Consider the following 223664-nt stretch of genomic DNA (forward strand, 5'->3'; position numbering starts at 1 on the left):
CAGGCTCCCCAAGATACACTGTGTTTTTAAAATCCATTCTTATTGCTGGATATTTGTGTGATTTCCCAAGGGTGGACAGCCAGAATCGTCTGCAGTGAGCATCTTCATGCATTCCCCCTAAACCTTGGGTGAAAATTTCTTTGGGATACAGACACAGGAATGGAACTGCCGCTGAGACTCAGAAATAGGTAGAGTTAATTTGACTAAATGATGCCAGATCACTCTCCAGAGAGGCTGCCCCAGCCTCACTCCCACCACCCTCTGCGAGGAGACCCCCATTAGGAACTTAGTTTTGCAGTCTAATAGCTGTTAAGTAATAGCTTGATTTGTATTTACTTGACTATATAGCTTCTTTTCACATGCTTGCTAGTCTTTAGGCTACCTCCTTTGTGAATTGCCTGTTCATGTTAGTGGTCCATGCTTGTACTGACAATGGTGCTTTTTTTTTTTTTTTTTTTTTTTTTTTTTTTTTTGTAAGTTGCAAGATTTCGTTGAATAGTTCAGATATCATCTTTTTTCAGTTTTAGGCTTTGTAAGCATCATGTGTTCTATCACCTGTCTGTCAGATTTTCCCATAATATCCTTTACTGAATTGAAATCCTTAATTTTAGTGTAATTGTTGCTGTCCTTCCTTACCCAGAGATAGTGCCAGGGAAGGATTCCTTTTTAGGTTTTCTCTATATAGTGATCCAGTTTTACCAACGCCAGAGACTAAATAGTCTTTTCCTGTATTTGTCCTATAATGTAAAGATTTTTTTCCATTTCTCTAACCCTCTCTAACTTCATTGATTCCACACATATGTTTGTATAAGTTGAAATAACTCAGAAGGTTAGAAGAAAAAGCTGCCAGTCTACGACTAGTAAGAATAACATTCATGAAAACAATATCGACCCACTCTATCCCAGCCTTGGAAAGTTTCAGCTGGACCCTAAGTGGAAATACAGTGTAATTGTTAAATGAAACCTTTAATTTGTTGACATTGTCTATTTTACCTACAGGATGTCAACCATTTCAGCCAGCATAAATTAGGATCTCATTTCACTGTATCTTTCAGTGATTCAGTTTATCAATTATCCCATTATTTTGGATTTATGAATTAGTTACAGGGCATGTAAAAAAACATGCTACCCTAAATCATTCACATCCTAGAAATTGGATAGACATTGGAAAATTCAAACTTACATATAAATGAAAGAGGAAAAAACCCACAGATTTGTAAGTATTGTTCTGCCCAGTAATCTCTGAGTACCTGAAATGTCTTTAGCACTTGGCACACTGTCCTGAACAGAGTAAAAAGTAAATAAATATGCTTTGAATTGTTGGGTTATTTTGACTAATAGTTAAAATAAGGAGGAAAAATAATTTGGCCCTTATCTACAGTTCTCTTATTGAATCTTGATAATAATAAAACAATATCAGTCATCTCACTATTAACCAAGCGTATACTGCTTTTTGAGAGTATTGTAAATCCATGGTCTCATGCAGTCTTTGCAAAAATCCCATGAAATAGGTATTATCATCCCAGTTTGATAAGTGAAGATACTGAAGCCCAGAGAGATGTCCTTTTCCCAAAGTCACAGATTTCCTTTGGGACAGGGCTGAGATTCAACCCAGGTTTGTTCGCTTCTGGGCTGGGCTCTTGTCCACGACTCACGCTGCTTACCATTAATGCAAATTAAGCCTAGGTAATATTTGGCTAAATGAACATGTGGTTTTATTTACACAAAAATATTTCACTAGCACACTGTACATTTCATACCAAGCACACCAGTTCTGACATGGAATGTCCATCACTATATGTTGTACAGTCAATGTGTAAATAAAACCCATTAACTTTCTAGTCATTCTTTCCTTGCCACACCTTAACTGGTGTCCAGTTTCAGGCATTATAGGACCTGTTTGTTTTACTGATACCCGTTTTCTTCATTATGAGCTGTCATCACCTCAGTATAGTGAATTGTCTGCATATACTCCTGTTTGCAAAGCTAAATATGTACTGTCTTTTCATCACTGTTCCTATGGACCAAGTATTAATGAAGACAGGGATAAGACTGTATCAACATGGATACAATTTACTGATTTTTCTGATGATTACATATCTTATTAACTGATAAGCTATTAGCCATAATTTCTATGCAGCATCTATGTAGGTTCTTAAATGTTGTCAATTCTTGGAGTACCTGGGTGGCTCAGTCAGTTGAGCCTCCGAGTCTTGATCTCAGCTCAGGTCTTGATCTCAGGGTCATGAGTTCAAGCCCCATGTTGGCCTCTGCGTTGGACATGGAGCCTACTTTTAAAAATTGTAAAAAAAAGTGTTGTAAGTTCTTAAACCTGCCTCCTAATGTCCCTGGCACTTGAAATGTGTTGGGTTTTTATTTTTAAAGAAATAAAATTCTATCACCGGAAAATGAAAGTTGATCTCCGTCGTACAGCTTCAGAAATCATAGTTGCTGACTCAGTCCTTATTGGTTGTTGTTGTTTTCCTTTTTTAATTTTCCCTGGTGATTTAGGTTTATTCACAGGCTGGTCTTACATTAGAAACAAGAATATTTTTGTTTGAAATATGTCTCTGTGTCCTGACAAAGTCACTGCTCCCAGAGTGCTTTTTCTCTCCAGCCTTGTTTATCCCATCGGACGTTCCTGCCAGAAGCAGCCTGTTTACATAACTGCCCTTGTTGGATGGAATATTTTACTGAGCACAGTCCTACACTTGCACCACAGCCTGTTTAACATGGAATAGGGACAAAACCTGAAAGGCACTAGAGAATGCTCAATAAGCTAGATCTGTGGGGAATAAAAGTGGAGGCTTTTGGATGAAAAGAAAGTATTGGAAGAAGGTTGCTGAGCAAGAGCAGGAGCTTTCTGTCAGCAAAGACTAGAGAACACAAAAGAAGAGAGAATGGCCCTTACACCAAGGGGTGGAGAGGCAACCATTCGCTGGAAGGGTAGGACCAAGGTACGTATTACTGTTGGAAAGCGTGCTCTTTCGTTGAACACGTCAACAAAAAATGGAGCCCCCAGTCTCAGAGCGACAGCATGACTATTGCTTGTTCATTTTTTAATTAAAAAGATTTGGCAAGAATGAGGGCGTCTCTGTCTTGTAGGGCCTTTTCATTTTGCTTGAGTTTCTGTCCTTTACTGTAGTGTTGACTGACTCCTAGTAAGCATAGGACTCCATCCACAGTGGCTGTGGTCACAAATATATTAATTACATTTTAAGCGTGAGGCATTTTCATAAGAGTTGCTCTTCCTGGAGCAGAGGGTTAGGGAGGCAGTTTGTCACAGAAAAGGTAGCATTTGTCATCCCCTGCTGTCTATCTTTCCCAGAGCAGGAGTCTCTTACCAGGCAGCAATATGCCACCCCAAATCCCCATCTTCTGCATTTCTCTGTCCTCTCATCTTCTGTCTACCTGATGACCAGTTGTGTCATTCCTTTAACTATATTCAGTATAGAAGACTTTTTTTTTTTTGAAGAAACTGGTTTTCCACTTTATTCTTTTTTTTTTTTTAATGTTTATTTTTGAGAGAGCGCGCGGGGCAGAGGATCCCGAGCAGGCTCTGCGCTGTCAGCACAGAACCCAACGCGGGGCTCCATCTCGTGAACCGTGAGATCATGATCTGAGCCGAAGTTGGACGCTTAACCAACCAAGCCACCCAGGTGCCCCAGAATACTTTTTAATGGCTCCTCTCTGGAGTTTTCTCAAGAGCTAATTCTTTCTTCCTAAAAAGAAAGGAATTCAAAAACTAGTGATTCAAACACTCCTTTTCACTCATGACAAGTATATCTTTGTCACATCAGTGTTCATTGAGCCCTTATCATGTGCCACTTACTGTATTAAGTCCTTGAGGTATGTTTTATCCCAATTACTGATATTGGTTTTATTGCCCTTATATTGTAGTACCAGGAGACAGATGGAGGTGTAAAAGGTTATGACTTAACCAAAGTTGCACCGTAGGAAGGAAAGCCAGGATTTCAACTCTAGAAGTTCACTTACAAACTGCTGTGCGAAGGAAGATGTGGAGGCAAGAGTCACCAATGAGTACATGGCAAATCAGGAGTCGCAACCCACGTGCTGAGCCTCAAGGAAAAAAATGTGCCTGGCTTTGGGGGTGTTATACCTCAACTCTGCTCTTACAGCAAATGCCAAGTCTTTCAGGAGTTACCTTGCTTTTTTTTTTTATTTTAAATACTGAATTTTTTAGAGCAAGCATAGGTCCCCAGCAAAATTGAGAAGAAAGTACAAAGATTTCCCACCTACCTCATGCCCCCACACAGTGTAGCCTGCCCTGGTGATCAACATTGCCCACCAGAGTGGACAGTGGTTACAGCTGATGAGCCTGCACTGACTGACACATCATAATCACCCGAAGTCTGTAGTGGGCTTTAGGGTTCGCTTTTGGTATTTTACCTTCCATGTGTTTGTACAAGTGTATCCACCATTATAGTATCATGCAGAGTGATATTTTCACTGCCCTAAAAATCCTCTGTGCTCTACCTTTTCATCCTTCCCTCTCCACTGATCCGTGGAAACCACTGATCTTTTTACTGGCTCCATAGCTTTGCCTTTTCCAAGATGTCCTAGAGTTGGAATCATACAACATGTAATCTTTTCAGATTAGCTTCTTTCACTTACGTAATGTGCGTTTCAGGTTCCTCCATATTGTTTTACAGCTTGATTACCTTGCCTTTTGTAGCTAAAGAATTTAGTGAAAACGTATCCCTGACCTTTATGACAACGAAATTTAGGACCCAGACGCTATGTTTTGATTTCGTGTCTTTGCCAGCTTTCCCATATCCAAGTCCATGCATTCGGCCAAGGTGGATGTCCCAATTCTGACTGCCCTCCCCACTCTGCTTTGATAATGCTGAGTATGCTCTACATCATACTTTTAAGAAACCATTCATGTTTCTGTATACGGAGTTTTAATCACTTCAGTTTGGACCGAAAGGTTAAAAACTAAATCCCTTATAATCAAGGCACTTTTTTTCCTAATGAAAACCACAGCTTGAACAGCTGCTTGTATTATTGTCTCTCCTCTGTGGTCCCACTGGTGTGTGGGAGTTTACTGTTAGGCTGTGGAAAAGGGAGCAAATAAGAAGCCAAGAATGGGGTCATGTTTCAATAGAGAAATAATGGTGGAATGTTAAAATCCTTGAGTGTTTCCCCCCCACACACACTTTGGACGTGCAGTTTGGCTCTCTTTTTCCTTTTTAAATACTTCCATAAGGCATGGGAAAGAAGCACATATCATAAGAACTGTAGTCTTGAACACTTCGAGACCTCTGCTTTGATTCTATACAGCATGCTTCATCTTGGCCTGTGGGTGTAAGCAGCAGCAGGGTTTAACGTCTGGCTGTGTTGTTACATCCACACTTTGCCCGTCTGCATTGGTGGGCACTTCCTTTCCCTTGTCTGGGTTGAAATTGTGCTTATCTGTGTCTAACGTGTTTCTCTTGTGTCAATTTCTGCGTCCCATTTCTTCTTAAATTCTGTTTCCCTATCTCCCTTTCTCCTCATTTCTCTTCCCTGCCTCCCATTTTCTATTCACCTTTCTTTTTTGATTCTTCACTTTTTGAACTACATGATTTTAAACTAAAGCCGGGTGCCTGGCTGGCTCAGCTGGAAGAGCACACAACTCTTGATCTCGGGGTCGTGAATTCAAGCCCCCCGCACTAGGCATACAGCACACTAAAAAAAAAAAAAAAATTAAAGCTTTATTTTGCTATTCTTTTTTTGAATATAAATGTTTCTGTTTTATTTATTTATTTGTTTATTTATTTATGAAATTTATTGTCAGATTGGTTTCCATACAACACCCAGTGCTCATCCCAACAGGTGCCCTCCTCAATGCCTATCACCCACTTTCCCCTCCCCCCTATCAACGCTCAGTTTGATCTCAGTATTTAAGAGTCTCTTATGGTTTGCCTCCTTCCCTCTCTGGAACTTTTTTTTTTTTTTTTTTTTTTTGCTATTCTTAATTTCTTACATGGATAGACTATTTTATATCTCTCCAAAAGCATCCTACCTCAAAGTTACTTTTTACTTACTAGAACCTTGATTTTTCTTTTAAATTTTTTTTTAAGTTTATTTATTTTGAGAGAGATAGCTAACAGGGGAGAACAGAGAGAGGGGGAGAGAGAGAGAGAGAAGTAAGTCCAAGCAGGCTCCGCACTGTAAGCATGGATCCCAATGCAGAGCTTGAACTCCCGAATCGTGAGATCGTGGCCTGAGCCTGAACTACTCAGATGCCCGAACTTTGATTTTTATTTTTTTTACCATAGGCGTCTGATCCTTAATAGATGCAACTGTTCATCCTGGTGATGAGTACAATGCCAGAGATTAAAAAGAGTGGCTGGGTTCTGATTCCACAGAACGGGGTAAATGATCAGTGACATTGTTTCCATGCTTTGGTCACCCTAAGTTACACTTAGAAGACCTGTTTTGTTATTCACCCAATTGCCAAGGTCATTATTCAACCAATTGCCAAGATCTATATGCAGCAAAGCTGCATATAGAATTAGTAAATGATCCTGCTAACTTCAGGATATTTTTTCAGTAACACACTTACCCTTTGACCTCATCCTAAAGAGGGAGGTATTGCTAGTTTGGGGAAGCAGCAAAATAAAGGTGAGCTTAGGGTAAGAACGTATGAGTTCCCATCCTTGATTTGCTATTGACTTGCTGTGACCAAGGCACAGTTCTTAATCTCTGCCAGCTTCAGTTTCCTCATAGGTCAAGTCTCCAGTAATCCCCACCCCCGCCCCATGGATTGTTGAGTGAGATTGTGTGTGGGCATGGTTGTAGGTGTGGGCACGCACACTAGTGAGAAGACAGAGAGAGAGACTGGCTGGGAAGAGGTGTCCTGAGATGGCTCAGGTCCAGAGGCTCAGACCCCTCTTTCTTTTCCGTTTTGTCTTTCCATATCCTGTTGAGTCTCTTTCTTAAGAAGCTGGTCATTTGGTATGTGACTGTCTCTTCTCATGCTTACCAGTGCTGGCATTTAACATGTCCTGGCATTCAGAGGCAGACAGGACCTACCATCCTTTATTACGTTTTTAGATTGAGTGTATTTGTCAGGGCAGGAGTCGGAACTCAGGATATGTCATGACAGAAAGCTGTCAACTTACACGAAAGCTGTCAACCTACACGAGCTTGCTCATAACTCTTACACGGAAAGCTGTAGAGAGGCCTCTCAGTAAAGGTCATCATTTCAGCGAGAAATGAAGCATTCCAAGAGCCTAGACTTCCCACCTAAATTTCTTGAACATTTCCTGACCAATATTCACATACTTACATACAGCATCATCTAGACCAGTGATGTTATAAGCCCTTGTTCAACACAATAGCCATACCCTCCTCTCAAAAATAGAGAGTAGTGTCTGCATTAAAGGAGATTTTTATTTGAGCCAACCATTAAAAACCATTAAAAATTGGACATGTTTACATAAAAATCCAGATTTCCTGCCTCTGGAAATCAGCAGGTGCTAGAGCTATCAGATTACTGTCTCCACCTTTTTATCAATTTTACCAGTTTACAAGACTTTCCTGGTCATGTAAGTACTTGATCTTCAGACCCCAAAAAATATAAGTTTTTTTTTCCTGCTTCTAAACACCTACTCTTCAAAGCAAGCATTTGTTATGTTTGTAGGGTGGAATCAAACTGTGCTGTCAGAGAAGCAGAAGACACGATTTCTGCTCTCGGGGCACCTGTGGTCAACTAAGAAAACAATACAAAAAAAGGTGAAATAGGTGGGGAATAATTAAATGTTAAACTCTGGTAATAAAGACAGATGAAGGTCAGCATGGACTGAGGTTGTCAGGGAAAACTTCACGGATGACTGGGTTTGAACTAATGCTTCAATTCATTCCCTCATTCAGCCATCATTTATTAAGTACCTACTATGTGTCCTGCACAGTATTGGGCACTGGGAATAAAATGGTGATTGACACTTCCCCTGCTTTCTTTAGAGAGTTTAGTGTACAAACATAAACATGTAAGTAAATAAGGACAATATAAAATACCATACATCTCTGAGCAGATAATAAGATCACTAAAGAGTGTGGTCAATTATATACCTGGGATAATATTTTTTTTTAGAGAGTAGGTGGTGGGTGAATTGATTCTGGATAAATAGAGAAGCCAAAACCAGGGAATAGAGGAGAGGCATTCCATATGAGGAGTTCAGTATGAGAAAGAGGCATAGTTCCCTATGGGTGGATCTCGTTGGATTTTAGCATGTTGAGAGGAAAGCAAGGGCCAGATCTTGGCGGGCTTGTGTATTCATTAAGAAGTGAAACTTAGAGTAGATAGAGAGCCACCAAAGTCAGAGGATGGAGGGGCAAACATCCCAATCCATTCTCTGCCACCCCAGAGGATGACCTGTAGGGCTGAATCACCAGACTCTCCTGCTGTTTGATTTCCAGATAAGTTCAGCTAGTGGCTAGATAGCCCCAGCAAGAGATGGGCAGGAAGAAAGTGAGGTCCAGGTCTTTCATTCTCTGGCTTTCTCCCTTGAATCACCAGGAAGCAGCTGTGTCTCCCCTTCTCAAGGTGACCTTGTTTACATCACTTTCTCCTTCCAGTATCTAGGCCCTTCCCTTGTCCCTACACGCCTATGGTGGTACTTCTCTGACACCGTTCCCAGGTTATCACTGTGCTTCCCCTGCAGCCCACCCACGCACCCTTAGCAATAGTCCCATTGCAAATAATATCCTCTGTGCAAATGATCCTCACTTAAAATATGATTAGATTTTAATTGGAATCAGTAGTGTAAGGAATGGTTTCCTAGAATGGAAGTCAGGGAGCAAAGCAATCAACTAGAAAATTGGCCAAAGTGGGAGATGATGCAGTTGGGAACTTACGGTAGTAGTGGAAATGGAGAGGAACCAACTGACACGGGAAGGGGAATGGAGTTGAACTGACAACAGTTAGATGTGAGAGATTAGGGAAAGGGAGGAGTCAAGGATGACCACCCAGGATTCTCCCTTGGGTGGCTGCCTGGTTCAAGAAGTGAAAAGATGAGGGGCGCCCGGGTGGCTCAGTCAGTCAAGCAACCAACTTCTGCTCAGGTTATGATCTTGCTGCTCATGAGTTCGAGCCCCGCGTCGGACTCTGTGCGGACAGCTCAGAGCCTGGAGCCTGCTTCAGACTCGGTGTCTCCCTCTCTCTCTCTGCCTCTCCCCCACTTGCTCTCTGACTCTCTCTCTCCCAAAAATAAACAAACATTTTTTTTTTTAATTTAAGAAGTTAAAAGGATGAGTTCAGTTTTGCATCCTGTCAATTTTGAGGCCTTTGTGGCAGAGCCGTTGAAGATGCACACCAAGTAGGATGTAGCATGATGTGGAATTCAGGCTAGGTCTGGCTGGAGGGAAGGTTGGTGTGTCGTTAGCCTTCAGGTGGTCCTTGGAGCCAGGATGATAGAGGGGTTCCTCCAGGAGAGCTGAGAGGGCAGGAGAAGAAGTAGAATAAGAGAGGAAGGTGGTCGTGCACAGAACTTAGAATGGCACTAAAAGGATCCATAGTTTTGCCCAGACTGAGAAAAAAGCATGAACAAAGGCAGAGAGGGAGGGAATGATATTGATTGCCCAGGTGGTGGGGGAAACGCTTGCAGAAGCAGAGTGGAGCGAGATTGTGGAGGGACTTGAAAAGCTAAGGCAGAGGAGCCTAAGTGGGGCTAGAAATTGAAGGGCTATTACACGTTTATTTATTCTACAAGTGTGCATTGAACACTGAGGTTCTTGAGTGAGATGAAATCCATTCAGGCTGTTTTAAGATGAGCAAAGGGATACTACAAGGGCAGAAATGAAGATAGCCTTAACACCTGAAGCTATAATACTAGTATGAAGTGATGAGGATCAAAGCCAGAAGAGTAGCAGTGAATGCTGAGGGGAGAGGGATTGCAAGGGATGAAAGAGCAAGACCTAGGAGAAAAATGGTAATAGAAAAAAAGCTAAAAATGACTCCAAGATTTCCACATTAACTGGTCAGCAGCCATGTTCAAATCTAAGACCTTTATAGGTTCCATCATGTTTACAGTAGTGGTGCCCCAGAAAATTTCTGAGAATTCTGAAGAAGCAACTGGCCAGTTAGATACAATGAAAAATGTAGTTTTCCTGTTTTCAAAACAATAGGGAAACCATTTGTCTGGTGTGAAATAGAATGATTTCAGTGTTGAATCCAGGTCTAGTTAAGTTCAAGGACAGTTTCAGAATTGAAACTAATGGTCTGACTACTTTGTGTTGTATAATCTTAGGTAGAGAAGTAAATAGAAACACCTACAGGTAATTTATGGTGAAACTCATTATATTTTGGCTAATGATTTCTTTCTGTTCTTTGGCTTTAATCGCTATTCTCTGTGGTTTTATGTTTTGAGCCTTTGGGTTGATATTCCTTTTCCCCCAATTCTATTTCTACTCCCACCTCCAAAAACATGATAATTTTAGGAACTAACTAGAAGCAATGTAGGAATTGGATTTTAGGACAGGAAATGCTGTGTTGTATTTCAAGTTTGTGTTTTTTGTTTTATTAATTATGCTCAAGATTAATGGAAATTTCAAAAATTGATAATACGAGAGAGAACAGAAAATTCACAGAATATGAAATATAAACAACTTAATTATCCTAAAAATGAGATCCACCTTTATAATAAGAAAAATGGAATTAAAATCCCAAGAAGGTACTATTTTTCATCTACCAAATTGGCAATGACGAAAAATTTGGCAATAAAGTCTTAGGAAAGGTATGAGGAACCACATTATTGGTTAGAACTGTAAGTGAGCACAGTCTCTATGAAGGTTAGTTCTGCAGTATCTATCAGAAATAAAAATGCACTTACCTTTTGGCACAGCGATTTGACATTTAGTTATTTTCTCACCAGTGTACTTGCATTAAGCATGCAATATGACTTTGGCACAAGGATATTAACTTCAGTATCATTGGCTGCAAAAGATTGAAATAAATCTGAATATCTGTCAATAGGGGACTGGTTCAATTAGTTATGGCATTTGCACGTGGTAGAATATTGTGCAGCTCTTAGAATGAGACAGATTTTTGTGGAATGATGAAGTAACTGTACAGAATGCTACCATATGTTTTGAAAAAAGTGACATTGTGGGTATAGATTGTGTCAAATACTGTCTCTGAATGATGGATGTACAAGAGAATGATAGCCCAGCTTCTGCAAAGAGATCTGAGAAATAGATTGGGAAGGAGACTTACTTTTCGCCCTATAGCTCTACCCTCTGGTGCTATGTGCATTTTTTGACAATTACATATATTAAGTAACCTGTAAAACTCTTCACCTTACTCAAGAAACGGGAAGCTAAATTATTCTCGAACGCTAACGGTTTTGGTGAAGGGTTTAAGTAAATGACTTTTCATACACTGTTAGTGGAAGTAAACATTTACATAAAGTTTTTAAAGGGCATTATATTGGTTGGTGCAGTTCAAAATAATATATTGCATATCATTTACCTGGCAGTCCTACTTTTTACATTTCAGTCCTATGGAAACTCCAGCCTGCATGCATATGTACAGATAAAAATACAAGAGTATTTGTACAGTTAAATCTTGAGTATAAGTGCAGATTCCTGACCAGGTTTATTTGCTTCCTGAAAAATGGCAACTGGTTTATTATTTCTATCACTGGAGGATTGTTCATTCCTTCATATTTGGAAATGGCCCATTGGTTTTAAAGTTCAGGTATTTGAACCATTTAGATTGTGTTTCATTAGCACAACAGACCTATTGAGAGCAGTTAATGTTGCTGGCCTGTCTCTGAAAGATGTAAGAGAAGTGAGAAGAATATATTCATTCATTCATTCATTCATTCATTCATTCATTGTTTAATAAGCACCTACTATATACCATGTGGGTTCGGTGCTAGGGATGCCACACTGAATCACATTGATACAGTCATGGCATTTCAACCTTCCAGGGTTCCGTTTTTGTAGCCGTTTCTGCTCATTTTATCTATTCTAAGGTTGCTTTGGTGTTCTGATGCCAATTTTGTTGCTTTTGTTTTCTGTTTTATCATTTTGCACCAGTTTATACAACTTTTTCTGCTCCCAGAATAAGGGAAATGTTCCCTTGACTTATGGTCCCACAGATGGATACTAGAGAGGCCTCAGCTCTCATTCCATTTCTTTCTATTTACACACATAAAGTTGACCCCTGTGCCGAAGGGGTGGTGAGCAGTAAAACCTTAGCTGTAAAAGAAGATTTACCACAGGGCATGCTCGTTGTCAGCAATTATGGAGACCCGAGAAGCACGAATCACAGGGAGCCCCGTCTTCACCAATGGCATAGAACTTCTTTCTCTCTGATCATTGACCGTAACTTCCCTGCCAGTAACAAACATGACAGACCTGAATTTGACCACCTCTGACTCCCCGTTATCTCTGTGCATCTCAGCATTATTGCTTTCTCTTCTTCGTGTGTTTCCATTTTCATTTGCGACAACTGACCTTTTCCCTACAGGCAAAGGAGAATGTGTCGTAGTATAGCTTCTAGCATCCTACAGGTGCCTGAAACTTAGATGCCTCCGGGAGGACCTCTGGCCTCTTAGCTGTGCTTCACATCTCATCCTTTGAGATCAATCACGGTGATCATCTTGAAGGACACACCCACAGAAATGGATATTTTCTAGATGACAGTTCTTCTCAACATATTAATTATGCAGTATAGTTTTAGAAGTGTATCGTGAAGGCAGTGCAGTTAGTCCCAGTCTTTGCGTTTTCAATATTATCGTAAATTTATTTAAGCTATAATTGACGTGCATGTCACTGGTGTTGAATTTGTTCCTGCGAGTTTCAGCGCTCTGAGCCAGAATGCTTCTCACAATGGAGACGTTTTGAAATCACCAAAGCTGTTGAAAAACAACACAGTATTCCTTCCTCTCCAAGACCCAAGTTTGACAGTAACATCTCAGAACAGATGTTTCGACAATCTCCAAATGTTTTTATTTGGTGGCACAAAGACTCTGTTATTCATGAAATGGTCTGTTAAAAAATTAGTTCCTTCGTGTGGGGGTTGTGGGAATATGTGCTATGTAAATCGATTTCACATTTTGGCAGGGAACTGGCTCTTCACTCTTTTCGATTGTCTCCAGGCTTTGACTCTGACAAGCCACAGCAGTCACAGGGAATATAGTAATGCCAAGAGCTCAGCATCTTTCCCAGAGTACTTTAAAGTTGACTCATCTGCGAGCGTCATATTCTTTTGTAAAAGAATAGAAGCTAAGTAAAAATCCGTAGCAAATTGGTCTTCTAACATACAGTGAGAGAATGTAGCCACTCATGTTCGCCGGTCCTTTGGATTCTAATAAATCCACCTCTGCGGCTTACACTTCTTCGTGTTAGACTCCTACTGAAAGGAAGAACTGCCATTCTGAGATAAACAAGGGTCAGCTTGGGATGTGCCCCTCACAAGGCATCTTACGAGAGACCTCAGTGTAACTGTTTACGCGTGTTGGGATATGAGGACTGGTCGTTGTCATTCTAATATCCTGTCTTCTTGCCACTACCCTATCCATACTTTCTACTCTTTCCAGCCGGACAGAGGTCAGCAAACTGTGTGGCCTGAAGTCCGAATCGGACCTGCTGCCTGTTTTTGTAAATTTAATTTGGTCGGAACGCAGCTGCTCCAGTTTATGTATTGTATATGGCTCCTTTCGGGATACATCGCCAGACGGGACTGGTGGCAACTGAGACCATTTAGCGCATGGGACCTAAAATCTTTACAGAACAAGTTTGGTAACCGCCCCCCCCCCCCCCCGTAAGAAGTCACTTATATACTGTGACCCATTGTTTAAAACTTTACATTAAGACATTTGGTATATTTAGATTTTGAAGGCATTTGTAGGGTGTAAGAAATGTAAACTAAAAAATACGGTTTTAGATCATTAAACATATGACAGGGAAATGTTTAAAATAATAATATATGTATACAAAGAAACATAAGCTTGGGACGCCTGGCTGGCTCAGTTGGAGGAGCCGTGGGTTCAAGTCCTACATTGGGTTCAAGATTAGTTACATAAATAAAACTTAAAAAAAAAAGAAACATATAAACTAAAATCTTTCAAGATAACCTGAAGGAACTATATGGAAAGAAGGAAAGGGACGTTAACTGTTGGATGGCCAACAAACGTTAAAGAATGGATGAAAAGAGTCTATTTTTCTGATGTACAGTATGTTCAAATGTTAAAACACTTGGTGATATTTTTAATTTTTAAAAATAAATACAATAATGTGTATTTATTTTTTGGAAGAGAGAATGACAGAGCTTGAGGGGGGGAGGAACAGAGAGAGAGGGAGACACAGAATCTGAAGCAGGCTCCAGGCTCTGAGCTGTCAGCACAAAGCCCAGTGTGGGGCTCGAGCTCACGAGATGTGAGATCATGACCTGAGCTGAAGTCGGACACTTAACTGACTGAGCCACCCAGGTGCCCCAACATTTGGTCATATTTAGCTGCTACTTTATTTTTATTTTTTCTTTCATCTGTGTATGTTAATTGGTCTCAGAATAGTTTCTTGTAAGTGCTCCCACGTATGTGCATGTGATTCTGAGGTCTTTCTGTTTAACAGAGGTGACAAACACAGGTGAGACTACAAATTGAGAATTTACTCAGCTTGATACTGATGCAACGGCCATACCAATTATGATTATTCATTTGGACCATAAGCCACAATGTGTCTGAGGCTGCTAAAATAATGTAAGATCACAAACACAATAGAAAAATAACTAAAGAATTGCTTGAAGGACAAGCCCCCAAATTGGGAGAGAAGCAAATGGTGTTAAAGGGATAGAGGTAGTTATATCTGGAATCCCAGGCTCGGTTATATGAAACAGAATATCAGCAATCATGACAACAGGGCAAGGAAAACCAAATGTAAGAGTTCTAAGGCTCAGGGTGCCTGGGTGGTTCAGTCAGTTGAGCATCTGACTCTTGATTTTGGCTCAGGTCATGATCTCACGGTTTGTGGGTTCAAGCCCCACATTGGGCCCTGGGCTGACAGTGCAGAGCCTGCTTGGGATTCTCTGTCTCCCCCTCCCTCTGCCCCTACCACATGTGCATGCACTCTCTCTCTCTAAAATATAAGTAAAAAAACAATTTTTTTTTTAAGTTCTAATGCTTTCATTTCATAAGTGGAAACCTCCTATCTTGCCAGGAATTACTTTTCTTTTTTCCTCTGAGAGTACTCTGTCACCTGATAAAGGACTTGAACAGTATCTGCAATCACAGTTTTGTTCTGTTTTGGTGGGGGGGGGGGAGGCAGAGGGGAAGGGAGAGAGAGAATCTTAAGCAGGTTCCATGGAAGCTCAGTGTGGAGCCCGTCTCACGGCTTGATCTCACAACCCCTGAGGTCATGACCTGAGCGGAAATTAGGTCAGATGCTTAACTGACGGTGCCACCCAGGCACCACTGAAATCAGAGTTTTAAAGGAATGCAGAGATGTTCTGGACCTGCACCATCGGGTACAGCCACTACTAGCCACATGGGGTGCTTACAGTGTGGCTGCTATGAACTGAGGTGTGCCACAGTGTAAAACATACTCAGCATTTTAAAGATGTAATGAAAATAAAAGTAATAATAATAAAAGTAAAAATAATGGTAAAGACTTAATGCCAAAAAAAGAATGGTAAACATCTCACTGTGCTTTCCTGAGTTTAGACATGTTGAATTTGGTGCTATTAGACTTGCAAAGATAAATATCCGATAGACCCTTAGATATATGTCTTTAGAAGTTAAAAGAAATTTAGACTCCATCAAATATGTTTTTTATACATTTATGCAGCCATTGGCACAAGAAAAATTCAAATACTTCAGTGATCTCCAAAGAAATGGCACATTACAGGCAAGAGATGCTTTTTGATGCCTACTGACTTATCTCACTTTTAAAGAATACTCACTGCGGAGTGCCTGGGTAGCTCCGTCGGCTGAGCATCTGGCAAGGTCATGATCTTGCGGTTTGTGGGTTCGAACCCTGCATCCAGCTCTGTGGTAGTAGCGAGAGCCTGCTTGGGATTCTTTCTCTCCCGCTCTCTCTCTCTGCGCCCCCGCCCCCACATGTGCGCTCTCTCTCTTTCTCTCTCTCTCAAAAACAAATAAACTTAAATATATATATATACATATGTATACACATATATATATATGTGTGTGTATATATATGTATATATACATACACACACACAAAAAAAAGAATACTCAAGGTTGGCAAGATTGTGGTCCAACTGGGATGTCAATGGAAGAAATCTAAATTGGCTACTCATAGAGATATAAACTGGTTTAGGGATTTTGGAAGGCTAGATAGCCAGGTATTTTAAGCAAAGAATTGTGTGATACTCTTTGATTTAATAATCCTGCTCTAGAAAATTCATCCCACAAAAGTGAGCCAAAAAGAGAAAAGAAAAGCTCTGTGCATCTTGAGAACAGGAAAGGGACCTGAGAGCTGCTAACTGGTTACTTGTGCTGAGTACTTAAAATCATCTCCGTTAATCCTCGCCACAGCCCTTTGCAGTGTCCACACTTTATGGGTGAGGAAACAAAGCACAGACGGATTAGTAATTTGTTAGTACTCTCTAAAACTTGTAAGTGGCAGAGTTTGCACTTAAGTCAGTCCTAGCCTAACTCAGACTAAGAACAGAAAAATAGTTAAATCCACTGTGAAATGCTGTGCAAACATTATAAACGTATCGTGTCAGGAAATGCCAGAAAATATAGGAAGGACCAGAGATTATATTGGAGATACTTCATAATCATTAGGAATTTATACGAGGAGGGTCGCCTGGGTGGCTCGGTCAATTAAGCGTCTGACTCTATTTGGGCTCAGGTCATGATCTCATAATTGTGAGATCCCACCTTGAGTTGGGCTCCAAGTTGGGCATGGAGCCTGCTTAAGATTCTGTCTTAAAAAAAAAAATTTTTTTTTCAAAGACTACGTAGAATTGAGACAAACAAAAAGGTTGCTTTATTGTGGAGGCAGAATTTGTTTAAATAAGTGGTATTGATATTCCTATAATTTTTAAAATTCTATTGTTTTTATGAATGTAATCTAACATATATGTATAATATATAATCGAACATACTTCAGTGTATAATCTAACATATTTTGACTATATTTTCAAATATTTATTCATATCCCTACATATTTCTTTTTTTTTTTCAATTTTTTTAATGTTTATTTATTCTTGAGAGAGAGAGAAGGAGAGAGAGCATGATGGAGGAGGGGTAGAGCGAGAGAGGGAGACAGAATCTAAAGCAGGCTCCAGGCTGCATGCTGTCAGCACAGAGCCCAATGCGGGGCTCGAACTCAAAAACAGCAAGATCATGACTTGAGCCAAAGTCAGACACTTAACAGACTGAGTCACCCAGGTGCCCCTACCCCTACATATTTCTAAAAGGTATATGAGCTGTTACATTATAACTAAGTGCATTCTCTACATTGCCAACATCACCCACCCCTTAACTCCTGAAAACTCCCCCTTCAAGGTCCATCACCAGCAAAATCCCTATGTCCTTAAAGTTTTCTCTGAAACTACTTGTATCTTGTTAAACCCTAACCTGGGTATGCCCTGAAAACACCATTTCCCTGAAGCCCTCTCGGGTGGCAGCTCTATTTTTTGCCCCAAAGTTGAGAGGATGTGAGTGTTTTCTGTGTTCTTTGGGGCTCCCTTGACCATTCTAATTCCCCCTCCCTAGAAACTCTCAGCTTTAATCTCTCGTCCTCAGACTCTCTGATCCACTACCCCAACAGTGTTACAGTTATCTACCATGCCTAGAATCCCTCCCTCGTTTGTCCGTAATTTTCACTCCTGGCTCACTGCCATTCTCTCCAGCATTACTTCTGTCTTCATTCTTGGGATTTCAGTGCATACATATACGATCCTGCTAATACCCCTGGCCTCTCAGTTTCTCTAGCTTCTCACCACCTCAACCATTAACCTCCCATGGTTGCCCTCTAGACTGTGTCATCACCAACAGCTGCATGCTTCCATTATTCTCAAATTGCATGGCTTCCACTCTGACTACTCCTCTGCCTGGCCCTTGAGCTCACTCCATCCAGGATTTGGAAATCGACTCCATCAGAACCCACTAGCCATTGATTCCACTACTTTTCACCCTCGTTCCTCCCTCCCAAGATGTTGGGTCCAGCTCAAGTTCCACGGACTGATATTATGTTCACTCCCTTGCATACATCTTGGCTCCTCTGCCCCTCTTTTGTGTTTCATACTCACTTGGCAGTTTTACAGTCCCGGCTGAATCCCAAGTGTCTGCCCACTTTGGACCAGCCCCTGTTTTGCACACTGTCTGGAGAAAAACGTACAACTGTCCTGTTGTTTGGTTTCACTTTTAGTTCATGACCATGAACCTCGAGTGGGAACTTATGGCTGTCCAACAGTCATGGTGGGTCATTCACTCTCAGTGGACTTTACTACAGTCTTCCCCTCCTTCCTGAGCCCTCCCACACCTCCTCTCTCAATCTCAATCTTCTTCTCAGCTGATGCCTTCCTTCTGACTTTTGCTGGAAATATGGAAGCAGTAAAAAAGAGCTACCAGCTCCCACTGAGCTCTCACAGGTGGGCTCCTGCTGAGGCCCAGCCCCTCCACTCCTATACCCAGGGACATGCTCCAGTAATCCCTTCTTCATCTGCTTGTCCCTCCGTTGGTCATTCCCATGAGCATCCATCATACAAAGAAAAAAAAAAAACAAAACACTCCCTTGATCCCATTCCACGTGCTCCCTTTAACTAGCACTCCCATGTCTTTTCTCCCGTTCATTGCAAAACTCCCCAAACATCACCTGCCGTCCATCCCTGTTATTCGCACTTCTCCCTTCTCTTAAATCCACCTCAGTCAGGCTTCCGCCCAACTATTCCACTGCTCCTGTCAAAGTCCCCAGTTAAATACAAGTTGCGAAAGCCGACCGTTGCTAGCCCTCATTCCAGAGTCCTCTCTGAGCGGCATGTGACATCGCTCTCGCTCTTGAAGTGCTCAAATCGTGGCTTCTAGAATGCACCCCTTCTGGATCTGCCTCTTACTCCCCCAGCCAGTCCTTCTTAGTCTCCTGGGACTCAAACCTTAGATGTCTTCTCTGTCTATACTTAAGCCTGTGCTCTTCATCATCAAAGTGCCATGGCTTTAGAGATCAGTGTGCTGATGGCCTCCTGGGTTTCCAGCCAGACCTCCCTCTGAGCTCCACACTTACATGATCATCTATGAACTTCTGGGATATCTCTGTATGTCTGATAGACATCCCAGACTGAACTCCCTTACCCCTCCAACCCGGCTTCCTTCAGCTGCTCAGGCCAAATTTGTAACACTTTCCCGCCATTTCCAACCCCGTGCCATCTCACACCTGGATTATTGCAGGAGCCTCCTAACTGCTGTCTCAGCCTCTACACCTTGCACTTCTACAGTGTTCTCAAAACAGCAGCCAGAGTGGTCCTTCTGCAACATTGGATAGATCACCTCTTCGTGCACACCCCGCCCCCTGCCCCAGCGGCTCTCCATCCCACTCAGATAAACAATTAGAAGTCTTCAAAGCTGTACACAATCTGGCCACCTGTTCTTTCTCTGACTCTCTCTCTCTCGTCCCTCTTACCTTTTACTCACTCCGCTCCGGCCACACTGGCAGCATGCCAAGCGGGCAGCCACCCATCCGTCCGCAGGTCTTTGAGTAGGCTACGGTTAGAATTCTGAGAACACACCTCCCAGTGACGTCAAAGGTCACCTTCTCAGCCATACCTACGCTGGCCACCCTGCACTCTCTGTCCCCCTCACCCAGCCCTATTTTTAATAACGCTTCTCCCCTCGTGACCTATTACATACCCTAGTCATTTTTCGTGTTTATCATTGTCTTCTGCCACAGTGTAAGATTTAGGACAGAGATTTTCATCTGGTCTCTTCATTGACTTCTGTCTAGCATCTAGAGTGATGCCTCCACCGTAGATGCTACCAAAAAAAAGAAAAAATGTCTTGAGAGTATGAATGAAAGTTTCCCTGTTTCTGCCCGGTGTCCTGTAGACACACGCTGAGAGATCTGCCTCATTATAGCTTTTAATTCCTTTTCAAGTTTCTCAAGTGTTATAGTGTAAACAGCATTCAGAAAATGAGTGCTAAGAACACTATGTCTTTGGCTTGGTTACATACGGTCTTATTCTAAACTGAAAACAACTCCTAGAATGAAGCAGAAGTATCATAAATGTTGAAAGTATATGAACAATAATAGATCCTTGACATTTTGGGGAATATGTTCAAAGTTCTTCACAATCCCCCCAAAGTACAGATACCACAATGGTATATCCTACTGTCATGAACTTTATGCGGAACAGTAAAAAAGAGAGAAGGAAGCCACATGTTACTGTAGATGGAACTGGCTCTTCTCCAGGCCCACTCACCCCCTGGCCCAGCCTTGCCCTGCTCAGGCTTCGCACTTGTGCTGCAGAAACACCACAAATTACAGCGGCTCATGCGCCCTCAGCATCGCCCACATATTGCTGAAACCAAGGATATCAATTCTGTGGGAGCCAAAAAGGTCCGCTATATTATTTTGTCCTACTTGCAAAAATTTGAAATACTACTTTAAACAAATTAGTTGCCCTGGGGCGTTCGGCCTTCCTTTTAGAACATAGCATGTGTGGGTGTTAATTACAACTAAATGACAAGGGGATTATTATCAAAAACAAACTGAGCAATCATTTGTAACAGAGTAAGTTTTCACTTTGAGATCAAATTACAAATAAGCATCCATTCAGTTTGATTTTGGTCATCTGGTAATAAACTCTTGATGTGAACAAAAAGATGCAAAGGAGAAAACATATGTGTTTGTACTCATTTTTAAGCTGACTTTTCAATATAGATTCCAGTTCAAGAAAACCTTCTGCCGTGGTAACTTTTTCCCCTCATGATAGTGATCAGAAGCCTTCGACAAGGAAGAGTGGGAGTAAAGAAAGGGGATGCTGTCGCCACGGTGACAGCTGTCCAGCGTAAACATCTCACATCTCTTCCGTTTATCGTGTATTTTAGGGCAATTCAAGCTGCTGGAACAAGACCGGGATATAAAGGAGCCAGTGCAATATTTCAACAGTGTGGAGGAGGTGGCTAAAGCATTTCCTGAACGCGTGTACGTCATGGAGGAAATAACATTCAACGTGAAGGTAGTTCTAGAAGAACCGACTATTTATCCTCCCTGAAATAAGTTAACTTTCAGGTCACTGTGTACACAGTGAGTTCCCCCTGTGCTTCATAGGAGAGTTCCATCTGATGGATTCGTGTCAGTGGCCCAAACTGGTCTTTTTAAGAACTGCATGTGCTGTAGATGACCTAACTCTCCAACAGGTTACTGTGTTAACGTTATCTTTTGCTAGAACAACTGTCGAGGCAGATCAAAAGATTTTTTTTTTAATTTGGGCTTTATTCTCTAATATGTAACAGTTGTTTGGCCAGCTCTTCTGTAAGTCTGGATGCTCCACTTGTGGAAGCAAGCAAAAGGCATACGACAACACTAATACTGAGCGCTTACTTAAAGAAAAAGGGAGAATCTTCCGGAGCGTGCCCTGACATCAGCTTCTATTCATTCCATTATTTGTAGTCTATCTATCTCAGTACACAGAGGGAAAATTGATATATAGAATATTGCCCTGTATGTATTTGTTGATGTTTGGTCATCAGAGAAAAGCTAGATTGTGTTTATTGTGCTGTATTTGTTTTGCATTCTTAATGGGACATTTCTGTCCCCTGGTGCATAATGAGCGAGCTCCTTTGACTAGACTTGCTGTTGAAGAGGGACTAACCACAGAATCCCTGTCACCAAGTCCCAACCTTATTGCCTGTAAGTCCATTGTGTTTTCTTCAAAAACACACACATTTGCTACAGCATTCTAGAAAGTGTTCACATTGAAAGCATTAACCTCCCTTCATTCAGCAGGAAGTCCAACTAAGTCATGTTCGGTAAACATTTCAATATTTTGGGGGCAAGATGCCCGTTTGTTAGAAATCCACTCTATGTGAAAAACAGACTGCAGGGTATCTTAGTCCAAGAATGCAACAGTGTCTTTGTGGGTGACTCACTCTACCCACACTCCTCAGGAAAGGGGGGAAATGTCTAAGACAGCCTCCCTGTTGGAACAGTGGCCCTGCCCATTTGGTCAGCTAAGCCAAGTCATTCTTCCAATTCTAAAATAGAGCTGCTACTCCACTTTCTTTGGTTTTATTATTAAAATGGGTAGATTTTGTGTCCTGTTAAATTCCTAACTAGCTAAATTATGCTTGTATTCAAAAATATTTATAACTTTTAAGGCCTTGAGTAGCTCAGTCTATGAGTCTTGAACTTACACCGAAGATTTATGAGAACATGGTCAGTTTTAAACATACCAAGATTCATTGGTCAGGAGTTACTCAAATCCGATTTGATTCTTGTCTCAATAAGAGTTAAACCTTTCCTTAAAACTTATATCTAAAATTACCTAAATTGGAAAAAAAAATATTTAGAAAGGAAAGTTAATACTTTTAAACTATTTTCTTAAAGCAACGCATTTGCTGGTAAATCATGAGAAATCAAGCATAAAAATGTGTTAAGACTTTCTAAAGATTTTGTCAAGTATTAAAACTTAACATTCAGTCTTTTGCAGCATATTGTTCTTGTAAAAGATTTTTTTAAATGTCTCTAGCAGCTGTTTTTTGTGTGTGAATTTGTATGAAGTCAGCAATGATTGAAAGAATAATACTGAAATCAATACAGTTTGATGGGTTGTTGTTTTTTTTTTTTTACAGAATATCATGATTGACTCTGTTTATTCAAACATATGTAATAGAGATGCCATTTAAAAATTCAGCATAGCAGTATGAATCTATTTAACACTACTAACCTGTACACTTAAAAATGGTTAAGATGGTAAATTTTATGTTACATGTATTTTATCACATTTTTCTTAAAAAAACCCAAAAAGGCTCAGAGACACAGACAAATGGGTAAGTGTACGGAATTCAAGCTTACAGCATCCATAGAGCTGCCTGGACTTGGGCTGAGTTCCTGTGCTCTCCATACATGAATATTTAATACCTCTAGTCTATTACTTAGAAAGGTTTTTTTTCTTAATTTTTTTTTTAATGTTTATTCATTTTTGAAAGACAGAGACAGAGCACAAGCAGGGGTGGGGCGGAGAGAGGGGAGGGGGACACAGATCTGAAGCAGGCTCCAGGCTCCGAGCTGTCAGCACAGAGCCTGACGCGGGGCTCGAACTCACGAACCGTGAGATCATGACCTGGGCCGAAATCGGATGCTCAACAGACTGAGCCACCCAGGCGCCCCTATTACTTACAAAGTTTTGAGATGCTATCACATCCATCTGCCATTAATCATTAAGACATCGTTCACTTATATTCAAAGAAGAATTGATCAAGGAACCTCAGGAAATTTGCACAAAGAAGTACACAAAAGTCTGTGTGCTTAGTGAATAAACACCCAAGTAAATAAATAAACCAAGGAGATTTATGGAAAAGATGTCTGGATACCACTTGGACCCCTCAAAAATAAAGTGTTGGAAGTCATGGTCTTTAAGAACTGGTCATAATGTGCATATGCATGTACACACTACTTAATGTGAGAGCCAAGTGGGGGTAAGGAAATGGTGTGCCTGGTTACTACTTTGCTTGGAGAGGGAGAAAAATAATTAAAAACAGTACAACAGGGATGCCTGGCTGGCTCAGTGAGTAGAGCATGCAATTCTTGATCTCAGGGTCGTGAGTTCAAAGCCCATGTCGGGTGTAGAGATTACTTAAAAAAGCAACAGCAGTACAACATACTCATAAATACAGCTGTTATAAATAAATACTATTAAATGTATAATGTTAAATATTATATAACTATAGATGTTATCCAGAAAGCGATGTTTTAAGTGGTAACGGAATTCAGGCCTCCTTTCAAAACTTCACCCTCTACTCTCCGCTTCAGGTACAGCAGAAATTAGACCAAGAGGGTAAACAGCTCAAGAAATAACTTACAGTTAAGAATTGGTAGCTAACTGGCATCTGGAGAGTCAAAAGGCACAATTATTATTTGAAATAAAAAAATAGAAACGTTTGTATAAACAGTCATATATACTTATAATAACAAATAGAAATGAAGCATAATAAGAATATGGAGTAGAACAGAGGGGTTGAAAACGAATGGGAACTCTATAGTGTTATTACTTTCAAGACTGTAGCAGAACTTGAACAAAAATTTAATGGCTAGGATTAGTACTATGCACAAATTTATTTAAAAATAAGCCATTCCTGGGGCGTCTGGGTGGCTCAGTGGGTTGAGCGTCCAGTTTAGGCTCACGTCATGATCTCACTGCTCATGAGTTCGAGCCCCGCATTGGGCTCTGTGCTGACAGCTCAGAGCCTGGATGGAGCCTGCTTGGGATTCTCTGTCTCCCTCTCTCTCTGTGCATCCCCTGCTCATGCTCTGTCTCTCTCTGTCCCTCAAAAATAAATAAACATTGGGGCACCTGGGTGGCTCAGTCAGTTAAGCATCCGACTTCAGCTCAGGTCATGATCTTGCAGTTCGTGGGTTCGAGCCCCGCATTGGGCTCTGTGGTGACAGCTTGGAGCCTGGAGCCTGCTACGGATTCTGTGTGTGTGTGTGTGTGTGTGTGTGTGTGTGTGTCTCTCTCTCTCTCTCTCTCTCTCTCTCTCTCTGCTCCTCCCCTACTCATGCTCTCTCTCTCTCTCTCTGCTCCTCCCCTACTCACGCTCTCTCTCTCTCTCTCAAAAATAAATAAACATCAAAATTTTTTAAAATAAATAAACAAACATTAAAAAAGAATTAAAAATAAGCCATTCCAGGGTGCCTGCCTTAGTTGGTAGAGTGTGTGACTCTTAATCTCAGGATTGTTAGTTTGAGCTCCACGTTAGGCATAGAGATAACTTTTAAGAAATCAAAAATAAGCCATTCCTTTTATCTTGAAATTGTCCTTTTTCTTTAAGATTTGTTTTTTAAGGTTTATTTATTTATTTGGGGGGGGGGAGGCTGGGGCAGAGAGAGAATTCCAAGCAGGCTCCACACTGTCAGAGTGGAGCCCGAAGTGGGATTCAACTCAGGACCATGAGATCATGATCTGAGCTGAAATCAAGAGTTGGATGCTTAACCGACTGAGCCACCCAGGCACCCTAAAATTAAATGTGTTTTTAAAAGATGCCTTGATGTGCTTGAAATTATCTGCCTGATTGCCCCATCATTAACTGCATGAAATGAATTAATATATATTAAATGTTTAATTCTTTAAACAGCAAATATATTTTGAGCACTTCCTGCACATCTAGGCACTGTTAATAAACATGCAAACACTTGAGATTATAGTCAGTTGAAGTGGCAGACAATATATGTACAAGTAGAAATACTACCTTCAAATAAAGGAATCAAGGAGACAATGAGATGTACAGGGTTTGGAGCTTGGGGCAAGGAATGGGCTTGGGGTATACATTTGGGGCTCAAAAGCTCCTCGATGGCATTTGAAGCCATAGGACAGGTTGAGTTCACCTACATCAGGGCTGATTTTTTTTTTTTCCTCCCAGGGACATTTGACAATGTCAGGGTACAATTTTGATTGAGGAAGGGTGAGTGCTACTGACTTCTAGCAGGTAGAGGACAGGGATGCTGCTAAAAACCCTACAATGCACAGGACATCCCCACACCAAAGATGATCTGGCCCAAAATGTCAGTAGTGCCGAAGCTAGGAAACTATGACCTAGAGACTAGATGAAGAAGAGAAGAGAGGGGCGCCTGGGTGGTGCAGTCGGTTAAGCGTCCGACTTCAACCAGGTCACGATCTCGCGGTCCGGGAGTTCAAGCCCCGCGTCGGGCTCTGGGCTGATGGCTCAGAGCCTGGAGCCTGTTTCTGATTCTGTGTCTCCCTCTCTCTCTGCCCCTCCCCCGTTCATGCTCTGTCTCTCTCTGTCCCAAAAAAATAAATAAACGTTGAAAAAAAAAAAAATTTTAAAAAAAAAAAAAGAAGAGAAGAGACCAAAGACTGAGCCCTGGAACACCCCTGCATTGAGGTCCAGGAGAGACTGCAAGGAGTAACAGTAAGATGGGGGAGCATGTGGATGGATGTTCCAGAAGCCACAGGACAAAAAGCGTTTCAAAAGGAAGGGACAACAGTGTCGAATGTTACTTAGTGATTGGATCAGAGGACTTGGAACTCACTGTGAAATCCAGCAAAATGGAAGCCTTTGGTAGCCTTGACAGGAAGAAAATAACAGCTCAGAGATCCGAAAGTAAGTTTTTGCCAGGGAAGTACACAGTAGGATGGTCCCAGAGTTTTGTCAAGGTATAAATTTCAAGTGAGACTACTCAGCACCGGCTGTTTTCTTCCAGCCATCTTTGGCTTCCAGGATGCAGATACAGAGTAGACAGAGTGTTGGCATTTAATCAGAGCTGGGGCTGTACTAGGTGAGCGTAACAGAAATTAGAAAAAGTGTGGATGAAGTACGCCCTAGAGTGACAGATAGTGATGAGCCGTGGACTCCTCACTGGATAAAAAAAGTGTGAATACAAGAAGTATCACCCCAGTGAGAACCTAGGAGTCCTAATATGGGGTTAAGGAACTTCTGAACTGGTTAAGAAAGTGATGTGCAAAATTGGAGTGGTAGTAGAATATAAAATACTTGAAATTGGGGGCGGCTCAGGAAGTTGAACACCCAACTCTTGATTTTGGCGCAGGTCATGATTCATGGGTTCGAGCCCCATGCTTTTAGCATGGAGCCTCTTTGGGATTTTCTCTGTCCCTCTCTCCCTGCCGCTTCCCTACTCAGACACACTCTCTCTCTCACTCTCAAAAATAAATAAACTTTAAAAAATAAATAAAATACTTGAAATCAAACTTTAGGTGGTAATACTGTACAGGAAATGAGAGGAGTAGCTATTTTTTTCAAATCTATGTCTGTTTGAGCATCTAACTAAGGTGGTAGTAAATGGAAGATGAGGGGCACCTGGGTAATTCAGTTAAGCGTCCAGCGTCAGCTCAGGTCATGATTTTGCAGTTCGTGAGTTAGAGCCCCACGTTGGGCTCTCTGCTGTCAGCACAGAGCCTGCTTCAGATCCTCTCTTTTCCTCTCTCTCTGCCCCTCTCCCATTTGAATGCACACACACACCCTCTCTCTCAAAAATAAATAAACATTAAAAAAAAAAAAGAAAATGGGAAGTGAGATGGTGAAGGAGATGAAAGAATATGTGGACAGGTAACCTCTTGCTCATTATCTGTGTACATTGGCTCCAATCTCTCCAAAGCTAATGGCATTCGATATTTTTAAAACAACAGTCACCTGCCTCTTTCACACTGTTTCCTTTATCCATTTCAGTTTTTGGTTCCTGTGGTGAGAGTTCTGTTTCTTTTTACCTGCTTTACTGCATGTTTGTTTTTAACTGTAACCGGCATTTTCTTTCTTGTTTCTTTTAGTTGTTCATCAACGATCTCTATTGTCATGTTCTTTTCCAGTCAGAAGATGACCTATTTCAGTTGGCCATCCCAACTGAAGGCTCATTCCTCTACCTTTTAATAAGAAAAATCGCCACCCAACAATTTGCAGGCATACATCTTCTTTTAAACAAGCTGTCGTGGATCTAAAGAGCATGTTGGAGTGCGTAGTGTAGCTCAGGCTCTGAATTTGGAGCTGAGTTCACACCCCAAGTCCAGGCATTGACTATGAACACAGAAAGGTCACATGACCCCTTCGGTCCTGGTGTCATCACCTGCAAAATGGGGGTGATTCTACCCTCCTCGTAAACGTTTCATGAGAATTTCATGAAGTAATGGCACTAACATGCTTTGCAAGTGACTAGTATTGGAGTTCACCAACCACAGCCTTGGAGTAAGGCACCTGTTTCGCAAATAAAGCTTTATAGGGACACAGCCACTGCATCCATATACATATATGTTCGGTGTCTGGCTGCTTCCACAATATAACAGTGGAGTTGAGTAATTGTAGCAGAAACCATATGGCATACAAGTCTAAAATTACTACTGTCTGGCCCTATAAGAAAAAGTTTGCCAACCCCTGATTCAGAACATAAAATCATACTAAAATTAAGTTTCCCATTTAAAAAAAAAAAAAAAGAATTCCCAGCACAGATTATTTCACTTACTCTTTATTTAGTACTTTGTACCCTGGACTCTAAATTAAAACCTCAGTACAGGGGCGCCTGGGTGGCTCAGTCAGTTGAGCATCCGACTTCAGCTCAGGTCACGATCTCGCGGTCCGTGAGTTCGAGCCCCGCATCGGGCTCTGGGCTGATGGCTCAGAGCCTGGAGCCTGCTTCAGATTCTGTGTCTCCCTCTCTCTCTGCCCCTCCCCCGTTCATGCTCTGTCTCTCTCTGTCTCAAAAATAAATAAACGTTAAAAAAAAAATTTTTTTTTAAATAAATAAATAAAACCTCAGTACATAGTAACTGTTGTTGTTTCAGAATATCCCTTCACCTCAAGTACTTCTTTGGAAACTTATCGTGCTGGTACCCAGTGAATTATTTCAAATGTTTTCCAGCCTTTTGAACTCAGCCCAGTAATGATGAAAAATTTTCCCACACATACACTTTCTGCCATCAAAATAATGACTAACAAATTCAGTCCTGATTTCAGTTCTGTCTTTACTGAGACATAAGCAGAGGGAAGAAAAGATGGCCTTCAGTTTGGCGTTGGGTAACTTGCCATCTCTAAGTGTGGAAGAGACATTCTGGCTTCACTGCTGTCGCCCAAAAGCCTCTTCATTAAAATTAGTGCTCTCGAGTCAGAGAGAGTCCAAATACCCTAATCTGGATGCTATAATGTTGCTATTTTCATTCCAGCTAGTGAGGTCCAAGGTTTCAGCTGTTCCAAGCATAGATTTCCCCAGAGGCAAAATAACAAGTTTGCATTGTCTCAACTGGGGAAAACGTCCCACTGGGGAATTGTGAGATTTCAGTGAGAGCGGGAGCATAGGCACCACCTCTGCCTGCACAGATCTTTTCAGAGCCATTGCCATGTGGTCTGGGGCGAGAGCGAGCCGACGTTCTTGTCACCTACATCTTGGCTTGTGATTACTGGGTTTGGCACCTGTTTTCTGCAGAGGTGATAATGTCTAGCAGCAAAGCTATCCTAATGGGTGGAGAAGGATTGCAGCGTTGTCTTTTTTAATAGGGAAAAAAAAAATCCTGTTAAGATTCAGAGACTTAAATGCTAACTGAGCTTCTTAATACTGAGAAACATGACCGAGAGTAAAATGATAAAATATTATAAATAATCTCACGGGACTAGGATGTTTACAGACGGTTTTTAAAATCGTCACGTTTTAGATCTGGAAAGGCCCTTAACACAACATTGAGTCCTACTCCTTTTAGCAAATAGGAAAACTAAGAAACAGATGTTAACCGACTTCATTGATTCACACAAAGCCACAAAACTACTTAGCAGCAAAGCTTAGTCTCCTGATTCAATCCGGTCATCTTTGTGCTCCCCCAAATGCTATTTGTGGATTTCAGATACAGCTCACAATTGTGATCAGAATACCCTTTCGCGTTGACTCAGTAGCTTGCATGGTTAATTCATTTTCTTATTTAAAAATCCAAACAAAGGTGTCCAATAATTACTACCTAGCCAAATCTTCCTGTCTTTTGTACTTTGGAACACCTGTGGTCTCACACATGGGACTTGGCAACAGTATGAGTGTTACACATGTAAGTTTTTCGATCTTTCCTGACGCAAGCATTTGAAAGAGAAAATCCTACAAGTTAACTTACTGTCAGCATCCGTGCAGCATGTATCTAAGTGAACCCTTTTGAACAACAACAAAAATACTTCTGTAAAGGGTTAGCCCCAAAATTTTAAAGTATTAACCAGTATTATCAGAGAAACAAGGCTACATACAGCTGGGTTCTTGCATTGTTGCTTGAAGCAGCGTTAAAGATACACTGACGTGGCTTCAATGCACCATTGAATAAATAAAGGAGAGTTCTAAAGTTTAACGTGAGTGATTCGTGCAACTCGATGCTGAACTTTGGATTTTTTCCAAGGCTTCCAAGTTACTGAGAATCCACTAGGGTTTTATCCCCAACTCATAGATTTGAGGCAATTCATGTGCCTTTTATCTTAACATATTAGTTACCCTTTTTTAAGCTGCCATCTGAAAAAGATGAAATCAAGCTCTTCCCCCTGTGCCAACTAGTTGGACTGTATCTTATTTCCATGTATAAAGTAGTTAACAAGTGAAACATATGTCATGCTACTCTCTTTACTCATTTTAACAGAACAACTACAGAGGAGGCCTTGAAAATACATTAATTGAGAGGTGTTAGGCTGCTTGTGATTCTACTCTTGTCTGTTTCATTCTATGACATCTTCCTGATCATTTTGTCTTTCGGGCAAAAACAGCTTGCTAGTTGCCTTTGTTCTGCATTTGTCGGCCATCCTATGGTCGTCCTAAAGTGATACTTCTTTGGGGGAATTTTGTGGGTGGACGTGTTGTTTTAAGAGTGTAGTTCAGGTGTAACCATCATTCTTAGTTTAAAATACCATGCCTAGTGTCTGTCTTGACAATTCAGAAGAAGCATCTCTTCCCCAAGTTGTAGGATTGTAATAATCAGAGAGGTGGGTTTTTCTTGGAGTTTTCAAAACGAATAGGGATTATTTGCTCTGGCATTTTCTACCTCTCTGGAACCTTTCAAGTGCAAGTAATTCTAGTTAGCCAGGTTTGGGGGGAAGCTGTGAATTTTATCCGAAGTTCTGTCCAAAAAAAGAACTATAATTTCGTTTGTTTCCTAAAATGTAGAATACTTTTCTGTCATCTTAAAGAGAAGTCCTTGAACCAAAGTTAAACTTCTCTCCATCTCCCGAGGTGTTGTATGACTTTAGTCTTTGCATGAAGAGACCTTCCACCCCGAGAATTGGGTGTTTTATGGTCTCGGTAAGATTGTTTGTTGCCTTTTATTGGTTAGAGTACCCGCCTTAATTAACCGTCCCTTTGTCCAATTTTAATTTCCACTTCTATTCTGCTGTGGTCTGGTAACAGTTTGAATGGAATTTTTATTATAGGGGAGTAAGCATGCTGAGATATGGTCTTTCAAGGCTTTTCTATAAGCCCTAACATTAACATCATATTTTTTTTGGCTGATCAGAGGCCTTGAGCTCACTGCCTTGTTCTTGACTATATTCCAGAGAGATCAGAAATTATCAATTATTGGCCAATCTAAATTGTGTCAGATGTAAGAAAAAAAATTTTTTTAATTGCATGTTTTCTTTACCATGAGTCAGATGTCCTTTATTTTCAAGAGTCATTCAGAATGATAAATTGGATACAATCGTGAGGTTAATTATGTCAGTGTTTGAAGATAGCCCAGTGGCTTTGATTTTTGTTGTTCTTGTTATTGTTGGTCTTCTGAGGTTTTCAGGCCTTGTCTGGAAAACGACCATTTGGCAAGCCCTCTGCCATACCACTGCAAATTAAATCATTGCCACGCACTTCTCCTCCTTGCCCTATTTCCTGTTTAAAAAGAGAGAGGAACACTCAGGATTGACATTTATCTTAACTCCTCATGCCTGTTGTTCCTCATTTTCTGCCATTTTCCCAAAGAAAAGAGATACAAAAATTGAAGTTTGGGGGGAAATGACCTAATACTAATCAAATATTAGTTATTTGACCTAGCAGTCACATCAATCCTGATTTTTTTTTCAAGAGTTGAAATGTTGACCTCTGTAACATGTTTGATCTTTAGAACAACTGTTCTTAGAAAACAGATTATCTGTTGCCAGAGCTGTCTGTGGGTGTGGGTGTGTGTAAAACTTTATATCAGTGTTTTAAAACGTTGCTTGACCATGGGGTATTAATTCCGAATGGTATTATGAACAGTAAAACCCTGATAGTTTCCTGGATTAGACCTATTAGAGTTGTTTAGATAACACACTTTGAATTACTTCCTCTCAGGAAACATTGAAACTGGAAATGTTAAGCAGGCACGCATACCGAAGCACTTAGACAGAACGCATTGTTTCTTTTGCTCTTAAAAAAATAAAAACGGAAAGAAATTATGCAAATAAATCACATCTGTGGAAACCAGAGGAGACCGGCTCAACTGCCAGAGGAAGAGCATTTATTCAGGAGATTCTTCACCCGTCACCAACAGTGACCACAAGATCGGTTGGGACGCTAGTCTCATAATTTATGCAGAACTAATTGCTGGCATTAATGATGCCATCAGGGTTGGGAGCGTGGAATTACAGATTTACTCACATATGTGATACATTTTTATGTATGGGAGTAGGAGTAACTTCCTCTAGAAGTATACACATACACAAGAACGTAGACAAAACTGTTGAATGTGCCCAGAGAGTGACATGTAGCAAGGATAATTTTGAGCTGCTTAAACTGTGCACGTCCCGTCTTGATTTGTGTCTCACAAGCTACACGGACGTTCGCTTTCAGTTCTTTTGGTGTGCGGTGCTCACTAGACCCCATGATTTCTTCATTCTAGAAGGTGTATGTTTATAAAGGTAAATTAGGAAAAATACATGAAGTTGATTTAAAGGTCTAGAAAGAAACATATGCTCTGTTATTCCTTCGCAATTGAGAAGCTCCTTGGATGTTAACTGGAAATAGTTTGTTGTGTGAGTGAGTGTGTGTGTGTTTCTCAAGTCTCATGAGAACCCTTTCTCTCAACATCCCTGTCTCCATCCTGATCCAAATGGATGAACTGCCAAGTTTTTTACAAAGTTTTACTAAAAAGGAAGTACAGCAGTGCATCTGAGCATTTTAGAGGCTAGTCTGCCTTAAAACGGTATATTTTTTTGAATCATTTCAATGTGTTCACTTCCTTTGGGATGTAACTGTAAGGATATTTCAGGCCCTATTCTGACATTAAGTTTTATTTTGGGATAACACATTGAATAAAAACTTGAGCAATTCTTCAGTACAGAAGAAAGGATAATGCTTCAAGTAGTGGTTAGGGCTTGAAAACAGTAGTAGGTAGAAATAGAAGCCAACATGAACCTACACAGAAGTGAAAGTCAATATGAAACAGAATTATTAAGAAGTTAAATGTTTTTGTGGGGTGCCTGGGTGGCCCAATTGGTTAAGACTCTGACTTTGGCTCAGGTCATAGTGTCACGGTTCAGGAGTTCAAGCCCTACATAGGCACCAACCCCTCGGTCAGGTGTCCACGCAGAGCCCTTTCAGATCCTCTGTCCCCTCTCTCTCTGCCGTCCCCTGCTCATGCTCACTCTCTCTCAAAATAAATAAAAGAATTTAAGTGTTTGGGGGGCAACTGGCTGGCTCAGTTGGTAGAGAATTCAACTCTTGATCTCAGGGTTGTAAGTTCGAGCCCCAAATTGGGCACAGAGCTTACTTTTTAAAACTTCTTTAATGTTTTTATTGTGCATAAAAGTAATATTAATGGCCTCTATTTATTGAGAACTTGCCACTGTGGGAAGTTGTTTACATACACTGATTAAGCTAGTAGAGTAGACGGTAGCGGTAATGTTCTCATTTTGCCTGAGGTCACCTAATACTAAAGGCAGATACAAACTCAGCTCATAACTTAGTTAATAGTTTTGTTCCAGTTAATTTCCAAAGGCCATAGATCTTTTCACTCATCTATCCCTGGGCTCGGCAAACTTTTTCTGTAGAGGGACAAAGAATAAATACATTTGTGGTGGGGTACCTGGGTGACTCAGTGAGTTAAGAGTCCAACTCTTGGTGCCAGCTCAGGTCTTGATCTCATGGTTGAGAGTTCAAGCCCCGCATTGTGCTCCACACCCAACATGGAGACTACTTTAAAAACAATTTGTTTTAGTTTGAGGGCTTACAGTTACCGTTGCACCCACTCAGCACTGCCATTGTAGAGTGAAAGCAGTCGTAAAATGTGCATAAAGGAATGAACACAGCAATGTCCTAATAAAACTTTATTTACAAAGTCAGATGGTGGGCCACATTTGGACTATGCACAATAGTTTGCTGACCTCTGATCTGTATTATTGTAGACACAGCTAGATGCTAGCTGAAAATAAAAGCCTTAGGGATAAACTAAAAGTAGAATTAATAGCAAATGAATCTTCATAGGGACTCTTCGTGACCAAAGTCAAGAGAATAAAGTAACTGAAGCCTTGAGTCTGTAAGTCCTGTGGGAAAAGAAAGTCAGCCCTGGTATGTGCCAAATACTGTAATTTATAAATGATTTATTAGCTTAAAAAAAAAACTCTCTTCTCTGGGCACCTGGGTAGCTCAGTCGGTTGCGCATCTGACTCTTGATTTCAGTCAGCTCAGGTCATGATCCCGGGTCATAGAATGGAGCCCTGCATCAGGAGCATGGAGCCTACTTACTCCCTTGCTCCCTCTCTTTTTAGAAAAAAGAACAACCTAATCTATATTCTTTAAAACTCTCAAGGTCATAAAAAACAAGGAAAGACCAAGAAACTCACAAAATAAAGGACTTGTGATATCCTGGCTTGATCCTGGAACAGAAAAAGGACATTAGTGGGAAAAAATTAATGAAGTCCAAATAAACTTTGTGGTTGACTTAGTAGTCTTGTATTAGTGTTAATTTCTTAGTTTTGATAATAACGTGCCACGGTTCAGTCGCATGTTAACAGGAGAAGTTAGACAAAGGGTATACAACTTTGCAACTTTTCTGCAAATCTGAAATTATTCCAAATAAGTTCATTTATATTTATTTTATTTTATCTTATTGTTTTATTTTTGTTAGAGAGTGTGCAAGCAGGATAGAGGGTCAGCAGGGTGGGGGAAGAGAATCTCAAGCAGGCTCCACGCTCAGCACAAAGACTGATTCGGGGCTCCATCCAGTATCCTTGGGATCATGACCTGAGCTGAAATCAAGAGTCAGGTGCTCAACCTACTGAGCCACCCAGGCCCCCCAAATTGTGCTTATTTATTATTAATTTATTTATTTAGATTCCTAAACTTATTCCAATATAGACGCCCAGATGAATACAGAGTCTGAAAGTAAATACAATTAAATTGAGGTCTTGTTAAAAATAATAGCAACACTTAATCTTAGTCACCTAAAATGGATTTTGGGAGCCTGAACTACCATTAAAATAATATTGTGCTGGCATTTATGTTCTGATAGTGCCTGCTACAGAGAAACGCACTTCACTAACAAGACAATGGAGCTGTTTGTTTTCTATAGCGCTAATACGGATTGACAGATTGCTGTTCCAAAGTTTAAAATTACATAGAATGACCTAGAATAGTGGGTAAGAAACTATTTACAGAGATTGCCACTGTCAGGTTTTCTAAACACACACTGATGATTACCACTTAGTAAATAACATGAACATTGCTGGTCACTTTACCCAGATGCTTTTTCAGTAACATAAAAGAAAAAAAAATCTATCTCCGGCTTAGTATAAATAAGCTTGATACGAAAACCTGACAGGGGCGCCTGGGTGGCTCAGTTGGTTAAGTGGCCGACTTCGGCTCAGGTCATGATCTCTCGGTCTGTGGGTTCGAGCCCCGTGTTGGGCTCTGTGCTGACAGCTCAGAGCCTGAGCCTGTTTCAGATTCTGTGTCTCCCTCTTTCTCTGACCCTCCCCTGTTCATGCTCTCTCTCTCTGTCTCAAAAATAAATAAATGTTAAAAAAAAATTTTTTTTAAATAACAAAAGAAAACCTGACAAAGATAACATAATAGAGCTATAGACTAATTTCACCTGTGACTAAGATACATAAGTCATAGATGAAATAGTATCAGAAGAATCATAGTGTAGTTTTAAGTGCACCACACTCATAATTATTTCAGGCATATAGGGTTGTTTCAATATTTGAGAGTCTACTCATATAAAACATAGCACATCAAAATTAAAAATAAACATGACTATTTTATTGGATACAGAAATGGCATTTGATTAAAAACATTTTTAAAATTTCTTTGTAGAGGGGCACCTGGGTGGCTCAGTTGATTGAGTGTCCGACTCTCTTGATTTCAGCTCTTAGCATGATCTCACAGTTGTGAGGTCGAGCCCCACTTCAGGCTCTGCAATGACAGCGTGGAGCCTGCTTGGGTTTCTCTCTCTCCCTCTCTCTCTCTCTGCCCCTCCGTTGCTCTCTATCTCTCTCTCTCTCTCAAAATAAATAAACCTTAAAAAAAAATTCTTGTAGAAACATTTAGAAAACTAGAATTGGTAAGACACATTACTAATATGATTTAAAAAATCCATGTCAAACCATCAAATTCCTCATTTGATATTAAAATACTGATGATATTCATATTAAAATATGGAACAAAACTCTCACCACCATACTGTTGTCAGGGAGAAGGGTTGAAAACTAAAAAAAAAAAAAAAGATAAAGTTTGCATTGGTTACGTAAGATTTAGTCACTTAAGAATCTCAAGGTGATCAACTGGAAAAAACTCTTGCAGTGAGGTTCCTGGACATAGGGGATCGCAACAAATCATGTGCAGCAAGTACAAATGAACAGCAACGTTCAAGGATCGACAACAAAGGCAAACTTAATTCGGGAAATAAAATCTCAATAAATGATGAGCATTGTCATGTGCTTATTTATAAATATGATGATGATGTCACTCCTTGCCAAAACAGCAGGTAGATTCACTCCCAATAAAATGACCAATGCAAACCATAGACAAAATGATTGTGAAGCTCATCTGGAAAAATAGGCAAAAATATCTAAAATTTTCTTAGTGCCCTGTTTTAACTTTTTTTAAAGTTTATTTTGAGAGACAGAGCAGAGGAGGGGCAGAGAGAGAGGGAGAGAGAGAACCCCAGGCAGGCTCCGTACTGTCAGCATGGAGCCTGATGCAAGGTTCGAACTCACAAAAGGTGAGATCGTGACCTGAGCCAAAACCAAGAGTCGGACACTTAGCCAACTGAGCCACCCAGGCGCCCCCTGTTTGAACTTTTTATTTTGAAATACTTGCAGTCTTAAAAATGTTTGCAAGAATAATAAAAGATCTCCCTAAATACAATAATAAAAGATCGCCCTAAACACCGTACCAGATTCACCAGCTTTTAACATTTTGCCACATTTGTTTCATCATCCTCTACCCTGTATATACACATATACATACACACATATAACTTATATTTTTCTGAATCATTTCAGAGTGAATTACATACATTATGCCCTTTCCTCCTTAATACATCAGTGTATATTTCTAAGAATAAGGATATTTTTTATGTAAAATAGCATTTTTTTATTTTTTTTTAACGTTTATTTACTTTTGAGACAGAGAGAGACAGAGCATGAACAGGGGAGGGGCAGAGAGAGAGGGAGACACAGAATCTGAAACAGGCTCCAGGCTCTGAGCGGTCAGCACAGAGCCCGACGCGGGGCTCGAACTCACGGATCGCGAGATCATGACCTGAGCCGAAGTCGGCCACTTAACCGACTGAGCCACCCAGGTGCCCCAAAAATAGCATATTTTTACATAAGTGATGTGATACTCTACAATCCATCCAAGTTGTACTTCATAGCATTTTTTTCCCTTTAGTTCAGAATCCATTCCAGGATTGCATGTTGCATTTACGTTGCATTTTGTCTTTAATTCACTTTAACCTGGAGCAGTTCCTCAACCTTTCTTGTCTTTCATCACATGGATGTTTTTCAGGAACATACACCAGGTATTTTATACAATATTTCTCAACTTGGGTTTGTCTGTTCTTTCTTTGTAATTAGGTAATTAGATTCTAGTAATGCAGTTGTAGGTGGAATGTTCTATAACTGAGGTCCTAAAATCAGGAATCACATCCAGAGGCACACGACATGGGGATCCCTCTCTGGTTGTATTAAATTTGATCACCTGGTCAGAGTGTTGTTTAGTTTCTCCAGTCTGTAGTTATTTTTTCTCCCCTTGCAATCAGTATGCATTTTGAGGGAAGACACTCTAAGACCACTCACATAACCTACTCAATCAAACTCATCCTATAAATTAAGCATTCTTAATATTTCTTGTGTAGACCAATCTTGAATCCCACCACTCCTGTGCATTTGTCACGTTACCCCCTTCATTTTTTTCATTCATTCCTCATTTTGATAACAGTGTGGACTTAGGCATTCCTGCTTTGTTCAATAGATTATAATTCATTGCAGTCTTTATGTATTATGATGTTCAAATCATCCCAGATTTGGCCAGTGGAAGCCAATTCAGGCTGACTCCTGTGTCCTTTTGACATGTTCCCATCATGTCGGGAGTACTTCTTCACTTTCTGGCACAACAAAATGTCCCAAGCTTATCTTATACCTTTCCTGCCCTAGTCCTGGAATCAAGATTCCTTTTAGTAGGGAATGGTTTGGGACACTATGTATATTCGGTGATGTCTTTACTTCTAATCCCTTGGAAAGAACAAAGCTAAGACATAGATGTGTGCGAGCACGTACAGTTTCCTAAAATTATGAGTTAATACCAGTACCTCCCAATTTCAGTCAACCCAGCAGAGTTCTTTCTTACCTTTCCTAGTTCCACATTTCTGTCTTTCCTCCACAGTGAAAACTCTGGCTCTCAAGAGAATATGTTTACTCATTTGTTTATTTTTGCAATATACATAAATGGTCTCAGAATCCCTATGTCCATTCTCCTACGCAAAACAAATCTACCTAAAAGAACACCATAGGGGTTGTTTTTTTTTTCCCTACTGGCAGTTGATGTCAAAGCATTTTAAAGTTACGTGGATGATTTCTCTGTCTCTGTCCCCTGTGTAGTAAGTTTTTCTTTGAAATAAGATTGGATTCATCCGTTTCCATTTGCATTCAGCTTTCAGTTTCTTTTAAATTTTTGTTGACTTTATTTTATTTTTGGAATATGTTGGAACATTAGCATATCTCCTAAACATTAAAACTCGATAGCAAGGCACACTCACAGAGGTGTCCCTCCCTCGTTACCTCCCTTAAGTACCAATTTCATTGTTTTCTGGTTTGTTTTTCTTGTATTCCTTTTTTTATATATATAAAAATAAGCAGAAAAATATATACTGATTTTTTTCCTTCTTTCTTAAATGAAAAGGTAGTATATTATATAAACTTTTATGCACTTTGGGTTTTTTTTCACTTAATATATCATGGAAGTCATTTCATGTTAATTCATTGAACTCATTCTTGTTCTTTTTTGCATAATACATTTTGTTTGTGCCTTAGTTTATCCTATCAATTTTTTATGTTTGGGCATTTAGATTGGTTCTGGTATTGTACAAATACAAATAATACTCAACTTTGTGCATTTGTATTTTCATACTGATGAAGGAATGTCTTTGGGTAATTTCCTAGAAGTAGGATTGCTGAGTGGAGGGATAAATGGGTGCATAGTTTGGTTAGATATTGCCAAATTCCCCGCCATGGGGAAATCATTTTGCATTTCCACCAGCTATAAATAAGAGTACCTGTTTCCTCATAGCCTCCCCAGCTGAGTATGAGTTCAAGCTTTTGTTATCAGTGCTCGAGATAAGACGCGGTATCTCAGTATAATTTTCATTTACTTTTCTCTAATTATAAAAGAAGTTGAACATCTTTTCCTTGGTTTGAAGTCTGTTGTGCACTTTTTTTTAGTGAACTGGCTTTTTATGACTTTTGCCAGTTTTTCTGGAGGATTTTTGGTCATTTTTTTTAAAAGTTGCTTATGTAGGAGCACCTGAGTGGCGCAGGTCCGTTAAGCATCCAACTGTCGACCTCAGCTCAGGTCATGATCTCACGGGTCGTGGGTTCAAGCCCTGCATCGGGCTTTGTGCTGATGGTGCGGAGCCTGCTTGGGATTCTCTCTCCCTCCCTCTCTCTGACCCTCCCCCACTTGTGCGCACACTCTCTCTCTCAAAATTTAAGTTGTGTATGTATTAAGGGTGTTAGTTCTTTACTTGCAGAAATATTGCAGATATTTTCTCTCAGACTGTTACTTGACTCTTGACTTTGCTTCTCATTTCTTGCCACCCAAAACTGTTTTGAGTCAGAATAACCACAAATGAGGGCTTTTGTTATCAGATCTGAAAATGTAAGATAAAGACGTAGAAATTGAAACAACTTAGTTATGACGAGACAGTAGGCAGAAAGGTCATTAAGATAAATGGCCCCAAAGTAGATACAAATATAAGTTACAATGAATGTATGTGTTTTATAATTGTTTTTAATTTTTTTATTTGGGCTCCATGCCCAGCGTGGGGCTTGAACTCACAACCCCGAGATCAAGAGTCGCATGCTCTACCCACTGAGCCAGGCAGGCACCCCATGTCTTGTATAAATTTAGTGCATGATCAAAGTAGCAGCACTTGAAATCCATGATGAAAATAGTTATTTAAGAAGTATACTGGGCAGTCATTAACTGTTTAAAAAATGAAAGTGAGATCTCTACCTTTCATAATCCATCAAAGAAATTTTAATTAAATAAGTTAAACAGTTAATAAATGAAACACCATCAAAATACTAGAAGAAAATATTGGTTAAATGTATCAGTTTTTGGGGCGCCTGGGTGGCGCAGTCGGTTAAGCGTCCGACTTCAGCCAGGTCACGATCTCGCGGTCCGTGAGTTCGAACCCCGCGTCGGGCTCTGGGCTGATGGCTCAGAGCCTGGAGCCTGTTTCCGATTCTGTGTCTCCCTCTCTCTCTGCCCCTCCCCCGTTCATGTTCTGTCTCTCTCTGTCCCAAAAATAAATAAACGTTGAAAAAAAAAAAATTTTTTAAAAAAAATAAATAAATAAATGTATCAGTTTTTCTCAATCTCAGCACTACTGAAATCTGGACCAGATCATTCTTTGCCATAAAGGATTGTTCTGTGATTGTGGCATGTTTAACAACATACCTGGCCTCTACCTGCTAGGTGTAAGTAGCACCCTCCCAGCCATGACAATCAAAAACGTCTCCAAACTTTGTCAGATGTCCCCAGGGCCTGGAGAATGGGGACAAAATCACGCCTAACTCAGAACCAATGATTTGTATTAACTAGTAGAAGCGTAATGCCCAAGAATGAAATTAACAAAGGAAAATTTTGAAAATGTTTGCTACATAGGAAGACAAACCTTTAGCACTTAAAGAAGTTATAAAGTTGAAATTCAAGCAACAAATTGAAAAATATAGAGCATTAAGGACATTCACATTACATGAAAAGTAACAGGTAAGATGACCATCCCATTAGCAAAATGGGTGAAGGACACAAATAGACAGTCACAAAGTAAGAGACCTAAATAGCCACATAAAAAATACCAAAACATATTCACCATCCTAATAGTCAACTAAAGCAAATGGAAATAAAATGTGAATGAATAAACGCAGGATGCATGCTTTACCTTTAATATTGGCAAATGTTAAACTTCTTTATCCTGAGTATGGAGAGGCAGGTAATTTCATAAAGTGGAAGAAGTATAAATAACTATAACATTGATAAAGCACAACAGCAAGTACATATTAGACCTCTCAAGTGCATATATAGCTTTACCCATGCAATTCAACTTCTGGGCCTTTATCCTAAGGAAATAGTTGAACTGTAAAAAAAATAAATAAATAAAATAAAATTCGTTGCAGTACTATTTACAATTGCCAAACATTGGGAAAACTCATCGAATAATAAAGAACTAGTCAAAAAGTAAGGCACATCCCCAGATTATCAAATACAGAAGGTCAGTACATGAGAAAATGAATATAGTGAGAAACGAAACAAGAAAACTCTGTGTGTGTGTTCACAAATCTCTGAGATAGACGACACGTCTCATTTCTTTTTTTTCTCTTGTTTATATAAAATTGTTAACATAGATTATCTTTAGTGGTAAAACTATAGAATTTGTTCATTTTTACATCTGTATTTTCTAATATTTCTTCCAATGAACATGAGTAGAATAAAATTCAAGAACAGGGAGAAATAAAACATTTTTACATCCTCTGTCCCAATTCCAATTTCAGAAAGTTTCATAAAATTTTAATACTAAAAAATAAGGAATTTTCTTACAGTGGTGTTCATGGAAGCGTTTTTTATAACTGGAAAAGACAGAATGATGAGATTAATGTCCCCAAATAATTATTCATACGATAGGCTATTCTACATAGACAAAGAAACTGGAAGGATGTTTATCAAACCATTAACCATGGCTGTCTCTGAATCAGGCCTGTGGGTGTTATTTTCTTTTTGTGTCTTTTCTCTGTGCTTCTCAAATTTTTATTAATGAACAGATTGCTTTTTTCTTCAGAACAGAGTGTTTTTAAAAGGTTAAACAAGTATCTTCGTGTTATTGTTAACCATATAAATTTTATTTTTTTATTAATTTTTTTTTAATTTTTTTTTCAACGTTTATTTATTTTTGGGACAGAGAGAGACAGAGCATGAACGGGGAAGGGGCAGAGAGAGAGGGAGACACAGAATCGGAAACAGGCTCCAGGCTCTGAGCCATCAGCCCAGAGCCTGACGCGGGGCTCGAACTCACGGACCGCGAGATCGTGACCTGGCTGAAGTAGGACACTTAACCGACTGCGCCACCCAGGCGCCCCAACCATATAAATTTTATACAAGGAATGTTAAAATAGCGTTTTCCTCTGTATGTGTGCTCGCGTATCTTAATGGCAAGTTGTCTCCTTCTTTGTGGGAATGGACTAAGGGAAACTAACCTAAAATTTGATATATCCTATTGTAGGTTGCCTCGGGTGAGTGCAACGAGGACACGGAAGTTTACAACATCACCCTCTGTACTGGGGATGAACTCACTCTAATGGGGCAGGCAGAAATCTTGTATGCAAAGACTTTCAAAGAAAAGTCACGACTCAACACAATCTTCAAAAAGATTGGGAAACTCAATTCCATCAGTAAGCTGGGCAAAGGCAAAATGCCCTGCCTCATTTGCATGAATCACCGGACCAATGAAAGCATTAGCCTTCCATTCCAGTGCAAGGGCAGATTTAGCACCCGGAGTCCCCTGGAGCTTCAGATGCAGGAGGGCGAACACACCATCCGCAACATTGTGGAGAAAACCAGGCTCCCCGTGAATGTGACTGTGCCCAGCCCTCCCCCCAGGAACCCCTACGACCTCCACTTCATCCGTGAGGGGCATCGCTACAAGTTTGTGAACATCCAGACCAAGACAGTGGTGGTTTGCTGTGTGCTGCGGAACAACAAGATCCTCCCCATGCACTTCCCTTTGCACTTGACCGTCCCCAAGTTTAGCCTCCCAGAACACTTGGTGAAGGGAGAAGTGTGGCCCGAAACCCTGGTCCATCACTGGCTGGGTATCTGCCAGGAACAGTTCGACATCGATGAGTATTCCCGGGCTGTCCGAGACGTGAAAACTGACTGGAATGAGGACTGCAAGAGCCCCAAGAAGGGCCGGTGCTCTGGCCACAACCACGTGCCCAATTCGCTTAGCTACGCTCGCGATGAGCTCACCCAGTCCTTCCACCGGCTCTCCGTCTGTGTGTATGGCAACAATCTCCATGGCAACAGCGAGGTGAACCTTCATGGCTGCAGGGACCTGGGGGGGGAGTGGGCCCCCTTTCCTCATGACATCCTGCCCTACCAGGACCTGGGTGACAGTGGGAGCGACTACCTTTTCCCGGAAGCCAGTGAGGAGTCAGCAGGCATCGCAGGCAAGTCAGAACTCCCGTACGAAGAGCTCTGGCTGGAGGACGGCAAGCCCAGCCAGCAGTCCCTCACTCGTTCCCTGAGCGAGGAGAGCAGATGCGATCAGCCCAGAGGTTCTGTCCGGTCCAAGTGCGCAGCCTCTCCTCTTCCTGCCCCCGGAGCTCTGGGAGCGGCAGTGAAGTCTTCAGAGATCGCCCTACCTCCGCCTCCAGTGCCTCCCAAATCTGAAGCCGTAAGTCCCTTCTGTTTTTGAGTGATGGCACCCTTCCGTCTCTCTGCTCAGGCATCTACTAATGCATCTTCTTTCCTAAAGAAAAGGAAAACTCCCCGATGGGAAAGTATCCGGAGAAGCAAATCTGCTTAATTTGGAGTGAAATAGAAATACTTGCCAGATTATTTTTACCAGTTAGGAGACAGAGTTGTACTCTACGTTTGATGAGAAACCTTGAGAGTTTGTAACGGGAGGGGTTTAAACACGACTTTCGCTGCCGCCTGGAGAGCGGATAATAGGGAGGAGAGGGCAGACCGCGGGAGACCAGAGAAGAGACATTAGAGTAATGGAGGTAGGAAATGACGAGGCCTGAACCACAGCAGTTGGTAGCAGAGAGAAATGAGCTGCTTCAGAACATGTTTTAGAGGTAGACCCGAGTGTACTTACTGATAAATTGGATGTGGGTAGTGACGGAAAGAGAAATCAAGGAAAATGTCTGCAGCTTTAGCCTGAGGAACAGAGTGGGTATTTAGAGCAAGTTACAGTGGTACAGACTAAAGGAAGAGTAGATTTATTTGGGGGGTGGGAGGAGAGGGATCAAGAGACATCGGCATGATATGTAACCCTTTCCTGTATCCCTGAAGTTACATTGAGATCAAAGCACAGTAGGTGTGCCCGTGTATGTGCACACACACTCACACACCAGAGCAGAACCAGGAGCTGGAGTGGTTCTGTTTTAATGCCTTAAACATAACTCGTTCAGGGCTCCAAGGGCTTCTATCAAATCTTAATGTAAAAAGGTCAGTACGGGACAGGAGAAAGGGCCCTCTGTTGTGACTGTATTCTTCGATTGATAGGCACTCTGAACCTCTGCTCCTCCTTTTTAATCATTGGAATTCATTATCTCTGAATCAAGAAAGCATTAGAGACATAGGGTGTAGTTCTATTCACTTATTTGACATTGTCTATTGCAGTGGTTTTCTTTCTTTGTCTCTAACAGAAGCTTAAAAAAAAAAAGGCTCACATGAATCACAATAAATAGAAGAATTAAAATCAGAACTCATCTGACTGAAGCACATTGAGGGGCAGGGGTCTCCATGTGTCCCTGTTCTCTCTCTGTTCCTCCCGGGGGTCTCAAGACACCTCTGTGGAACCCTGCAGCTTTGCAGAACCCGGTTTCAAAACCCTGGAAACACTGGGTGGGATGTGAGAAATAAGACCATCAGTAAGACTGGACTCTGCTATCTTTGGGTTTTATAGGGAAGTTAACAGATGAAATGAGATGACTGTCATACAAGTGAAAATATGATAAACAACAGAAGAGAGACATATACAGACAATGTGTGTGGCAGTCCGGAGGAGAAAGAAACTTCTGGTTGGGTGATGCATGAGATAAGCTTCATGGAGATGATGACATTTTAAATGAGCTGGTAAATAGACATGAATTGGAAGAGCAGAGAAATGAGAAAGAAAGGCATTCCAGGCAGAATAGCACAAGCAAAGGTGTGGAAGCTGGAACAGGTGCGGAAAAACAAGGAGTTCTGTTGAGCCAGTGGAATAGGGTGACGATGATGTCTGAAAGGCAGTGATAGCTGAAAAGGCTGGAGGCAGGTCATGGACAGCCCTGAACATCAGGCGGCACTTTGTACCAGGCGTCATGCTTAGCTCTCCACGCGGAGCCCTCATTGCTGCAGTTTCCTGAGAGAGGACCCCCCCCCTCTGGCTATTTGCTCTAGGATATAACCCCCCAGAGACCGCCGATCTGGACTTGCGCTTGCTCCTTGCAGGATCTTCCACAGACTTTAAGACACGAGCCCAAAGATCCCTGTACCCAGTAGGGGCCATGGAAAATTGGGGGGAAGTCTTGGTGAAGTTAGAGTCCTTGGCATTTTCATTCATGTCCGAGGATGTTCCTCTCCCCACTTCCCCCAAGAAAACAGGTAAAGGAGACACTCCTCCTGGAAAGTAAGGAGTTTTCAGTATGTCTCAACTCAGCTCTGTATTTGATGTTACTGGAAACTTGGAACCCTGATCTTCATTAGGGCTGTGACCATGCCAGCTGTTCCCATGCAACTTTGGTCCTACTTGGCACATAGGGGGGGACTCATGTTTGTTGACTGATTGATTGACTCATCCGTGGTGGTCACACCCAAAGTCATTATGTAACTAAGTCTAGAAATAGGAACCTAGTGCCACTTGTTTGTTCTGTGGCATAATTGAAAGATGAGTAAGAACATAAATATTAAGAGGCTCTATCTTGACCTTGGTACTAAAAATGTGAGAGTTAAATTTGAAAGTAAAAGCCAACCTCACAGGAGAAGAAAAGATTTTGGTCTCCAGTCTTCAATGTAATTTATTACAAGAGAATCTTTTCAGAGCATGTCCAGTGTTTATAGAATACTTTTTAAAAAAAATTTTTAACACCTGAAATCACTTAATTTACTTGAAAAAATTAGGCATTTCAAATGAAGTCATATTTTTCTATTGGCTCTGTGACCATGAAATGAGTTTTCCATTTTTAGGAAGTATGTGGGATCCAGAGAACGACATAATTGTTAGATGTGGCTTCAGCTTGTAATTTTCAAAAGGGAACTTTAATGGGGCATAAATTCAAGTGCTCCGCAGAATTAAATAAAACTTTTTTGGAAAGTTGTACTGGAGTGAGTCCTGGGAGAAAGACATGCCTTGTATCTTAACAGCTGCCCCGCCTAATAATTAAAGATGGTAATAAGCTTTCAAGTGAGGCCACTTTCAAGTGAGACATCATCTGGGAAGGTGACAAATCCCCCCAGGTCTTTAGGGATAGAAGGTGCTGGAGCAATGGAATGGAGTCAAAGAAAGTATGTCTTTTTTTTTTTAATTTATTGTTTTTTAATGTTTATTTTTGAGAGAGAGAGAGAGAGAGAGCAGAGTGCAAGTGGGGGAAGGGCAGAGAGAAAGGGGACAGAGGATCTGAAGCAGACTCCAGGCTCCGAACTGTCAGCACAGAGTCCGACGCAGGATTCGAACCCACGAACCACGAGATCATGACCTGAGCCAAAGTCGGACGCTCAACTGAGCCACCCAGGCGCCCTGAAAGTACGTCTTTCCTAGTAAGGGAAGCAAAGCTGGTAATCGGTGAACGGACTCCGTTTGCCACAGCCCATGACCCAGGCCTGTTAAGATGCAGTGGTACAACAGCTCCATTGCAGTGTCTATCAGCCTATTCATGTTCTTCTAACTCTTCTCTTCCTCCTGCACTTCCTACCTCAGGGTCCTGAGTCACAACATGGACCTGCGCTCTCTCCCCAGCAAATTCTGGAGCTGTTTGTTTCTTTCTGTAACCGTGAGAATGAATCTTTCCCCTTCAACCATCATGCTTACTGTGTTTCCTGCACTGTGCTGCAGTTCCGGAGTCCTCAGGGTTATGTTTTCAGCACTTTCCTACCTGTATCTTAAGGTGGAAAACTAGGTGGTGGGGCCAGATAGAAAATCCTCAGTGGAGGAGTAATTGATGTATCCCTATTAGACTTTGTATTTGATGTGGCTATTTAAAATTATGCTCTAGTCGCCATGTGTCTGTGTAAAGATTGTTTAATACAGTTTTTTTGAAAACAAAACTCTGCCAGTTATTTTTCCAGAATATGAGAAGCTATTCCCTTCCTTATAGGAATAGCCCAGGAGAAAGTAAGCATAGCTCCAAACAGAGAAAGGATGCAGCCAGTTGAACTCCTCAGAGTTGTTGCAGATGAGCTCAGACTGAAAGGGCACGCCCAGATCACTGAATGGTGACATTTCACCTTCTTAAATTGTGCAAAGTGCCCTCAAATCAGAATGACCTGACAGTCCTTCGTAAGTGGATTATCCGTTTGGTTCATACATTTATTCTGAACACATCTTCTACTTCATAACATCGTGGGCCTCTCTCCATCATCTTAATTTTTTGGGTACCGGTTGATAGGTCTAAAATAGTTACCTGGATACACTCAACAAGTGTCTTTTTTTTTTTTTTTAAGAACTTAAAGAACTGTCTTTTTTTTTTTTTCCTCTTTAGGAGATGCCATTTTGGGGGTGCCTCACTGGCTCAGTAGGTTGAGCGTCTGACTGAATTTCATTTCAGGTTATGATCTCATGGTTCATGGGTTTGAGCCCCACATAGGGCTCTGTGCTAACAGTGCGGAACCTGCTTGGGATTCTCTGTCTCCTTCTCTCTCTGCCTTTCTCCCACTCATATTCTCTCTTTCTACCTCCTCTTTTTTTTTTTTAATAAGAAGGTGCTTTTTTTTTTAAGTTTATTTCCTTACTTTGAGAGAGAGAGCGTGAGCAAGCTGGGAAGGAACAGAGAGGGAGAGGGGGAGAGAGAGAGAGAGAGAGAGAGAGAATATCCCAAGCAGGCACCACACTGCCAGCACAGCGTTCAATGCAGGGCTCAAACTCCACAAACCGTGAGATCATGACCTGAGCCAAAATCTAGAGTCAGATGCTTAACTGCCTGAGCCACTCAGGCGCCCCACATTCTCTCCCTCTTTTAAAAATAAATAAACATTTTTTAAAAAAAGATGCCATTTGGAAAACAATAATGGAAAGACTTTATATTGCATGAAATTCTACAAATAGAATGTATGAGTCCCAAGCTGTTCTGGTCTGCACACTGAATTACAAATCATCATCAAAACTGTAGAATCACAGCTATTCTAAAATCATTTATGCAACAGTGTCCAACCTGGGGACTCCAGAACCCAGGGATTAATATCCTCCATCATCTTCAGTAACAGAAAAAAAGGTCTATTCACTCTTGGTTATTGACATGGCAGCAATTCCTGAGGTTCATGAAAAGAAAATCATCAAAGGAACTTTAGGTTGTGAGCCACTGGCTTAAACCAAGTATTACTGCCATATTGATGAAGAATGCGATAACCATAGTGAGAGCATGATTCCCCATAGCCCCTGAGAAACTAAGCACAAGGATTTGTTATAAGATGGATTGGTAGCATATATTCATTGCATAAGGCTTAAAGTCCATCATAAATAAAGTTCCTGTGATAGAGCACGCTGTGTTGTTGGTGTTTGGGGAAAAATAAGACTTACAGGGTGAGTTTAATGCCACATTTGATCGGACCTAGTCCAGTAGGTGCTGGAAAAAAAACGGACTGAGCTGTACAGAAGTGAGTTGGGGTATGTGAATCTGCCTCAGACTGGCTAAACAATTGGTAGGTACATGGGAAGAAATGCCAAGCATCCCCAGAGACTTCATTTCCCTGTCTCCGTGGAATTTAACTAGAAGCCGGGAGAGAAGTGACCTGCCACACTATGTGATAGATAATTAGAGGCACGTTAAGAGCCATGGATTGGAATCCTCCTCACTCTACCACATAGTAGCTTCGTACCTTTGGCAAAATACTTAACCTCCCTGAGTCAGCTCCTGTGGGGAGAATAACAGCCTCTTCATTGCATTATCATACCACACAAAGTGCTTGGCACTTTGCCCGAGCACTTGGTAAGCATTTAATAAATAATAGCCATAACTTCATATGGGATAGACTCCAGTTTAGGGTCAGATAGAAAATGATTTTGTGGAGGCTTTTTCCCTCAGTCCTTCCTTAATGAGGGTATGGTAAACCCTCTAAAGGGTCAAGGAGGCTGACGGAAACAGGCACATCTCCCTCCACAGCCAGCTCAGTATCCAAGCGGGCTCCATTGTCCCCACATTCCAAAAGCACATGTGATAGTTTCATTTTGCTGGGTCTCTGAGATATTACAAAAAACGTACTGGGTTTAAAAACAAAGGGGCTCCTGGGTGGCTCAGTCAGTCAGGCGTCCAGTTCGACTCAGGTTATGGTCTCACAGTTTGTGAGTTCGAGCCCTGTCTCGCTCTGTAGCTGACAGCTCAGAGCCTGGAGCCTGCTTCGGATTCTGTGTCTCCCTCTCGCTCTGCCCCTCCCCTGCTCCCTCTCTCTCTCTCTCTCAAGAATACCTTACATAACTACCAAAGTTAGGAAAAAGCTATAAAAAGATGTTCATTTATAAACTCAGAAAAGTGGCTATGAGAATGGATTTTACTCTGAATTTTTATTTTATTTTGTCTTTGGAATTTTTTCCTGTATCAAATGTTAACCTTAGAAAAGGCATTAAAAGACAGATTTTCTTAAATAAATCTGACACAATATTCAGGCTTAGGTACTAAAAAGATTACTCTGGAAGTGACTATTTATTTTTCAAAGTAATTGCACTACAAAAAGATTCACTCAGGATTCCACTAATTAATGAGGTCTCCTAAGGCATTTGACATTTAATTAATTTTAATTATGACTTTTGAGGAGTACCCTGTAAGCAAGCCATACCTACGTTCCCATTTGTTAATTGAAATAAGGACTAAATTATTATTGTGTTTTGGTAATTTTGAAACTAATTGCCTCTGGTTTCATGTAGGTTATTTGTTTTTAAATGAAAGCTTCTAAGCCAAGAAATGTTTTTCTCCTGTGTCCATTGAAAGTCTCAACGATTAGAATGTTAATAAAGTAATTATAATATTCTGTGGGATAGCTCTTGTTTCAAATCTGCACTCTTGGGTACCATTTGCACAAAATCACATTAATGTGAAGGTTATATACTATTTAAATATGTCTATCATGTATTATACTCCTTGCTCAGAAAAGGGCTTTATTCTCTGCCCCAATGGCGTATTCCTTCTCCTGAGTCCATAGAAACACCCTAGAATTTAAACAAGTATTCTTTTCAGAACCACTTGCCCTTCTTGCCTCCCAGTGAACAGCCTCCGCCTTGCCTCCCTCGCCCGAGGCTTGGAGATTGGAGGTCATTTCAAACCCAGGTCTGTGTTAGGTCCTTATCATCAGTGTATAAAACCGGGGTGGGTGGGGGGGAGAGTATGCATCTAAGAATCAGGATTTCGACTGTAAATCACATCTGCCCTCGCGTAATTAATCACATAGAGGTTCATTTATTGCTATTTTGTCACTATAAACTTTAATTTCTGTTTAGCTGAAAATATCCTGATGGGTATGTGACAGGGTTATGAACTCTGTATAAAAGCCTCTTTATAAATAAGATTTCTTAAGGCTGTAATGATTTTGTTATCTGGGAGAGGGAGTGTGGGAAGCAATGTAAAATACAGGGCAGAGGGCATGCAGTGAAGGCAAAGTTGCAAAGTTCAAGGAAGCGTGGTTACAAAACTCCTTTCTTTCCGTTGCTGACATTATCCTGAAGTCAGCTTCTTAGAGAAGAAAACTCATAGTACAGGTGAGTCCAGTTTTAGATCAAGCTTACATATAGTATCTATGTATTTTCTGAATCATTGTCAACAAAGAGGTAAAACGATCCTTACCCACCTAAGTGTGCCAGTGTCTCTTTGGTGACTGTCCATGATTCTAAGCAACATGCTCTTTGAGACCAAAGATTTTCACACACAGGCATATGATGGTACATTTTAAACTACAGACAAGGGGAGTGTATGACCTCAACTCCAGATCCACTGCTGTTGTATTTAAAAGCTGAGTATATGGCTATAAAATTGATTTTTCCCCCCAAAAAGACGGCTATGCAAAAGATGTCATAATAAGTGTTCCATTTACTTTTCTTAAGCGATCTCTTTGGTCCAGTTAGTGAAAGGGTGTAAAAAGTGTCAGTTCTTCCATAGAAGACAAGTAGAGAGTTCCAAGAAATGAAGACTGTCCAAGAAATACCATACCACAATCCCCCACCCCTACACTATGCTGTTTCATAAACACTTGGTGTGTATTTGGTTTCTTGTATTCTTTAATCCCTAGGAAGTGTCAAAGGAAGATAATGTCACAGGAGAAAGAAATCAGGTCATAGGTAATGTATATAAAGTGCTCCCAATTGTATGTAACATTTGAATTTTGTCCTCTAAACAAACACTTGTAACCTTGTTTTCTAACCGTGTAGTAATGAGCTTTGCACTTTGAACAAATTCTCATGCATGACTTTTAACATGTGACTATTTAGGAAGAAGACTTCCTTGTCCATTTTTCACAAATTATTGGTCATTTACACTGTGCTCAGTTCCCTCCCAGCCAGACAGAGCTAAAGGGAGTAGCGAGGGGAAAGAAAGGTTAAATGCTGTTCCCAGCATCAGGAAAGCAAGTTAAACTTCACGGACAGCATTCTGAAAATAAAACAGTCCCATTCTGTGATACGTTATTTCTTTTTCAACCAAGGATTGAGATGGGGTTTTGACTTTGTTGACCAGCTTCACTTAGAAACACAAAGCTTTCCGAAGCATTCGTTCTACTGAGTGTGCTCTATCTTCGCTTTAGCTGTTTTACAGTAAGTTACCGTTCATTTCTTTTCTAGCTTTACAGTGGCCAGTGGTGGAATGGCCAAGGCAGAAAGCAATGAAAAAAATGCGTGTTCTCCACATCTTCTTAAATAGGTCCCAGGAGTCCGTGAGCACTCAGCCGCCAGGTTACGTTATGTGCGTGTACATACTGGGCATCTTTTTTAAAGTTTCTTCCAATTCAGGGGGAAGAAAAAGCCATGCCATCTTCAATACACCATCCCTTTCTAATAGCTGCCTCCCTCATTCATTTCTAGTCAGTATTCTTAAAAAGAATGGTCTGCCCTCCCAGGTCCACCCTCATTTCCCGTTCTAGCTTTGACTCACTGGAAATCTGGCTTCCAAGGCTTTTTTTTTTTTTTTTCAGGCTTCTTTTGCTAAGATCCCCAGTGACCTGCTTTCGCGTATCTTCCAGACCTTCCCTGACTTCCCGACACCCTACTATCTTCACACTGACACGCTCTTGCTGTCTCCCCTCCCTTCACTTCTTGGACACTGTTCGGGTAGAGCTCTGTTCTGTGAGTGGTAAGAGGTAGTCACTTGTGTTTCTCCTTCTTTGTCTCATCTTCTGCCCATTCCTTAGGGGTTCAGCCTTCTTCACGTCTCACTGAGATCCCAATGCCACCATCACTCAGATTCTATCTGTTAGAACATCAAACTCAAACTCCGTATTTTCATAACTGGGCTCCTTCTTTCTCCCAAACTCTGTTCTTCCTTCTAAGTTTCTGTCTGATAAATGTCACCAGTACTTGTCTAGTCGGGGAAGCCCCCAGACCAGAGCATCACTGTGGTGGTTTTTTCATGCCTCTGTACCTTTTGTGCACTTGTAATTCCTTCTTCCTGAAGACTTTCTCGGGATAATTGCCTATGCATTTGTTCTCCTGTCACCTTGAATAAATCAATGGTGTGCTTGCTGACCTTTGCTCTTACTTCTGTTATAAGAGGGCCAATTTGTATCTTGATTATGTGTTTGTCTCCCTTCTTCCCAACTAATTCCATGACCTACTCATTTTTGTATACCCACTAGCTCAGTGAGCATGTGATAGGCGCTCAACATACATTTGAACAAGTCAATAGCAAAATGGAATTACTGTAGTGTGTAGGAGAAGGGAAAGTGATGGCCACTTTTAGGGACAGTGTCTCTGCTCTCAGCTCTTAACCCCCAGACACCTTTTACAACTTACTTCAAACCCTGACTGTTAAATTATGTCAGTGTGTTAGATGGCAGTCACATGAATATTCCTTGTAGACTAAAGAAAAGTGACTAGAGAATGTTCTAGAAAGAGCAGAGCTCACCATTTCCACCTTTTAATAAATTACATAAAATTTCGGTATTTAGCCCTGGGTTAGCCGTGTGCTGCATGAATACTAAGGAGAGTTTTCCTAATCCTGAGTAGTGGTATCTGACATTTGATAAGAATTTAATCACTGAACATTTTAGGAAAGGGAAGCCCCTCCTGTGAAGGAGCAAAGATGAGAGAATGGTAGGAGGTATAACTGCTGGAGGGAAAAGCTTTAGATCAGAGAAGTCACGAAGCGAGGCTCGGAAGACAGCGGGGAGTCTGCTCTCCCTGCTGCCACCCGAACCCATGTTGTGTTCGTCAACACTTCCATAACCAGTAGGCGAGCTTCTCTGCACACACCCAAACTACCCATAGCCAAGGTCATACATAATCTGTGACAGACAGAACACCTGCCCCCTCACTTAGGACCAGTGTTGGAGGTTTATTCTTGATAACCCAGGTAACCGCATCCTCCCTGTGTTGGGGCCAGTTGAAGTTCAGTCCTAAATGCTGCGTAGGAGAGGAAGAGGAGGAGTCTGGTCCACCAAGCATGGTGTATTCTGTTATATGCTCACTGAGAGTAGTAACTATCCTGGGGGGCTGGCATGTCCCAACTTAGAAATACCACCATTGTCATTTTCACGCTGTTACTACATCAAGTGTATTGGTGGAGTCAACGGTGGTCTTATGTGCCAGGTCTGCTGGTGCCCTTTTTTTCTCTAGATCACCACTTCTATGAGGACACCAAAAAATTAACATACAGCCCCGACTTACCAATAACAATCTCCAGGGCTGCCTGGGGGGCTCAGTCAGTTAAGCATCCGACTTTGGCTCGGGTCATGATCTCACAGTTTTTGAGTTCAGGCCCCTCGTCGGCTCTCTGCTGTCAGCACAGACCGCACTTCGGATCCTCTGTCCCCCTCTCTCTGACACCCGTCTCTAAAATAAACGTTAAAATTTTTTTAAAAATAACAATCTCCGCATAAGAATATAAAAAGCACTCTCATAGTATATATTTTAAAATAAAAGTACCTTTTTCTTGTATTTTTGGTGACCTCTATTAACCTTTACCTTTATTAAATTCTGTGGGACATATTTGCACCAGAGGTGACAATATATATATATTTTGTAACTCTGTCATCCACAGGGCACTATTAACAGCGATGATGGTCCTTACCATTTGCACGTTCAGGCTAATTACATATACCTGGAAAGTAAGTAAATATAAACAGCGTGAGCTGAGTTCAGGAGCAGCAACAAGTCCTGGTGGCCACATGCAGGGGTCCCAAACCGAGCCTGCAGTGGTCGGCACTGAGCCTTAGGAAATGGCATTTCGGAAGAGACAGGCAGTAAGAACCAAAGCAGAGGAAGGAGCAGACAAGCATAAGGTGTGTTGAGGAGACACTGAACCTGCCGCTTTGACTGGACCTGTGTGTTTGTGTAGAGCAGTGGTGGGAGAAGTAACTGGAAAGATGGAATGAGATGGAATCATTTCTTCTGGCTACAAGCAATAGCGAGAAGGAGTGCAGAGAGCTTCAGTGGGAAGCAGGGGAGGCTGGACTTTATCCAGCAATCAGAGGGTGCCTCTGGAGATGGCAAGAAACGTGATGAAAGCCACATGCTGAGACTTTTAGAGGGAATCTGCTAAAAATGTGGCACTTAGAAGTGAAATTGAATATGAGGGGAAACTGCAAATAGGGTGAATGGCCATCGAGTCTTGTAAATTGCCCTTCATTGTCAGATAAAATTCATAAAATTCATTTCAAATATAACTACACTCCTCTTGGATATGTATGTTGAATCCAATCAAGAAGCAAAGAAAAGGAGAACGATTCCTGTTATAAGGGTGTAGGAGGTAGGAAGTAAGAGGACACAATAAACCCTCATTATTTATACCTTCTGGATCTCAAAATGTATATATTTCACCAAAGCATATAGTTTTTCCCATAAACTGCATGTGACTTCATTTGAGCGTCTACAGCAGCGCATTGAAAGTAACAAGTTGAGGGGCGCCTGGCTCGCTCAGTCAGTAGAACATGCAGCTCTTGGTCTCGGACTTGTGAGTTCGAGCCCCACGTTAGGTGTAGAGATTACTTTAAAAAATAAAATCTTTGGGGCGCCTGGGTGGCTCAGTCAGTTGAGCGTCCAACTTCGGCTCAGGTCATGATCTCACGGTCCGTGAGTTCGAGCCCCGCGTCGGGCTCTGTGCTGACTGCTCAGAGCCTGGAGCTTGCTTCGGATTCTGGATCTCCCTCTCTCTCTGCCCCTCCCCGACTCATGCTCTGTCTCTTCTCTCTCTCTCTCTGTCAAAAATAAATAAACATTAAATTTTTTTTAATAAAAATAAATAAAATCTTTAAAAAAAAAAAAGAAAAGAAAGTAACAAATTGAAAGTAAGAGGTAGAGAGCAGGCAGTCAGCTATGCTCAGCCCCAGGTGGTCCTAATGCTTGGGGGAGCACAACCCATTCTTTTTTGCCTCTACAAAATTATACATTAAGTTCTTGTCATGGACCAGGTCCTTTTTTTTTTTTTTTTTTAATTTTTTTTTTCAACGTTTATTTATTTTTGGGACAGAGAGAGACAGAGCATGAACGGGGGAGGGGCAGAGAGAGAGGGAGACACAGAATCGGAAACAGGCTCCAGGCTCCGAGCCATCAGCCCAGAGCCTGACGTGGGGCTCGAACTCATGGACCTCGAGATCGTGACCTGGCTGAAGTCGGACGCTTAACCGACTGCGCCACCCAGGCGCCCTGGACCAGGTCCTTTTAAGATCATTTTTTTTTTTTGGTTTTTGTTTTCAACTACCTTTTCTCCAAGATGGGTTTCCTGTCAGCCTAGTTCTTTCCCATTGAACTCATGATTACATCCAAACAGCCCTCCCGTGACAATGGAGGAAGACCTTCCTCTGGACTTCTCTTCACTGACTACACCCCATATCCTAAGAACAAGAACCACACACACACTCACACGTACGCACTTAACTCATGTGGCCACCTCTAACCTTTTCTGTATCTCAGATGCAGTTTGGAGTTTAGCTATAAACACTCCAGTTAACCATAGCTCACCGCCCCCTCTGGGCCCCATGACCTACCAATGCTTTTCTTGACTACTTCCTGCCCACTCCTGTCCTGCAGGAAGCCTACGGGAAAGCTGTTCGGTACTGCCCAGCTATAGAAGTAGGGGCCAGAACCAGCTCTAAATGACCTCGAGTTCCTGGGGTTAGTTATAAGAACAGGAAGAGGGGACTTCCAGTAAGTCAAATTCAAGTACAAGTGGCTGTGTTTCTGTGTTCTGAGACCTACGTCAGTCAGTTATGTTAAGTCATTGACATCTCAGCATATCATAATTGACATCTAGGTAAGTGAGCCCTAATGAAACGTCACATTTAATGACTACTTCCAGAACTTAGAAATTTCTAAATCAAACTCAGCATTAACCGTGTTTGCCCTGTGCTCTTCTCTACCCCAGTGTTGAAAGGGGACTGTTTATTTTAAACATTAAAACGTTAGGAGCTCCTCGGTGACTCAGTCGGTTAAGTGTCGGACTTCGGCTCAGATCATGATCTTAGCGTTGCTGAGTTCGAGCCCTGCGTCGGGCTCTGTGCTGACAGCTGAGCCTGGAGCCTCCTTCAGATTCTGTGTCCCTCTCTCTCTGCCCTTCTGCTCACACTCTGTGTGTCTCTCTCTCAAAAATAAACATTAAAATTTTTTTTAAACTTACAAACTTAACCGACAGGCTCCCCATCTTCTTATATTTTCCATGATTCCTGTTACCATAAGTATAAACAGAATCAGGCACGTGTATAATAAAGTAACTCTCATTCATCCTAAATTCTATAGACATTCCCTAAGAAAGAAAAGAAGCATAGTTGGCTAAGGTACAAATCACTCACAGGAGGGAAGCTGATGCAATATCTTGATTACTTATTTTGTAACCAATATATATACTCCTGAAAGCCAGCCAGTGGGGTGACTCCTCCAGAGCTTTTCAGTGTCCTAGTTGGTTCTCGGCTCAGGAAAAGACAGCCCTCTAAGTGGTGCACGAGTCCTCCTGGGCTGGCTGAACGATCCTCTTTCTCCCTCATCCAAACCCATGTCCTCCCAGATTTTCCTTCTGTAGTCATCCACCACCTGCTTTTTAAAAGCTCAAAAGGGGAAAGCCTACAGCTAGTGGAGAAGAAAATCTGCTGCTCTGAATATTTTCGTTTAGCCTAAAGAACATTTCCAAATGAAAGACTATCACCAGGGGGTCCGGGTAACCAAGGCTGTGGGTCCTCTGGGTGGGCCCAATGGTCCTCAGCCCTAGGGAAAAATGCAATGGATAAGACTTCTTAAATTGCTTCCACTGATTTTAGAATTGAGGTTTGCCTGGTCACCTGTGGTCACATGATTTTTCCTAACATCTGTTTTTTTCTGGCAAGTGAATCGGCTCTGGGAAGCCAGTTAGGGGCCCAGCCCGCAGTGTAGGCGGTAGGGATGCAGTGTAAGGTGAACCCATTTTATTTGGTCTTAAGCAAACCCAATACCAAAGCTAATGGAAGCTTGCTGTTTCATTGTCTTTATTAGCCCAGAGCTGCTGGGACAGAAAGAAATTGAAGGCAAAGGTGAAAAAAAAAAATTGGTAGGAACAAGGCCTAAAAGCAAGCAAGGACATTTTTGACGAAGTCGGAATTGGCTCCATTTCTACCTGTGTAGCTTAGGGTTGACTAGCAGAACCGGGTATAAACTGCCCCCTGCTGCCTGACACAGAGAAGTGCGTTAAAAGTCCACTTCCTTAAAAAGAATCCTATTTCTTGAATGCCTCTGTGAATGGAGAAGAAACGGGGGTGATGGCAGGCAGACTTACACAAGCCGTGGGAATCCCAGTTCCCCTAATCCTCTCCACGGTGAACATGAAGGAAGTTAGGGGCGGCTCTTCCAAAGAGTGCTATGTTTTGGATTTGGAAGTCTGCCTCGTTACTCCATCTGCAGCCCTGTCCCGTTAAGTGTGGTGACCGTGTCACCGGAGCTTGTGAGAAGTGCAGCTCTCAGGCCCCACCCCCGGTCTGCTGAATCAGAGTCTGCATGCCGACAGGATCCCCGGGTGATTCACGTGCACACTTCCGAGTGAGAAGCCCTGGGCATAACTTCAGAAGCAGCTTCAACACTGGAGAAGAGCCACCAGTCCCGAAGGTTGGGTCAAATTGAATTCAGTGGGAACAGGGAATAAACACAACTCAGTGGAGGAGTTTGATCCTTTGTTAAGATCAGGGTTGCCTTATATGCTTCTTTCCTTTTTTTTTTTTTTTTTTAAGTTTATTTATTTTGAGAGAGATGAGAGCAAGTGGAGGAGGGACAGAGAGAGAGGGAGACAGAGGATCTGAAGCAGACTCCAGGCTATGTGCTGACAGCAGAGAGCCGGATGCGGGGCTCAAACTCGTGAACCGCGAGATCATGACCTGAGCGGAGGCTGGACGCTTAACCGACTGAGACACCCAGGCCCCCCCATGTCCTTATTTTCTCAATGCTTCTGTTGTATACATCTCACATGTCACTGTCTCTTGCACTTGCTGTAGTTCACATTACTTGCTGAATCTCAGCAGCACCAGGCAGTTGTCAAGCAGTCTCTTTTGAAAATTAGTCTGTCCCAGCGAGTATGCGACAGGCGTGGATTTTATCTCCGGCAGCATCTGTGTTTATCATCCTCCTTGTTTGCTGCAGTCTTCTCTCTCCCTCCCTTACGCCCCTGCTGTTTTTGTTTAAGAGTAGCCACGTGACCCTGCAGAATCGCAAACCCACCCCCCCACCCCGCCCCCCAACCGGTGGCATTGTCAGTCTGTTGCTAACCCAGAGTGTTCTTTTCTGCGCCAGGTCAGGGAAGAGTGCCGGCTCCTGAACGCCCCTCCTGTTCCACCCCGAAGCGCAAAGCCTTTGTCCACAAGCCCCTCCGTCCCTCCTCGTGCAGCCAAGCCAGCGCGGCAGCAGACTCGCTCTCCCAGCCCCACCTTGTCCTACTATTCTTCAGGGCTGCACGACATGTAAGTCTCCATGCCAGGGCTCACCTCCGCATGTGTCTTATTGTCAGCCAACTCACCGGGTCCTGAGAACGGTTTCCGGGTGGCCGTAACCTAGGCAGGAGGTGGGAGAGGAAATGTTCCTTAAAAACCAAAGAATTTCACTGGAAGAGCATGATGGGGCCCCTGTTGGTTTCAAGTTAGGATGGAAGGAGGAGCCAGGGTCCTAGGAAGAAAAGAAACCGCAGCCTACGTGAGAAATGGAGCATAAAGGCCAACTGGATTCTCTTAGACGCAAGCTGTGGAGGACTGCCAGTTCTCACAAAGCGGCATCTCGTTCTTTCTGCTCCGACTTCTGCACAAGGAGACAGACAGCACCTTCTACCGGGACCTAGACTTGAAAGGGTCCTATTGGCTCTCTACTCTGCCTTTCCCTTCTTGGCCATCAAGGTCTGGTAGCCATTGACTTCTCTCTGGACCCTTCTGGTGCTGGGAGCTCCTTCTTCTGCAGGACAACTCATTCCATTGTTGGCAAATGCCAATAATTTTTTCCATAATCTTTCATTATATCCAGTTGACATCTGTCTCCACGTAACTTTCAACTGTTTCTTATGTCTAGAAACACAAAAATAGATCCTCCCTGCTTCTCTTTGTCAGCCTGTGAATAATTTGAAGTCAGATGTAAGTCTTCTCTTCTCCAAAAGAGGCTGCCTCAGTTCCACCAGCTATTTCCCCTGACATCGCTGCCTGGTGCCTCGTCAGCCTGGTCACCCACCTCTGAACACACTCTGGCTTCACTGACACTTAAAATCGGGCCCCAGAGCTGAACGCACAACTCCACATATGGTCTTCACACTTAAAAATAGTTCTCTTTTGCAGGTATTTTTAATTCTCTGGACATTTAAATCCTTACGCTAGTTTTAGTCAGTTATATAGAAACCAAGGCAAGCATTGTGTTTGAAGCATTTCTTCTTACCTCAGACTTTTGGATGGGAATAGAGACACAGGTGGTAGTGATGTAGTGTTGTCCCATAGCACAAGGATGACAGGCGTGAGGCACCCATTTTCTGCCCTCATCCCACCCTTCCCCACTACAGACATTAGTAATGAGTGACACTGCCTGTTGGTGATAAGCCTAAACCTGGCCCAAGAATGTTTCTCCTCATAAAGATCCAGGCACCCCCTAACAATGATTTTCTTGTTAGTTTAAAAAGCATATATATTTTTTTCCATCTCCACTAGAGCACGTTAAATCATTATAATTCATATCCGTAATTACCAATGCATCTTAGTAACGTAAAGATTTTTTTTAACCCAGTGAAGTTAGCAGGTACTTCATCGAATTCACGATAAGAAATCCTAGATTTTTCTTCCTACCTCTGTTTTGCTACTCAGAAGTGACATCTGTGGGATAAAGATGGGCTTGGTAGTTGGCTTTTAGGTTACTCACCGCCCTTTCTGTGTTTGCTTTTAAGCAGCGTTCCTAAAAGTGACACCTGTCCTTCTGAGAGTGCTCCCGTGTCCTGCTATCCCTGTAACCGAGCGAAAGCCGATTCCGTGGACCCCAAGTCCCCGACGGGCAGTCCTTCTGCTGAAACCCTCTCCTCCAGGCTCTCGTGGCCCAACCACTATTCGGGAGCGTCGGAGAGCCAGAGCAGGGGGGACTTCCTGCCGGGGCCAAGCAGGAGTTACAGTTACCCCAGACAGAAGACGCCAGGCACACCAAAGAGAAACTGCCCAGCACCCTTTGATTTTGACGGCCATGAGCTCTCGGCCAGCCCCCCCGGCTCGGTCACTTCAGAATTCAGTGGCGGCGTCTCTGCCTGTCCCAAGTCAGCCAGCTACTCTGTGGAGAGTACAGATGCGAAAACGCTGGCCGCGGACACAAGCAAGCAGAGTATCTCGTGCCCTGCCTTACCCCCCAGGGCCCCAAAACCGGTGGAAGAGAAAGCCGCCTCGGACACTTCTCCTTTGCCTCTGAAAATTGATGGTGCTGAGGAAGACCCCAAGTCCGGGTCACCGGACCTCTCCGAGGACCAGTACTTTGTTAAAAAGGGCATGCAGGACATCTTCTCCGTCTCCTACCCTTTCTCGTCTCCGCTTCACCTCCAGCTGGCCCCCAGGTCCTGTGGCGATGGCTCCCCGTGGCAGCCACCCGCTGACCTGTCGGGACTCTCTATAGAGGAAGTGTCCAAGTCGTTACGGTTTATCGGTTTGTCTGAAGATGTCATATCGTTCTTTGTTAGCGAAAAGATCGACGGGAATTTGCTCGTTCAGCTAACGGAAGAAATCCTCTCGGAGGATTTCAAATTGAGCAAACTGCAGGTGAAGAAAATAATGCAATTCATTAATGGCTGGAGGCCCAAAATATAGCCAAACAACCCCAGCTAGCATTGGACAAAACTGATGTACGTGTGTGCCAGAGGGGGTGCGCTGGGACACAATTCCATGTTTTTTGCACTAAAAACCTTCTCTGTAAATAGGGATAAGAGACACTCCTACTATGCAGATTACGTTTTTGAATGGTGAACAGGCTATTTTGTACATCAATAAAAATGCTGTACAGAACACTTAGAGGTGTGCCTTGTACATCACTCAACACTCAACAGCTGCTAAAAGACAAAAGGCATGTTCAGAGAGAGAATTCTTACCCAAGTAGGTTTATGCGAGAAGGTATGGTATTTATTACAAAATAGCCAAAGCTGAAAAAAAACATAAGAATCAAAAAACAAAAACAAAAACAAACAACACTTTTGAACAACAGTTCTCTCCTTTGGGAAAATCGACTTTAGACAATTAACTATTCTGTGCTCTGTCGTTTGGATTGCTCAGTGCTAATTGTTTTACTCTTGTGCCTGAAAATGTTAGTGATATGAAATGACACTTTACTGTTTGTTATATGCTCGGTGGGGATCTTTTCATCAAAAGGCATTTTCCAAAAGTCATGTGTGGATAGAAGGTGTATGACATCCTTAGAAATAATACAAATTATGACCACAATCATTTATCTGTAACTGCTGCTAATTTTCTCGAGCAGTGGAAGAAAAGAGCAGAACGTATACATATATGTGTATAGATGTATACACAATGCAAACATGTTTTAAACATCATTATTAGTCTGATGTTTTAGATAACATCTGTTCACTTTCAAATATCGATTGAGGTTTGGGGCCATTAATTAGGTTGCCTCTTAGGAAGAGTGGGCAGAATGATTCCAAAGATTCTCAGAACCCTTTCCCTTGACGCTCAGTCTTACTGGTCTTCATCACTGAAAGCTTAGAGGAAATCAGTAGAGTGTCTGTATTGAAGAATTACATTTGATTGTAAGCCCATGTGGGGTAGTTTGCATATAATAACTCGCATGCTGGTGTCTGGGAAAACGACAGTGTCTTGTCAAAGGATTATTTGTCTCCTGTTTGAGGGTCTTATATTCCTGGTGTCCAACAGCGAGAGGTCTGAAAAGCATTTCTCAGAGCGTGTTAGGTGTTCTCAACGTGCTTTGTGCTTCACCAGAGCTCAGAAATCAGACATACGATCTTCTGTTATTGTGCGTGCTAGATATGTTGAGTAATTTTTTAAAGTATCAGTAAGTACTTGTTTAGTTCGTAAGCCTCTTCTTTCCTCTCTTCCAAAGAAAATGTATTATTACCATACTTTTATTATTGAGAATTCCAGGACATGATTCTGACAGGTTTTGCCAAATGTGATTAGATATTCCAAACTATAATGTCCTCGTCATCATTCTTGACTTTTTGAAGGAATGTATATCTTAGGAAAGCTAGAGTTCTCCGAGCAAGCCGTCAGCCATAGCCCCGTCTCCCCCCACATCTGATTCTGGATGTGCAGACATCTGTGACTGAGGTCAGCCAACCAGGTGCCAACATGACTTCAGGGTTGGCTTCTTGTTATCTATTCATCCCACTGACCAAAATAAGTAAACAAATGTAAAGACAAGACCCACAATAAGGCAACATGCAAGATGGCTTTATTTCTTGACGTTAAAGATGCTTAATCCATCTCGTGGCATAGAATTGAGGTGAATTGATGCGTCTTCTCATTTGCCATCATAAATCTTCTCTTTTTTTTTTTTTTAAAAAGGGGCATTTTTTCCCCCTTAACATTTCTCCCAAAATGTAAATACTCTGGGTAGAATGACCCCATAAGGAGAGTATCTTGTAAAATTCGTCATACTGGAGTGCCCCTCCAGGAGTAACTGAAATATTTATTACAAAGGAGTTTCTGGTACTGCACTCACATGACAAGAGACCCTCAGTGACTTTGCCGGTTAGAAAACATCCTTCTGTATAAGCCACCACTTCCGTAGCAACATTAACCTCTCAGAAACTTCCTTGAAAATAAAAACAGGCAGGATGCAGTTGAAAAGCTGCATTTTTTTTTTCTTTAACAAATCCTCACTGAATCTGCTTTTAAACGCCTGACCCCTGGACACAATTCTCAAATTCAGGCAGGAGGAACCGACTGGCTTTGGGTTTACTATGAAGGTTGCCCCACATACACAAATGACCCCTTTTATGTTTCTCTTTTTGTTTTTTCTTTTGCAAGAACCTGACACAAATAGTTTCTGCGTTCTGTCTTGGCATATTTATATCGAGTTTATACTGGTGGCAATGTAGAGACTGCTTGGAGACAGGCACTGTGGCCCTTGGGTCATGTATTCAGATTTGTTGAACACCTCTTATTGCCAGGAACCATGCTGTGTGACTCGACAATACTAAAAAAAAAAAAAAAAAAAAAAAAAAGACGTGGCTTGTGCCCTCTTGGAGCTCCTAATGTTTATATTTAAAATCACAGTTGCTGAGACTGCATATGTGTGACGAAAAGAGACATGAAATCTTCTGGGCAGTTGGATGTATGGAGAGTTAAGTGTGTTATGTCTTGAAAGAATCCACAGATGGAAGAAATGGCAGTCTCCATTAAAGGGATAAAAAATAAACACCATGAGACCATTAAAACTTGGAATATGTTGGAGGCAGAAAGTATCTTGGACTACCACTGGCTAGTGCTCTCTTTTACTGATTGGGAACATTTTTAACTGTAATATCTTCTGGCCTCTCTAAAGGCACAAATAAAGGCAGCCACCATTTCTGAGCTGAACCCTTGTCTGTAGAGGATCTCGGCACCCTGACTAGATGAGGCATGCACTGCTAGAGAGAATCATGGCCAGAAAGGCAGTGTGGGAATAGGGTGGAACCGGCCTTTCCCTTCTGAGAGCTGCAGTTTTGCAGTGAAAAAACGATGCATAGAGATCCCCAGATGCAGAATCTTTTCTAACCAACGAAGTCAAGATTGAGTACATCTTCTAGCAGGTTCCCTGCCGTCAGGGCAGTAACCATGGGGCTTAGGGGAAAGTGCCTGTCTAAACAGGACCCTGTTTGGGGTTTACATGCATGGCCCCCATCAAAAAAGAAAATCAGCAATAAGCCAAATCAAGCAGCTAAAATGTAAAAATATGGACCTAACTCATGCTGGAAGGGAGACTCACACCCTCCCAGACCGATTCTTTCTCAGAATCTTGTAAACGCCAGCACATTCTCTCTCTTTTAAGTTGAGCTGCTCAACTTTATGAACTGTGAAATTTACATTTATACTCTTTCAACCCACATATACCATTCAAGTTTATGAAGTTGCAGCAAGCCGCCCATTCGACTGAATTGCAGTGTTTATTCTTGTCTCATGGAGAAATAAAACAATCTTACGGGAAACTGTTATGACAATCCATTCCAACTGTTTTCAGACACACACATAAACACCCTCTGCTCACATTCCAGAACCACCTGCACATCATCCCTACAACTCCTTGAGAAGTTCAGGGGGTGGCTGTGGATGGATAGAGGGTCCATTTTCCAAACACTGTGTAACAAGTCACTACGCGTCATGCTTAAAGAGTATGAAGTTAACATTTTGAATCACAAACTGGAAAACAAAACAGTTCTCCAAAGTACCTCGTGAACCATTCAAAGGAAATTTCTGCGTCATCCACCAGAAAAGCTAAATCTGCTGTTGGATACGTCAATTCCCACTCTTTTTCTAGTAATACAAAGGCAACTGGCTGCTAGGGCAGGAAGTGTAGAACACCCAAAGTGCAAATGACGAGAAGGAGGATTTTTGCCCTAGGGGGCTGTAAAACTGTGTGTGGAATTCTCACAGCCGCTTCTTGTCCCATTGCCGTTTAGTCTTTGAAACTGGGTGTTTTAAAATTGATCTCATGGTGGAAACCAGAAGCAAGGGGTAAATGTGATTTCAGTTAAAACTATGTACAAATATCTTCTGTAATTTTGCTGCTCTAATTTTTAGGCTATGAATTTTGTAATGAGCTGATCAGATTACAAATTTCCTTTGTTTACAATCTCATATAGTAGGGGCTCAGATCATTTCTTAGCTGTCAATCTCTTCTCCCATTTTCATACGAAGTTCCATTTAAAACATTGTTGAAACTAAGCCTAAAAATTAAACTCAATTAATTAAAAATGGGGGAGTTTTCCTTGATTTAAATGGAAATGGTATATTCTTTTCAAAGAATTTTGTAACCACCTTTATAGCTTCTTTGCTTGGAAAACCGAGGGTGTTAACTACCAGTTAACAGTTGTATTACTTTCCAGAGCATTATCTAACGGGCCCAATGTGTACCTCAAGATAAACATGGTATGTTATGTCTAAAAAAATTCATGGTTGATTTAAATGGTTCTGAAATGTCTATAAATAAAGAAAATTTAAAAGTTGCTCTTCTTGCAGTCCCTCAGTGAGTCGGACCTAGTGCATAGTTTTCTAGAACTCTGTTCCCCATCCTCATGAAGGAGATGAGAACGCGCGTCTGAAGGGATTCTTAATGCTGCAAGCCCATTCCGTACTAAGAGGCAGAAAGCAATGGCTATTGTACAAAGAAGAAGCTGGGAACCAGGTCACCTGATGGCATTCAAAGAAAATCCAGTACCTGTGTGGTCAGAAGTTAGAACAAAAGACAATTCATTTATATAATGAACTGGTGAGGTTTACAAAAACAAAAAAAAAACAAAAAACACTTCGTGTTTGGGGAAAAGAAACAACACAGATTCCTCTCTACACAGTTTAATTTATATAATTACAATCAGCATTAAGAGCAGAAATGGGTGTGCAAGAGAAAGTCATGAGCATTCAGCTCACTGTGGCACCCACCAGTGAGTTTTACAGAGAAGTTGGCAAGTGGCAAATGGAGGTTGCTTAAGAGAGCTTCTGTTTTACTCAAAATAGCATGCAGTAGCTTCAGACCACTTTATTGTGAGATTCTGGGGGAGAATCAAAGGGCTGGCAGGACAATGGGAACCCACATCCTCCACCCTGACTAGACCTCCCCAGCTTCACAATCACGGAAACGTCTTCCTGTCTTCCTTCACTAGACAAAGCATTGCCAAACCATCTTCTACTTAAGCCTTCAACCCTTCTATCCTGTTTCACAGGGATAGAACTTGTAACTAAATCCACAGGTGGCCATTTCCCTGGATTTCCAGGATATGCTCTGGAAGAACTTACAGAATTGAACCTGCACAATGGGTTGGCTAAAACATCCAAGTATCTAGCTCAAGGTCCTAAGAGTGCTTAATCAGATACACCCTAGGACATTGACTTTTCCAAACTGAAAATTGCAGAGTAAATTTGAATTTAGATATAAGTTGGGTTAGAGTCAAATATCCTGAGGTTAGAAAAAGCCAAATCACTGAAAAGAATAATTAAGCACTGGATAAATTCTTGTTTCACTGAAATGAGTTTTTCCTTAAGAATCACCCTCCAGCTCCTTACTTAGCTAACTCATACACTTACTTCTGGATTTATCCAGAGATCAGGACCTGCGCTGAAGTTGGACATTTAACCAACTGAGCCACCCAGGTGCCCCATAGTAAAATTTCATTTTTTCCTAGGGGGCACCTGGCTGGCTCAGTCGGTAGAGCCTACAACTCTTATTTATTTATTTTTCTAATGTTTTTATTTTTGAGAGAGACAGAGTGTGAGTGGGGGAGGGGCAGAAAAAGAGGGAGACACAGAATCCGAAGCAGGCTCCAGGCTCTGAGCTGTCAGCACAGAGCTTGATGCGGGGCTCGAACCCATGAACCATGAGACCTGACCTGAGCTGAAGTCGGACGCTCAATCGACTGAGCCACATAGGTGCCCCAAGAGCATACAACTCTTGATCTCAGAGTCATGAGTTGGAGCCCCATGTTGAGCATAGAGATTACTTTTAAAAAGTTAATTTTTTTTTCAGTGCATAGCGTTTCTTTTCCTGGTCCTCCAACTTCTTTGTCTTCTAAGATCTTCAACCGATGCTACCCAGTCAGTGCTAGCTGGAAATCAAGAGAAATCTCTCCTGCTTATAAAATGGAGGCTCTGAGCATATCTCCTGCTCTTTGATCAAAAAGTATGACTCAGCAGAGATAGTGAGACAAATAGAAGATTTAAAAATGTAAATAACAACTTACACATAGCACACATACCTTCTATGGTACTGTATCCAACCAGGCCAGTCCCTCTGGGACACCCGGGTGGAGAAGCAACTGTAGTACTAAATATGACCGCAGGGTGTCGGGCTTTTCCAACCAGCTAATGGCTACACAAGGATTACTCCAGGCAACTGGGATGGAGTACAACGGTGAGGCAAGGATTAGTACAGAGTAAAACATAAGTCCAGTCATATTGGTGGCCTCATCCCCTCATTCAATTTCCCACTTTCCTTAGCCAAGCACATTGGAATCCTGAAGTCATGGAAGCAGAAAGAAGTGGCTCAAAAAAGATAAGGAATTTGAAAGTGGAGCACTGTGCTTTTCCCAAGCCATATGTAGGGAAGGAAAAATTCTTCCTCTACCCATCAAATTCTTCCAGCTGGACTAAGAGTTAATTTAACAGATTAACAGAAGAAAGAACCAAAGTTTTCCTTTGTGTGCCCAGAGGCCCAGTAATGAAATTGAGACCTAAAGAAATGACCAAAGCAGGCAGTTTTTTATTTTATACCTTTTAGACAAAGAGACAACCTGTGAGGAATCAATTGACTTTGGGAGCTTCAGTTAGTAAGAAATTCTGAACAGAATTTGGGCTGGGGCAGTAAGTTAGTAAAAAGTTAACAAAGGTTTTTCAAACATCCTTCTTGGGTCTAAATTTCCCATCTCTGATAATAAGGATGTGTCTTTATCTCCTGGGACAGGGAGGTATATTTCACATGGGAGGTTTATTTCCTGCTTTCACGGGGACAGAAGAGGGTCTGAGTATCCTTTTGCAGGGGCTATCTCTTAAGTAACTTTTATTTAAAATAATCAGGATGCTGGAAACCAATTTGACAATAAATTTCATATATTGAAAAAATAAAATAAAATAAAATAATCAGGATGCTAAAGTGGCCTTTAGGGGTGGCTTGTCCTTGGATCCTACACATATATCCACTGGGGAAGAGGTAGAGGAATTTTCAAAATGCAAAACTGGCCTATCAGTTGCCTTGTCTCTTCTTGGTTCTGAGTCTCTGGAATTTTGAAAGTGAATGATGCTCTTGAGTTTAAAAAAAAAAAAAAAAAGCTGTACTTTATTTTTTTTTATTCCATTGGTTGGTTGTAAGCAACAAAACCCTCAACCAGAAACAAAATCTCTCAAGTACCATTAATTACACTAAAGCTGACTTCCAAGTTAGGATTGAAAAAGTTCATCTCCTTCAGGCCTCCTTTGCTCTTTTTTTTTTTTTTTTAAATATTTATGTTTGAAGGAGAGAGAGAGACAGAGACAGAGCATGAGCAGGGGAGGAGCAGAGAGAGAGGGAGACTCAGAATCCGAAGCAAGCTCCAGGCTCCGAGCTGTCAGCAGAGAGCCCCACACAGGGCTCAGACTCATCCATCGCGAGATCATGACCTGAGCTGACGTCAGACACTTAACCGAGCCACCCGGGTGCCCCTCCTTCACCTTAATAAAACCATGAACATACCTATTTGATTCTGCAAGGAAGAAGAAAGAAAAGATAAGCTTTAACAAAGAGAATGTCAAACTTCAGCTCTTGCATAAATAACTTTATGTTTCATTCTCTGTGCTTTTTACTACTTTCAGCAGTGCCATTTTTGACAAGGTAAAGGAAGTCTCTCAATTCAACTGTTAAGGAGATGAATTTACAAATCTGGTAAATTACTAATAATTTAAGTTTCTAATCCAAAGGAAACAAAACACTAATTTGAAAAGATACATGCACCCCTATGTTTATTGCAGCATTATTCACAATAGCCAAGTTATGGAAGCAACCCAAGTGTCCATTGAGAGATGAATGGATAAAAAAAGAAATGGTACACACACACACACACACACACACTGGAATATTACTCAGGCATAAAAAGGAATGAGATCTTGCCATTTGCAACAACATGGATGGACCTTTAGGATATGCTGAGTGAAATAAGTCAGAAAGAGAAAGACAAGTACCATAGGATTTCACTTATATGTAGAATCTCAAAAAACAAAATGAACAAGCAACAAAAAAGTAGAAAGAGACCCACAAATAGAGAACAAATTGTGGGCTGTCAGAGGGGAGGGAGGTGGAAGGATGGGCAAAATGGGTGAAGGAGAGTGGGAGATACAGGCTTCCAGTTATGGAACAAATAAGTCACAGGGATGAGAACAGCATAGGAAATACAGTCTATAGCATTGCAGTCGCGTGGTAGCTACCTTTGTGAGCACAGCATAACTTATCAAATCAGTAGGTTGTACACCTGAAACTGATGTAACATTGTCAACTATACTTCACTAAAAAATAAAATAAAAATGAAAAAAATTTTAAAACAATTAAAATCATTTCAGTTTGAGTTTGAGTTGTCATCTTGAAACAGGATGATTGCCAAAGTTTTCATATAGCCAGACTTACCTGTTTGTACCACATTTCAGTGACTGGAGATTAAGGGTCATGGGAAAATGGCATAGTTCTGGGAATTGGAGCACAGGTCACAGGAACACCGTTCTTCACATCGTAAGATGGTCAGCTCTCCTGGTTTCATGTTTCTTTTTGTGTTACCGCTGTCCTATACACAAAAGCTCTCTCTTTTGGTGTCTCATCTGTGTGAAGACTATAGAATTGTACCAGTTCTTCATATAGGATTATCTGGCCCCTCCTAAGGTTGAAAATGTCTAGCAATATAAATTATCATTTTCCCATTGAAGCAAAGGCAATCTGGAGAGGTGATCTGACAAGATCTGTACTGATCTTGAGTCAGGATTACTCATGAACTCACACAAAATCTGAGTCCTGGACAGGACTTTAAAAAGACCCTCAAACACTGTCGTGATTTATTTGTATGTGTAGAGATCTCCAGGGTAGAAGTTCCTGTTTCTACATTGCACACTTCCTGGTTCTTCCTTTTCTGCCTCCCTTTGCAACTTAAGTTGTCCACCCAATTTTATAGTATGTAAGTTATATCACATTTTTTTCATTATTTTAATGTTTATTAATTTTTGAGAGAGAGCACGTAAAGCGGGGGAAGGGCAGAAAAAGAGGGAGACACAGAATCGGCTCTGCACTGAGAACGGAGATCCCAGTGTGGGTCTTGAACTCAAGAGCTGTAAGATCATGACCTGAGCCATAGTCAGATACTTAACCAACTGAGCCACCGAGGCACCCTTATATCACAATTTTTTTTTAATTTTTAAAAATGTTTTATTTATTCTTGAGAGAGAGAGCATGAGCGAGAAAGGGGCAGAGTGAGGGAGGGACACAGAATCCGAAGCAGGATTCAGGCTCTAAGCTGTCAACACAGAGCCCCATGTGGGGCTCGAACTCACAGGTCGTGAGATCATGACCTGAGCCAAAGTCAGACGCTCAACCGACTGAGCCACCCAGACGCCCCCTATATCACAATTTTTTAAAAGCTCACCTATTCCTCCATGGAGATTAGTTGTGAATCGGGCCATTTTCTATTATACTCTTTCTCAGACCTCAGACTGTTCATTTTCTTTCTTAGTTTTCCTGGGATGAGAATAGCACATGACTTGTCACCGAGGCTTCAGCACTGTCCTACGCTAGTTATCTGTACATTTTGAAGAAGTGAGATTTCTCTATATTAATCCTCCTGGATGATAAGAAGACATGGGAATTATTTGTGCTGGCAGAAAGAAAAAGACAACGTGTAGAGATCCCACTATTCTAGTAACGTAAAGTACTGGGATCCATGAATTGGTTAATCATTGATAGTTTGTTATTTGGAATGTTGAGATAACTCATTTATCTTTCACAGATAACTAACTATAAAAGAACAGTTTGAAATACGGAATGGGAAAATGAAGTACATGTTCTTCTTATTCAGTTAACTATTAGGTGTATCTCACCAGAATTAATGCTCAATGGAAAAAAAAAAAAACGCTATTATTTAACCCTCGCCTCTCTGAGAGACATGTTGTTTGTTTCTACTTTTTGCCTCACTATGTTGCCAGGATTGGCCATTTTTAGAGCACTCATCTTCCATCCATTGGCTTTTGTCTCCTGACTATCACCCTGGTCAGGGCTTGATTTTGGTGTAGGAAGATTATAAAGGGCAAGTGGGCGGTGGTTGCTGGAGATGAGGATTTGTTCAATTCCAGAAGGCATGTTCAATTCCAGAAGCCATGTTCCAGGCTGTGGATTAGCTCACTATCAGACTTGTTTATCTCTTGACCTAGCCCAGCCCCTCTCCTCACTGACCACTTACTCTTCCCTGAAATAAAGGACCCCATCTACTCTATTTTCCCCCATCCTAGGTTTCTTCTCACACCTCTTTCCCTGGACCTTCTTAGATCTTTACCCAGATTTAGCCCAAATTTCACATTTCCCTGAATTCCTTGTATGTGTTCTCATTCTATCTCCAGTTACCTTGTTAGGGTGCTTTAAAACACTCTCTAACCTGATTTCATAAATGTATTCTTACAGCCAAAGAGATCCACTAGGCAAACAACACTGGAGAGACTGGATTGATCTCATAGGCAGACGGAAGAAGGGAGGACACCTGGTGTGGCATTGTATGGGTTCATTAAGTGAAGCAATTTGGGGGAAGTGCCTACCATCATTCCCAGGCAGTGAAAATTTGCCTTTTCAAACTGGATGTATGAATGCTAAAGTTAGGCTTGAAATTGCTTTTACTATCAACAAAATATTTATTGACCACCCTCCACTCTTTGGCATGCTCCTAAAGAGACATTCCCAGTGCGTTTAGGGGAAAGTGTGTCTCATTTGCTCCTAGGTTGACCAACACTCAGTTATTCTCCAGTTATTCACCCGGCCCTGGCTACTACACCCTACCTTGCCCAGACCACAGGGTCACCTCCTGCTATTCATCGCTCCCTGGAGCTCTGGGCACCACCTCTGGTTGGATAGTTGCTTCTGCAAACAGGTGTCACTTGAGATGTGCTCATAGGCATTTCCTGTCCTCCCTCCGTCGCTTCTCTCCCCAGCACCATTATAAGTGTGCTCACAGTACAAGCTGTTTCCTCAGCCTAAGTTACAGATACGCTTTCCTTATAATCCCAGGTGTCCAGCAGGTGTATACACATTCGCACACGCCCACACATATGCTACAGATGCATGTTCTCTCAAAGACTCACAATCTAAACCCCTAAGGAAATAGACCCAATAATGAATGACAGATCTCTTCATAACTGCACGCTTAGCTACCCAAATGCCCTGCAAAAGCTTGGAAATACCACCCATACAGTCATGATTATATTCTTACACTTGCTCCCATCCTATAACCTGAAGGAGGGTTTGTTTCTCTAGGGACGATAATTGAACACCTTTGGGGTCAGCAAGTTGTGAATTTGCAGCAGATATTTGCGCCTTTTGATCAGTGTGATATTGGCCTCATTTTCTTACCTACAAAATGGGAACAGGGACAGCTACCTCTTAGAGTGGTTATGGCAACTGAATGAGTTGATGTATGTGATACCACTTAGTTCAAAGACTTAATTCTGTTTCAAAATAGAACTAAACCCTTTTAGAAATGAGAAGGTGGTGAGAGGAATAACATTTTTCTTCTGGCCATCCATTTATTTAGTATGGGTTTTTTGAGCATGTATTAAGTTTTCAGTACAGACCTGAGTGCTAGAGTTGCTCTAGTGAACAAGACACATTTTCTGTCTATAAGTTGATGGTTTACAGTTAGCACAGTAGTCAAATCTTTGATTCAGTACTTAATGTGTTCCATTCACTGGAACTTAGGAAGTCATCTCATTAAATTTAAACAGAAGCAAGAAGAGGTATTTCCCATTTTTATAGATGAAGAAACTAAGTCTAAAAGGGTAACTTACCCCGGGTGCAGGTGGCTCCTTCAGTTAAGCATCCAACTCTTGATTTTGGCTCAGGTGATGATCTCACAGTTCATGGGATGGAGCCCCACACTAGGCTCTGTGCTCAGAGCATGGAGTTTACTTGGGTTTCTCTCTCCCTCTTTCTCTGCCCCTCCTCCCTCAAAATAAATGAACATTAAAAACAAATAGACATCCTCTCCAGCATCTATAGTCTCCTGATTTGTTCATTTTGGCCACTCTGACTGGCGTGAGGTGATACCTGAGTGTGGTTTTGATTTGTATTTCCCTGATAAGGAGCGACGCTGAACATCTTTTCATGTGCCTGTTGGCCATCTGGATGTCTTCTTTAGAGAAGTGTCTATTCATGTTTTCTGCCCATTTCTTCACTGGGTTATTTGTTTTTCGTGTGTGGAGTTTGGTGAGCTCTTTATAGATTTTAGATACTAGCCCTTTGTCTGATATGTCATTTGCAAATATCTTTTCCCATTCCGTTGGTTGCCTTTTAGTTTTGTTGGTTGTTTCCTTTGCTGTGCAGAAGCTTTTTATCTTCATAAGGTCCCAGTAATTCACTTTTGCTTTTATTTATTTTTTTTTTATATGAAGTTTATTGACAAATTGGTTTCCATACAACACCCACACCTACCCTATGACCCAGCAATAGCACTGCTAGGAATCTACCCAAGGGATACAGGAGTACTGATGCATAGGGGCACTTGTACCCCAATGTTCATAGCAGCACTCTCAACAATAGCCAAATTATGGAAAGAGCCTCAATGTCCATCAACTGATGAATGGATAAAGAAATTGTGGTTTATATACACAATGGAATACTACGTGGCAATGAGAAAAAATGAAATATGGCCTTTTGTAGCAACGTGGATGGAACTGGAGAGTGTGATGCTAAGTGAAATAAGCCATACAGAGAAAGACAGATACCATATGGTTTCACTCTTATGTGGATCCTGAGAAACTTAACAGGAACCCATGGGGGAAGGGAAGGAAAAAAAAAAAAAAAAAAGGACGTTAGAGTGGGAGAGAGCCAAAGCATAAGAGACTGTTAAAAACTGAGAACAAACTGAGGGTTGATGGGGGGTGGGAGGGAGGGGCGGGTGGGTGATGGGTATTGAGGAGGGCACCTTTTGGGATGAGCACTGGGTGTTGTATGGAAACCAATTTGTCAATAAACTTCATATAAAAATAAATAAATAAATAAATAAATAAATAAATAAATAAATAAACAGACAAAAAAAAATAAAAAAAATAAAAACAAATAGACACATGCCAACTGACTCTGTCTCTCTTTTTTTAATGTTTATTTGTTTTTGAGAGAGACAGCAGCTCAGGCAAGCAGGGGAGGTGCAGAGAAGACAAGGGAACAGAGGATCTGAAGCAGGATCTGCACTGACAGTGAAGAGCTGGACATGGGGCTCGAACTCACAAACTACCATATCATGACCCGAGCTGAAGTTGGAAGCTTAACTGACTGAGCCACACAGGTACCCCCAACTCTGTGTCCTTTTAATCAGGAAATGTATTTCCCAGAAGCTCCACTCCATAGATTTCCACTTGGCTAAAACCAGGTCACGTAACCACCCTAAGTGCAAGAGTCACATGGGCGAGTATATCTAACCCTGAACTACTCAGGGCTCTCTGAGTAAGGGAGGAGAGACTAGACCTTGGATAAGCAGCCTGCAGCATCTGCCTAGGCACTTGGGCAATACATACTCATTGTCCCAGAGCCCGCTGAAGGAATGCAGTCCATCCTGCTAGAGGTATTTGTGATACACGAGTCAGAAGCTGAAGACAGAACTCAGCTCTAGAACAAGTTAGACCATTCCCTCTCCAGGATCACATCCTGATTCTTGCTTGTATTTGTTGTGTCAAGCCCATCAAAATTTTGTGAGAAATGCTGCGTATCATACTTCACCTCCTGGAAATACCTAATGCATATTAGCATATTAAAGGCTCTGAGAAATTTTCAAGAAAAACTTGTTTGACTCTATTTAACCCCAAGTTTCTCCAACATTCTCCAGACCAGGCTTTGGAAATGCTGATCTGGGCCAGTACCTTGAGGTCATCCAGTTTAGTTCTTCTTGGCCATGTGGTTCGCTAAGAATTAAGCGGCTGGCAGGGAATAAGAAGAACGGGTTTTCCACCCCACAGGGTACTCAGTCTGACCCTAGGTTCCTGAGCACACTCCTGGGCCTCAAGCTTGCAAGTGCCCTGCGCTCGGGCTAATGCTTTGCCGATTGCTGTCTTGAAATTAATTTCTGAACAGGGGTTTCACGTTTTCATTTTGTCCTGAGCCTGGGAAATTATATAGGTGACCCAGGCAAACAGGGTACAGATCAGATATATATGATTTGTATTTTCAACATTTTCCTATTTCAGAAGAAGCAGTTGCCTGCGAGTTTAAATAGGTTTGCCCTTCTTACTGACATACGTAAGCATATATGAAATCATGCTAAAACATTAGAAGTGTTCTCTCATCCTGTTAATACCTTCCCCTGACTTTTATCAAGGGGGTTATGTCAAGTTTGTATCAAATACAGTGAAAAAGAAATTAGATTCATTCTGTTATCATAAATGGATATGAAGAGAAATTTAAAGCAAACTCCTTTTTTAAATGTTTATTTATTTTGAGAGAGAGAAAACGATTGGGGGATGGGGGCAGAGAGAGAGAGAGAGAGAGAGAGAAATAGCCCTGTGTGGGGCTCAGGCTTACAACCGCAGGATCATAACCCGAGCTGAAATCAAGAGTCAGACAGACACTCAACCCACTGAGCTACCCAGGCGCCCCTAAAGCAAACAAAGTCTTCTTAATAGTAAGACAAATGGGGTGCCTGACTGGCAGAGTCAGTAGGACATGTGACTCTTGATCTCGAGGTCATAAGTTTAAGCCCCACATTGGGCATAGAACTTGCTTTAAAAACAAATAAATAAAAATAATAAATAATAAATAAACCCAGAAGAAAAAAAAACCCAGTAAGACAATTAAAGTGCCTTTAATTCCTCTTTGACTGCCTTGGGGAAGGGAATCATGTTTTATTGATTTATGTATTTCAATATATAACACAGTACATAGACTATACTAGGTGGCCAGTTGGCTGATGGGCTAAAATAGTGGTTGTTGAGTGAAAGAACTTGACAAGGTCCAACTAGAAATTAGAGAAACTCTCTAGATAGCCAGAGACCCAAGCCTCCAGTGCAGACTCTGGTGAAGCCCAAGATCTATTTTTCTCCTGCCAATCAATCCCTTTTGTCAAGTTGGTTTGAGGTTCTAGAACTTAAATTTTATACCAGAGTAGGAACCAGCCATGTGACCCCAAAGGACACCCTCCGCCAACACACATGCATATCAGAAGCAACCACCAATCTAACTGGTCCTTCACACTGAAGGAAATACCTAAAAACAGGAACAAAACTCAATCAGAACTAGGATTGGAGACCTTCTGCATTAGAAATTTCTCTTGGGGGGGGGGCGCGCTTGGCTGGCTCAGTCTGTAGAGCATGTGCCATTGGATCTCAGGGTCGTGAAGTCGTGGAAAAAAAAAAAAAGAAATTTCTTTTGAAATAATGTGATGATATAAACAGACTTACCTGCAAGGCTAAGCAGGAAACAAAAATAATAAAGAAGCTGATTTCTTTAGCCTTAGCTCCAGGCAAATCTGCAGAGCTTTTAATTTATTTTTGTCCTGTTCTTCCATTTCCAGCCTAAAATGTCTTCATACCAACAACCCCTATCACCCCAACCCCCATGGATGAAAGGTAATAAGGAGGAAAACCAGTGGTATCTTCCGCAAAGGATGGCTTATGAATCAGTCTGCCTCTCTGTATAAGTTAACTCACATCTAACTTTATTTGACTTTGAGAAGCCTAAACAGAGTCTCGGGAATGGTGTTGAAGAATAAAATTGCCTTTAGGAAGCAAGAGCCAGACTTTCATTTCTTTGAAAGAAGAAAGTTGAGCCCAAAGGAAAAACAAAAAAAGCAACCAAGCTTATATTTTAGTAGAAAGAGGAAAGGAGACTCTTTGTCATTATTTGTCATGTAAAATAGCAAGATAATGACCCAACAGGGATTGACCTTTTCACTGGAAGGAAGGGGATGGCATTTAGATTTCTTCTGAGTCAGAAACTGGGTCTTATATGTCTTTATTCTTCCCTGCCAGCAACCACGACAGCGAATTGTTGGTAGTGGGTGTTCAATATGTGTTGGTTATTTCATGGATGAGTGGGTGGGTGAATGCATGAGTTGGCTGGTGGACTTAAATTCAGCAAATTCCTCTCTTTTCTTCTCCACTGTCATAGCAGTTTCTTTCTCCTGGTGTCTGTCCCCCAATGCTTGCCCACAGCCCTGTCCTCAATACTGCTTGAACCAGTATGCACACCCTCGTATCAGGGCCAGTCTCTTCCAGGTAGTGAACTGGGGTCTAAACTTCTCATGTTGTCACTGGACTGTGGGCTCCCATGTCCTATTTATCTTAGTCCTGGTCCCCCAAGACTAGCCCACCAGCCTGTCCCTCTCTGGTCATATGCAATAACTATTTATGTTGTTGGAGCAGTGAATGTAAACAAATTAACCATTTCAACTCTCCTTTTGCAAACAAATTATTCTTTAAGTCTTTTTTTTTTTTAAGTTTATTTATTTATTTTGAGAGAGAGAAAACAGAAGCAGGGCGGGGACGGGGAGGAGCGAGAGGGGGTAGGGGAGGGGGCAGGGGGGCAGGGGCGGGGAGGGCAGAGAGAAAGGGAGAATCTCAAGCAGACTCCATGCAGGTCAGCACAGAGCCCAATGTGGGACTCGAACTCACAAACCGAGAGATCACGACTCAAGCCAAAATCAAGAGTTGGACGCTTCATCGACTGAACCACCCAGGCACCCTTTGTCATATTTTTTTTTTTAAGAAAGATCAATGTTTCCCAAAAATATTAAATGTCTTAAGATACTTGTATTTTCCTAACTATTTAAGGAATCTCTTTTTTTCTTAAAGTTGAAACGTGCATTTAGTTTTCAGTCCAATGAAATGATCTGTCATAGCTCTAAAAAAGTACAGGACACCCAATTGTTTTAAGCGTTTTGTTTTGTTTTTTTAGTAATCTGTACACATGGGGCTCGAACTCATGGCCCTAAGATCAAGAGTTGCATGCTATACTGACTGAACCAGCTAGGAGCCCCAGGGCACCCAATTTCACTAACGTTTTCCTTTTTCTTTATCTTTTCTCATTGAAAATGGTAAAAAACATTAAAATAAAAATCTGCAACTTAATGAATATGTAATTATTCATTAAGTAAATAATGTGATTTACTTTTTATGGTTTGAAACATTTGCCTCTATTAGGTTTCTTTCGTCCCCTATGTGAACACTCAGGTACATTGTGCCAGATTTGTCTCAAAACAGAGAGCACGTAAGTAACCATTGGAAGCATCTTGATTTCAAAAAGGCCATTTCAGAGAAATCTCTTTTCTAGTTCCTCCTTGCAAAAGTTTTAAGAGCGCACAAGTCTAAAAAGAAAAAATACACACTACAGTATTCTGAGATTTGGAGAAGACAGGCAAAGGTTAACAAAAATAGAAAGAAAGAAATTTAACTCATTCCATTTTATTGAAAGCAATTTCCAAGTAGCTTATCTGTTATGAAGATAACTTCATCCAAGCGTTTATTTAATAGTTAATTAGCAGCATCTCTTAAAAGATCTCTGCAGCCTAGAAAACACAAGGCCATAATCCCGGCTAATAATATCAAAGTGATGAGCAAAGACATAGCACCTACGTTTTCAGCTGATGATGTGGCAAAGATCATGAAATTCTGCAAAACTCAATCTAAAGTGAGTTATAAATCGCACAAATACCAGCTAATGGATAATGAGATCCTATTCTAATGTTGATAATGTGCAATGTAAGTGTTTCCTGTTTCTTAAATAGGATATCTTTGACCATTTAAACAAGTCTTTAGCACCAAGCATCCACAGGCATGAGTATATTAGAAAAGCCATTTTGTGTATGCTGCTTGGAGGTAATGAGAAAGTGCTTCTCGATGGGACACGCATAAGAGGAGACATCAATGTCTTATTAATAGGTAAGAGCACGCTGAGTTAATAGTGCATTGATAACTTATTTTTATTGTCCCCTCCTCACCATGCTTGTGTGACTCAGTGATGTAATATTAGCAAGAAAACAAAAAGCCAAACTAACACAATTACAGTGTCATCTTTTTCCCGTATAAAACAGTGCATTGCCTTTTACTAGAAACATTTTTTATCCTTGAGAGTATCATTTGACCTTTTTAACAAATACCCTGTGTCCAATACATCAATCGCCTTCCCCCAATTCCCCACTTCTCACCTTACCCCTCCCCATTTTATCTAGCCCTACGTTGATCTAGTCAATAATCCAACAAACACCCTTGAAAGGTGGACTATTGTTTCAATCTCCCTCTCGGTGGTTGCCCATCTTTCCATTTTGCCCTTCGAGCAAAGACACAAAGGTCAAGTGGGGTTTAAGCAAGGGCTTTGAGTGCTTTTATCTACGAACCCACCATTGGCAGCTCTTGACCTACCATTAACAACATGGCCTCTGGATGGTGGGCACTCAGGGGGGTACAAAAATTCATGTGATTCAAGGTCTGCCTTTCTGTGGAAGCTGTGGAGATGAGACAAATATATTCATTGCATATGCAATTCTTAACTTCTTACTCCATGCCAGGAATCGCCAGCCACAGATAAAAAGTGGAAGACACAAAGCTTATCCTCAGGTTTACAGGGAAAGCAAGAAGATACACGTGTGCAAATCAGTGCATCAAAGCGCTCTAGGCTCTATGACAGATGTGTAAGCCAAATGTTGAGAGGGCACCCCCAGAAAGTACCAGGCGGGAGATTCAGAGGAGAAACATATCACACAGGTGAGAACAGTGGTGGAGTTTTTGAGAGCAGGACTTCAGATTTCAACCCTTCCCTCGAATGGTCATTTTAAGGACTCTTTCGAAAATATTCCTAAAGAATACCTGCTTCCAAGTATTCCATAGTATCTCCCACATTTGGTCTTGTGACATATTCAGATTTCCACTCAATTGTCACCTTCAAGAGACTTTACTAGACATCCTAAATAAAGTAGCCACCTGGTCGGCCACTCTCTTTTACATAAACTTTGCTAACATTTGTCAAAACCTACTGTTTCTCTTGTGGTTTTAAGCATTGCCCGTAGGTTCAAAGAAAGCCAGGACTTTGTGTTGTTGTTTGCTGTATCCCCAGTGCCTAGAATAGTATGCTTAAAAAAAATGGGGGGCGCCTGGGTGGCTCACTTGGTTGAGCATCCAACTCTTGATTTCAGCTCAGGTCACAATCTCATGGTTCGTGAGATCAAATCCTGGGTGGGGCCCTGTGCTGGCAGCATGGAGCCTGCTTGGGATTCTCTCTCTCTCTCTCTCTCTCTCTCTCTCTGTCCCTCCCCTGCTCATGCACATGCATGCTCTCTCGCTCTCTCTCTCTCTCTCAAAATAAATAAATAAACATTTTTTTGAAAAAGTGTGCTTAAAAATATTTTTGAATAGGGATGCCTGGGTGGCTCAGTCTGTTGAGTGTCTGACTCTTGATTTCGACTCAGGTCATGATCCCATGGGCTGAGCATGGAGCCTGCTTCAGATTCTCTCTCTCTCTCTCTGTTCCCTCTCCTGCTTATACTCTCTCTTCTCTCTAAAATATAGATAGATGATAGATAGATAGATACTACCTATATCTATAATATAGATGTAGATATAGACGATACAGAAAAGTGGGTGGAATATGAAGCAAATTAAATATATTCTGGATTATAGACAGTGTTGTCTTTTTGCTATAAGTTTATGGTTTTCTAGTTCAAATGTCATGAAAAACTAAAATTTGGGATGATGTGTTTTGCTTATTCCCTAACATCTTTTGGCCACACAGAAGGACTGCCATTCTGAGAAGAGGGAAAATGGCACAGTTATATTCGATAGGCAAGTGGAAAAAGTACCCTAAATATTATTTAGGCTAGCAATGATCCAAATGAAATATTGTCTGTACTTTAAAGCTTCTTTCTAAAAAATAATTCTTTGAAATGTGTTGTTATCTTTTTACCTTGCTAATCTATTCAATTGTGCTAATCTATTCAACTCAGTTCCACAAATATTTACTGAGTAGTTCTAAGCACTTGGAATGGGATGGGAAGAGGGGAGATGACGGAGAGGCTAGGAATGTATGTAAAGCTGACTAGGAACCACAAGAATCCTTAAATCCAGCATCCTACCATGCGTTCCAAAACATTTTTATGCAAACATCCCGTGTTTTAAAAGATTGTGCCTCTCTGCACTTGCGTTTTCAGCACTCAAAATCGAAAAGAGGTCAGAGAGAGCTTCCCTGCTGTCACAGAAGCATGCTCTACCGGCGGGCTCACCCAGCCCCCCAAAGCCGCCATGCTTCTAGTTTTGCTGGTTGCCTTCTCTATGGGAAAATCAACAGAGCATCTGTTGCTCTGAGCTTGAAAACAAAAACGTCCTCTGCTGTGCTAGGAGATAACATCCGCAGAAGGCTGAAAATGAAAATAAAATAAACAGAGGACTGCAGATCGTGCAAATTAGCCTACATGAAAGCCAGAGGAACAGCCTGTCATCTCGCTGTTAAATAAGACCGTGGCTGTTGCTGATTTGAAGGGACAGATGACTGAATGACAAGTGTGAATAAACCCTGGAAAAGGTGCAAAGTGAGCCATAGGGAAGCAAGGAACGCAGAGCAGATGGACAATTGGATTTGAACAGAAGGAGAAAAATAGAATTTTTAGCATGAGTTTTTTCAAAAGATACCAATAACCCATATTTCTATAGATGTACGCCTTTTCTTTCTCATTTCTAAGTCCCTCTCAGTTTGCTGTCAAAAAAGACAGATAGGGGCTGCTGGTAAAATGATACAGATAAGAATTCCATGGGTAAGAATACTGGACGGTTTCCATAAATCTCAATAAGCATTATGTCACTTCACATGTTGAGTTACATAGGCATTTTGTAAGACTAAATTCAGAGGCCCCTGAGTGGCTCAGTGAGTTGAGCATCTGACTCTTGATTTCGGCTCGAGCCATGGCCTCGAGGCTTGTGAGTTCGAGCCCGGTGTCAGGCTCTGTGCTGACAGTGCAGAACCTGCTTGAGGTTCTCTCTTTCTCCCTCTCTCTCTCTCTGCCCTTCCCTCATGCTCTCCCTCGCTCTCTCTTTCTCTCTCTCTCAAGAACAAATAAATAAAACATAAAAAACAAAATAAAAAAAGACTCTAAATTCAAATACAAGCCAATGAAATTAGTCAATCAATTAACATAGCCTATCTCTGGTATGCTGAGGTCCCAAAGTACTTACTATACATACATTCGCTGCCAGCTTCTAGGTGATGAAGCTCCCCATTTTAAGAACCAAAACTTTTCAGTTTGAAAGTATTTATTGAACGAATGGATGGATGGATGAATTGGATTGTGTGGTTAGTTGCATTCAGTAGTAGACGTTGAAAAGAGGTTCTTGGTGAACTCATAGACATAAGACACTGTAGTACCATCCCGCAAGGACACGTTCGGGAGCTGAAATATGAGTTGGGACCACAGCTTCACTGAGACAGTCCTCACTGGTAAATCAGATATAATAGAGTAAGTGGGGAGGGCAGGTGGGATGGGCCAATCAAGAGGCTGTCACCGATGGCCACCAAGGCACCTGCTGAACCCTGAGGGCTCAGCAATCAGACTCTGTGACTGGTTAAAAAAGAAACAGTACCAGGTTTCTTAGGGGCGAAGCAGTATCTTGAGTTCTGCACATGATGAGTGAGTCCAATATTCCCCCCCCCCCCGGGATGCTTTGATGGATTCGTATCAAAGCCTTAGGAAAAACACAAATGCAAAGGAAAAAACAAAATGATGATCCTTATATAAGATCCCTACACAAGACTGGTAACACTGCTACGCCATCTGGCATGGTTTCAGAGAACCTGGGGAAGCTCTAGCAATCAGCAGCAGCAGCAAGCCTCCAATAAAGGATAACCTCACAACAGCCATTTCCTGGCCCCGCACAACGTCACAGCTTGGCCACCGTGACACAGCTGCCCCGCCCCACCAGAGTCTGTGGGCACCACAGCAGCACTAGCAGGGACTTAGGCTTTCACTCAATAAAGAGTGACTGTGCACAGACCCTGGTAACACAATGACAAGGCACATTTGGTGTCTGCCTTAGCAGCATTTACATTCCAGAAAGGACTTGTCAAGTGTATTAGTTTCCTAGGACTGATGTAATAGGGCACCTCAAACGGGGTGGCTTAAATAACAGAAATATATCGTCTCGCAGGTCCGGGGGCTAGAATTCCAGGAGCACAGTGCAGGCAGGGCTGTTTCCTTCAGAGGGTTATGAGAGAGAGTATGTTCTGTGCCTCTCCCTCCCTAGGTGATTTGCTGCAATCTTTGGTGCTTGGTGTGTAGAACCATCACTCCCATCTGTGCCTTCATCTTTATGTGATATTCTCCCTGTGTGCATTTCTGTGTCCAAATTTCCTCTTTTTAAATATGTTTTTTAGAGTTTATTTATTTATTCTGAGAGAGCGCACGAGCAGGAAAGGGAAAGGGGGAAAGAAGGAGAAGGGGAGAGAGGGAGAGAGAGAATCCCAAGCAGGATCCACGATACCAGCACAGAGCCTGACTTAGGGCTCAATCTCGTAAACCATGAGATCATGAATGACCTAAGCCAAGATCAAGAGTCAGATGCTTAACCAACTGAGTCACCCAGACATCCCTAAATTTCCCCTTTTTATAAGGACACCAGTCATATTGGATTAGGGAGCCCACCCTGCTCCAGTATGACCTCACCCTAACTAGATGTAACTAATTACATCTACAAACACTGTTTTCAAATAAGGTCATGTTCTGGGGTACTGGAAGGTAGGATATCAACATATGCATAACAGCAGAAGGAACAGTGATAGGAGCCGGAGCAGGTATGGCTGAATGATGGGTGCCATATGTAATTGAGTTCTTGTGAGAAAACCCCTGGAAATTCTCAAAATTATTGTAGAGGACTTAGAAGTGCCGGGAGGTCTCACATAAGCAGATGGGGACAAAAGACTGAAAAATACAATTTATTGCTTTTATCCTTTTGCTTCTTTTCCAGTTTTATTGAGATAAAATGGACAGATCACATTGTGTAAGGTTAAGGTATACAACGTGATGATTTGATGCATGTATATATTGCAAAATGTTTACCCCAAGAAAGGTGGTTAACACCTTCACGTTGTTACCATTTTTGTGTGTATATGAGAACACTTAAGATCTACTCTCTTAGCAACCTTAAGGTATCACAATACAATATTGTTGACTATAGTCACTATGCTGTACATTGTATTCCCAGGACTTATTCTTCTTATAACTAGAGGTTTGTATCCTTTGACTGGCATCTCCCCTTTTCCCCCCACCTCCCGGTCCCTGGTAGCGACAATTCTACTCCCTGTTTCTATGAGTTCAGCCTTACTATTTTTATTTTAAAGATTTTATTTTAAATAATCTCTACACCCAACATGGAGCTCGAACTCACAACCCTGAGATCAAGAGTCACGTGCTCTCTAAGAGCCAGCCAGACGCCCTGAGTTTGCAATTTTTAAATTCCATACATAAGTGAAATCATGTGGTGTTTGCTTTTCCCTTAGCATTATATCCTCAAGATCCATCCATGATGGTGCACATGGCAGGATTTCTTTCTTTCTCATTACTGAATAATCCATTGTACATCTATATCGTATCTTCTTTATCCATTCATTTCCATATTTTGGTCATTTCCATATGTTAACTATTGTAAGCAATGTTGCAACAAGCATGGGAGTACAGATGTATTTTTGAGATCCTGATTTCATCTCCTTTAGATATATATCCAGAAATAGGATTGTTGGATCACATGGTAGTTCTATGTTTTTATTTTTTGAGGAACCTCCATACTGTTTTCTATGGTGGCTGCACCGATTTACATTCCTACCAACAGTGCACGAGGGTTTCTTTGTCTCCACATCTTTGCCAACGCTTGTTATTGCTTTTCTTTTTAATAACAACCACTGCAACAGGTCTGAGGTGATATCTCATTATGCTTTTGATTTGCAGTTCCCTGATGATTAGTGATGCTGGACATCTTTTTGTGTACCTGTTAGCCATTTGTGTGTCTTCTTTAGAGAAGTGTCTCTTTGGATCCCCCGCCCATTTTTTAATCTAGTTTTTTTTTTTTTTTTTTTTTGCTATTGGGTTGTATGAGTTCCTTATATATTTTGGATATTAACCCCTTATCAGATAGATAGTTTGCAAATATTTTCTCCTACTTCATAGGTTGCCTTTTCATTTCATTGATTGTTTCATTTACTGTGCAGAAGCTTTTTAGTTTGATATGATCCTACTTGTTCATTTTTGTCTGTTTTTGTGTGTGTGTGTGTGTTTTGTGTTTTTGATGTCATATCCAAAAACCTGTTGCAACCAATGTCAAGAACACTTTTCCCTATGTTTTCTACTAGGAGTTTTACAGTTTCTGGTTTTACATTTAAGTCTTTAATCCACTTAGAGTTAATATTTGTGAGTGGTGTAAGGGGGTTAATTTCATCTTTTCACATGTGATTATCCAGTTTGCCCAGCAGCATCTATTGACGAGACTCTTCCATCCCCATTGAGTATTCTTGACTACCATGTCAAATATTAGCTGACTATATATGCCAGGATGTATCTCTGGGCTCTCTATCCCATTTGTCTATGTATCTGCTGTTGGTTTTCTTTTAAGTTGATTTATTTATTTATTTATTTATTTATTTATGTTAAGAGAGAGTGTGAATGGGGTAGTGGCAGAGAGAGAGACAGAGAGGGAGAGAGAATCCCAAGCAGGCTCCCAGCTGTCAGCACAGAGCCCGACTCAGGACTTGAACTCAAGAAACTGTGAGATCATGACCTGAGCCAAAATCGAGATTTGGATGCTTAGCCTACTGTGCCACCCAGGCGCCCCAGTCTATGTTTGTGTTTCGAAGACAGTACCGTACTGTTTTGATTACTCTAGCCTTATCATGTAATTCGGAACAGGAAGTGTGATGCTTCCAGCTTTGTTCTTCTTTCTCATGATTGCTCTGGCTACTTTTAGTCTTTTGTGATTCTATATGAGTTTTAGGATTGTTTTTCAATGTCTGTAAAGTATGCAACCGGAATTTTGACAGGGATTACATTGGATCTATGGATGGCTTTGGAAGGTATGTACATCTTAACAATTTTAGTTCTTCTGATCTGTGAGTACTATCTTTCCATTTATCTGTGTCTTCTTCAAATTGCTCTTGTCAAAAAAAGGACTTTTTTGGGGGGGGGTCAAAGTCCTATTGTTTTCAGTGTACAAATCTTTTACTTCTTTGGTTAAAATTTATTCCCACGTCCTTTATTGTTTTGATGCTATCACAAATGAAATTGTTTTCTTTATTTTTTTCTTCATTTTTTCAGATATTTCATTGTTAGTATATAGAACCTCAACTGATTTCTGTTGAGAAATGTATGCTAATTCTGTATCCTGCAACTCTACCAAATTCATTTATTAGTTCTAACAGGTTTATTTTGGTGGAGTCTTTAGGATTTTCTGTAATTAGGACCACTCCATCTGCAAACAGAGACAATTTTACTTCTTCCTCTCTTATGTGACTGCCTTTTAGTTTTTTCTAGCCTGCATGATTGCTCAGGCTAAGACTCCAGTACTATGTTGACTAGGAGTGGCAAGAGTAGGCATCCTTGTCTTATCCCTGATCTCACAGGAAAACCTTTCAATCTTTCACCACTGAGTACGGTGTTAGCTGCGGGCTTGTCGTGTATGGCCTTTGTTATGCTGAGGTTACTCTTAATGAGACTTCATTTTTACTGCCCAGGCTAAGGCATCGCACACATTTCACATGCTATTCTGTTTTCTTCCAGTTTTTCATGTATTTTTTAATATTCGGGCCTGTGAAGTTTCAAATTCTTTGCAGCATATAGAATAAGTATAAATCTACATTAATTTTTCCATATCCTGATATCCAGTTACCACAATAATTTTTATTTAGTAATTATTTGGCAATAGATAATATAGATATATACACTATATCTACAGAATGTACTGTACTATATTCTCCGACTATAGTCTTAGAGAATCAGGAATTCTCAATCCACTTCTATCAGCCATACCCATCCAAGCCTTCCCTTCTACCTCAGGCTCCCAAGGAACTTGGAACAAGAACTCAGGAACTTGGAACCTGCTACAAGAAACTGCAGGTGAGAAAGTCCTGCTTTGGAGGGCGCCTGGATGGCTCCGTCAGTTGAGCGTCTGACTTCGGCTCAGGTCATGATCTCAGCTCGAGAGTTCGAGCGCCACATCAGGCTTTGCACTGACGGTGCGAAGCCCACTTTGGATTCTCCATCTGCCTCTCTTTGCCCCTCCCCCACTCACACTGTTTCTCAAAAATAAATGTTAAAAAAAAATTCTTTTAAAGAAAGAAAGTCCTGCTTTGACAGAATCGAGTAGGTGTCTAATACTCCCAATGTCTCTATGTGATGAAGCTGGGCTAGAACGTGCAATATGGATCTCCCAACTACAGCCAGCACCCCACAAGATAATACCACTTTCTGGCCGGATACCAGACAGGGCAACACAATGATTTGCGGGTAGAGAAGAAAGACACCTGGCAGGCCGTAAGAGCACTTAGCCAAGTGAATGGCAGGAGCTCAGGCCTGGAGACAGGGAGGCAGAGAGGCGAGCTGAGAGCAGAATTACCAACCACTGCCCCCTCCCCCCACCCCCATAGCCTCTTTCTCCAGTTGTCATATTGCTTCTGTTTCATCAGACATTAATTTTATAATATATGAACAGTGGAATAGAATCCCCCGGGCAATTTATCTTCTGTTAACCTAGTACTATAATGTTTTGGTTTTTATTACTTTCTAAAATGTTTCAAATATGACAGAACAGTTTTATGTAAATATGTACATATTTATAAATTCATTTTGAGTTCTTTGGTCCTCCAGGTGACTATCAAATTGTCAAGTTCTATTTTCTATTCCGTTACAACTTCCATTGATAATGCATCAATAATGCATAAACCTATGTATTACATCCCGTTAGGAATTATTGTCTTCTGTAATTTAACATTCTCATCTGGGATGGGGCACCTGGGTGGCTCAGTCAGTTAAGTGTCCTACTCTTGATTTCTGCTCAGGTCATGATCTCACAGTTTGTGAGTTCCACACTGACAATGAGGAGCCTGCTTGGAATTTTCTCTCTCTCCTTCTGTCTCTGCCCCTCTCCACCCTTCAAAATAAATAAATAAACTTACAAAAAAATTCTCAACTGGGAATATTATATATCTGTCTGTTTACTCTTGTCCTCTTTTATTTTTCATGTTACAATTTTATCATTTTCTCTTTTTTTAAAAAATATTTATTTATTTTTGAGAGAGAGAGTGAGTGTGAGCAGAGGAGTTGCAGAGAGAGAGAGGGATAGAGGATCCAAAGCGGGTTCCACGCTGACAGCAGTGATCCCAATGTGGGACTCGAACTCACAAACCGTGAGATCATGACCTGAGCCGAAGTCAGACGCTCAACTGACTGAGCCACCCAGGCACCCCACAATTTTATGATTTTCTTAAATGTTGTGTGCCCTGAGTTAATCCTCAATAATTCAATATTTGCACAAGCAAAAAAAAAAAAAAAAAAGAAATCAGTGATATTATGATTCATAAGAAATCATCTAAATAACCAAAATATATTTCTCATTATATTTGGTCCTTGTCCATGGTTCATGACTCGGAGCACCCAAAACCCTTGGAATTTCTTGAGCTGATAAGAGCAACAGGAGTGTTTTTTTGTCATAATATTTGATCTCTTGTCCTCAGTTCTTGAAATTGCTTTAGAGTCATCACAGTGAAATGGGTGTTTTGTTCTATTTGTAAGAAGACCCTTTCCAGCACAACTGGGTTTTGGAAACACGTAAGGGTGGGGCTTATTGCCAGGGAAACCAACTTTGTGATTAGCGGGTTGGAACCTTCAGTCCCACCCCTCCCCTCACTTCTGGCGAAGGGAGAGGGCCTGGAATTTGAGTTCGGTCATCATTGGCCAGTGATTTAATCAACCGTGCCTACATAATGGAGCCTCCATACAAACCCAAAATGACACAGTATGGAGATCTTCTGGGTTGGTGAACCTGGCACAGAGGGAGTGGTGTGGCCAGACAGGGCATGGAAGCTCCACACCCCTTCCTACATACCTTGACCTTGGCATTTCTTCCATCTGGCAGTTCCTGAGTTATGTTTTTTTATAATAGACCAGGAACCTCATAAGTAAAATATTTCTTTGAGTTCTGTGAACACTCTAGCAAGTTAACCAAACCCAAAGCATGACTGGGGGTATGGGAACATCCAATCTATAGCCCCTCATGGGAAGCACAAGAATCAACCTGGGCTTTCCACCGGCATCTGAAGTGAGGGGTGAGGAGTGGTGTTGTAGGACTGAGGCCTTCACCTGTGGAATCTGATGCTGTCTCTGGATAGATAGTGTGGGAACTGAGTTGAATTCTAGGACACTAGCTCTTGTTTTGAAAATTGTTTGCTTGTGGGGGAAATTCCCCCTCTCTATACAGACACACACACACACGAATTGAAATTGGGTACAGAACCCATGTAGCATTATGGCATTCAAATGTACAAATAATCTTGTATACTTTTTTATATATACAATTTTAAGAACTTATTACCTCTAACAATTTTTAATAGGTTTGTTGTTTTCTTTTAAGATTTTTTAATGTCTATAACCAATGTGTGGCTCGAACTCACAACCCTGAGATCAAGAGATATATGCTCTACTGACTGAGCCCACCAGGCATCCCTCTTTTTTTTTTAAGGCATATTTTATGGGTTTTTTTAAAGTTTATTTTTTTAAATAATCTCTACACCCAATGTGGGGGCTCAAATTCATGACCCCAAGATCAAGAGACACACACTTTTCTGAGCCAGCCAAGTGCCCCTAGCTTTCTGGTTTTTCCCTTCTTTTTTAAAAAAAATTCTCCTTCCTTTAAAAAAAAAAATCCTCCTTCCTTTCTTTTTTTTTAATGTTTATTGTTTATTTGTTTATTTTGAGAGAGAGAGAGAGAGAGAGAGAGAGAGTGTGTGTGTGAGCAGGGGAGGGGCAGAGAAAGAGGAGAGAAAGAATTCCAACCAAGCTCCCCACTGCCAGCGCAGAGCCCAACGCATGGCTCAAACTCACTAACTGTGAGATCACGACCCAAGCAGAAATTGAGTAGGACACTCAGGCCATGGAATCCAACCTGGTATCTTGCTCTGCACTGAACACCGAGCCTACTTAAGATTCTCTCTCACTCTCCCTCTGCCTCCCTCCCCTGCTCTCTCTCTCTCACAAAGTAAAAAATAATTGAAATGAAATGAAATGAAATAAATGAAATGACATGAAAAAGTGGTCATCCAGGGGGTGCCTGGGTGGCTGTCGGTTAGGCATCTGACTTTGGCTCAGGTCACGATCTCACGGTTTTCACGAGTTCAAGCCCCCCGTCAGGCTCTGTGTTGACAGCTCAGAGCCTGGAACCTGCTTCGGATTCTGTGTCTCCCTCTCTCTCTATGACCCTACCCACTCGCACTCTGTCTCTCTCTCTCTTTCTCTTTCTCTCTCAGAAATAAATAAACATTTTAAAAATTAATAATGAAAAAAGTGGGCATCCAACACAAGGTGATTTCCCAGCAGCTATGTTTCCACCCCCTCCTTGGCCACAGGAGTGTGCACTTGAGCCAAAATGAACCAATCGCAACACTTTACCCATGGCTACAAGAAACTGACACCTACCCTAACCCAGGGAAAGGAACGAATCTTCCCAGGAATGCTTCAGAATGCGGCCAGAGGCAGAAAGCACCACACCCTGTGTGTGGCCGAGTTGTTAGCACCTGAGGCTGGCACCACTGGGTGCTACATCTCCTGCTACAGAGAGGAGGCTGGTTTGGTGGAATAAAGCCAACAGAGAGAGAGACAGAGACAGAGACAGAGATGGGAGAGCCCAGGAGTAGAGGAAGCCCTGGTGGCTTACATGTTTCTGATTCCTGTCGTTCCTGGGGCCAGCTTGAGCCCCAGCCTCCCCAAGATCAGAATTTCAAGCCAATCAAGTCCCCATCTGGTGAGGCAAACTTGAAACTTCTTCATACATAACCCAAGGAGTCCTGAATTCTACAGCCAAAGGTCGAGTTTCAACTTCACTGTTTCTGGAGTTTCTCTTTCTCACATCCCTGGAATGCCACTGGAATGTTCGTGACTAATCAGCAGTGATCGTATTGTCTTTAAAGACAACTGCAATTTCTTTCTCACTTCTCACAGACTCTGCAAGTCACAGTGGTTAAATGGATGGACTCTTGGGTCAGAACGTGATGATCAAATCTCAGCTGGAGCATTTTACTAGCTGGGAGATCAAAGCCCAGTAGTGACATCTGGAGAAAGTGGCCTGTTTAACTGAGTTCTCTTTTTTTTTTTTTTTTTAATTTTTTTTTTCAACGTTTATTTATTTTTGGGACAGAGAGAGACAGAGCATGAACGGGCGAGGGGCGGAGAGAGAGGGAGACACAGAATCAGAAACAGGCTCCAGGCTCTGAGCCATCAGCCCAGAGCCCGACGCGGGGCTCGAACTCACGGACCGCGAGATCGTGACCTGGCTGAAGTCGGACGCTTAACCGACTGCGCCACCCAGGCGCCCCTAACTGAGTTCTCTTTAATGGAGAGTCCTTTTTGTAAGCTCCTGTAGGTTGGCATATCACATGGCTTATGAGTCAATGAGATCTCATGGCATTATCTCCAGAAAATACTCCCATTCTGTCACTCAGAGCCATCATTCTTTAGCTTTTCCTTTACCTGTTCCTTCTCCTATTGTCATTATAAATGGTCCACGAAGCCATACCGAGAGAAAAACAGACAGAGAGGCGGCAGCAGCAGCCAAAAGCTCGGAGACAAGATTAAGGATAGAAAATATAGAAGTTTCTTGGGACTGTCAGAGCTTGCAAGGAGAGAAATGTAGTCAGCCCTTTTCTGATATTAACTTCATTTTTTATAGTACCCTAAAATAGGCTTGGGAGTTTTCAGAGGAGGCTGAAAATTAATTCAGGAAACACTGCCAAACTACGGAAGCCAAGAACTTCCTTGTGACTAGGGTGTGTCTATGGCTACGGCTGACAGATAAGAAGTGTTCGGTGTCGATTGCTGACAGTACAGCCCGCCTTATCAGTGCCATCCTGACAATCCCAGCGTTCGTGTTCGTTACCTGAGATAACTTTCCTAGGCTCCATCTAAAAAGAAATGTTTCATAATCCTATCTGCTTCGGGGTGTACCAAGTCACTGTCATTAAGATTCATGTCATTAAGGTTTATGGCATTAAGGTTTCTTCCCACAGAGGGGAAATCTTTGATCTAAAGGTATTTATGCAGAATAGGTAAGTTCTTGAGGACTCGGGGGTGATTTTTGCTTTATTTGTTATGCAGTTATCAGAAGACAATGACAAAAAATTAAATCTCTCTATCATGATGTTAGAGTAAGAATGCAATTAAACCCCAAAGATCATGTAATGTTGAAAATATTTAGAAAAGGAAAATGTTAAAAACCCAGATAGCTGACTCAATGCTAAACTATTTACACTTGAGGTCGTTTAATGAAAGGTACCCAAGATTCCTTTTTAAAATGTCTCCTTACAGTATAGATGGATGTCATAATGTAGTTACTGGAACACATGTGAAGAATCTAGTCACTTAAAAAATTAAAAAGGAGGGGCACCTGGCTGGCTCAGTCGGTAAAGCTCAGGGTCATGAGCTCAAGCCTCACATAGGGTGTAAAGCTTACTTAAAAAAAAAAAATTAGAGGGGCACCTGGGTGGCTCAGTCGGTTGAGTGTCTGACTCGGGCTCAGGTCATGATCTCACGGTTCGTGAGTTCGGGCCCCGCATTGGACTTTGTGCTGACAGCTCAGAGCCTGGAGCCTGCTTCAGATTCTGTGTCTCCCTCTCTCTCTCTGCCCCTCTGCCACTTGTACTCTGTCTCTCTCTCTCTCTCTCTCTCCAAAATAAATAAAACATTTATTAAAAAAAAATTAGAAAGGAAATACTGTACCCTCCCCTCTTTCTCCTACTCCTGCCCATGTATGCCTCTCCTAAGCCTCTGGGAGACCTCTTGGTTCTGTGTACATGGGTGTGGCTGGATAGGGAGCAGGGCGAAGATCTTAAGACATTCTTTCAGAAACTGCAACGGCCATCAGCTCTGGGACAAAAGGGCTTACTGAATTTCAGAACCTGGAACCCAGGCCTTAAGTCTTAGGAAGGTCAAGAGTAGTTAGAAGCAGAGATGAGAAAAGGCCATAGGTCCAAGGCCTAGTCCTTGGATTGGCGGGTCAAATACATTCCTTGGTAAAGCAAATTGCTCAGTCTGAGGCACTCCTTTGTAGTCGCAGTCAAATTTCAAGTCAGATTTTACCTCACATTCCCAAACCAATGATTCTGCTCCCAATTCTGCTATGTAGGGAGTGAGGAGGGTGTCCCCACATCACTAAGCAATTATCTGATACCAGCTGGGTGTCCTGCAAGTCAACTCAATTCTGACACTATCTACCTGGAGATAGGAGTGTCCACAGGGACAGGACCTATGGGCAGAAAGAGCTGCACTGGGGTTGTGCGGAGTGACTGGTTATACTATGGAACTGGGGGAGGTAAAGGCAAAAGGGAGGCCTCCGCAAGGACTTTGATATGCTAAAGAGGACTGGTAAGATATCAGAGGCCTGGCAATTGTCAAGTTAAGGTTGTTTTCCCTCTAGTAAGGCATTAACATTATGCAGTTGGGAGTTCCTGGAGAAATGTTATACTCTGTATTTGCCTCAAGTATTTGTCAATGGGCTGCAGGTTATAAAGACATTTAATTTTACCTGCTGTTTCCTGCTTGCCTTTGTTCCCCACATCACTATGGAGGGGAAGGTGATATTAGGGGCTCTAGGAAACTGAGTCCATAGGTTTCTGGAGATTAGGCTATTGATAAGATTGCCTTTTTCTTGTAATTTACTAAAACATTTGTAAACTGATGGAGACTCATGTCCAGTATGACTGTGATCTCTATCAGCTGACCATTTTTCTTTTCTTTCCTTTGTTTTTGGGCAGCCAGGAGTGCCTGAGGAATATCACATATCCTACATTGGGGACGGGGGATTGTGCCAGCTTGTGTTTTGCACTCTGCTTGCCTTATGGTCCCTCAGCAATATCACCTATCACAAAGGACTCTTTTGAGAATTAAATATATGAAACAGCTTACGCAGAGCTTTGAGTAAGGCTCCCCACAAAATGTTAGTTTCCTTCCTCTGACCAAGAGGAAGTTTAGTTCCTCTGATCCTGCTGATCTCCAAGGTCCCAAAAGTTATGTGCTATCCATCTTCATGAGGCTGTTTCTGCCTCCTGGGTTGGTCTGCAATGAGCATTTAAGTAACCAACGATTGACTATATGTAATATATGATATATATATATATATATATATAAATTACCTATATATATATATATATAAATTACCTATATATATATATATATATATATAAATTACCTATATATATATATATGTGTGTGTGTGTGTGTGTGTGCGCATGAGAAGTAAGGGAGATGATTCATTTTCAGAAATAACAAATAAAAGCTGTGCTGTCTAGTTAACAATAGGTTTACAACCTACTGGAAATATCTACGAACCCCACATCCACCCCCCAATGGAGTGTCAAACCCTTAGACACTTCACTTCTTGGTTTTTCTTCCCCTCTCCTTTTCATGGGCTTATTTTCATGGGCTTTGAAATGAGCATGCACCAAAGAGCAAAGGGAGGAGGGACTGAAAGTCTCTGCATCATCACTTCAGGGAATGTATATTTGTTCCAGTCTGACTACTTTCTGCCTTACATGGGCATAGGTGACGTCAGGGTAAGGCTATAACCTCTGTAGCACTCAGCCAATGAGGAACCAGGGGAGGGACTTGCGCACTAGGAGATAAACTGCCTGCTCTAACTATCCCGAGTGTGCCTGTCCCTCAGACACCACCTCTTGGAAGGTCGATTAAAACCTTGCTTCATGGTGCTCCGAGTCTCCTTGTCCCTGAGGGACAAGGTGGGTAGGCTTATTTCTAATTTATGTATGTAAGTAAAATTTGGACCCAGTATGGCTACACAATATTGTTGGGGAAAAAAACCTTCTTCTGCCATATTGGTGTGGATTGTTGGGGTTTGGGAGCAAACAGTCAAGGAAGAATTCTTGAGATGTCTCCGGTGCAAAAAGGGTGATGTTATTAAAGCATGGGGACAGGACCCATGGGCAGAAAGAGCTGCACTGGGGTTGTGAAGAGTATCTGATTATATACTTTTGTGGTAGAGCCCCTCCCTAAGGAATGGGGTGAAAACCTCAAGACAAGGGAAGACAAGACCTGGCTATGTGCACATAGACCGGCCATTCAGACTGTATGTTACCATATATGGGAGACAAAGGAGCAAAAATGGTATAAAAGGCAACCCCTTGATGCGCTCGGGGCTCAGGCTTTTGGGGTCTTAGCCCGCTGAGCCCGTGCAGGCACAAATAAAGTTGCTTCCTGGAAAGAAAAGTCCCGACTCTCTGTGTGTGACTGGCCACTACACTTTCAAGTTGGGAGGGGTTTAGGGATAGGGTAAGTCTCTAAGGAATTTGGAAGCAAGGTTTCCAGGACCTTGAGGGGCTAGCTGCTATTAGGATAAGGTCATTTACTACTGTCTGTAAAACCTTAATCATGAGACCCTTAAATGTATATCAGACGTGGATGTTTGAAGAATGATTGTTAACATATATCTTGAGGGGATAGAGACAAAGGAAGTTTCCAAAGGGATTTTCATAGGTTAAAGTCGACTTACAGGATCCTGGAGGTCGGGCTAGTGTTAAGCTAAAGTTGTCTCTTGCCTCTAGCGGAGTATTAACCTCGAGGCAGCTAAGCTCCTTGAGGAGGGTCACGCTGCCTGTCTCAAGTACTTTTCAGCGGGCAGTAAGTTGTAAGGAAGTTTAATTTTTCTTTTTCCTTTGCTCTCCCCATCATTATGGTCCTTCTAGCTTGACTTAATCAAATTGACACGAGACAGATTAATAGGAGAAAATCACATTTACAAAAGGTGTATGTATGGGGAGTCCAGATATGCATGAAATTCCAAAGATGATGAGGCAACAGGAAGCTTGTGTGAGCTAAGGAAAAAGGTGGGGGCTTGAGGTAAGATGACACTTTGGAAAAACAAGGTTGTTCTATTATGCAGATGAATTCCAAGCAAAGAGTAGCCTGTGTTAATACTTCTCTTCCTGATGCAGTTCTTCTTTCCAATATAAATTTAGGCAGTTATGGGGGAAGCAGAGAGCTTTTCCTCCATCTGTTGGGTTTTTATTACTTTCAACTCAAAATAATCTTTATGCCAAAGTGGCACATTTTGGGGCAGCCTGCCCCGGGCCCATATGATGTTAATGAATGGCATGTTACCAAAGTATACCTGTTTACTCCCTATTCCGTATGATATATTCATGCACTACATATGAGTAGTATGATTACATTTACATATAAGAAATTGGAAGGGATGCTTCTATTCTAGAATGAAAAACTATAAAATTCTCAAAAATTATCTCCATCTCAATTTGGGAATTCCTGATTATGGAGCAGTAACAGCTTGCCCGTAACTTGGTAGCATTAATCATCCAAGAGCCATGCTGTGGGAGACCAGTAAGGCTGGCTACACAAATGGTCAAGGTCCTGCACAGAAAACCACAACGAGGAGATCAACCTTTAAAGATGAATTTTCTTAACAAGGATTTTTATTGTAAACTGCCACGAACATGTACTGTGAGGAAAAGCACTTACGTAACTACTTTTGCTAATTAGACCCTAACAAAAAACTACTTTTAACAAATCCCCAAATCCATTATCACCCTTAACCAATGGCACGTGGGCAACCCTGTCTCTTCTGTTGCCAAAGTGACTTCCTACAGATGAGGGAGCCAAAGGCAAGCTGAGGACAAATCACAAGCTAACAACCTCCTAGCAACCTCCCTCCCCGCCAGGTGGGATGTGTGTGACATTCCTCAGGCACTCCTGGCTACCCAAGAACAAAGGAAAGGGGAAAACAAATGGTTAACTGATAGAGATCAGTCGTGCAGGACAAGAGTCTCCATCAGTTTGCAACCGTCTTAATGATTTACAAGAAAAAGGCAACCTTATCAGTAGCCTAGCCTCCAGAAACCTATATACTCAGTTTCCTGGATCCCTAACATCACCCTCCCCTCCATAGTGATGTGGGGAACAAAGACAAGAAGAAAATGTAGATAAAATTAAAATTCACTTAGGGCTTGCAGCCCACTGACAAACAGACAGAGTAGAACATTTCTCTAGAAATTCCCTACTGTCTTAATGTTAATGCCTTACTGGAGAGAAAAACCACCTTAGCTTCACAATAGCTAGACCTCCAGTATCTTATGAGTCCTCTTTAGCATATGAAAGTCCTTCAGGAAAACTCCCTTTTGCCTTGACCTCCCCCAACTCCATAATTTATAATCAGTCACTCCTCACAACCCCAGTGCAGCTCTTTCTGCCCATGGGTCCTGTCCCATGCCTTAATAAAATCACCTTTTTGCACCAAAGACGTCTCAAGAATTCTTTCTTGGCCGTCGGCTCCGGACCCTCCCTCCCCCCACCCCCACTCCAAAACCTCATCAGTACTTCTTTTTATTCCAAGTTTGTCTGAGACAGGGAAAGTCTGCTGTCCATAGTCATTTGTGACAGCTCTCTTCACCTTCAAAATTGTCCCGTTTAGATAATAAATTTTATCAAATTTTTAAAAAAAAAATTTTTTTTTAACATTTATTTATTTTTGAGACAGAGAGAGACAGAGCATGAATGGGGGAGGGTCAGAGAGAGGGAGACACAGAATCTGAAACAGGCTCCAGGCTCTGAGCTGTCAGCACAGAGCCCGATGCGGGGCTCGAACTCACGGACTGCAAGATCATGACCTGAGCCGAAGTCGGCTGCTTAACCGACTGAGCCACCCAGGCGCCCCTTTATCACCCTTTTAACACTACCTACTTTTCATAGCTACCATTTGTTGCATGCCCGCTATGCACCAGACAACTTACTCTTATTATTTTATTAAAAAACATAAAAATCCCCATATGTAGTGATTGTCCCCATTTGATGGCTGAGGAAATTGAGGCTCAGAAATATTAGGAAGCTTTCCTAAAATTACACACCTAGTATTTACCTAGCCGGGACTCAAACTCAGGTCACTATCCTACCTTCAGCCTTTGTGAAAGGCAAGCAGACAAGAAAAATCATCTAAAACATCACTAACTGTGTACAGAAAAGTCCAAAAGCACTACCTGCATTTCACTAGTGCAGCTGTTTTCAAAGGGTGGCCCACAGATGCCTAACAGCCTCCCAAATCTTTTCATGGAGTCATGGAGATAAAACATATTGTTATATTAATACTAAAATGTTATTTGCCTCTTCTGTGTTGACACTTGAACTGCTGGTGCAAAAGTATTTGTGAGGCTATGATGAGAGTCTACCTTACACCCACGAGGTGTAGTTTTTAAATTTTTAAAGATGAAAAATACGGCACTTGGTTGGCTTAGTCAGTAGAGCATGCAACTTTTGATCTCACGGTCGTGAGTTTGGGCCCCATGTTAGGTGTAGACATTACTTTTATGTATGTATGTATGTGTGTATGTACATATGTATGTATTTATTTATCTAATATAATCTATTGTCAAGTTAGCTAACATACAGCGTATACAGTGTGCTCTTGGTTTTGGGAGGTAGATTCCCGTGATTCCTCACTTATATACAACACTCAGTGCTCATCCCAACAAGCGCCCTCCTCAAAACCCATCACCCATTTTCCCCTCTCCTCTACCCGCCCTCCCCATCAACCCTCAGTTTATTGTCTGTATTTAAGAGTCTCTTATGGGTTTTTTTTAAACAACAAAATGGAAAATCACAAGTCTGGTGAGGATGTGAAGAAATTGGACCCCCTCATACGTTGCTGATGGGAATGTGAAAGTGGTGTAGCTGACATGGAAAACAGTATGAAAGTTCCTCAAAAAGTTAAACACAGAATTGCCAAGTGACTCACCAGTGCTACTCCTACATATATTCCCAAAAGAGATGACAATAGATGTTCGAACAAAAACTTGTACAAAATGTTCATGGCAGCATTATTCACAGTAGCTGAAAGGTGTCAACAACCCAAACGTCCGTCAACTGATGAATGTATAAAATTGTGGTATATTCATGCAATAGAATATTATTTGGCCATAAAAAGGATGGGGCGCCTGGGTGTCTCAGTCAGTTAAGCGTCTGATTTCAGCTCGTGTCATAATCTCACAGTTTGTGAGTTCAAGCCCCACATCGGGCTCTGCACTGACAACTCAGAGCCTGGAGCCTGCTTCGGATTCTGTGTCTCCCTCTCTCTCTGCCCCTCCCCAGCTTGTGCTCTCTCTCTCTCTCTCTTTCTCTCTCCTCAAAGATAAATAAACAGGCATTTTTTAAAAAATAAATGATATATTGATATATGCTAAATAATATGGATGAACCTTGAAAATCTTGTGTTAAGTGAAAGAAGCCAGACACAAAAGTCACATAGCATCTGATTCCATTTACATAAAATGTCCAGACTAGGCAAATCCATAAAGACAGAAAGCAGATTAGTGGTTGTCAGGGGCTGGGGTGGAAGGAGGAAGGAGAATAACTGCTTAATGCATATAGGATTTTCTTTGGCGGTAATGAGAATATTCTGTAACTAAAGAGTGGTAGTTGTGAAAGTACTGACCACTATTTTAAAATGGATAAATGGTGATTTTTATGGGTTTTTTAAAAAATTAATTAATTGATTTATTTATTTTTAAAGTAAACTCTACCCCAACCGGGGGCTGGAACTGGCAGCCTTGAGATTAACAGTCACATATTCTACCAGGTGAGCCAGCCAGATGCCCCACGAATTTTATAGTTTAAAATATTTTACCACAATAAAAAAATAGGAGCAAAAAGTAATCATAGGTAAAACTGCTGGTGTCTTAGCACAGATCGAGGCAGGGGTACCGAAGTGTCCTTGCCGTTTTTATAGTTGCACACTCACAGCAAATAAATAAATGATTTTAAAGCCATTTTTACTTAAGAATGTGCTTAATGAAGCAGTAAACGTTACTAACTATATGAAATCTTACCCAGTGAGTATACATCTTTTTCATATATGTAAATAGAAATTTAAAAAATTTAAATTTTATATGTAACATATATATACTTATACATAATTTAAATATAATAATATATAATAGAATTTATATATATTTCTATATAGCTATCTCTAAATATACATGTTAATATATAAATAAGTATATATTACATAGAACATAAATTATATGCTACATTTAATATATAAATATAAGCATATTTTATATACTTTCATGTAAATTATTATGTACAAAAATTGTAATACCTAGAGCAACGATTATAAAAGCTGTACAAAGAGGTACACTCAAAAACACTATAGATAAACGGATAGATGGATAAATGTTCAATGTCATTAGTCATTAGGAAACTGCAAATTAAAACCACAGTGAGAGACCACTGCACACTTATCAGAGTGGCTAAAATAAAAAATAGTGACAAGTGAAAGGAATCACTCTGAAAAGGCTACATGCTTTATGGTTTCAACTACATGACTTTCTGGAAAAGGCAAAGCTATGGAGACAGTAGAAAGATTAATCGTTGCCAGGGGTTAAGTGGAGGGAGGGATGAATAAATAGGTAGAGCACAGAGGGATTTTTCAGGTGGTGAAACTACCCTGCAGGAGAATGGATACATGTCATCTATACATTTGTCCAAACTCACCGAATATATACCACCAACAGTGGTTCACCAACAGTGAACCCTAATGTAAAGTGTGGACTTTGGTCCATACTTTGGTCAATGTAGGTTCACTGATCGCAATAAACTTACCACTGTAGTGACATTGATTGTGGGAGACTCTGTGGGCGTGGGGGGAAAGAGGTATATGGGAACTCTGTACTCTCTGCTCAGTTTTGCTGTGAATCTAGAAGTACTTTAAAAGAATAGGCTATGTAAAAAAAAAAAAAAAAGATAGTGACAACACCAAAAACTTGTGAAGATGCAGAGAAACTGGATTCCTCACGTGCTGCTTGTGGGAATGGAAAATGGCACAGCCGCTCTGCAAATCAGTTTGGCCGTGTCTTAAAAAACTAAACATGCAGCTACCATATGACCCAGCAATTGCTATCCTGGGCATGTATCCCAGAGAAATGAAGACTTATGTCTACATAAAACCCGTACAGGGCACCTGGGTGGCTCAGTCGGTTAAGTGTCTGACTCTTTTTTTGTTTTTTAATGTTTATTTATTTTCAGAGAGAGAGAGAGAGAGCACAAGCTGGGGAGGGGCAGAGAGGGAGACAGAGGATCTGAAGCAGCCTCTGCACTGACAGCAGCGAGCCCGATGAGGGGCTCGAACTCACGAACCATGAGATCCCAACTGAGCCACCCAGGCACCCCAAGCGTCCAACTCTTCATTTCAGCTCAAGTCACCATCTTACGGTTTGTGACATTGAGCCCCACGTGGGGCTCTGTGCTAACAGTGCAGAGCCTGCTTGGGATTCTCTCTCCCTCTCTCTCTGCACCCCACCGTCATAGACTCTGGGTCTAGAGTTCTTTCTCGTCTAGCAAGAAAGCAAGACACGGGATTAAATGCAAGAGATGGCTAATGTCCGGGAGAAGACAAGAGCCCCGAGTAAGGGTCCTTGTTACGTGTTTATTAGGATCAGAAGGCTTACAAACATGGTGATGGACGTGCACAAAGAGACAATAAATCTGTGAACATTAACTCACGGGCGTGAGGGAAAGGGGGTTTTGAAGATATACAGTGTTAGGGGTTTAGGTCAATATAAAACAAAATCCTGGCGCCAGGCAGACGGTTAACAGCAGACCTGAGGCGCTGTGTCTGTTTATCTTAGCTAGCCTAGGGGATAGGACAGATAAGGCTCGCTACCTCAGGGTCAACAAGGCAACTTTCTTCTAATTAGCTCCGCTCTGGGCAACTTCTACCCACAGCGGTCTATAGTGCTGTTTACCTGCTTACCTAATTTGGTCCCTCCTTCCCGTGAAAGCAGCTTTCTGGTATAGTACTAAATTGGAGGCCATTTCTGGGGGCCTGGGTGGCTCAGTCGGTTAAGCATCAGGTCACGATCTTTGGCTCAGGTCACGATCTCATGGTTTCTGAGTTTGAGCCCCGCATGGAGCCCCGCATCGGGCTCCGTGCTGTCAGTTTGGAGCATGGAGCTTGCTTCGGATTCTGTGTCTTCCTCTCTCCCTGCTCCTCCCCAGCTCACGCTCCGTCTCTCAAAATGTGAATAAATGTTACATTGGGGGCATTTTTGTCCTGAATACCTAATCTTGTTTACCCCATATGCCTTTGTATTGGGGCCTTTGCCCTGCCGTCTCTATACCTGTTTACCTCATCTTGTTTAGCCAAACTTGGATGTGAGCCTCCTATGGCTTTGTAATTCTTTACGCCTTGTTAACCCATCAGCACAGGCTCAGGAATTCCTAAGCTTATTCCCACACACCCCCTCAAAATAAACAAATAGGCATTAATAAGACAACAACAACCCTGTGCATGAATGTTTATAGCAGCTTTATTTGTAATAGCCCCAAACTGGCAACAACCCAGAAGTCCTTCAACAAGTAAATGGTTACATTGTGCTGAGTCCACACCGTGAACACTACTTGGTGATAAAAAGGAACAAACTCTTGAGCATACAACCTAGATGAAGGTACAGAGAATTATGCTGAGTTTAAAAAAAAAAAAAAAAAAAAAAAAAGCAATGCCCAAAGGTTCTATACTGTATGGTTCTGTTAGTATAACATTTTTTTAAATGACAAATTGCAGAAACAGAGAACAGACCGATGGTTACCAGGGGTTAAGCAGCAGGTAGGGACAATCAGGAGATGGAGTGGCTATTTGAAGGCAACTTGAGGGATTCCTGTGGCAATGAAGATGTATTAATGTAATTGACTGTATTAATGTCAATATCCTGGTAAGTATTGCAAGATGTTTCCATTGAGGGAAACTGCGAGATGGGTACAGGGATCTCTCCCTATTGTTGTTGTTGTTGTTGTTGTTGTTTTTAACAACGGCATGTGAATCTACAATTATTTCAAAGTAAAATTCGAATTAAAACAATTGACTGAAGTGAGCCTGTCACTACAAGGAAGACAGTATTTATCGTCAGTGATAAGATTTAAGCTTTTGAGCAACAATCTGAATCTTGGGAAATTTGCTTTTGCCACCACGAGTGTCAGCTTCCCGAGGATTAAAGACTTTTTTAATACGATCAGTAGTGATATTAACTAACGTTATGTTTTGATATCATACAATGAAATGTGCCAAAGGTTGTATGTGCTGCATAACTTAGTGAACCAGTAAGGTATTTTCTAAATGATCAATACACAGTAGTACAAAGTCATGCATAGATGAACAATCCATTTAATATACACGACAGACTGGTAGATGATACTGAACCGAGTACAAAAGTTCATTCATGCCATTTCAGGTGCCAGTTACAACTAACCTTTAAGAAATTACCATTTGTCAAGTTTTAATAAAGTATTCACAAAGAATATGCACAATTCCCTGAAAAGATATTTAAATACACCTCCCTTTTCAACTACATATCTGTGTGAGGTTAGACTTGCTTTATATCCTTCAGTGAAAATAATATATCACAATAGACTGAATGCAGACACATAATGTGAAAATTTAGCTGTTTTCTATTAATACAGACATTAGAGATTTGCAAAAAAGTATAAAACACTATCCCTTCTTTTGCTAAATTTTCTTGTTTTGAAAAATAGAGTTATTTTTCATAAAAATATTATATGCTAACATGTAAACATTAGGCTTATTATTTCTTAATGATTAACAAATACCTAGTTTTAAGTTTTTCTGACTTGGATTTCTAATAGAGGAAGTACTAATGAATGTGATGCTCACAAACAGAAGCTCTTTGGGGCTCTCAATAACTTTTAAGAATGTAAAGCCTCCTGGGACGCCTGGATGGCTCAGTCAGTTAAGCATCCAACTCTTGATTTCAGCTCAGGTCATGATCTCGAGGTTCATGAGTTCGAGCCCCACTTCGGGCTCTTCACTGACAGCACAGACCCTGCTTGGATTATCTCTCTCCCTCTCTCTGCCCTTCCCTCCCCGTCAAAATAAATAAATAAACATCAAAAAGCAGAAGAGGGCTCCTGGGTGGCTCAGTCGGTTAATCATCCAACTCCTGATTTAGGCTCAGGTCATGATCTCATGGTTCGTGAATTTGAACCCCTAGTCAGGCTTTGTGCTGACAACTCAGAGCTTGGAGCCTGCTTTGGATTCTATGTCTCCTTCTCTCTCTGCCCCATCCCCACTCACACTCTGTCCCTCTCTCTCTCAAAAATAAATAATAAAACATTAAAATTTTTTTTTTCTAAAAAGGAGAAGAAGAATATAGAAACTCTTGAGATCCAGAACTTGGAGAACCCACTGTTCTAGGAGTCAAAAGTTTTCTTGTTGATCACAGTTGCATGTTCAAACAAATTCTAAACCCAGCTCACATACTGAAGGGCCAATGTAAGAAAACAAGAGAGTGGCGAGCTTTGGCAAGAGGGAAAGGGAGCTGCCCTACCACCCCTCCCTATCCTGGGACAGGACGACACAGAAATGTTGAGGTTGCACATGGAAGATCATTCCCATCGGGTGTTTCCAGTGGGTTCCTAGGCAATCACTCATGAGGCCACTACACTTGCCCTCCCTCCCCCCGGGAATGATCAGGAATTTGGAAAGCTATCTCTGTTTGTTGTGCTCCTTTTTGTGGATATTATTATACTTCCAGAGGAGCCTGAGTTAATTTCCCTCTTTGAAAAACAAAAACACAGGGGCGCCTGGGTGGCGCAGTCGGTTAAGCGTCCGACTTCAGCCAGGTCACGATCTCGCAGTCCGTGAGTTCGAGCCCCGCGTCAGGCTCTGGGCTGATGGCTCAGAGCCTGGAGCCTGTTTCCGATTCTGTGTCTCCCTCTCTCTCTGCCCCTCCCCCGTTCATGCTCTGTCTCTCTCTGTCCCAAAAATAAATAAACGTTGAAAAAAAAAATTAAAAAAAAAAAAAAGAAAAACAAAAACACAAACATGTCACCAGTTAGACTTTTAACAAAATAGTGATTTATAGTATGTCCAGCTATTTACAGAGAAGATCCATTTACAGAAGAACAAGGCAGTTGTAATATATTCTAGGTGAAATCCATGATGAAGAATCCTTTGTAATTTCATTTGCTGGCCATATTGTTGAGTTAATCTTCAAAATGCATGCTGCTAAAAAGGGAAAGAGCAATTGATGATTTAATTTTTAAATTTAAAGACTGCCATTTAAATGAATCACAAGTCTAATTTTTAAATGAAGTGCCATCAACTGGCTCCTGGCATCCGCCCAGCTGGTGGACTTCCCCAGCCTAGTCTCCAGGCAGACGCACTGGCCTGGCCTGCTCATATCATTCAGATACTAAAACATTAAGAGGAGCACACAGTGCAGCCTCAGAAAGAAGGGCATTCTGTCTGGAGACCTAAACTAGATCTGGAGGTTCTGTTATCAGTGAATTCACTGTAGAAATGCCTAGACTGAGGAAAATATAAGTTGATTTCTTGCTCTTGGGAATACGGTGGTCAGGTGTGTGTGTGTGTGTGTGTGTGTGTGTGTGTGTGTGTGTGTTTACTTAATGGCCCCACCATGACCCAATTACTCTGATAATTTTCCCCTTTCTTGATTTAACTTCCTTCTTTCTTTCTCTTCTCTTTATCATTTTCTTTAACTCCTTCCAATTTTTGCTTCATAAATCCGCCCTTATAACAGCATTTATATTTTCCAGTTTCCAAAAGAATAACATGGTGGTCCTATCCACCAGCTACTGTCTTCTCTTTTCTAACCATGACTCTAGTTTTCACGTGCATCCCTACTGGCCCAGTGTACCATGCCTGCAGGTGCAGCTTCCACCAGGTTGGCCTACTAGGTCATTGGCCAATCTGTCCCTTCTATTTTGAGTCATAAAGTAAGCTGGAAATACATGTCTGAAAAGCAAACACAGCAAAACACCTGTATACATTTTAAGTACTTTTCTAATAAGCTTGTGAAATAATCAGGCCATTGCTTTACTATTAGCTTTAAACACTTCCTGACGTTGAGGAAATGTGACAGCCATGTATAGAACAAAACTGTATGCTTTCCGTTCCTTATCATTGTCCATCTTTTACCTAACTTTGCAAATTTAGTGTCTCAATGCCAGTTTTTCCACTTCAAAAAGTCATAGTCTTAAAACAGTATGTCTTCAATAACCATTTTTCTGGTTATGGGGCAACCCCCATCCAATGGCTGTTGATGAGGGAGAGTACAACAGCCTGGCCCCCTTGCCTAAATTCAGGACACTATCCCAGCTCCAGAGCCCCTTGTAGCAGGGCCGAAGCCTCAAGTGCAAGGTCACCACAGTGCAATCTCACCCTCTGCCCTGTCCAGCTTCTCTCACTCTGTTACTCCTTTACTCTGTGTTGCTGGGAGCACTGTCTCCCAGGGAATCCAATCTGAGACCTACAAGAGGCTATTGACATTTTAGAGACCTTCTGAGGCAAGACTTTAAACCCTCTACTTGAAAATCTGGACTCACTTCGGTGGCTCAGTCAGTTAAGCATCTGACTTCGGCTCAGGTCATGATCTCACGGTCATGGGTTCAAGCCCCACATTGGGCTCTGTGCTGACAGCTCAGAGCCTGGAGCCTGCTTCAGATTCTGTGTCTCCCTTTCTCTCTCTGCCATTCACCTGCTCATGCTCTCTCTATCTCAAAAATGAATAAACATTAAAAAAAAAAAATTTTTAGGGGGACTAGGAAGATGGCGGCGTAGGAGGACGCTGGGCTCACCGCGCGTCCTGCTGATCACTTAGATTCCACCTACACCTGCCTAAATAACCCAGAAAACCGCCAGAGGATTAGCAGAACAGAGTCACCGGACCCAAGTGCAGACGAGAGGCCCACGGAAGAGGGTAGGAAGGGCGGCGAGGCGGTGCGCGCTCCACGGACTGGCGGGAGGGAGCCGGGGCGGAGGGGCGGCTCGCCGGCCAAGCAGCCCCCGAGTCCGGCTTGCAAAAGCGGAGGGGCCTGACGGACTGTGTTCTGACAGCAAGCGCGACTTAGCGTCTGGGAGGTCATAAGTTAACAGCTCTGCTCAGAAAGCGGGAAGGCTGGAGGACAAAGGGAGGGTGAGCTGCGGAGCCCCCGGACGACAGAGCTCAGTTTGGCGGGGAACAAAGGCGCTCTCCAGCGCCATCTCCCCCGCCCATCCCCCAGCCAAAATCCCAAAGGGAACCGGCTCCGCCCAGGGAAATTGCTCGCTCCGCGCGAACACCCAACTCTGTGCTTCTGCGGAGCCAAACCTCCGGCAGCGATCTGACTCCCTCCGGCTGCACAGGGCCCCTCCTGAAGTGGATCACCTAAGGAGAAGCGAGCTAAGCCTGCCCCCCCTGCCGCCGTGCACCTTGCCTTCCCACCCCAGCTAATACGCCAGATCCCCAGCATCACAAGCCTGGCAGTGTGCAAGTAGCCCAGACGGGCCACGCCACCCCACAGTGAATCCCGCCCCTAGGAGAGGGGAAGAGAAGGCACACACCAGTCTGACTGTGGCCCCAGCGGTGGGCTGGGGGCAGACATCAGGTCGGACTGCGGCCCCGCCCACCAACTCCAGTTATACACCACAGCACAGGGGAAGTGCCCTGCAGGCCCTCACCACACCAGGGACTATCCAAAATGACCAAGCGGAAGAATTCCCCCCAGAAGAATCTCCAGGAAATAACAACAGCTAATGAGCTGATCAAAAAGGATTTAAATAATATAACAGAAAGTGAATTTAGAATAATAGTCATAAAATTAATCGCTGGGCTGGAAAACAGCATACAGGACAGCAGAGAATCTCTTGCTACAGACATCAGGGGACTAATGAACAGTCACGAGGAGCTGAAAAACGCTTTAAAGGAAATGGAAAACAAAATGCAAACCGCCACAGCTCGGATGGAAGAGGCAGAGGAGAGAATAGGTGAACTAGAAGATAAAGTTATGGAAAAAGAGGAAGCTGAGAAAAAGAGAGATAAAAAAATCCAGGAGTATGAGGGGAAAATTAGAGAACTAAGTGATACACTAAAAAGAAATAATTTACGCATAATTGGTATCCCAGAGGAGGAAGAGAGAGGGAAAGGTGCTGAAGGGGTACTTGAAGAAATCATAGCTGAGAACTTCCCTGAACTGGGGAAGGAAAAAGGCATTGAAATCCAAGAGGCACAGAGAACTCCCTTCAGACGTAACTTGAATCGATCTTCTGCACGACATATCATAGTGAAACTGGCAAAATACAAGGATAAAGAGAAAATTCTGAAAGCAGCAAGGGGTAAACGTGCCCTCACATATAAAGGGAGACCTATAAGACTCGTGACTGATCTCTCTTTTGAAACTTGGCAGGCCAGAAAGAATTGGCACGAGATTTTCAGGGTGCTAGACAGCAAAAATATGCAGCCAAGAATCCTTTATCCAGCAAGTCTGTCATTTAGAATAGAAGGAGAGATAAAGGTCTTCCCAAACAAACAAAAACTGAAGGAATTTGTCACCACTAAACCAGCCCTACAAGAGATCCTAAGGGGGACCCTGTGAGACAAAGTACCAGAGACATCACTACAAGCATAAAACATACAGACATCACAATGACTCTAAACCCGTATCTTTCTATAATAACACTGAATGTAAATGGATTAAATGCGCCAACCAAAAGACATAGGGTATCAGAATGGATAAAAAAACAAGACCCATCTATTTGCTGTCTACAAGAGACTCATTTTAGACCTGAGGACACCTTTAGATTGAGAGTGAGGGGATGGAGAACTATTTATCATGCTACTGGAAGCCAGAAGAAAGCTGGAGTAGCCATACTTATATCAGACAAACTAGACTTTAAATTAAAGGCTGTAACAAGAGATGAAGAAGGACATTATATAATAGTTACAGGGTCTATCCATCAGGAAGAGCTAACAATTATAAATGTCTATGCGCCGAATACCGGAGCCCCCAAATATATAAAACAATTACTCATAAACATAAGCAACCTTATTGATAAGAATGTGGTAATTGCTGGGGACTTTAACACCCCACTTACAGAAATGGATAGATCATCTAGACACACGGTCAATAAAGAAACAAGGGCCCTGAATGAGACACTGGATCAGATGGACTTGACAGATATATTTAGAACTCTGCATCCCAAAGCAACAGAATATACTTTCTTCTCGAGTGCACATGGAACATTCTCCAAGATAGATCATATACTGGGTCACAAATCAGCCCTTCATAAGTTTACAAGAATTGAAATTATACCATGCATACTTTCAGACCACAATGCTATGAAGCTTGAAGTCAACCACAGGAAAAAGTCTGGAAAACCTCCAAAAGCATGGAGGTTAAAGAACACCCTACTCACGAATGAGTGGGTCAACCAGGCAATTAGAGAAGAAATCAAAAAATATATGGAAACAAACGAAAATGAAAATACAACAATCCAAACGCTTTGGGACGCAGCGAAGGCAGTCCTGAGAGGAAAATACATCGCAATCCAGGCCTATCTCAAGAAACAAGAAAAATCCCAAATACAAAATCTAACAGCACACCTAAAGGAAATAGAAGCAGAACAGCAAAGGCAGCCTAAACCCAGCAGAAGAAGAGAAATAATAAAGATCAGAGCAGAAATAAACAATATAGAATCTAAAAAAACTGTAGAGCAGATCAACGAAACCAAGAGCTGGTTTTTTGAAAAAATAAACAAAATTGACAAACCTCTAGCCAGGCTTCTCAAAAAGAAAAGGGAGATGACCCAAATAGATAAAATCATGAATGAAAATGGAATTATTACAACCAATCCCTCAGAGATACAAACAATTATCAGGGAATACTATGAAAAATTATATGCCAACAAATTGGACAACCTGGAAGAAATGGACAAATTCCTGAACACCCACACTCTTCCAAAACTCAATCAGGAGGAAAGAGAAAGCTTGAACAGACCCATAACCAGCGAAGAAATTGAATCGGTTATCAAAAATCTCCCAACAAATAAGAGTCCAGGACCAGATGGCTTCCCAGGGGAGTTCTACCAGACGTTTAAAGCAGAGATAATACCTATCCTTCTCAAGCTATTCCAAGAAATAGAAAGGGAAGGAAAACTTCCAGACTCATTCTATGAAGCCAGTATTACTTTGATTCCTAAACCAGACAGAGACCCAGTAAAAAAAGAGAACTACAGGCCAATATCCCTGATGAATATGGATGCCAAAATTCTCAATAAGATACTAGCAAATCGAATTCAACAGCATATAAAAAGAATTATTCACCATGATCAAGTGGGATTCATTCCTGGGATGCAGGGCTGGTTCAACATTCGCAAATCAATCAACGTGATACATCACATTAACAAAAAAAAAGAGAAGAACCATATGATCCTGTCAATCGATGCAGAAAAGGCCTTTGATAAAATCCAGCACCCTTTCTTAATAAAAACCCTTGAGAAAGTCGGGATAGAAGGAACATACTTAAAGATCATAAAAGCCATTTATGAAAAGCCCACAGCTAACATCATCCTCAACGGGGAAAAACTGAGAGCTTTTTCCCTGAGATCAGGAACACGACAGGGATGCCCACTCTCACCGTTGTTATTTAACATAGTGCTGGAAGTTCTAGCATCAGCAATCAGACAACAAAAGGAAATCAAAGGCATCAAAATTGGCAAAGATGAAGTCAAGCTTTCGCTTTTTGCAGATGACATGATATTATACATGGAAAATCCGATAGACTCCACCAAAAGTCTGCTAGAACTGATACATGAATTCAGCAAAGTTGCAGGATACAAAATCAATGTACAGAAATCAGTTGCATTCTTATACACTAACAATGAAGCAACAGAAAGACAAATAAAGAAACTGATCCCATTCACAATTGCACCAAAAAGCATAAAATACCTAGGAATAAATCTAACCAAAGATGTAAAGGATCTGTATGCTGAAAACTATAGAAAGCTTATGAAGGTAATTGAAGAAGATTTAAAGAAATGGAAAGACATTCCCTGCTCATGGATTGGAAAAATAAATATTGTCAAAATGTCAATACTACCCAAAGCTATCTACACATTCAATGCAATCCCAATCAAAATTGCACCAGCATTCTTCTCGAAACTAGAACAAGCAATCCTAAAATTCATATGGAACCACAAAAGGCCCCGAATAGCCAAAGGAATTTTGAAGAAGAAGACCAAAGCAGGAGGCATCACAATCCCAGACTTCAGCCTCTACTACAAAGCTGTCATCATCAAGACAGCATGGTATTGGCACAAAAACAGACACACAGACCAATGGAATAGAATAGAAACCCCAGAACTAGACCCACAAACATATGGCCAACTCATCTTTGACAAAGCAGGAAAGAACATCCAATGGAAAAAAGACAGCCTCTTTAACAAATGGTGCTGGGAGAACTGGACAGCAACATGCAGAAGGTTGAAACTAGACCACTTTCTCACACCATTTACAAAAATAAACTCAAAATGGATAAAGGACCTAAATGTGAGACAGGAAACCATCAGAACCTTAGAGGAGAAAGCAGGAAAAGACCTCTCTGACCTCAGCCGTAGCAATCTCTTACTCGACACATCCCCAAAGGCAAGGGAATTAAAAGCAAAAGTGAATTACTGGGACCTTATGAAGATAAAAAGCTTCTGCACAGCAAAGGAAACAACCAACAAAACTAAAAGACAACCAACGGAATGGGAAAAGATATTTGCAAATGACATATCGGACAAAGGGCTAGTATCTAAAATCTATAAAGAGCTCACCAAACTCCACACCCGAAAAACAAATAACCCAGTGAAGAAATGGGCAGAAAACATGAATAGACACTTCTCTAAAGAAGACATCCAGATGGCCAACAGGCACATGAAAAGATGTTCAGCGTCGCTCCTTATCAGGGAAATACAAATCAAAACCACACTCAGGTATCACCTCACGCCAGTCAGAGTGGCCAAAATGAACAAATCAGGAGACTATAGATGCTGGAGAGGATGTGGAGAAACGGGAACCCTCTTGCACTGTTGGTGGGAATGCAAATTGGTGCAGCCGCTCTGGAAAACAGTGTGGAGGTTCCTCAGAAAATTAAAAATAGACCTACCCTATGACCCAGCAATAGCACTGCTAGGAATCTACCCAAGGGATACAGGAGTACTGATGCATAGGGGCACTTGTACCCCAATGTTCATAGCAGCACTCTCAACAATAGCCAAATTATGGAAAGAGCCTAAATGTCCATCAACTGATGAATGGATAAAGAAATTGTGGTTTATATACACAATGGAATACTACGTGGCAATGAGAAAAAATGAAATATGGCCTTTTGTAGCAACGTGGATGGAACTGGAGAGTGTGATGCTAAGTGAAATAAGCCATACAGAGAAAGACAGATACCATATGGTTTCACTCTTATGTGGATCCTGAGAAACTCAACAGGAACCCATGGGGGAGGGGAAGGGAGAAAAAAAAAAAAAGACGTTAGAGTGGGAGAGAGCCAAAGCATAAGAGACTGTTAAAAACTGAGAACAAACTGAGGGTTGATGGGGGGTGGGAGGGAGGGGCGGGTGGGTGATGGGTAGTGAGGAGGGCACCTTTTGGGATGAGCACTGGGTGTTGTATGGAAACCAATTTGTCAATAAACTTCATAAAAAAAAAAAAAAAAAAAAAAATTTTTAAAAACATCTGGCCTCGGGGCGCCTGGGTGGCTTAGTCGGTTGGGCGGCCGACTTCGGCTCAGGTCATGATCTCGCGGTCCGTGAGTTTGAGCCCCGCGTCGGGCTCTGTGCTGACAGCTCAGAGCCTGGTGCCTGTTTCGGATTCTGTGTCTCCCTCTCTCTGACCCTCCCCCATTCATGCTCTGTCTCTCTCTCTATCTCAAAAATAAATAAAAACGTTAAAAATTTAAAAAAAAAAAAAAAAACATCTGGCCTCAAGGTTAGTTACGGCACATGAAGCCAGAATGAATTGGAACGTTTTTTTAATGGAAAAGCATCAAACATGCCAGCATTCCCTTTCAACAAACCTGAGCTCAATCACCCCTGAAATACCTTTAGAACAAAAACACTTATCACCTGTCACCTCTAACAGGAAGGTTGGAACTTATGGCAAAATCAGTTTTGCCTCTCAGAAGGGTCACAGACCCTCATCCCCGAAAAAATGTACAACCAGACACAATTTTAGATACAAGTCCAGGAGGATATAAACTCCTCCCCCAAAGCCTTCATGGACTCCAAGAACCGTTGACTTATAGCGAAGGTAACAGGAATGTATAGTTTCAAAGCTGTTATCCAACATAGGGAATAAAGAGATTTTTTTTTAAAGTATATAAGAAATTCCTAATTCTTCTGCATATGATTTCATCAGTAGGTTTTGAATAACCAAATACCAGGCTCAACTTACATTTTCCAGAGTCATGTCTGTTGTATTTGAAGTTGTCCTCCTACGATATCTCTTCCTGGTACAATAGACACTGACGAGGGTGACTATCAGCATCAGGGCAAACACAGCAACGGTAGAAGATGCAGCGATGACAATGGTATCCTGGGTGGAGCCTCTCCTCTCACACCTTTCGCCCAGGAACCACCAGTCTTCCCCTGACAGACACCTGCACGTCGGAACATGACCCAGAGTTATGAGTTGATATTTCAGTCTGAAAATCTTCGCCATTAAGGGTGCGGCTCAACATTCGGGTCATTGGCATATGGAACTCAACTGGAGGGGAATGGATAGACTAGCTCCAGAGGGCCAGGCAAGGCCAGTGGTAAAGACACGGAATCACTGCTCATCTGGTACTCAAAATAGTGGCTCTGAGGTAGGAAAGGAAGGTGGTGTAGGTAACGGAGAAAATTTGGTTCTCAGTGTTTCAGTCCCTTAACCTCCCCCCCGTACCTCTTGGCCAAACTCATCCCAGAACTTCTGAGAACAATCTCCATCTAAAAAATAGTGACAGTCATACTTTACCACACAAGACTGTTGTGAGGACTTAATAAGGTCTATAACACATGAGGACTTTTTCAGGCAATTACAATACAATGTACTATTTCTTCATAAATAATTTTATTCTTCTTGTGGCTATCCAAAGTCCCAAATGGAGACCAAAAAATAAATATCCCATGAATGGCTTTGAGATGAGAATCAACTGATTTCACTCACGGAAAATATCAGTATCTAATCCTATATTGTGTAAATGATAACATTTCTAACAGGAGAATGGGGAGATCTTGTCCAAGTTACCCCTTACCTGCACTCGGCCTTGCCATTTCGGACAACGCAGATGCCGTCGTTCTCACATTTGAAGTTTGTGCAGAGGTCATTGATGTTAGAGGTTGGGATTGGTGGAATTTGTGTAGAATTAAGGTGGGATATGTCTAAGGAGGGCAGAGGGAGAGCATGGACGGACATCAGTTTGACTTTAACAAGCATTTGATCCTTAAGTTTCAAAATAGATGCTTAGGTTTCCCAGCCAGTAAAATAATTAATAGGTAGAAATCTAGATACAGACAGGAACTGGACCAGCCTTTGGGGTCATCAACTGAACCACATGCTTACCTGAGCTTGGGCTTGCTTGAGCTAGAAAGGGTCTAAGCCCTTATAATCCACCCTCAAGGGACAGACATGAAGATAAAGCACAGAAATGCAAGGTGACTGATGGGCTTGCCCAAGGTCACAGGATTCTTGCTCAGGGAGAGCAAGTTGGTGGATATCTGACACAATCTACCAGGCCCCCCTAACAACCAGGGCTCTGATGCTTGTAGTGTTTTCTATTGCTTCTCATCCAGTGTTGAACCGAGGTGATGAATATGTGACTTTTTCTCTGCTACATAAAAGTAGCAGTTGTTTGTCCCTCAACAAAGTTATTCTTTTTTTAAAATTTTTAATGACTTTATTTATTTATTTTTTAACATTTATTCATTTTTTTGAGAGACAGAATGCTAGTGGGGGAGGGGCAGAGGGAGACACAGAATCCAAAGCAGGTTCCAGGCTCCGAGCTGTTAGCACAGAGCCTGACGTGGGGCTCGAACTCATGAACCGTGAGATCATGACCTGACCTGAAGTCGGATGCCCAACCGACTGAGCCACCCAGGCACCCCAAAGGCTTTATTTTTTTAATGTTAATTTATCTTTGAGAGAGTGTAAGTGGCAAAGGGACAGAAAGAGAGGAGGACAGAAGATCTGAAGTGGGCTCTGTGCCCACAGCAGTAAGCCTGATACAGGGCTCGAACTCACAAACCGTGAGATCATGACCTGAGCCAAAGTTGGAAGCTCAACCAACTCAGCCACCCAGAGGTGCCCCTAAAAGATTTTATTTTTAAGTAACCTCTATATCCAACATGGGGCTTGAACTTACAACTCCAAGATTGAGCATTGTATGCTCTACCAACTGAGCCAGCTAGACACCCTGCAGCAAATTTATTCTTGAATAATTTTTTCCAAGAAGTATCATCTAGATTTACTCTAATAGACACTGCCATAAAAATTTCATGGGTTTTGGGGCAGCTGAGTGGCTCAGTCAGTTAAGCATCCAACTCTTCTTTTGTTTGTTTGTTTGTTTATTTATTTATTTATTTAGAGAGTACTCATGCGGGCAGGGGTGGGGCAGAGAGAGGGAGAGAGAGAGAATCCCAAGAGTCTCCACATTCTCACAACTGTGAGATCATGACCTGAGCCAAAAGCAAGAGTCAGACACTCAACTGACAGAACCACCCAGGTGCCTCTACTATCCAACTCTTGGTACCAGCTCAGCTCATGAATCTCGCAGTCGTGAGATAAAGCCCTGCATTGGGCTCCATGCTGAGTGTGGAGCCAGCCTGGAATTCTCTCTTTCCCTCTCTCTGTGCCCCTCTCCCTGCTTATGCTCGCGCGCTCTCTCTCTTAAATAAACTAAAAAAAGATTTCATGGATTTTAATTGCACCACCTTTCATCACAAACAAGATTCTGATTTACAGAGCTGTAAGAGGGTCTTTAATAGTAAATGGCTTTAAATTGTGCTACATGAAACACGGAAACCACCAGTATTCCTGAAAAATGTATTTACTAGCTGCCATGGGTAAGAAATTTAAAAGACAATAGATTAATGCTATTACTGACAAAATATATATGTGTATGCTTATATATGATACATAAAATATACATTTGTGGTTTCATATATATGTATATATGTATGAATATATATTTGAAAGACACAATAGAGACAGTTCATTTCCAGTTTCATTTCATGTGCTTGTGTGATATTTCTATTTCTGGAATCTTAGAGTATAATTTAGGGTATAGTAGCTATACTTTAACTTGTTTCTAGAGAAAATTTCTGTCCTAATTTTCCATTGCTCCATGTAGTGGTAATTAAATTCTTTATCCTGGAATGGTCACTGTTTTTATTTAAATTACTTTCCTATTGTTAATAATTTATGCCAGAAAGAAAAACTCCCACTCATGCCCATTTACTCCTATACCTAAAAATGGAACCCAGAAGAACGCAGTCAATAATCAATGGCCACGACAACAACAACAAAAATAGCTTGTATAAAACTATTTTTGCTGACATACCTTCCACGGTCAGTAGGATATAAACATCATCTCCTTTTATAAAATCTCTGCTTTTCAGCCTCTTGTAGGTTATAAAGGCAGCGGTTCCAAAGCCCATACCTCTTCTAAACTCCGTTCCATTAGGGAAAAAAGCCACTAATCCCACTTTGGATGGCCTGTCCCAAAAATAGTTTCCATTATCTGAAAAAGCAATTTATATTAATGGATTGTGTTTAGCATCATCATAGCTTTTTGTGGTAGGAAAGAACGGGCAATGTGAAACGCAATTAGGATAGAGCTCAAAATAATTAAATGATGCTATTGACCTGTGATGTATTCTCTGGCAAGTCACTGAAGCTTGTTCATTTATACTGTCCTAAAGAAAATGAGATTGCCTAGTAAGGAGGAGCACATTCTGGAATCTGAGCGGAGAGATACCAAAAGTTTCCTAGATGCGGTATCACACCTATACTTCCTGACCAGTATAGAAACTCCCTCCCCATTAAAATCATTTCTCAGTGGCCTCGAGTCATAGGTGGTCCTTTTAACTAAGTTGAATCAATACGTTTCTGAGAGAGGTTTTTTTTTATTGTATTTTTTAAGTAATCTTTACAATGTGGGGTTCAAACTCATGACCACGAGATTAAGAGTCACATGCTCTACCCACTGAGCCAGCCAGGTGTCCCGAGAGAGTTTTGAATATTAACATAGAACAATTCATCTCATTAACTGAATTATTCACCTAACAGCAAAGTCCTTCTAGAAGACAGTGAGAAGCACTGCTTCTGGGGAAAGGTGATGACCCACCCAACTTTGAGCCATTTTCAATGTCATTCAGGCAAAAATGCTTTGGGAAAAAAAAAAAAGTGAAGAAATCTGAGCATCAAGTTCCTACAATCCTCTTTGTGAATATTTTTTTTTCCTAACAAATTAATGGTTTTTCTTTTTCCTAAGTCACATAGGTCCATTTTTTTTCATATATAGAATTCAGATTTGGCAATAATAGTCACCTTGCCATAATTTCATTTTTTATTAGGCTCCCAGAAGGCAAAGGATTATTAAAATTAGAAATGTGATCATTGCCTTCTGGGAGCAGTTCCTTTTTGAGACTGAAAAGATGGGGAATGATGTCACCATTGGCGAGCTCTCCAGAATTCTTTAGTAAGAAATTATGATCCATTCTCACAGCCTTCCCAACACTCCAGGAGCTCAACGTCTTTCCTCTCATCAGAAACCATCCCCTTCTACAAGAGCTGAATTTTGTCTGACAGTCCCAGTGGCGAGGGGTGGTTACTATTACTGCCCCAGTTTTACTGCTGAGCAAACTGAGGCTCCAAAAGACTATTTAATCAACATCACATAGCTAATGAGAAGCAACCTAGGATTTTAACCGAGGCATGCCAGACTGCAAAACCAACACTCCTTGGACAACTGGAATTCAGGTATGATCAATTGCCGGGAATAGTCAGTGTCTTCTCTATTTTTCAGAAACAGTGCCTCTTGACATTCTTCACAGTGGCCTGCCTGGGGTACTCTGTCCACACCTGCTGAAGCCCTTCCCTTCAATGTCTTGTGTTCCTAAAATCTGGGGCTCAGAAATCCCTAAGTACCTGACTGTGCAGTCTCTCATTCCCAAATTGTCCATCCCTCCTAGACAAATGACCGTGTATTAGCAGTAAAGGAAATAAGTCACAAACCGGTGGTCATAAATGGGTCTGTAGTTATACTCCGCTGGTTGGACATACGCTGTCGAATGTCAGGATTTTGATCCAAGAGTGTCATCGTGGCTTGTTGCCAAGGACATGGCCATTGTAATTGATCATCATTGGCTCCAGAGATCAAGTGGAAATATATTCCCGCGTTAGTCGAATGATTCAGATTCAACTGAATCTGGAAGGCATAACCTTTAGAAGAATAAAATGGAGGGCTATATATAGTTTCTTTCGAGCTGCCAATAATCTGTGTGAAATTCTTTATATGCCAGATATGATGAGGGCACTGTGTTTCTGAAAGATTGATGTCATCAAGAGACAGGCCACCCAATGATGCACCAGTGCCTCTGACCCCTCCAAACACCACTCTAAATTTGTTGGTCACTTTCAATGTCACATGGTAAAGTTGCCAGCTTCCAGTGGGTATATCTGCAAAAGAGACATTATTATTTCAAAGAAGACAAAGGACTACGAATCATGTGCAAATCAACATTAGAGTTTTAACCTTCGCAGGACAGATTATCATCCTAGAGCTATTGGTTCCTACAGGTCTGCAGTGTGTTTTTCTCACTTCTCCAGCCCAAGCCCATTCACTTCAAGGCATTTCTGTGGAGTCAAACTGCTCCCTGGAACATCTGGATGTTTATCTGCTTGTTTCTCAGGTAGTCACCTGTGTCCAGCGAAGGGTAAGCAAACACCAACATCTAACTTATGAGTATTCCATGCCCTAAATAGGAGTTGTCTCCCATTATATGCTAGTTAAAACTGATATCTACACTGTGCCCAGGATTCCTGGGATACTGAACCAAAGCCTTATTTAACGTATTTATAGTTTGACTGAAATACTTCCTTCACATGCCCAACTTTCAGTCAGTGTTTTGGCAGTATTACACAGAAATCCACCCAACCCTAGAAAGCCCACACCCACAATTGGGTCCTTAGATCATTTACCAGTGACTCAACATTATAAATATTTATCTAGTATTTGATAGCATCAGCCTTCTCCCCGGTGCATACTTCCCCCTTTGCTATCATCCCCTACCCTTAGCTAGCAGCACAGGCTATGTTATCTTGTCTTATTTTCTTACATCACATGCCCAAATAAGGAGCGATACATTTAAAAAATTTCAGAAGCCCCCAAGTAGAGAAAACAGCTCAGGAATTCATGTCGAACTGGTAGTTCACACGATGACTTCAAACTTAAACGTACTGGCACTTAATGTGAAGCACAACTATGTGAAAATAAGACAAAAATATCCAAATTACAGAAAATGCTATTGTCCGTGGATAGACTCTGGATTGAACAAAAATCTTTCACGAGAGATTCCACTTCATTACTATCAGTACTGTTCATTTAAATTCTGTTAAATTCTTTCTCATAAGCAAGTTTCTTAAGTACCCTTTGTGCTATTGATCGTTAGTGATAACACCCACCCACAGATTGTTAATGGAAAGGATTAAATATATACTATATATAATGTGTATATATATATATATATATACATATATGTGATATTATATATGGAATTGTAGAGTATATATAATTATGTTATATATGTACAGCATGTGATATACACATATATGTATATGTTTATATAAAATGATATTAAGACCCTATTGTAGGTGTTCACAAAAGAAAGTATCATCTGTGTTGCAGACTGTTTCCCATTGTTAAATGGGAGGAAAATGGTATGACACATAGCATAATGTAGATCGATTTTATAATAGGTTTTACTCAATTCATTCAAACCAAGTGGTCAATATGTGGAGAGACAGTGATAGAGTTGGCAGCCCACAGCCCCTCCCTTCCTGAAATTTCTTAACCATCTGCTTTTAAAGTTGGTCAACATGACCCATCTCTCTGCCACATGATTGGAATGAGTGTTGCTTTCTCTTCGCTCAGGAATTACTCTAGAAGTTGCACTTAACCCAAATCATAACAATTAGAATTCTTCACTGGGTTTTTTTTTTTTTTTTCAAGCTAGAAATTAGAGGAAGTGTCCCTTTTCCAGGCTAATGGCACATTTGATTAACTGTAAGCTGGGAAGTAAAATACCCAAAGCACCAGTTTTGTGGACCGGGCCCATCTGACATAACATGAGAGGTCTCCAACCATGTTCAGGGACAGGTCCAGTCCTGCCCGAGGCCAGTTCCTTCCTCGTCCATCCCACAATTCCTTTACATTCAGTAATTCTTCCCATTTTGCCTAGTTTTCATTATATTTGTATTACTAGCCAAGAACGGACCTCCTCAGTGCTAGAGACTTAAAGAATTAAGATGGCCTTATCTGGACTCAGACAATAAGAATGTCAATATTGTACCTTTTATTTCTTCCACAAGCTTTAGAGTACCATTCACATTGTCTGCAGAATACTCCCTGATGTAGATGTTCAGTTGGTCATTTTCACTTCCACTGTTATATAAATAAAACTCCAAGCACTGAAATCCTCTTTTAGGGTAGAATGTTCTACTTTCCAGTACTGCTGTGGCTCCCACACTTACAGAGCTACTGTTGAAATGCATGAAGAAACCAGAACCTGTTATGAAAACAAAAGCAGAATTGAGAGAAAACAGATACTAGATATAGGAATGCACGTCTTGTGGGCACAGTAGTTCCCCTCAGTACCCGCTGTGTGTAAAACACTATATTGGGCATTTAAATGCAGCTCCAGGAGCAGGCAGTTTCTAAAAGAGACATTAGGCCACCTTTTTTCCATACTATAGCTTTCAAAATCAGACAAAAGCATCACCTACTTGGTCTAGTCTCTCTCTCTCTTTCTCTCTCTCTCTCTCTCTCTCTCCTTCTCCCTCCCTCCTTTCTTTTCTCCTTCCTCTGGCCTATGGAGGACCACTACCCACTATCCAAATCTGCATTTTATTTTATTTTATTTTATTGTTTAGCATTTTTATTTTTTGAGAGACAGAGAGAGACAGAGCTCAAGGGGGCGAGGAGCAGAGAGCGAGAAGGAGACACAGTATCTGAAGTAGGCTCCAGGCTCTGAGCAAGCGGTCAGCACAGAGCCTGATGTGGGGCTTGAACCCACAAACTGTGAGATCATGACCCAAGCTGAAGTCAGACGCTTAACCGACTGAACCACCCAGGTGCCCCTGCATTTTATTTTATTTTTAGTGTTTATTTATTTTGAGAGAGAGACAGAAAGAGTGTGAGCATGAGTGTGGGAGGGGCAGAGAGAGAGGGAGAGAGAATCCCAAGCAGGCTCATGCTGTCAGAGTAGAGCCCAATGCAGGGCTTGATCCCACAAATGGTGAGATCACAACCTGAGCTGAAATCAAGAGTCAGACACTTAACCAACTGAGCCACCCAAGTGCCCCCTAATCTGCATTTTAAAAAAAAATTGTATTTTTATTGATATATATTTGACATATAGCATGGTGCAAATTTAAGGTGTACAAGATGTTAATTTGACACATTTATATATTATAATATGACTGCTACTGTAGCAATAATTAACAACCCCTAACATGTTACATAATTATTATCCCTTTTTTGTTGTAAGAAGAATTAAGTTCTAGTTGTTAATAAGTTTGATGATTAGCATATAATATTCCTGTCTATAGTCACTACACTGTGCATTAGATTTCCAGGGCTTATTATTACTGATTGCAAGTTTGTACCCTTAACATCTGTCTTCTCCGCCGTCCCCCCCACCCCACCCCACCATCCTCCAAGAAAGAAAAAGAAAAAGAAAAAGAAAAAGACTTTTTGCTGTTAGGGACCTCAACCACTGCCTAGACTGGCTGAGCTCTCATGCAATGACCCTAAGTTTTGAAGTCTAATTTTACATCTTTATTGCCAGAAGTGAGCAAATAAATAAAAATTGAGTACTTGTAGCCAAATAAATGACTATTTAATTTAAAACAAAATTATTATGGAAAAGGATACTCATCTGAAAAAAATTAAATCAATTGTACTTTGACTCTTCATTTTAAGGATTCTTGTAACAGGAGCATGTAATCACAACCAGCTGGAATTCTGAAAGTGATTAATTCACAACATTGTGCCGTTGACTGCAAAGTGTCTTGTATCTGGCAAGCTTTGAGAAAACCACCCCACTGCCCTGTAGATAAGAGTCTTTCCGGGAGATACTGTCCCCTCCTGCTGTGGGCACGTATAGGTAGAGAGGCTTCACAGAGCCCAATTCTGACTCACAGAAAGATAAGTCAGAGAGTAAAAGCAAAGAAATGAACCATGTCCTTACAAGGCACAGAACTGTTTCCTTAGTAGCAACTGAATGGGTTATCATTAATAGTTCAGATAGAAATTAGAGACAAAATCCCAGTCTTTCATGGCCAAGGAAAAGACTGGAGCCACCAAGTGTAAAATCTAGAAGTATCTCACTCCTGTTACCTTTGCACTGGCCCATGTTGGAGTGATCGCTCTCTGGGCCCCTGGGGACCTGGGAAGTCCGTTGCCAGTCAGCACTATCACCTGAACTTTGAATCATACCACACACGTTTTCCAGTTCAAAGTTGCACGAGTCCAGAAAGCTCAAGGAAGAGGCTACAAAAGCAAAAACAAACAAACAAACAAACAAACCACACACACACACACACACACACACACACACACAGTTATTGACACTCCTACAACATGATAACCTAGGTAATAAAAACTGTCATGGAAGTACTGGGAAATGCCAGGATGGCGTTAAAGGGAACACCTCGCTGATTCTGGAACGTGAGTCTACACTCTTCTCGTTACCCAGATTATTAAACAGCAACCCAGATTATAAAATCCCATTGATATGATGGCTCCTTCTTTAAAAATCGACATGGGGCATGTTACTATAGGACCCAATTTGTTTGTAGAGCTAAAGGCCAGAACTTCTAAGAAGAAAAATATTGCTTCCCAGGTATGGATTGGGATTTGGGTGTTTATACGTTTGTTATTTTTTTTTAATATCAAACTTCAACTATAAAAACTATAATTATCAATTATCTAACCATAATTGCAGAAAAGCCAGCAATGCCGGACAAAATGGCACGGCACCTCATTTTCCCCTCCATGGCAGAGAGACACAGAAAACATTTCAAAGAACCTGCCACATACAGCAATTATACAGTCGATTCAACTTTAAGAGATCATAGTCGCTGAAATCCATTCGCTGGCCGATCACATCCATGAAGTCTGAGATTCGTGTTACAATTGTTGGTTCTGTTCCATTTTGGAAAGCCGTCTTACTGTAGTGCATTACTGACGTGTAATCATAGGGAACATTCAAGGAGTCTGATTCTTGGTCATCGTAGGTGTTAAAATTGTGCTCTCTGCCTAAATGTTAAATTTAAAAAGATCTTTAATTACTCGATGTTCACAAAATTTAGCTTACCTTACTCTAGGCTTCCATCACTGCCCAAGATTGGACATTAGCATTTAGTGTAAGGCTCTAAGAGCTTCTGTTAGAAAGGTAGATTCTAAAAGGTGTTATCGACACAGTCAAGGTCATTGGCAGGTGCTCGTGGGAGGGTGGGGGCACCCAAAGCAGATGGAGGTGGAGGTAAGAGGACGTTGGGAAGTGTGGTGGGAAGGGACCTCGGAATGATAATACAGGCAGGAGTCCTTAGAAAGAACTGACGTACTCAGGGATTTCACGGTTACTGGAACACGTGTGCAAGTTTTTAAAACGAATACATTCAGAGAAGATACCTGGTTGTTTAGCATCACACTGATGAGCGTCTGGTTGCAACTTGAAATGGGATGATTTAGGGGAAACAGTGAGGTGGAACTGATCTCCAAAGCTTATAGATGTGTTATCAAATCTGGACAGAAGTTTCTGTCAAAGTAAGACCCAGGGAATCTTAAAGAGTGAGATGATGGATTGAAGCTAAGCACTTGTCTTGCTCCAGAAATCTTGTAGTCCGCTGCTGTGCCTTACCCCAGTTGAGATCACCAGACAGCAATATCACTGAGCTGTGATGTTCAGGGGTCTCAGTACCGAGCAGCCCCCACAATGTCTCATAGGACAGCAATACCACTCCCTCCACCGTACCCTCTGCAGGCAGGACAGATGGGGACACTAAGCGTCCTTGTGGAAAACATGAGCTTCAGTTGTACAATGTTATTAAGACATTTCTGACTTGGAATAGAAAGTCCCAAAAAGTTCCGGCTCATCAATTGCTGCAGTGTTTCCCAGTATGGGCTCCATAGAACAATAAACACAAATACTCAAAAAAAAAAAAAAAAAAAGGCGATGATCAAGTCAGTTCGGGAAATGCTTCGTATTTGGAGATTTACAATATGTGTTACTCTAACGGAGACTCTGAACAGTAAAGCGGTATCAGTAACTCAAGTTTAATTTATTTTAACCTAGGATTTCCCAAACTAATTGGACTGCGGATCTCTTTCCGCACACATCTGGGAGCATTTTGTGGGACAGCACTCCCTAAAAATGTGTTTCGGGAAACACCAGTTTCTTAGATCCCGTCCAGCTCCAATGCACCAGGGGTCTGTGGTATCAGTGCCCCAACAACCTTCAGGCACGTGAACTCATGCACCTGAAGTAAAGCATCACTTCAGTTTTCCCATTATTAACGGTTGGCAGGAGATAGCACATGCTTAGAAATTCAGTTTGTGGCCCAAAATGTAAGAAAACAAAAGAAATGTACCTGACAGAATCCTGTCCCACATTATCATGACGTAGTCATCCCGATCGGAACGAGACTGCTCATGCCAGAACCCCAGGGCGTGGAGGAACTCGTGTTGAACTGTCGCTATTCTGTCACAGTTCTCCCCGATGGAGAGTTCTTGCTTCCCAACATGCATGTTGCCCACTGAAGACCAGCAGCTTACAGGAGAGTTCACAGGACAGAGGGAAAGGGTGTTCTCACCATGCAGGCTGAGGCCTCGGGGCACAATCCCCAGTGCCCGGTCCTCTCATTTAACCCACCTACATCCTTCACTCTTTTATCAAGACACTGCCTCCCTCTCATAACCTCACAGATCACATGATTTTTGGAGAAGTGGTCCTGCCACCAAATATTACACGGGAGCAAGGCATCTCCTGATCAACCGAGTCCTGATTTTTTCTAGCAATGTTCAAGTTTTTCACATGGTCCTTGGTATGTTGATGACCACTCATAAAGTTTTATAGGTGTAGCAACCACATGGAATTGCCAAGCCCCAGGCAAATAATACTCAGTGTAACTCAAGCAGTAAGTGTAGTTAGGTTAAAATAAATTGAAATACGGGAAATCTACCCCCAAAACCAAGATCACACTATATACAACGCATGTTAGCCAGCTTGACAATAAATTATATTAAAAAAAAAAAGAGCATGGACTCAGGACTTAGCCATTCCTCTAGCTGAGTCCATTTCTTCATCTGTAAAATGGGAGAGAAAACCAGAACCTATGTTGCAAGTTAGCTCTGAAGACTAAATTAGTTAATACTTATAAAACTCTTAAAATAATGCCTGGCACAATTTAGTGCTACATGTTTTGAATTACACAATCAAATAAAAAATATCCAAAGCCTTTAAAAAAAGAGAAAGAGAGAAAAAGAAAATAAATTGAAATACACGTGTGTACACGCGTTTTACTGAAAGAGGGAAATAAAAACTATGTAAACTACGAATGGTTGAAGTTCCTTAAGTTATGGGCTGGATGGCATGCAATCCCACCCTCCTTGTCTTAATGTGGGTAGTCTGGTTGCATGTGTGAAAATATTATTTGTATGGCTAGAGAAACTAGATGTAGTTTGTCTTTTACGCTCCAGCAAACAGCTAAGGAAGCCCCCACCCACCCTCAAGGTCAGGGACTAGGGCCATTGTTGTGACAGGCCATACCTGCAATGGTTGGCATTTGAACCCTTAGAAGACAAACTTTCCACCTTACCCACTGCCCTTGAACACTGATATATAGTCAGCTTCTCCAGTCCAAGGCTTGAAGTCAATGCATGTTTTTAGGCGATAGCGTTCAAATGCGTTAAGGATAACTCCCTTAGCATTCATTTCTGAAGGAAGAAAACCAACAAAAAATACACTTATTACATTATCACTGTTGAACGATTCACCATGGAAATGGGCTATGCATTACATTGTTTATCATGAGTTAGTCCCTTCCTGAATGTTTAGTGTTTTATTTTTACCAAATTTAGTATTCAGTCCCAATTAAGTATGTATCATATGCAAGTATTTGGTTCTTCTTCAGATCCTTGATTTTGCCCCATATTTGTTTCTTTGGAACCACTAGAGGTGCGTTACTGAACAACAACAACAAAAACCATACCCTTACCTCAGAGCACAAATACCTTGGATCACAGGCAGCCAGAGTGAACCATCACTGTCACATGCTTCATCTGAGAAGCTACAGTATGTATTTAAAGCCTCACAGCAGAGCTTGTAATTTGAGGACCTTGAGATGGGAGTCCAGGAATATTCCGGAATGGTAGGTGCAGCATCCATATCTGTACTTCTATCATCTGTATCTATTCTGTATCTATATCATCTGTATATCACCTATGTATTTATATCTCATCTGTAGCTGTCTATACCTATATCTGCAAAGTGCATTTCCTGGGGAAACTGTTCATAAGATTCTCGAGTTCAGGACCCAAATTAAAGTTAACCATTGTTTCAAAAAAGGCAGAGGCATGAAAGCAACAAAGACATTCAGGAAAAGAAGCTTGGAGGGCAACCCCGGAGGAAGGGGTTCCTGGGAAGGATGGTGGTTCCTGGGAAGTGGGAGACAGTGTGGCCAAGTGGAAAGCACTTGGACTCTGAGCCAGAGACGCCTAAGTTCTTTCCCATCCTCATCACTTTTGATGCGTAACCTTTGCCAATTCAATTCACCTTCAGAGTTTTCTAAAATTATCAGCTAAGTGGGGAAATAAAATCAACTTTGCAGGCGCAAAGTTAAGCATCAGACTCAGCCAGTTAGGTGTTGGACTGTTGGTTTCAGCTCAGGTCATGATCTTGAGGTTAGTGAATTCAAGCCCCACATTGGGCTCTGTGATGGCAGCTGGCAGTGTGGAGCCTGCTTGGGATTTTCTCTCTCTCTCTCTCTGCCCCGCCCCGACGCACGCTGTCTCTGTCTCTCTCAAAATAAATAAATAAACTTAAAAATAAAATAAAATAAGGGGTGTCGGTTAAGCGTCTGACTTCATATCAGGTCATGACCTTGCGGTTCATGAGTTCGAGCCCCACGTCGGGCTCTGTGCTGACAGCTCAGAGCCTGGAGCCTGTTTCAGATTCTGTGTCTCCCTCTTTCTCTGACCCTCCCCTGTTCATGCTCTCTCTCTCTCTGTCTCAAAAATAAAAAATAAAATAAAATAAACATTAAAAAATTTTTTTTTAATAAAATAAAATCAACTTTTCAGGTGATAATGTGAGGATAGGAGAAAGCAGAGGGGCAGTTCCAAGTAAAATGAGCATTTATCGAATGTTCATTTCCTTCCTCCCTTCTTACATGACCATTGCACTTTTGAAAACAATTAGTAGGAAGGTCCTCTGTTTCGGTGAGGATCAAGAACAGGACTCACATAGGGGGCCCTAAAATCCATATGAATTTATATGAGGCACCCAGAATTCCACCTTTTATAATACCACACAAATAAAACATGTTCATTGCAAGTAAGTTAGAAAATGCAGATAAACAAAAAGAAGAAAATTATAAAATCTTATCACTTCAGAAATAATCAGCCACTCTCATCAAGCTTCTTGCTTGTATGTTATATACTCACAATATACACATATTTTTTAGAAAATACAAATCAGTCTACATATTTTATAAACTATGTGTTTCACTAAATAGTATATCATTAAAAGCTTTATCAAGTGTTCTTTTTATCATTTTAATGGCTACCTTATATGGCTGTAACATATACAAGTAACTTCCTATTGTCAGATATTTAAAGTGTTTCTGGATTTTCTGTACTATAAATATCATGTTTGCATTCTTATCTCAAATCTAACACTTCCTTACAATAAGACATGATGATACCCACCACCACAAGCCTGTTTTAAGGACAGACTGTAAAAGGAGCATGCAGGTCTAGGCCTTTTATCAAAGTTTAATGAGGATAGCTTTTTTTTTTTAATTTTTTTTTTTTATCTTTGAGAGACAGAGAGTGACAGAGCGGAGTCGGGAAGGGGCAGAGAGAGGCAGACACAGAATCCGAAGCAGGCTCCAGGCTCTGAGCTGTCAGCACAGAGACCAACGCGGGGCTCCAACTCACAGACCGTTAGATCATGACCTGAGCCGAAGTCGGATGCTTAACCGACTGAGCCACCCAGGCGCCCCACGAGGATAGTTTTTACCCTTCATTGAATTGAGAGTCAAATAAGGAAACATATGTGAAAGTTTTGTGAAAGGGATATAGCCCTCTACCAAGATAAGCTCTTCATTTACTGTGTGCCTTCATTACCAAAGGCTAATTATCTTTGACTCATAGATGCAGGAGCCCCCCACCCCCACCCCCACCCCGGGATCATGCTATTTAAATCCCCGGGCTCTGAAGGCTAAAGCAGGTCCTAGATAAGCCTAGGAATTAAGCAAGCAGCTGCTCAGGATTATTTTTCTCTTTAGCCCTTTCAGGTTTCTAGCACCTTGATTTTCATTTCCATCCCCCCTCCTTTTACCCTGTCTGCTCTCTACCTGCCCCACACACGTCAAGTCTGACACCCAGGCAAGGAATGATCACTTATTCACAGGAAGCTATCCATGGCTGCCTCAAGAGTCACCCCTTCCAGAAAAGCTGCATCTAACAGCCAGGTAACACCCGGAATGTAAGCAAAAAGACTAAAGCAGAATTGAATATGTTGGTTAAGAGCGATTTCTGGAGAGCCCGAAGTCACTTCCAGTAAACCCTTCATAGGTATTTACTAACCCTTCATAGGTATTTACTTTTGCTACCTGTAAGGGTGGCTTTGCTTAGTGATTTCCTCAGTCAGAGTCATTTCAAGATGGTATAAATTTCAGAAATATGAGGAAATCCTCTTCTCACTTTAAGCATAGAGAGTAAGTTCAATGCTACAATATTAAACAGGGGTAAAGTATTTTCCAAATGAGAAAGAATCAAAATCATGGAATTAAAAAAATGACCTAAAAATTTGGGGTTTAATCATGTTATAAAACTAGCACAAAATAATGCTGTAATATCAATTGAATAAAGCAGATTAAAAAATTTAAAACGGGGGCTCCTGGCTGGTTCAGTCGGTGGAGCATGTGACTTGATCTCTGGGTCATGAGTTCACGCCCCAAGTTGGGCATAGAGTTTACTCTTAAATAAATAAATAAATAAATAGAATAAAAAATGAAGCAAAACAACTTAACAATTTTTTAAGTTTATTTATTTTGTGAGAGAAGTTGGAGGGGCAGAAAGAGAGGGAGAGAGAGAGAATCCCATTCTGCATAGTCAGTGCGGAGCCTGATACAGGGCTCAAACCCACAAACCATGAGACCGTGGCCTGAGCTGAAGTCAGACGCTTAACTGAGTCACCCAGTGCCTCTAAAAAAATTTTAAAACACTACAGTTATACCCATATAAAAATGTACACAGTTTGGATGGTAAGATGTGGACTGAATTTTTTACCTGATATGTTTGATTCGTATATGTTTATCAATTTATTTATATATACATATATTTTTTTTAGTAAACTCTATGCCCACCGTGGGGCTCAAACTCACATCCTTCAGATCAAGAGTCACATGCTCAAAGAAGCTGGGTGGCTCAGTTGGTTAAGCGACTGACTTCAGCCTAGATCATGATCTCACCATTCCTGAATTTGAGCCCTGCATCAGGCTCTGTGCTGACAGCTCAGAGCCTGAAGCCTGTTTCAGATTCTGTGTCTCCCTCCCTCTCTCTCTGCCCTTCTCCCACTCACACTCTGTCTCTCTCAAAAATAAATAAACATTAAAAAAAAAAAGAGTCACATGTTCTACCAACTGAGCTAGCTAGTCACCCCAGTTTATCAATTTAGTTTTAAAAATATGTATTAACTGCCTATAAAATGTCAGAGACTATGCTAATCCTCAGATTTGCAAGATGAAAAATAGCTCTGGGCCTCAAGGCATTCACTATGTTGTTTTATAATGTGTAAAAACAGGTACATAAAGCTCATAAAGTTACAATAGCTTTGGTTAAAATTCAGGGCAAAAGTAGCCAAGAGATACAATGAAATTTAAAGCTCACTGGTATTTCATAGAACACCTTAGGAAAACAATTTTTCTAATTTTTATAAATAATTTGAAAATAAAAGAATTTTTATATTTTAATCAAAATATTAAGACCAAAAATATTATAAATATTTAAAGGCATTCAGATTTCCCCCTCCATTCCTAAAGTCAGTGACTATCTTTCCCTTCCACATTATAGTTTCTAATCCCACCTCTGGCCTTGGCTTTTTCTACCTCCTCTTGGTTTTTCATCTATGTTTCTGGCCAGTCCTCCCTTCTCAGTCACTTCTAACAGATCCTCCGTCTATATCAATTCCAGAAAGTTGTTCTCCCAAGCTGAATTCCAATCTTGGCCATCTTCTCGCTCAATACAATCTTCTTGGGCCACTCAATACGCTCCATCTATCTAAGGAGTACATGTTATATGCAGGGCTCATCACACCAGTGCAAGGGGCTCATCACACCAGTGGCTTCAACCACCTCCCACAGCCTAAGAACACCCAAATCTCTCTCTATCCTGAATGATTAGGCTGTACACCAACACTTCATATGATCTCTCCATCACAGTGGGCCTGATACATTTCGAACTCTGCATGCCAATTTCCACCACACTTCTGTATCTCACCCTCTTTCAGACATATTCCCTATTCTTGTTACAGGCACTACCATGCACTCAGTTGCCTAAGACTGAATCCTGAGCACCAGCATCTCTTTACCTCAAGCCCTTTTCTTGCAGTCAATCACTAAATCTAACAATTGCCTCCTAAGGCTGTCTTAGAATTGTCCATTCTTGTCTATCCTCGCTGAGAGAGACTTGGTTCAGAAACTCTCAATCCTTCCCTGAATTTCTTCTATAGATTCCTTATTTGATCTCTTTTCCTTTTTTTTCCCCCCACTAATGATACATCTTCTCTACGGCAACTAGCTTGATCACAATCTCACACCCACATTAAAACTTCTGGAGGGGGGCGCCTGGGTGGCGCAGTCGGTTAAGCGTCCGACTTCAGCCAGGTCACGATCTCGCGGTCCGTGAGTTCGAGCCCCGCGTCAGGCTCTGGGCTGATGGCTCGGAGCCTGGAGCCTGTTTCCGATTCTGTGTCTCCCTCTCTCTCTGCCCCTCCCCCGTTCATGCTCTGTCTCTCTCTGTCCCAAAAATACATAAAAACGTTGAAAAAAAAATTAAAAAAAAAAAAAACAAAAAAAAACTTCTGGAGGTTCCATGTCACCATCAGTATGCACACCAAGTTCTTTAATGTGGGAAACACTCAAGTCTTTCCAAACTAGATTCTGCCTACCTGTTCAACCTCACTAACTCCCCATTTCCAACCAAAATTCCAGTTAAGGGTTTACCCTTTCCCCATGCCCTTGCGCATAGTGGTCCATCTGCCTGGAGCACCCTTCCCTTGCTATCAGAAGCCGTGCTGGCCCGCATGATGCCTTTCTGCGGATTATTACAAAGGAGCACTTCCTCTGGGCAGATGCTGCAAGTCTTGACGTGGCAGGTAGTAAATAGCACTTCATGCAAAGAAACAAATGCCTCTTGATGAACGAAATGCAAACCTGATTTCAGTCCCACTTCCCCCTTCCCAGGCGCCTATGTACCATGTACAACTTGCATAAATGTCCTGGTAGCCCTGCTACGTAGTGTCACCTGCCCCCTGATGCCTTTACATCTAGGCTGAGTCACATGCCCCTGCAATGCGCTCCCACAGCTTTTCAACATGTCATTAAGCAAAATATGTATCCCGTTCTATTGTAATTAACTTTTGGCCAATCTGAATCTCCACTGAAATGTATGAACTTTAAGAAAACTTTCCAGGGGCACCTCAGTCGCTCATTTGGCTAAGCATCTGACTCTTGATTTGTCTTAGGTCATGATCTCACGGTTGTGAGACTGAGCCCCACGTTGGGCTCTGAGCCGACAGCTCAGAGCCTGCTTGGGATTCTCTCTCCCTGCTCCTTCCTGCTTGTGCGCTCGCTCTCCCTCTCTCTCTCTTTCTCTCTCTCTCTCCCTCCCTCCCCAAATAAATAAATAAACTTAAAAAAAAGAAAAGAAAAGAAGAGTTTCCCAAACAACAGTTGCTAAAAAGATTCTGGCAACTGAAACCATAAATAAAATGAGGACCACATTTAGAGTTTTCCTTTGCAATTAAATTTCTTCTATACTGTCTTTTGTTTTGGATTGGATTCTTCTGACTTTTTAGTGTTAAAATATTATTTATGTTATGAAAAGATGATGATAAAGATAGCGGGTTCTTATTGTTGGGTAAGTTCCTCGCTTGGCAAAATAAAATTTTGGCAAACCAATGCCAGTCCCTAAAGTTTTGTTTGGTTGTTTTATGTTTGCTTATTTGGGGTTGTTTTTTTTTTAATGTAATGTTTGTTCATTTTTGAGAGACAGCCAGCGAGGGAGCGTTGTGGGCGAAGGGGCAGAGGATCCGAAGCGGGCTCTGCACCGACAGCAGCAAGCCCGATGCGAGGCTGTAACCTACAAACTGTAAGATCGTGACCTGAGCTGAAGTCGGACACTCAGCTGGCCAAGCCACCCAGGAGCCCCTGGTTGTTTTTGTTTTCATCTCATACGTAAAACCTGACCATAGAGGAAAACACTGCTTTCAAATAAAGACTACCTTCCTGATCTTTGTGTCCCCAGCAGCCAACACAAAGTAGGCTCTCCATAAATGTTGGTTACGTTAATCCCTTTCTTGGTCAAAATTCAGCAAATATTTCAGACAAAATCACTGTGGTTCTTTTCATTGTTCATTTTGCTTATTTTTAGAAGTAAATATTTGTCCATAGCCACATAAAGCAACAAATAAATCCTGAAAGCCCATAAGAGCCTACTCGTGAAAATACTGTGATTATATTCTGTCAGGAATATACATCAGTTATGGATTCTCCAAGGTATATACTAACCCAAGCTATCTTCTAGAACATATGGGATGGTATGAGGCCATCTGTATTTTTCTCCGATGATGGAATTTCTATCTTGTGCCTGTCAAAAATAAATGTGAAGGGTTAATTAAATGAATCAGGCAAAAACCTGAGGAACAATGAATCGTTAATCTAGAAATAAATGAAATTTAAAATGTAAGAAAATAAGTAGGTTTAAGCAGGATAAATTTAAAGGTAGTGGAGGAAGGCTGCTAGTTCTGAGGGGCGAATACACTCGGTATGTTCTGAGTCTGTTTTGAGGCCAGTAGCCTAAAGAGTTAAGACAGAAAAGAGATGCAGTAAGAGAGAAGGGGAGGAGATGGGAGGACAGTGGGTAGGAGTTAAATTATGCAAGGTCTTGAAGGCTGTGGGTAAGTTTGGCTATTGTTCTACATGCAGTAGGAAGCTGTTGAAGAGTTTCAAGCCCGGAAGTGAAATGATATCATTGCTGGTTTAAAAGACCACTTTGTGGGGCTCCTGGGTGGCTCAGTCGGTTTAGCATCTGACTCTCGGTTTTGGCTCAGGTCATGATCTCATGGTTCGTGAGATCAAACCCCACATTGTGCTCCGCATTGACAGTGCGAAGCCTGCTTGGGATCCTCTCTCTCTCTCTCTCTCCCTCTTTGTCCCTTCCCGCTTGTGTTCTCTCTCTCTCTCAAGATAAACAAACTTAAAAAATAAGTAAATAAAAGACTACTTTGCTGGGAGGGGGGGTGGGGACAGGGACAGGGAGAAAAAAATTATAGGGGAGCAATATTTGAAATAGAGAGACAAATTAAAGTGGGTTATTTGGGGCATGTGTTGCATTGGAAATGACAGAACTTACTGATGGATCTGATGGAGGGGTGAGAGAAAGAGCAGAAGCAAAGGTGACTCCTGGATTTTTTACTTATTCAGAGGAGTAGGGTGATGACTTTGCCAAGAGCGAAGGTCAAGGAGGAGCAGTTTGCATGAAACTGGTGTCCAGTTGAGAACGCCTTACATGTGAAGCACCTCATAAAAGCGGAAATGGAACTGACCAGTTGGCACCTGGATAGACAAGTCTGGAGTGCAGGAGAAGGAATGGATAAGAGTCACACCTTCAGAATCATCAGCATAGACATGACGTTTAAAGCCCTTGGACAAGGTGAGATCCAGAGGGAAAGAGTACAGATAGAACAAGCCCAAGACTAAACCTGAGACACCACAGCTCTGCTTCTTGAGTTGAAGTTCCCAGCGGAACTACCTGTAAGTAATCTATGCTCATCCGTGTGCCATATACTCTTCACGCATAGATTTGGCAAGATTTTTACTTGGCAACACTATCTTTAGCTGTCAGGATAGAAGTCACAAAATCTATCTTTTACAGTAAAAAGTCTGATTCATTGATATGTTTAAAAATTCAGTTTAATTTGGCCTCAACTAGATTAAATCAGGGAGGTTTTATTTAAAAATGAAAACATCAGGGCACCTGGGTGGCTCAGTTGGTTAAGCACCTGCCTCTTGGTTTTGGCTCAAGTCATGATTTCACAGTTCATGAGTTCGAGCCCTGTGCGGGGCTCTGTGCTGACAGCGTGGAACCTGCTTGGGATTCTCTCTCTTCCTCTCCCTCTGCCCCTCCTCTGTTCCCTTGTGCTCTCTCTCAAAATAAATACATAAACTTAAATGAAAATAAAAATGAAAGCATCATATTGTCCCAATAATGACAATTCATCGGACCAATAAGATCAAGGCATACATAGTGAGTGACGATAGCTTTAACCACACAGAAATCTGAGTAATGGATAATGAAGGCATTATTATGCAAGTCCCTCAGGGTATAATGTATTTATTGAATACATCTGTCTCTATGATACTGTATCTCTAGAGACAGTTGGGCTTAACAAAGCCCATGTTGTCCAATCATTCTCATATACTCTGTACTTTAATTTGCAGTAGTTAATAGAAGATTCTTCCTTGCTTTGTTTCAACTCACCCCATCAAGTCTGATGTCTCCCTCAAATAGATCCAGCCCCAAATCTAAGAGGGAAGATAAAAATTCATGTTAGCAAATTGGATTCAAACCCTCTACTTACTAAAATATGTAAAAAAGAAAATCTACAAACCTTCATTGATATCAAATATATCTTGATCAATTCCACCATCTACATCTTTAACTAAAGGAAAGAGAAAAACACATTGAGCATTATGTTTTGAAAGAAGACAATCTTTATCAATTACCAAATTAAAAGTAAGGAAAGTTCTTTGTATCAGGTAAGTGACTACTAGGTTCTGATTCAATATACATTGATTGATTGATTGATTGATTGATTGACTGGTTGACTGATTGAGAACCTCCCATGAGCCAGGCTTGGGGCTATGGGGCTTTTGCATATATGCTTTTGTCCTATCCATGTCCCTTGAATGTCAAATGACTTCAGGAATAAGAAATTGGTCACTCTGTATAATATTAAACTGAATTTGAAAGACTAGACTAGATGACTAGATGAAATGAGAAGCAAATGTTTAAATCTGGCCAAACCAGCCCAATCTACCCATATGTATATATCCCTTTGCTAGTAACATATCTTGGAACTCTCAAGCAAAAGTCCTAATTTAAATTTGAATTACTCTTGTAAGTTGCAAAGGAGTAAATAATAGGGCCAAATCTCTAAGGGTACAACAGAATAGGATGGACATCGGGTCCACCTGATTTGATGCAAAATAGCAAAAGTAGTAACAGCAAGCATTTATGGGATGTCTCATGTGAGTCATTGTGTTTGGATTTTCCTATATCACCATCTGTTTTTCTGCTGGGTATGTGGAACCCTGGAACAGGAACAATAAAACAGTTCTCAATAAATCAAAAGAAGCCAGTGTTTGACTAAAGTTCAATGCAATTATACAATTATGCATACGTAATTATGCATTGTGCCTAGCATTAAATGTGTCCTAAGTTATTCTGTCCTGTTGTTCTATCATCCACACGACTTTCTTTTACTATAACTTAGAACAAAACTCAAAATAGACTCACCAAAGTTTTCTGGAGTTGGCTGAGAAACAAACACATAAAAAAAAAAAAAAGGCATTATTATGACACCCATGACATAAAAGACCCTCTTGGTTCCAATTTATATCTAGTAATTTGTAGAGGGAGGGGAGTTCTTTAATATTAATATATTAATAATTTCTGGCTTATATCTAAGACAGCTAATTTGGACTCTAAAATAATTTTTGGATGAAAGGGTCTTCTTATCTCATGTAAAAAATAAAATTGGCTGTTGTATGGATTTGAAGGTGAAAGAAACAAGGAACTAACTTCACAGATTGAAAAGAAGGCAGCATGTAAGACTCCAGCCCTCAGATAATGTTCACTTTAAACATGATTCTCTGAAGGATTCATGGAGCAATGTTTGAAAAACCTAATAATTCATCCCCATTGTTAAAATATTATTGTAATTTATAACAACCCCTTATAAAGAAATTTTATTGAAGACCTCATTAATCATGGTTTACTTTCACGTTTTTCTCAAGACGCTGCTTGAGAAATGTTAAAAAAAAAATCAATGGATATACTTTGCAATTAAAAAAAAACTTTAAGGGGCGTCTGGATGGCTTAGTCAGTTAAGTGTCCAACTCTTGATTTCAGCTCAGGTCATGATCTTATGGTTTGTGAGTTCAAGCTCCACATGAGGCACTGCACTGACAGCGTGGAGCCTGCTTGGGACTCTCTGTCACTCTGTCCCTTCCCTGCTCAGGTGTGTGCACTCTCTCTCTCAAAAATATAATAAACGTTAAAAAAAACATACACACACCAAGGAGCACCTGGGTGGCTCAGTCGGTTAAGCGTCTGATTTTGGCTCAGGTCATGATCTCACAGTTTGTGGGTTCGAGCCCCGCATTGGGCTCTGGGCTGACAGCTCAGAGCCTGGAGCCTGCTTCGGATTCTGTGTCTCCTTCTCTCTCTGTCCCTCCCCCGCTCTTGCTCTGTCTCTCTCTCTCTCTCTCAAAAATAAACATTAAAAAAAAAAAACACTTCTGAAAATAGGTTCTCTACAAGTGACCAAATGAAAAACCTAGACTATATGCCCAATGGAAAAAATGAAGTAAACTTGAGAAATTTCTTTTTTTTAATTTTTTTAAATGTTTATTGATTTTTGAGAGAGAAAGAGAACACAAGCAGGGGAGGAGCAGAGAGAAAGAGGGAGACACAGAATCTGAAGCAGGCTCCAGGCTTTGAGCTGTCAGCACAGAGGCTGACACAAGGCTCGAACCCACGAACTGTGAAATCATGACCTGAGCTGAAGTCAGATGCTTAACTGACTGAGCCACCCAGGTACCCCTTAAACCTGAGAAATTTCTTAGGGAAGTCTAGAGTCTAGTGAGAAAGCTCATGGGACTGGCAGGCAGCAGGTCTGGGTTTTATGCCTGGTTCCACCAATTCACAGCAAGTCAGTTCACCTTCCAGAAACTCAGACTATCTGTAAAATAGGTTAATACAGCTTACATATCTAAATATCAGAATCATATGGGCTGTTTGGCAAGCAGTAGGAATGAACTGGTTAGATAGTTACCCCTCTTGATATGAAGAAGTGCCTGTTTGTCTCACACATTAGCCACACGTAGGCACACTCAGAGAGGAATGCTAATGTGCCTAATGATAAAAGTCATCAAGAGGTGCCTGGGTGGCTCAGTCAGTTAAGGGTCTGACTTTGGCTCAGGTCATGATCTCATGGTTTGTGAATTCGAGCCCTGCATCGGGCTCTGTGCTAAGAGCTCTGCTTCAGATTCTGTGTTTCCCTCTCCCTCTGCCCCTCCCCTGCTCATGCTCTCTCTCTTAAAAATAAATAAACATTAAAAAATTTTTTTTCATTATCAAGTATTTGTTCATAACTACAGTTATAATGTATCTTAAATGGCATCTCTTGTTCTCAATGTTGTAGGTCCTGTTCATAGAATATCAGCTCAATATAATAGCTTATTTTAAAATCACAACTAAAATTCCCCCTAGGCATTTTGGATTTTAACCCCCTAGGTTTAAAACTTTGGGTTGGTCTACGGTACAAACTACCTGTCACTGTAGGAAGATTGGTCTAACCTGACAAAGAGGCAGACGAGAAACCCCATGCTACAAAACCGTAAGCTCTGGCTTTGCCTGTGACATCCACCATTCATGTCTTACGGCACCGCAACAGTAATATGCATTTCACTCGGCAGTAAAAAATGGAATGCTTTTCAAATTGCACATTTTCCACCTTATCGGGAGAAAACTTGTTACACAAAAATGAAACTGAAAGAAATATATAACTTTATGTCCATGTCCCTGACTCTCTGACGGGGCTGCTTCTCACCCCGTGACCCTGCCTGCCCCAGCTCGCCCCGCTCATTTCATTCACATCTTGAAATTCCTAAAAAGCAAAAACATGAACAAACAGGCAATAGGCCCCCAATTTTTCTCATTGTTTTCCAAACACAGCTTCCTTACCAAGCCAGGAACCAGGAAGAGAATGGCAAAGAACAGAAACCAAGGCAGATACCATGAATCCATGTTGTGGCTTCCAGTTGAAATGTGCAAACTAAGAAAGTCAGAGTAGCATTTACTTCTTAAAAGGCAAACATCATAATTTGTAGCCTTTGATCTCAAAGATCCATCTTGCAGGTCAGCTCGCTGTAGTAGTATTATCTGCAGTCAGAGAGTTAAAGTCCAGTATCCTGAACACAGCTCTGCAGCCTTGTTTGTTGGCTTTTTTTTTTCCCCCTGAGTCAACATTCAGTAGTTAAGTGCCTGGTTGAGACCTGTTAATGAAATAAGTTCTCTAATTTATACATATTTGTCCTCAGAATTATTGACGACCACTTGAGCAAAAGAAAATATCACATTAATTTTTATTTATTTATTTATTTTTATGTTTTCCTTTTGTGAATTCCTGAAATTAACTTTTAATCTTTCAAATAGTAACGTTTGTGAAGCTCCTTCTGCTCATCTAACCCTGTGCTGCTTTCATATATCCAGTTATGTCCATGGCTTTTTTTTTTTTATCATTCATTCATATATTAGAAAATTTATTGAGTTTCAAAATCCATTTATGTGTTAGAAATCTGGCATATTTTGATCATTATATATAAAGTAGCAAAATAGCAACATACCTCACTCGTGAAAATTCCCATCAAGCAAACCTAAGGGGGAGGGTCCAAAGCTAGGAATGGTCACCGGTTTTCTGATAAACTAGTGTTCCATCTCTCAGTTCTTTCCCTTTTTCCTTGTTTTCTTGGGATAACTTTTCTTTAGAGACAACCTACTCTCTGTGTTCCCACGATTCCACTCTCAACTGTGATGCGATATAATATTTTTGCAACACGTCTTTTTCCCTCAGCAATTCCCTCCCCACTCAGGATTGGTCCTTGCCCCACTCTGCACTCATAGGAAGGATGTCAAAAGATGCATGGTAGAGACAAAGGACTTGGGAGGATGCTCTTTGTGAGTTTGAGCCGGTCATTCCCAACCTCTGAGGGGAGGGTAAGTGTTCAGAGGGAAAGTTACAAACCCAACTCCTCACTTGTTCCCAGGGATTCTGCGGATGGTTTCTGGGATCCCCAATCAAATGGGCCTGTTTCCTGACTAGAGCCACAAGGAGACAAAAACACTCTGCAAAAGAATGTCTTGGAAGGAAGGAGAATAACTCCTAAGAGACCAGAGTGGCACACAAGTATCAGGGAAAGCCCCACACCTGCGGGGCCATGTGGATAGGAATCCGAGTGTCTCCATAGAGGGCTGCATAGAAGGACAACCAACGACCGGACGAGAGACAGATGTTTCAGAGCGTGCCTGAGGGGGGATGCCACCGGGATGAGATGGGGCCTTGGGCTGTCGAGCTTAGGCATGAGCCTCAGAGTAAAAGATGGGAATCCTTAATCGGCAGCAGTTAAATTTCTCCCATTTATGTGGATGGGGACTCAAAACAATAATTACAGTTACCGAAAAATAAAAGTATTTATTACGCATATCTGCTTTTGTGAGCCACGTGCAACTGAGACCCCTGACTGCAAGCCATGCGTTAGGGCAGACGGCTCACATTCCAAGTTAGGAAGTTGCAATCAGGGAGGTGGGAAGCAACAGTTCCAAGGACGGTTGTAGTCTGCTGTGGACCCTACCTAACACAGCACATGGACAGCCCCTCTAGGAATCTCATGCACAGTCATGGGGGCGTGGCTGAAATCCAACTCCGGAAATGTGTTTTGACCGCAATTAATGGATAGATTTTACATTTCATTCTTCCTGGGATGGTCACTGAGGCTCTAATGCAGAGGCCACCCTTGGCTGGTCTAACATAGCTCCGGCCCCACTCACTGGTCTCCTGGAGCGCGTGTCTGCCTCTGGCTGCTGGTCCTCCTCTGGTCTTCATTTCTCCCGGGGACTAGAGCGAACCGTGCTCAAGATTCCAGCCATATGGATTGTTCTGAGAGCTCCTGGAACTATCAGGAAAGCGCATTTCTCTCAGGAATGTGATTCTCAAAACCCCCCATGGAATATGAGAATATTCTAGACCTAAGGATGGCAGATCTCAAGAATGAAAAGCTTTCTAATAGGAAATAGTGCAGAGGTTGCAACACAAGATCCATATCTTTCCTCTTAGAACGCCCACTTCCTTCACCCAGTTCTTCTTCCAAAAACAACAACGAAAAGTTTTTGTAAGTTATGTCATGTGTTCCCCAATGGTGGCTCTTTATGAAATCTTATCAACACTTCTATAAACTTATTAGGGAGGTGCATGTAATTGAATTTAAATTAAATTAAATGGAACTAGGAAAAAAGGAAGAAAATGGAGGTGTGGTGACTAAAGAAGTCCCCGGGCAGCAAGGAGAATACAAATTCATTATGGCCCCAGCCAATTAAAGGGCAAAAGAGCTCATAAGACATCTGCACCCCCTGCGATTGAGCACAATAAATCACATTCTTCTAAGCCCCTCCCCAAACTCCCATCTCTTACTCGATTTTTCAAAATCGTGCTATATTACTGTATTAGTCAAGGTTCTCCAGAGAAGCAGAACCAATAGGATCTGTATATAGATAGAGAAATTTACTTAAGGAATTGGCTCACATAACTGTGGAAGCTGGCAAATCCAAAGTCTGCAGGGTGGGCTGGTAGACTGGAGACCCAGAGAAAAAGCAATGTTGCAGCTTGAGTCCAAAAGCAGTCTGCTAGCAGAATTCTCTCCTCTTCTGGCAATCTTGGTCTTTTGTCTCTTAAGGCCTTCAACTGATTAGATGAGGCCCACCCACACAAAGAAAGGAAATTGGCTTTGCTCAAAGTCTACTGATTTAAATGTTAGTATCATCTGGAAAGTATCTTCACAGTGACGTTTAGACTAGTATTTGACCAGATATCTGGATTCCATGGACTAGCCAAGTTGTCACATAAAATGAACCATCAGTTCTCTTTTTTGTTCTCTTCTTTTATTTGCCAGACTCTTCACAGTCTCCTGTTTATGGGCTAGCTATTGGTTACACTAAAGGTGGCTATTACGGCCAACTCAACACAATTGGCTGGACTGCCAGCCACACCCCTGGCTGAAGACAAAGATGCTATCTATCGTGTTCCATGGTGAACATCAATGACAACATGGTCACATCTGTAACACCAGGAAAATACCGAGGGACCGAGAGTTGCTCTTCAGATTTCAAAGCCAGTTGGCTGAGGCGGTGAGGAACAATTCTATTCTTACACCGTATGATCCTACTTCAAATTCCTGGACTGTTTTGTTTTGCTTTCTTTTGTTCTGTAAGTAACTGTTATACCCAACATGGGGCTTGAACTCATAGCACTGAGATCAAGAGTTACATGCTCTACTGACTGAGCCAACCAGGCACCCCTCTGGACTGGCTTTACACAGGGAGCTTTTTGATGCTGGGAGCTAGCCCACAAAGAAACAGTGGGGGGAGAATTGCAGCAGGATGATGAGATAGCAGCTTCCTCCCACCATCACAAGAGGATCACCAGGTGGCCCGAAAAGTTTGGCAACCGTACTGTAGCTCAGCGGGCGTGGTGCCATTAAAAATTCACCCCAAGCCAGAACATGCCTAAAATGGGTGTCCATTGGGGTGCCTGGGTGGTTCAGTTGGTTGAGCGTCTGACTTCAGCCCAGGTCATGATCTCACAGTCTGTGAGTTCAAGCCCCGCATCGGGCTCTGGGCTCACAGCTCAGAGCCTGGAGCCTGCTTCAGATTCTGTGTCTCCCTCTCTCTTTGCCCCTCCCCTGCTCATGGTCTGTCTCTCTCTCTGTGTCTCTGTCTCTCAAAATTAAATAAACATTAAAAAAAAATTTAATGGACGTTAAGCATTTGCTGCAGGTGGGAGCAGATTTGCTGGACAGAAGCAAAAAAAAAAAAAATTGAGAGAAAGATAGTCTTCTTTCTTCCTTCTTTTTTTGGGCTCCAGCTTTTAACCCGCAGTAACATTCAGCCTACGCTGCTTTAACCACAAAAATGACTGAGAAAGGAAAGATGGAATGTACGATTGATCTCACCACAGTCTCCCATGAATGGGAAACGTCTCGGGCATTCTGCTGGAAGTGTTTGCCTCCTGTCCCCTCCTGTCACATGTGCCTTACTCTACAACAGTCCTCAAATTTTTTGCCTTGAAACCCCTTTTCATTGTGAAAAGTGACTGAGAACTCACAAAGAAATTTTATTATTTTATCTATCAATATTGACCTTCTTAGAAATTCACATTGAAAAATTTTTGAAATATTATTAATTGATTAAAAGTAATTTTAAATAAATTTTAAACCTATTATATGTTAATATAAATAATATATTTTAAGGGCGCCTGGGTGGCTCTGTCGGTTGAGCATCCAACTCTTGATTTCAGCTCAGGTCATGATCTCACAGTTCGTGAGATCGGGCTCTGCGCTGACAGGGTGGAGCCTGCTTGGGACTCTCTCTCTCTCCCTCTCTCTGCCCCTCCCCCACTCGCTCGCGCATGCTCTCTCTCTCTGTCAAAAATAAACTTTAAAATATATATTTTAATGAAAAGTGAGCACATATTCAAAAAATAATGGGAAGAGTGGCACTGCTTTACATCTTGGCAAATCTCTTAATGTCTGGCTTACTGGAAGACAGTTGAATTCTCAGATCTGCCGTGATACGTTGTCACAATTCAAGCATATGAAGATAATTCAGCCTCAGACAGAAATGTAGTTGAAAAGAGGAGCAGGGGCGCCTGGTGGCCCAGTAGGTTGAGCGTCCGACTTCGGCTCAGGTCATGATCTCACAGTCCGTGAGTTTGAGCCCCGCGTCGGGCTCTGTGCTGACAGCTCTGAGCCTGGAGCCTGCTTCGGATTCTGTGTCTCCCTCTCTCTCTGTCCCTCCCCCGCTTGCACTCTGTGTCTCTCTCTCAAAATAAACGTTAAAAGAAACAAATCCTCTCATGGCTACCAAAAAAAGAAAAAAAAGAAAGAAAGAAAAAAGAAAAGAGGAGGAGTATTTTAACAGCCTTTTTAGATGATTGTGGCTGTTCTTCTTAAATACTACACCCAAATTTCACATGCCACAGTTTCTTCAATCACAACGATGAACTTTTCATACTTTGTTATATTAAAATCCATTGGTCTAATCTTGCATTTCAAATGGATGCTTTCCCTATGCATAATTTGTTTTTTTTTAATTTTTTACATGTTTATTATTTTTGAGAGAGACAGAGCGTGAGCGGGGGAGGGACAGAGAGAGGGAGTCACAGAATCCGAAGCAGCCTCCAGGCTCCGAGCTGCCAGCACATAGCCCGACACGGGGTTCGAACTCACAGACCGCGAGATCATGACTTGAGCCGAAGTCGGACGCTCAACGACTGAGCCACCCAGGCGCCCCTCCCTATGCATGATTTGTAACACCACTTGTCCTTCAGAAAATCTGGATCTTCCCAATGTTGACACATTTCGTATCCCTTATCAGATAAATCTCTTGGTCGACACCACCAATCTCATCCGAAAAGCTGATAAGGATTTCAGAAACCATTAAATTCGCAGGGACGAATTTCTGGACACAGGTGTTCCAAAAATTCTTTCTCTTGAAAGCTCAAGTTTTAGCATTGGTAATAAATACCGTCAGTTGGTTTCCTGGATAGGTTAAGCCCACTCCATTCGTTTTCAAGAACATTTCTGCGAAATACCTAATAATCACAGTCTGCCTACTGCTTGTTCTATAAGCAAATACGGTGTTCTATGAAAAAAGCAGCTGGAGCAGCTCACGTCTCAAGCAATCACACAAATGCTTTGCTCAAAACAAAGATCATATTTTGGAATGCAGCACAAGTGCTCTGTGTGTACTTCCCATTTTATGACACAGAATATTAAAAAGATGTGCACTCAAGGGCCTAGATTTAATAAAATTAATTTTTATAGCTTCATCAGGACATTTTCAAGTGAGACTGTGGTTGTTTTTACTGCAAGGGCATGGTGCTGAAGAATTCAACAGCTACTAGGGACGCCTGGGTGGTTCAGTCAGTTAAGCATCTGACTCTTGGTCTCAGCTCAGGTCTTGATCTCAGGCTGTTGAATTCAAGCCCTCTGTTGCACTCTGTGCTCGGCATGGAGCCTGCTTAAAAGACAAAAAAAATACAATGGCTACTACTGCCACTGCTTTTGCATCAAGGTGCAATTGTCAACACATTAAAAAGACAACAACATGGGGCGCCTGGGTGGCGCAGTCGGTTAAGCGTCCGACTTCAGCCAGGTCACGATCTCGCGGTCCGTGAGTTCGAGCCCCGCGTCAGGCTCTGGGCTGATGGCTCAGAGCCTGGAGCCTGTTTCCGATTCTGTGTCTCCCTCTCTCTCTGCCCCTCCCCCGTACATGCTCTGTCTCTCTCTGTCCCAAAAATAAATAAACGTTGAAAAAAAAAAAAATTAAAAAAAAAAAAAAAAGACAACAACAACAATAAAAAACAACAACAACAACAACCCAGGGGCCTGGGTAGCTCAGTGGGTTGAGAATCCAACTTTGGTTTCAGTACTGGTCATAATCTCACAGTTCATGAGTTTGAGCCCCATATCGGGCTCTGTGCTGGCAACAAGGAGCCTGCTTGGGATTCTCTGTCTCCTCTCTCTCTCTGCCCCTCCCCCGCTTGTGAGCATACATTCTCTGGCTCTCTCTCTCAAAAATAAATAAACTTAAGTTTTTAAAAAAGGCCAAAATGTCAGTATTATTATGAAGATAGTTTTGGCTTGTGGGTCCCTACAAGGGTCTCTGGGACATTTCAGGGGTCTGTGGACCACACTTGGAGAACTATTGCTTTATAATGACAGGAAGGTAGAACAAGACTCAGAAAGACAAGGGTTTGGGCCCTTAGATAAGAGGTTCATCAATTTAAGGGCAGCTGGCTGGCTCAGTCACAAGAGCATGCGACTCTTGATCTTGGGGGAATGAGTTTGAGCCCCATGTTGGGTTTAGAGATCACTAAAAACATAAACTTAAAAAAAATAGAAGAAGTTCATCAATTTAATGGCTACCTGAGCATGGGAAAGTGAAACTCTCTGGGTCTGTACACACACACACACACACACACACACACACACATATACACACAATGGAATATTACTCAGCCATCAAAAAGAATGAAATCTGGCCATTTGTGGTTGGAGCTAAAATGTATTATGCTAAGCAAAATAAGTCAATCGGAGAAAGACAAACACCATATAATTTCATTCATATATGGACTTTAAGAAACAAAACAGATACACATGTGGGAAGTGTGTTCAGGGGGGATGGAGAGAAGAGAGAGAAACAAACCACAAAAAACTCTTAATGATAGAGAACTATGGGTTGATAGAGGGAGGGGGGTGGGAGATGGGTTAGACGGGTGATGGGTACTAAGGAGGACACTTGTTGTGATGAGCTCTAGGTGTTGTATATAAGTGATGAATCACTGAATTTTACTCCTGAAACCAATATTGCACCGTATGTTAACTAACTAAAATTTAAATTAAGAAAATAAATCTGTTCCTGAAAAAAAGGAGTATGTTCAGCATATTAAAAATTATGTATATAAAGTTAGTGCCTAGAATATAGACAACACTAGAATATGGACCAGAGATGTGTACATAGGGGAGTTCATGAACAAGAGAAATTATTGGAGAAAACCAAAGTATACTTTAATTAACATATTTATTCCAAAATATTTATAGAAAGCCACAACCAGGCCCTGTGCTATGTGGAGATATAGAAACAAGTGGCATGATCCCTGCTCTTGAAAAGTTTATAGCGGTGTTTAAATCAACTCGGCATTAAAGTCATCTGTAAAGACTCAACCTGATCATTGTTACAAAGAAAGGTAGGTACCAAGGACCAAGGTCCAACAGTGAAGTACTTGCTCGTAGTCTATACATGGATTTAGGAAGCCAACTGAAAAGGGAAGATGGACTCTTGGGCCAGCGCAAGGGAGAAGGTGACAGCCTGGTTTTTGGCAAGTTTACTGGTCACCAAGGTACCTGATAAGCTAACAGGAAGGTGGGGAACCCCATCATTCTGAACTAAAGACTATGCCCTCGGATGGGGAAGACAGTCATAGCTCTGGATTTTCAGATCCCTGCCATAATGGTGAGAAGCGGCAGCATCTGATTCCTCACACATCCATCATGGAATCTTTGGATATAGATAAATAATGCTCAGCCGCTCTGTGACCAGGGATTTATGCTTTGACAGGTGCTGCTGTGGGTTCTGGGCCCTCCAGTTGTTGCCTTTGCTCTGTATGGCCAGAAGAGCAAGGTGTGCATGGAGTAGATGACATGTGATTCATTGCAATTAGGGTAAGAATAAAAGGGAAAGAACAACATTGGCTTCAAGAGTCATCATTCAAGTGTCATAATTGAAGCTACTTGTCAGTGTTTCCATGGAGTTGGCTCTCCAGATGAGCGTGCTGTAGGGTTATGCCTCAGCCTAGAACATGAAAGAACAAAACCTCACAGACACTGCAGATGAAGTCATTGCCGTTTTCTGACAAAACAGACAGGAAGGACAGGCTGCGGTTCCATCTTCATCTAAGAGAAGAGAGAGGAGAAAGAGAGGTAATGAGCAGTCATGGAAATGAGTGTCAGCTTACACATATGTTGGGGGATTTTACTGCCAACCATTAGACATTTCAGGACTGAGGACCAAAAGCCAAGAGTAACCTGCCTATTTCACAAATTGGCCCTAAAAACTAGTCCTGCATAGTGATGTGACTTGATTTGCTTTGATAATCCTAGAGAATGGATCTATCATAGATGATCCTTTGCACTAATGTAGATATTTCCTGGTATGAGGTTATGAGCAAGGGAGATAAGTTACACATTCATATCTTTACAGCATGGTATCATTATTAAATGTATGATTAAATGTTTAGATGGATGGATGGATGGATGGGAAGGTAGGTTGTTGGTGGTGGTTTGGTATGACATGTGAACTTTAGAGCTAAAGGTGAAATAAATTTTAGGAAATTAAAAACTTCTAAGGTGGGATACCTAAGGAGAGCTGTCTGGGGAATCATTTGCTCAAAGAATAGAGTACAGTTCAGAGTCCTACCTCTAGCCTTGAACTAGAGATTAGAAATCACTTCAAACATCTCAAATATCCAAAGGTCTGACTAATACTACAACAGGAGAGTTGGGGACAGTGGTTCTGGGGGCTAAGAGAAGCAGAGACTCAGCCCCAGAATCTGGTAAGGTCGAGAGTCATTTGGTGTCTGTAATCCTCCCATATAATTCATGATGGTGGGATATCTCTCAGCCACCACTGATCTTAACTTGAGATCCACATTTATCAATCGAATTCAGGAGTTCTGTGAATTTGATGGAGAAAATAATTATGTAAAATAATTACATCTCAATTTCATTGACTTTTAATTAAAATGTAAGATTTCCTTCCATTGCAAAATAAGCACAAACCTTAATAGGTATCAATACTTGTGACTGTCACCAATAAAAATAACAAATATTTTCATATCAGATCACAGTAAGTGTTAATATCTCGAAATGTTGTGTATGCTCATTGCTGCTTTGAATTATGGCAGTCATGGAGCTCATAGCTAGGTCTAGTCATTTACTACATTAACAAACACATGTATTACTGTATCACAAGCATTCTTTTTGTTAACTAGATTTCAATATAATTGTAGGTTTTTTGGTAATCTTACATATTTTATTTTATGCATTTAAAACATTATTCTGGGGCCACGTGGGTGGCTCAGTCGGTTGAGCATCTGATTCTTGATTTCAGCTCAGGTCATGATCTCACAGTTCATGAGATTGAGACTTAAGTCAGGCTCCATCCACTGCAGAGCCCGCTTGGGATTCTCTATTTCTCTCTGTCCCTCTCCCCTGATCATGCGTGCTCTCTCTCTCTTTCTCAAAATAAATAAATAAGCACAAATAAATAAATAAATAAAACATTATCCTGAGAAGGGAGCTTCTCAGGAGCTTCACCAGACTAACAAAAGGTGTCCATGGCCCAAAAATGTTAGGGTGACAACAGCATGGATGGATCTAGAAAGTATAATGCTAAGCTAAATAATCAGTTAGAGAAAGACAAATACCATACGATTTCACTCATAACTGGAAGTTGAGAAACAAAACAAATGAACAAAGGAGAAAAAAGAGAGACAAACCAAGAAACTGACTGTGAACTGTAGAGTAAAACCTGATGGTCACCCGAGGGGAGGTGGTGGGGGATGGGTAAAATAGCTGATGGAGACTAAGGAGTGCATTTGTGATGAGCACTGGGTGATGTATGGAATTTTGAATCACTATATTGTATACCTGAAATGAATATAACACTGTATGTTACTTACATTGGAATTAGAACTTAAAACCTAATAAGAATGAAAAACAATGTTACGGTGAGAGAGCTGCTTCTTTCCATCGTGCCTCATCTTCCCTGGATGGACATCACACTGAATTCTCATGAAGGGATAGGCAGTTTTTTCCTGACATTTCCAGGAAGCAGCTCAAACCATCAAGCCCAAGGACTGTAAGCAAGCTGTTTTATCCATTAGGCACCATAGAAACAGGGCCTAGGGCCAATGAGCTTGAACAATGCTGTCTACAAAAACACTTAAGACAGAGCTAGGGGGAAAATTTTTTGCTCTAAACTAAAAATAAAGCTACAGATGTGCAATTAATAAATGTCTAATTAAATGTACCAAATTTCATATGTCAAATGCATCTGTCATTACATTTAATATTCACAAATATTTTTGCATTTGAAAAATTTACAGATCAGATTTTCTCACTTTGCAAGAAATCTCAAATAAACATGATTATGAAGAAAAACAATAAAAAATTAAAGTTACAGCCAAATATTTTCAAAAGTAGAATTATATAAATACATGTAATATTTTGTGGGCGGGGGGGAACTAGACTAATGGAATGTGTAATGTCAGTACATTTAGTACATTTTATTATGTTTGAGGGGTGCCTGGGTAGCTTAGTCGGTTGAGCAACTGACTCTGGCTCAGGTCATGACCTCATGGTTTGTGAGTCCGAGACCCCCATGGGGCTTTGCTCTGACAGCATAGACCCTGCTTCAGATTCTCTGTCTCCCTCTCACTCTGCCCCTCTCCCACTTGTGCTTTCCCTCTCTCTCTCTCTCTCCTTCTCTCCTCCCTCTTTCTGAAAAATAAATAAACATTAAAGAAAAAGTACGAAAGAAATGTCAGGGGGTGAGGGGGTTCTCCAAAGAATCAAATGGACCCAGGCCTTCAAAGGTCTCAAAACCGCACTGGCCTGAAATTGTAAACCTGTCCTCTTGGACCCTCAAAAGGAGCACAGCCCCAGAGTTTGGGCCCTTGGAAGACTCCTACCGTCTCCATCCCTTGCCCCATACACCCTCCCAAGGCTTGCCAATCCTCCCCCACTCTTCCTTACCCCTCAAAGTCCACCTCACTCCCTGGCCCTGGGCACTTCAGCTTCTCAGAAAGATCAAAGAATTCCAGCCTTTTTTGTTTTGGTGGAGATGCCTGAAATTGAACGCAGGGCCTCACTCCTTTGGGGTTTCGCAAATAGCACTAGGAGGTTAGTTGGGTTCTCCTCTGCCCAGCTCTCTGACCCTCTAACAGGCAGGCCTGGCCCTCCACCAGTCGGAATTCTCCCAGGTCATGTCTCTTGGCTTTTCCTCTTTTCATCAGAAATGCTCTGTCTGGTTTCCTGAAAAAGCACTGGACAAGCCCACCTTTGTCACCCTGAGTAGTGACAAGTTACGTGGAGGAGAAATTGTCCTAGCTGTCCTTCTTCCATCTGAATGTCATTGAGCATTCACCTGTGGTTGGTGGTACAGTTGAAGGGGCCATCTTCAGAGCTGAAAAGGAGAAAGATACTAGAGATCTCAGATAGGTCTGCTTGTCTGTGCCCTGCCCATATGTAAGAGATACACAAGAAGCCGTCAATAAGAGTTAGCTCTGAAGAAAGGAACCAAAACATGGGAGCAAGAAAAGGGCCCTTTTTGTTTAATTGTGGACCTTAGAGTCAGCTGGACTAAGTATTTGCTTGAAGCCAAAAAAAAAAAAAGAAGAAAAACAATTGACAAATACAGAACATTTGCTGTATTTATTTGAAAGCATTAGAGAAATCAAGTAAACTCAGAACTTTGGTGTACTTTCTTATGCTTAACTGTAAGAATAGTGTAAACAACAAAAAAAAAAGGTTCCAAACCTGGACTTGGGAAGAACTTTTTCCTGGGGTGAAGTTAGCACTGCTGATAAAATGCACAGGCCATCTGCTGATGAAGGTTAGTGGGACTAAGGTTTGTCCCCAGAATCTAGTTCTCTACCCACCCAATGGAATATCAGGTGCCTTATACCAAAGTTGTTGTTGTTGTTGTTGTTTTTAATGTTTATTTTTGAAAGAGAGAGTGAGAGAGAGAGAGAGAGAGTGTGTGTGTGTGTGTGTGTGTGACTGGGGTGGGTCAGAGAGAGAGGGAGACACAGAATCCAAAGCAGGCTCCAGGTTCTGAGCTGTTAGCACAGAGCCTGACACGGGGCTCAAACCCACGAACTGTGAGCTCATGTCCTGAGCCAAAGTCGGATGCTTAGCCGACTGAGCCACCCAGGCACCCCAATACCAAACTTTTTTTTCTTGATGTATTTGATCTTACAGTAATTATAAAGTGTTCTTTTTTCCTAGGGGCACCTGGGTGGCTCAGTCCGTTAAGCTTTCGACTTCAGCTCAGGTCATGATCTCACGGTTCATGAGTTCAAGCCCCGTGTCTGGCTCTCTGTTGTCAGCACGGAACCTGCTTCAGATCCTCTGTCTCCCTCTCTCTCTGCCCCTTCCCCGCTCATGCTCTTTCTCTCTCAAAATAAATACATAAATAATAAAATATTTTTAAACGTTCTTTTTCTATAAGATACCCCTACTGAGAGTAAATCTTTGAATGAGCCTCCTAAATGCTTCTTCCTTTGTATCTGTGATATCTGCTCATGTCTGAAAAGTGATATCTGTAATATCTGCTGTTTTTGTCTGAAAAGTTGTCTTTACCATTAGTATTATTTTTAATTTAAGGTAAGGGGTTGGACATTATGATCTTGCCTGGGTTTAAGATACTCAAGATTGCTGGCTTCTGTACCATTGAATTGCTTTATAATCATATATGACATATATAGATTAATTCCTCCAAAGATTATAGGCAAAAGAATTCTGCTTTAATTACATTTCCCACATAGTCTGTTAAGGCACAATACTGCTTAAGTGTAATTTTCAAAAAAGTAAAATTATGACGCTTATGTAAATATAAATGTACACATGTCTGAGATTGTATTCCGTTAAGTACTAAAAAACCAGTAAGATGCAAGAACCACTTTTAAGAAGAATTTGAAGAACAGTCATTTATAGAGACAATCAGAAATGCTGAAATAAGTATGCTAATAATATTTGCAAAACTGATGGATATTATATAGGAAAATGATGTATAATATTGAAGTTATCCTTCTAAAGGGCAGAAGCCAATTGTATCTCTACTGGACAAGAGCGTTTGCACTTCTATTGCCAAGAGCCATTTGCATGACCACCATTTTCTACCACTTCCATTTTGCCTTCATCAATAGGAGACAATCAAAGGTATGCACCCCTACAAAATCAGAGAGCGTTCTCTTGACAGTCCCCAGAGCTCTGTTAGAAGATAACCTCATAATCTCTTTAGCCAATTCCTGAATCTTAGATCATTTTGCTTGACAAGAAACCATTTCTCAACAATTGCAGGGGTGCCTGGGACTCTTGATTTTGGCTCAGGTCATGATTTCATGGTTCAGTTCCTGAGATTGAGCCCCGCATTGGGCTCTATGCTGAGAGCTCAGAAACTGGGATTCTCTCTCTCTCTCTCTCTCTCTCCCTCCCTTCCTTTCTCCAGCTTGTCTGCACATGCTCTCTCTCTCTCTAAATAAATAAATAAACATTAAAAAAACAATCGCACCATATCAAAAAATAAAGTATAGAACAAATTAATGTTGGGTGGGGACTATGAGAATTATAGCGAACAATTGTTGGCCCCTCTGCTTTCCTCTTCCTGACTTTACAGTAATAACAAAACAATACTTTCTAGAATGGCTTATAATTATAGTACAATTTCAATCTAAATCCCATTTTTTGAAGAGGGAAAAATTGAAAAATGATTCTGGAGCTCACCTGGGAAAATGAGTATCTGAAAACAGTCAAGAAAATTTTGAAAATGAATTGAGAGAAGGGGATGGGTGTCAGAGGCTATGCGGAAAGAAAGTAGAGAAGCTTGCTTTCACCTGATGATGTTAGACATGAAAAGTCATTTGAAATTTACAATAATAAAAATAGGAACATATTAATAAAACAATATAAATCCCCAAACCATACGCAAGTTTAAGAATATGCTAGATGCGACATTTAAAATCAGTGGACAGATGATTCAATAGATGATATTAAGACAACTTGATCCATAGTTGCTCAAAAAAATTTTTATCTTTATTTTTTTTAGAGGTTTTGTGTTTAAGTAATCTCTACATCCAATGTAAGGCTCAAACCCACAACCCCGAGATCAAGAGTCACATGCTCTACTGACTAAAAAAACATGTTTTTAAATTATTGAAGCATCTTGATCTCTGTAACAGGAACCCATGGGGGAGGGGAAGGAAAAAAAAAAAAAAAAGAGGTTAGAGTGGGAGAGAGCCAAAGCATAAGAGACTGTTAAAAACTGAGAATAAACTGAGGGTTGATGGGGGGTGGGAGGGAGGGGAGGGTGGGTGATGGGTATTGAGGAGGGCACCTTTTGGGATGAGCACTGGGTGTTGTATGGAAACCAATTTGTCAATAAATTTCATATAAATAAATAAATAAATAAATAAATAAATAAATAAATAAATTATTGAAGCATCAGTTGGGGCACCTGGGTGGCTCAGTCGGTTAAGCCTCTGACTCTTGATTTTAGCTCAGGTCATGATCTCACAATTCATGAAACTGAGCCTGACATTGGGCTCTGCATTGACAGTATGGAGCCTGCTTGGGATTCTCTTCTCCCTCTCTCTCTGTCCCTGCCCACTCATTCTCTCTCTCTCTCTCTCTCTCTCTCTCTCTCTCTCTCTCTCTCTTAAAACTAAATAAATAAATGTTCTTCTAAAAAACATCATTTGCAATTAGCTAGTTGGGGATGGGGAGGGAGCTCTGATGTTTTAGACAGAAGGCAGCAAGAGCAAAGGAATTACAGTTCAAGCAAGGATAAAACAGTGGGTCCAGATGGAAAGCTTAATGCCCAACAGAGTAATGGTGAGCTGAGCAGAGGAGAGTGGTAGGAACCAACCACATCAGAGCTGGGGGGTGGGGGGACAGGGCGGTGTGGCATGAAAAACAGGCTTGAACTTGATCTTCAAACGGATGGAAAGCCTGGGAAGGTTTCAAGTGGGAAATTGTGATGATCAAGTTTTCATTTCAGATCGTTTACTCTGCTATTTAGAGGATAGATTCAAAGGTTAAGAAAAACCATTTTGGATATAGTTGCACAAGGAGAAGATTCCAGAAATATTTGGGAACGGGAGACACATTGCAAACATTTAAAGGAGGAATACATGGAAAAAAGATGGAAGTTATCAGGACATTCCACATGTTAGGGAATTTGGATGGTGAGAAAAAGGAGAAAGGTAGGGAGTGACTTAAGGGAGCAGCAGGTTCTAACAAAGGTTGTTAAGCAAAGAGAGACTCAAGCACGTTAGCAGCAAGGCTTGAGTAATGGTGGGAAGGGGGCAGACCTGGAAAGAGTCAGAAGGGAAGGGTTAGGGGAGCCATGGGAGAGCCATCTGTCCATCTATGTAGGAAAAGAGAAGGGGGCACCTGGGTGGCTCAGTCTGTTGGGCGTCAGACTCGGCTTAGGTTATGATCTCGGGGTTCCCAGGTTCGAGCCTCATATTGGGCTCTGTGTGGACAGCTCAGAGCCTGGAGCCTGCTTTGGAGTCTGTGTCTCTCTCTCTCTTTCTCTGCCCCTCTCCTGCATGTGCGCTCTCTGTCTGTCAAAAATAAATGAATAAACTAGAAAAAAAGAAGAGGAGGCTACCACGCAGTCCTAGTATCAGCTCTCCTGTTCTCGTCTTTATCAGTTTCAGATCCACCTACGGCTCCAGAAAGCTTGTAACCATCCAGTCCACAGGTTTCCCGCCCCTATTTTACACCAGTGTTATTGGCAGCACTGGGGATAAAGCAATGAACGAAACAGATCAGGTCCTGCCCTCACGGCACTTATGTACTCATGGGAGACAAGACAACCGTCACATACGTCACCACGGAAATCCCTGTCAGGAAGTGGTACATGCCCTCAAGAACGGTATAACTGAAGGGAAGGAGGGCTAGAGTGACCGAGGGGCACTATTCACATGAGGTGGCCAAAGGACGACTCTCTGGCCAGATGACATTTTTTCTGAAGCCAGCAGGGCAGAATTTAATGAATGATGGATAGGAAGTCAAACTTTCAAAAGTCGAGATCCTATAAAACAACACCTTCTAGGAAAATCAATAAACAAAAGTAGCCTGGTCCAGTTATCGGTTATCCTGACAGTGGTATTTCTGGACTAAAAATTTGGGCTGCAAATCAACTTTCTGTTAATCCCAAATGTGACTCGTCTCATTATACAGTACTACTTAATATTTATTTCCAATCCCCCAAACAGGCCTACATGTTAGAGAACATAAGGACAAAACTAGCATTGTAACAGTCCAATTTCTGTTAAGATTCCACGGAAAATGCTAAGAGAGAATACCTCTGAGGAAAGCCTGAGGTAAATTGCTGGGATGTCTAAAATGTCTTAAATCTCCTTGTAATTCAATTTTTCATCAAATGCATGCTATGCACCTACAAGTGCTAGGTACTAGCCTGAGCACCAGGGGCACAGATTTTGAACAACAGCCGTGTCTTCGAAGAGACCTTCTGCCAGAAGTTCTGGCTGGCTGAAAACATACTGATTATATCGCGTGACTGCAACAGAAGATGGCCAAAGAGCAGAGCTTTGGGAATCTAACCTCCAGAGCAAGGAGATACTGGGGGTAGGGGAGCTTCTCGGAGAAAATCCCTTATAACTTTCCTAAGTGCCCCATTCCTCCCTCCCATGCTGCATTCCTTCATTCATTCCCTCACCCCCTCCAGTAAATACATATGGAACAGCTAGTGAGTGCGACGCCCGTTCTGAGAGCCAGAGATACAGCAGTGAACAAAAACAAGCAAAAACCCCTACCTTGATAGAGTTTACATTCCAAGCTGGGAGACAGATCACTAAAATATGTAGCATGGTAGAAGGTGATGAGAGCAACGGAAAAAATGTCAATGGGTCTGTTAGACGAGGCGCAGAGTAGCAAGTGGTGGACAGGAGCTGCTTAGGACTGGCCCGAGAGAGCTAATTGCTAGCATCTCTTCCCCAGTCCCCATTTACCGATATCACATCAGTAGCTTAAAATGGTCACAGTGGGCAGGGGCGCCTGGGTGGCTCAGTCGGTTGAGGGTCTGACTTCGGCTCAGGTCACGATCTCACGGCTCATGAGTTCGAAACCCGCATCAGGCTCTGTGCTGACAGCTCGGAGCCTGGAGCCTCTTCAGATTCTGTGTCTTTCTCTCTCTCTCTCTGTCTCTCCCCCACTCACACTCCGTGTCTCTGTTTCTCAAAAATAAGTAAACATTAAAAAAAATTACACACACACACGTGTGCACATGCATTTAGTTTTTGACTGCATGCACTTGTGGAAATGGGTCTATATGTACTGTTGCTTCTGTGCCTGGCGCTGGTGCCTGAAGTCAGCAGGGCGGGTAGCCAGCAAGGAAAGGCGGATGTGAAGTAAGGGAAGAAGATGAAACCCAGAGGATGGACTAGAATGATCAACTATCTCTCCTTGCCTCCAAGCCTCTGTCTTCAGTGATGTGGCAAAGTCCTACACGAGAAGCCAGCACCCTGCATCAGGGAGCTACACACACCCTTGACCCAGGAGTCTGAGACACTAAAGGAGGCTCCAGCGAGAGAGAGCTGTAAGAGTTGTGGGGCCAGCCACAGCCTGGTGCCAGCCAGGTGAGCCCACAGGTAAGCGACACCACAGCTGGCTGCACCAGCGCTCTGCACACTGTACCCGTCCTCTACGTGCGAAACCAGAATGGCCATTCCTTCACCGGCGCCTTCCACATCTCATGCAGCCTGACAACTCTGTAGGGAAGGCACTCTGGGAAACCGGTCTGGCTAAATAATTATAATAATAATAATAATATAAGCTAAATTGGTAATGCAAACCCACCACGGTTAGGAAAGAGAATAAAGAGTGTTGGTGGCAATTTTCAATAGGATTTTCAGGGCAAGGTTTACCAAGAAGCTGACATTTGCATAACAATCTGAAAGAAGTGAGGGAGTGAGCTTTGGGGATTGTTATGGGAAGAGAGTTCCAGGCAGAGGGGTAGCAAATGGAAGACCCTGAGTTGAAGGCACACCTGATACGTTCAAAGAACAGCAGGGATGACAGTTGGCTGGAGTGAATGAGAGAGAGAGTAGAAAGAGGAGGGGTCAAGTAGGCAACTCTGTGTGTGTGTGTGTGTGTGTGTGTGTGTGTGTGTAGAGAGAGGGGAGGGCTTGTAAGACTTCGCCAAGACCTTGGCTTCTACTCTGTGTGGGATAAGCCTTCAATGGATGATTTTGAGCAAGGAAATAACAAGATCAAATCAGTCTTAGCGGGACCATTCTGGCTGCTATACTGGGAATAGCTTGAAACGTCAGCAAATGAGGATTATTAAAGGGTTATTGCAAAAATCAACAGAGAAGCAGATGACAGCTTAGACCAGGGGAGCAGCAATGGGGGTGGAGCAAAGAGGTGGGATTCTGGACGTCTTTTGAAGGTCAAGTCAACAGAATTTGGACTGGGATGTGTGTTATGGGAGAGCTGGAAGAATGAAGGATGAGTCCAAGTTCTTGGGCTGAGCAACCAGAATATTAGAGGTTGCAATTAACTGAAATTGCAAGAAATGAAAGACAATCAAGTTTGGATGGGAAGAGGGAGATCAAGAGTTTAGTCTGGACGAGTTGAGTTTGAGTTTTCCTCTAGACATCAAATCGAAGATGACAGTTGGATCTGTGAATACAGAATTTAGGGAACAGGCATAGGCTAAAGATATAATTCTGAGATTAACAACATACAGAGAGTATTTAACACCATGAGGCTGGATGAGACCAACAAGACGTAAAGTAGAAGAGCGAAGATCTGGAAGGACTGTGTGCAGGGACCCTACCCACTAAATGCTCAGGGATATGAGGAGGAATAAGCAAAAGACGCTAACAAGGAGTGACCAGAGAGGTAAGAGAATATCCAAGGGACTGTGGTAGCCTCCAAAGCAAGTAACAAAAAGAGAGAGGGAGCAATCAACTGAGTCAGATGCTGCAGATGCGTCACATTAGAGGAGAACTGAGAGCTGATCCTTGGATTTAACGAAACAGAGGTCTTTGGCCACTTGCTAAGGATAATTTTGGCAATAAAAGTTATATGAACTGAGTTCAAATAAGAAGGAAATAGAGAGTTAGGGACAATGCATAGAGGCAACTCTTTTGAGGTGTAAAAGGAAGAAGAAAAAGGAGACATGAGCAAGAAAGCAGAATGGGGATCAAGAGAGAGTTTTGATCTGCTTTTCTTTGAACTGGGAGAAATCACTGTGTTTGTAGGCTGGCAAGAATGATCCAGTGGAGAGGGAAATTTTTGTGATGGATGGAGAGAGGGGACAGCTGTTGAAACAGTGTCCAAAGTGAGCAAGGATGAGATCTAGTACTTAAGCGGAGGGATTGCACTCCGAGCAGAGTGACCTTCATCCACCGTAGACCAAATACTTGAAGCCAACCGACCACGTACATGAAGCAGACAGGTAGGTTTGGGGGGAAGTTATAGAAATTATTATTCCTAATCTCTCATATCTCCATAAATAGGGTAAAAGTATCGACTGAAAATGTTTGTGGGAAGAATCAAATAAGTTAATGCATATGAACTCCCAGAAAGTGGGTAATGAATGTTAACAGCTATTCAATATAATCACACATCAGTTTGGGTGATTTAATCTGTTCTTGTGCTTTCACTGACCTCTTATCCTTAAGCTTCAGATCCAAGATCCAAGATGTGGACATCTCTCAAAATCAACAGGTCTAGAACTCAATTCACTTTGGTCTTCTCTGGGCAACTCCACCTTCCGCAAGCTTGTTGCAGTCGAGGGCTCCTTCCACCTGGGCACATCAACCACAGTGCTAGATTTCTGAATTTCTTCTTCTTCCTCATACTCCTTCCTCAACATCTTGGAAATCCTTTCTCTCCTCCCTTATCTCCTCTATCATCCCTCCAACTGTGTACCCTTTCACTCTCTCAAGCATGTCTTTCTTCTGGACTTTGGCCTCCTAACTGATCCTCTCGGTCAATATGGCCTCCTGTGACTCTCTCTTCCCCATGTACAGAGTGATCTGTCCGAAATGCAAACACTGTGTCACTTTCTGGAGTAAACGCTTCCACGGTCCAGTCTATACAGCATGGCACTCAAGGCCTTTCATGCTATGTTTACATCTTTAGCTGCGTCTCCTGCCCCTTTTAATCTGGTACTTTATTCACCAATTATACGAAGCATATACGGCTTCCCTGCACAGCGCTCCCCAAAACTACCCCTGCAAAACTGTTGAGTACCACCATGCCGATGACTGATTACCCTTCAACTCTCAGCTTCGGCACCATGTCCTCCAGGGAACTCTCTCTGATCCAGTTTGAGCCAAGTGCCATTCCTTAGGGCTTTCACAATATCACATCCAAACACCCAGCGTGTTATCAGTGCTCAATGAATTGGTTGCCATTATATTAGATGAACTACATCTAATTGATTAAACTATGTTAGATGATATCTTGAAATCCTAGGGGCACCTGGGTGGCTCAGTCGGTTGAGCATCCGACTTCGGCTCAGGTCATGATCTCACAGCTCGTGGGTTTGAGCCCCGTGTCGGGCTCTGAGCTGATGACTCAGAGCCTGGAGCCTGCTTCAGATTCTGTGTCTCCCTCTCTCTCTGCCCCTAACCCACTCGCATTCTGTTTCTGTCTCTCTCAAAAAAATAAATAAACATTAAAAAAAATTAAAAAAAAAAAAAAGAAAGAAATCCTTTCCAGTACCATGGTACTGCAGCAGGCATTTTTCTTTTGGTCAGTCTTTTTTTTTTTTTTTTTTGTAATTCCAGCATAATTAACATACAGTGTTATATTCATTTTAGGTAGACAATACAGTGGTTCAATAATTTTATACATCACTTAGTGCTCATCACAGTAAATGGACTCTTAATCTCCTTCACCTATTTCACCCATTTCCCCACCCACCTCCCCTCTGGTCACCATCTGTTTGTTCTCTACAGTGAAGAGTCTGTTTTTTTGGTTTGTCTCTTATTTCTTTGTTTTGTTTCTTAAATTCCACATATGAGTGGATCCATATGGCATTTTATTTCTCTGATTTATGTCATTTAGCATTATACTCTCTAGATCCATCCATGTTGTTGCAAATGGCAAGAACTCACTTATTTTTATGGCTAAGTGGTACTTCATTGTATCTGTCCACCACCTCTTTATCCATTCATTTATCAATAGACGCTTGGGTTGCTTCCATATCTTGGATACTGTAAATACTGTTGCAATAAACATAGGGGTGCATATATCTTTTCAAGTTAATGTTTTTGGATTCTTTGGGTAAATACCTCATAGTGGAATATGGTAATTCTATTTTTAATTTTTTGAGGAGCCTTTATACTGTTTTCTACAGTGGCTGCCCCAGTTTGCATTCCCACCTACAGTGCATAAGTGTTCCTTTTTCTTTACATCCTCACCAACACTTGTTGCTTCTTGTGTTTTTTATTTTCGCCATTCTGATAGGGGTGAGGCTGTATCTCATTGTGGTTTTGATTCGTATTTCCCCCATGATGAGTGATGTTGAGCATCTTTTCATGTGTCTGTTGCCTTTTTTGGGTTACAGTCTTACTGAGATAAAATTCACATGCCATATAATTCACCTTTTTGAAGTGTAGAATTCAGTGGCTTTTAGTATATTCACAGAGTTGTGTAACTGACACCACAATCAATTTTACAACATTTTATTACCCCCAAAAGAAACCCTGTACCTTTTAGTTGTCACTCTCCTTTTCCACACGACACACTCGACCCTTGGAGATACTGATCTCCTTTCTGTTTCTGTTGATTTGTGGATTTGCCTATTCTGGACATTTCATATCAATGGAATGTTACAATATGTGGTCTTTTGTGTCTGGCTTCTTTCAATTAACATAACATTTTCAAGATCCATCCCTATTGTAGAATGTATCAGTATTTCAGTTCTTTATTGTTAAACAATATTTCATTTATATGAATATGCCACATTTTATTATTTATCCATCCGTCATTTGATAGACATTTGGGTTGTGTCCAATTTTTGTCTACTATGAATAATGTTGCTATGAACATTCTTGCACAAGTTTTTAATGTGGCTATATTTTTCATTTCTTTCGGGCATATACTAGGAGTGGAATTGTTGTGTTCATAAGGTAACTCTGTATTTAATCTTTTGATGAACTGCCAGACTATAGCAGATGTATTTTTCCATTACATAAGTGAAAATGTGGATACCACTTGTCTTTACAAAAGGTTTGTGCTGCTGGGGCACCTGGGTGGCTCAGTCGGTTAAGTGTCAGACTTCAGGTCATGATCTCGCTGTTCCTGAGTTCAAGGCTCGTGTTGGGCTGTGTGCTGACAGCTCAGAGCCCGGAACCTGTTTCAGATTCTGTGTCTCCCTCTCTGTCTCTGCCCCTCCCCCAATTGTGCTCGTGTGCTCTCTCTCTCTCTCTCTCTTAAAAATAAATAAACATTAAAAAAAAATGGTTTGTGCTGCAGTTGGCTGGAGATCTTGGACAAGAGAACTTTTGATTCAGGTTAGCTGGCCCTTTGACACCCCATAGTGTATAGCGACCCACTGCCCTGCTGGCCACAGAAAACGCCTTTCAAAACTAAGATTCTGGTCTCAGCCCTCCAGGTAAGGTTGGGAATGTGACTTCCAAATGAAGTCATAGCCATTGTTCCTCTCATTCATCATCCACTCCCCAGTAACATCTGAATTTTAAAATACTGTATTTAAAATAACATATGATTCTCCTATTTATTTTGTGACTTAGTTATAATTGTGTAATAAATCTATTGACTATAATACGTTTGAACATTTACATACACATGGCAGCTACAGATTGTATTTTATGGTGTTTGGATAATTTTTAAAAAACAAAATAAAATACCATCTAAATCTCTCATCATTCCCAAATCAACATACACCGCATAATCTTTCAAGAGTTCAGCCTCCACCGGCTCACTACCCTCTTCAAAGACCTTCAGTGCCTCTAGGATAAAGAACAGACTTCGTGAGCTTGGCCCCCAGGAAGCCTCAGTTCTGCCCCATATGTATCTCTGTCTTATCTCGTGCCACACCCTCCACGAACTTCTGTTCTGTGACTCTCGTCTCCTCACCCTCCTAAGTACACCTTCCCGAGCCTGTTCCCTGGCCCTCTGCTCCAACCATGTTCCCCCTCCTGGTATTATCTATGTCTGATTCATGTTCCAAAGTCCAGGTCAATGGCAGTCTCCTCTATGAATGCTTCAACGTCAAAAAAAAAAAAAAAAAAAAAAATGACCTCTCCCTCCTCTGGGATTCTACAGCATTTATTTTTGCCATACATCATTGAATTTTTTTTTTTTTTTTTTTTATGGACACATCATCCTCTCCCACTAAGTTATAAGTTCCTTGAAGGCAGGGTGATATGGTAACCTTTACCCTCTCTATAGACATTGCTTTTAGCCTAGTGTGTGTCTGGGGAAAGGCGACTTTGCTCAAATGTGATTGTGATTTGTTGGATACTTAACAAAAGCTATGTTTGAAGGGGTATATAAATGGTTTACCATAAATAACATTTCCTTTTCAGTCCTCCAGTAATTCCCTACATTCATGTGGTTCAGTGCTTATCTCCTGAACTTCTCTTTGGAAGGGTTGGGTTTGTAATCAGTCTTTATTAAGTACTTACTCTGTGCACAGTACTGGACATATGAGTTCAAACTGCATGCTTACCCTCAAAACTTTGCCTTCCAGTAATCAGCTTCATGGTATTCTTATTTTTACTAAAGTTTCATATTCATCTTAGAAGAACTGGTGTTCAAATCACTAGAAAGACATGTAGACATGGTGACAGTTTGAATCCAACCAGAGGAAGAGACCCTGAGTCTCTCGGCCTCCTGGATGTGGTAGTTTTGCTCTGAGAAGAGGCAGAGAAGTGGGAATTCTCTTTTTCCCCTGTTGCTTGTTTACCTGTCTACACTATGTTGAGTAGTGTATGACCCTCTGTACCGTGGCCTCTGCTCTATGACATTCGATGACTTCTACGTTGTGTTGAATTTTTGCTCTGCTGCTAAGTCTGTACCTTCCTTTTCTTAGACACTTTACCTCTGTTCCCCTTCAGTTCAGTAAACATACATTGAGCACCTACTGCATGCAAGGAATGATGGAAAACATTGGTTTCCCAATTTATCATTATATGTTAGATATATTTATAACACATAAGATATATTTATGTATAATCTACATACACAATTATAAAAGTATATTTTCATAAGCAGAGTAGAGTAACATATTATAAGAGGGTTAAGCTCAAAAGTAAATACGTTAGGGGTGCTTGGGTGGCTCAGTCAGTTGAGCATCCGACTCGATTTTGGCTCAGGTCATGATCCCAGGGTTGTGGGATCTAGACCCTGCTTAAGATTCTCAATCTGTCTCTCTCCCTCCCTCTCTCTCTGCCCCTCTCCCCCTCTCATGCTCTCTCTCTCTCAAACTAAAAAAAAAAAAAAAAGTAAATATGTTAGGTGAAAATCAAATAAAAGCACAACTTCTCTCAGGAAGTCCTTAAATAGTCTTGAAAAATCATACCCTAAATGGTACAAAGGAAGTGACGTCCACCTGAGAAAACACGTGAGGAAACAGCCAACTCATGCATGAAACATCTCAAACTCATGTAGGGCTTCTTGAGAGTGAGGCAAGTTATCACTCATATGAGGACTTTAAGACACAGAACATAACACAAGGGAAGAGAAGCAAAAATAATATAAAACAGGGAGGGGGATAAGAGACTCTTAAATATGGAGAACAAACAGAGGGTTACTGGAGGGGGTGCGGGAGGCGAGATGGGCTAAATGAATAAGGGGCATTAAGGAATCTACTCCTGAAGTCATTGTTGCACTATATGCTAGCTAACTTGGATGTAAACTTAAAAATAATAATAAAATAAATAAATAAAAGAATCTCAGCGAGCGAGGCAAGTTAAGCGTGCATTCGATGAGATTTTGCCATGTTTGGGGGTGTGTGTGTGTGTGTCTGGCTTTTATTCTAGGGGACACAAATTCTAAAGATGAATGCTGTAAGTACTACAATCTCTTTCTTTCTTTTCCTTTTGGATTGCCTCAATAGACCTGCTCTCCATTCTCAGCTCTGGAGAGTGTTCAAGGTGTTCGGTCTTCGAACCTTTCAGCCGTCATGTCCTAGTTCTAGGCTGCCACCTTGTGGCTATTAAGTGGATGTGCTTTAGCCGGCCTGTTCAGTGTGCCGCTTGCCTACACCCTTAATTAGACGCCATTCCTCTTACCTTCTGCATGTTCGTCGCTACAGCTAACTCCACCTGGTATTTAGGAACAAGACGTTACTTAGGTGACAGATAAAAAGTAGAAATGCGTGCTTCCTTCCCCCAGAGCTGCCAGTTTTCCTGTCACAGAATCATGAAAATGTATCACAACACTTTATATCCTTCAGGATAACTGTCCCCAAAGCTTAAAATCATGGCAAGGTTGCACATTTTTTTTGGAGTCTACACATAATTAGAGTTCTCCTCTATCCCCAGTTGCCATGTAATCTTTATTTTATTTTAATGTTTATTTATTTTGAGAGAGTGTGTGTGTGCACGAGTTGGGGACAGGCAGTTTCTTCTGGGTATCTTTTTTTTTTTTTATAACAGGTTTTCAAAAAAAATTTTTTTTAAGTTTATTTATTCTGTGAGAAAGAGAGAGAGAGCAAGCACGAGTGGGGTATGGGGCAGAGAGAGAGGAAGAGAGAATCCCAAGCAGGTTCCACATCACTGCAGAGCCCAATGCTGGGCTCAAACCCACAAACTGTGAGATCATGACCTGAGCTGAAATTGAGTCGAACATTTAACTGACTGAACCACCCGTGCGCCACTGGGATATCTTTTTCTTTTGTGCAACTTCTTCTTCTGGTTTAGGAACAATCTGCCCTTCTTCAGCAAGCATCATCTCACTGTGGCACGGAGAGCTCATGTAGGGTTAATCTGACCAGGAGCCAGCCCTGTAAGTTCTACGTCTCATCGTAGGGGCTTTGTCACCTGGATGTGCTCAATGACCACAGAATCTACATCTAAACCCTTAAGTTCACCATTACTCTCTGCATTTTTAAGCACCTGCAGTAAAAATTCTGCACTCTTTTTGGGCCACCGACCCTGTGTCCAGCCCCACTGTTTGCCTGGGCACATGTACCACCAACTCTACCGTTGTAGTGATGGAATGGCACACAGTGCTTCTGTAAAGTGACATCCTTTGGATACTTGGTGGCTTTTCAGATATGCATACCCTTGATGGCCTGGACAGCTTCATGTGTGTTCTCAAGGTGAACACGAAGACTTGAACCTCTTGATTTGAATCATTTTGCAGGGTCTTCTGGTCAAGTGAATAGCAAACCATTTCCAGAGATGACCTCAGGCCACTTACAGGAAGAGCTGGATATTGCCTGTTAATTTTTATTGATTATGCATCGTAATCATTACCTAAAATGAATCCAATTCCTTCAAGTCCCCTTAGAGACTATTATCTCAACATCGTAGTCCCTCAGTGAAGGGAGAGCGGTGCCATTTCTCCTTACTGCCACAAAACAGTTCAACAAATACGTGTTGATTGCCCACTGTGTGTTAGGTTGGGCAATACCAAATGAGCAACATTATCATACCCTCAAAAACTTCATAGTCTATTCTGGTGCAGTGGTTAGTTCTCAACCCCCGGCTGTATATTAGAATCATGTGGGCCTCCCCCCGCTCCCCTCCCCCCCCCCACCCCCGCCAAACCAAATAAATAAAAACCTCTGGAGATGGAATCTGAGTATGCTTGTTTTTCCAAAGGTCCCAGGTGGTCCTAGTGAGCAGGCAGTGTTGAAGACAACTGGTCTAGTTGGGAAAGAGACTTAATACAAATTAATTGTAATGTTCTATTAGAGGTATAAATAAATTGCTATTGAGTAATAAATTCTGCCTAAAGATCAAGCAGAATATAAGGTTCATGAAGGCAGAGAGTTTTGTTTTTTTCATTGATACATCGTAAGCACTAGAACATATCTAGGTTAGTCATTTAATTTATATTGTTGAGCTATGAATGAATCAAATTTCGAAATGAGGTATGGGAAAAGAATTTAAAGGAGAGATACTATAGGGGGCACTTGGGTGGCTCAGTCAGTTGAGCATCCAACTTCGGCTCAGGTCATGATCTCATGGTTCATGGGTTCAAGCCCCGCCTCGGGCTCTGTGCTGACAGCTTGCTCAGAGCTTGGAGCCTGCTTCAGATTCTGTGTCTCCTTCTGTCTCTGCCCCTCCTTCACTTGCGCTCTCTCTTTGTCTCTCAAAAATAAATAAATGTAAAAAAAAAAAAAAACTTAAAGGAGAGGTACTATAAAGAAAAAAGAAAAGAGACTAAGTGAAGAGTATTTGGGGAGAATTTCAAACAGTTAACTTAAACCAGATTGTAGATTGTGTAATGGAGACTAGTGGAAAATTGCATTGATTTCCATGCTAAGGAATTTATTATTTTCATAGTGTGCAGAAATTGGTAAATACCAAAGAACAAAAGAACAAAACAGTACACACAATTTATAGTTTTCAAAAATAACAAATTCTAAGATTATCAAATATTTCTCCTTATGTTCTTACATTCCTATGGACAAGAAAACTGTCTGCCACCGTTTTTATAGTGGAAGACAGTTGATGAAATTAATCTTCCTGTGTTCAAAACTCCACTAATATTTGGACCAGAGAAGCTAAACTGGCAAGTGTCTGGCTTCATTACAGAAGCACAAGATATGAACAGAGATTCAGTTAGAGATTCAATATTGGAAGACAGTGAAAATATGTAACATTGTTGGGAATAAATATCTCCTAAAAAAAGGCAGATTGTCAAATTATCAAGGTACAACTGAAAAGAACTTTGAATGGAATGTGTTAATAGATTGGGAAAAAAAATCTTTAAAGGAAAATTACTCATGAATTAGTGGGGGACAGAATCAGATTTCAAGAGTTCAGATAAAGGTAGCATGATCCCCAGACCAAAGACATTAAAAACAAAAAAGGTATTAGAAAGGAAATTTTAATAACGTTATCATAAACCGATCTCAGTAAGAAAGGAAAGTGGGAAATAGTTAAAGAAATCAAAGTAACTGCATGTCTGAATAACATAAATTTTTTTTAATGGGATCAGTCTTGTATATGGAATGTATAGAAGAATAAAAAGCAGTGATGGTCTAAAACTCTTAAGAATCCTTTCAAGATGGTTAGTGCCCCCAAATAGCTAAGATTCTTTTAAAAATTCTGAATATTATATTTTTTAACTTTTTATTTTTATTTTTTTAAAGTTATTTTTTTATTTTGAGAGAGACAGAAGGAGTGCTAGTGGGGGAGGGACAGACAGAGAGGGAGAGAGAGAGAATCCCAAGCACTGACTCCGCAGGGTCAGTGCATGGAGCCCAACGCCAGGCTTGAACTCTGAAACCATGAGATCACGATCTGAGCTAAAATCAGGAGTCAGATGTTTAACTGACTGAGCCACCCAGGCACCCCCCCCCCTTTTTTTTTTTTTAACTTTTTAGAGATATATTTGGAACAAGGGGGAAAGAGATGGGTTTTCTTTTTGGGACACAAAGTATCACTTACTCCAGTGGTTCTATACTTCGAGGTGCGTGGGAATCACCTCAAGGCTTTAAGACACAGATTGCTAACCCCAACTTCAGAGCTACTATATCAGAAGTCTGGGTTAAAACTTTGCTTTTCTAGGGAGCCTGGGTGGCTCAGTTGGTTAAGCATCTGACTCTTGGTTTCAGCTCAGGTCATGATCTCATGGTTCGTGGGTTCAAGTGCCCTGCATTGGGTTCTGTGTTGACGGCGTGGAGCTTGCTTGGGATTCTCTCTCTCTGTCCCTCCCCTACTCACGCTATCTCTCTCTCTCTCAAAATAAATAAATTAACTTTAAAAAAATTGTATTCCAAAAAAGAATTTCTTTTCTAACAGATTTCCAGATAATGTTGAGACCGTGAGGCCAGGCACCACACTCTGAGACACACTGTGAGATTTATTGCATATCTTGGTTTGAGGTTCATAAGAAGTAGACGCTGATCCAAGGACTCAAGTGTAAGTACTTAGTTTAATTGGGAAGCACAGAAAACAGCTGTCGGGGAGGTGGGACGTGAGTGCTCTGAGAGCATAGGGACGTCAGGACGCCCGTGAACAAATAAGGTGAGAAGTGAGCTTTCAGATGATTAGATCGTATGTAGCTAGCCGGGGAAGGGCATGAGGGGGGAGCCCTCATGTTGAGGAAACAGCATGTGTGAAGACTGTGTTGGGGATGCATGTGGAAACTTCAAGGGATGGGAATCTGTGGCTCTCCCACCCTGGTCTCTAGTAAGGAGGGTGGTGTTAGATGAGGCTGGGAAGGTTAAAGAAAAAGCAAACCGGGGAAGTCTGTAGCCACGTTGAGAACTTTTTTTCTTTTTCTCATGAGAACACTGGATGATTTTAAGCAGCAAATGATGACCACCTGGGGGATATGTATACTAAGGGGAGCAAAAGCAGATTCAGGAAGACTGATCACGGTCCACAAGTAGGGATGATGTCTTTGGGTAGTGGGAGGAGAGTAGACAGGAAGAAAAGCAAAGAACTATTTAGGAGATAAAATAACAGCATTTGATAATGAATTGGATATGTGAGGTGAGGAAAAGACAAGTTCCAAGGATGACTCCCAGGCTTTTTCGGCTTAGGCAAGTGCTAGAAGGTACTATGATTCTGAGTTCTGGAACACAGAAACCTCGGTGTGAGGAGAAGATAGCTATCGTGAACTTAAGGTGCCTGCAAGACAATCAGAGATGCTAAGCAAATAGACATACAGGGCCGGTGCTCAGAGGAGAGGCACAGAGGAAAATTTGAGATCGGTTAACATAAAGACGGTACCTGAAACCTGCACAAATATGATCACTGATGTGCAAACATAAGATCTCTGATTAGGGACAAAGAATGCAGCGAGAAAAGAGGGGGGGAAAGGACTGAGCCTTCCAGAACTCTAGCATGTAAGTAAGTGCCTGGTCGAAGATGGTGAGCCAGCAGGGAAGGAGTAGGAGGGGAATCTAAGGAAAACCAAGGAGAGTTGAGTGTCACATAGGCCAAGAGAAAGCAGTATTTCAACACAGTAAAATAAAACAAGTACTAACTAGCTCTGAGACCGCCATCTAGGAAATAAGGGACTTTTCAGAATTAAGATTCTCAGGATATAAACCCTGACTTCCATCTTTTCTACTAAGGAAAATAATACTTAATATACACTTAGTTACTAGAGAAATTGAAGCTCAAGATACATGAATACAAGTAAATAATATTTCATGTGTATTCATATCTCTAGTTCCAGATAACCGAGTCTCAGTATAAGAGGGACAACCCCATGACAATGGTGACAAGGACAGCTGTTGGCTGAGAGCCTCCCATGTGAAAGCTTCATATCCAATCATCAGGTGGCATGAAAACAATGAAAGGGATGCCCGTGCTCTGAGAATCCACTTCTGCTAAGGTTCACCTGAGCCAACCCCACAGCACCGCGTGCTCAGACCTCATTCCTTCTTTTCTTGCTCTGGGTCTGCTTCCGGGACTAACATGTCCATCGCCGAACCACAGCACTGCAGTTCATCTCTTCCCTCTTGGCTCAGTGCTTTTGAACTGGTCATACATGAACTGACCTCTGGCCTCACCTCAAGATTTTGATTTTTGGACCTGGGTCCACAGATAACCCAAGATAGACAACGCCGGGGGCCCAGCCCTGTCATATTCCCAAGGTGGGTTGAATATCAATCTATGATGATCATGACAATAATCACTTTTAAATTTGTGATGTTATCAAGGAACTACCACAAATAATCCTTGAGCAATGATAAGGGCAAGACAAGAGACAAGCCTGTAAGTCCCAGGTTTCTTTTATTTTCTTGTTTTTAAGTGATCTCTATGCCCAACCCATGGGGCTTAAATTTTATTCTAATGTTTTTATTTGATTTTTGAGAGAGAGAGAGAGTGTGAGTGGGGGAGGAGCAGAGAGGGAGGCAGGAGATCTGAAGGGAGCTCTGTGCTGAGAGCAGAGAGCCTAGGGGCTCGAACTCACAAACCGTGAGATCATGACCTGCCAGACACTTAACCAACTGAGCCACCTAGGCGCCCCATGCCCAGCGTGGGGTTTGAACTCACGACCCCGAGATCAAAGGTCACGTGCTCCAACAACTGAGGCAGCCAGGTGCCCCCAGTAAGTCCCAGGTTTAGAATAACAAAGGGACAGGCCTTGATTTCATGTGTACATTTCCATCCCTGGATTAAATAATGTGATGTCTTAAACCCAACTCAAACTGTTATGAAATAAATATAACCTTTCCTGTATTCTAGCTTTCATTAACCTCAGATCAACTTACCTCCTTAACATCATATTTGGCTACATCACATAATAAGCTGCAGGGTCATTTATCAGAAATCTGAAAGGAATAAGCCTGACATTGAACTTCACTTCTGTTTAGACATGCTTGCACTGAAAAGTGTTGTACTCATGATATCATAGGCCCTCAATAAGCACCAACCACTCAGTACCTAAGAAACCTTATCTGGATCAAACTGCTGAATTTTGTGCAAGAAATACTTCTTCAGAACCAGAATGTCCTCCCTAATATTCAAGAATATAACAAACGGAAGAAATAAAAACCTCCAGCTCTATTGAAATCATACACCTATCACTAATGAAGAGCATACAACATCCCACATGCAGACACCTTTAAGTATTCTTAATAGAACCAACTTTCCAAAGACAGAGGCAGAGTTCTCTGGAAATTACCAGTGAGAATTATGTTGCTTGGCAAAATTCTAGAGTAACTGGCTTGTAAGCAATTAGAAAATAGTAAAATAAAGGACCCACTGTATAGTCACTAAGTCAAATTGAACTGAATACGTTTCTTTTTTGAACACATTTACTGGACCAGTAGATTGAGAACTGTTAGGCTTGTGAACAATGTGCAAGAGCTGGAGACTAGAGGATTTAAATTTATTCATAAGTGGTTTGATAACCATACTCTATTATTAATGGATGAAACCTGACTAAAGCCGTCTTTAATGGTTTGTTCCTGGGCTGGTTTCGTCCTGTGCAACAAGGTCAAGGCCTCATTCATCCAATTTGCAAATACATCTTGGAGTGATAGCTAATATGTTGAATACCAAAATTAAAATTCAAAACATGTATGCAGCAACAAGGAGCCAAAACTGAAAAAGAAAATTCACTAGTCATAAATGGAAGGTCCTAAATTATGAAAAACATTTTAGAGGTTGTAACTGATATAAATTGCTATCAATGTTCGTATACCTGAGCAATTTGGTTTTCTTTAATTTATTCTTAAGTTGGCTAACATACAGTGTAGTCTTGGCTTCAGGAGTAGATTCCAGAGATTCATCACTTACATATAACACCCAGTTCTCATCCCAACAATTGCCCTCCTTAATGCTCATCACCCATTTTCCCCACCCCCATCAACCCTCAGTTTGTTCTCTGTATTTAAGAGTCTCTTATGGTTTACCCCACTCTCTGGGTTTTGTTTTGTTTTTTTTTTTTTTTGACATTCATTTGTTTTTGAGGAGAGAGACAGAGAGAGATCTTATGGTTCACCCCCTACTCTGGTTTTATTATTTTTGAGAGAGAGAGAGAGAGAGAGAGAGAGAGAGAACAGGGAGGGGCAGAGAGAGGGGGAGACACAGAATCCCAAGCAGATTCCAAGTTCTGAGCTGTCAGCACAGAGCTGGACACGGTGCCCCAACCCACGGACTGCGAGATCATGACCCGAGCCGAAGTCGAACACTTAACCAACTGAGTTACCCAGGTGCCCCTCCCCTCTGTTTTTATCTTATTTTTCCTATCCTTCCCCTATGATCATCTGTTAAGTTTCTCAAATTCCACATATGAGTGAAATCATATGATATCTGTCTTTCTCTGACTTATTTTGCTTAGCATAATACCCTCCAGTTCCATCCATGCTGTTGCAAATGGCAAGATTTCATTCTTTTTCATCACCAAGTAGTATTCCATTATATATATGAATAAAATAAATTAAATGGAATACTACTTGGAGATGAAAAAGAATTCCATTATATAGTATTCCATTATATATATACATATGTATATGTATATATATATATATATATACATATATATATATGAATAAAATAAGATATATAAAATGGAATACTGCTTGGTGATGAAAAAGAATGTATATATATATATAAATATATATATATATAATGGAATACTACTATATGTATACATATATACCACATCTTCATCAGCTGATGGACATTTGGGTTCTTTCCAATTTGGCTACTGTTGATACATTGAGCAATTCTGATTAAAATATGGTTTCTAATATAATCATACAACAGTACCAAATCGTTCTGCATTGATCAGAAAAAAACTTAAGGGGCACCTAGGTGGCTCAGTCAGTTGGGCGGCCAACTCTTGGTTTCTGCTCAGGTCATGATTCCAAGGTCATGGGATCAAGCCCCACATCAGGCTCCTTGCTGAGTGTGGAGCCTGCTTGGGATTCTTTCTCTCCCTCTCCTTGTTCCCCTCCCCAGCTCATGCTCTCCCTCTCTCTTTCTCTCAAAATAAATAAATAAACTTAAAAAGAAAAGAAAAAAGAAAAAATTTAAAGCACTGTATCCCAGTCATGGAGCCAATAATTCAGAGCATTAAAAAAACTGAACTGGGATCAGCTAATGAAGACCAAAAATGTAAGTGACACTAAAACCAGGTCATGAGGAATGACTGAAGAAAACGATGAAGTTTTACTTGAGATGAAGTCAAAATCTTCCTGATATTGCAAGAGTTTCTCATTTTATGAATTCAAAAGCAGAGGCACCTACATACTCAATGCTATCCTTATTGAAATTCCAATGGCATTTTTCACAGAAATAGAAACAATCCTAAAATCTACATGGAATCACAAAAGAACCTGAACAGCCAAAACAATCTTAAGAAAGAACAAAGCTGGAGGCATCACACTCCAATTTCAAACTATATCACAAAACAATAGTAATCAGAATAATATAGTATTGGCATGGAAACAGAGACATAGAACAATGGAACAGAATAGAAAGCCCAGAAACAAACCCACATACATGGTCAGTTAATTTACAACGAAGGAGCCAAGAATATATCGTGGGGGAAAGGACAGGCTCTTCAATAAATGGTGTTGGGGAGGGGCGCCTGGATGGCTCAATCGGTGGAGCATCTGACTTCGACTCAGGTCATGATTTCATGGTTCATGAGTTCCAGCCTCGCATCAGGCTCTGTGCTGACCAAGCTCAGAGCCTGGAGCTTGCTTCAAATTCTGTGTCTCCCTCTCTCTGCCCCTCTCCCACTCACATTCTGTCTCTCTCTCTCTCTCAAAAAATAAACACTAAAAATAAAAAATAAAAAATACATAAATGGTGTTGGGGAAACCGGACCACTATCTTACACCATACACAAATATTAACTCAAAATTTAAAGCACTTGAACATAAGACCTGAAACCATAAGTCTCCTGCAAGAAACCATAAATGGAAAGTTCCTTGATATTTGTCTTGGTGATAATTTCTTTTATTTGATACCAAATCTGCTCCTACCTTACTCATGCTCTCTCTCTCTCTCTCTCTCTCTCTCTCTCTCTCTCTCTCAACATAAAAAAATAAACTTAAAAGATTTTTGAAAAATTAGACAGGTAGGTGTTGGTGAGATGTGCAGAAAAGGGAACTCTTGTGCACTGTTGGTGGGAACATAAATCAGAGCAGCAACTGTGAAAAACAGTATGGAGTTTCCTCAAAAAATTAAAATAGAACTGCCATATGACCCAGCAACTCCACTTCTGGGTATACATCCAAAGAAAATAAAATCAGGATCTCAAAGATATATCTGCGCTCCCATGTCATTGCAACATTATTATAGTAGCCAAGACATGGGACAACTTAAGTGTTCACACACACACACACACACACACACACACACACACACACAGAGGAATTATTCAGCCACAAAAAAGAAGGAAATCTTGCCGTTTGTAACAGGGATGGAACTTGAGGGCATTATGCTAAGTGAAATAGGTCAGAGAGAGACAAATGCTACATAATCTCACTTCTATGTGGAATCTAAACAAAAGCCAGGGGTGCCTGGGTGGCTCAGTTGATTAAGCATCCAACTGTTGATTTTGCCTCAAGTCATGGTCTCATGGTTTGTGAGTTCCAGTCCTGGGTCAGGCTCTGTGCTGACAGTGTGGAGCCTGCTTGGATTCTCTCTTTCCCTCTCTCCCCATTTCTTTCTCAAAATAAACATAAACAATCAAACGAACCAAAAACCAAACTTATAAATTGAGAACAGACTGGCGTTTGCCAGAAGAGGGGGAGATGGGCAAAACAGATGAAGGTGGTCAAATAGTACAAACTTCCAGTTATAAAATGAGTAAGTCAGGGTGCGCCTGGGTGGCTCAGTCGGCAAGGCGTCTGACTCCTGATTTCAGCTCAGGTCAAGACCTCACGGTTCATGGGATTGAGCCTCATGTTGGGCTCTGCACTGACAGTGTGGAGACTGCTTGGGATTTTCTCTCTCTCCCCCTCTGCCCCTCCCCCACTCTCTCTCAAAATAAATAAATGCTAAAAATAAAACGGGTAATTCATGGGGATGTAATGTACAGTATGGTGACTATAGTTAATAATATTGTATTGTATGTTTGAACTTTGTTAAAAGAATTCATCTTAAAAGTTCTCATCATAAGAAAAAAACTGGCAACTGTGTGTGGTGATGGATGTTAACTAGACTTATTGTGGTGATCATTTCACAATATATACAAATATTTCATTACTACACCTGAAACTAATGTTATGTCAATTATATCTCAAAAACACATAATCACAGGTGGTGATCCTGTTACCTTTGATCAGACTAAAATATAGAATCATGAAGTTGTCTTGTGGAGATTGCTTGGATGTGATATGCCATAGCCTGAAAACATTCTGGAAAATCTCAGTAGCTCAGAAAAGTGCTCTTCCACTCAGCTCCACAGCACTACCTTCACAGACTTAATTCCTGTTTTCTTTTTGCTAAATCATCATCTCTGTTCAGCTTAGTCTTCCCCATAAACTGCTGGAGTTCTGCAGGTTGCCAACTAAAGACATAGCTTAAGTTCCAAAAGGGAGGTTGGGAGGGAGGGAGGGAGGGAGGGAGGAAGGAAGGAAGGAAGGAAGGAAGGAAAGAAGGGATGGAGGGAGGAAGAAAGGAAGTTCTTGGGAACTTATATCTCCCTAATCTGGTATACAATACTTGTTTTTCTGCAGAATCCCTAAAGCACCTTCTTGAGGTATCTAAATTTCAAAAAGCTCCAGCTAGGACACAGAAATGAAGTCCCCCACAATAAACAGGTAGAGAGTGGAAGCATATGTGGATTGATAATCAAGACTTTAAGTACAAAGTTTTTAAAAGAAGCTGCATACCAAGTTGCTTAAGGATGTTACTTTAGTAGGGGCGCCTGGGTGGCGCAGTCGGTTAAGCGTCCGACTTCAGCCAGGTCACAATCTCGTGGTCCGGGAGTTTGAGCCCCGCGTCAGGCTCTGGGCTGATGGCTCAGAGCCTGGAGCCTGCTTCCGATTCTGTGTCTCCTTCTCTCTCTGCCCCTCCCCCGTTCATGCTCTGTCTCTCTCTGTCCCAAAAATAAATAAACGTTGAAAAAAAAATTTTTTTTTTTAAAAAAAAAAGGATGTTACCTTAGTAGGATGTTTGTTGGAAGCTTTTTTTTTTTAAAGGAATAAATTAATAAATACATAAATTTGTGTTAGGAAACCTCTTGCTTAGGTGGAGGAATAGATAACAGGTAGGAAGTGTGTCAGTTCTACAAAAACATTTTCTATGAATATTTTGTTCTAAATATAAGAAAACTGTTTTCTTATATTTAGGATCATAATTATGGCAGAATTTTTTTACACCAATAATTTGAGTGTAATGGGGTCCTGTGACCAAAAAGGTTGAGAATTGTTGGTCTAATGAACCTAAAATCACTTTATAAACATAAAAAAAAAATGCTTCAAAAGTGTATTATATCAATTGTATCTAGAAACAGAAAAACAAAGTTAGATGAAGTAATATTCTCAATACTACTGAATAACCCAAACTTATATGTTATTCAAGTGATTTGTTAATGTTTCAAAGTAAGTTTTCTCCTAGACAGTGGTTTCTTCAAGTTAATTGCTGGCTAAGAACCAGGCATGTTAAAAATAAAGTGGGCGATAATGCACATGAGGACTATAGTTAACACTGTAGTATGGTATCTTTGAAAGTGGGGAGAGTAAATCACAAGCATTCTCATCACAAGAGGGGAAAAAAACCCTGTTTTTTGTATCTACAGGAGATGACGGAGGTTAACTAAACTTACTGTGGTAATCATTTCACAATCTAGGTCATTTTGCTGTATACCTTAAACTTACACAGTGCTGTACATCAACTATATTTCAATAAAACCGGGGAGGAGTGTAGGGGGTTAAATTTCTCATCAATAAATAAATCCTGGACATATATCTGATTGCTCAGTAGGATTATGAGCTGATTATTCTTTATAAGGATTATACTTTAAAAAATATATATTTTTAAGTTTTATTTGAGAGATGGAGACAGCATGAGTGGGGGAGGGGTGGAGAGAGAGGGAAAGAGAGAATCCCAAGCAGGCTCTGAACTGTCAGCTAAGAGCCTGATGTGGGGCTCAAACACACGAAACCAGATCATGACCTGAGCCAAAACAGAGTGGGATGCTTCACCGACTGAGCCACCCACGTGCCCCCCCCTCTGCCCCCCCCCTTTTAAAGTAGGCTTCTGTCCAGCGTGAAGCCCAACACAGGACCAGAACTCACGACCCTGAGATCTGACCTGAGCTGAGATCAAGAGTCAGATGCCCAACCAACTGAGCCACCCAGGCACCCCAAAGATATTTTTACTTAGAAGTCCTCATTACCTGGAGTATTTGTACTTCTTGGAGACAAACACAAGGTCTCAGATGTTCCTGCAAAAGTTGCAGATAACAAAGACTAATCATAACCTTTTAGAACCTGTATGCTAAAAGGAAAGAAACATTATCCCAGACTTTCCTAGTAGGATTTGAGAGAACCTGACAGATATAAACATAATTGGTAGAAGTGTACTGAATACACAGTAAGATAACAGGCTGTGTTCCAAGAATTTTGTGTATAAACTCACTCAATCCTCAGACCCACAAATGTGAGAGGCTAAGTAATTTGTCCCAAACCATGGATCAGCCTGCAGAATCATCAAAACCAGGCTAACCTGAGAAACTAGTCTTGGTTGTTTTAAACACTTTCAGTATCTCTTCTTGTGTATTCACAGTAACTCTGTTGGTAGCATTAGACTCAATTCCCAGGGAAAATAGTCCCTACACTTATTAGAATCCACTGCCTACAAAATGCCCTGGAAAAAGAACATCCCACACATAGCTTACGAGAAAGGTCAGGCAAAAGCTGTGGAAGGTCATTGGTTACACTGTCCACCTGTCTTTCCGCAGCTTCATGAGGGGAAGGCCAGCCAGTTTTCAGCTTTTACCTAGATCTGGCACCTACAAGTGCCAGCATACATCAAAGAACCACTTGCAATGCATCTAACATTCACACATATTAAAAAGTAGCTTGAGAAGCTACTTTTTAGCTTTTTTGTTCTGGACAAAAGACAAGTTACTGTAGGCTGCTTTTGACTAAATTAAAACCTACATATAAAAATCTCAAAACAATGTTGAGCAAAAGTAGCCAGATTTTTACTGTGTGCGTCCTTTCCTATAAAGCATAAAAGCAGGCAGAATCTGTGGTATTAGAAGTTAGTGGCGGTGGCCAGTTGTGACTGCAAGTAGAAATTAGGGGATTTCTGGGATTCTAGTAATGTTTTCTCTTGATCTAAGCTCCAATTACAACAGGCAATTGTTCACTTTGTGCACATTATCATGCGTTGTTTTGCATTTGACAGGAAATGTCTTCATTCACGTTTCAGGTGTTTCTTCTTCCCTTGCACAGAGTGGCTGTAACTCATCTGATTAGGTCTCCTCCACATTCACTCCCTTTCCCTGATCATCTTGAATTCTGTAATGGTAGATCCCTCACCTATACTCTCAAGGGTTCCTATTAATACAGGAAACTGTATAGTATAGTTTAATGCAAGTTTGTAAGTTAACGTACATAATGCAATACACTTTTTTTTTTTAATTTCAGGGATGTGAGTGCGGTGACTGTCCCTTCTCTCAGCCCCAGGACTGGACAACTGATGTTGGATTAGGAGGGAATCAGGTGGTAATACCCATTTTCTTGAGGCTCCTGTATTCTAATTGCTTAACTCCTCTCCATTCCACACCTTTTTTCAAAATTGTATTGCATAATAGAAAATTATATTGACACTAAGTGGTATCATGGAATGAGTACTTTATTCATATTTCTATTATGAGTTTTATACTACATGTATTTACATGTTTTCTGGGTCACACCTTCTACAAAGGCTAAAATGTCATCACCTCCTCAAAGGGTTTATTCTTTGAGTAGCAGCCCTATTGGATTTCTATAAAAGTTAAGATTCAATGAAGATGACTGATACTTGTTAAGCAGCCCAAAAGATACCTGACATTGTACTTGGCAATATGTTCTTACAGCCCTGATATCTTACTTAAGGGTAATTTCTCCATATAAAAGTGTTTATTAACCAGTTAACTAGCTTTCTGCCTGGTTGCTAACAGGGCTTGGAAATCTTGCTGCATAAACACTTGACAGAATAGCCTTCTAAATTGACTTACCATTTGAAGTAAAATGGGGTTATCAAGTTAAATCCAACATACTGCATCAGCATAGCCTTCTCCTAGCCACTTTTTTAAGTGCAAAATGGTGGGTTATCTCCTACATGTCTTCTAGGGTGAGTTATGAGAATTAAATGTTATCATGTTTGCCTCTAGACAAAATTTTAATTAGACACACAAGTAGGAGAAAACCACTTTTAATTGAAAAATAAAGTAATACATCTCAAATAAGACTCTGTTTAACAACATAAACTGTAATTTGCTGAGGGAAATATAAGTGGTATTGTGAAATTTAAGGTATCAGAGTATCAACAGAGTTTCCCTCCTTGAATTTAAGCTGTAAATCTGTAAAGCCTGTCCCTATTTCTAATCCACTGACAAAAGGTGAGATTTTAAACAAACATTTCCATACTGAGGAGTTCCCAGATAATAGCAGTCAATATTTTCCTTCTGAAAATGCTTATAGGAAAGACACACAAGACTATTATTGATATTTTAACTAATCCACAAACTTCAAAACACAATTTCATCAAGGTGATCTCTATTACAATTGTCCTTTAAAGAAGTTCTCAAATCTCAGAACGGTTTAACTTGATATACTGGAAGTATTAACTTTGAAAGAAAGTACTAAAGTTATTGCTTTAAACTGGAAAAACCTATGGTCAAAAATCTTTTTAAAAGAGTTCATTAAACAGCTATTCTTCCAATTACACTCTTGTAACTGCAGAGAAAATGTTCAAGCACATAGTAAACATCACTCTTTCGAATGACAGAACAAAGGCATATGTTATTAAGATGTATGGCTTTTTTTGGTGATTGTTATTACTACCCATATTCATTACTGTTTGACTGAAAAAGGTTTTTACAAAACTCCACTTCCAAAATTAACATTTTTATTAAATCAAGTTTAAAAAAAATGTTCACTGTAGAAAAGTCAACAAGGGTTTTAACAAAACCAAAATATACCCTTTCATACAATATATGTATATATTAGCAGCAAACTACTTCTGAGATTTTCTTTTATGTTCTTTTAGTTATTTTAAAGAGAGCATAAACAATGCATGTTAGTATGGAATGTCAACTAGTAACACTCTTTATCTTTCATTCTGTGGTTTAGGCCTTCTAGTACAAGTTATTTTATGATTCTCATTAATAAATATGAAGAACAAACCCAGTTTTGACTAAAAAGTAGTGAAACAGAATAGCTGGTAGCATCCATCTCATTACTTCATAGTCATGCATTATCTTTGAGAATAACAAATGAGCACCATATAAACAAGGTAATTATGTACGTGTGTAAATTCAATTTTAAGGTGTAATAGTAGCCAACTAGACCACTTAGCATTTGACTGTTACCTTTTAAAAGTTGGGTGATATACAAAATTTTAATCAAATCAGATAAATACGTCAATCCCATATTGCTTGTATATTTAAAAAACCTTAATAGAAATTCTGTAGATAACCTGACAAACTGCATGCATATGTGTGTATATATACATACAAAAGCATATGCATATATACATATACATCTTTAGCTTTGAATGAATTTCTAAACTGAGATGAAGCCAAACCTCATAGACGTAGAATATGATATCACCAACTGAAAGTTTCTAACAAAAGTTTCATCTTAGCTAAAGAGAAATACTGGCAATTGAAAACTCTGAGGCCAAAGAGCTGTACTTCAGCTTAATATACTTTAGGTTTACAAATTAGTCAGCCAAACAAACAGGATTTGAAATTACCAACTGCCCACCAAAGAAATTTTTCTCTTAATATTTCCTTCTAGAGCAAAAAGGAAATATCTTTACAATGAACTTTCACTTTTTAAAGAGTTATAATTATTAAAGAAATCTCACTAGTCTTCAAAAATACTAAACATTATATAAATACAATTTTCTTATAGTTGAATTCTTCAGCTAGAATCTGTATTAAAAAAGTTTCCTTTGGATTGTTTCATTTAGCACTTCAAGTCTCCATTCTGCAACTCTGATAACTGGCTCAGATTTGGTAGGTAAATACTACATGTATTTACATGTTTTCTGGGTCACACCTTCTACAAAGGCTTTCAGGATGTGCTACTGTGTGTTACCTGTGTACAAGAACATCAATGGGAGAACTGCACCAAATTCCAAAAGCAACATAAGGAAAAAGTCAAGAATGTATAATATAAAAAAGTTAAGTACAACCGGGAATCCCTTTTTTCCATTAATGAAATATAATCCTTTCAATATTTTTAAAGAATATGTCCTAACTTTCACTTTTAGATGGTTCACCTTTTTTAACTGAAAAACTAAATCAAAAGACTGAATTACTTTTATTAATACACACATCAAGTTATTGAAATGGTGACTTCATGTAGTTTTCCCCTTAAAGATGGCACTTGCAGGCACAAAGATGCAGAGATGTCTACAGCCTTCAGATGTTTACTTGAAAAGATTCCTCAACAGCAGTTTGATATTGGGTTTCCTCATCTAGCTGAAGATTCTAAAAACAATGACATTAACATGTCAAAAGGAAAAACATACTTACTACTCAATACTTTGCCCAATACATTACACATACTTGAAATGGTTTATGTTTATACTATAATATATACTCTCCTTTAAAATATAAGATTTAAATACCTGAACTTTAATAAGTAATTAATTTCAGTTGTAAATTCAGTTGTAAGAATAATTGATAAATACATAGGATCAGCAGAGAATGAAATTTCAAAGTTATAATGACCTTATGATAAGGCCATTAATTAAAAGTACAGTTAAAGGTAACCCACAATCATAAGTGATAAATTCTGTCATCTCTAGAAAAGAATGCCAAATGTCTAAAAATAAATTCATTTTAAAGAAAATGAGCATTTACTGAATTAGCACTGAATGGCAGGTTTTTTTGTTTGTTTGTTTTAAGTTTATTTATTTTGAGAGAGAGACAAAGTGTGAGTCTGGGAGGGGCAGAGAGAGAGATAGAGAGCGAGAGCCAGAGAGAATCCCAAGCAGGCTCTGCACTGTCAGCACAGAGCCTGACACGAGGCATGAACCCACAAACCGTGAGATCATGACCTGAGCTGAAGTCAGATGTTTAACCGACTGAGCCACCCCAGGCACCCCGAATAGCAGCTTCTTAATAATAACACAAAGCTAAAAACTATTGCTCAATCTTAGTTATATCACTACTTTCACTTAAACAATTCTGCTTACTATCAATTATGTCCTATCGGTTTGCTTTAATAGGCTTCCACTTGACAGTCCTAATAATTAAAATTACATACTCTTCTGTGGCAAAAAAAAAAAACCCAATCTGACAATTAGATCAAAAGTGGTTCATAAGATAGATTTTTGTTTTTTCAAATCATAGTTCTCCACAGTAAACATTTACTTAAAATGAGAATTTAAGAATCTATAATTATTTCATAAAAATGCTAAAATTATAAGTACATCTGAATTTTACATACATTTGAGTTATTTTTAAACAATATGACTAAATATGCAAATTCCACAAAATAAAGAAACATTTATCAAGAATGATATAACTGCAACATTGGAGAGCAAAGTGTAAATTCTGTTCATTCCATTGTCAGAACTGCACATACCTGTGCTTATTTCCTAAACTGGAAAACAAGTATCAGCCATTCTTTGTCAGGATCAATATTGAATTAGATAAGGTTTTAATTCACTGAAGTTGAATAAAATGTAATTTCACAATACAACAAATCATCTAATTTTTTAAAAAAATTATGACACATTTAGAAGGTAGAAAGTAACCACATGTTTTGCTTTAGGGATGCATTTTTACATTATGTAACTTCCCTTGTGCACCCTGTTAAAAGCCATCAACTAAGACCAGAATCTACTCAACCTGGCTCTACTTAATAATTAAGCTCCCTCACTTTTAAAAAAGACTGTACCTCATGTGGATACAAGAAATCTATTATAATAAGCAACTTAGTATAAGTTGAGAAATACACTCTCCATCTGTTGAACCATTTTTACTTCTCTAAGCAGGTACAGTTATCCCTTAAATCTAGACAGTTTTCATATAAGTCATCATCTGGACAATCTGGGAGTCTGCTCTTCTTATATTAATTATCTCTCTAGTATAGGATGTGAATAGTAAATTCACCTTTATCACTCCCACAAACCAAAGTTCACCTAGATTACAAAAACAACAGAACCTGCTCTATAACCATCCAGTATGATACAACAGCTGGTCTCAAAACTCAAGTCTAGATCGAAAAAGTTAATTTAACTTGAATATTTAAGCAGTATTTTCTTAAGCTTAAAGAATTTCACTTACCACAAATTCTCCATAATCAAACTGATGTCTCTGATTTAGATGACTAACGAAATTTCTAGTAATCTGGCTAGGATCTCCCCAAGGAAGAGACACACAAATAGGACACGTCTATAAGAAACAGAATGTTTTAAATAAAAAATAATGAAAATAACCAAACATACAAATAATTGAAAGTATTAAAATAACACAGGCTTATGTTACCGAAAACATTTATATGAAAACCATTTCTAAGATCCAAATTTTAGGAAAAGATCACTTCTGGACCAAATTACCTCAGATAAATTATAGTAATATAATTCAACACAATAAAAAGATCTTATACATTTTATTAGTTTAAACTCTGATTACACAACTGTTTGAATAGAAACAACACACCCAATCATAATTGCTAATTAATACCAATCATAGTTGCTATCATTAACAAGTACGTAATCTCATTTGAGCCACAAAGAACTATAATTATTATGACTTCTTTACAAGTAAAATGAAAGTGAAGTAAACTTTAAATTGTATCCTTAAGGTTTTAATGAGGACATACTAAAAAGTGAATGTATGATATACTGAAATGAAATAAGAAGAAACTTTTGGTAATTGGACTCTAGCCAAAGTCTGTGCTGTGTTAAATACAATGCAGAAACAAAAATCTGCTAGTGTGATATAAAACAAATGAAATCTCTTAAATGTGAGATTTCTCCTGGAGATATCTTTGGCAATTGTATGTTTATTTAACAGTAACTGACCCTCTCCTAATGAGCAAAGTAGGTGGTATCTCCCTTAGTGGGCTATGTGAGAGTTTAAGGGCGGCCTCAACAGTTACTGAGATGTATTCTTTCTCACTTTTTTCTAGTACATCCACTAAAACTGCGTAGAAATATCTATAATCCTTAATTTATAAAATTTTCCTTCTACTCTTATTTCTGAAGAAAATATTTATGTATCAAAATGTACAGCTGAAAAGGAAGTATCTCTTCCAGTTCAGTTCAGTTTCTCCTGTTCCATCCACAGGTGAAATCACTTACCTATGTAACTCATGTTCCAAAAGAGGACTTGTAGGACCATTACCACAATCTTGGAATCCCGCACTCCACTCTGTCTCCCTCATTCATCAAAAAGGTCTCACCCCTTTCTTACACAGCCTCAAAATGGCATCAAAAAGATATGTATGCATCAAAAAGAAAGTACAATTCTTTTCCTTCCTTACTTTATGCATTCATACACTAGATTCTGCAAGGATACAATTAAAAATACCTACTGACTTTATACTTATTTATAAGCCTTTTCACCTGCAGCAGATCCACCAGATCAGACCCAGTCGTTTGCATTCTCTAGACTAAGAAACCGAGAAGCCCCAATAAAGTTTGGTTCTGCCACTCCTCAAATGAATCCCCAGCTCACCTTTCATTATTTCACTCTCCTCCGGGCTATTCTCCTACATTACCCTTACAATAAGCATCTCCCTTTTTATAAGTGAGTTACTGGAATTTTAAATATCTCGTTTTGCTTCGCAGTCATCAATTTTTTGTTGACCTAAACCTACCTTAATGATAATGCCCCATCCAAATTTAAATCAACTCCTTTCCCTTGTACACATGAAATGAAATAAATGAAACAGTGTATTTAAAAATGCAGAAGAACATCTTAAACATATGTACTTACCACAGGAACTATCTGAAATAAGTGATTACTGTTACAGTGATCCAGTAAACGCTGCCTGGTAAAATTTGATTCTTGACACAAGGGACACTTAAAGGTAGGATGCCCAGAAGAGCTATAAAACAATTTTAAATGAATTGTACTTAATTTGAAATTGTAACATAAAAATTATGCTTTCCTATTCTGACCAATTACTGTAAGTTTCTTTTTTAAAAAGTTATACTTATTAGACTATTTAAAATTTTGAAAAAACTATCTTCAATAAATCATCTACAACAGATGTTCCCAAACAATCTCAGTTTATGTACCCTTAAAATGTCTCAGTACATTTTTTTCATGGTGCCTCAAGGCCTAAAACAAAACAAACCTAGCTGTCCCACTTATGAAGCAGTTAGGTCCAAACAACTTAAATTTAATCATTTGTGTAAGGCCAACAGATGTCACTATAACTCCCCTGAAAGTTGTACATATCCTGTGGTGTCCCAGTTTGGACACCCCCGTTATCTAAGAACTCAAAACTTTTAAAAGACTCCCATCAAGATCATATCTTTAGCTTATCCCAGTCTCTAGCAATCAAACGTACAAAATTCATAAGAAAAGTGAAAAACAAAAGCATCAATCATCAGAATGATCAACATTTCAAAACATTTTGAGGATCACACATCAATGTTTAATACCTCAGAATTTCAACAAGAGACAGTTCAATATTGACAACTCTACCTAAATTATGCATGGAAGAAACCTGACCACAGTGAAAAAGGAGAGCTAAAAAGGAGAGCTATTCTAATTTAATGTGATCTGTAAAAGCATCTGCAGCATTTATTTCTAAATTCCCAACTTCTAGCATTGTCTGATGAATTCACTAAGAAAGTTTAATTTAAAAAATCTATTTTTATAAAGTGATAGATGTAATTTACTAAAGTAGCAGAATTTTCAAAAGCTTACCTTGTATTCTCTTGATAAGTTTCTGTGTTATCAGACGTAGATGTTTCACTCCTATTACTTAAGAAACATACAGGGGGAATAGTTAATACTTCAAGTAACAAAGCACATTACAGATTCATTAACTTGAATTGCTAATGAGAATGACTAGTCTGAATTTGTTTTAAAGCCTGAACTTCAAATAGTTCTGAACTATGAAACAATTATGGCATCATTTACTTTTTAAATAAGTTTGAGTAAGACGACTGTTTATTAAGTCCTTATGTCCTTTAAAATTAATTTATGCAATTGCTGGGGTGCCTGGGTGGCACAGTCGGTTAAGCGTCCGACTTCAGCCAGGTCACGATCTCATGGTCCGGGAGTTCGAGCCCCGCGTCGGGCTCTGGGCTGATGGCTCAGAGCCTGGAGCCTGTTTCCGATTCTGTGTCTCCCTCTCTCTCTGCCCCTCCCCCGTTCATGCTCTGTCTCTGTCGCAAAAATAAATAAACGTTGAAAAAGAAATTTAAAAAAAAATTAATTTATGCAATTGCAAATAAATAATATAGAATTTTTCAGGATTATCTTAAATCCATAGCATGATAATATTTCCCCAGGTCCTTCAGACTTTCACAGTAAGAGACTCTTCTACCTAATCTACTAAGTTACTGAATGCTGGGGCTGAGGCAAGAATTTGTGAACTTTTTGACTTGTAACTAGGATATGGTTTAAAGCTATGGCCTCCAACGTGGAGTAGGCGTAAGAAAATATTTTTGAAAATATTTAAGAAAATCATTATGTTCATATTTTCCAAAAAGGAACTAGGCTTTCCAACATTTAATATACAGAACCATTTGACATCCTCACTTGGACCCTGTGCCAGAGCCAAATGTCATATGCAGCATTAGAGAAATCCAGAGGAAAGAGTGGGTATATTCTAAATGGGAACTGTCGCTTAGGCATTACAGAACTTCATCAGTGTGGTCAATTTTATAGAAACAATTTTATAGAAATTCTGCTTTCAATAGCAGAAACATTAAAACAGAAATGAAACAAGAAGTGGGCAAGAAAACTGTACCCTACAGAGATTTTCTCTTATATCTCAACACCAGAGTTAAAAGAGTTGTTAAACTTAGAAAACTGGTTATTCGTATTTTTACAAAAACAAAAACAAAAAACAAGCAGTACTACTATACCATCTCAATAACAGATGTAATTTTCTTTTTGATTTTTTAAAATTTGTTTTTCATAATAAAGCTATATACAAGAAAGTTGTATATATACTGTAGACACCCTTCCAATGACAGCTCCTTCTATGAAGATAAACCATGTTAGCTCTCCACACAGATCTTATGCTGAGCGAGCAAGCAAGCTTCCCAGTTTCTACACCCAAAGAGACTATTAAACCACTATTTTCTGCACCTTTCCAGCAGATCTCATCTGTCTCTTCAGGTAAAGGTGGTATTTTAACAATGTGGAGACTAAACCTTTTTAAAATAACTCAGTCAGAGACTGCATTTATTAAAGAGATGTTACGATTTTGTCACCAAAAACAGTATGTATCACTTATTTTAAAAAATCTCGTATGTTTTTAAACTTTGTAACAGATTTTTCTAATTGCTTTAAAAATCTTCCAAATAAGGGCACCTAGCTGGCTCAGTCAGTACAGCATGCAGCTTGATCTCAGGGTTATGAGTTCAAGCCCCACAGTGGGCACTGAGTTTACTTTTTTAAAAATTTAAAAATTAAAAAGTAAACAAAATCTTCCAAATAAAGGGGCTCCTGCATGGCTCAGTCAGGTGTGCATCTGACTTCAGCTCAGATCATGATTTCACGGTTCATGAGTTCAAACTCCACATGGGGCTCGCTGCTGTCAGCCTGTCAGCACAGAGCCCACTTCGGATCCTCTGTTTCCCTCCTCTCTCTGCCCCTCCCCAACTTGGGCTCTCTCTCACATAAAATTAAAAAATAAAATAAGAACATTAAAAATATCTTCCAAATCAACACAATCACTGGGTTTTGAAGGTGCCCTTTAAAAACATTTTAACAGGGGCGCCTGGGTGGCTCAGTCAGTTAAGTGTCCAACTCTTGGTTTCAGCTCAGGTCACAATCTCACAGTTTTGTGAGTTCAAGCCCTGTCTCAGGTTCTGTGCTGGCAGCACAGAGCCTGCTTGGGATCCTCTTTCTCTCCTCTCTCTTCCCCTCCCCTACTCGTGTTGTCTCTATTTCTTTCGAAATAAATAAACAAACTTAAAAAAATAAAAACGTTACAACTTCTGATTGCTTTGTAATAACAACTATAACATCATTAAGGAAGATGAAAATTTCAACAAAAGCTCTTTTGACATTTAGTGAGTGAAACTGAAAATTTTAGTAATCTCAACCTATGACATACTCCTTCCATTCAGATCTGTATCTTTTTTGTATGGTAGGTATATTTTTCAGCTATGACAGTCATCAAAATCAAGTATCAACATAAAGTGAACATAGTTCCAAATCTCTGATTATGTCACAGTGTTTAAGATTAAAAAAAATTTTAGGAAGTACAGTCAACAACACTGGTTTTAGTGAAAGTATTAATAAAACTTTAAGAATAAAATATTTTATACCATTAAATAAAGCAAAACTTATTTTAAAGTAACGATTTTGTCTTTATCTCACTTAAATTTTGCATGCTTTATGACAAAGTATCAGTACTGTAAAAATACATGCATAGTTTTTAAATAAACATACACACAGTAGGAATGCATGCCTGATTTTTTTCACTGATGAGATATGAAATCACAAAAGTGATTTAAAACATTTTAATATCAAATTTAACGCTCTTTTAAAATGCTTTCTCTCTCTTCCATTGCCCATATAGTTCTGTTTTCCATTACAACTCTCATTATCATCATTCCAGCCCTTTCTAGTCATTTGTATCATGTCTATTACTGGTAGCCTACTCATTTACTCCAGAAATACATCAATGGGTTCAATAACAGAAAATCTATCACTGACAGCATATTAACAATTAAAATTAAAAAAGATAATTTCATTTGATGCAGAAAAATATCATCCAATAAAATTCAATCTCCATAATGTAAACAAAAACAAAAAAAACCCCTCTGATCATTCACAAAGCTTTTAAAAGTACAAACGCCTAGGGGAACCTGGGTGGCTCAATCAGTTAAGCATCCAACTCCTGATTTCGGCTCAGTTCATGATTTCATGGTTCGTGGGTTGGAACCCCACGCAGGCCTCGGCCCTGGCAGCCTGGAGCCTACTTGGGATTCCTCTCTCTCTCCCTCTTTCCCCTCATACTCTCTCTGTCCTTTCCCCTGCTTGCACTCTCTCTCTCTCAAAATAAATAAACATTAAAAAATAAATACAAATGCCTAGACTCTAGGTATCACAATATCTGGGAATGGAGCCAGATGTGTGTGTGTGTGTGTGTGTATATATATATATATATATATATATATATATATATATATTTAATTCCATTAAAGATTCTGATTTGAATAGAACCATTTAAGGAGGAAATCTTAAGTTGAGAGTGATAGCATCATGACACAGATAAAGAATAACTATGTTAGGTTAAAAAAAAAACATTGTAAACATAATAGAAAATTCTAGATGCATTCCCACTTAAAATGAAGAACAAGAAAAAGGTGCCTCCTATTTAATATCAGATAGAGATCTTAGTTAATACAATAAATTATGACATGAAGCACTAAGAGACAAAACTGTATAAAAACAAAATAGTTTTCTATTTAATAAATCTAAAAACATCTACCATTATTTGGAACTCTTAGAACTAATAAATCAACAGCTGCAAAATACAACCTTAATGTATAAATCTGTACTAATCCTAATCACTAGGAATAACCACTTAGATTATAAAACAGGAAAAAAATCCATTTGTATATTAATAAAAACTATACACTTTTCGGAAAAGATACAATAAAACATTTACACATGCTCTAAACGGATTTCTTTTAGCATATTTTTTAAATGTTTGTTTATTTTTGAGAGAGCGCATACACAATGCGGGGAGGCGCAGAAAGAGAGACACAATGTGCAGCAGGCTCCAGGCTTAGAGCTGTGGGCTCAAAGCCCAACCCAGGGCTCGAACCCAAGAACTGTGAGATCATGACCTGAGCCAAAGTCGGACACGCAACCAACTGAGCCACTCAGGCGCCCCTCTTCCAGCGTATTTTTTTAAAAATGGGAGAGAGAGGTGGGAAAAATCAGTACCATATGATGTCAATTCTCTCCAAATTAATGTATTTTCAATAAATTCAACCTCTATATCGCCTCTGATCAAAATCTCTACAGAGATTTTCAGGAGACTCAAAAGTCTGATCCTAAAATTCATATGGAATAGCAAAGGATCAGTAACAGCAGAGAGTGTTTTGTAAGTAAAACAAGGTGGGAAATTTTCCTTATCTGACATTAAGACTCACTGTTAAAGTCATAGTGATTAAGATAGCCTGATACTAGACAATAAACAAATAGACCAATAGAACAGAATACAGAAATGTGTAGGACTGAAATGGCATTGTAAATCAGTGAGAAAAAATGGACCCAATGAATGGTACTGGGATAAATGACTAATCACGTGAGGAAAAATTTTCCTGTCACATTATACATCCAAAATAAATGTGAAAAGCAAAACTTTAAAATGTTAAAGAAAAAAATATCTTATAACCTGATGTAGGAAAAGATTTCTCAAGCATGACACGAAAAGCAAAAATCATGAAGAAAATAATTATATTTTTATATATACATACAGAAATATAATATATATTTTAGTATGTCAAAAGACACCATAACAAGACTAGCCAAAAACTGAACAAACGCATTTGCAATCAGGAAACAAAAGCAAAAACAGACAAGCAGGACTGTCTCAAATTAAAAAGCCTCTGCACAGCAAAGGAAACAAGAAGTGAAAACATGACCTACAGAATGGAAGAAAATATTTGTAAACCATGTACCTGATAAACAGTGAATTTACAAAATATATAAGAAACTCCTACAACTCAACAGCAGACACTACCAACCCAATTACAAAATGGGCTAAAAACTTGAATAAATAATTCTCCAAAGATAATCTACAAATGGCCAACAGGTATAATGCTCAAGGTCACTAATCATCAGGGAAATGCAAATCAAAACCACAATGAGCTATCACTTCATACCTGTTATGATAGCTATTATCAAAAGAACAAAAGACAAGTGTTAGTGAGAGTGTGGAGAAACTGGAACCCTTGTATATTGTAGGTGGGAATGCAAAAATGGTACAGCCACTATAGAAAACAGTATGGAGGTTCCCCCACAAAAAAAAAACAAGCAAAACTACCATATGATTCAGCAATCTCACCTGTGGGTCTTTATCCAAAACAACTGAAATCAGGACAGTAAAAAAATATTAGCATTTCCACGTTCACTGTAGTGCTATTCATAATAGCCAAAAGGCAGAAACAATCTTGTGAATGCGTAAAGAAACAAAGATGTGAATGGATAAAGAAAATGTGGTATCTACATACAATGGATTATTCACCCTTAAAAGGAAATCCTGCAAGTGAATGAATCCTGCAGATGACAACATGAATGAACCTCATGTTATGCTAAGTTAAATAAGGCCAGTCACAGTACAATTTCAGTTGCATGATTTCAGTTACATGAAGTTAAGTAGACTAGCCAAACTCATAAAAGCAAAGAATAGAATGGTGGTTGCCAGAGGCTACAAGAGGATGAAATAGGGAGTTACTAATCAACATGTATAAAACATAAGTTACGCAAGGCAGGTTCTAGAGATTTGGGGTACAACATTGTGCCTACAGATAACAATACTATTTTATACACTTAAAAATCAGTTAAGAGGATAGCTAGCTAGCTCATATTAAGTTTGTTTTCCAAATTTTAAAAAAAGGTAAGGGGGTGCCTGACTGGTTCAGTAAGAAGAGCGTGCGATTACTGATCTCAGGGTTGTGAGTTTGAGCCCCATGTTGGGAGCAGAGATTACTTAAATAAAACTTTCTTAAAAAAGGAAAAAAAAGAATTAAAATTATGTATAACTATGCCATTTAATGCTAAATTAAACTGTGATAGTCCTTAAAGCAAAGTTTTCAAAATACTACAGTATCCCATTTCTAGTCTTTTAAAAATATAAAGAAAAACCTCAAGTTCTATGTTTATGTGTTTTACAAAATGGCAAAAAAATATTTAGTTCTGAGTAAAGAAAAAATATATATATAAATATTTGTAATGCATGTAATAAAGGATTATCATCCATATTATATAAAGAAGGCTTATGAATAATGAAAACCCATTTTATATAATACTTGTACCAGATTCCTTAATAAAGATTTAGCCACTAAAAATGTTCAACATCTTGGAGAAAAGATGACAATGTAAGATTGCCTTCAACTTCAATTCAGTCTTCGTGAAGAGCTATATTTGGACTAAACTGTATGAATCCACTGATACCTACTTATTAATGTTTACAAGGAGTCAAAATTAGTAGGAAAAGCCTACAAACAGACCAAACAATTTCCAAGGAAGATAAAATGTGTCTGGTATCTTAATGATTACATTCATCTTCCTTCCCACTCCTCCTCATCCTCACTTCTAGAGGCTAAAGAAAACAGAAAGCATGCAGTCTTATACATTAAAACGAGAATTTTATTGTTGTGAGCTACAAATGGACTTAACTAGCACTGCTATATATTTATTATGATGAACTACCCCATACTAATGCAATAATTTTGTTAAACATCCTCCAATATTTATTACTCCATAGTACATAGTTCTACCCTGAATGATTTGACTGAAACTCGTGGACTAGTTTATTTTGGATTACTCAACTGGAAGTTATACTACTACATACACAGAAAAGGGGACTGTGTCTGTTTTGCTCATCCCTGTACATTCTATAACATGTAGAGTGTGCCCAGTAGTTCAGAAAGTATAATAAATCTATGTTGAACTAATAAAATGATCTATGGATTTATTTTGAAATTTTGTTACTACTGAGATAGGTACATGCAAACACCACTTTAAGAATTTCCAGTCAAGGGGCACCTGGGTGGCTCAGTCAGTTAAGCATCCGACTTCAGCTCAGGTCATGATCTCACGGTCTATGAGTTCGAGCCCCACATCGGGCTCTGTGCTGTCAGTTCAGAGCCTGGAGCTTGCATCGGATTCTATGTCTCCCTCTCTCTCTGCCCCTCCCCTACTCACACTCTGTCTTTCGAAAAATGAATAAATGCAAAAACAAAAATATTAAAATTAAAAAAAAAATTTTGACAGTCATGGAGTCAGAGTTTAAATCATCCATTTGTTCTTATGAAGGAATACTGTGAACTGTACCCTGAGAAAACATATGTGCTCTACTCTTAGGGAGTCCCTTGACTTTGCCATGGAGAGGTCTTTATTAATAAAGTAATGAATTTTCAGGGTGCCTGGTGGCCCAGTCGGTTAAGTGTCTGACTCTTTTTTTTTTAATGTTATTTATTTTGAGAGAGAGAAAGAGAGAGAGAGAGAGAGCATGCACACACACACACACAGGTGGGGGAAGGGCAGAGAGAGAGAGGGAGAGAGAGAATTCCAAGCAGGCTCCAAGCTATCAGCACAGAGCCAGACGCAGAGCTCAAACTCACAAACCATGAGATCATGGCCTGAGCCAAAATCAAGAGTAGGATGCTTAACCAAGTGAGTCACCCAGCACCCCACGCATCCGACTCTTGATTTTGGCTCAGGTCATGATGTCATGGTTTGTGAGATGGAGCCCTGCATTGAGCTCTGTGCCGAGCTCAGAGCCTGCTTGGGATTCTCTCTCTCTTTCTGTGTCCCTCCCTGCTCTCTCCCACAGGTGCATTTTCTCTCTCTCAAATAAACTTAAAAAAAAAAAAAAAAAGGCAATGAATTTTCATAAAATGCCACCAAATCCTCAGCTATTAATTACATGGCTCTGCTCTTTATCAGCAATATAAAATGTATCCTCTCTCCAGTTACTTGACAGAGAGTAAGACCTTAAATTCTCCAAACTGAGATGTTTATTAAAAACTTAGCAGCTAGCAAATAATCTTCATGGAGAACTGCATGAATATATAGATCCTGTCCATTCGACCACCACCCCTAGATTAAGCCAGAATATCAGAAATTCAGAGAAAAGCCCCTGGAAGGAAAGTTTTAATACACTGCAATAAGGCATTATCATATGCTACAATGAAGGTCTTTAAATTAGAGTTCTATGTAACATGTTTTGTATTTACCACAGGAAAGATGATATTTAACTGCATAGTTTCTTCTTTTGAGGATGCTATGGGCAAAATCATTTCAGTATCACTTTTTTAGTATCAGAAATAGCTGTGTTTCTTATTAGAAACCACTTTGTTTACAATATCATTGATAATGTCAATAACTTAATGGATGTTTTCTTCTTTGTCCTAGCTACTTGGAAGCTGAGAAATATAGTGTATAGGATATTACAATATATTTGGCTACTAACTGAAATCCTTATATACTGGGTATCTTTTGCCCCTCCAGATCTTCTCTCCATTGTGCACCATGCTTTGTGTACTGAGAGACTAACCTGCATCAACAGGCTCCCCTCTCTGCTTCCCAGTTGGGTTCAGCCCAGCAGGCAACTGGGAAGGTAAAACAGGAGAGCTAGGACACTTATTTCCCAGACTCCTTCCCAGCAAAACTGCCTCAGCTGGCTGCATCCTCACTAACTGTCCTCTCCATATAGCTTTATAGCTTTCTGTCTCCGAGTTCTGGTATTTACTTCCTCCCCTCCCCTGACCCAGAGTACATCACTCACCACTCCTTGTGATTTAGCTGCTCACCCAACACCCTACTCTTTGAAAACAGTCCCTTTACTAAATTCTCCTCAAACTACCTAATTTGAACATACTGTTTCTTTCCTCCCAAGACCTTTACTATATCCTGGCATCATATCTTCTATTCCCTGCCATTAAAAACAAACAAAAAACCCCCCAAAACAAAAAAAAAAAACCTTCTTTTCCTTCCATCACCACTTTCCTTACTAACAATCCATACACAAACCCAATTTTTCCATTGCAATTAGAATTTGCACAGGATATAAAAATGAATAATACCAAGAAGCCCATTCTAGATTTTAAAAAGACAGACTAAACAAATAAATAAAGTGTTAGAGGGTCTAGTGGGAGAACAAAGAAAGGAAGAAATTCTAGAGGTCAGAAAGATTCTACAGATCTAACACTTGGTCTAAATCTTCAAAGAGAAGAAAAAGTCCATTGACTGGCAAAGTGTGAGTTGGAGTGGTGGGAAAAGGGACTACTACTGGTAAAACTATGTAGATGAGGGAATAATGAGGGTGATATTTAAAAACTAACATTTACCGAACAAGGTACTACTATTCAATATGCTTTGCCTTTATTGACCTATTTATTGGCTTCCAACCCAACGAGGTACTAATAGTATCATTACCATCCACTTTTTTAAAACAGATGAGAAAACTGAAGTATAGTTTCCTGCCAAAATCATACAATTACTAAGTGACAGAGCCTGGGACCCAGGCAGTCTCTCCAAGGGTTCATTTTTTTTTAAATCACTAACTTATACTGCTTCTCAAGGATGACAAGGAAATGGTACGAATAATTCAACATGGCTAAGGCATATGATGCAATGATGGGTAACCAAGAAAGAGAAAGGCCAAAAGGGGCAAGGCAAGTGCCAGATCAAAAAGGGCTTTAGAATAAAGAATTCTGTCTTATAAACCAGTTGTTGGATTTTAGATCATGGAACTTCTTAAGAATCTCAACATCCTTTCTCCAGAACAATGCACATACACAAAACATTTGGTAGTTTAGGTAGTTCACAGAGTCCTTGGTGGCCCTTGGAACCCAGGATGAGAAACAATGCTATCAGGTCATGCACGGCTAAGTTACTGACAAGGTACAAGGAGGCAGGTTTAAGGACAGGGAGAAAGAGACCAGAATTGCACTTCTGAAATAACAATTTGGCAATGTAAAACACATTCGAGTAGGACCACCCACAAAAAGACTGCTGCAATAGTTCAAGTGAGAGATGATGAGGGCTTGAGCTAGGGAAGTGACACTACTTTTAGAAGAAAGGCACAGAACAGGAACACTGCTATCAGGAATCAAACTGGATCTGAGAAGTCAGACAGAAGAAGGCAAGACTCCTGAGAAGAAACTTTGGTTCTTTAACAAGCAGTGACTGCAAAAATCATACATACTAGGAACTTTGCTAAGCACTGGAGAGACAATGTTAAACAAGACAAACCACCTCACACTTAAGAATAATCTATTAGGTTAATAACAAATTGTTGAGTAATTTCAATATAGCAGAGGTACAATAACAAAGAAAGCACAGGGATGAAGGAACCTGGGATTTTTTTAAAAAATTGTAAAATAGGAGTGACCCATCTCATCTAATGACACTAAGTCAAGTAAAATGAGAATCTAAAAAGAATCTTGCAAGGGCGCCTGGCTGGCTCAGTCAGTGGAGCTTTGAGCATGTGACTCTTGATCTCAGGGTCAAGAGTTCAAGGTCCACATTGGGCACGGAGCCTACTTAAAAAACGGGTGTGGGGGGGGGTGCCGTCTGGGTGGCTTAGTCATTTAAGCATCTGACTCCCGATTTGGGCTCAGGTCATGATCTCACAGTTCATGGGATTGAGTCCCATGTCAGGCTCTGTCTGCACTGACAGTGGGGAGGTGTGGAGTCTGCTTGGTATTCTCTCTCACCCTCTCTTTCTCTGCCCCTCCTCCGCTTGCTCTCTCAAAATAAATAAGTAAACTTAAAAAAAAATTAAAAAAATTGTCGACTAGGCAATCAGAAAATTACTAAACACTAGAACAGTTTCAAATAAGGAGTAGAGAAGGCTACATACAGTATGAGTTCTTAAGAGTAGTTAATCACTGAAAATTAGCAACACATGAAATGAAATGCTACTCAAATAAAATCTTGAGAGAGACTGCTTAACACATTGTCTCCTGGGAGCCTTTCTAGACTACTGCCAATACTGCCTTTCCTTACACAAGGATATATGCATAGGTGGTAATATTATAAAGAAAAGCAAGGGAATAAATAACCTAAAAAAGAGGAGAGTGGTTACGTCGGGGAATATGCAGTTGAAAAGGACATGGGGTCCCAAGAAGATTCTAAGACCCTGAAGAATGTTCTATTTTTTAATTTGTGTCAGGAGTAACTGGATATTTGTCTTAATGCTATTAAAATCACACATGTACATTTCAGCCATTATTCTGTGTAAAATACATTTCATAAAAATGTTTAATATACACACATCAGAGACAATAAAACATAAATAAAAACAAAATCTACTTTAAAAAAAGAGGGGAACTAAAATAGTGCTAAGAATTTAATAGTACCAAGTTTCACTTTTATATGACATTTTACTATGAAAATTAAAATTTCAAACAACTCTATTGCTCAATAGCAAATAAAAAAGATTTTAGTTGAAAGGGATTTTTAGTTTTCAAGTAATTTCAATTGCAAAAGAAAACAGCCTTCAACCCTCATGTTTGTTTTTATTCAAAGAAATGTAGATTTTTTTTTAAAGAATTATTTTTGAATAACATAAGCTTAAGTATACCATGAAGTCACTCTCCCCGATGCAATCTTAGACATGAAGTCACTCTCCCCGATGCAATCTTAGAGAAGTTAAACAAGCTTGAAGGCAAATATATTTCTGTTACTTGGGAATTTAAACACACACACCCCCCAAAACAAAAAACACCTTATCACACAGTTACCCCAAACAATCCCATTTTAACTATAAAAATTCTCTTTTTAAGAATAAATATTGCTTACCTGTTCCCTACTGAATCTTGAGAGATCTGAAAGTTTGGAATGATAGAGGAAACACCATATTCATCTTGATACTTCTTACAAGATTTGTAATGATGTCTCATGCGATAGAATTTAATCTGTAAATTATTGATCAAAATGTAATGTGACTTTTAATTTTAAATGAAGTCATAAATTTGAGATATTATCAATAGCCAAAAACCAAAATATAACATTACCAACTTAGTATTCCATTTAAACAAGATTTTTTTAGTAAATGATTTAATTCTTAAGTAGAAGCTGAAAATAAGTAATAACGTTTGTTAGATGCAGATGTGAACTTACTGCAAAAAATGTTAGCAAATAAATTTATATTTGAAACTCTACTACTAATAATAGACAAAAAAAATACATTAAAAGCAGTAATACACTGCCTGAAAGTATTGGGCATATCTTTATTCTTCACTGCAACTTGGCAGAGTTAGAAAGTGCTTTAAAAAAAAATTAGGTTCCCAGGTTAACACTTGGAACATTTTTCAGTTTCTCACTGAGGAGCAGAGCCAGAATCTCTCAAGTGTATTTTCCAGCTTCGCTTCATTGCCCTGTCAGTTAACACCTCCCTCAAAGAGATGGAAAAGCAGATCTGACTTGTGTGAATGCATGAAATAGCAACTGGTTTTGCTCACTGACTTTATTAGCTGTTTGAAAAAGTGGCTGCAATAAATCCATAGACACATGGATATACTCAAAGCCTAACCACCCCTATTTCACTCCCTCTCCAAGTGATAGAATAAAATCCAGACTGGGGAATTAATGCCAGTTATTTGCCAACACCTGATGTTCTCACCTGTTCCTTAAAAATTAATTAGTCTTTGCAAAATATTTTGTAATTTCTTACACACATAAATACACAAGTAAAGTGGGCAACCAGAGACTTCCTCTATTTGGCCCATTTCTATGTACAAAATTGCAATAATGATGCTACCATCACAATTTGTACCAGAATGGGGTTTAAATGAATTAAATGCCAGTTTGTTCATTTAGTTAACTTAGTAGGTAATCAATAAGCAATTACTTTGAGAAAGATGCCATGCTAAAAATTATGACAAATTCACAGATTGTATCTCTCAGTCTCTGTTCTCAATACATTTATAATCTAGTAAAATCTATAATCAGGTGGTTTTTTCACCTTTCTACCTAATTTAAGTAACTTCTTTCTCTTCAAACCAGCACCTACCAAAACTCAAACAGGAATTTCATTTTCAAAGTAGAGTAGAACCTTCATTTTCAAAGAGCTATGTCACAGTTACTCTACCTGTTTTGCACAGCATCTGCAGCTACCAGAAAACTTCCTCATGATATTTTCAAGGTCTAAGGCCCGTTCAGGACATGCTCTCTCTCTTCTAGTCACATTTCCACGACAGAGGGGACAATGTATTCCGCTTTCTCTCATTGCAGTCAGGAAACATTTTCTACAGAAACTAAACCAAACATTTGTGACATGTTAACTACAGAAAAAAGACTCTTTCCATTTCTATGATTAAACACAAGCAAGTGGTTATGGATATATATTCATGCTAAATGAGTTAGGTTATTCATATGTACATAAACGGCAGAATTTTAAAAACTGTACACGTATTTCTCAGAGTATAAGGCTAACAACTGAACTAGATGGAAATATAAAAGAAACTACACTCAATTATGCTTTAAACTTTTTAACATAATATATGAAAAATAAGTATTAACATTATATTAATTATTAAAGGAAGCATGGTACAAAGGAATGACTGGCTTATCCTAACTGTGTCATTTACTAGCAGTGTGATCTCAAGCAACATGTTTGGCCACAATGGATTTCCATTTCCTCCCCTAATAAAATGAAAGAATAGACTACATCAACTTTTATCTCAAGTTGATGTATTTCAAGATATTCCATAAGAAATGAATATGAATAGGTCTACCAGAAAACAGTGCACAAATTTGGGAAATTCTAGGATAAACAAAGTTAAAGTTTCTCTGCTTGGGAAAACGTATTACCCAAACTTGTATTGTCAGGAAACAGGAAAACTTCCCACAGTAGTGAGCAATGAAACATAGTTTGAGAAATATTTAAGGACCCATCCTGCTCTAACCATCTCTCAACATTCTAATTAGAACCAAACTCACTAAAATTTTTATTTCTTCTCTCCTAACCTAGCCAAATACCCAACTCGATCATTTTGCCTTTAAAAAAACTAGATAAATCATAGCCATCATATATGGGGTCCAAAGTCCATATACATTTAATCCAATCCCCTATAAGTACAAATATTCAATCTTCCTCATCTAACTAAAGTTGAGAGCAACTAGTGTAACAGATCATAGGAAATAAGTTTCCTAACTATGCAGCATTGAACAAGTCACTTTTCTCCCCCACAATCTGTTCCCTCACCCACAAAATGAAAAGTATCTACAGTCGATACAGTTATTCAGAGGATTAAAACAGATAATACAATAAAATGCTTATCACAGTATTTTTGACAGTTATGAAAGTACTCCATAAATAGTAGCTAATATCACTAACACAGCATTTGATATGATTACCAATTAAGACCATAAATTATTAAAAATATTCATTATAACCTGGAGTCAAAAAATGCAAAGTAAACACAACCAAGATACCATCTTTCAGCCGTCAAACTAAAAACTAGTTTTAGAAATAATAACCAGTGTTAGAAGATAAAAGGAAATGAGTGCTCTACATTTCTGGGTAACAATTTGTCAATACTTATCAAAATCATTTTTAAAGAAAGGGCATCCCAAAAGCCTGAGTGCTGTTTCAAGCTTTAGTAGTTTCAGAAAGTATAAAAACTACAAAGTTACAAAACCATCATTTGTAAGTTCAATTGTTTAAAAACTAAAATTTAATGGTCTATATATTTTGTAAATTTTTAATAAACTTTTAACTTAAATTCTTTGTTTCAGTGTTTGCACTCTTTAATCAAAGGGACCATAAAAGAGAAAAAAAAGAAGGGAGGATGAATCAGAAACAAACCAAAAAAGCAAGACTAAAAAAACAAAAAACAAAACAAAACAAAAAAACAAGACTAACTGGAGCCACAGTCTAGACCATGATAAGGTCTGCACTAAGGCAGGAATAGGAGAAATGGGATTTCTATTTTAGAGACACAGTTATCAGGGAGCTTCATATGTTAACAAATAAAATCAACAGAATTTTTTGAGAATAACTTGTGGGAGAATGAGAAAAATAAGCATTTATAACCAGAAGACTTGAGTAAAAGGTGACTATATTAACCAAGTTAAAAAATATTGTAAGAGTTGGTTTGACAGAGGAAAGGTACAAAGTGCCTACAAATATCTCAATGCATGATATCCAGTAAAGACCTGGAAATAAGGATCTGGAAATTAGGGAGAAAAATATGGAGAGCAGATAAAGTGCAAAAGAGCACTAAAGAAACAATCTAGAGAAATATAAACATTTAAAGGAGTGTTCAGAGAAAAAGAGAGAAAAAGAAGAGACTGATAAGTAATATTAGAGAAGCCAAGTCTAATAAGCTGCCAAAGAGAAATAATAAAAAGATGAAAGCAAAACTGTCACCAAACTATTAAGCTAACTTTCTAAATAAAGAATTGAAAACTGTCAAAGTTCATACCAGCAAAATTCATTACAAGAGATAATCATGTATCATCATTGAATGATGATGCTTGAATGAAAGAAATCAAGTAGAACAGTTAACAATTAAAGGTAAATTAGTCAATATGCTAATTTAACAATTATAAATAAAATATAAACACAGAACATTAGAAGATCTTAACCAAGATGCAAAAATGCTATATTTAGAGGGAGGGGATAAAATAAAGTAAAATTTCAAAGCCCGCTTATTAACTAAATAACTAAAATAATAAAAATGTGATAACATTACATACATAACAGAATAACTAAAATTTTAGGAGAAGATGAAAGATACCAAGTGTTGGGGAAGATGTGAGCCAACCTAAACTCCCATTCAATCTGTAAGAGTGTAAACTGATAGAATACAACCATTTGGAAAACTGACGGTACCCACTAGTAATTCCATTCCAAAGTTTATCTCCAACAGAGCTGCAAATATGATCTGAAGAAATTTCCTAGAAAGTTCATAGCCACACTACTGGTAATAACCAAAAGCTGAAAATTACACAAATGTCCATCAACAGAAAAATGAATAAACAAATTATAGCATATTCACAAAATTAAAACTATAGGATACTGTAATAAGAATGAATATGGATGAACATAATGTTCAGCTCAAGAAGCCAGATGCAAGAGAGTACAACTGCATGATTCTATTTTTATACAGTATAAAATATGTTTCAATGCTGAATGAAGTTTTACTAAAAAGTAGAAACAAATACAGTAATTACTACTTTCAAAAATATGGACATGGCTACAAATACAAGATTTAAAGGCATAAAATACAGAAAAGCAAGAAATAAAAATCACTTTGGATGACAAAATGTTTGGTTAGAAAATCTTCAATTAACCTCCAAAATTACAACACATAACAACTGTACAATATAAACTCTCCAAATAGTAAGAACATTACTAAAGATTACTGATAGTGTCAAAAACAGTGAAAAATATTCATATAAAAAACTAAACAAAGTAATCAGGTTTAAAATTAACTTAGAACTTTATTCAAAATATAGACATAAATAAAGATTTTTAGTAGAAATACACATTATAAAGTAATAAAGGCAAAACAGAGTTTTATTAAATAAATACTGAAACTTCTTAAAGACTGGCAAAAATAGATCTTAAAAAGCAAAAATGACTGGGGCTCCTGGCTGGCTCAGTAGGCAGAGCATGTGTCTCTTGATCTCGGGGTTGTGAGTACAAGGCCCATGTGTGTGTGGGTGGCATAGAGTTTATTTAAAATTAAAAAAAAAAAAAAAGCAAAAGTGTTTTAACAAAGGTGCAACAAGTGAATGATGTTAGAGCAACTGGACAACCATAGGCACTAGAAATGAACCCCAATCTAAGTCTGCCACCTTATACAAAAATTAAAACAGATCCTGGATTGTAGTAAACTGGGAAATTGCCATATAAAGATATATTCACTTTAGGGGTGCCTGGGTGGCTCAGTCGGCTAAACGTCCAACTTCGGCTCAGGTCATGATCTCACAGCTCGTGGATTTGACCCCGTGTTAGGCTCTGTGCTGATAGCTCAGAGGCTCTGTGCTGACAGGCCTGGAGCCTGCTTCGGATTCTGTGTCTCCTTCTCTGCCCCTCACCCACTCACAATCTGTCTCTCTCTCTGTTTCTCTCTTAAAAATAAATAAAACATTAAGAAAAAAGAAACTTTTAAAGATATATTCACTTTCTAATGCCCAGAACAAGTGAATATTACCTTATATTACAACAGACCTGATTAAAGTTAAGGATTTGGGGATGGGGAAATTAGCTGGGCTTATCCAGGTGGATCCTAAATGCCATTACAAGCATCTCTGTAAGAGAGGCAAAGAGAGATCTGGCACAGACATACATACAGAGTTCAGATGAGCAGAGACTGGAGCAGTGTCTCTGAAGGGCCTCAGGCCTTAGCCAGCACCTTGACTGTGGTCCACAGAAATTGGTTTCAGACTTCTAGCCTCCAAAACTACGTGAAAATAAATGTTATTATAAGCCACCAAGGTTGTGGAATGTGTTACAGCAGCCCTAGGAAACTAATATACAGAAGTAAATGTAAAATAGTAAACTACAAAACTCTTAGGGAAAAAAAGAGGAGAAAATATTCACAATACAGAGCTACACAGATTTGATGTTAAAAGCACATTCTAAATAGAAAAAAAATGATATAGTGGACTTCATAAAAATTATAAAACATTTGCTATGCAAAAGACTCTAGAGTGGCCATCTTCTGTGAGTGACTGAGCTGACAAATTCCCTTGTATTTACACTTTGACCCAGCAATTTCATTTGTGAGAATTGATCTTACAGAAAAAACTTTCACATGTGAAATGGCATTTATACAAATTTAATCACTGCAGCATTATTTAAAACAGTAAAAGATTAGAAACAACCTAAATGTTCATCAATATGAAATTGGTTAAATAATGATACATCAAACAATGGAATACTAGAACACTAAATATGTTCCATGAGGTCAGGGATTTTTATCTGGTTTGTTGAATATTACAGACCTAGTATCTATAATACTACTAGCACATAATGGATACTTAATGTTGGTTGAATAAATGAAGAAAACTCTACAACCATAATATGTATACATGTACTGATATAGAATGATCTCCAGGGGTGCCTGGGTGGCTCAGTCCGACTTTAGCACAAGTCACAATCTTATGGTTTGTGAGTTCGAGCCCTGCACGGGGCTTGCTGCTATCAGGGCAGAGCCTACTTCGGATCCTCTGTGCCCTTCCTCCCTGCTCATGTGCGCTCTCTCTCTCTCTCTCAAGAAAAGAAAAGAGAAAAGAAAAGAAAAGAAAAGAAAAGAAAAGAAAAGAAAAGAAAAGAAAAGAGAAAAGAAAGATCCTCAAAATAATAACATGAAAATAGTACGACACAAAAAATTGCATATAGAATGCTCTGTGAACAACAAAAAATAATATTTGTAACCTTGTTTATATACATATCTCTGAAAGAATGTATAAAGTAATAGTGATTTGGGAAGACATATTTCCTTTCATACCTTTAGAATTGTGAATTAGGGGTGCCTGGGTGGCTCAATCCATTGGGCGTCTGACTTTGGCTCAGGTCTGATAGGACCGTTTGTGAGTTCAAGCCCCATATTGGGATCTGTGCTGACAGCTCAGAGCCTGGAGCCCATTTGTTCCTTTACTCAATAGTGAATGCGTATAGTAGGCTTCAGTAAGTAAAAGGAGACTTAGGTTGCTGCCTTTAAAACAGAGCTTACAGTAAGGACATTAGTCAAATCAGCTGATTCCAAAAATGTTCTAAGTACAAAGTTATTCAAGTCTTTTATATCCAATTCTACTGTTCCTTCTTCTGTACCACCAAGCACCAAGCTTCCTCAGATACAAAACTTCCTTATTCTTGGGGCACCCGGGTGGCTCAGTCAGTTAAGCGTCTAACTTCAGCTCAGGTCACGATTTTGGGGTTCGTGAGTTCCAGCCCCGCATCCAGCTCAGCATTGACAGTGAGGAGCCTGCTTGGGACTCTCTATCTGTTCTTTCCTCTCTCTTTCTCTCTCTCTCAAAATAAATAAACCAACTAAATAAATAAGTAAATAGAACTTGTTTGCTTATTCCTCATCTCCCTTTGGCTGGACTATTTGAATTTGCTAAATAGAACTGGTTTCAAAACAAAGTAGAAGGGGGAGGGAAAAAGATGCAAATCTAAATTACTAAATCACTAAATCCCATTTAGTCAATCAAATATTAATAGATAGATGATAGAAAGATAAAGATACATAAATCAGTTAAAGCCATCAGTTAGCCAGCGACCCTTTGGAACAGATACAGCATACTGTTCTCAACTACAATCAGGGTGCTGGCACTGTGAGTTTCACTTCATTCCTTGTATCTTTTTGCACTATAAATTATGTCACTTTTATAAACAGAAAAATAAAACTATTTTAATTTTCAAAAGAAATAAAGCTGCAATTGTCAAAGTAAGTTTTTGGTATTCTTGAGAATGGATTTTTTATTTTTACTACTGAAGTAGAGCTGACGTACAATGCTATATTAATTTAAGGTGTACAATATCATGAGTGGACAATTCTATACATTAGTCAATGCCTACCTCAGTAAGAAGAGTCACCATCAGTCACCATGGGATGTTATTACCTTATTATTGACTTCCCTATGCTGTACTTTTCATCCTCATGACTTACATTGTAACTGGAAGTTTATTCCTCTTAAATCCCTCTTCACTTTTTAGCCCATCCCCTAACCCTTCCCCTCTGGCAACAAGGAGTTTATTCTCTGTATTTATGAGTTGTTTTGTATTTGTTCATCATTTATTTGTTCATTTGTTTCGTTTTTTAGATTGTATATGTTAAGTAAAATCATATGGTATTTGTCTTTCTCTGACTTATTTCACTTAGCATAATACCCTCTAGATCCATCCATGTTGTAGCAAATGGCAAGATCTCATCCTTTTTTATGGCTGAGTAGTATTCCATGTATGTGTGTATGTGTGTGTACTTTTTATATACATATATATATATACACACATATACACACACATTCCAGTATTTATGCATATATACACATCTTATTTAAAAATCTAGTACCCTGTATCTTCCTAGTCTATAGTCAAAATCATTCCCCATAACAACTTAAACTAAAAAAAATCACACATTTTAAGTTAGTCTTCAGGACTTTAAATTAAGTCAACCTTCTGTTACATAATTAAATAGCATAGTTGTTTTCTAATTATGTCATTTTATAAATACAGTTGGTAGAGCATGTGACTATTGATCTTGGGGGTTGTAAATTCAAGCCCCATGCTGGGTAGAGAGATTACCTAAAAATAAAATCTTAAAAAAAAAATAAAGAAAAAAGATGGTTTACAGCAGCATTCATTAAGTCAGCAAAAACCTATACAAGTCTACCTTTCAGAATTATAATAAGTCTGTAGGAAAGAAGAAAAGTTTAAAGTATATATTTAGAGTATGACTGCTCAAACAAAATAAAGTTGTTAAAATTATGAGAAATATAAACTGAAAATTCAGGAACTGGACAATACAAAGCAGGTCAATAAGGAATCATACAAGTATGTGCTTAATGAGAAGTAAAAGCTGATACATTAACTCATTTTTTAAAAGTTTATTTATTTTGAGGGAAAGAGAGCAGGGGAGGGGCAGGGAGTGGGAGAGAGAATCCCAAGCAGGCTCCTCACTGTCAGCACAGAGCCCAGCACGGGACTGGAGCCCACGAACCATGAGACAGTGACCTGAGCCAAAATCAAGAGTCAGACACTTAACCCACTAAACCACCAGGTGCCCCTATATTATCATTTTTTATAAGTTTATTTATTTTGAGAGAGAGCCTCTCTGATGCATGGCTCAAACCCACAAACTGCAAGATCATGACCTGAGCCAAAGTCAAATGTTTAACCAACTGAGCCATCTAAGCTCCCCTTATCTCAGTTTTAGAGATGCCTCCTTACAGAGATGCACAAAAACAAACATTAGATTTCCAACTTCAAGAGTATGGCAAGGCATCAACGTATTATATGTAATTTTCACCACAATGAAGCTTACTTTCTAACCATGCACAAACGTTATTCCCTTGACCATTCAAAACAGGAAAGAAGAGAGGTTTGGTTCAAAGAGCCTTTGAAGATTACAAATGAAAACACCAAAAGAAATACCTTACTACTATGCCAGTCTGTGCCTTCTTAATTTTAGTATATGTGCGGCCAAAGCGAGCACGGTACCTTCTTCTTAAACCTTACTTTGAATACCTGCTCAACTTTAATGTTCTTAATTTATGTTTACTTGCTTTTTAAAATATTGCATCTGACCACTCTAAGGCCACTAACACTGCTGACTACTGTCTCCTTGTATTTCTTCTCAGCTTCCATGTCACACTCTATCCTGGTTTTCTCCCTATCCTGTCCATTCCTTCTCAAGCTGCACTTTTCTCTACTCCAGATTTAAATACATAGTCTCTAGCACTTTGTCGTATCTAGGTCCTCTGCTATCTTCCAACTTACAGACCTCCCTCAGTGGCTACCATCCATACTCATAGCTTTAGTTCCATGTATTCCACATTCACATACATACACTTAACTATGGGACATCATGAAACCTTACATGGGTTTCCTTAAAATGTCAGGAATCTCTTCTGTCCATTCCTACTATCATTACCTTGGTTCAGGTTCTAACCATTTTTTTTCTCTGACATATCAGTGATTGACCTCTTCACTAGTCTCACCACTACACCAAAGCTGGATCCTGCTACTAAAGTAATCATGTGAAATGTGATCACGCTGCTCCTCTGCCAAAAATTATTGAACAGATCTCTTCGGCTTTCAGGAAAAAGTTCGAATTGGCTTATACAGAAAGTTCCTGCCAATACCTCTAAACTCTATCTACTACACTCATCCTTTGGCTCCAGCCAAAATTTGTAGTCTGGAAATAGTCATTCTCTAGAACTCCTCCTTGCCTCTGAATATACCATAAACCTAACCAGGGTATTCCCCAATAAGCCCTGAATAATCAATTCTGACCTAAAATACTGCTTCATTGAGGAAATCTCTCCTTTAGTCATAGGCTGATTTTGACACCTGCTCTCAATGCTCACATAAAATTTTCCTCTTAAATCGCTTCCAGATCATATTCATGCTTAGGTCTTCTCCACTAGTCTATTAACAGTCCCCAGGAAAAGAGCACTTTGTATTCTTTCTACCTGACATACAGAAAACATTCAACATCTCCTGTTTGAAGGAACTAAAGAGGATTATACAGGAATTTATATTTTGGTGCAATTATTCTAATGATAATGAACCTGCTCCTTTGATTAGAATAGGCAGTGTGCAAATCCTTTGCTGTCACTGAAATGGCAGTGACAATTTTTTACTTTCTAACAGATCCACAGTGATCCAAAATTCTTATCACTCATTTCTTACTATCAATGAATCAAAAACTGATTTTGTAGCTAAATATAATAAGCACTTTTAAAGGCATAGGTTTGCCTTTTGTGAAAACGGAAGAGCAAATGACATGGTAAACTAGATTATTTAAAACAATTGCATTTCCCCTCCAAACTCCTAGTCAATCAAGGCCCTGTTCCACCATTACCATCCTTTCCAAATAAAACTCCCCCCCCCCCACCACCACCTACTTTAATTCACTGTTCAGGCAGAACCTTAGAGCATGTGTGTCTGTGGGCGGGGAGGGAGGAGATGGGGTGATAAAGCAGTAAATGTTCATTCTTCTTACCAATAAAATCTACCCTACATTTCATTTTTACATTTAGTCTAGTAAATGTAACATTTAGTCATCTCCAAGTTCAATGAGATGATTAGAAAAAGATCCTCAACAACCATCTCCACTCTCTTTTCCATACCCTAGATGTCAAGCCAAATTAGTCTGATTTAAAATGTCCCACAAGGAGGGGCGCCTGGGTGTCTCAATCCGTTGGGCGTCCGACTTCAGCTCAGGTCATGATCTCACGGTTCCTGAGTTCGAGCCCCATGTGGGGATCTGTGCTGACAGCTCAGAGCCTGGAGCCTGTTTCAGATTCTGTGTCTCCCTCTCTCTCTGACCACCCCCCCCCCCCACTCACGCTCTGTCTCTGTCTCTCTCAAAACTAAATAAACATTAAAAAATATTTGTTTAAATGTCCCACAAGGGAAGCGAACTAGAGCAAACTGCATGGAATTTTGAGGAGAGCTGCAGATTACAATGAGTTCTATGAGGTCAATGACCCAAAGGGTAAGGATTCTGTCCAGAAACACTTCCTCTTTGACCTACCTTCCCTTTTGTCCACCCACTGCCAGCACAAGCATAGGAAAGGCATCAAATTATAATAATGAACACTGACAGATTAAAGGCAATAAAGCATACATTGTGCCCTTAACATAACATCTCAAAATATTTCTCCAACAATCTGCATTTGTTGCACCAAATAAAGCAATTTCAGACGGTCATTCATGTCCCATAACAACAAAACTTAACTGGCACAACTCCTATAAAGTCACATACTCCTGGCTCACACAATGACCGCATAATAGGAGTAAGGTAGACAGTGCAGTCAAGGTTGAGGATCAGAGTGAGAAAAATGGGTATCAAATAACTGTAATAAAATCTCTGATTAAGAACCCAAAATTCATTCCATTCTTTATGAAATTACAAAACCTATCTCTCAAAATTAAAAAAAAAAAAGGGTTGAAGGAAAAAGAAATATATTTATAAATAAATGTGTCCCATTCTTTTCAGCTATTTGCAAGCACACAGAACTTTCAAATCTGAGTGTCTTTCTTCAAATAAAGATTTCCAAGCTTCACCTGCCAGAAATTCTTTTGTAAATTTGGAATGGAGCCTAGGTATTGGTATGTTTACTTACAAAGTTCCTCAAGGACTCTGATCAGCAGCCAGGTTTGTCAGATGTGCTACATATCTTTACAAGAAGGGCTTCTTCCAACTCTTACTGACACTCTACCAAAATTATCTGTAGGATGATCGAAGTACTTCCTGTAAGTATGCCAAATCGAACAGGACCATGCCACCTCATCTAATCCCTTTGTGTTCTCTCTCACTCCTGGAGTTACTGCCTTATCTTCAGTTCATTCCACGAAACAGCAATCTTCCTTTCCTATCTCCACCTTCATAGTAACCAAGTAATAAGCAGAAGGGTAAAACAAAAGGAAACTATCACTTCAATACCCGGAAATCCTGTCAGTTCTAACGTGAGAGAAGAAAACCCGTTCTAGATCATTCTAACATGTACTGAATTTTAAAGGAGAGGGAACATTTTCAAGAATGGTCTGTGAAGCAGGGTTGAAAGGTTAACTTAGATACGCGTTCTTGGATCTGGGAAGAATGGACCAAGGTTCCGAAAGAAGGAAAAACTTTAAAGCAAGGCAGGTCATAGAGTGGGGGGTAGTGGGGCGAGGAAGGCGAGCGCGCCGGTACGGGCACCTTCGGCCGGTTTTGACACTCGACACCCCAGCCCTCACTCGGGTTGCTAGGAAACAAAAAGGCTCCACGTTCCCTGCAATTCCTCCCGGGCCTGGAGGAGAGGGGGCCTCCGGGGCCTGAAGACACGACCGAGACAAGCTTGGCCACTACCCCGGGGGCGCGAAAGCAAGGGATGGATACCCGGGGGCCGGGGGCTCGGGCACCGGGACCGGCGCAGGAAGCCGGCCCGGAGCTCGGGAGGAGGGCGGGAGGCAACAGGCCCTCCGCGCCGAGGGGAGCTCAGCCAGGTCGCAGTGGGCTCCGTTCCTGCCAGGCCGCAGCCGAGGGTCCGGGGCTGGATGCCGGGCCTAAACGACCACCCGGCTCCCCGCGGGGGAGGAGGCGTCTACTCACACGTGCTGACAGGCCGCGGTCCTCACGGGCGTTTTGAGCACCTCCTGACAGACAGGGCAGTAGAAATCATCTTCGGTGTAGGACGTGGCCGCAGAGAGCTCCTCGGCCATGGCGGGGGATGGGGGAATCAAGGCGATGGCGGCAGCGGCGGCGACAGCGGCCGAGCTGGCGGTGGCGGCCCGGGGCCCGACTCCCTACGCGAACCCGAAGGGGGAGGGGAATCGCGTCAGGAAGCGGCTCGCGCCAGGAAGGGGGCGGGGCAGGGCGGGACCGGGCGGGGCCGAACGCTAAGACGCTACGGCCGCACGCGCCGGGCGAGGGCCGGCCTTTAGGGCTGCTCCTCCCGGCGGAATGGTGGGGCGAAGTGCTTGGCTGGAGGCCACGGTGGAGAAACCGGTCAGCGGCTTCACTTTCGCTTCCACCCTGGCTCGGAGTACGCGGGACGCCGCCCCTCCGCGCGCGAACGAAGGCCGCCCCCAGGCAGCTGCCTCCCGCCCGAGGCCGCTCCCTTACCTGGCTCCACGAGGCGTCCGCGGTTCCGCCCCCGCCCTCTTCTCCGCCTCCTGACTCCTTTTCCCCCCACCCCCACCCCCACCCCCTGGCCCCGCCCGCACAGCCGTCTAGCTGCGCCCCGCTACCTAGCCAGTTCCAAGGCTGCCTGCCCCGCCCACACCGCCCCCGCCCCGCTCCGCTCCGCTCCGCCCCTCCACTCTGCTTGCGTAGCCGCTCACTTAGGAGCCCGGGAGACGCGCGGGGATTGGAGCTGCTTTCCCCGCGCGGGTCGGTGGAGAAGTGGCCCTGCGCCGTCCTCGGTCTTCTAGTCCGGCCGCTGCTGCCTTGGCAGCCGAGGCCGGGAGGGGACTGGCGAGAAGAGTGCTTAGCATTTATCGGCCCGAAAGGGGGCCGGGCCCGAGGCTCATGGTGCACCGGGATCCCACCGCCCCCTCCAGCAGCCCTCCCGTGGCATTGCTCTGCCTGCAGCCAGCCGGGCGGGTTGCCGAACACCAGGGGGCGGCGAACACCTGACCCAGGAGTGGGGAGAGGGCGGGGTGGGTAGAGCGGCCTCCATAGCAACCGGCGCGTCGCGCCCGCCGCTGGTTGTGACATAAACAGCTGGGTGCCCACCTGTACACCGCTCCCTCCCCCCGCCACGTCTCCCCCTAGCGGGGACACCATTTCTCGCCGCTTCTATCAAATATATTGGGTTTTCCAGGAATTTTTCCTCAAAAAATATTCCCTAATGTTAAAGGTATGGACCTTACTATTTGTCCCTGACAAAATGTTTTGATCATGTCGAGATGTGTTACGAAACAAGTAAATATCCGTTCTGCAATTTCGATCCTTTGAGGAGGAAAAATTAAATAATAAGCTCCCCTGAGAGGGTTTGAACTTTCCCCCTTAACACAGCCTGACGGGTTACTCTCGCAGATGCATTCTTCCACCACCCAACACCTTGTTTTCTGATGGCTTTGAAGAAAAGTGAGGTAGAAACTTGGATCTAAACATTTCATCATTATTCACTAGTTTAAATATTTATATTTTTGTTTATGGGCCAGATACATCTGGATGGGATCACAACCGCATGAAAGGAGCTAAGGAAAATCTGGAACATTATAGAGCATCCTCAATTAGTTTCAGAAAAGAAAAGAAAATTATCCTTGCCATGCTTTGTTAAGGCTCTCCACTACAGTCTAAGTGAATCATAAACTGAAGCCATTGTCCTTGGAACTGTTAGATGTTATTATGCTGGTGTCTTGAACTTTGCTCTTGACTAGTTTACACTCTTGGGTGTCTGATGAAATAAAAGGACAAAAAAATGGTATTTGCCTAAGTAATTGTTTTTCATAAACGGTGACTATAATGAGGATAGAAAGTGGGATGACTGGATGTGTATGGACTTAGAGAAAACCTTATGGAGGAAGTGGGTCTCACTATGCATCTTAAAATGACAATTCATAGAATAATATTTACTGAATTGTCCAATGAACAGCTAATTCCCTTTACCAAACTACAACATTTTCCTCCCTAGCAGGAACAGTGGAAGCAGAGCAGGAAAGCTAATTTTAGCTTCAGATTTCCTGGGAGGAGAAACACCAAACAGGTGTTGACAGGAGAGACACCAAATAGCATTAGTCCAGGTACTTTTCAAATTTACTTATAAAATGGTTCTTGGATTTCAAACTTCACGTTTTTGATGTATTTCCAATCATATTTTGCTCATTTTGACCACTTTAGGAAGTAAAGTGTATTTTCTTTTTTTTTTTTTAATTTTTTAATGTTTGTTTATTTTAGAGAGAGAGAGACAGAGTGAGAGCAGGGAAGGGACAGAGAGAGGGAGACACAGATCCTGAAGCAGGCTCCAAGCTCTGAGCTGTCAGTTCAGAGCCCGATGCGGGGCCCAAACTCACAAAACTGTGAGATCATGACCTGAGCCGAAGTCAGATGCTTGACTGACTGAGCCACCCAGGCACCCAGGAAAGCGTATTTTCTATTAAAAAGAATGTTTCCCTTTACTCACTGGGAATCTTTAACCAGAACATTAATCTTGTGAGTTTAATTTTATTTGCTTCATTCTTCCTCTACAATGTCAGCTTTACCCATGCCCTAATCCAAACGTGTTTGCATTGTTTCTCATATTCTAAGAAGTCATTATACCCACATTTTTGGTGAATTTCTACATACTATTTGGTGGATTTCTACATACATATAGTTGATAGTATGTAGAAATCCTCCACAAATGTGGGTATAAGGAAAATGTAGTTACCCTCTGAGTGTTAAGCTTAGACAAATAAACCATAATAGCCAAAAGACATAATTTTCTCTCTTGGCAGCATTTCACATGAAAAATTACATGATATTTTTATGGCAGTGTCACAGATTTACTCAAAATACATTCAGCTGTGTAAATAAAATACAGCCTTTGGGCAGTAAGGGAAAAACTCTAAATGTTTTTTAGTTTAGTTTAAACTCTGTTGCCATAATTTAATCAGTTTCTTTACATTTAGGTTAAAACACTTAAGCTTTTAATATCCCATCTCTCTCGGTCTGCTCCCCTCAAAATGGCATCTGGGAGGATAAGACGGAGGACAAGGGGTAGCTGACATGGACTTGAGACACTATTGGAGAACCCTGGTCCTGACATCTGCAAGGTCTCCTTTGAATTCTTGCTGGACTGTTCTGCAGGGAGGCTAATTTTGGCTCCACTCTGAGATGCGTTGTGTTCCGGACATTCTGCTGCTGGTAGCTGTTGGTAAAGGCTACTTCTGCCTGATTCAGCTGGGCGAAGGCGCGGTCGTGTGTACCCTGGTTGACTCAGCCTCACCAACACCGTAGAGCCCTCTGTAGCTCTGTCACAATTCTCTTCTAATTCCTTGACCCTCAACACGGAAGGCCCCTCAGGCTCTGCTCTCAACATAGCCACCATCCGTGGCATCCCTTGGGGCCCTCTTCTCTCCCAGCCTGGGAGGGAGAATCATTTCATCTAGCCATTCTGTGTCCCTGACTTTGCATGTAGTGCTGAACCCTAGTTTGCTTCTGCACAACCTATAAGGTAATGTGCTTTCAGCTCCCAGGCCCCCAGCACTCCCCTCAACCTAACCTTTTCCCTACTTCTCCTTTCTTTTCCAACCACAATCCCTTAGACTGGATGTGGACCTTTCCCCCTTGCCACTTACTGCCTTCTGGGCCCTCCCATATGCAAAACTCTCCAACCAAGTCCACTAGGCCAGGCAATTAATGTACTAAAAGGAGGAGATAAGTGAATTCAGAAAATTAATTTCTGTCTTCACAAAGCCTCGCTTTGTCTTACCACAGAGCCTCAACAGTCTGTTTTTCTGGTAAGAGTGGTTGCTTTTGGGGAAGTGAACTGGGAAGCTGGGGGATGGAATGGGAGTGAGGCTCACGTTTCACTGTCCACCCTTTGGTATCTTTTTTAATTGTCAACCGTGTCAACATTCAGCTGGTTTGCACCAGCACAGCTCTGGTGCCCATTCTCAGCTTGCCCATTCTGATTGGGCAATAAATAGTCTGTCCTGAATGTCCAATGCCCATTTGGTTCTAGTGGCTAAATATTTTTAACATTAGTCCTGGTCATGTACATAAATAACCTATCTGCTGAAGGCATATCATTTAATTATTAAGCCTGTTTTGGAAATGTTCTTTTAAAACAAAAAAAAACAACATTCTTTACATTCCTGATGTATTAATCCTAATTTCTTCTTTTCCCCACCTCATCCCACACTCAGGCTGAGTAAGAAGGAGGTCAAGTGAATAAAAATGTGGAAGGGAAACCATACAGGGCACCATGTTCCCATCAACAAACATTTATAAACCCTATTTCCATCCCCCACTATAACAAATCATAAGTTTTGTTCGGGTACCTTTTCTTTTTCCTGGCTATGCCCTTCAGGAGGACATTTCCAGCTCAAGGGGAAATACCATGATTGAGATGAGCCAGTCTGGATGGGTCCTTTCTTCTTACCAGTGGTTTCAGCCTGGGCAGTTATGACCAAGGAGGTGTGAGAGGGATTCTTCTGAGGTGTTTCAACAAGTGCCTTTCTTTGCTGACTGAAAAACAAACAAATAGGAATAAACAATACCATGCTACATCTGAATGTTTTCTTGTCAACCTGTGCTGCCTGGGACTCTGCAACCATGATGAAACTGTGAAAAGGACATGACAAAGAATAAGCCAATATGCTGACCAATGGCAGAGCTGAAAGATGGAGGGGATGTAGATCCTTAGGTAGTTGAGCCATTCTAATAATCTAATCAACCCTGAAACTGTCCTGTCTCCTGTTAAGACCTTCTAGTTTAAACCATTGTCAGTTGGCTGTTTCGTTACTTGTAGTAGAAAGCGTCTACGCCAGACATTTGCTTGGTGACTATCAGATCTGCCTCCCTACCTGTCACCCATTTTGGTCTATATTGCTAGAGCTGACCCTTGCAGATTTTCTCATTCTCCCTTGCCAGCTAAGTGACTTCTGTCTCTATTCAGCCAATGGGAGACACTGATGAGAGACTGGAAGGAAGAAGCCAAAACATTTCTCGTCTCTGCTTCTGGCTGTGGCTTTCTTTCTGCCATGGTTTTAACTTCTGGAAGACCACCCTTTGCTCTACGGTTCAGGAGCCTCGAGCCAGCTGGGAAGTCCCTGCCTTTCCTCAGCAGCTTCTGTGTTTGCCTCACTGTCACACATGGTCTTTCAGCTCTCCTGACATCTTTGTAATTGTTTTCCATATTAAACATCCTCTTTTGAACTACTTATTGAGAGCTCTCTTTCCTGACTGGATTCCAACCCATTTTCCTAATTGAATCAACACTTTAGGAGGAAATAGGAAGGCAGAGGAGAATGAAACACTGCAAAAGTGGTTCCTCTTCCCCAAAGAGAAGGAACTGAGTTACTTGTCATTGTGAGTTTAGAGTCTCTCTTCATAACGCTGCAAATTAGCACAAATGGAAACACAAAAGTGAGATTAAATTAAGTATAGAAAATAAAGGAATTTACCCTTTTTTAGTCCACCCTAGTTTGGGACAGTTAAGTTTCAACTCTTTCATAAATGTCACTATGAATATGCATTTTTCGTGCTATTTAATAATGTTTAATTTCCTATCAGCAGTATTTTATGTGCTATTGTACAGCTATCATTTTTTACTAATATTCCTACCAGTAGCCCTAGTGGCCCTATTTTGAATCGAGCTTCCATGTTAAAATTGATTAAAATAGAGGGGATATAGACCCAACTTGTGCCAGTTATACTCTCTCAAGAAGGTAGAATTGAGATCCCGATAGTTTAGTCAATTTCTATTAGTGCCTAACTTGGAAGGTATGTTAACATCATCTAAGGGACAGTAGCCTCTTCCTTTGCCCAAAAAGAGAAAGCCAATCAGTAGAGAGACCAAACCAAAAATGAAACAGACATTTTGAATGCAGCGGAAATCGTTTCAGGGAATCAAATATGCCATCCTAAGAAGCAGAACCATAAATTAGACCAGAAATGGCAATAGATTCCAACAAATTAACTCACATTTCAACTTTTCTTTGGTGTTTTTTTTAATCTTTGAGAGAAATATGTAAATTTAAAGCTAAAGCATCTAAACATCTTTCTTTTCTCTTCCACCTTTTTTTTCTTTTTCCTTCCCGGGCCCCCTTTACTTCACACATGTATCGACATTCTCTGGGCACATGGCTTAGATAAAGACAACCATAACAAGATTAGTTCCACTATAAAAATAGAGGCAAAAGCCTGACACCAGTTTTAAAAAGCAAACAAAGCCTAAATTTTAGAGAAGTAGAAGAACCCTCCAGCAGAAATACACACCCTTCTTTCTATACATAAATTTCAGTTATTCCACCCATTCCCCCTCAATACATATTGCATATATTGCTTCTAAAGGAGACAATCCAAAGTACCTTCCAGCTGTGCTCCAAGAGGCAATGTCACAAGACTGCTATTTTTCCAGTCTCCAAATAATTTATCCCTTTAGTTGAATCTTAATCTGATCTAGTTTTAATATCTCATGATCCTACAGCCTTAGACTAAATCATAAATGTAGTCCCTATCAACCACCTTTTGTGTACCACAATGTAGAACAAATACAACTATTATGAAAACTTAACATTTAAAACATGAAGAGAAGGGAAGAAATCACAGGATATGTACCATTTGCTGCTGGACAGAGTTAATGAAGCAAAGCAGAAAACCACTGAGTCTCATGGGTATCATTCGGTTGACTTGGCAGTGGTGAGAATTCTATTGTCAACCAATGTGGCAGTCTAGTGTTGCCGTCTGGAATCATTCCTATTGCCAAGGGAACACCAAAAAGGACATTAAAGTAAATAACCTTTTTTAGGGAGAGGGAAGGGGTATATTTCATTTGCAATTCACTTGTTAATGGTACCGGGTACAAGAATGGCCTGAGGCTGTCTAAAGAATTAGAACATTCTATCCTATCCCATTGATTTCAGTGAATCACAGGCCTGTTATACAGACGGGATTTTGCTGGTGCTACAATTTTCATAAAACCATAGTAACCTATCAGTTTCATTTTATGGCAATTTCCTAAGATTAAACACCAAAAACTTTATCAGGTCAGCATGGTTGCTAAGTTGAAGACCCAAGGCTGGGCTGTCGTCATAGATTTTCTGTTTGTTAACAGCAGCTCTGGGGTCAACATGTACCCAGTTTGACAAACTTTGTCTTAGGACAGTGTGGGTGAAGAACTGGCAGAGCCGGCAGAGAAGTCTTCTTTCTCTTCTATAATAGCACCCTGCCCCCAGACTGAATTCCAGTCCAGTGTCGTTTGCAACAGCAATGTCATCCTGTTTGTCAGGAGGGGAGCCAGTGTGAGGTGCTGTGGTGTGGCCCAGGGTATCAGGGTAACTCACATCCTTCATTCGTTCCTCCCTGTTGTAGGTGACAGGATACTCACTTTCTCAATCAGCATTTTAATCTTACATAGAGAAAGTAAAGTGAGTCAGAGCACTTGACCTTTGTACTTTGGACTGTTTTGATTTGGACCTCAGAGGAGTTCCCAGCTCCTCTTTTTTTCTGCTCATATCCAGGAGAACGTTGCAAATTTGTTGTTATGCCTTACTGAAGGTACTCAGGAAAAATCAGTCTGATTTATCAGTCTGGGTGCAATCAGGGGAGGGAAATCACAGTAACTTGAACAGAGAAAGTTTAATATAAAAACCTTTTTAACTCTAATAGGGGATTGGTATAAGTATAGAGGACTGTAAAGAATATAGGCTTGAATGCTTGTTTTAGCAACACATGTACTAAAATTGGAACCATACAGAGAGAAGATTCGCATGGCCCCTGCACAAGGATGACACACAAATTCATGAAGCATTCCATATTAAACAACAAAACGTTGAAACGGGGTACCCAGAGAAGGGCCCCACCCCTCTCCACAGCTGGAGAGGACCCAGCTGTGGTTCACTGGATGGCAGAGAAGTCTCTGTGGCATCATGTTGGTAGAAGCATGTAGGGTGCAAGGGAAAGCTGTTTACAGAGACGTGTCCCCTGGAGGCATTCTGTCACAAACCATCCAGGGGGGTGTTGGAGGCAGATGCTGTCTGCTGGGTGCTGCTGGCCACTGTGCACTGCAGAAGCTGGGGTTGGCTCTGTGCACTATGGGAAGCAAGGATCTACCAGAATGGGGAACAAAACGCCTTTCCTCCTGCAGCTTCTCTCTAGTGCCCTCTGTTGGAAAAAAGTATTATTGTGCCTGTTGGCAAAGGAAAAATATTTAAGGGCCCAGATCTGTTTTCACACAGCAAGCAAAAATAATAAATTTGGAACTTAGAATTAATAGACTGATAACTGGAATACTGACCCACTAATGATTTGCTACTAAGTTTTCTAAGGCTTTACCCTTCATAGCCATATGCTTTAGGCCCAATAAACTTAAGGATATAGTGTAGGCAATTGCTTTGTATCTACCTACAAAATCTTAAGTTTCTCACCCTACAGTGCAGGAATATTTACTACCCCAACCCTCAACCTAGCCACATCTCAGCTAGTTCTGCATTTTCTCTGATGATCTGAAACAGTAATCCCACTTCTGGTATTGATGTCTATATCACTTAGGACTCTAAGGTTGTACATTACCAATTTGAACTAGGTAATGGGGGAGATGCATTTTTAAATTTTTTTAAAGTGTTTATTTATTTTTGAGAGAGAGAGAGAGAACATGAGCGGGAGAGGGGCAGAGAGAGAGGGAGACACAGAATCCAAAGCAGGCTGCAGGCTCTAAGCTGTCAGCACAGAGCACAATGTGGGGCTCACACCCACGGACCCTGAGATCATGACCTGAGCTGAAGTCAGACACTTAACCAACTGAGCCACCCAGCACCCCTGGGAGAAATGCATTTTAAGAATGCAGAAATATTGGGGCAGCTGAGTGACTCAGTCGGTTAAGCATCCGACTTTGGCACAGGTCACGATCTCACGGTGTGAGTTCGAGCCCTATGTCGGGCTCTATGCTGACAGCTCAAAGCCTGGAGCTTGCTTCAGATTCTTCTCCTCTCTCTCTGCTCCTCCCCAGCTTGCTTGCTCTCTCCCTCTCAAAAATAAATAAACATTAAAAAATAATAAAAAAAAAGAATGCAGAAATATTGCATGGAATCCCTATTGGTCAAGTTTCTTTGCCCTGCAAGTAATAGAAAACCAAGTATTAAAATGGCTTAAGCTGGGGCACGTGAGTGGCTCAGTCAGTGAAGCATCTGACTCTTGGTTTCGGCTCAGGTCATGACCTCATGGCTTATAAGTTCGAGCCCTGAGTTGGGCTCCACACTGACAGCATGGAGCCTGCTTGGGATTCTCTCCCTCTCTCTCTGTCCCTCCTCTGCTCTCTCTGTCTCTCTAAATAAATAAATAAATAAATAAAAATTTCTTTTAATGGCTTAAGCAATAAATAGAATTCTCTAGTTCACATGATTCCATGGTAAAGCTGAGATGATGCATATTTGAAACCAGAGGCTCAAAAGATACCTCATGATTTAGTTTTTTCACTTTCTCTTGGCTCTGCTTTCCTTGGATTCCTTTTGGTCTCAGGCAGATTCTTCCCTCATAGTGGTCCCCAAATGCTAAATTATTTGAGCTGAAGATACTCAGTGTGAGAAACAACAATAACAACAGCACCACAACAACAACAAAAACTGTCTTCTTAAGAATTCCATCAAAAGTCTTATAATTAAGTGATACTAATCCAGATTGGTGGCTCAAAACAATAAATATCTAAGAGAATGTAGAACCATTACTAATAGGGGAAAACAGAAGCAAGCAAAGCTTCTTCTAAAAGCTTTCTAAAGCTTCTTAAAACCTTAAACTTTATCCCAAGTCTGGAGAGAGACCAGTGGGTGGAAAAAATAGCAACAGGGAGGAGAGTTGTTCAGTCTCTATATTTAAATACTTTATTTTTGAAATCTCAAGAACGTTACCAGTGAGATGATACCTCTTTCCTAAATTTCACTGACAATTATGATTTCCCAAACTGGCATAGAATTATATTTACACCATGGTATTTGGTTTACCCACATACCAATTTTGTTTGTTTGTTTGTTTGTTGTGATAAAAAATATATATAAAATTTACCATTTTAACCATTTTTTTAAGATTTTGTTTTTAAGTAATCTCTACACCCAACATGGGGCTCAAACTCATGACCCCAGGATCCAGAGTTGCATACTCCACCAACTGAGCCAGCCAGGGGCCCCTCATTTTAACCATCTTCAAGTACATAGTCTAGTGTTAACTATATGCGCCTTGTTATGTAACAAGTGAACTTTTTCATCTTTTGAAACTGAAGTTCTATATTTGTTGACCAACAACTCCCCTTTTCCCCTTCCCTCTTGCCCTGACGACCACCATTCTATTTTCTGTTCCTAAGAGTTTGACTACATTATTGAAAACTTTTTATTAGAAAGTTATTATTTTTCTTTAAGATAGTTTTCCAACCAGTGTGCCTTAAGACTGAATATTTGGAGAACACATTTTTGAAATACTGTCAAAGGACAGTATGATTTTACTTACAGAATTTTGACCTTCTTCCATACATTGTTTAAGAATGTGTCAAAGGAACAAGGTTAAATACACTTAGAGGTATAGTGAAATATATATATTATATGTCAAGACATATAATAGTCTTTTAAACATTTCCTTCATTTTATCTGATTACCTGGGCTAGGCAATTTTATTTGGTTACCTAAGTGAACTCTAGCAAATTACTACACTGTGTAATGTGGAGCAAATTAAAATCAGCAACTGTAATATATAACGTACAATGGTCTCTCAGAATTAGCACCGTACCTCCAATCGTACTGAATGAAGGCGAAATAATACTGCTTCTCCTATAAGAGCTATACCAGTGGCCTGAATTGCTGCTTTAGAATCCTGTCTATGAGAGAATCTGTATAGTAGATTGGCTCACTTGACCGGCAGTTGTACATCTAGAGAAAAGAGATGCATCTAGGTCAAAGGCTTTACTCATTAAAGGAATATCTTGCCTATACTCCTCAAACTAGAATTTATTTACCAATTTTTCCCCAGATATTTATTGAGTGCCTAAAGATGTGTGGCATTGTGCTAAGTTCTAGGGAAAAAATATTGAGCAAATTCAGAGATAATGCTGCTCTCTTCATTATAATTTCGCTCCCCATATATACTTTACTAGTAAGAAAAAAATATGCTAAGGAGCTAACATGAGTATTCTAATCAATTTATCAGCTATTCATTTTTCCATCCAACAAACATGTTACAATAAACTATCTTCCCCCCCAAATTCATGTATTGAAACCCTAACCTCCCATGTGATAGTATTTGGACATAAGGCCTGGGGGAGGTAATTAGGATCAGATGAGATCATGAAGGTGCCCTCATGATGGGATTAATGCCCTTACAAGAGAGAGTTTTCTTATGTTGTCTCTGTCATGTGAGGACACAGCAAGAAGGTGGCCATCTGAAAGCCAGAGAGCTCTCACTAGAAACCAAACCCTGATGGACCTTGATGTTGGACTTTTCAGCCTACAGAACTATGACAAAGTAAGTTTCTGTTGTGTAACCCACTCAGTATGTGGTATTTTATTACAACAGCCCTAGCAGACTAAGACACATGTATTGAGTTTATAGTAAGCCTCTGTGAAGGTAAAGATAAATGCCATGCCTTGCCCTCAAGGAAATTCCAGTCTCATGAGAATCAGGTATATAAACAAAGAAATATGATAAATGTAGCAAGGGAGGTGTGGTCAAGGGATAGTGATGATATAAAGGATGGTGTTGTTGACTCTACTTTGGATGGCTGACAAAAGTCTTTTCAGAGAAATCGTGAAACTTATTTTAGGCTAAGGAAGTATACAAAATTGCAGAGGCATGAAACAATATGATTTATTGGGGGTAGGAGGACTAAAGCAACAATAAAATATTTCCTAAGAATTTGGAAATAGTGAATAGGATTGCCCTCTGGGAGTTAAATTAAAACTAACCATAAATGCCAGAGTTTAAATGTGATAATTTAGAGATAAAATTATTTCCAGGCTGACCTGACAGTAAACTGAAAAATGTATTAACGTATTTAATGACAGTGTCAACCAAAAGGCCACATTTTACAAAGTATTGGACTTGGGATGTCTGGCTGGCTCAGTTGGTAGAGCCTGCAACTCTTG

General features: G+C 40.6%; 3 protein-coding genes and 1 non-coding gene across 6 annotated transcripts; 2 read left to right on the forward strand and 2 right to left on the reverse strand.

Annotated features, from left to right (window-relative positions):
• Positions 1 to 20907: 20907 nt before the first annotated feature.
• On the forward strand, positions 20908 to 61939 carry GAREM1 (GRB2 associated regulator of MAPK1 subtype 1). Its single transcript, XM_047086873.1, has 5 exons — positions 20908 to 20989; positions 21030 to 21160; positions 42587 to 43759; positions 59165 to 59331; positions 60783 to 61939. The coding sequence occupies exons 1-5, from the start codon at positions 20908 to 20910 to the stop codon at positions 61678 to 61680; spliced, it is 2451 nt and encodes an 816-aa protein (XP_046942829.1). The 3' UTR covers positions 61681 to 61939.
• Positions 61940 to 83063: 21124 nt separating this feature from the next.
• Positions 83064 to 165973, reverse strand: MEP1B (meprin A subunit beta). Its single transcript, XM_047086874.1, has 16 exons — positions 165857 to 165973; positions 165289 to 165321; positions 137160 to 137178; positions 136252 to 136296; positions 136122 to 136165; positions 134150 to 134228; positions 126953 to 127070; positions 125726 to 125904; positions 124173 to 124391; positions 123471 to 123623; positions 121423 to 121638; positions 119087 to 119530; positions 117411 to 117590; positions 115107 to 115233; positions 114266 to 114470; positions 83064 to 83159 (listed from the first exon to the last, which is right to left on the reverse strand). The coding sequence occupies exons 1-16, from the start codon at positions 165971 to 165973 to the stop codon at positions 83064 to 83066; spliced, it is 2274 nt and encodes a 757-aa protein (XP_046942830.1).
• Positions 165974 to 181895: 15922 nt separating this feature from the next.
• RNF138 (ring finger protein 138) lies at positions 181896 to 216060 on the reverse strand. 3 transcript variants are annotated; one of them, XM_047087029.1, is made up of 8 exons: positions 215880 to 216060; positions 211501 to 211694; positions 199812 to 199977; positions 198521 to 198636; positions 186716 to 186772; positions 185774 to 185885; positions 184118 to 184225; positions 181896 to 182311 (listed from the first exon to the last, which is right to left on the reverse strand). In XM_047087029.1, exons 2-8 carry the CDS (start codon positions 211608 to 211610, stop codon positions 182243 to 182245), a joined length of 738 nt encoding a protein of 245 aa, XP_046942985.1. In that variant the 5' UTR covers positions 211611 to 211694; positions 215880 to 216060; the 3' UTR covers positions 181896 to 182242. The 3 variants fall into 3 exon arrangements, with proteins under 3 accessions (XP_046942985.1, XP_046942986.1, XP_046942987.1); XM_047087030.1 differs by lacking the exon at positions 215880 to 216060 and adding an exon at positions 212014 to 212081; XM_047087031.1 differs by lacking the exons at positions 198521 to 198636; positions 199812 to 199977.
• A 3198-nt stretch (positions 216061 to 219258) lies between these two features.
• On the forward strand, positions 219259 to 219363 carry LOC124517659 (U6 spliceosomal RNA). Its single transcript, XR_006963524.1, has one exon. It is a non-coding gene; the product is annotated as a U6 spliceosomal RNA (small nuclear RNA).
• Positions 219364 to 223664: the final 4301 nt, after the last annotated feature.

The sequence above is a fragment of the Lynx rufus genome, unplaced genomic scaffold (assembly GCF_022079265.1).
Source record: "Lynx rufus isolate CCGP_SWC_20201006 ecotype Redwood Valley unplaced genomic scaffold, mLynRuf1.p SCAF_22, whole genome shotgun sequence".
NCBI lineage: Eukaryota > Metazoa > Chordata > Mammalia > Carnivora > Felidae > Lynx > Lynx rufus.

Bases quoted from the DNA above. Each gene is read 5' to 3' on its own strand.
- GAREM1 (XM_047086873.1), top strand. From the start codon at position 20,908: ATGATAGTGATCAGAAGCCTTCGACAAGGAAGAGTGGGAGTAAAGAAA. The intron at 21,161-42,586 runs GTAGTTCTAGAA...ATCCTATTGTAG, and splicing joins AAATAACATTCAACGTGAAG to GTTGCCTCGGGTGAGTGCAA. The intron at 43,760-59,164 runs GTAAGTCCCTTC...TTTCTGCGCCAG, and splicing joins TGCCTCCCAAATCTGAAGCC to GTCAGGGAAGAGTGCCGGCT.
- MEP1B (XM_047086874.1), bottom strand. From the start codon at position 165,973: ATGAGCTCTCCGTGCCACAGTGAGATGATGCTTGCTGAAGAAGGGCAG. The intron at 123,624-124,172 runs GTATGTGGCAGG...TTGCTTTTGTAG, and splicing joins GAATCGACTGTATAATTGCT to CCTCTTCCTTGAGCTTTCTG. The intron at 114,471-115,106 runs GTAAGGGGTAAC...TCCGACGTGCAG, and splicing joins AATGGCAAGGCCGAGTGCAG to GTGTCTGTCAGGGGAAGACT.
- RNF138 (XM_047087029.1), bottom strand. From the start codon at position 211,610: ATGGCCGAGGAGCTCTCTGCGGCCACGTCCTACACCGAAGATGATTTC. The intron at 185,886-186,715 runs GTAAGCTTTTGA...ATTGTTTTATAG, and splicing joins ACTTATCAAGAGAATACAAG to CTCTTCTGGGCATCCTACCT. The intron at 184,226-185,773 runs GTAAGTACATAT...TGTTTCTTATAG, and splicing joins TATTTCAGATAGTTCCTGTG to ACGTGTCCTATTTGTGTGTC.